General features: G+C 42.2%; 1 protein-coding gene across 3 annotated transcripts; it reads left to right on the top strand.

Moving 5' to 3' along the window:
* Positions 1 to 53,817: 53,817 nt before the first annotated feature.
* LOC115180230 (chemokine-like protein TAFA-5) lies at positions 53,818 to 219,480 on the top strand. 3 transcript variants are annotated; one of them, XM_029742152.1, is made up of 5 exons: positions 53,818 to 54,574; positions 138,945 to 139,094; positions 195,275 to 195,402; positions 210,299 to 210,496; positions 217,665 to 219,480. In XM_029742152.1, the coding sequence occupies exons 1-4, from the start codon at positions 54,463 to 54,465 to the stop codon at positions 210,305 to 210,307; spliced, it is 399 nt and encodes a 132-aa protein (XP_029598012.1). In that variant the 5' UTR covers positions 53,818 to 54,462; the 3' UTR covers positions 210,308 to 210,496; positions 217,665 to 219,480. The 3 variants fall into 3 exon arrangements, with proteins under 3 accessions (XP_029598012.1, XP_029598015.1, XP_029598014.1); XM_029742154.1 differs by lacking the exon at positions 53,818 to 54,574 and adding an exon at positions 96,864 to 97,839; XM_029742155.1 differs by lacking the exons at positions 195,275 to 195,402; positions 210,299 to 210,496; positions 217,665 to 219,480 and adding exons at positions 175,747 to 176,018; positions 176,155 to 176,939.
* Positions 219,481 to 288,358: the final 68,878 nt, after the last annotated feature.

A 288,358-nucleotide genomic window follows, 5' to 3' on the forward strand; every position in this document is an offset into this window, starting at 1 on the left:
ATGATGCTGCCACCACCATGCTTCACCGTAGGGATGGTGCCAAGTTTCCTCCAGATGTGATTCTTGGCATTCAATCTTGGTTTCATCAGACCAGAGCATCTTGTTTCTCATGGTCTGAGAGTCCTTTAGGGGCCTTTAGCAAGCTCCAAGAGAGCTGTCATGTGCCTTTTACTGATGAATGGCTTTCGTCTGGCCACTCTATGATAAAGGCCTGATTGGTGGAGTGCTGCAGAGATAGTTGTCCTTCTGGAAGGTTCTCCCATCCCCACAGAGGAACTCTGGAGCTCTGTCAGATTGAATATTGGGTTCTTGGTCACCTCCCTGACCAAGGCTCTTCTCCCCCGATTGCTCAGTTTAGCTGGGTGGCTAGCTCTGGTAAGAGTCTTGGTGGTTCCAAACTTCTTCCATTTAAGAATGATGGAGGCCACTGTGTTCTTGGGGACCTTCAATGCTGCAGACATGTTTTTGCCTGGCATGCACTGTCTACTGTGGGACCTTATATAGACAGGTGTGCTTTTCCAAATGATGTCCAATCAATTGAATTTACCACAGGTGGACTCCAATCAAGTGGTAGATTCATCTCAAAGATGACCAATGGAAACAGGATGCACCTTAGCTCAATTTCGAGTCTCATAGAAAAGGGTCTGAATACTTATGTAAATAAGGTATTTCTGTAAGATATTTTCTAAAAACCTGTTTTTGCTTTGTCATTATGGGGTATTGTGTGTAGATTGATACACTTTAGTATAAGGCCGTAACGTAACAAAATGTGGAAAAAGGAAAGGGGTTTGAATACTTTTCAAATACACTGCATGTGTTATGGCTTTTCAACCTCTGCCATATCGTGGATTCCTTAATGGAAGTTTCTCTTTCGTCAAACATGTAACGTGTGGTGTACTGCAGGGCAGCTCTCTATGCCCTTCACTCTTTTCTATTTTTACCAATGACCTGCCACTGGCATTAAACAAAGCATGTGTGTCCATGCATGCTGATGATTCAACCACATATGCATCAGCAACCACAGCTATGGAAGTCACTGAAACCCTTAACAAAGAGTTGCAGTCTGTTTTGGAATGGGTGGCCAGAAATAAACTCATCCTGAACATCTCTAAAACTAACAGCATTGTATTTGGTACAAATTATTCCCTGGAACATGGGTTACGTGAGAGATATATGAGGGCCAAGGCAGCAGCAGCAGCAAAGATTCCATGGGAGCCATTGCGCGAACCAAATTGCTCACAGCTCCCGGGGAGGAGAAACTGCCAGGTGAGCAGATGCACTCGGAACAGAACCCACAACACCTGTTTCAGTGAAAATGTGGTGACTGTTAGGACAAAGCTAACAGCTAAATGAGATCCAACTGTTACGTGAAGATGCACACCATAATGTAAGCAGGAGCAAGGCCACAAATAATGTGTCCAAAAACTGACAATAACATACTATTTTTCACCGCTATTCATTATAATGCCATTTTTGCTTTTGTGCTTATTTTACTATTCACAATCAGGTTGGCGCTTATACTGCAGGTTTATGCTACTGATATTTTCTGATATTTTCTGTATTGACCGTGCGCCTTGGTGGTCTGGGTATTTTTAGGCCTATTTGTATTGCCTTTTACTATGTTCCAACGCATATGCTTTTTGTTTCATATTTGTAATAAAGGCACACGACGAATAAAATAGACATTTGAAATTCTTTTACATTTGAAATTCTGTGTTTTTAGATTTTCTGTTTAGTTTTTACATCTGTGGCCGAACAACCAATTCGGTCTTATGTAGCAACATCAGAAATTGTGTTCTTTACATTGGATAAAAGTAGAGACTCCGAGCTAGAAAACTGTATATCATACACTACAATGTAGTACAGCTACTGGAAAGCTCTTCTTAGTTTACACCCATTTAGCATAATTCGCACCCTCTTAAGCCTTAGCCCCGCCCATCTCTTTAAGGATTCACAAGTGAGGCCATGTGCTATACAATGAGTAGGGTAGTGTACAACCAAAGATTTCAAGACTAAAGGCTAGTTTATACTGCATCAATCAACATGTCTCTATACAGTTTTCGCAGTGACATCATGAATATTCTGTTGTCGTCCGACTTGGTATTGGTATTTTATTAGGATCCCCATTAGCTGTTGCAAAAGCAGCAGCTACTCTTCCTGACATAACACAGAACATCAATAGACAAGAAAAGCTCAAGGACAGAACTATATACATTTTTTTAAAAAGGCACACGTAGCCTACATATCAATGCATACACACAAACTATCTAGGTCAAATAGGGGAGAGTTGTTGTGCCGTGAGGTGTGCTTTATCTGTTTTTTGAAACCAGGTTTGCTGTTTAATTTGAGCAATATGAGATGGAAGAAAGTTCCACGCAATAAGGGCTCTATACAATACTGAATGCTTTCTTGAATTTGTTCTGGATTTGGGGACTGTGAAAAGACCCCTGGTGGCATGTCTGGTGGGGCAAGTGTGTGTGTCAGCACATTAAAGTTTCTTATAAAAAGAAGAAGTGATGCAGTCAATCAATCTCTCCTCAAATCTTAGCCAAGAGAGACTGGCATGCATAGTGTTTATATCAGCCCTCTGATTACAATGAAGAGCAGAATACGCCACTCTGTTCTGGGCCATCTGCAGCTTAACTAGGTCTTTCCTTGCAGCACTGGACTACACGACTGGACAATAATCAAGATTAGACAATACTAGAGCCTGCATCACTTGCTTTTTGCAGTGTGGTGTCAAAAAAACAGATCTTCTCTTTATTATGGCCAGACCTTTCCCCATCTTTACAACCATTGAATCTATATGTTTTGACCATGACACTTTACAATATAAGGTAATGCCAAGTAATTAGTTTCCTCAATTTGTTCAACAGCCACACCATTCATTACCGGATTCAGCTGAGGTCTAGAACTTAATGAATGATTTGTACCTAATACAATGCTCTTAGTTTTAGAGATGTTCAGGACCAGTTTATTACTGGCTACCCATTCCAAAACAGACTGCATCTCTTTGTTAAGGGTTTCAGTGACTTCATTAGCTGTGGTTGCCGATGCGTACATGGTTGAATCATCAGCATACATGGACACACATTCTTTGTTTACTGCCAGTGGCAGGTCATTGGTAAAAATAGAAAAGAGTAGAGGGCCTAGAGAGCTACCCTATGGTACACCACACTTTACATGTTTGACATCAGAGAAGCTGTAATTAAAGAAAACCCTTTGAGTTCTATTAGATAGATAGCTCTGAGTCCACGATATGGCAGAGGTTGAAGAGCCATAACACATACGTTTTTTCTACTACAGGTAATGGTCAATAATATCAAAGGCTGCACTGAAATCTTTCAGTACAGCACCCACAATCTTCTTATTATCAATTTCTTTCAACCAATCATCAGTAATTTGTGTCAGTGCAGGACATGTTGAGTGCCCTTCCGTATAAGCATGCTGAACGTCTGTTGTTAATTTATTTTACAGAGAAATAGCATTGTATTCGGTCAAACACAATTTTTTCCAACAGTTTGCTAAGAGCTGGCAGTAAGCTTATACTGTAGGTCTGCTGTTAGAACCAGTAAAGGCTGCTTTACCACTCTTGGGTAGCGGTATTACTTTGGCTTCCCTCCAGGCCTGAGGACAAAGACTTTCCTCGAGGCTCAGATAAAAAATATGACAGATAGGAGTGGCTACAGAGTCAGTTACCATCCGCAGTAGCTTTCCATCTAAGTTGTCAGTGCCAGGGGGTTTGTCATTATTGATTGATAATGATCATTTTTCTACCGCTCCCACACTAACTAATTCTAACTTGCAATGCTTTTCTTTCATTATTTGTTTTTTATGCATGAATACAATTGCTCACTGTTCGTTGTTGGCATTTCCTGCCTAAGTTTGCCCACTTTGCCAATGAAATAATCATTCAAATAATTTTCAACATCAAATGGTTTTGTGATGAATAAGCTATCTGATTCGATGAAAGATAGAGTTGAATTTGTCTTTCTGCCCATAATTTCATTAAAAGTACTCAAGTTTTTTTTCCATCATTCTTTATATCATCGATCTTGGCTTCATAGTACAGTTTCTTCTTCCTTTTGTTGATTTTAGTCACATACTTTCTCAATATAAAGTCAGCCAGTCAGATGTGCAGCCAGACTTATTAGCCACTCCTTCTGCCCAATTTCTTTCAACCATACAGTTTTCCAATTCCTCATCAATCCATGAAGCCTTAACATTTCTAACAGTCAGTTTCTAACAGGTGCATGCTTATCAATAATTGGAAGAAGCAATTTCATAAATTAATCAAGTGCAGTCTCTGGATGCTCCTCATTAATCACATCAGACCAACAAACATTTTTAACATCATCCACATAAGGGCACTTCCTGTATGGAATCTTCTCAGGTTTTGGCCTGCCATATGAGTTATGTTATACTCACAGACACCATTCAAACAGTTTTAGAAACTTTAGAGTGTTTTCTATCAAAACCCACAAATTATATGCATATTCTAGTTTCTGGGCAGGAGTAGTAACCAGATTAAATCGGGCATGTTTTTTATCCGGCTGTGAAAATACTGTCCCTTATCCCAAAGAAGTTAATCAATTGGTGTGTGTGTGTGTGTCTGCGGGGTTGAAGCTACAAAACCATAGGCTTTGCTCTCTCATCCCTTCCAGGCTTCTGGGAGGGAGGGTGGACAATGTGCCTTTCATAGTGGATGTAAGCAATGTCCCCATGCGCTCAGGCAGCTTTCATGGCTGGGATCAGTTCTTTCCTCTTCTGGCGCACAGCTTTAGGATAGTCCTCGTTGAGGAAGATATACACACCTCTCAAGTTCTTGGCTTTTTTCAGAGTAGCTACCTTGTCCTTGAACCTCAGGAACTTGACCACTATCGGCCTGGGCCTAACACCTGGGCCAGTGGTGGGTTTTCCTGTCCTGTGCTCCACCTCAATCTTCCTGTGGTTCTTCTTCAATTTCTCAGAGATAATTTCCCTCACTTTGTCCTCAGACTCCGTCCATGTCTCATGTGGAGATTCTGCATTTCTGCCCACAACCATGTTGTTCCACCTTGATTGTTCCTCGAGATAGTCTGATTTATCTGTCATTGTTATCATGGATTCACACACAGAACTGATGTCTCTCAATGACAGATTGCTGTCATCTTGCCGTTCTCCTGTATCAACTCATGGAGCTGACCCTGAGAGAACTGCAAATTGTTATTCAGGTCCTCTGTTCAGGTAGTCCATTCTTTTGCTAGCAGAATCCACGAGTACTTGGACAAAACACTTGAAGCTATTTTCTTGATATTGTAATAACTGTTTGTAGGTCTCTTTTTGTTAATTTAACTTCTTACGGGGAGGTGGGACGGTAACATGAAATTGCAGAGCGCGAAATTCAAAAATGCTAAATTCAAATATTTAACATTCTTGAAAATATATGTGTTATACATCAAAATAAAGCTTAACTTCTTGTTAGCCTCTTATGGCTAGGGGGCAGTATTTTCACGGCTGGATAAAAAACGTACCCGATTTAATCTGATTATTAGTCCTGCCCAGAAACTAGAATATGCATATAATTATTAGCTTTGGAGAGAAAACACTCCACAGTTTCTGAAACTGTTTGAATGGTGTCTGTGAGTATAACAGAACTCCTATGGCAGGCAAAAACCTGAGATGCTTCTGTTCAGGAAGTACCCTGTTTGAACATTTCTTGCCCTTGTTGATTCTCTCTATCTATTACAAGGGATCTCTGCTGTTACGTGACACTTCCCACGTCTCCAATGAAGTCTCAGAGCCCGGGAAAAACAGGAATGACGTAATTCAAAGCCCTGGCTGAAGCACACGAGAGCAAAAGCGAAGTGGTCACTCAGTGGACTAAGCCTTACGCTCGCGACCCGCCCCGCCCCCGGCATTCGGTTTTTCCCTCAGTATACAGACAGGCAGATTCCCGGTCGGAATATTATCGCTTTTCTACGAGATAAATTGCATAAAAATTGGTTTTAAACAGCGGTTGACATGCTTCGAAGTACGGTAATGGAATATTTAGAATTTTTTTGTCAAATTCTGTGTCATGCTCGTGGCCGAGATTTAGCGTTGGGATAGTGTCTAGAACGCACGAACAAAACGTCTTGATGGAACATAACGATGGATTATTTGGGACCAAACCTACATTTGTTATTGAAGTAGAAGTCCTGGCAGGGTATTCTGACGAAGAACAAGCAAGGTAAAAACATTTTTCTTATAGGAAATGTGATTTTGGTGAAGGCTAAACTGTTTGGGTGTCTAAATAGCTAGCCCTGTGATGCCGGGCTATGTACTTAGATTATTGCAAAATGTGCTTCATCCGAAAAGCTATTTTAAAATCGGACATATCGAGTGCATAGAGGAGTTCTGTATCTATAATTCTTAAAATAATTGTTATGCTTTTTGTGAACGTTTAATTTAGTAAAATCACCGGAAGTGTTCGGTGGGAATGCTAGTTCTGAACGTCACATGCTAATGTAAAAAGCTGGTTTTTGATATAAATATGAACTTGATTGAACAGACATGCATGTATTGTATAACATAATGTCCTAGGTGTGTCATCTGATGAAGATCATAAAAGGTTAGTGCTGCATTTAGCTATGGTTTGGGTTTTTGTGACATGATATGCTAGCTTGAAAAATGGGTGTCTGATTATTTCTGGCTGGGTACTCTGCTGACATAATCTAATGTTTTGCTTTCGCTGTAAAGCCTTTTTGAAATCGGACAGTGTGGTTAGATAAAGGAGAGTCTTGTCTTTAAATAGCTGTAAAATAGTCATATGTTTGAAAAATGGAAGTTTTCGGATTTTAGAGGAGTTTGTATTTCGCGCCCCGCCCATCATTGGATATTGGAGCAGACGTTCCGCTAGCGGAACGTGTAGATGTAAGTCCAGCCGCTGTGTCATTTTTCAACCAGGCAGGTGTGCCACAAAAGTCAGAAATAGCGACATAATTAATGCCTTACCTTTGAAGATCTTCTTCTGTTAGCATTCCAAAATGTCCCAGAAACATCACAAAAGGTCCTTTTGTTCGATAATGTCTTTCTTTATGTCCAAAAAATGTTCATTTATTTGGCGTGTTTGATTCAGAAATACACCGGTTTCAGCTCACCCAACATGCCTACAAAGTATCTGATAAGTTACCTGTAAACTTGGTTCAAACATTTCAAACAACGTTTCTAATCCAACCTCAGGCACCCTAAAACATAAATAATCGATACAATTTAAGACGGAATAAACTGTTTCTAATACCGGATAAAAACAATGTGGAGCGCGCTATGTTCACGCGCACCAAAACAGTAGAGTCCACTTGGAGTGACACTTACAATGAATAGGACTACTTCTTCATTTCTCAAAAGAAATACATCGAACAATTTCTAAAGACTGTTGTCATCTAGTGGAAGCCTTAGGAACTGCAACCAGGTTCCTAATAATAAGAGTATCCCATAGAAACTCATTGGAAAATCCTGTGACCTCAATTTGTTTTCCCCTGGATGGTTTATCCTCGGAGTTTCGCCTGCCAAATCAGTTCTGTTATACTCACACATTATTTTAACAGTTTTAGAAACTTTAGCGTGTTTTCTATCCAAATCTACAAATTATATGCATATACTAGCTTCTGGGCCTGAGTAACAGGCAGTTTATCTTGGGCATGCTTTTCATCCGGATGTCAAAATACTGCCCCCTAACCCAGAAAGGTTAAAAGATCCTTCACGTGTGATCGAGAGACACCACTGTCCTTAATGGTACTCCTGCCGGCTTTGGTCTTTGTCATGGTAGCTAGCAATGTAGGTTACACTGTTACTCCTCGTAGATCCAGACAGGGCAGGTCACAGCGAAGACTGAAAACAACAAACAACAGGGATCTAGACAGTCACAAACCCTGGACAATCCGCGGTCCCAGCCACAATGACTAACCGCGTCATGGGCTGCGTTCAAGAAAACCCTGCTAGCTTGATATTCAGCTAGCTAGCAGCTAGGCTAGCTGCGATGCCAAATAGCTCCTCAGACTCATCCTTGGTCAGCGGGATCACTGGAAAGAAATAAGCAGTCCCAGCAACTGACGCCGGGATCCAAACTAAGAAGCTAGATAGCTACCAAGAGCTTTCCAATATACTTTCAAACCACATACTTTTCAAAAAAACTAAACTGAGCTCTTCCTCGTTCCACGTTCAACAGGAAGTGAAGTCAAAGGCCCCCTCTCTTGAGACAGGTTTCATTTTCTCCTCTACAAAGCCCTGTGTGTAAACTGCTGAAACAGAAACTGACACGGAAATGCCATGTTAGTTCACTTGGCTGCCAACAACTTCTTAATTATGAAAAAGAGTGCTGTTTAGTTCACCACGACTTCAAACTTGTTGTTGTCGTTATGAAAAAGTATGATGACAAAAACGACAGGCTGCATGACATCAGCAGCCTGGTGGTCCAAAATAGCATAAATGGTGTATTTTAACACCAATAAACCCATCTGTTTAAAAAATGAATTTAGCTACTATTTGACAATCTAGCAAACCAGACTTCTAAAAGCAACTCTCTAAACAATTTTTTAGGGTTAGCCAGTTCAAATAATGAATGTATCGTATAGCAAACAGTGTCTTCACTTTAGCTAATTTGTATTAATAACTACAGGAAAATAAACTCACAACAAGATAATTATTTACAAGTTAATGGTGAGCTAATTACAGAAAATAGCCAACAGTTGTGAGTGTGACAAGCAGGGCATTCTAACAGAGCATTTTAGAACTTGGACACTGTTTTGCTGCCCTAACGTTATATCCTAATTTGACTTTGGTGCAGGTCAGGTTGTTCTTCACATTACCATCTCTGGTAAACGCATACTATATCAAATAAAATAAATGTTTATTTGTCACATGCACAGGATACAGAAGCTGTAAACGGTACAGTGAAATGGTAACTTCCACAGTCTTTTGTTTAGGCATGTAGCTGAACAACAAACCATAATCCTACCCTGCATGAATCTACAGGTAGCTAAAGCTAACCAACTAGATAGCTAACATTAGGCTATACCTAGCAATGCAAATGGCTCTGAGATATGGCTCTGAGATATGAATAATTTTACTACACAGATCATACAGAGCCTTAGCAACAATTATGCAGTTCTTTGTGATATCTTAAAAAAAACACAAACTAAGCAGCTCAGGTTATAGACAGAAGCGTGCAACAACCCATCTACTATCTCAGCCAATCATGGCTAGCGGAAAGGCTCCTGCCTTTTTCCTTGGCTAATCAAATTAGGCTCGTAATTTAACAATTGTATTCGTATTTACAGATGGCATTACGTTAAAATGCCTCTCGTGTGAAGTAGTGATGCATGACATCAAATAAAATAATATTTGTCACATGCACCGAATACAACCTTACTGTGAAATGCTTACTACAAGCCCTTAACCAGCCTAGATTCCTGAAACGAGTCACATGCAGTAACATAAAAAAATGAACATTTTATTATGTTCTTTCAAATATTTACATTTCGTATTCCAATGTTACCTTCATAAACACAACCAAATGACATTGGCACGAATAGGGGTCTAACAGGCCAGGCTTTTCTAGTTAAATGGATTTATTAGACTGGCATCTATTGGGCCTATTCTACTGTTAAATATTCATACATCATGAGGATGAACTGGTCAGAACGATATTATCTTTTATGATATTTATCTCACAGTTTTGCTAGAGTGTCAAACACACATATTTAGGAAAAGTCACGGACAGGTGGGTTATAGGTTTTTGTTGAAATTAAGTTACTGACATTACTAAATTGATAACGATCAGATTGACATCTTGGCGGTTCTACGATTAAATTACTAAATAATTTAACAGTGCACCAGGGGTATTTGCAACTATGATACATGTAATACAAAGCCTGTGAAAGTGTCCGTTACCAACAGTATACTGTTGTTGACCAGGTATACTAATGTTGCATTGTTTGACAGCAAGCTGGTTAGTTACAGTGGCTTGCGAAAGTATTCACCCCCTTGGCATTTTTACTATTTTGTTGCCTTACAACCTGCAATTAAAATGTATTTTTGTATAATTTGATTTACACAACATGCCTACCACTTTGAAGATGCAGAATACTTTTTATTGTGTAACAAACAAGAAATAAGACAAAAAACCAGAAAACTTGAGCGTGCATAACTGTTCACACCCCCCCTCCAAAGTCAGTACTTTGTAGATCCACCTTTTGCAGCAATTACAGCTGCAAGTCTCTTGGGGTATGTTTCTATAAGCTTGGCACATCTAGCCACTACTCCAGCTCCTTTAAGTTGGATGGGTTCCACTAGTGTACAGCAATCTTTAAGTCATACCACAGATTCTCAATTGGATTGAGGTCTGGGCTTTGACTAGGCCATTCCAAGACATTTAAATGTTTCCCCTTAAACCCCTCGAGTGTTGCTTTAGCAGTATGCTTAGGGTCATTGTCCTGCTGGAAGGTGAACCTCCATCCCAGTCTCAAATCTCTGGAAGACGGAAACAGGTTTCCCTCAATAATTTCCCTGTATTTAGCACCATCCACCATTCCTTCAATTCTGAACAGTTTTCCAGTCCCTGCCAATGAAACACATACCCACAGCATGATGCTGCCACCACCATGCTTCACTGTGGGGATAGAATTCTCGGGGTGATGGGAGGTGTTGGGTTTGCGCCAGACATAGCCGTTTCCTTAATGGCCAAAAAGCCCCATTTCTGTCTCATCTGACCAGAATACCTTCTTGCGTATGTTTGGGGAGAGCCTGACGAGCCGGCGAAGGCAGGGGAGAAAAAAAACACTCCCTGATGCTTCCCTTAGGTGAGGCGTTATTGTGTAACGATGTGCGCTGAGAGTCGGGAAGCAAGTTCAGGGAGTGAGATGGAGTCCAGGTGAGTCTGATGATGCGGAGGTGCACGTAACAATGGTGACAGGTGTGCGCCATTAAGAGCAGCCTGGTGACCTAGAGGCCGGAGAGGGAGCACGCGTGACATTCATAGCAAAGGGGTGAATACATATGCACGCACCACTTTTCAGGATTTTATTTTATATAATTTTTTGAAACAAGTAATTTTTTTCATTTCACTTCACTAATTTGGACTATTTTGTGTATGTCCATTACAAGAAATCCAAATAAAAAGATACATTTATTTACAGGTTGTAATGCAACAAAATAGGAAAAACGCCAAGGGGAATGAATACTTAAGGCACTATAGTTCTCATTGAAAACATTTCAAATGCCAGTTAGCTAGGTAGCCATAGTTAAAATAATGTGTTTTCTCCAATGTATCATAGCTATGTTGGCTATATTAGGAACATAACTGTAATGCTTTCGTTAGAAGAAGTATCGGAGTCAGGCGCAGGACACAGGAATGAGTGCAAACAAAAACGTGTTTACTCAAAATCATAATAAAACTTCTTCCACAGCAAAAATACAGGGTTGGGAGAAACACCTCCAACAACCACAAAACAGGAAACAATCACGGACAAGACAAACAGGGAAGCCAGAGGGTTAAATAATTAACATAATCAGGGAATCATAAACAGGTGTGTATAATAAAGACAAAAGCAAACAAACAGGGAATCATAGATCGGTGGTAACTAGTAAGCTGGTGACGTCAACCGCCGAACGCCGCCCAAACAAGGAGAGGGGCCGACTTCGGCGGAAGTCATGACAATAACGACCATCTGCTGTCGACATCAGCAAACGATTTGAGAGTACTTCAAGCATCAAAAGTAGTTAGCAGCTTTGACAGTACATTCAGAGCCATCCAGTGGTAGTCACACTACAAACTTAATTTGACCATGTCTCCATAAATGAATTTGACAATTTAATTTTTTTATTTAACCTTTATTTAACTAGGCAAATCAGTTAAGATCAAATTATTATTTACAATGACAGCCTACACCGGCCAAACCCGCCAGACGCTGGGCCAATTGCGTTCCACCCTATGGGACTCCCAATCACGGCTGGTTGTGATACAGTCTGGAATCAGACCAGGGTGTCTGTAGTGACACCTACTAGCACTGAGATGCAGTGCCTTAGACCACTGTGCCACTCGGGAGCCCATTGTAATGACAGTTCACCACAACATACCCGAGAGCATCCTGATCAGCAAGGGTTTAAAAATAGAGTTTGAGATCATTGTCCGGGGTTTTCTCCAGTGGTTTGAAAGGGAATTTAGGATTTCCAGAAAAATGTTGACAGGTTGCAACAGTATGATTTTGTCTTGTAAGGTGAAGGGTTGATCTCATTGAGTGAAAAGCCTTACTACTCAACATCTAGGACACAATTTAGCAAAATGGTCTACCTCAGCAGCCCATAAAGAAGAATAGAGTTCAGTATAAAAAAATAAAGGGGGAAGACACCCCTCCCCCTTTCCAATCGACTGAGACAGCCGGTAGGCCCAGTCTCTTCCTATCTTCTTTATTACAGGTTGAAGGGAAATGAGGAATGACGCCAGGAGGATATCGAACAACTATTGAATTAAAATAGTATTGAGCGAGCGAGAGAGGCTCAGGTACAGCTCTCAAGGATGGTGGAATTATCTGTTAACGCTGTCTAGAAAATAAGAGTTAGCTTAATGCTTTCATTATGGAGCTTTGCCTTCGGGCTCAGATCATTTAAGGCTGTCTGCTCTCTCTCTCTCTCTGGATTCTAGGGGAAGGCTATACTTATCTTTAGCAGAAAGAAAGGTGAACCCCTGTGCTATCTGTACAGTTTCTGCACAGTAAAGCAGAGGATGCCACGCCCCCCCACGCCCCCCCACACACGCACACACACACACGCACGCACGCACGCACGCACACACACACACACACACACACACACACACACACACACACACACACACACACGTACACACACACACACACACACACACACACACACACACACACACACACACACAGACACACACACACACCTCTATAGCTGGTACAGACCCAGGTTGGATTTAGCACACATAGCCAGACCCCAATAAAAGGGCAAAGCAGAGCAGACACACAGTGACATTTTCCCAGCGCCATGCAGTCTCTCATTCATGTGTACCTGTCTCTCTCCTCCCAGTAAACCAATAGTCAGACTATCAGACTGCCTTAATCACAAACATACCACTGTGCTCTGGTGTAGACTAATGTGGTTAGTACTGAATCCTGGGGTTAGGATGGAGATTGATCTGCATGGCATGGATTGTGTGTGTGTTTGTCTGTTCTGTGTAGCAGGGATGCATACTAACGTTTAGGGCCCTGAGGTTTACGTGACATGTGAAAGTAAAACCGCTAGGGGACAGAATCTTTCCTTGACAGCTTGCATGAGTCGGGCAAAACAAATGGGCCTTAATTACACTGTAGTCTATGCATTTTGGGGTAGATGCTGTAGATGAAATAATTAGATTGCTGCGTTATGGCAGACTGTAGCTCTTATATTTGTTGTGACCTGTCCTGTGTGCTACCTATTTTCCGTAGACTTTAATTGTAGTTGGAAGGCCAAAGGGATTGGTCATTTGGTCGTGAGTGTGTACTGGACCAGAGACTCTGTGTACTGGACCAGAGACTCTGTGTCCAGTACACAGAGTCTCTGTCAAGTTGAGTCTCTGGACCAGAGACTGAGTGACTGATTCTTTATTTCCTCATCTGCCTGTATTAAACCCGCTGTAATTTAATATATTCAGCCTCAGGCTCCTCAGGTTTTGGCCATGTCTCTCTAACCCACTCAGAGGGCTCTGGAAGGTGAAGGTTCATTGTGTGTGTGTGTGTCCGTGTGTGTGGATGGGAAAAGACCTGATTTTTCCATTACATAGATGCCAGGCACACCGGTTTGAGTGTGTGAAGAACCGTAATGCTGCTGGGTTGTTCACACTCAACAGTTTCCCATGTGTATCAAGAACAGTCACCCCAAAGGACATCCAACCAACTTGACACAACTGTCGGAAGCATTGGAGTCAACATGGGCCAGCATCCCGGTGGAACACTTTCGACACCTTGTAGGGTTCCTAATGTTTGGTATACTATTTTTGTTGTTTATGTATCTTAGTTGAATGGACTGACTGTAAGTCTCTCTGGATAAGACTGTCTGCAAAATGACCAAAATGTAAATGTAAATAAGAAAATAAACATGCCTAAATAAACTGCAAAGCAGACTGGGTATTATTATTGGCCTTGTTTCAGGGTGGAGCTCATTATAATAATACTCAGCATGCTTTGCAATTGTTCATTATTACATATACAGTACCAGTCAAAAGTTTGGACACACCTACTCGTTCCGGTGTTTTTATTTTTTTGTACTATTTTCTACACTGTAGAATAATAGTGAAGACATCAAAACAATGAAATAACACATATGGAATCATGTAGTAACCAAACATTATTTAAAACAAATCTAAATATATGTTGAGTCAATTCATCAATCAGTCTGATGTATTTATAAAGCCCTTTTTACATCAGCCGATGTCACAAAGTGCTATACAGAAACCCAGCCTAAAACCTCAAACAGCAAGCAACGCAGATGTAGAAGCACGGTGGCTAGGAAATACTCCTTATAAAGGCAGGAACCTAGGAAGGAACCTAGAGAGGAACCAGGCTCTGAGGGGTGGCCAGTCCTCTTCTGACTGTGCCGGGTAGAGATTATTACAGTACATGGCCAAGATGTTCAAACATTCATAGATAACCAGCAGGCTCAAATGATAATAATAACAGTGGTTGTAGAGGGTGCAACAGGTCAGCACCTCAGGAGTAAATGTCAGTTGGCTTTTCATAACCGAGCATTTAGAGTTAGAGACAGCATGTGCGGTAGAGAGAGAGAGAGTTGAAAACAGCAGGTCCGGGACAAGGTAGCACGTCCGGTGAGCAGGTCAGGGTTCCATAGCCGCAGGCAGAACAGTTGAAACTGGAGCAGCAGCATGGCCAGGTGAACTGGGGACATCAAGGAGTCATCAGGCCAGGTAGTCCTGAGGCATGGTCCCAGGGCTCAATCAGTTGTGTTGTGACAAGGTAGGGGTGGTATACAGAAGATAGTCCTATTTGGTAAAAGACCAATTCCACACTATGGACAGCTCAAATAAGCAAAGAGAAAGGATAGTCCTTCATTACTCTAAGACATGAAGGTCAGTCAATACTGAAAAACCATCAAGCGCTATTATGAAACTGCCTCTCATGAGGACCGCCACAGGAAAGGAAGACCCAGAGTTTCCTCTGCTGCAGATGATAAGTTCATTAGAGTTACCAGACTCAGAAATTGTAGCCCAAATAAATGCTTCACAGAGTTCAAGTTACAAACACATTTCAACATCAACTGTTCAAATCAAATCAAACAAGGGTAGAGCTTACCATTAAATGCTTACTTACAAGCTCTTAACCAGCAGTGAAGTTCAACAAGAGTTAAGAAAATATTTACCAAATAAACGAGTGTAAAAAATTATAAAAAGTAACAATAAATAACATTAACGAGGCTATATACAGAGGGTACCGGTACCAAGTCAGTGTGCGGGGCTACAGGTTAGTTGAGGTAATTTGTACATGCACGTAGAGGTGAAGTGACTATGCATAGATAATAAACAGCGAGTAGCAGTACTGTACAAAACAAATGGAGGGGAAGGGGGTGTCAATGTAAATAGTCCAGTGGCCATTTGATTAATTGTTCAGCAGTCTTATGTTTTGGGGGTAGAAGCTGTTAACTTCACTAGGATAGGGGGCAGCATTCGGAATTTGGATGAAAAGCATGCCCAAACTAAACTGTCTGCTACTCAGGCCCAGAAGCTAGGATATGCATATAATTGGTAGATTTGGATAGAAAACAAAAGTTTCCAAAACTGTTAAAATAATGTCTGTGAGTATAACAGAATTCATATGGCAGGCAGAAATCTGAGACAAATCCAACCAGGAAGTGGGAAATCTGAGGTTTGTAGTTTTTTTAAGTGATTGCCTATCCAATATCTTGTGTCAGTGGGGTCAGATTGCACTTCCTAAGGCTTCCAGTAGATGTCATCAATCTTTAGAAGTTGTTTCAGGCTTGTATTGTGAAAGGGGATCGAATAAGAGCTGTTTCAACAAGTGGTCAAGCTGAAAGACATTAGTTAAGTCTCGTGCGTGGCCGTGAGCGCGACGCTCATTCTCTTTCCTTTCTAATGACAACGGAATTGTCCGGTTGGAATATTACTGAAGATTTATGATAAAAACATCCTAAAGATTGATTATATACATCATTTGACATGTTTCTACTAACTTTAATGGAACCTTTTTGACTTTTGTCTGGAATTCGTGCCCGCGCTTTGTGCATTTGGATTACTGGACTAAACGCGGACAAAAAGGCGGTATTTGGACATAAAGATTAACTTTATCGAACAAAACAAACATTTATTGTCTGACATGGAAACCTGGGAGTGCCATCAGATGAAGATCATCAAAGGTAAGTGATTCATTTTAACGCTATTTCTGACTTTTGTGACACCTCTCCTTGGTTGGAAAATGGCTGTATGGTTTTCTGTGGCTAGGCACTGACCTAACATAATCGCATGGTGTGCTTTCGCCGTAAAGCCTTTTTGAAATCGGACACTGTGGCTGGATAAACAAGAAGTTTATCTTTAAAATGGTGTATAATACTTGTATGTTTGAGAAATTTTAATTATGAGATTTCTGTTGTTTGAGTTTGGCGCCCTGCAATTTGACTGGCTGTTGGCGAGGTGGGACGCTCACGTCCCGAACGATCCCAGAGAGGTTTTAAGGAGCCTTTTGGTCCTAAACTTGGCGCTCCGGTACCGTATGCCGTGCGGTAGCAGAGAAAATTCTATGACTTGGGTGATTGGAGTCACTGACACGTTTTTGGACTTCTTCCTCTGACACCTTTTATATAAACTCAGCAAAAAAAGAAATGTCCTCTCACTGTCAACTGCATTTATTTTCTGCAAACTTAACGTGTAAATATTTGTATGAACAAAACAAGATTCAACAACTTAGACATAAACTGAACAAGTTCCACAAGCATGTGACTAACAGAAATGGAAAAATGTGTCCCTGAACAAAGGGGGGTGGGGGTCAAAATCAAATGTAACAGTCAGTATCTGGTGTGCCAGCAGCTGCATTAAGTACTGCAGTGCATCTCGTCCTCATGGACTGCACCAGATTTGCCAGTTCTTGCTGTGAGATGTTACCCCACACTTCCATCAAGGCACCTGCAAGTTCCCAGACATTTCTGGGGGGAATGGCCCTAGCCCTCACCCTCCGATCCAACAGGTCCCAGACGTGCTCAATGGGATTGAGATTCGGGCTCTTCGCTGGCCTTTGCAGAACACTGACATTCCTGTCTTGCAGGAAATCACGCACCGAACGAGCAGTATGGCTGGTGGCATTGTCATGCTGGAAGGATGAGCCAGCAGGAAGGGTACCACATGAGGGAGGAGGATGTCTTCCCTGTAACGCACAGTGTTGAGCTTGCCTGCAATGACAAGAAGCTCAGTCCGATGATGCTGTGACACACCGCCCCAGACCATGACGGACCCTCCACCTCCGATCCCGCTTCAGAGTACAGGCATCGGTGTAACGCCCATTCCCTCAACAATAAATGTGAATCGACCGTCACCCCTGGTGAGACAAAACCGCAACTCGTCAATGAAGAGCACTTTTTGCCAGTCCTATCTGGTCCAGCGACGGTGGGTTTGTGACCATAAGCGACGTTGCTGCCGGTGATGTCTGGTGAGGACCTGCCTTACAACAGGCCTACAAGCCCTCAGTCCAGCCTCTCTCAGCCTGATTGAGGGATTGTGCGTTCCTGGTGTAACTCGGGCAGTTGTTGTTGCCATCCTGTACTTGTCCTGCAGGTGTGATGTTCGGATGTACTGATCCTGTGCAGGTGTTGTTGCACGTGGTCTGCCACTGCGAGGACGATCAACTGTTTGTCCTGTCTCCCTGTAGTGCTGTCTTAGGCGTCTCACAGTACTGACATTGCAATTTATTGCCCTGGCCATATCTGCCGTCCTCATGCCTCCTTGCAGCATGCCTAAGGCACATTCATGCAGATGAGCAGGGACCCTGGGCATCTTTCTTTTGGTGTTTTTCAGAGTCAGTAGAAATGCCTCTCTAGTGTCCTAAGTTTTCATAACTGTGACCTAAATTGCCTACCATCTGTAAGCTGTTAGTGTCTTAACAATCGTTCCACAGGTGCATGTTCATTAACCTGTTGGGGCTAGGGGGCAGTATTTGCACGGCCGGATAAAAAACATACCCGATTTAAACTGGTTACTACTCTTGCCCATAAACGAGAATATGCATATAATTTGTAGATTTGGATAGAAAACACTCTAAAGTTTCTAAAACTGTTTGAATGGTGTCTGTGAGTATAACAGAACTCATATGGCAGGCCAAAACCTGAGAAGATTCCATACAGGAAGTGCCCTGTCTGACAATTTGTTGTCCTTCTGTTGCATCTCTATCGAAAACACAGCATCTCTGCTGTAACGTGACATTTTCTAAGGCTTCCATTGGCTCTCAGAAGGCGCCAGAAAGTGGAATGACGTGTGTCACCTCGCCCAGACAGGTTAAATGGTTATGGTTCATTGAACAAGCACGGTAAACAGTGTAAACCCTTTACAATGAAGATTTGTGAAGTTATTAGCATTTTTACGAATTACCTTTGAATGACAGGGTCCTGAAAAAGGGACATTTCTTTTTTTGCTGAGGTTAGGTCCGGGATGGCAGGAAGCTTGGCCACAGTGATGCACTGGGCCGTATGCACTTCCCTCTGTAGCGCCTTATGGTCAGATGCCGAGCAGTTCCCATACCAGGCACTGATGCAACCGGTCAGGATGCTCTCGATGGTGCAGCTGTAGAACTTTTTGAGGATCTGGGGACCCATGCCAAATCTTTTCAGTCTCCTGAGGGGGAATGGGTTTTGTCGTGCCCTCTTCATGACTGTCTTCGTGTGTTTGGACCATGATAGTTCGTTGGTAATGTGGACACCAAGAAACTTGAAACTCTCAACCCGCTCCACTACAATGTTAATGGGGGCCCGTTCGGCCCTCCTCTTCCTGTCGTCCATAATCAGCTCCTTTGTCTTGCTCGCGTTGAGGGAGAGGTTGTTGTCCTGGCACAACACTGCCAGTTCTGTGACCTCCTCCCTATAGTCTCATCGTTGTCGGTGATCAGGCCTACCACTGTTGTTTCGTCAGCAAACGTAATAATGGTGTTGAAGTCGTCATTGACCATGCCGTCGTGGGTGAACAGGGAGTACAGGAGGGGACTAAGAACACACCCCTGAGGGGCCCCAGTGTTGAGGATCAGCGTGGCAGACATATTCTTGCCTACCCTTATTACTTGTGGGCAGCCCGTCAGTAAGTCCAGGATCCAGTTGCAGATGGGGGTGTTTAGTCCCAGGGTCCTTAGCTTAGTGATGAGCTTCGTGGGCACCATGGTGTTGAATGCTGAGTGGTGGTCAATGAACATCATTCTCACATTGCTGTTCCTTTTGTCCAGGTGGGAAAGGGCAGTGTCATGTGCGATTGAGATTGCATCATATGTGTAACTGTTGGGGCGGTATGCGAATTGGAGTGGGTCTAGTGTGTCCAGAGGATGCTGTTGATGTGAGCCATGACCAGCCTTTCAAAGCACTTCGATTCGAGCATAAAAGGCATTTAGCTCGTCTGGTAGGCTCGCGTCACTTGGCTTCTCGTGTCTGGGTTTCCCTTTGTAGTCTGTAATAGTTTTCAAGCCCTACCAGATCCGACGAGCGTCAGAGCCGGTGTAGTAGGATTCAATCTTAAAACCTGTTTGGGATAGGGGGCAGTATTTTCACGGCCGGATAAAAAACGTACCCGATTTAATCAGGTTACTACTCCTGCCCAGAAACTAGAATATGCATATAATTAGTAGATTTGGATAGAAAACACTCTAAAGTTTCTAAAACTGTTTGAATGTTGTCTGTCAGTATAACAGAACTCAAACAGGTTAACGAGAGTCTTGTCTTTAAAATGGTGTAAAATAGTCATATGTTTGAGAAATTGAAGTTATAGCATTTTTAAGGTATTTGTATTTCGCGCCACGCTCTACCATTGGATATTGGTGAGGCGTTCCGCTACTTTGCTTGTTTGATGATTCGTCTGAGGGCATAGCGGGATTTTTTATAAACTTCTGGATTAGTGTCCTGCTTCTTGAAAGCGGCATGCACTGGAGCAACGAACCGCCCATGCTGTCTCTGCCTGGCCAGTTCCCATCTCTCCACTGGGATTCTCTGCCTCTAACCCTGGCTTACTGGTGCTCTTCCATGCCGTCCCTAAGAGGGGTGCGTCACTTGAGTGGGTTGAGTCACTGACGTGATTTTCCTGTCTGAGTTGGCTACCCCCTTGGGTTGTGCCGTGGCGGAGATCTTTGTGGGCTATACTCGGGCTTGTCTCAGGATGGTAAGTTGGTGGTTGAAGATATCCCTCTAGTGGTGTGAGGGCTGTGTTTTGGCAAAGTGGGTGGGGTTATATCCTGCCTGTTTGGCCCTGTCCGGGGGTATCGTCGGGTGGGGCCACAGTGTCTCCCGACCCCTCCTGTCTTAGCCTCCAGTATTTATGCTGCAGTAGTTTATGTGTCGGGGGGCTAGGGTCAGTCTGTTATATCTGGAGTATTTCTCCTGTCTTATCCGGTGTCCTGTGTAAATTGAAGTATTCTCTCTCTAATTCTCTTTCTTTCGTTCTTTCTTTCTTTCTCTCAGAGGACCTGAGCCCTAGGACCATGCCTCAGGACTACCTAGCCTCCTTGCCGTGCCCAGTCCACCTGGCCGTGCTGCTGCTCTAGTTTCAATTGTTCTGCCTGCGGCTATGGAACTCTGACCTGTTCACCGGACGTGCTACCTGTCCCAGACCTGCTGTTTTCTACTCTCTAGAGACAGCAGGAGTGGTAGAGATACGCTGAATGATCGGCTATGAAAAGCCAACTGACATTTACTCCTGAGGTGCTGACCTGTTGCACCCTCGACAACCACTGTGATTATTATTACTTGACCCTGCTAGTCATCTATGAACATTTGAACATCTTGGCCATGTTTTGTTATAATCTCCACCCGGCACAGCCAGAAGAGGATTGGCCACCCCTCATAGCCTGGTTCCTCTCTAGGTTTCTTCCTAGGTTCTGGCCCTACTAGGGAGTTTTTCTACACCTGCTTCTACACCTGCATTGCTTGCTGTTTGGGGTTTTAGGCTGGGTTTCTGTACAGCACTTTGAGATATCAGCTGATGTAAGAAGGGCTTTATAAATACATTTGATTTGATATGATATTTGACCAGGAAGAAGAGCAATGGAGTTCTGCATCAGATGACCTGGCCTCCACAATCACCCGACCTCAACCCAATTGAGATGGTTTGGGATAAGTTGGACCGCAGAGTGAAGGAAAGTAGCCAAAACTACTCAGCATATATGGGAACTCCTTCAAGACTGTTGGAAAAGCATTGCAGGTCAAGCTGGTTGAGAGAATGCCAAGAGTGTGCAAAGCTGTCATCAAGGCAAAAGGTGAAGAATCTCAAATCTAAAATATATTTTGATTTGTTTAACACTTTTTTGGTTACTACATGATTCCATATGTGTTATTTCATAGTTTTGATGTCTTCTCTGTTATTCTACAATGTAGAAAACAGTAAAAAATAAATAAAAACCATTGAATGTGTAGGTGTGTCCAAACTTTTGACTGGTACTGTACATTTATATTTAGTTCATTTGGCAGACGCTCTTATCACACGATAGTGGCATCTGACTGCTGATTCCAATGCAGGATGGAAAGGGAGCCACAAAATTTGAACTGTTATAAAAATGGTATATAATTATTTTGGGGGTATTTTGAATATACAAATTACAGCTCTCGAAAGTATCGTGTTACAAAGCACTTTGGAGGGTAGTTAAGCCTAATGTAATTCAAGTAACAAAATACTCAGAAGTATTTGAAGTACATATTACAGAAATACTGCCTGTGTGTGTGTGTGTGTGTGTGTGTGTGTGTGTGTGTGTGTGTGTGCGTGCGTGCGTGCGTGTGTGTGTGTGAATGAATGAATGACAGAGGTAGGGATTCTACTTGAGTTGTGAATGGTGAATGAAGCCTGGAGCTTCTAGCTCTGCCTGAATGTCTATGGATGATCCCCAGCGAGGTTAGGACTATGCCTATGACTCATGCTATACAGAACATGTATGACTGGTTCATTGTATAAATGATAAGAGGCCGTCTTTGCTCTTTTAAGGTCCTTACTACTGAATAGTTTCTGTTCCAGGTGCGTAGGAGTCATTCATTGTATAGACACATTATTCGTGTGTAATTGGGGTAATATTATGTCTGTGTAGTGACATGCATAGGTAGAGTAAAGTGGATGTTTACAGGAAATTCAAATTGAACAATGCATGTTTCTAGACAGGCATGATGTGAGTGATGATTATTTGCATGAACATCTTGGTCAAATGGGACAAGGACATCTTGTCCACAAAACTGAAAATACTTCTTGTCCCCCACTCATGCAGGCAGTTAGATGACAGTTAGATGACAACCCAACACAGCACATAGCCTCCAGTAACCACACTGCAGGCTGATTGGCCACTTCCACTTAAGGCATGGTATTACAGCTGAGCACTGTATTCCCCCTACCACCACCAGCAGCAGGTCCTCACCTGCCTGTCACAGTCCATGACTATCAGCTCTCTCTCCAGCATGGTGATGGTCCCCATCCCCCCAGCCACCTCAGCTTGTCCAGTCTCCCACACACAGCAGATAGAGACACGAATACAGATGTGGGCAAGCAAGCATGCATGCACACACACACACACACACACACACCACGGCAGCAGTGCCACTCAGAAGTGCAAGTAGGTGAGCGCGGAGCAGCATCCTTCTGTCACCTGTCCACCTACAGGTTAGGATAGAAAAACACCTGGAGACTTCTACTGGTGACGGCAAACAGCCCACCTGTCACTACCTCCACACTAACCTGTCCTGGGTGGACACTGGTTGTTTTTTTATATAGCAGTAAATAACTGTAAATGAAACCCAATTGGATCACCATACAGGCTTACGTGAATATACTGTAACATACAGTATCATATATGTTGATACATGATATTGTAAATATCAACATATATGATACTGTATGTTACAGTATATTCACGTAAGCCTGTATGGTGATTTCTAACTAATAAATTGTGTACAGTATTACCCCAATTAGGTTTCATTTACTTGAATCATTGAACATGAATGAAAAGCCAATAAAAGGGATTTGAAAGTGGATAAAACGTATATTTATATAAACAGTTGCCATCCTGACTGCTTGATAAATAATCTACTATCTAATTGACCATAATATACTAGACAAGCCGGGAGAGTTATCAGTAAAATGTTCATCTGGTAATTACATTTGGCATGCTGTACCATGTGTGTGATGGGACGACAAACAGTTTATCTTTGCTCCGCTGTATTGACAGTGTGCTCTCTTTGATTACCATCAGTCACACACATCCGTTTAATAGGAGTTAATACACATACATTATAGAGATGCAGACGGGATACATCATTAATGAATGAAGACTGTCCTCTTTATTTGATATTTACTCATTATCTCCAGTGCATCTGCTCTCTAAACTAATAAAGGTCGACACCGACTAGTCACCAACTTCTACGCTGACTGACAACTTGACAGCATGACAGCTTGAGTTACAGAGTGAGTAGAGCTCTTCAGTTGCACATACATAATGGATTTTTACTTTGTAGTGGAGACAAACCAACACACAGCCCCTGTTCCAGAGTAGCTGACAGACAGGCAGCACAGGAGAACGCCTCAGCTGAGGTGTTTTGGCAGGTAGCTCGGTTGTTGTTTGACATTCTAACACTGGGAAATATAATAGCTGATGTTTATAGCGTGTGTCTGATGCGGGTAAGTTAGTCTAATCATAACTGTCAGAATTTGAAGACTTGTAAATGTGATATTGTTTGAAGCTATTCCACATGTGTTGTTGATGCTATGTAAGGGGAATAACTAGAAGGTATCTGCTTTAGTTGATACCTTGCGCATGACACAGGTAGGGTTGAATTTCTAATCAAAACTGTCAGATTGTATGAAGACTTACTTGTAAATGTGATATTGTTTGAAGCTATTCCACATGAGTAGATGATTGTTTCATCATGTCAGTGGATATGATTAATGATAGGAGAAAACGTAATCCATGCAATGGATACCTGAAACCCTGAGGGAGCAATGGAAACGCGTTCTCTGGCTTGACGAATCACGCTTCATCATCTGACAGTCTGACGGACAAATCTGGGTTTGGCGGATGCCAGGAGAACACTACCTGCCCTAATGCATAGTACCAACTGTAAAGTTTGGGTGAGGAGGAATAACCATCTGGGTCTGATTTTCATGGTTCGGGCTAGGCCCCTCAGTTCCAGTGAAGGGAAATCTTAATGCTACAGCATACAATGACATTCTAGATGATTTTATGCTTCCAACTTTCTGCCAGTATAGGGAAGGCCCTTTCCTGTTTCAGCATGATAATGCCCCTGTGAACAAAGCGAGGTCCATACAGGAATGGTTTATCGAGATCGGTGTGAAGAACTTGACTGGCCCGCACAGAGCCCTGACCTCAACCCCATCGAACACCTTTGAATTGGAACACTGATTTCGAGCCAACCCTAATCTCCCAACATCAGTACCCAACCTCACTAATGCTCTTGTGGCTGAATGGAAGAAAGTCCCCTCAGCAATGTTCCAACATCTAGTGGAAAGCCTTCCCAGAAGAGTGGAGGCTGTTATAGCAGCAAAGGGGGACCAACTCCATATCAATGCTTATGATTTTGGAATGAGATGGTCGACGAGCAGGTGTCTACATACTTTTGGTCATGTAGTGTTTATAGGTCCAAGGTCCTCTAACCACACATCTTAAAATAAGAGAGCAAGGCTTGTAATCAGTCTTAGAGTATTAGTGCTGATAGGATCAGCGTTGCCTTGTAAATTATAATAATACAACTATTGAGAAGGGGGCGGGTCCTGCTCTTTGATCTGCCCACTTACTCTGAGAAACTTTTTGAATACAGATCCTGAGGCTCATCAAAACTAAGGACCAGACTAGAAAAACTCTTAACTTCAGTAATGTTTCTAGCTTAATCCATTTAAAGGTTAATACAATCCAACAGAGTACAGTCTACTTTCCCTCTCTCCCTCATTATCTCTCTCTCTCTCTCTCCCTCTCTCTCTCTCTCTCCCTCTTCCTCTCTCTCTCTCCATATTGACAAAGCCTTGTTGTGTTCGGCTGTGTAGCAGGCAATGACAGGACAATTTTGAAGAAACAGTGACAGATTAAGCCATGCATCATTAGCTAAGAGTTGAGGAGAGACTGACTGCATCACTTCTTCTTTTTATAAGAAACATTAATGTGTTAAAAATCCCAAATTGTTTGCATAGTCAACATACACACAGCTCTGACACACACACTTACCCCACCAGACATGTCACCAGGGGTCTTTTCACAGTCCCCAAATCCAGAACATATTCAATAAAGCATACAGTATTATATAGAGCCATTATTGCATTGAACTCTGTTCCATCTCATATTGCTGAAATGAACAAAAAACAGATAAAGCAACACCTCACGGCACAACGCCTCTTCCCTATTTGAGCTAGATAGTTTGTGTGTATGTACTGATATGTAGGCTACGTGTGCCTTTTTTAAATTGATGTAGTTCTGTCCTTGAGCTGTTCTTGTCTATTGATGTTCTGTATTATGTCATGTTTCATGTTTTGTGTGGACCCCAGGAAGAGTAGCTGCTGCTTTTGCAACAGCTAATGGGGATCCTAATAAAATACAAAATACCAGAGTTATTTCCCTTCAGTGGGGAACAAAAACTCTGTTGTTGCTGTCGGTGATGATGGCATCAATAGCTGCTGCTGCTGCTTCAACAGCTTGAGTACAACACGCACACACATACTGTACGTACACGCACCATTTTTCATCGGAATGGGAGCATCGTTGCCTCCAAGCACCTCGGGTCATTCAGTTTGAGGCGTGAGCAGCGAAAATCTACCTGTTGGAATCAGCAGCCGGCATGCAAGTAGGCAGGGGCTGAGATATGTTACCCCAAACAGCATAGAGAGAGATTAAGAATTGATATCTCGCTCTCTCTCTCGGCTATCACAGATAATACACACAGGTGTAAAATGACACAGCATTTCCCATGGAAGATGCCGGGTTATTTTCCTATCCTGATGCATCGTATATCTGAGCCCTGGAGTTTATTTTCTCTTTTCTAGGAAACTTATACCACAGACAGACCATGAATGCATCCCAAATAACACCCTATTCCCTTTAAAGCACATTTCTTTGGACCAGAGCTCATAGGGCTCTGGTCCAAAGTAGTGCACTATATAGGCAATAGGGTGCTATTTGGAACACGTTTATTCCTGAATCTCTTTAAGGGATTCTTGTATTTATCCTGCTTCCAGAGGTTGGTCTCGCATGACTGAGCATGGCTCAGCACAGAGGGTAGAAGAGCAGCAGACAGAATCCATAAAGCCAACCCTGAGGACCAGGCCTGTCAATTTGTGTTTTTCTTAGAATACAAATGTCTGTCCTGATCCAGTCTTCTACAGTCAAAGGGCTGAGTGCTGGGCTGTGGGTCTCAGCTCTCTATGACAGATACAGGGCTGGGCTTTGGGTAGATCAGACAGGATCAGGCCTCAACTCTAAGATATGAGGAAGAAGGCTGGGCTGGGGGTCCAGGAGGTCTAGAGGGGCAGTGGGGATCTGATCAGGGCCCTGCTAGGACATGAGGACAGAAAGAGGGTTGGTTTGTCTGGTGGGACCTTTTCAGCTTTGGTTTGTGTGGTGGGGGATCTACTGGAGCTCAAGCCTGGGACTTGAACATTCATCCACAACAATGCTTGGTATCCAAAAATCTGCATGGTAGCCAATGGTCTACCAAAACTGTTGGTGGCTCTGGTACACTTTGGTAGACCAGTGGCACGCTACTTCAGGTTCTCAGGATCAATGACGTGGTAGCTTCCCTGATGTGCTACACTGACGTCCTACATTCTTGGATTAGCTGCTACACTGGGATTGTGAAACATCTGATCCCAATAGAGCTCCACTTTCAGGGTTTTTCAGTTAACAACAGCAGAACACTAACTAGCTAATGTTGGCTCACAAACAATCACTCTGATTAACAGTTAGCACCGATGAAGTCCTTGATATTTCCTAAATAAGTCTATTTAACACACAGATGTTGTTAGAATTTCGATATCACAAACATAATCTTTAAAAGGACACCATTCACATGCAGGTAAGAAGTTTTGATTTCTATATAGTATCTGAAGGTTTCTAACAAAACGTACCTTTGCCAAATCGTTATCTTGTAACTATTAGGTTCTATCTGCGCTAAGCATAGCTCTGAGATATTGAGCATCAACATTTGTACATCCCAAATCTGTTTTACAGTGACTTCTTGTTTCATAACCTATTAAGGTCCTCACCTTTTAGATACCTAAAGTGCAAAAGTATCAAAATCCTGAGACATTTGTCAATATGTTTTTTTTAGGGGGCTGCAATCACAGATATAACCTTATGGTTCTGAAATGTTAATCTGGGTTGATCCATACAGTTCTATCTGACACTTCTGAATTAGACATAAATGATAAAATAACACTATTTCACCAACACATCCTCAAATACATTAACAAATGTATTATGATCATCAGACAAATTACTTTCATCAATGAACAATGATGTGACAACATCATTTCCTTTGAGATTTCTGACTGTATTGATTTTTTGCTTGTGTGCCATTATTTCTGGCTAGACTAGCCTAGACCATACTTAGAGGGAGATGGCAAAGACTTGTTCTGATTGGACCGTCTGTATTTGTTCAGGCTTGTGATTGGATTGTAGACAGAACCTTAAAGTGCCAAGTTTAAATGGATTTACTGTAGTTTTTCATTTGTTTCCACTTAAAGTTTACTTTTTAAAACTCCACAGACATAATAACCATCTAAATATCAATTATAATAATCTAATAATAATTCTAATAATCATCTACAGATCAATCCCAAGGTCTTAAAATTGAAGACAATGAGCTCTATTTCAAAATAACATTTTTTTCAAGAATAACGGCTGTTCATTTGCGCTTCACATGCGAGCACAGTGCAGCAGTGCCTACAGTAACATAAACTAACGAAAATGCTATTGTTTTCTTTGAAATACATTTGTTTTCATATTCTAACGTTACTGAAGACCGTCATAAACACAACCAAATTAGAATTTTCCAATAGGATATATTAAATGTATTTATTAGACTGTAAGAATGTTGCAGTCAAAGTGCCTGCTCATTGGCATAGTAGGGGGGGGGGGGGCAGTTTAAGTGTTAAACTCTAATTTAAAACACTACCTCCCATTCCACCACCTCCACTAGCTTTCACATTCATACTTCCCTTCCAACCGGTGCTAAAAACCCATATGGGAATCGTTTCAAGATCCCAGAGAAATATATTCATTACCATGCAAATTGGTTTGGGAATCGTTGACTAAAAGCATTCGCCATACTTAATTTCAAAGTCTGTAAATGCAATTAATGGGACCTCATTCACAAGAAAGCGGAATTCGCCGACAGATAATTGACATTGTCGCCATCCCATTAAAAAAGTTCCGCCTCCCGATCAAGCGGCAGTGGCAGTGCTCAGCGATTCTTAGGAAAGCCTTTCCCTCATGTTTCCTTGACATGGGCCTCATAATCGGATAATAAAAGATATTTCTTCTGCTGTGTATAGGGTGAGACTCACAACAAAACGCCCGGAAAAGTTTTCCACCGTCATTTCTGAGAGTCCCCTCGTTCAATTACCATTCCGAGAACAATCTGTGCGAATAACCTGAAACGCAGTCACAGCCTGCTGCTGATGACAACCGCTACCTCCGATTAAGATCCTACTTAGCAGGGATACTGTGTGGAAAATAGTACCGGGAGTAAAGAGAGAGAGGGAGGGATGGGGAGGTAGGGAGTGAGGGGTTGGGACGGAAATAAATTAACAACTAAAGGACTTTGGGAGAGAAACAAGTAGAGGAGAAAGAGAGAGGGAGAAAGAGAAATTGTCAACTAAAGGACTCTTGAGACTCAGCCAAGCCCCATTAACAAACAAATACCGAGACACAAGTTTTTGAGTAAGGCAAGGGCGCCTATTGTTTTCAAATAAGCAGAGTCCAAATTGGGCGCTGTGAATTATGCCGTTACAGTGCTCGGAATAACAAGAAGCACCAGGCTATTTCTCTCTCTCTCTCTCAAAGTAAAATGTCAGGGAAAGCATTGCTATGGTGATAAAGGGGACTGTCATCCTGTGTTATTTAAGCAAAGCCAGCCAACTCTGACACTCCATGGGGTCATGAGCAGGTTATCTTCACCGTCACGGAGGCGTATTCAATAGGCCTTTGATGACTGCAGAAAGTACGTTGGAGCAATGAGATATGTAGCCTACACAATGTCAGTCAGTGAAGGTGTATGTAGCTACTGTAGTCAACTAGGCCTATTCCTCAAAAAGAAAGGAGGGCCAGGGCAGCGAGTCCCCGCAATATTTCAACTTTGTTTCCATTGAACATGACATACAAAAAAACACATTTTAATTAGTTATATGAAGAGTGACTTGGTCCTCCTTTCTTTTTGATGACCAATTTACCCCTTTTACCAAAGAGGGGGGAATGTCTACCAAAATCTACTATTGTGTACCTTAGCAGCGCTTCCCTTCCTCATTATTTAATCCAAGTTAGGTCTATTCCTCTTTTGTAGTGGAGTGAATATTTTGTTTTGATCAAATGAATAAAACAATATAATTTATTTGAAGCATTACCATGGGTGGCACTCACATTGCCTGAAATGAACTGTTTGTGTCAATTCAAAGATAACAGTTAGATGTTGTATTCATTCACCTACATTGTGTGACTCACCCTTAGTGGCTGTGTAGATGTCTCAATACAACTCCCTCACACTCATTTAAAATGAACATTGCCTGATGGTGTACATCAAGCCAATCCCTCAGAGAATATTTCATCTTTGAGCCAGCTGTGTATTCTATTCTCACATGACACAGGAGAGGATTGTGGATCAGGAACAAGGTAATTAAACAACAAATTGGCCAGTGTTAGCTAGTGTTGATTTTTCAATGTAACATTTCTAATATTGATTTAGGAGTTAAATTAACTCTGTAAGGGTTAAATGAACACTCAGTTGTGTAAAATAACCGCAATGTTGTTATAAATAACCAGTGTTGAACCAGACTTGTCAATAATCAACTGACTGGCTTTCTTGATGTCTATAGTATTCTCTCTGCTATGCAATCTGGTTTCCGCTCAGGTGATTGACCTGTCACTTCAACCTTTAAGGTCCTAAATGATATCACCACTGCCCTTGATTCCAAGCAATGTGATGCTATTGTTTTTGATAGGTAGACCATTCCATTCTTGTGGGTCAGCTAAGGAGTATTGGTGTCTCTGAGGAGTCTTTGGCCTGGTTTGCTAACTACCTCTCTCAAAGAGTGAAATGAGTAAAGTCAAAACATCTGCTGTCTCAGACATTGCTTGTCACCAAGGAAGTACCCCAAGGCTCGACCCTAGGCCCCACACTCTTCTCAATTTACATCAACAACACAGCTCAGGCAGTAGGAAGCACTCTCATCCATTTTTAATGCAGATGATACAGTGTTATACTCAGCTGGCCTCTCCCCGGATTTTGTGTAAAATGCTCTACAACAAGGCTTTCTTAGTGTCCAACCACCGGTGTAATTACTACCTCTGAGGGTTTAGTGCTTGAGGTAGTCACCTAATACAAGCACATCGGAGTACGGCTAGACGATACACTGTCCTTCTCTCAGCACATATCCAAGCTGCAGGCTAAGGTTAAATCTAGGCTCAGTTTCCTCTATCGTAATCACTCCTCTTTCACCCCAGCTCCCAAACTAACCCTGATTCAGATGATCATCCTACCTATGATTGATTACGGAGACATAATTATTATCGGTCGGCAGGTAAGGGTGCTCTTGAGCAGCTAGATGTTCTTTACCATTCGGCCATCAGATTTGCCACCAATGCTCCTTATAGGACACATCACTGCACTCTATACTCCTCTGTAAACTGGTCATCTCTGTATACCCGTCACAAGACCCACTTCTTGATGCTTATTTATAAAACCCTCCTAGGCCTCATTCCCCCCTATCTGAGATACCTACTGCAGCCCTCATCCTCCACATACAACATTTTCCAAGCAAGGACATGCATCACAAAAAACAAAGATTCTGCCAAAATATTCACTAACCTTTGATGATCTTCATCAGATGGCACTCATAGGACTTCATGTTACACAATACGTGTATGTTTTGCTCGATAAAGTTCATATTTATATCCAAAAACCACATTTCACATTGGCGCGTGATGTTCAGAAAATGTATTCCCACCAAAACCTCCGGTGAATGTGCACATCAATTTACAAAAATACTCATCATAAACGTTGAGAAAATTTACAACAGTTATTGAAAGAATTATAGATATACTTCTCCTTAACGCAACCGCTGTGTCAGATTTTAAAATAGCTTTACGGAGAAAGCACATTTTTCAATATTCTGAGTACATAGCTTGCCATCAAAGCAAGCTATACAGATACCCGCCAAGTTCTGGGGTCAACTAAACTCAGAATTAGTATTATAAATATTCTCTTACCTTTGCTGATCTTCGTCAGAATGCACTCCCAGGACTGCTACTTCCACAAGAAATGTTATTTTTGTTCAAAATACTCCATATTTATGTCCAAATACCTCCACTATCCAAAGGCATAACGCGCGAGCGTAAATCCAGACACGAAAAGTCAAATAGTTCCATTACCGTTCGTAGAAACATGTCAAACGTTGTTTACAATCAATCCTTAGGGTCTTTTTTTAAGATAAACGTCAATAATATTCCAACCGGACAATAGCGTATTCATTCAAGAAGAAAAAGAAGGAACGGTACGCTGGCGGGCTCGCACATCACTAAGTCCTTTGTCCTCAGGCAGTCCACTCATTGACTGAGCTCCTATTTTCTGCCCAGTAACAGGAGAAGGATGAAAAATGTTTCTAAAGGCTGTTGACAGTCAATGGAAGCCTTAGGAAGTGCTACGTGACCCCACAGACACTGTAGTTTCGATAGGGATTCAAAAGAAGAACTACAATTCTCAGATTTCCCACTTCCTGGTTGGATTTTTCTCAGGTTTTTGCCTGCCATATGAGTTCTGTTATACTCACAGACATCATTCAAACAGTTTTAGAAACTTCAGAGTGTTCTCTATCCAAATCTACTAATAATATGCAAATATTTGACTCTGGGCCCGAGTATTAGGCAGTTTACTCTGGGCACACTTTTCATCTGAAAATGAAAATACTGCCCCCTATACCTTAAAAAGTTAACATACATTTTTCTAAACCAATCCAAAGTATTATTTGGATTTATTGCACCCGTTGCTGAAATAGTTGTTCCAGTTTAGTCTCATATTTTAGTCTTCCCAGCCCTGGCAGTCATTCTGAATGCAGGTTGCTGTCATGCCCTGATCTGTTTTACCTGTCCTTGTGCTTGTTTCCACCCTCCTCCAGGTGTCACTCATCTTCCCCATTATCCCCTGGGTACTTAAACCTGTGTTCTCTGTTTGTTTGTTGCCAGTTCGTCTTGTTTGTCAAGTCAACCAGCGTTTTGTCTCAGCTCCTGCTTTTCCCTAGTCTCTCTTTTTCTCACTCTCCTGGTTATGACCTTTGCCTGTCCTGACTCTGAGCCCACCTGCCTGACCACTCTGCCTACCCCTGACCCTGAGCCTGCCTGCCGTCATGTGCCTTTGTCCCTACTCTGGATTACCGACCTCTGCCTGACCTGCCCCTGAGCCTGCCTGCCTTCCTGTGCCTTTGCCACTACTCTGGATTATCGACCCCTTGACCTGTCGTTTGCCTGCCCCTGTTGCTGTAATAAACATTGTTACTTCAATATAGACTGCATTTGGGTATTAACGGAAACGTGATAGTACGAACTGGCCATGACTGACCCAGCTTTGCAACGCCATATCCTCTCAAGGAGAAATCATTAGTAGACATGAGGAGTTGCTTCGCAGTATGATGGAAGGGTTCCAGGATGTCACCGAAAGTCATGACCTAGTATTGGACGCATTGCGGGAGCTATTCCGTGGGTTGCCTACTAGGCAGCCTACCACGACGGTAACCTCCCAGCCTCTCAGTAGCCCGGCTGGTAGCAGCGCCGTCACCCCAGTTTCCTGGGAACCCCACTTACCTCCTCCGGAGTGCTACGATGGAGATTCCAGAACCTGCCAGGCCCTTCTCTCCCAGTGCTCCCTCGTTTTCGAGCTGCATCCTTCTTCGTTCCCCTCGGACCGCTTGAGGATAGCGTACATTATTACGCTGATGTCCGGGAGGGCACTCGCCTGGGCCACGGCGGTGAGGGAGCAACAATCCACCGTCTACCTCAGTCTGTTTGTGGAGAAGGTGAAAAAAGTTTTTGAGGCTCCAGTGTCCTGGAGAGAGGCTGCCCAGAAGTTACTCCAGTTTCGGCAGGACTCCCTCAGTGTAGCAGACTTTGCGTTGGATTTCCACACGCTAGCAGCAGAGGGTGCCTGGAACCTGGAAGCGCTGTTCGACACATTCTTGCACGGATTATCAGAGGAAGTAAAGGACGAGCTTGCAGCCTGGGAACTACCGACGGATCTCGACTCACTCATCGCTTTAACCATCCAGAACGATGGTCGGCTACGGGAATGTAGGAAAGAGAAGAGGTCTGATTGCGGTCCCAATGGGTCACTCAAGGATCCCACCTTAGATCTGATGAACTCCAGAAGTCCCCAAAAGGATCCGGGCTTACCCGAGTTCCTCCATGAGCCTCCGAAGACTGCCGATTTGCCGCTTCCCGAGCCAATTCAGCTCAGCAGGGCTAGCCTGTCTCCAGCCGAACGTGTACGCAGACTTAACACCCAGAGTTGTCTGTATTGCAGTACTGCCAGTCATTGTGTCTACCTGCATTATGTGTCGACCTGTCCCTTCAAGAGACCCAGCTCATTGGTAGGAATAAGTACTCTGGTGGGTCTTAAGGATCATTTTGCATCTCCCCCTACTCGCCCCCCTCTCATGCCACCCTGCGGTGGGGCGACCAGTCCAAGTCTCTCCAGATACTCATCGACTCTGGGGCCGAAATTTGTCTTATGGATGTTACTCTGGCGTCCGAGCTGGGTATCCCTACTCAACCCCTCCATTCCCATGAATGGACGCTCTGATCTGACCCCCTGGGGGATTGGGGGGTGGGGAACTGTCACGCACTGATCTATTTCACCTGTCCTTGTGCTTGTCTCCACCCTCCTCCAGGTGTCACCCATCTTCTCCATTATCTCCTGGGTACTTATACCTATGTTCTCTGTTTGTTTGTTGCCAGTTCGTCTTGTTTGTCAAGTCAACCAGCATTTTGTCTCAGCTCCTGATTATCTCCAGTCTCCCTTTTTCTCACTCTCCTGGTTTTGACCTTGCCTGTCCTAACTCTGACCACACCTGCCTGACCACTCTGCCTGCCCCTGACCCTGAGCCTGCCTGCCGTCATGTGCCTTTGCCCCTGCTCTGGATTACCGACCTCTGCCTGACCTGACCCTGAGCCTGCCTGCCTTCCTGTGCCTTTGCCACTACTCTGGATTATCGACCCCTGCCTGCCTTGACCTGTTGCTGCAATAAACATTGTTACTTTAACACAGTCTGCATTTGGGTCTTACCTGAAATGTGATAGTTGCAGGTGAATAAAAAAAAAATGTTGGATATCCCCACTGGCTCGATTCCAGTAGGAATTACACGTCACTTTGCAAGCCAGCATAATGTGACTTTCAGGCCTGATGTGGCCTGTAAACCATGAGTTGATAATATATTACGCTAGGATCTCACTTGGTGAAGGCCCCAGGACTGAAAATGAATTAATGCAACAACCATGTCTCTGTCACTAACAAATACAGTCATAGATGGTGACTCTACAATTCACTCTAAAGGCAAGGCAACCTGGGAAATATGGAAATAAGGAGCACTGTGTTAATTTAAAACTGAAAAGTGTGGACCCGTATAGACACTGGAACACTATTAAATTCACACTCTCACAATGGATTTAACACTGGATAATTTGTGTCACTGAGTTCTTTCCATTTGAACTCTGTAAGGACACAGTAACTGTATTGACCTCTTTAATATGGACATTTCATGTCCCTAATTTCGCTCTACGGGTGCAAATTATCACCAGGCGCAAAATCGCACCATCAAAATGCCATTATAATTTATAATCACTGTTATTATATTCCCTCGAGGATCCATTGTATGTATTGATAGATTTGGTGCTCTATTTCTGTTCATCATCATCCCTCTTGAAGAGGATCAGGATGTAAAGAAGTACTTTGGTCATCAGGAGGACACATTTAGCCCATCTGTCTAGGCCTGTCATGGCTGTCTGAAGGATCGGACCAAAATGCAGCGTGTTTGTAGTGCCACATGATATTTATTCGTGAAACGTAAAGCAATACACCAAATACTAGAAATACAAAAAACAACAAACCGTGACGCAGAGAGGAAAACACACTACTCAAAATTAATCACCCACAAAAACAGGTGGGACAACATCAACTTAAATATGACCTCCAATTAGAGGTAACGAGGATCAGCTGCCTCCAATTGGAGATCATACCAAACAAAACCAACATATAAATACAAAACTAGAAACTGTACATAGAAATACAAAAACAGACAAGCACCCCTGTCACGCCCTGACCTACTCTACCATAGAAAATAACAACTTACTATGGTCATGACGTGACAAGGCCAGGTATTCCCAAACTGGGGTATCCCCAGGGGTACGCACAATGCCGTCAGGGGTACGCCAAAGAAAAATGTAATTCACATTTAAAAAATATATATACAGTTTAAAGCTTTTACGACATCCAGATGTGCGCTGGTTATCAAGGGGCAAAGTATTGACAATTTATTTTAATTGAGGGACGAGCTTAAAGTTTTCTTTACTGACCATCATTTTCACTTGTATGACCGCATGCATGATGACGAGTTTCTCACATGACTGGCCTGTCTGGGTGATGTTTTTTCTTGCCTGAATGATCTGGATCTAGGATTAAAGGGACTCTCCGCAACTATATTCAATGTGCGGGGCAAAATTGAGGCTTTGATGAACCTGTTGGGGATAGGGGGCAGTATTTGCACGGCCAGATAAAAAACTACACGAATTAATCTGGTTACTACTCCTGCCCAGCAACTAGAATATGCATATAATTGTTTGATTTGGATATAAAACACCCTAAAGTTTCTAAAACTGTTTGAATGGTGTCTGTGAGTATAACAGAACTCATATGGCAGGCCAAAACCTGAGAAGATTCCAAACAGGAAGCGCCCTCTCTGACCATTTCTTGGCCTTCTTTGTCATCTCTTTGCAAAACAGAGGATCTCTGCTGTAACGTGACATTTTCTAAGGCTCCCATAGGCTCTCAGAAGGCGCCAGAACGTTGAATGATGACTTTGCAGTGCATGGCTGAAAAACAGTAGCGCATTTGGTAAGTGGTCGATCTGAGAACAATGAGACGGGTGCGCACGTGCACGTGAAGAGTCCATTTTACTTTCTCAGTCTTTGAACGAAAACAACGACTCCCGGTTCGGAATATTATCGCTATTTTACGAGAAAAATTGCATAAAAATTGCTTTTAAACTGCGTTTGACATGCTTCGAAGTACGGTAATGGAATATTTTGAAATTTGTCATGATACGCGCCTGGCGCGTCACCCTTCATTACCCTTCAGATAGTGTCTTGAACGCACGAACAAAACGCCGCTATTTGGATATAACTATGGATTATTTGGAACCAAACCAACATTTGTTGTTGAAGTAGAAGTCCTGGGAGTGCATTCTGACGAAGAACAGCAAAGGTAATCCAATTTTTCTTATAGTAAATCTGAGTTTGGTGAGTACCAAACTTGGTGGGTATCAAATTAGCTAGCCCTGTGATGGCCAGGCTATCTACTCAGAATTTTGCAAAATGTGCTTTCACCGAAAAGCTATTTTAAAATCGGACACCGCGATTGCATAATGCAGTTCTGTATCTATAATTCTTAAAATAATTGTTATGTTTTTTGTGAACGTTTATCGTGAGTAATTTAGTAAATTCACCGGAAGTGTTCGGTGGGTATGCTAGTCACATGCTAGTCACATGCTAGCTAAATATGAACTTGATTGAACAAAACATGCATGTATTGTATAACATAATGTCCTAGGAGTGTCATCTGATGAATATCATCAAAGGTTAGTGCTGCATTTAGCTGTGGTTTTGGTTTTTGTGACATTATATGCTAGCTTGAAAAATGGGTGTCTGATTATTTCTGGCTGGGTACTCTGCTGACATAATCTAATGTTTTGCTTTCGTTGTAAAGCCTTTTTGAAATAGGACAGTGTGGTTAGATAAAGGAGAGTCTTATCTTTCAAATGGTGTAAAATAGTCATGTGTTTGAGAAATTGAAGTAATAGCATTTCTAAGGTATTTGAATATCGCGCCACGGGATTCCACTGGCTGTTGACTAGGGTGGGACGCAAACGTCCCACCTAGCCCAGAGAGGTTAAGAAGTTGAAGCTCTTCTCTGCCTGCATTAACAAGGACAGCACATAGGTCTTTCCATCATTGTATGATTTTTTTGTGTGCAAATGAACTCAAGCTTACGGACAATGTCAAATGTGTTATGACGAAGCACCTGAGTGAGTTGGTTGCGCAATTACGCAGGTACTTTCCAAAAATGGATTACACAAACAACTGGATTCATTATCCCTTTAATGCCCTCCTTCCAGTCCACTTATCAATATCTGAACAAGCATTTTCTGTGAAAATGTAATTTAATCAGAAGCCACTGCCAGATTTCTGGATTGGGCTGCTCTCGGAGTATCCTGTCTTGGAAATTCACGCTGTTAAGACACTGATGCCCTTTGAAACCACGAATCTACATGAGAGCGGATTCTCAGCCCTCACTAGCATGAAAACTAAATACAGGCACAGACTGTCACGGATCCCTCCGGAACTTTCATTACACACACCTGGCCTCTATTGTCACCACTTCCGCCGAAGTCGGTCCCTCTCCTTGTTCAGGCGGTGTTCGGCGGTCGACGTCACCGACCTTCTAGCCATCACTGATCCATTTTTCATTTTCCATTGGTTTTGACTTGTCTTCCTTCACACCTGGTTCCAATCCCATCAATTACATGTTGTGTATTTAACCCTCTGTTTCCCCTCATGTCCTTGTCAGAGATTGTTTGATTGTATGTTTGTGTATTATGTGTTGGTGCGTGACGGGATTTGTACCCACTTTTTATTATTTTGTCATTTTGGTTTTGGAGTTTTGTGAAGCACTGATTAACCTCTATGGGCTAGGTGGCACCAAATCGTCCCACCTACGTAACAGCCAGTTGAATCCTGTGGCACGATTTTCAAAACGTTTGAAATGCTATTACTTCAATTTCTCAAACATATGACTATTTTACAGCTATTTAAAGACAAGACTCTCGTTAATCTAACCACACTGTCCGATTTCAAAAAGGCTTTACAACGAAAGCAAAACATTAGATTATGTCAGCAGAGTACCCAGCCAGAAATAATCAGACACCCATTTTTCAAGCTAGCATATAATGTCACAAAAACCCAAACCACAGCTAAATGCAGCACTAACCTTTGATGATCTTCATCAGATGACACACCTAGGACATTATGTTATACAATACATGCATGTCTGTTCAATCAAGTTCATATTTATATCAAAAACAGCTTTTTACATTAGCATGTGACGTTCAGAAAAAGCATACCCCCCGCAAACTTCCGGGGAATTTACTAACAATTTACTAAATTACTCACGATAAACGTTCACAAAAAGCATAACAATTATTTTAAGAATTATAGATACAGAACTCCTCTATGCACTCGATATGTCCGATTTTAAAATAGCTTTTCGGATGAAGCACATTTTGCAATATTCTAAGTACATAGCCCAGCCATCACGGGCTAGCTATTTAGACACCCGGCAAGTTTAGCCTTCATCAAAATCATATTTCCTATAAGAAAAATGGTCTTACCTTTCCTGTTATTTCGTCAGAATGCACTCCCAGGACTTCTACTTCAATAACAAATGTAGGTTTGGTCCCAAATAATCCATCGTTATGTTCCATCACCGACGTTTTGTTCGTGCGTTCTAGACACTATCAGAATGGTAAATCACGGTCGTGCGCATGGCGCATTTCGTGACAAAAAAATTCTAAATATTCCATTACCGTACTTCGAAGCATGTCAACCGCTGTTTAAAATCAAATTTTATGCAATTTATCTCGTAGAAAAGCGATAATATTCCGACCGGGAATCTGCGTGTCTGTAAACTGAGGGAAAAACAGAAAGACAGGGGCGGGGCAGGTCACGCGCCTAAGCCTTTGTCCTCTGATAGACCACTTAGCAAAAGCTCTCGTGTGTTTCAGCCAGGGCTTTGAATTACGTCATTCCTGTTTTTCCCGGGCTCTGAGAGCCCATTGGATACGTGGGAAGTGTCAGGTAACAGCAGAGATCCTGAGTTTTTGGAAGAGATGTCAAAGAAAGCAAATAAATGGTCAAACAGGCCACTTCCTGTAAAGGAATATCTCAGGTTTTTGGTGCCAAATGAGTTCTGTTATACTCACAGACACCATTCAAACAGTTTTAGAAACTTTAGGGTGTTTTCTATCCATATATAATAAGTATATGCATATTCTAGTTACTGGGTAGGATTAGTAACCAGATTAAATCGGGTACGTTTTTTATCCGGCCGTGTAAATACTGCCCCCTAGCCCCAACAGGTTAAACAACTCCGTTTATACCAAGTTCGATTCTCCTGCGCCTGACTTCCCTGCCACCAACACGCACCCATTACAGAATCTCCAACCACCATATGGAGTCAGCAGGAGAAGGTACCCCGGCCATGGAGGTGGAGGAGCGCGTCCAGGAGCATGCGGTTATGCTTCACCATCTGGGCGCCGCCATGGATCGCGTTGTCCAGACAATGGACCGCTAGGAGAGACAGGGAGTTCTTCCAGCACCTCCACCAGCACAACCGGGGTCTCCCCTGAGTGCCCCTTTCCCGCCTGAGCCCAGTGGGATCCGTCTCTCCTTGCCACAGGAGTACAACGGGAGTGCTGCCAACTGACAGGGGTTCCTCCTTCAACTAAAGAAGGAGGAATACTGTACCAAGTTATCTAGCTGAATAAACTAAGTTTGAGCCTATTCCAGGAAACATTGAACCACTGTAGTTTACATCAATTATAATTTCTAAAGTGGAAGTTGGAAAAGTTATATTTGAGTGATTCAGTGAATGGTTAGTGAGGGAGGCAATGCTCTCTCGCTTCCCCAGTTATTTAGTTAATTTTCATTCCAATCTCCATTGCATTAGCATAGCCTCTCCTATAGCCTGTCAACTATGTGTCTGTCTATTCCTGTTCTCTCCTCTCTGCACAGGCCACACAAACGCTTCACACCGCTTGACCGCTGCCACTCTAACCTGGTGGTCCCAGCACGCACGACCCACGTGGAGTTCCAGGTCTCCGGCAGCCTCTGGAACTGCCGGTCTGCGGCCAACAAGGCAGAGTTCATCTCAGCCTATGCTACCCTCCAGTCCCTTGACTTCTTGGCGCTGACGGAAACATGGATTACCACAGAAAACACTGCTACTCCTTCTGCTCTCTCCTCGTCTGACCACGTGTTCTCGCATACCCCGAGAGCATCTGGTCAGCGGGGTGGTGGCACTGGAATCCTCATCTCTCCCAAGTGGACATTCTCTCTTTCTCCCCTGATCCATCTGTCTATCTCCTCCTTTGAATTCCATGCTGTCACAGTCACTAGCCCATTCAAGCTTAACCTCTCTAGGACCGGCGGGACGAATTCGTCCCACCTACGTAACAGCCAGTTGAATCCTGTGGCGCGATTTTCAAATACCTTTGAAATGCTATTACTTCAATTTCTCAAACACATGACTATTTTACAGCTATTTAAAGACAAGACTCTCGTTAATCTAACCACACTGTCCGATTTCAAAAAGGCTTTACAACGAAAGCAAAACATTAGATTATGTCAGCAGAGTACCCAGCCAGAAATAATCAGACACCCATTTTTCAAGCTAGCATATAATGTCACAAAAACCCAAACCACAGCTAAATGCAGCACTAACCTTTGATGATCTTCATCAGATGACACACCTAGGACATTATGTTATAAAATACATGCATGTTTTGTTCAATCAAGTTCATATTTATATCAAAAAACAGCTTTTTACATTAGCATGTCCCGTTCAGAACTAGCATACCCCCCGCAAACTTCCGGCGAATTTACTAACAATTTACTAAATTACTCACGATAAACGTTCACAAAAAGCATAACAATTATTTTAAGAATTATAGATACATTACTCCTCTATGCACTCAATATGTCCGATTTTAAAATAGCTTTTCGGTGAAAGCACATTTTGCAATATTCTAAGTAGATAGCCCGGCATCACAGGGCTAGCTATTTAGACACCCACCAAGTTTAGCCTTCACCAAAGTCAGATTTACTATTAGAAAAGTTTGATTACCTTTCCTGTTCTTCGTCAGAATGCACTCCCAGGACTTCTACTTCAATAACAAATGTAGGTTTGGTCCAAAATAATCCATAGTTATGTTCCAACAGCGACGTTTTGTTCGTGTGTTCTAGACACTATCCCAATGGTAAATAACGGTCAAGCGCACGGCGCATTTCATGACAAAAGATTTCTAAATATTTCATTACCGTACTTCGAAGCATGTCAACCGCTGTTTAAAATCAATTTTTATGCCATTTTTCTCGTAAAAAAGCGATAATATTCCGACCGGGAATCTGCAATTAGGTAAACAGCCGAAAGAAAATACAGCACGGGGTCGAATCGGGCATGCACCTAATTCCATTGTCCTCTGATCGGCCACTTGGCAAAGGCGATAATGTGTTTCAGCCTGAGGCTGCCTCGACATCATTCAGGTTTTTCCCGGGCTCTGAGAGCCTATTGGAGCCGTAGGAAGTGTCACGTTACAGCTAAGATCCTGACTCATCAATAAACAGAAGCAAGAACAACAACACCTTGTCAGACAGGCCACTTCCTGCATGAAATCTTCTCAGGTTTTTGCCTGCCATATGAGTTCTGTTATACTCACAGACACCATTCAAACAGTTTTAGAAACTTTAGGGTGTTTTCTATCCAAAGCCAATAATTATATGCATATTCTAGTTACTGGGCAGGAGTAGTAACCAGATTAAATCGGGTACGTTTTTTATCCGGCCGTGCAAATACTGCCCCCTATCCCCAACAAGTTAACATCCTTATCATTTATTGCCCTCCAGGTTCCCTTGGAGAGTTCATCAATGAGCTTGATGCCTTGATAAGTTCCTTTCCTGAGGATGGCTCACCCCTCACAGTTCTGGGTGGCTTTAAACCTGTTAGGGACAGACGTTCCGCTAGCGGAACGCCTCACCAATATCCAATAGTATAATGTGACGCGAAATACAAACACATACAAAATGCTATAACTTCAATTTCTCAAACATATGACTATTTTACACTATTTTAAAGATAAGACTCTCCTTAATCTAACCACACTGTCCGATTTCAAAAAGGCTTCACAACGAAGCAAAACATTAGATTATGTCAGGAGAGTACCCTCCCAAAAATAATCACACAGCCATTTTCAAAGCAAGCATATATGTCACAAAAACCAAAACCACAGCTAAATGCAGCACTAACCTTTGATGATCTTCATCAGATGACATTCCTAGGACATTATGTTTTGTTCAATCAAGTTCATATTTATATCAAAAACCTGCTTTTTACATTAGATGTGACGTTCAGAACTAGCATACCCACCAAAAACTTCCGGTGAATTTACTAAATTACTCACGATAAACGTTCACAAAAAACATAACAATTATTTTAAGAATTATAGATACAGAACTCCATTATGCAATCGCGGTGTCCGATTTTAAAATAGGTTTTCGGTGAAAGCACATTTTGCAATATTCTGAGTAGATAGCCCGGCCATCATGGCTAGCTATTTTGACACCCACCAAGTTTGGCACTCACCAAACTCAGATTTACTATAAGAAAAATTGGATTACCTGTGCTGTTCTTCGTCAGAATGCACTCCCAGGACTTCTACTTCAACACCCAATGTTGTTTTGGTTCCAAATAATCCATAGTTATATCCAAATAGCTGCGTTTTGTTCTTGCGTTCAAGACACTATCTGAAGGGTGACGCGCCGGTGCGTATCGTGACAAAGAATTTAAAAATATTCCATTACCGTACTTCGAAGCATGTCAAACGCTGTTTAAAATCAATTTTTATGCAATTTTTCTCGTAAAATAGCGATAATATTCAGACCGGGAGACCTTGTTTTCGTTCAAACACTGAAAATAGAAAATGGAGTCTTCACATGCACGCGCGCACCCGTGTCATTGTTCTCAGAACGACCACTTTCCAAAACCTCTCCTGTTTTTCGCCCAGGGAATGCAGAGATCTCATTCCACGTTCTGGCGCCTTCTGAGAGCCTATGGGAGCCTTAGAAAATGTCACGTTACAGCAGAGATCCTCTATTTTCGATAAAGAGGCTATAGAAGGCCAAGAAATGGTCAGAGAGGGCACTTCCTGTATGGAATCTTCTCAGGTTTTGGCCTGCCCTATGAGGTCTGTTATACTCACAGACACCATTCAAACAGTTTTAGAAACTTTGGGGTGTTTTCTATCCAAATCAAATAATTATATGCATATTATAGTTTCTGGGCAGGAGTAGTAACCAGATTAAATCGGGTACATTTTTTATCCGGCCGTGAAAATACTGCTCCCTATCCCAAACAGGTTAAATCTGCTGTCCTGAGTTGCAGGGATGAAGCTGGGCCAATGAAGTATGCGGGCCAACTCAGCAGTTTGACCTCTCTGTCTAAATGATTTTGCTTAACTACCCTAAACCATGTCTTAAGAGAGAAATTAATCCACTGATTTTGTCTATTGTATATTTCTGTTACCATGTCCTTATTTCCCAAAACTGACTGTATGTGTATCTCTATCAAAGTAGTCTCGATGTCTTTCCATTTGGATTTAGATTCTGAATTGCACCAACACACCAGAGGTCTCAATTGGGCTGACACATAATAATCTTTTAGGTTTGGTAAGGCCATACCCCCACAGTTTTTTGTTAATTGTAATGTTGTATATCTAATTCTTGGTCTCTTACTGTTCCAGATAAACCTTAATATCCATTTATCCCATTCCCTAAACTGTTTAGGTGGGATTTCTATGGGCAGTGATTGGAACAAATACAGTAACCTCGGCAGGATGTTCATTTTGATTGTTTCAATTCTACTACTAAGATCCAAGGGAAGTGAATTCCACCTGTCCAGGTCATCATATATTTTCTTGTTGATGTGATCGTAATTCATGTCATAATGTTTGGGTGTATCTTTTGGTAAATTTACTCCAAGATATTTATTGGATGAAGAGGTCCACTGGAAGTTATAATTACTATTCAGCTTTTCCTGTGGGGTATAATTATATACTAGGGCTTGGGTCTTGTGTACGTTAAGCACATACCCTGAATATGTTCCAAATGTTTGTAAAACATCCATCAATCTAGGTACACTTGAGCCTGGGTCTTTAAGGAATAACAGAACATCATCAGCATACATGCATATCTTATGTTCACTGCCTCTTATTGTTATTCCCTCTAAGGTTGGGTCCTGTCTTATTGCCTGTGCTTATGGTTCGAGGTACAAGGAGAAGAGTGTGGGTGAAAGATTACAGCCTTGTCTTGCCCCTCACTCTAATTTTAGCGTTCGTGACAAATGTCCATTTAGCTTTATTCTAGCAGTCGGACATGAATACAGTGTTTTGATGCACTGTATCACTTCTTTGTTGAAACCAAATCTTTCCATAACTTGGAATAGATACTCCCGTCCCACTGAATCAAATGCTTTTTCAGCATCTAGACTGATGATATATAGCACTTGTCTTATTCTGAGTAATGTGGTCCATGACATGTAGTGTTCTCCTTATAATGTCCTGTGTCTGCCTATTTTGTATGAAAGCAGTTTGATCCCCGTCAATCAATTCTGGGATTATGTCTTCCATTCTTTTGGCTATTATTGATGCATATAGTTTATAATCTGTATTAAGAATTGCAATAGGTCTATAAGAATTGCATTCCTTCTGATCTTTACCCTCTTTTGGGATTACAGATATGATGGCTTCTCTCCACGATGGTGGTAGACCCCCCTCTCGCAGAGTCCAGTTAAAACAGACCTGAAGTAGAGGTGTTAGTTGTTCTCTGAAGGCTCTGAACCATTCAAAAGGGAAGCCATCAGTGCCTGGAGACTTGTTTACTTTTAGATTAAATATTGCATTATTCATTCGTTCAGTGGTTATTTCTGAAGTAAGTCTATCATTTTGCTCTGTCCCAATTGAGGGGAGATCAAGTGAGTTCAAAAAAATGCTCTCTTGTCTCTGCATCTGCCTTCTCTGGTTGCTTGTACAGATTTGTGCAATATGATATAAATGCATTCTATATTTAATCCAATTTGCATGTAATCTTCTTTGTTTTGGGGCCTTTTATTTTGAAAATGGTATTCTATGCTTCTTGTTTCCTGAGTCTCCATGCTAGTTATTGTGTTGCCTTTGAGCCTGCTTCATAATATTGTTGTTCCAGAAACATGAGCTTTTTCAACACTTCTTCACAATAGATCTGGTCAATTTCCTGTTTTACCTTTTGAATCTCTCGTAATAGAAGAGGGTATTTGTAATGACTATGAAATCATTCCAAGTTTCTTAAAGTTTCCTGTAATTTCAGCAGTTTTTGTGCTTCAATCTTTTTCTAGAGAGATGATGTGGCTTTGATCTTTCCTCTAATATCCCACAATGTAGCAGGAGATACTTCCCCATTATCATTATTCTCCAGATAGACATTCAATTCTGTCTTTATTGATTCCTTGAATGCTGGATCATTCAGCATGCTTGTAAGCCTCCATAGAGTATTTCTTGGTTTGCTATCAAGGTGTAGAGTAAGGTAAACCCCATTATGAGTCGCTCTGCCCGATCCTACAATCCTTAAGCCTATGTCAATCTGCATTGTACATGAAAAAGTAGTCTAACCTGGAGTATTCAGTGTGGCGGGCTGTCATGTGGATGTCACACCATACATCAAGCAGTCCTAAATCCTGCAATATCCAATTGATGTTTTTAGAAACTAGGCTAAGTTTCCTATTTTGATTTGTGCTGTCCAATTTTGAGTTTAAAATCATGTTAAAATCTCCTCCACAGATAAGAGTGCCAGAGGTTTCTGTGGCAATTAAATCAAACACCTTCCTTTAGAAGACCATGTCACTCCCTGGGGGTGCGTATACATTAAATAATGTAACTTCCTTGTTATCCAGTTAACATTTAACAAGTATAAATCTACCCTCCTTGTCTTTATTTCTGATATAAACTCAAAATAAACTGAATTTGGGATCAAGATTGCAATGCCCCTTCTACCCATTTTGTAAGAAGAAGAAGAAAATGGTATTCCTATATCCCATTTTCTTGAGTTTCTCATGTTCAGGAGTGGAGAAGTGAGTTTCCTGCCAGAATAGTATGTCAACTCTCTCCTGTTTCATCTTTGTTATTACCTTACTTCTCTTGATGGCACTCCCCAGTCCGTTTACATTGAGACTTATGACCTTATGACCTTAAATTCCTGATGATGCATCGATATAAATACAAAAACCTGTGCACCATAACTGCCTGCTTAACATGAGCCTAAAAAGTAAACCAAAGTGGGAAAATACTTTGCTCTTTGGACTCCCATGTCAGAGGACTGTCTCTTGCCTCTGGAGTTTGAGGGGAGGAGCCTGTCCGCTGGAGGAGCCCCTTGTTCAGATATGAAAATGTGTAACGCAGTTGCAAACAAGACCTGGTGGAACCGAAAATTTAAAAGGTACCTATTTCATTGCTTTTACACATCGGTTAATTACAAGTTGTCATGTCCTGACCAGTAAAAGGGGTTATTTGTCATTGTAGTTTGGTCAGGGCGTGGCAGGGGGTGTTTGTTTTGTGTGTTTCGGTGTTTTTGGTTTAGGTTCTATGTTTTCTATTTCTATGTTTATATCTAGTTTTCTATTTCTATGTTAAGTTTTTGGCAATGACCTTCAATTAGAGGCAGCTGGTTGTCATTGTCTCTAATTGGAGGCCATATTTAGTTGTGTTTGTTTCACTTGTGTTTGGTGGGTGGTTATTTTCTGTATAGCCTGGGAGCCTTATGGAACTGTTTTCATTGTTTGTTTATTTTGTTTAAGTGTTTATTTCAAATAAATAAAGAAGATGAGCACTTTACCCGCTGCGCCTTGGTCCAATCCTTACGACGCCTATGACACAAGTGAAAACTATATAGGTCATGTGTAAATATCATGAATCCTCTCCTTGATATGCCCTTCTGTTACCCTGTTGTCAATGTGTCATTAATCATTCGCTTATAGATATGTTATTAACGTGACCATACACAATGTGTCCATAAAGAACACATACTTTTCGTTCATCACCTTTGCTCAGCATTGGGGGAAAATAGGGGAGACATTTTACCTATTGCAATGTCAATCGTAACAACCCAATAAGTCTTACCAGCTCGCGGTAACTCTTAAGTCTGTTAAATCCGATTCAGTGTCTTCTATCTTCTTGTTGGAAATGCCTGAGTCTCTCTCGCATGTGAATGTCCTCTCGCCAAGGTGATTTCCCTCTTTTTCCATGACTCTGCTCGCTGATAACGATCCATAGGAGGGCCTGCTCAAGTCTTTCCACCGGTGAAGACGCCTTTCTCCTGGCGGTGTACTCCATTGGGATGCACCTCGACTTCAGGTCCTCAGCTGCCTCGTCTGCATGCTCGTAACTGGGCCATTATCCAGAAATACCCAAATTTTTGCCAGGAATGGCGTTCAGAATGCGAATACCTTTCTCTTTAAGTGATTTCTTGATGGGGGTGTATTCCTTCCTTCTTTTCAGTATATCTCCCGCGTAGTCCTCATCAAAGAACACTCGTTGGCATGGAAGTTAACAGGCTATTTCCAGGCTGCAAGTAAGACTTTCTCTTTGACTGAGAATTGTATGAACCGTACTACTATGGATCTTGGTGGGGCGCTGGTGGGGGGTTTTGAGGCCAGAGCTCATTTAGTTATTTTCGTACATCTTCTCGAAGTTCCTCTCGTAAGCTTGTGAGCACCTCGCTCAATTCCTCCTTTATCACCTCACGAAATGAGGGTTATTTTGCAGCTGCTAGCTTATTTGCGCTAGCATTAGCCATCTTTGTTTTGTCGACAATTATACAGTTGCAAGAAAAAGTATGTGAACCCTTTGGAATTATCTGGATATCTGCATAATTGGTCATAAAATTACATCTGATCTTCATCTAAATCACAACAACAGACAAACACAGTGTGCTTAAACTAATAACACACACATTATTGTATTTTTCTTGTCTATATTGTATGCATCATTTAAACATTCACAGTGTAGGTTGGAAAAAGTATGTGAACCCCTAGGCTAATGACTTCTCCAAAAGCTAATTGGAGTCAGGAGTCAGTTAACCTGGAGTCCAATCAAAGAGACGAGATTGAAGATGTTGGTTAGAGCTGCCCTGCCCTATACAAAACACTCACAAAATTTGAGTTTGCTATTCACAAGAAGCATTGCCTGATGTGAACCATGCCTCGAACAAAAGAGATCTCAGAAGATTAAGATGAAGAATTGTTGACTTGCATAAAGTTGGAAAGGGTCGCAAAAGTATCTCTAAAAGCCTTGATGTTCATCAGTCCACGGTAAGACAAATTGTCTATAAATGGAGAAAGTTCAGCACTGTTGCTACTCTCCCTTGGAGTGGCCATCCTGCAAAGATGACTGCAAGAGCACAGCACAGAATGCTCAATGAGGTTAAGAAGAATCCTAGAGTGTCAGCTAAAGACTCACAGAAATCTATGAACATGCTAACATCTCTGTTGATGAGTCTACGGTACGTAAAACACTCAACAAGAGTGGTGTTCATGGGAGGACACAACGGAAGAAGCCACTGCTGTCAAAAAAAACATTGCTGCATGTCTGAAGTTCGCAAAAGAGCATCTGGATGTTCCACAGTGCTACTGGCAAAATATTCTGTGGACAGATGAAACACAGATGAAACTAAAGTTGAGTTGTTTGGAAGGAACACAAAACACTATGTGTGGAGAAATCAGGCACAACACACTAACATCAAAACCTCATGCCAACTGTAAAGTATGGTGAAGGGAGCATCATGGTTTGGAGCTGCTTTACTGCATCAGGGCCTGAACAGCTTGCTATCATTGACGTAAAAATGAATTTCCAAGTTTATCAAGACATTTTGCAGGAGAATGTTAGGCTATCTGCCAATTAAAGCTCAACAGAAGTTGGGTGATGCAACAGGACAACGACCCAAAACCCAGAAGTAAATCAACTACAGAATGGCTTCAACAGAATGAAATATGCCTTCTGGAGTGGCCCAGTCAGAGTCCTGATCTCAACCCGACTGAGAAGCTGCGGCATGACCTCAAGAAAGCGGTTCACACCAGACATCCCAAGAATATTGCTGAACTGAAACAGTTTTGTAAAGAGGAATGGTCCAAAATTCCTCCTGGCCGTTGTGCAGGTCTGATCCGCAACTACAGAAAACGTTTGGTTGAGGTTATTGCTTCCAAAAGAGTGTCAAGCAGTTATTAAATCCAAGGGTTCACATACTTTTTCCACCATGCTCTGTGAATGCTTACATGGTGCGTTCAATAAAGACATGAAAACATATAATTGTTTGTGTGTTATTAGTTTAAGCAGACTGTATTTGTCTATTGTTGTGACTTAGATGAAGATCAGATCAAATTTTATGACCAATTTATGCAGAAGTCCAGGTAATTCCAAAGGGTTCACATACTTTTTCTTGCCACTGTATCTTCCGCTGTCTTGTTACGGGCTATTGTTGCAGCTCCACAACCTTTTCCTATGTTCCCCTTTTCCACTTTGTGTAAATTATTATAAGGCTCAGAGTAAATGCTTGAATTTAGGGGGGAAATACCAAACCGATGTGCTGTACGAAAAACTAGGCAGCCATTTCCTAAGTTGCGTCACCGAAAGTCTCACACTCATTCTTATGTTTAATACATGTATTGTATAGAGTGTGTGATGGCTCGCAATGATGGTAAAAACAACATTTGAGAGTGCGCTGGAGGTTGAATGTTTGAAGGGTATGGGACTATACAAAGATTGGGAACCACTGGTCTAGATTATCAGGCAATTGTTATGTGGACTGTGCAGTGCCATAAGGACTACATTTTCACTTTAGCATGACGTTTTCGAAGATGAACCAGGCTTTAGTAATTACCATCTCTCTCTCTCTCTCTCTCTCTCTCTCAGCTCTCTCTCTCTCAGCTCTCTCACTCACCAATGTAACATATCACTGAGCACCCACAATATGAGCAGAGAGACATCAGGGGCCACACACACACACACACACAAATACACACACAGTAAAACACACGCACACATCACAGCCCAGTGCCCCGGTCACCCTGGCTGGCACTCAGGTATTCATAGAAAATTCCAGTTTTGGAAGCATTGGAACATGACACTGTTTAATTATGTTGTTACAGTATGTTCCGGCTGCTAGTATTGTACATTGTACAGGATGTTTATGTTTGTGTCTCAAATGGCTATTCCCTATGTAGGGCTTTGGTCAAAGGTAGTGCGCTATAGGGTATACAGTGCCATTTGGGATGCAGAGTAGGCCTTATCCTGAATAAAGTGATGAATTAAATAAAAAAACAAAAGACATTCAAGTCTACCCATATATAATTACTGTGTTTTGAACTAGGACATTCAGCTAGAAACAACCCACTTGACTTTCTCAAACATGATAATGAATGTGTTTGGAGGCTTAATTTGGGAGGTCCTCTGTAGCAGACTGTAACTACAGACACCAGAGACAAGCGGGTCTATCCTGCTGGATACAAAGTCATACAAATGTATTTCTTCTGAAATCTCCAAGTGCAGCAGAGAACAAATTCTATCTGATTAAGCTGATATGCATGGATGGATTGCATTTCTCATGGACCTCAGGATCCTTAAGAATCAAAGTGAATTAGTGAGATCCTGTTTGAACAATATAGTGTGCTCCAGGGGGACGTTTAGGTACAGAGCTAGTATTATCTTCTCCAGCCTTAACCATTAGTGGGGAAAATGCTGAACAGACCCAAGGTCAGTGACTAGGGACAACTTCACCAAACACCAATATTACTGTAGCTGTAATACTATTCCTCTCTAATGGCCTGGCTCTGTTTTAACCATGGCTCACCACTTAGTAGGTTTGTATAGTAAATTTCTCCCACCAGGGAGTGTCCTCAGTAGGCCTGCGTAGTTTAGTGGGCGACACGCTGAGTTCAGAGGCACTTCACCATCCAGCCATACCCAATAAAGAGGAAGTCATCACGTCTAGCCAGATCAAAGGGATAGCAGAGAGTAGCAGAGAGAGAAGGTCAGGTTGGTCTAAGCCTGCGTAGCCAATGGCACCCTTTTGCCTATATAGTGCACTACTTTTGACCAGGCTCTGGTCAAAAGTAGTGCACTCTGTAGGAAATAGGGTGCCATTTGGGATGCACTATATCACAGACGGATGCACGAGGTAGCACCAGGAGAGGCTCCCTACTAAGTGGTGTATTAACAGAACAGAAGCGCCACAGGGAGTGCTAGGACTGCATCCCAAATGACATCCCATTCCCTTCATAGTGCATCTAATATGGGCCCTGGTCAAAGGAGTGCACTGTATTTGGAATAGCCATCCATTTGGGACACAGCCTGGGTCTGGGTTTTATACAGAACAGATAAGCCCAGGACAGAACCCTGTCTTTGCACCATAGGACACAACCCAAAAACTAATACCAAAACTTCAGGAAGGAGTCTGTAAAATCTGAAGATTGTGACCTGAGAATGTTTGAGAGCAAAGTTAGTGTACTGGAATAGGGAGACATAGAGTTTTTAAACTCTAACACAAACTTTTAGGAAGAGAATACAAGAAGAGCTGTGGTCACACTTTCAGAATAACAAAATGCTAATTGGATGATTAATACCTGATTTTTGAATGAACTATATTGGCCTATTTCTGTATGGACGATGCTTATGTGATCAAGCTTCTCCCCGTCAATACTCAGAATAAATGTGCTGTGATTATGCTATAACTGGGGAATGCCATCGGTCATGGGTTGTAGCTTAAGTAACTCATTCACAACAAGGTTTATCTTTTCTACCACACCCCTGTTTATTCATCCCTAGTCATTTCTACCCTTATCAACAGACTGTACATTTGGTGCTTGGAAAAAACAATCAGAAAAAAAGTGAGGGAGTGAAAAACATATGTAGGCCACACCTCCTGCCCTGTCTCCTGGCTGGAATTAATGCAGCGAGCGCTGGGTGAGTGTGCCTCGTGCCAAGGCGCGGCCAGGCCCGCTGTACCTGATCCACTGCCAGCATAGTGCGGGCACCGTGCCAAACGCTCTCTCTCCCTTCCCCTCTCTCTCTCTCTCTCTCTCTGTCTCTCTCTGGCTCTCATTCCAACTATCTATTCATGCACTGCTTTCCATTTAAAACAGGCTTAGAATTTTAAATGCTTAAGTCCTGATGTGGGAAGAGAGAGGGGGGAAGGGGGAATTGATGTAGTGGAAAATATTATTCAGACTCAGTGCTTGTCTGTTAGAATAACTAAGCATAACTCTGAGTTCTGGGTCTTTCAGATCACTGAAGTATGTAAGAGAGTAAGGCTCATAGAAATATAATAATTTTTCTAATAGGGATTCTATATTTATAGTAAGGCAGTATGTGGGCCCCGTTCATAGTGTCTTTGAATGGTTTGTAGGCCAATGCTAACCAAGAGATAGGCCTACAAACCACTCAAAGATGCTATGGCCCACACACTGCCTTATCGTAGAAATACAATCCCTACTATAAAAAAATATAATATTTCGAATATAGGGCATTAATTAATTAGATATAATGAATCAGGTCGTTAATACATGGTCATTAATGCATAGTGGCTCATACCCTAAAAACAAAAATGTACAGCACTTCTCTTCTGCTATGCGACTATCACTGGCGCTGTCCAGTAGACACGTGGTGCTGATATGCAGTCGGGGCGCTGTCCAGTAGAAGTGGGGCTGAACTTCGAGTTAGGGCCGGCTTGGACACAGTTGCTATGGGATTTCTTCCCAATAAATGATATGTTTAGGCACTATCAATCAAGTAACGTCCTCTGACATTCTTGATATGTTTCTACACTATAGGACATAAACTATGTTCAGTACAGATGAAACAATGTTGTGTTTGATATGTATGTGTGTGATTTTGATTATTTCCAGGAAATGCACTAACAGATACAGCCTGTACTCTAGCCTAAAAATCAACACATACACACGCCACCTGTGAGCATCCCAGTATGTGAGTTGAGGGAGGGCTGCTTGCTGTATGTCCTGTACATACACCAATAACCACATTATTAGATGTTTATTGGGGATAGATTTCAGATGTAGTTTTATTTTTCGGAACATTATTTTATTCCAGCTATATAATGCACATTCTAGTCTCAAAATCATTTGGAGGGAATTTACAACGCATTCTGCGCTCACTCTCTACTTCTCTCACACTCTCTCTCTCGTTATTTCTCTCTCCATCCTCCGTTTTATTCTACCAGTATGGAATAACGGTGCGCATGATGGTGGTCATCTACAAGTTTGGGTTTGAGGACAGTCGATAGTGACTTGTGATCTCCAAGGACTTTCTTTCCAGGGTAGATCCCATATGCTATTATTTATCAGATTTAAAAGGACATTGTTGACGAACTACATATTTCCAGTGTTTTTCTTTACATGGGAGCCTAAACGATTCACACATCCTCTACCACAGTTGAATTAGAGGAGCTTTACGACGTTGCGGTACACGTGATTGCATCTTTCAGTCCTTTATAGCAATCATTTTTGGAGATCACACTGCGATTTCAGGATGTCAAACCTATTCTCCTGATTCTCCTGAACTAACCTATTACTTCTGCAAATATCACTAAGAAGTGGGTTATTTTTGGAATACGAAACATTTAATTGCGTCACATGCGAGTTCCCAAGCGTTCCAAGACACCTTTTTTCGTCAACTGTGAACCCCAAGAAGATGCTACCATTTTTACGCACCGGCTGCATATCCATATGAGAGGTTTTGCAATGAGAGGTTCGTTCTCAACATGTTTTTTCCAAGGATTACACGTGGAGAGAGGCGCTTCGTGAGAGGAAGACCTGGCTGGTGAAATTACTTTTTATTTTTGTGAGAGGGTATCGCTCTGTTCAATGGCTCCAGCTTTAAGGTTGACTAAACGTAAGGATGCCAGCCCCTGGCCAAGGATGTCTTCAACTTTCTGGGTTATGATACTGTTGACCAGCATCTTAATCATCTACTGCGGTAAGTCTAGCTCTGGCTCGTTTTCCCTGGTCATATTGGTTCATATTGATAAAGTGCTGCTGCGGTAGACTGTAGGGTGACCGTGGTGTCACTGTCTACTGCTTTGACATTAAAATTATGCGACAGCAATATCGGAAATCACTTCAAGGGTTATTGGTTTTGTCATTGCAGTCGAACTAATATCGTTTCAAACGCACGTATGCACAATTGCGCGCGCGCGCGCACACACACACACACACACACACACACACACACACACACACACAGGCAACAAATAATGTCCTTATACGGACACAGTTAATAATAAGAGGAGCACACTCACTCTGTTGGATGTTACTTCATTACCATCATCCTGTGGAAAGGACAATCGTGCATCAGCCACTGTTTGTGCTATTAGATCATTGCCGTATTTCACCTGGTTGCAGTTGGATTGCACTGGACTGTGATAGACTCACTAGGTGGAAGCTTCATCATCATCATCATTAAATGTAGAAAATACCATGAATGAAAAATAATTTATTTTATCTCATCTTTATTTAGCCCACCCAGGTTAGTCTCATTGAGATAAAATGTAATCTAAGAGAGAGAGACATTCTTGGCCGGCCCTAACTCATCTGTGTATTCTGACCATGAAAGGATAGCATGCCATGCCAGTATTATTCAGTTGAGAGTGATCTCCAGCTGGCACTGTGTGAAAATGTATGGGAAAGGAGGCATTCGTTGTGCATTAACCACGATAAGCGTATTACAAGCTAAGCTATTTTATTAGCACTTAAGCTAATGACTAACATAATAATTCCGTTGTCTAGGGGCACATTTACTATAAAAACAGATCCCTCCTTTTCGCTAGAATTTCATTGAACATTCTTGTAATTTAGCAGAGCTTCTTATCCAGAGCGATTTACAGTAGTGAATGCATACATTTCCCTCCTGGGCCCCCATTGCACTTCACCAACAACCCTGGCATTCCGAGAGCCATGCTCTACCAACTGAGCTACATGGGACTAATTTCCTCTCCTCTTCCAGGGTCTTAGGTTCATTATAGGCTGCAGCAAAAGTCGAGGAGGGAATTGAATCTGTTTTTCATTTTCTTCTCTTTTGTGTTGAGAATAAACGGCCTGTGTGTTTCGATCATATAGAGACTGTGGCTGTTTAATCAGTGGCCAGTGTTTCTCTGGATGTTTCAGATCAGTGTGTGTCTGTGTGTTTAAGTGTGTGCGTAGCAACCCTTCCTTGGTGGAAACCTAACGTAGCAGTTGTAAAAGAAAAGCCTGAAACTAGATTCCCCACATATTCTGGTATTGATGAGATGAAAAAAAAATGTAGAGGGAGGTTCTCTTCTGCAATGTTGTCGTCTGTTTGCTCTGGTCAGCAGTCTACAGAGCCGTACTGATCCACCCTACTGTTAAACAGCTGTTTGTCTCTAACTTGATTTTACACTTGTTTCCTGTGTCCCTTTCCTTGATGATTTCTTCTTTGCCTCACTTTCTCCTCTCTGTCTCTTCCCTTTTGTCCTGACCTACCTGTTTTTGTACATTTCTTCCCTCCTGGCTTGTCTTTTCTACCATGGTCTGACTCCTTCCGCTGTCCCTTTCCTTGTCCCTCTTGTCTGTCCTTACCCGTTTCCTGTCCAGTCCTGTCTCTCTCGTCCTAGGCTGCCTCTACTGTACTCTCCTGTCTACCTTGACCTGTCTCTCCTGCACTCTTCCCCCTATCCAAAATGGCTTCTGAAGCAGTGCCCTGACCTACTTGTGGTCTCTGACATGAATCTCAGAACCTGACTGGACTGGCTGACCAACAGATGGCATGCTTCTCTTCTGTGAGTCACAGAACAGAAACATAGCCAGAGCTGATCCATAATTGTTATGCTGGGTATGAGATGAAAGTACAGCCTGTGTGTGATTACATCAGCTGGATGAGAGGGTTTGGACTAGGGCTGGGCGGTGTACTGTATTTTACCAGTAGTGATGCACGGACCGTTCTGAGTTTTTACTTTACCTTCTATAACGATATTTCAGTGATTGGTTTGTTAAATGTGATACGCCATATTGCTACTCGAGTCGTCTCTCTCTCTCTTTCCTCCTGCAAGTCGCTTCCCCATACGCTTCCCACACCAAGCTCTGCCCCGTCACTCAAGTTGTTGCTCAACCAAACAACCAGGGAGTCACGAGCACTTGCCATGCCGTCACACTGTATGCATAGTCAGATGCAACAAGATGTTAACAACAAAGTTGATTTCCACTTTGGTTCTTAATATAAATCCACAAGTGTTCTATATTTACACTATTACACTATTGTGTATCTTAGTGTCTGCAAACAGCTAGTTTGTCTTTTCTTAGCAAGTTGTGGGTAAAATAAATGTTAGCCGCTAATGTAAGTAAGCTAGCTAGCTAGCTTGCTAAATGTACAAATAGTCAAAGCAAACATAGCTAGCTCATACAGCCTGATACCAGTTCTGGTGTAGGCAAAGATCAGCATGTTGTTTGTGCAATGGTATCTTCTAAATCAGAGAGGAATAGACAAAGCATAAATATGTTAGCTTGCGCTAGCTACATGAAATAAGAGAAAACATGTAATCTAACATCTAATTAGGGTCCTCTGGGAAACACTGACCAACACTTTGGTTCCTACTCTTTCACAATAGTTCCTCCCTGGCTTTTTCATTCATTGTCATGTCAAATAACAATATATTCAAAGTGCTGCCCACTACACTGAGTGTACAAACCATTAGGGACACCTGCTATTTCCATGACATATACTGACCAGGTGAATCCAGGTGAAAGCTATGATCCCTTATTGATGTAACCTATTACATCTACTTCAATCAATGTAGATGAAGGTGAGGATACACGTTAAAGAAGGATTTTTAAGCCTGGAGACAATTGAGACATGGATTGTGTATGTGTACCATTCAGAGGGTGAATGGGCAAGACAAAATATGTACGTGCCTGGTAGTAGGTGCCTGGTGCACCGGCTTGAGTTTGTCAAGAACTGCAATGCTGCTGGGTTTTTCACGCTCAACAGTTTCCTGTGTGTATCAAGAATGGTGCCCCACCCAAAGGACATCTAGTCAGCTTGACACAACTGTGGGAAGCATTGTAGTCAACAAGTGCCAGCATCTCTGTGGAATGCTTTTGACACCTTGCAGAGTCCATGCCCTGACGAATTCAGGCTGTTCGGAGGGCAAAGGGGGTGCAACTCAATATTAGGAAGGTGTCCAAATTTTTGGGACACTTAGTGTATATTCCAGCTATAGTGCTAGAATAAGCATTCTATTTCCATGATTACAACAGTTCACCCTTTAATTAGGCCTAGATATTTTGCCCATATCATGCACGGTGTGTCACGGGCGTCGTAAGGAGTGGACCAAAATGCAGCGGGTATATTGATCATCTTCTTCTTTATTGAAGGAAAAACACTTAAACAAAACAAATGACGAAAACAGTCCCGTAAGGTGCACAGACTATACAGGAAACAACCACACACCAAAACACAAGTGAAACAAACCCCAACTAAATATGGCCTCCGATTAGAGGCAACGACAACCAGCTGCCTCTAATTGGAGGGCCTACCAAAACCCCAACATAGAAATAGAAAACTAGATAAACACATAGAAATAGAAAATGTAGAACATATACCAAAAAACCCGAACCACACAAAACAAATCAAATCAAATCAAAATCAAATCAAATTTATTTATATAGCCCTTCGTACATCAGCTGAAATCTCAAAGTGCTGTACAGAAACCCAGCCTAAAACCCCAAACAGCAAGCAATGCATGTGAAAGAAGCACGGTGGCTGGGAAAAACTCCCTAGGAAAAACTCCTGAGAAAGGCCAAAAACCTAGGAAGAAACCTAGAGAGGAACCAGGCTATGAGGGGTGGCCAGTCCTCTTCTGGCTGTGCCGGGTGGATATTATAACAGAACATGGTCAAGATGTTAAAATGTTCGTAAATGACCAGCATGGTCAAATAATAATAATCATAGTAATTGTCGAGGGTGCAACAAGCACGTCCGGTGAACAGGTCAGGGTTCCGTAGCCGCAGGCAGAACAGTTGAAACTGGAGCAGCAGCATGGCCAGGTGGACTGGGGACAGCAAGGAGTCATCATGCCAGGTAGTCCTGAGGCATGGTCCTAGGGCTCAGGTCCTCCGAGAGAAAGAAAGAAAGAGAGAAAGAGAGAATTAGAGAGAGCATATTTACATTCACACAGGACACCGGATAAGACAAGAGAATACTCCAGATGTAACAGACTGACCCTAGCCCCCCGACACATAAACTAAAAACATAAAACAAACACCCCCTGCCACACCCTGACCAAACTACAATAACAAATAACCCCTTTTACTGGTCAGGACGTGACACGGTGGCACAGTGTGGAAATGCTAACAAATGAGTGCAGGAAATGATGGAATTCATGAAAATGTTGTTGTTGGAGTTGGACTGAACAAAATAAAACAATCAGAATGGAGAAAACCTCATTGAAATCACTTTTAATTTGTGTGGCCACCCTAGGGTCATGAACTAGTCATGAAGCATATTTAGAACTTTTACTATTCAAAAACATAAAATACCGTCAAATACCGTCACACTGTAAAGAATGTTACATATAATGATATGATATTTTGGCCATATCGCCCAGTCTTCAGATAATGTTTGTCAGGAAATGGCAGCATTAAAATAAGGACAATCTAGCCATATATAGCTTGGAAAATAACTGTCAAAAATGTTTTAAGGCGGTACTTGTTTCTGAAAATCCTGTTACTGAAGGCATATCTATAAACCGTAACTCCGTGTATAATCCCGATTGTATAATGTGTGGCTATCTGTATAGAAACCATCTGAGCCTCCCCCCAAAAATCCAAAGTCGGACCTATAACACAGCAGAGTTATAGGTGCCGGTTTGGAGAAAGTTTGTCTCAGTCGGTTCCTACACAGATATGCACACATTATACATTCCGGATGGACGGACAAGGAGTTACAGATTATAGATATGCTTTCAGTAACAGGAGTTTTGGAAACAATTACCCCCTAAAACAATTAGACAATTATTTTCCAGGCTCATCATTGTAGCCATCTAGGACATCCATGCGAGGTGTCCTACAGTATATTGGGCTAAAGAGAATCTAGTCTATGTTGTAATTAGCATATATTACAGAGCAATGTCATCTGACTTTGTATATTATTGACCATAAACACACACACACACACCAGTGCATGCTCCGAGTGACACCTATTTGCTCACGAGTGTGACCGTAAGTGGCTGAGAGGAAATAAATGGAAGGGCTGTGATTATGACTGTGACTCATATGGTAACTGTCTCTCAAAATTAGCATCTCACTGTGAGATCTGCACAGACACAGCTGAGAGTGAGAGAGAAAGAGAGAGAGAGAGAGAGAGAGAGCAAGAAAGAGAGAGCAGGAGAGAGAGAACAGGAAAAAGATAGAGAGAGCAGGAGAGAGCGAGAAAGAGAGAGAAGGTTAGAGAGGGAGGAGAGAGTGAGGGAGTGTGTGCATGTGTCTGTGTGTGTGTGTGTGTGTGTGAGAGAGAGAGACACACACACAAGGCTGCATACTAGAGATGACACTTCAGCTTAATTCACCAACAGCATGTCAAAGACTGGAGTTAGTTCATTCCCATGGATGTCCTGATTAAGTTTAAAATATGTCCTTATCCACTGATAATATTTATTTGTTTTTAAGTCAATTACACACAAATATATTTAGTTATAGAGACAGTTTTTTCAGTGCACTGTAGCTCCCTCCTCTGGATGTGACTCGAGATGCGTTTGTTTGTTTGTTCCAGTGATATTAGTATTACTCATTCATTGGCTCTGCTTGTTGGCGTTGAAGTGCTAACGATGAGGCCATAGAGATACAAGTCTAAATGCCAATAACGTTAGCCCAGTGCTAGTTAGAACCATAGGAACATGTGTGACTGGTGTCCTCTGTGGGGTTAACAACATGAATATCAGTCAGATGGTGTGAACGTGCAAAGTAGAACAAACGCTGGGCCATTAACAAGCTGTACTGGGAGGTTAGGTTGGGATTTTTGATGCTGCTGGATCATTATCACTACATGTATCTGAATGGGAAAAGTGTGTTAGTGTGTTTGTGTGTGTGTGTGCTGTTTCAGTGTGTTGTGTGGGAGACTGTCTATAAGTAGGATCTCAGGAGCATATTGTTTCTCAGGGTGCTTACGCTGATCGTGAGAAAGAGCAGAGAGGGAAAAGGTGGGTAAAGGGAAGCCTGTACAGTTTGTCCCTTCTCCCCTGCTGCACCTCCCACCCTCAGGGTCAAATCCAGCAGTAGCAGATGAATCATGCCTGGTCCTGATGTAACACCTGCTGTCAGAGATAGGCCGAACGCACCACCAGCCCCTATAACACACCACTATGAGTCACTACCGCCCCACACATCTTCAGTAGTCATTACAGCCCACCACACATCCCCATTCACTTTAGACACCCACTGACTCACACCCACATTCTCAGCATACACGTCACTCAGCACACTGCATACCCGGCTCACTCCAACACCAGCACACACACCCACAGATATCCCACTGTCTTAGACTAAGCATCTTCTAATGCTCTCTGTTCTGTTTGTTTATCTACATGTCTCAATCTGCTCTACCTGAATCAATAATATTGTACTGGCCTTCCAACGCTGCATGGAGAACACATCCTTCTGTAGCCTGCTGTAGCCTCAGTACTGTAGACTCAGCCCTCAGGGCGTTCATGGAGAAAACCCAGTACGATATCATCTGAGAACCCAAGTCCCTGATACCTAGCCTGAGAAACTTGCCTGAGACATCAATGTGTTTGAAATCTCTGCAGCAAGATGAAAAGGACCTGCCCTCAAAATCCAAGCAGTACTAGTAGGTAAACAAGCCTGCATTTGAACATCTTATTCTATTTCTGGCATTGCATGAAGGGCATTTTTCTGGGTATAGACATTGAGCCACTATATACATCTATAACTATCAAACGTGTTGAAGTTTTCACCAACAGAAAGGAGAAATAAAGAACATATCGGATCTCCGTGTGGAAAATGGAGCTACTTTACCAAATGGTGTGACCATGGGTGTCATATAGGATGTGGAGAAAGTTCCTCAGCTCTGTGGCGTTAATGTATGTATCACAGATGGGCCAGAGAAATGTTGGCAGAAGATGAAGATTTTGTGACTCATAAAATATTGTTAAGTGATGAATTCCTAGTTGGTATAATGCGTGAGCATCCATCAGAGCAGTGTGGTAACAGAGTAATGCTTCTCACTGATGACATAGTAATCTACTGCTGATACTGATCACGTCCATTATCTGATGATCACTTTTATGATTTGCCTTTGATATTTATTGGCCTCGTGATATTGGTGGATGTGGTTCAAATACTGTGTCTTTTTCGTTGCCCTGTATTACCAGAGTACCACCGATGGAATCCAAGTCTGATCAAATTCCTTCACGATTATCTTTAACAAACTATCCCTTTGATGATCCTAAAATAAGTTAATGAACATGATCAGATATGTCTTTGATATTGCTGTATGTAGCTCAATTATATTGGAACATTGATTGTTTCTAATTGCTTATAAATCCAGTCTTCTAGAGGAGGAATGATCCTGTTACTTTGGTCCAGGATAAAAGTAAAACCAAAATGAATTCAGAGAGACAACACAAAATTCTATGTAGTTCTCTGTGTAATGGGAAAATCAATGATTATTGCCTTTTCAATCTGCTATTCCAATACCTCATACCTGGTAACACCTAGGACAAATAAAGACACGCTATTCAATTACAAGCCCAGTGTCCATCTTCTACATATATGCATGTTATTCCTTGGCTCCATCTGTTCCAACAATTCATTTTGGAAACACCCAGGAGAATAGCTTAATGAAATAAACCAGCGTGACAATCCATCTCTGTCACCACGGTTGTTTATGTTTACAGATGACCACAACAAACAAAGAATAACAAACATAACAAATGGGAGGGGTTGAGGGTAGCTGAAGGATAAAAATAAATAAATAAGACAACTAGTGTAAAATGTACCATGTCTGCAAAATGTATATAGTATGTATAAGCTGGAAGTAGAAGCCTAAGTATTGTTGTCCATTAGTTTACTCCAAATACATGAGGGTGGTAGGGTTAGGGGAAAAAAATAAGAATTAAAAGATATTTAAGAAAATAAGAAAAATATATATAGATGGGGGATTGGAAATTATGCAGACATATACATTGTGTTTTTTGAGAAAATCAAATCTGTTAAACTGTAAACTACCAGCTTGTCTGTTAAATGACTTAAAGAGATGGATATTGTGGATATTTGTAGCTCTGTTTTCACAACTCGATCAGCAGTGACACTGCAGCTTCTGAAATCTGCACATCCCCTACTGCCTGCGTAGGGTCACCACAAGAGAGGTTTGTTGACTAGATGACATGTTAACAGATCCTTGGGGCCTATAAAGGGCCTATAAAGGTGTGATAGTTGTGGAAGCAGTTCACAAACCTCTTGACGTTCCCCTAGGATAGGGGGCGCCACAGCGCATTTTGGAAAAAAATCGTTCCCATTTTCAACGGCCTACTAATCAAAGTCAGAAGCTAAGACATGCATATACTTATTTTATATGGATAGAAAACACCCTAAATTTTCTAAAACTGTTTGAATGGTGTCTGTGAGTATAACAGAACTCGTATGGCAGTCAAAACCCCGAGACCGATTGAACCAGGAAGTGGAAATCTGAATTGTGGACTCGACTTCACAGCCTTACCTATAAATCACAACGTAAAAAAATGATAATTGAGCACTTTCCAGTGCTTCCACTAGATGTCCCCAGTCTTTACAAAGTGTTTTGAGGGTTCTACGGTAGAAACTCAGTGAAAGAGACGATGTGGCAATTGGTCACAGTCGGAGGGCCATGAGCATTGTGACGTTGGCGGCCGTGTCTGCCCCCACCTTTGGAAGTTTTTTGAAACACAATGAAATCGTCCCACTTGAATCTGATTGGCTTTCTTGTTGAAATAGGCCCTGACGATTACTTGATACAACGTTTGACATGTTTGAACGACCCTAACTTACCGTAAACAGTCATTTTGCGTTAGACAGCTGCCGCCCACGGATCGACATTTGATTACAGCCTTAGGACGCGCTAACAAGAGGAAGCTAATGGAACATAAAGCATGGACTTTTTCGACCGAAAATACATTTGTCATGGACCTGGGACATCGGGAAGTGATTTCTGATGAAGACAACTAAAGGTGAGGGATTATTGGCGATATTATACAATATCAGATGTTACGTGCTCAAATGTTCAAAGATGGCGCCGAGCTAGGTTTTCGAGCTCAATTTCTGGGTATCGCATCCCATTTGATCTCAAAGTGTGATTACCCTGTAAAGTTAATTTAAAATCTGTTTTGACTGGTGTTTTCAAGAGATATTCATCTATAAATCTTAGATTGACAATATATATTAAAAAAATCGTTTTCGAATAGTAATTTATAAAATTGTAGCACTGTTTCCCGGGACGCATTATATGGGAAAATAGTTAGTCAACCTCAGGTGCCGATGTAAAATGCTGTTTTTATATAGAAATATGACCTTTATTGAACAAAAGATTGCATGCTGTGTGTAACATGATGTCCTAGGTGTGTCATCTGATGAAGTTTGTAAAAGGTTAGTGCTGCATTTAGCTGTTTTTTTGGTTATATGTGATGCGTGTGCTTGGTTGGAAAATTCATATGATGCGATTTTTACAAAGTACTCCTCTAACATAATCTAATATTGTGCTTTTCCTGTAAAACCTTTTTGAAATCGGACAACGAGGGTCGATTCAAGAGAGGTGTATCTATAAAACGATATGAGATAGCCCTATATTTGAAAAAAAATAAATATTGAATTTCGTTATGCTAATGTCGCTAGGAGTTTTCGCTGGAAAATGATCCCGCTAACGGGATGAGACATTCAAGAGGCACATTAAGTTGGTTTCACAGGGTAGAGTGCTGGTATCTTGTGCTGTGTTCTAGCCTAACTAATATATATCAGCTTGGATTATGAATGACTATAATGGTTCAATGTCACTATTTTTGACATATTCAATTGAGACCATGTTGTCTCTCGAAAGCCTCTGTCTCTCAATGTGGAAGCGGATGTAACTGACACCTATACAGAAAAACAGACTGTAACATCAAACACATGTAAGCTAGTTTGTTTACTTTCTCAGAAATGTAATTGATAACGAATCGAAGCACATTTTATTAGTCACATGCGTCGTAAGTAACCATTTCACTGTCGGTCTACACATGTTGGTAATGAAGCATGATATGAGTGAACAAACTAGCCTACATGTGTTTGTATTTAGCTCTGGCATCAGTGAGTCTGTCATCAATTATAGAGATGATTTCTGGTTAAATGCTGCATGTCACTCACATCATGAGTTGATATAAATGTAATATGTTTTTGATAGGCATTAAAACAGCATGCATAATGCATGGGTATTGACATTTCACACTGATGGGTTTAGTGCCTTTACTGTACCTTACAAGTTGATCATTGATAGACATATAGAGTGATAATTTAGTTACACAATGACTTATAACAACATAAACACACAGGATCAAATACACCTGGGGTCCTGTCTGGACACTTGGAGAGAGAACAAGAGAAAGTAAGTTTGATTTGCTGAGGGAGAGTAAATCCATTCACAGAGAACGGTTAGAGCTACTTCTCTTTATTATTGAAAAAAGCAATCGCTTGAAAAAAAAATGCCACAATGGCATTTTGAATTCCTGGAGGGCCCTAGCCCCGTCACAGACAGACAGCTCACAGACCCACGACAGCAAACGTCTGGAGCAGAGAGGAGATGCCAGCAAAGTGGATAGAGAGCGAGAGGGAGAGAGAGAGAGAGAGAGCTTACAGCAAATAAAAATAAAAAAAACACATTAGACAATGAGACAAAAGCAGATGGATGAAAATGCTCAGTCCACCGACCCACAGATCCACAGTCTGTCTTGGGAATAAAGTGTGAGGTAATACAATGAAAAAGTCAGATGGTGACAGAGACTAGCGGAGTGGAGACTTCAAGAAGTAGAAACAAATATTACATTAGACGAGACAGGACCATTAATCTCTGTGCCTGAGAGGTAATTAATCTGCAGAATACGGAATCGTGCCTGGTTGATGCATGTTGCTGGGGCACCTAATGGTGTTGAAGTCAACTCCATTCAATCAATTGTTGCTGTCCTGCCATGGAGCCCCACACACGCTTAACACGACAACAGACCTATACTATGAAGTTTTAATAAGTGCATTATCGTTAAGTTATGACTGTCAGGGCTAATGTTAGGGTCGTTGATCTGAAGATATTATAACAGGTTGTGGACCTGCGACATGTTTTAGGAGTTGAAACACAAGAGCTATAAATCCAGTGCACTGTATGGTAAATTACATCTACATACCATCTTCTATGTTCCATCTACATCTAGCTATATGGTAGACGGACAGCAGCACTTTACCCATAGTCAGATATGAGCATGTGTTGAAATGTATGGCTCATTCTCAGGTCTGTGTAAAATGGGACAGTCTGTCTTCTCTTGGCAGTATGCCATAAATTGCATTACCTGGATACTTGTCTCAACGGATTGTATTACAGCGGCGATTACTGATGGACCCACAGGTGTTTTTTAGGCTTGCATCAATCATAGGCCATTTCTGGACTGGAATCATTGGACTATATGGTTATTTCTTTATATTTAGCAATTGATGTGATTGATATGCAAATCTCAGCATGCTGTCATTTGTGGTAGGTCTTACTGTTTGTTCTGACAATGTCATTTCAGAATGCAGAGTTGAGTATTGTAAGAAATGGCATTCCACACGCATTCTGGATAACTTTATATAGTGTTATGTGATATTATTACGAGGAATAAAGGAAAGGAAAAGAAAAAGAAAGACAGAGAGAGAGAAGAGAGAGAAGAGAAATGATAGAGGAGAGAGAGAAACAGATAGAGAAACAGAGAGGGAAGGGATAAGACACCCCTATAAGACATTTTCTGTAAGAGAGAACCAGGAAATGAAGCCTGAAGGTATCCATTCAGCTGTAGCAGTGTAATTCCAGCTGATACTTTTCTACATGTGAAACATGGCTTGGTTAAGCCTGGCAGCTTCTAGATGGAGGGAATCTCTCTCTCTCACTCACTCTCTCTCTCACTCCCTCTCTCACTCTCTCTCTCTCTCTCACTCACTCTCACTCTCACTCTCACTCTCTCTCGCATTCTCTGCCTCTCTCTCTCACTCCCTCTTTCTCTCTTCCCCCCTCTCTCCCTCCTCTCTCATAACTCTCTCCCTCTGTCCCCCCTCCCTCTCTCTCTCTCTAACCCTGTCCCTAACCCTTAAGCATGTGATAAAGTGTTTAATTGTAACAGTGACACTGGCATGGCATGTGAGTTATCTACAGTAAGTGGAGCACCTCGGGGTTAGAATATGGAATACCCATTACAGTGGAACAACAGAGATCCTGTAATCATGGCTGTGTCACAAATGAAACCCTATTCTCTATACAGCACACTGCTTTTGACCAGAGCATTATGGGCCCTGGTCAGAAGTAAATATGAAATAGGGTGCCATTTTCTTGATGTTAATGAGAAGCCTATACTATAGAGTGTCAGCGTTGCCTGTGTGTGTGTGTGTGTGTGTGTGTGTGTGTGTGTGTGTGTGTGTGTGTGTGTGTGTGTGTGTGTGTGTGTGTGTGTGTGTGTGTGTGTGTGTGTGTGTGTTTCTGAATGTGTGTGCTGTAGAAGATAGTGTTTGGTTGGAAAAGCAGTTACTCCTACCATACAGAAAATTACATAACATTGATCATATTTAGCATCGAAAAACAGGTAATCCCTTTAATCAACCAAAATAGGGTATAATGTATTATGGTGAAATTCATTAATATGATAGTCTGCCAGATTTATCAGCCCCTCAAGTGAACCTCAGTAATGAGTGTTAGCTAAGACCATTCCACTATCCAATGACAACCAATCCCACAGATTCACACAAATGTAATTACTTCATTTGTCAACGTCTAGAGACAGACAGCAACTAGAGACAGACAGCAATTGGTCCTTGCACAGATCTTCCAGTGTGGAAAAACGCTTTATTTCACAATTACTTTCTTATCCCTCCGGGTCTCCAATATTATTTAATCACATGCATAATCATTCCATAACATTCTTTCATCATTTCATATTTTTTCCTTTTAGCCCGTGGAGGACATTCCGAGGGACGTCACTGCATCTAGATCAAAGACAACAGAACAACCCCAGTTTCTAGAACTCCCTAAGAAACATATGTATTATTCATACGAATGACATAATTTAAAAGCAGGACATGAAAACAATTAATTTTGGATGCTTCCCAAATGGCACACCATTCCCTAAGTATTGCACTACTTTTGACCACAACCCTATGGGCCCCAAGTCAAAGGTAGTGCACTATGTAGGGCATAGTGTGCCTTTTGGGACCAAGTATTTGTGACCTTGTAATCATTAATATTAATGCTGACGGTTGTGACATTTGTTGTGGTCTGTCGTGTTGTTTCGGGAAGAGATCACAATTCACCTGTTATTCCCTGCTAACCCTCCCTAACACACAGGACAAATGTAGGCACGGTAGTTAACAAGTCCTTCTGCACTGTTACGGAATATCTTAAGAATGTGTGTTTGTGTGTGTATGTGAGAACGAGAGAGAGATGGCGAAAGGGGGTCAGGGGGCAATTAGGGAGAGAGAGAGGGAGAGGGAAAGCAATAAATAATGAGTCCTAGCTGCTCCCTGTACTGTATTGGAGAGATAAAGAAAACAGGAAAATATACAGTACCAGTCAAAAGTTTGGACACACCAACAAATCTAGGGTTTTTCTTTATTTTTACTTTCTACATTGTAGAATAATACTGAAGACATAAACACTATGAAATAACACATATGGAATCATGTAGTAACCAAAAAAGTGCTAAATAAATGAAAATATATTTCATATTTTAGATTCTTCAAAGTAGCCACCCTTTGCCATGATGACAGCTTTGCACACTCTTGGCATTCTCTCAACCAGCTTCACCTGGAATTATTTTACAACAGTCTTGAAGGAGTTCCCACATATGCTGAGCACTTGTTGCCTTCTTTTCCTTCACTCTGCGGTCCAACTCATCCCAAACCATCTCAATTGGGTTGAGGTCGGGTGATTGTGGAGGCCAGGTCATCTGATGCAGCACCCCATTACTCTCCTTCTTGGTCAAATAGCCCTTACACAGCCTGGAGGTGTGTTGTGTCATTGTCCTCTTGAAAAACAAATGATAGTCCCACTAAGCGCAAACCAGATCGGATGGCGTATCGCTGCAGAATCCAGTGGTAGCCATGCTGGTTAAGTGTGCCTTAAATTATAAATAAATCACTGACGGTGTCACCAGCAAAGGACCAAACAGAACCAAAAATCTCAAATTTTGACTCATCAGACCAAAGGACAGATTTCCACCGGTCTAATGTTCATTGGCCTAAAAAAGTCGACCATGAAAGCCTGATTCACACAGTCTCCTCTGAACAGCTGTTGAGATGTGTCTGTTACTTGAACTCTGTGAAGCATTTATTTGGGCTGCAATTTCTGAGGCTGGTAACTCTAATGAACTTCTCCTCTGCACTCTGGGTCTTCCTTTCCTGTGGCAGTCCTTACGAGAGCCAGTTTCATCATAGCGCTTGATGCTTTTTGCAAGTTCTTGAAATTTTCCAGCTTGACTGACCTTCATGTCTTAAAGTAATGATTGACTGTCGTTTCTCTTTCCTTATTTGAGCTGTTCTTGACATAATATGGGCTTGGTGTTTTACCAATAGGGCTATCATCTGTATAACACCCCTACCTTGTCACAACACAACTGATTGGCTCAAGTGCATTAAGAAGGAAAGAAATTCCACAAATTAACTTTTAACAAGGCACACCTGTTAATTGAAATGCATTCCAGGTGACTACCTCATGACGCTGGTTGAGGGAATGCCAAGAGTGTGCAAAGTTGTCATCAAGGCAAAGGGTGGCTACTTTGAAGAATCTCAAATATAACATATATTTTGATTTGTTTAAAATCTTTTTGGTTACTACATGATTCCATATGTGTTATTCATTCATTTCATTTATTTACGTACATTTCATTTATTTATTTCATACAATTTCATACATTTTTTCATACAATTTTTTTTTTTTTTTCTGTGCTGGCCCCCCGTGGGAATCAAACCCACAACCCTGGTGTTGCAAACACCATGCTCTACCAACTGAGCTACAGGGAAGGCTAGTTCCTTCATAGTTTTGATGTCTTCACTATTATTCTACAATGTAGAAAATAGTACAAATAACGAAAAACCCCTTGAATGAGCAGGTGTGTCCAAACGTTTGACTGGTACTGTATATAATCTCTGGATTTCATAACTCACTGTATCATGTCTTTGGTTGCTTTCTATGCGTTCCAAATGGGACCCATTTCAGTGTATACCATATAGTGCACTATTTTTGACCTGAGCCCTATGGTTCAAAAGTAGTGTACTATGCAGGGTATACGGTGCCATTTGGGACACAGTCTTTGTCATTTCCATAATGAGGTCACATAGGATCTCTCCACCGTGCTCCACGGAAGAGACAGAAATAATTGAGTCCACTGCAAATGTCACAAATGAAAAAGGTTTGACGTTGCATTGCAACCTTGATACTCTGATATTGGATATTGAGGTGATTCCATAGTCTCCATTTCAAAAGCCACACCTTCACCTCTGATATGGGGCTTCGGGAGAGAAAATAGACAGGGCCACACATGGTGAAGCCAATAGTGAAGTGTGGGATGTTATGGCTAGAAAGAATGAATGTGATATGGTTTTATTTCTGTTGGGATATACACATAGATGAATACTATGGATAGAGTGAGTCACCAGACAGAGAGGAGACTCATAGATGCACACAAGCAGTCACAGATGGACGGACAGAAACATGCACATGCACGCACGTACACTGTCATCATCATCATCATAGCTATCTGGGGCACTAAGGTGTTAAGATGTGGTCCTGAGGGAGGGAGTCCCCATCCCTATTTTCTCAGCTTGGAGGTTTGGTGGGTCCAGCCACTACTAAACTAATGCACACATTACTCAGCCAACCAGCATCTATTTAAAGGAGATCTCTGTTAGATTTATTGGCCAGGTTTAACTGTATGGTAAAATAGCGCATTAAGCAGATGATATCACAGTGGATGGAATGATTATGCACGCTTGCAGAAACTGGAGGAGGCCGGCTTAATTAAATGCAAGGTCCTGGCTAGAATACAAACACTCATGCACACATGTGCATGCACGCGCACACACACAGACACACACGCAAACGGACGCACACAGACACACACACACACACAGGCCACTTAACCAAACCGGGAGTTATTTTTTTTTAAAAGGGACAAAACGCTGAGCTGCAGGGTTTTTGAATTTCCTCTTCATGAGTATTTGTCGTAAAAATGTTTTTGCTTTGTGCTGGGTTTTCAAAGGGTCCTATTTCAGTCCTAAGTGGTTCATTTTGGGAGCGTGCGCCTTGCGCCGTACTGCCAAGGGACAGCACACTTCATTTTACTCTGATTGGTTGACTAATCTTCTTGTTTAGCAGACTGTGCTACAGAATGGCTGAATGAAAAAGAGTACTGACTCTCGTTACTTCGCTAATTGCTCACCCAAATGGCTAAACCTAGCCCTGGACACTTTATTGCAGAGTACAATTGTAGTGTTTTCTGGCTAACTGGAGAGTCATAAGGACTTTATAGGGAGATGTAACAAAGCTGTGACCCCTGTTTGTAAGGACATTCTCCAATACTGTACACCTAGGTGCTTGTGGCATATTATTGCAGAGAAAAACTGCAGTGTTTACCGGCTAAATGGGGAGTCAAAAGGAGGGAGTGACTATAGAGAGAGAGAAAGGCTATGACCACAGTTTGTAAGGACACTCCAACAACATGGCCATGCTAGTGCCAACCCTTTCTACTGTTTGACTGTTTCTACTATTGAACACATGCCTTGGGGTCCCTTTAAACTGAAAACACAGCACACACATGCTCAACAATGCACCTCTCCCCACCTCTCTTCAAGATGGCGTCGACAGAGAGGGCTGCCTTGCTTCTAGTTCTTAGGAAATGTTGTAGTATTTCGCTTTTATTTATTATTTCTTACATTGTTAGTCCAGAAAATTGTATGTGTTACTACATACAGCCGGAAAGAACTATTGGATATCAGAGCGGCGGTAACTCACCAGCATTACGACCAGGAATACGACTATCACGAAGCGGATACTTTGTTCGCACCACCCAGGGCATTTGAACGGATTCCAGAGGCCGACCCAAAACAACGCCAATGGAAGAGGGGTACTTGGAGCGGTCTTCTAGTCCGACTTAGGAGGTGTGTACACCACCCACCGCTTCTGAGTATGTTACTCGCTAATGTTCAGTCCCTAGATAACAAAGTTGACGAGATCAGGGCAAGGGTTTCTTTCCAGAAAGACATCAAGGATTGTAACATACTCTGGTTCACGGAAACATGGCTCTCTCGGGATATACTGCCATCTGGATTCTCAGTTCATCGCGCCGACAAGAATAAACATCTCTCCGGGAAGAAGAGGGGAGAGGTGTATGTTTCATGATTAACGACTCATGGTGGAATCTTGTTCACCCGACCTAGAATACCTCATAATCAAATGCCGACTGTATTATCTCCCAAAATAATTTACTTTGATTACGCCCATGTACATCACGGCCATGTACATCCCCCCCCTCAATCCGATAACACGACGGCTCTCAAGAAACTTCACTGGACTTTATGCAAACTGGAAACCTTATATCCTGAGGCTGCCTTTACTGTAGCTGGGGATTTTAACAAAGCAAATTTGAGGAAAATGCTGCCTAAATTCTATCAGCATATCGGTTGTAGTACTCGTGCTGCTAAAACACTAGACCATTGTTACTCCAACTTCCTGGATGCATACAAGTCCCTCCCCGCCTTCCTTTTCAGCAAATCTGACTATGACTCCATTTTGCTCCTCCCTTCCTATAGGCAGAAACTCAAACAAGAAGTACCCGTGCTAAGGACTATTCAACGCTGGTCTGACCAATTGGAATCCACCCTTCAACATTGTTTTGATCACGTGGACTGGGATATGTTCCACGTAGCTTCCGAGAATAATATTGACGAATTCACTGAAACTGAGTAACTGAGTTTATCAGGAAGTGTATAGGAGATGTTGTACCCACTGTGATTATTAAAACCTACCCTAACCAGGAACAGGGGATAGATGACAGCATTCACACAAAACTGAAAGCGCGAAACACCACATTTAAACATGGCAAGGTGACTGCCACATCCTCAGAGCATGCACAGACCAGCTGGCTGATGTGTTTACTGACATATTCAATCTCTCCCTGTCCCAGTCTGCTGTCCCCACATGCTTTAAGATGGCCACCATTGTTCCTGTACCCAAGAATCCAAAGGTAACTGAACTAAATGACTATCGCCCTGTAGCACTCACCTCTGTCATCATGAAGTGCTTTGAGAGCAGTGGTGTAAAGTACTTAAAGTAAAAATACTTTAAAATACTACTTAATTAGTTTTAGGGGTATCTGTACTTTACTAATTCTATTTTTGACAACTTTTACTTCACTACATGCTATTTTTAGTCCATACAGCAGGTAGCCTAGTGGTTAGAGTGTTGGAATAGTAACCAAAAGGTTGCAAGATTGAATCACTGAGCTGACAAGGTAAAAATCTGTCGTTCTGCCCCTGAACAAAACAATTCCTAGGCTGTCATTGAAAATAAGAATTTGTTCTTAACTGACTTACTGTCACAGAATAAGTCGTACTCATCGTTGAAAATGTCATATATGAGAGAGAAGGACCAAGGCGCAGCGGAAGTGTGGACACTCATGTTTCTTTAATTAACAAAACAAGTAAAGTATCCACTGGAAACCGCAAAAACAGTACTCACGACAGCAAACAGTTTTGCAGGCTCACAAAGCAAGTGCAAAAACAATTCCCCACAACCCCAAAGACAAACACACACACCTATATAGGACTTCCAATCAAAGGCAACTATACACACCTGCCTTCAATTGGAAGTCCCAATCATCAACCCAACATTATTAACAAACACAAACCCCCTGCCACATCCTGACCTAGACTAAGCAATACGCCCTCTGCTGGTCAGGACGTGACAGTACCCCCCCTCAAGGTGCAGACTCCAGGATGCACCTAAAAAAGAAAAACACAAGAAAATCCCCAATACCCCAACAAAAACCAACAAACAATAACCCCTAAACACAAGTAAAACTAAATGCATGCTCTTCAACCGATCGCTGCCTGCACCTGCCTGCCCATCCAGCATAACTTCTCTGGACGGTTCTAACTTAGAATTTGTGGACAACTACAAATACCTAGGTGTCTGGTTAGACTGTAAACTCTCCTTCCAGACTCACATCAATCATCTCCAATCCAAAGTGAAATCTAGAATTGGCTTCCTATTTCGTAACAAAGCATCCTTCACTCATGCTGCCAAACATACCCTCGTAAAACTGACCATCCTACCAATCCTGGACTTCGGCGATGTCATTTACAAAATAGCCTCCAATACCCTACTCAACAAGCTGGATGCAGTCTATCACAGTGCCATCCGTTTTGTCACCAAAGCCCCATATACAACTCACCACTGCGATCTGTATGCTCTCGTTGGCTGGCCTTCACTTCATAATCGTCGCCAAACACATTGGCTCCAGGTCATCTACAAGACCCTGCTAGGTAAAGTCCCCCCTTATCTCCGCTCACTGGTCACCATAGCAGCACCCACCTGTAGCACGCGCTCCAGCAGGTATATCTCTCTGGTCACCCCTAAAGCCAACTCCTCCTTTGGTCGTCTCTCCTTCCAGTTCTCTGCTGCCAACGACTGGAACGAACTACAAAAATCTCTGAAATTGGAAACACTTATCTCCCTCACTAGCTTTAAGCACCAGCTGTCAGAGCAGCTCACAGATCACTGCACCTGTACATAGCCCATCTATAATTTAGCCCAAACTACTACCTCTTCCCCTACTGTATTTATTTTATTTATTTTGCTCATTTGCACCATATTATTTATATTTGAACTTTGAACTTTCTTCAAACTACAAATCTACCATTCCAGTGTTTTTCTTGCTATACTTTATTTACTTTGCCACCATGGCATTTTTTTGCTTTTACCTCCCTTATCTCACATCATTTGCTCACATTGTATATAGTCTTATTTTTTTTCTACTGTATTATTGACTGTATGTTGTTTACTCCATGTGTAACTCTGTGTTGTTGTATGTTGTCGAACTGCTTTGCTTTATCTTGGCCAGGTCGCAATTGTAAATGAGAACTTGTTCTCAACTTGCCTACCTGGTTAAATAAAGGTGAAATAAAATAAAAATAAATAAAATAAACCACAAGGGAGGGAAGGGAGGGTGGCTGTTGACTGGCGGGCAGCTCTGACGACTGTTGACTGGCGGGCAGCTCTGACGACTGTTGACTGGCGGGGAGCTCTGGTGACTGTTGACTGGTGGGCAGCTCTGGTGACTGTTGACTGGCGGGCAGCTCTGGTGACTGACTGGCGGGCAGCTCTTGCCCCGTCAAACAGCCCTTGTGCCCCCCCCTAAAAAAATCTTGTGGGTGCCTCTCGGTCTCCCTTACCCGTCGTGTCTCCCAGTCCTCGCCAGCCTTCTTCCGCTGCTTGGTCCTGGTTTGGAGGTGGGGAATTCTGTCACAGAATAAGTCGTACTCATCGTTGAAAATGTCGTATATGAGAGAGAAGGACCAAGGCGCAGCGGAAGTGTGGACACTCATGTTTCTTTAATTAACAAAACAAGTAAAGTATCCACTGGAAACAGCAAAAACAGTACTCACGACAGCAAACAGTTTTGCAGGCTCACAAAGCAAGTGCAAAAACAATTCCCCACAACCCCAAAGACAAACACACACACCTATATAGGACTTCCAATCAAAGGCAACTATACACACCTGCCTTCAATTGGAAGTCCCAATCATCAACCCAACATTAACAAACACAAACCCCCTGCCACATCCTGACCTAGACTAAGCAATACGCCCTCTGCTGGTCAGGACGTGACACTTACCTAGTTAAATAAAGGTTAAAAAATATATATTTTACCTGACAACCAAAAGTACTTGTTACATTTTGAATGCTTAGCAGGACAGGAAAATTGTCCAACTCACACACTTATCAAGAGAGGACTCACTAAATGACACATGCTTTGTTTGTAAATTGTGTTGGAGTGTGCCTCGGGCTATCTGTAAATGATGTCCGAGTGTTGGACTGTGCCCCCTGTGTAAATTGCGTCTCAGTGTTGGAGTGTACCCCTGGTTAAAAAAAACAAGAAAATGGTGCTGTCTGGTTTACTTTACGTAAGGAATTTGAAATAATTTATACTTTTACTTTTGATATCAAGTATATTTAAAACCAAATAATTTTACTCAAGTAGTATTTTATTGGGTGACTTTCACTTTTACTTGAGTCATTTTCTGTTAAGGTACATTTACTTTTACTCAAGTATGACAATTGGGTACTTTTTCCACCACTGTGTCACCCTAGACCCACTTCAGTTTGTTTACCGCCCCAATAGGTCCACAGAAGATGCAATCGCCATCACACTGCACACTGCCCTATCCCATCTGGACAAGACGAATACCTATGTAAGAATGCTGTTCATTGACTATAGCTCAGCATTCAACACCATAGTACCCTCCAAGCTCATCATTAAGCTCGAGGCCCTGGGTCTGAACCTATGCAATTGGGTCCTGGACTTCCTGACGGACCGCCCCCAGGTGGTGAAGGTAGGAAACAACACCTCTACTTCGCTGATACTCAACACTGGAGCCCCACAAGGGTGCGTACTCAGCCCCTTCCTGTACTCCCTGTTCAGCCATGACTGCATGGCCAAGCACACCTCCAACTCAATCATCCAGTTTGCAGACGACACAACACTAGTAGGCTTGATTATCAACAACGGCAAGACAACCTACAGGGAGGAGGTGAGGGTTCTGGGAGTGTGATGCCAGGAAAATAACCTCTCACTCAATGTCAACAAAACAAAGGAGATGATCGTGGAATTCAGGAAACAGTAGAGGAAGCACCCCCCTATCCACATCAACGGGACAGCAGTGGAGAAGGTTCCTCGGCGTACACATCACTGACAGACTAAAATAGTCTACCCACACAGACAGTGTTGTGAAGAAGGTGCAACACCTAAAACCCTCACAAACTTTTACAGATGCACAATTGAGAGCATCCTGTCAGGCAGTATCACCGCCTGGTACGGCAACTGCACCGCCCACAACCGCAGGGCTCTCCAGAGGGTGGTGCGATCCGTACAAGTGGTGATGCCGCTCTGACATTAGTCTATGCCGCTCTGACATTGCTCGTCCATATATTTATATATTTTTAATTCCATTGCTTACTTAGATTTGTGTGTATTGGGTATATGTTGTGAAATTGTTGGATATTACTTATTAGAAATTGCTGCACTGTCGGAAGTAGAAGCATAAGCACTACACTCGCAATGACATCTGCTAAACACATGTATGTGACCAATAAAATTTGATTTGATTTTTAAAAGCTACATCAATCTCTCTAGAATCATGCAACATTTAGCTCTCGTTTGTGAGAATCAGCTTTTGAGCGTTTCAGCGTTTAAATAACCCGTACATTTTTCACAGTAAGCAACTCACCCCAGGATAATTCAGCCCGAATCAAATGCTCACACTCTTTTTACCATTCTGCTCCTGTGGGCCTCCCTCCCTAGCTTTTCATTGAACAGCCTTGTTTCTCATAAAATGGGAACTAGGGGCAAGTTCAACTGTTGATGTCTGCTTCTGCTGTAACTAAAAATACACCGACTCAAGCAAGACGAAACAAGTTAAAGTTGCCTATTTCTTTCTGTAATAAATAAATACAGCAAGCCTTCTGTGGTACAAGAAGCCGGTAAACATAGATATAGAGGAATGAGTAAAGTGCTATTTGGTTTCCAATCTGCTAGGGATTTGTTGTTGTTGTTGGTGTATGTGTGTTAGCTACTGATTCTATTTCTCCCTGTAGAAATATTGTTGCAGCCTTGTGGCTGCTGTTTACTTTCCTATTGAGTTGTATTGTATTACATTGTATTGTAATGTGCCATCCTCCAAGCTCTCTCATCATAGTCCAACATGCTATAATCAATTTAAAGCAGCAGAAACTTAGAGGCGTGCCAACTGCCAAGCAGGAGTCTTGTATATAGTGGGGTGAACTAATTCACAGAATGCTTTCTAAACTGTTACATAATCAAGATGGCCACCGACTGAGTAGAGCTTGGCAGTTATGGTAAAAATAATACATATTGCGATAAAATGTCTGAATTGATGCGACAAATAGAACGATAAGTTTATAACATAAATATGCACCACATTTTTTAAACTATCCTTTAACTAACTTCTAGTTTGATTGTTGAACTTCTAGTTTGATTGTTGTGTGTGTGTCACGGATCCCTCTGGAACCTTCATTATGTACACCTGGCCCCTATTCCCAGTGATTAGTAATTGTATAAGTGTGTCCTTGGTTTACCATTTTCCTGTCAATTATTGTTACAATGTCCGTTGGTGCGTGTGAGTACCTGTGCTGCATGTTTTGGCTTTCGTGCCATTGTAGATTGCGCAGATGATTACAGGTCTCGTCCCGTGTGTTAATCATTGTGTGCTTGTGTTATTTATTCGAGGTACTCCTTGTTCTTTTGCTTGGGTTTCAACCCTGTGTTTTGTATCGTGTTTGTTTGGTCTTCGTCCCTGTGCCTTTACACGGCACACCGTAATTTGGGAATAATAAAAAACCCTATTACACATTCCTGCGCCTATCTCCCGAATCATTCATACCGACGTGCCAGATTAATCGACCGTTAAGGGAGACATCGGGAATGGCCCGTCCGACAACGCTGCGACTGGTCCATCCGGCACCGCTGCAACTCGGCCATCCGACGTCGCCACAATGGGTCCGTCCAACGACGCAACTTCAGCAGCTGCAACTGGCCCGTCCAACGCCGCCACAACCGGTCCGTCTGTCCGTCTGACGCTACTGCTACTGGTCCGTCCTACACCGCCGCAACTTCGGCAGCGGCAACTGTCCCGTCCGATGCCGACGCAACTTCGGCAGCTGCATCTGGTCCTGATCGAACCGCACTGCGTTCCTGTGATCGTCCTCGAGGCCGGTGTCGTTGCGCTGCTGGTGCAGTCACGGACTGGGGGGATACTGTCACGGATCCCTCCGGAACTTTCATTTCGCACACCTGGCCCCTATTTCCAGTGATTAGTAATTGTATAAGTGTGTCCTTGGTTTACCATTGTCCTGTCGATTATTGTTACTATGTTTGTTGGTGCGTGTGAGTACCTGTGCTGGGTCTCTTGGCTTTCGTGTCATTTTGGACTGCGCAGATGATTACGGGTCTTATCCCGTGTGTTAATCATTGTGCGCTTGTGTTATTTATTTGAGGTACTCCTCGCTCTTTTATTTGGGTTTCAACCCTGTGTTTTGTATAGTGTGTGTTTGGTCTTCGGCCCTGTGCCTTTACACGGCACGCCGTAATTTGGGCTTCATAAAAAAAACTATTACGCATTCCTGCGCCTATCTCCCAAATCATTTATACCAGTGTGGGCATTGGTGGGTGGGTGTGTTGTGTGTTTTAGCTTTCTTTGCATCCATTCTGACTGTTCTGTTCCTCACAAGGCAAAATACATCAAATATCCCCAGAAACGTAGCTTGTCCATACTCCCACTACTGTACTTTACAGTAGCCTAGCAGACCCTACGCTCTATGAAAAAAAGGTGCTATCTGGAACCTAAAAGAGTTCTTCAGCTGTCCCCATAGAGCCCTTTGAAGAGCCCCTTCTGCTTCCAGGTAAAACCCTTTTGGTTCCACTTAGAACTGTTTTGGGTTCCATGAGGAACCCTTTCCACAGAGGGTTCTACATGGAACTGGAAATGGTTCTGCCTGGAATCAGAAAGGGTTCTACCTGGAACCAAAAAGGGTTCTCCTATGGGGACAGCCAAATAACCCTCTTTGGAACCCTTTTTCTAAGAGTGTACCTGCACTGGAGAAGGTGAAATAACACAGATCCCACAATGATATGTTTTTCACATTACTCTATAGTAACAAGAAAAACACAAGTGGCTTCTGGTAGCCTACAGTAGATGTGGAGGAGAATTTGAGGCCCTGAAGGCAGTTCAGCCTATTCATATGCACATTCAAACAATGTTTTTTAATAGAAATTCCTGTATTTACAAAGCCAATAAGTCTCATGGAGAGTGCACAGTGAAAACAGAACAGTTTGTTGCATTGGACAAGGGCCAGCTTGACTAGACACACAGACCCAGTCCAAGGTATTACGCCCAGTATACAGGATTCCATTAGTAAAGCTGTTATGACCACTGGGAAGTAGCGGTATGTTTCCTTTATTTTGGCTGTGCATGCCATCTTGTAATCCTATACCCCCTCCCTTCTCTCTCTCTCTCTCTCTCTCTCTCTTAATGCATTACATGGCACCATACAAACCACAGATATTTAAAAGCAGTATATTCTGAGACTTCTGGCACCAAAGAATTCCAATACTAATGTGTCTAGTCATACAATTTAAATACCCACGGCTTTAATTGCTGTCACAGAAATCACCTGCTGTCAAAAGACAGATCCTGAATGTGATTTGAATAGATACAAAATATATGTATGACTCCAATTATTATCTTCCTATTCATTAATGCGCTCACCTCCCAAATACTGTCTGTGAGATCATCAAGCTGGTGTCTCAGCCACAGGGTTCTCTCTCTCTCTCTCTCTCTCTCTCTCTCTCTCTCTCTCTCTCTCTCTCTCTCTCTCTCTCTCTGTATTTTATATTTTATGGTATTGACTGGAAAGAACGTCCTTGTGTGCTTTGCATATCAATGATAAGAGACAGGTATGAATTCAGGGCTAGATTTAGTAAAAAAAAGATTCCCATTTGACACATGGCAGTAAAATTTGTTTTAAGCCCCATCTTCCAAAAGGGATATTATCTGTCACGTCCTGACCAGTAAAAGGGGTTGTTTGTTATTGTAGTTTGGTCAGGGCATGGCAGGGGGTGTTTGTTTTGTGTGGTTCGGTGTTTTTGGTTTATGTTCTATATTTTCTATTTCTTTGTGTTTATCTAGCTTTTCTATTTCTATGTTAGTTTTGGCAATGACCTCCAATTAGAGGCAGCTGGTTGTTGTTGTCTCTAATTGGAGGCCATATTTAGTTGTGTTTGTTTTCACTTGTGTTTGTGGGTGGTTGTTTCTAGTATAGTCTGTGCACCTTACTGGACTGTTTTTGTCGATTGTTTATTTTGATTAAGTGTTTTCTTTAATAAAATAAGAAGATGAGCACTTTACCCGCTGCGCCTTGGTCCAATCCTTACGACGCCTATGACATTATCTTTATTTTTATTTTCTCTTTCTCTTTCTCTCTCACTCTCTATTCTCTAAATGTTCTTCAGAGAGTTGAGAATGTATTTTATAAAATGATTATTGCTCTGTCTGTGGGACAATTTTATGACCACTAGAAATATACTATTTCAGAGTATATCATTGACTTATATTAGTTTGATATCAGATCTTAGTAGTACTTTGTTAAATCGCTGTTACGTATCACTGAGTGTTCAATTAACTCTATTCCATTAGGGTGTCATGACAATGAGCAGAATACAGTTGAACATCTAGTATGTTGTTAACGTCGTCATTAAAAATCTCTTAATGGTATTAAAATCCTTTCACTTATACGTTATCAAATCACTCTTATAGTGCTCTCATTTTGAATGTTTGAATCTATTTAAAAAATATATACTAAATCACCCATGCACATTGATCTGAAATAATTTGCTGAATGTTACAAACTTGAAGAACAATGTTGTTTGAGAAGCGTGACTATGAAATTCAAGAAATCACAATGCATTTTGATTATCAAGGACAAACACTCAACTAAGTTTTGCCAAAATGTCACAAATGTCAAACTGTCTGCACTTTAATTTGAATTGATCAGAAATTTGACAAAATGCCTCTTGCATTGTGAAGTAAGACAGCCGTAGACAGCTTTATCTCTACAAGTCCTTGTCAAACTTAGACTTCTTTCAAAAAGCAACCAAAAAATACAGAGCCAAGATTAGCACTACTCAAACACACATCAATGATGTTGGATAAGTCAAGCATCACAGGCTACAATCATCCCATTTCAACAAAGATTCACCTCTTCCCTCTCAAACTCTTTGGCTGCTCTACTCCAACACAATGCTTGCAGTGCAGCTAAATCCCCCACTATCCTTCCACAGCGTTCTCCAAATCATCTCTCTCTTAGGGGCAAACAGTGGGAAGGCTTTGAGGAGGAGACAGCCCAGTGGCCCTCTGAAATCCCACGGATAGACCTTAACACCCTAGTCATTAGCTTTTCTCACAGTGACACAACTTCCTATGTGTGTGTGAGCACGTGTGTGTGAGCGTCTGTGTGAGTGAGAATGTGTGTGTGAGTGTATGTGTATGTGAGCGCGCTCACGTGTGTATGTGGATAGTGGTGTGGCCCCGCAGGCTTTTTGATGTGGCAGGCCCGTCGGTCCCCTGCGGCAGGCCCCTCCTCCACCTCCATTCCCTCTGCTCCGACACCTCTGATCTACACAACCAGGACGTTGCTGTCCCAGCACTGATAAAGGCCAGACAGGAACCAACCCACCACGCACCTGGCTGTGTGTTGATAAAAAAGCAGGCCAGATCCCATCCCAGCAGGCCATGGGATGAGGGCCAGAGAGGAGAGAGGATGAGGGGCAGAGTGACTCAGAGACACCACATGATATGGCCAATGTATATGGCCAGTGTAGTGTTGCATCGATGTGTTGGTATACAACCTCCACCGCAGTTACATACCAACTACGAGGGTGGGCTCAGTGATACCTATATTACACACACATAAACAAGTAAAACATTTGTTCACTGTGATTGATGACTCCAGTGAGAAGAGAGAGAGAGGGTGAGAGAGAGAGAGATGCACAGACACAAAGAGGCAGATAGACTAAAGGGCCATATAACTACCAGACAGAAGAGGAGTACCTATCAAGTATCTTCTCCCTTCTCTGTCCACAGCTGTCATGGGAACTTCATCAAAGTCACTCCCCTGCTCCTTGATTCTGATCTGTCTCATCAATTCTCTGGGCTCGGCAGCCGCAGCAGGACTGATATTGCAGCGCTGCACTATCATCGATTACCTTCCCCCAGGACCACAGCCACAGGCTGCCTGTCTCTTCATTGCCTCACCCACTGTCGACAGACAGACATGGGTTCGAGTATTTGTTTTCTTTGAAATATGTTGAGCTTTTGATAGAGCCTGACTGGTGTGAACCCAGATCTGGTCATCGATGCTGCAAAGACCACTGTGTGTGTCCATGTCCGTGTCGTGCCTGTGTCCGTCTCTGTGTCCTTCTTTGTGTATGTCTCTGTGGCCTCATGGGGGTTGAAAGGTCAGTCATCTTTCCTCCACCCCTCTGTCTTGAATGACTTGCTCAGAGGTTTATTTGTTAAGTGTCTGTCAGCTCATTTAAACGCTGTAATTATATTTGTGTTGGCATCACCTGAGGGTCCTTGAGGACTGCATACAGAGATAGTATACCCTCTCGCTCTCTCTCCCTGCCTTCTGATTGCTGGAGGATATGGTCAATTTTCAACGACTCTGAAGAATAGAACACTTCCATTCTATTTCAACCGAAGCGTTGGCCAGTTACATAAGCACTAATGCTAACAATGCTAATTTAGCGTGATAGGTGTGTAAACACATTTTACCCTCCACTACATCCCTAGTGGTGCCTCTGCCATCGAGATTAAATTAATATGGAATATTTACATGGGTGGTGGTGCCACAGAAATAAATATGTGTTCACCATGGGGGTTGTGCCATCAACATGGTCTGGTGCCATAGAACTGAATATATGTCATCTCTATGGGGGTTGTGCATTGTCTAGCCATTATACCAAACAGCCAAACAGGGAGAGAGGGGAGACTGGACTGGCTGTCTGGTCACACTCCCCTTCTGCTCCTCCAGTCCCAGTCACATGAAAGCAGAGGGGGAAATGATGGCTGAGCTGAGAGAGGGGGTGGCTGATCTTCTCTGCAGAGGGAGCCTGCCAGGCCCCTCTGTTCCCTGCACAGATGGAGCGGTGTCCGCCTCCCCTCCCACTTGCCTCCCCTCACTGCAGAGAGCTCTGCCAGCCAAGGAACCCATCGACCCAAGAGGAGATGTGTTCTGTATGTGTGTGTGTTCTGTGTGTGTGTGTTCTCTGTGTGTGTGTGTGTGCGCGCGACTGTGTGCGCTCTTGCAAGCATGTATGTTTATAATAGGGGCCCAAACCTGCATACAAATGTCCTTTTTCAAAAAGGAAATTCCCCATCAGCATGTCTTACTTTATGCCTTTTTTTTAAACGGTTATAGCACATAAATAAAATAAAACAATAAATATACATACAGCAGACTTGAATAGATGGTAGATTGTGCATTGGTGAGCAGAAAACCGGCTGAGCTGAATATGCAAATAAGATGGTGGATGGTGCCTCTGTAAAACATAAGCATTACCCTGCAACCATGCAACCATTTTGGGGTCCTGCTTTAGATGCAAACACATGACTGATCATAGAGAACTGATGGTTGTTTCATGATGGCAGCACCCCAGGGCTTTGTTGTTATTTGTTGCATGTAATCCAGGCTCTCTCTCTCTCTCTTTCCTTCTCTCTATCGGTCTCCATCTCTCTTTCTCTCTTTCTCCATTGGCCTGGTTCCGAACCACATCACAGCATTAAGCAGAGTGGGTCCAAAAATCACATTAAGGGATATAATGGCATCCTAGTTTGGCCAAAAGTAGGGCACTATCAGGAATAAGACACCATTTGGAATGCATTCTATTTTGGACACAGCAATTAGGGAATAGGATGCCATCCTTTGATTTTTCTGAGTATTGCCCCCCAGACAAACGACAGCCAGTAACAGAGTTCAGTTTACAGTTTGAAGATCCAGCGAGACATCCCTATTGCTTTTATGCCATGTGCTGCCGACTACGCCCTCACCATGCTCTGCCGACTACGCCCTCACCATGCGCTGCCGAACACGCCCTCACCATGCTCTGCCGACTTCACCCTCACAACATCAGAACAACTTCTTTGAGCATTGCTTTAGGGCAATTCCATGGTAACGGGATTACACTTTACTCTGGGGGTTTTTCATTTCAAAAGTATGCCAAACAAAACCCATACATGTAAAAAAGATTCAACTATACCAACAACTAAATGAACAAATGATACAACAACATGCAAAAAGACTACAGAAAAATTTACAAATAATAATTTAGTTGAAGAACTGTGCAGATGCAAACGTTGGTAACGGAAAAATTGGTTTTTATGCAACCACGTTTTCCTAACACTGTTAAATAGTGGTCCCGTGTGGCTCATTTGGTAGAGCATGGTGTTTGCAACGCCAGGGTTGTGGGTTCGATTCCCACGGGGGACCAGTACGAAAAAAAAATACAAAAAATAATTAAATGTATGCATTCACTACTGTAAGTCGCTCTGGATAAGAGCGTCTGCTAAATGACTAAAATGTAAACGTAAGTATCTGCTATGAATTAAGATTCAAAGATTTCTGAAACGAGAATGGGGTGTCAGATATGACATGCCACATTGAGTTAGAAAATTATCTATTTTGTTTATTGAACTACAGTAAGTGAAGTGGATTTACACCCGTTAACGGAATTACAGTAACGGAATCACATCATGGGTCCCTGATCTGTACTACACAGAAATGCATAATCAGGGATGTGAATGTCATTCTCCTGATGTTGCACAAGTTTGGACATCACAGCACAGCACAGCAAAGCACAGTAGAGTACAGTGCAATACAACACAGCACAGCAGAGCAGAGTAAAGTAGAGTAGGTAGAGTTCAGTTCAGTGCAATAGAGTATAGTACAGTACTCTACTGTGCTCCACTCATTGTACTGTACTGTATTATACAATATTGAGCTCTACTCACTGTACAAAATTGTGCTGTAAGGTACCAAGTACTGCATTGTAGTTCACTCTGCTGTGCTCTACTCACTGTACTGTACTATACTGTACTGTACTGTGCTATCCAAACATGTGAAACATAGTCTATGATAGGTCCAGATTTGTTTCAGTCCAGTCGATCTGTGGACGCTAACATCAAGGCTAGGGTGGACTGACCTAATTTCAACTACTTTTCAACTTCCATGGACATCCAGTGTCAGTCGGTGATCAGTGGTTTAGGATGCCTGTTTCAAGGGGCTCATGGGTAGGTGTCAGAAAGAACTGGGAGAGGTGACATTAACTGGAGAGTGAGAGACAAAGGCAGAGAGAGGGAGAGAGAGAGGTGAGGGGTTGTCCAGACTGCTTTAACACTCTTGCTCATAGGAGACACTATGAGCTGAACATAACAGTATGTCAGTGGAAGAGAGGACAGTAGCAGGAGACACTATGAGCTGAACATAACAGTATGTCAGTGGAAGAGAGGACAGTAACAGGAGACACTATGAGCTGAACATAACAGTATGTCAGTGGAAGAGAGGACAGTAGCAGGAGACACTATGAGCTGAACATAACAGTATGTCAGTGGAAGAGAGGACAGTAGCAGGAGACACTATGAACTGAACATAACAGTATGTCAGTGGAAGGGAGGACAGTAGCAGGAGACACTATGAACTGAACATAACAGTATGTCAGTGGAAGGGAGGACAGTAGCAGGAGACACTATGAGCTGAACATAACAGTATGTCAGCGGAAGGGAGGACAGTAGCAGGAGACACTATGAGCTGAAGATAACAGTATGGCAGTGAAAGGGAGGACAGTAACAGGAGACACTATGAGCTGAAGATAACAGTATGGCAGTGGAAGAGAGGACAGTAGCAGGAGTCACTATGAGCTGAACATAACAGTATGTCAGTGGAAGGGAGGACAGTAACAGGAGACACTATGAGCTGAACATAACAGTATGTCAGTGGAAGAGAGGACAGTAGCAGGAGACACTATGAGCTGAACATAACAATATGTCAGCGGAAGGGAGGACAGTAGCAGGAGACACTATGAACTGAACATAACAGTATGGCAGTGGAAGAGAGGACAGTAGCAGGAGACACTATGAGCTGAACATAACAGTATGTCAGTGGAAGAGAGGACAGTAGCAGGAGACACTATGAGCTAAACATAACAGTATGTCAGTGGGAGGACAGTAGCAGGAGACCCAACTGTGGTTTGTGACTTCTATGATTCCCATTGTAGCCAATTCAGTTGCAATAATTCTGTTACTGCATTTTTGGTAATTCCCTTATCAATTTGCTAACATAATTTCAAGTTTTAATCACTTAGTAATTCATAAACAAAATTTATATGAGTAAAATCACTATAAGTTATTGGTAGGTCAACCATTGTTACTGCTGTGAACTTTCATTATCCTCCCTCATGAGGGAGAGAAATTAGAAAATGTCAGAAAATATGTGGGTTTTTGGTAACAGAATTACAAGGCACAGGGCCTATATTTTCCATTTACAGAAGGCAATCCATGTCTGCAAAATGAAATAATAAGTGTTGATGTTAGTTGGCTGGGGTCTTTACGTCAACATTATGTGTTCCATCTGTTAATCCAGAAATCAAAGCCTTTACTTACGCCTCGTTTTTTAGATGGAAAATGGTTTGAAAAATGTATCTGTTCCTTCATTTCCCACAAGTATAGACTCTTAGCTTTCATTTGACACCCAACTTGATTCGCTCCTATGAACTTCACATGATGGTGCTCATGGGTCCTTTTTGATGGAATTGCCCTTTAGATTCTGATATAGGGCATCCTTATCAACACACAATTGAATCACTTGCGGTCTCTAGATCTCTATCCAGGGATAACGGAATTCCAGAGCTCATATTTTCACGGTGTGAGGAGTCTAAAGCCATGGTTGAATCAGGATGAGCCCCTCCTATAACTCTGCTGTCAGTAGCAGTGTGTGGTCCCAATAAGGCAAGGCACAATCTGTCTGACAACTCACATACACACACACACACACACACACACACACACACACACACACACACACACACACACACACACACACACACACACACACACACACACACACTCACTCACTCACTCACTCACTCACTCACTCACTCACTCACTCACTCACTCATACAGACGATGACAACTCGAACTGAAGGCCATGTCTTTAGAGAGTAATTGAAAGTGAGCAAGAGTGGATATGAATCCAATAGCAGCTGTCAATCAAGAGGCAGTCACTGTGGTGATAGTAACTGACAGCAACATTGCCTGCCCCTCCAATGCCACATCACTGTGAAATTACAAATCAACAGCATGTTATTCAAACTATACAACCAGCTTGGCCTTTTTCCCTCAGCTTGTATGCAGACACACACACACACACACACACACACACACACACACACACACACACACACACACACACACACACACACACACACACACACACACACACACACACGCACACGGACACTAGCAAATACATAGAGAGCCCACATTCCAACCTCTCGCTCTCACTCAAAGTGAAACTATTTACCTCTATCCTTTCACTCTCTCCGTCTGATAATCACATTTTTCTTTCTTTCACAATTGTATTTCCCCCCCACCACCTCGAGGCATCTAAAGGTGAAGTCAAGGTTACAGCAATCTTAGGATGGCTGGTATCGTTTCATAGAGCTTGTTAGCCTGCTGATCTCTTCTCTTTTTATGATGTGTCTCTCTGTTGATAGTGGAGGCCACACATTCAGTCTGTGAGTGTTTAACTGGATTGTCTCATTCATAGCATCTCCTCTTCTCCTCTACATCCATTTCTACAGACAGTGACACACGCACACACAAAAACACACAATCGCATAATTCAACGTTTTCCATGCATTATGTATTGGTACTGTATATAAACAAGGGATTTTGTGGTTCTCAAAGGCTGATTTATTATGAGGTATCTTTACACTGCGTTTTGCACTGTTGCCGGGCATACACTCGTCTTTACGCTAGTCTTTCCCAAGGTGGTCCATCTGAACTCACGTAGTGCTAATACATCTGTATCAGGGGAAAGACTGCGGGTAGACGAGGAGCGGTGTTATCACCAACATCAGTACCTCCACTCACTCCTTCTCTCGTTCTTCCCTCGACGTTCTCTGATTTGCATACTGATATTCTCTCTCTCTCTCCACTCCTCCTCTCCTCTTCTCTCCCGTAACACACCCGCTGTGCTCACCTGTTTCCTCTCAACCCTTTCTCTCCTCCTCTCATCCCCTCAGTTGTCCTGCAACCTGCTTTCTGAGAACAGAGACAAGAGGGTTTGTTTGTTACAGAGGATTGTATAGATTTTCCCTATTTTCTCATCCTGTGCTTCAGTGGTTTTGAAATGAATAGTCTATATTCTACTAACCATTCCTGGTCCTTCAGTATTGGGGGACAGGATCCATACCTGTCCAAGGTTAGACTTTAGCATTGTGGACGTGCCATAGTTATTCAGATACTCTTGGAGAACAAAAAACAGAGGTGTTAAAAACCAACACATTTTGGAATTATAACAGCCTTTGTTTTCAGGTCAGAGAAGGGTGTGACCAAACTACACTTTGATCTTTCATTGGCTGACGTATCTACATTATAAATAGCCTGTGCTGTAGGGTTCAGGTTTATTAACTTTTATTGATACAAAAAAAAATGGGCGTATGTGTCACGCCCTGACCTGAGAGACACGGTTTATTTCTCTATTTTGTTAGGTCAGGGTGTGGGGTGGGCATTCTATGGTTTATATTTCTATGTTTTGGCCAGGTATGGTTTCCAATCAGAGGCAGCTGCCTATCGTTGTCTCTGATTGGGAAACATACTTAGGCAGCCCTTTTCCCTCCTTGAGTTGTGGGATCTTATTTTTGCACTGCTTTGTAAAGCCTGCAAGACGTGACGGTCGTTTTCCATTGTTTTTTATTTTGTTTAAGTGTTCAGAGTTAAAATAAAAATCAAGATGAACACATACCATGCTGCACCTTGGTCTACTCCTTTTGACGATCGTTACAGTATGACTGGTTTATAAGCAGCTCTTATGCTGTATGTATGTATTAACACCATAGATTAATTACAGACATTTGCAACGATGTGATGTAAATTGTCAGGAGCATGTAAGTTTAGGAACCAACATGTGAGCAAACACAGACTCACTGAACCAACATATAAACGCATGTAAAGTGTTGGTCCCATGTTACATGAGCTGAGATAAAAGATCCCAGAAATTGTCCACATGCTTACATCCCTGTTAGTAAGCATTTCTCCTTTGCTAAAATAATCCATCCACCTGACAGGTGTGGCATATCAAGAAAATTATTAAACAGCATAATCATTACCCAGGTGAACCTTGTGCTAGGAACAATACTCTAAAATGTGCAGTTTTGTCACACAACACAATGCCACAGATGTCTCAAGTTTTAAGGGAGCGTGCAATTGGGATCCTGAGATTTGCATGTTCATTTCTCTACCATAAGCTGCCTTTGACGTCGTTTTAGAGAATTTGGCAGTACGTCTAACAGGCCTCAAAACCGCAGACCACATGTAACCATGCCAGCCCAGGACCTCCACATCCGGCTTCTTCACCTGCGGGTTCGTCTGAGACCAACCACCGGGGCAATCCTCCTGATTCCTGCTTACAAGCAAAAACTGGAGCAAGAAGCACCAGTGACTGTCAATAACAAAATGGTCAGATGACAAGCTACTGGACTGTTTTGCTAGCACAGACTGAAATATGTTCCTGGATTCTTATGATGACATTGAGGAGTACACCACATCAGTCACTGGCTTCATCAATAAGTGCATTGATGACATCATCCCCACAGTGACTGTACATACATACCCCAACCAGAAGCCATGGATTACAGGTAACATTACATTTACATTTTAGTCATTTAGCAGACATTCTTATCCAGAGCAACTTACAGTAGTGAATGCATACATTTTCATACATTGCAAACACCATGCTCTACCAACTGAGCCACACGGGACCACCTCATTCACACTTAGCTAAAGGGTAGAGCTGCTGCCTTCAAGGAGCGGGACTCTAACCCAGACGCTTATAAGAAATCCTGCTACGCCAACAGACGAACCATCAAACAGGCAAAGCGCCAATACAGGACTAAGATTGAATCGTACCACATTGGCTCTGACACTCGTCGGATGTGGCAGGGCTTGCAAACTATTACAGACTACAAAGGGAACCACAGCTGCGAGCTGACAAGTGACACGAGCCTACCAGACAAGCTAAATTACTTCCATGCTCGCTTCGAGGCAAGCAACACTGAGGCACGCATGAGAGCATCAGCTGTTCTGGGTGACTGTGATCACGCTCTCTGTAGCCGACGTGAGTATGACCTTTAAACTGGTCAACATTCACAAGGTTGCTGGGCCAGACAGATTACCAGGACGGGTACTCCGGGCATGTGCTGACCAACTGGTAGGTGTCTTCACTGACATTTTCAACATGTCCCTGATTGAGTCTGTAATACCAACATGTTTCAAGCAGACCACCATAATCCCTGTGCCCAAGAACACTAAGGTAACCTGCCTTAATGACTACCGACCCGTAGAACTCACGTCTGTACCATGGAGTGTTTTGAAAGGCTGGTCATGGCTCACAGCCTATGGGGAGGAGGTCAGAGACCTTGCCAGGTGGTGCCAGAGCACCGAGCACGCCCTCATTCTCATCAACAGGCTGAAGTGGAGCAGGTTGAGAGCTTCAAGTTCCTTGGTGTCAACATCACCAACAAACTAGAATGGTCCAAACACACCAAGACAGTCATGATGAGGGCACGACAAAGCCTATTCCCCCTCAGGAAACTAAAAAAATTTGACATGAGTCTTCAGATCCTCAAAAGGTTCTACAGCTGCAACATTGAGAGCATCCTGACTGGTTGAATCACTGCCTGGTACGGCAACTGCTCAGCTTCCGACCGAAGGCACTTCAGAGGGTAGTGCGAATGGCCCAGTACATCATTGGGGCTAAGCAGCCTGCCATCCAGGACCTCTATACCAGGTGGTGTCAGAGGAAGGCCATAAAAATTGTCAAAGACTCCATCCACCCCAGTCACAGACTGTTCTCTCTGCTACCGCATGGCAAGCAGTACCGGAGCGCCAAGTCTTGGACCAAAAGGCTTCTCAACAGCTTTTACCCCCAAGCCATAAGACTCCTGAACAGCTACTCAAATGGCTACCCGGAAATGGCTACCCGGAATATTCACCTTCTATGGCCACTGGCACGCTGGGGGAGTGTGCGCTTCACGGATGAATCCCGGTTTCAACTCTACTGGGCAGTTCTTCCATTGCCATCATACTCACCATTGAGCAGGTTTAGGATGTTCTGGATCGACATGTATGACAGTGTGTTCCAGTTCCCGCCAATATCCAGCAACTTATACAGCCATTGAAGAGGAGTGGGACAACATTCCACAGTCCAGAATCAACAGCCAGATCAACTCTATGCGAAGGAGATGTGTCGCGCTGCACGAGGCGAATGGTGGTCACACCAGATACTGACTGTTTTTCTGATCCACACCTCTACCTTTTTTTAAGGTATCTGTGACCAACAGATGCATATCTGTATTCCCAGTCATGTGAAATCGGTAGATTAGGGCCTAATTTATTTATTTCAATTTACTGATTTCTTACATGAACTGTAACTCAGAAAACACTTTGTAATTGTTGCATTTATATTTTTGTCCAGTGTAAATATACATGTACTAGATGTATCGTACCAATTAGGGAAAACATTGGAATATTTATGCAACATATTGAATAATGAATCAAGTTTTCCCCAAACTTGGAAGATTATTAAAGAATATCACAGAGAATCTATAAAAAGATAAAAGGAATTATTTTCAATGTAAACATACGGTACATGTCCTACACTAGCCTATAGGCTGACTGCCCAAGGTTTGCCTACAACCACTGTTTTAGATATGAAAGGGATCGGTATGGAACAATGTTACCCTTTCTTCGGAATATAGGCTATTTGCAAAGATCAAAATATTTAAAAAAAATGTTCTTTCCCATTCTAGTATAAAAAAAGAATGATATTTGTAAAACTGCCTGTAATAATACTTGGAAGGGAGATCAAACCCTGTTTGTATCTACAGTGCTATTGTTGTTCCTCAGGTCCAGGTTTCAGACTGTTGTGGCCATATGTGGTGGTCACTGTGAACATATTGCTCTCACTTTTCTTCTTAGTATTCTATTATTGTATTTCCCTTGTGGCTATGACAACACTAGGTAAACAAGCTTCCGTTTACCTTTGATGTTCGGGCAACATTGAATTCCAGCTATTTTATAAAGGGCTTTTAGTTGATGCTCCTTTTGTGTTGCTTGGCACAAGATATATACAATACAAAACATTAAGAACACCTTCCTAATATTGAGTTTTTTAATACTGAGTTGTTGTTTTTCTTGGCCTCAGAACAGCGTAAATTCGTTGGGGCATGGACTCTACCAGGTGTCGAAAGCGTTCCACAGGTATTATTCAGTGCATGTGACAAATACAAATTGATTTGATTTGAATGCTGGCCCATGTTGACTCCAATGTTTCCCACAGTTGTGCCAAATTGTCTGGATGTTCTTTGGGTGGTGGACCATTCTTGATACATGCTGGAAACTTTTGAGTGTGAAAACCCCAGCAGCGTTGCAGTTCTTGACACAAACTAGTGCCCCTGGCATCTACTGCCATACCCCGTTCAAAGGTACTTAAATCTTTTGTCTTGTCCATTCACTCTCTGAATGGCACACATACACAATCCATGTCTCAATTGTCTCAAGGCTTAAAAATCCTTCTTTAACCTGTCACCTCCCCTTCATCTACACTGATTGAAGTGGATTTAACAAGTGACATCAATAAGGTATCATAGCGTTCACCTGGATTCATCTGGTCAGTCTATGCCATAGAAAAGCATGTTTTGTATACTCGGTGTATGTGTGCCAATGTGGAGAAATAACAGCCCATTGTGAACAACTCATTGTAAAAACATGGCAAATTTATGGACAATCATTTTAAGAATAATATTTATATTTGTTACACTTGATGTTATCAGTTTCTATAGAAAGTTAATTATTGTAACAATACTGTTCAGGATGGAAATCTTTAAAATACCATTGAAGCAGCACATATTTAATTCACAGCATATTGTTGTAAATATGTCGTTTTTTTCAACCCTGTGCAATCAGGTTTGTGTAGTTAATGAGGTGTCTTCCTGGCTGTAAAACTTTGAGAAACTGATGAATATTCAAGAGAAAACAAACATAATCAGCCTCATAACACACCAACGTACGCCACTTAAGCTGCTGACGAATAGGATCAGAGCAGGTGAGAACTGAGAGGCTTAAACTGAGAGAGAGAGAGAGAGAGAGAGAGAGAGAGAGAAGGGTTGGTGGTTGCAGGTAAAATGAACTCCTCAGTGTATCTATTGGTTTTTCTCAGGTCTAATTAGGGAGCTGTCTTGCTTGAGCTCTGCTGCTGATATGATTATATTAAGAATCTTGGACTGCAGGCTATGCTGTATGTATTCTGAGACTTGACCAAGTATATACTGTAGGCTACTGTTGGGTGTCTATGCGGTTGGGGACGTGGGGGCAGGGGGGGGGTGTTCTAAGCTGACATGTGGAATTGTTTTAAGATGGTCACACTATGGATAATTTTGCTATTTTATTTTGAAATGTAGGACCCTTTTAGTTATATAAAATATATATACATATATACATACAAGTATATATACAAGTATATATATATACAATATATACAATATATATACAAGTAATATTTCCAACAATTGTTTACAGACAGATTATTTCACTTATAATTCACTGTATCACAATTCCAGTGGGTCAGAAGTTTACATACACTAAGTTGACTGTGCCTTTAAACAGCTTGGAAAATTCCAGAAAGTTATGTCATGGATTTAGAAGCTTCTGATACCTGTGGATGTATTTCAAGGCCTACCTTCAAACTCAGTGCCTCTTTGCTTGATTTCATGGGAAACTCAAAAAAAATCCGCCAAGACCTCAGAAAACTAATTGTAGACCTCCACAAGTCTGGTTCATCCTTGGGAGCAATTTCCAAATGACTGAAGGTACCACGTTCATCTGTACAAACAATAGTGCACAAGTATAAACACCATGGGACCACGCAGCCGCCATACCACTGAGGAAGAAGACGTGTTCTGTCTGCTAGAGATGAACGTACTTTGGTGCGAAAAGTGCAATCAATCCCAGAACAACGGCAAAGGATCTTGTGAAGATGCTGGAGGAAACAGGTACAAAAGTATCTATATCCACATTAAAATGAGTCCTATATATAGTCCTATATAGAAATACTGTACTTCAAAAGAGAAAGCCTATATTATGTGTGCTTGCGGCCACTGTTCAGCTCATGGATGTTTGACTTGTTGCCCCCAAGCACTTATGCAGGGTCAGTTAATTATCATTCCCTTAATAGGATTAGGTTTGGGGGTTATAGGGTAATCTGAACCTATAGTCTGTGGTTAAGGGCTATTTCTCAGCCAGGTCATTTATGATTGATGTCAAAATTGGACGTCTGTCCTGAGGACGTCAGAAAATGACTTCAAAACCAGCCACTAGGTGTAACAGTGAGCGCTATTACCATCAAGTAGGCTTGGGTTTTGCTATGGTGTTGTAATCCCATGACTCTGGATCAGAACTGTTTTTTTATTTTTGGTTTTAATCCTATCCCAAACCTTAACCCTTACCTTAACCATTCGGAATGTGTGCCTAAGCTTAACCCTTAACTTCGAAGTTTGATGTTTGGAGAAATGGAATGATAGAGAGCAGCGGTAGCAACAAAAACACATCGAAATTTGACCTTTGGAGCAACTTCGAAATTTGACGTTTGGAGAACGTGGATGAACATCAAATTCTGCTGTGAGACTGTGCAAGCTTGTTGCCATTTCAACCCTTGTCCTATAAATAACAAAGCTGAAGTGTTTTAGTGACCGGTAATGACAGGGTTCACCATATTTAATGTAAGCCATGTTGCCCCCAGCCCTCCACACACACACCCCACCCCCTTGGCAGACAAGTTGTGGACAGGTCTCCGTTAATTGCTGTCCCACTGATTGATAGATTACAGCCTGAGAATGGAAGAGGCTGGGAGGAGGGAGCTCTCTCCCCCCCTCTCCCCTCTCTCCCCTCTCTCTCTCTTTACAAAGGCAGCATCAAACATGGATGCCCTTGTTGTTAATACCTCCTTTACCCCCCACCCACACCATTAATTAGCAGTGAAATAGCTGCAGGAGCCAAGTTATTGACACTGCAACTGAAGTTTGTTTGGATGAAGTTCAACCCCAACAGTACGTACAGTATATCAGTGGTTTCACTTGTTTATACTGTCTATAGATTTTGGGGCGGCAAGTAGCCTAGTGGATAGAGCGTTGGGCCAGTATGCTGGATCAAATCCCGAGCTGACAAGATAAAAATCTGTCGTTCTGCACCTGAACAAGGCAGTTAACTCACTGTTCCCCAGTAGGCCGTAATTGTAAAAAATAATTTGTTCTTAACTGACTTGCCTAGCTAAATAATAACAGAACATGAGAATTGGCACAGACCCGTCAAGGGCTTTGGAAATGGGATGGACACTGTTTCGCAGGAGATATTGCATGTGATTGGCCTATATGCCCATATTCTTGTATTTAAAAATACTTTGGTTTGAAAGAATTTGTGCAAATATGTCTTTGAAATATGTCTATAGTCTACTAAAGGCACAAGCTGGGTGCTTGGCATCTTGCCTGTAGGCTACATTTGAAATAGAAAAATATAGAAAAAATGCATTGAAATTCAATTGGATATGCCCTAAGGTAATACAACTAAAGTTCTCCAAATGCAGAATAGGGACACTGTAATTAGGTAGTTAACGAGCAATGCAGTTTTTCATCTGCCAACCAGCCCCGTTCCTCCTCAATCCCCTCCACGCCTCTCCTCCTCTCACACTGGCTCTGTGAATTCGCCCGAGGAAACATATTGTGGGGGGAGTTGTTGTGACGTCACTCACCGGGAGAGCACAGAGCAGGGAGAGAGAAAGTCGCGTCTGTAGACTTTATATGCGGTTGCCTGACGAAGAGAACCGGAAAGCCCGAAGAACTAGCACTGAGATCAGGGATGGTGAGGCCGAAATATACTTTGTCATCATCATCACTAACTGACAAATGTATCGAAATCCCAAAGTAGATCAAGAAACTTAACGGAAGACGGTCTATTGCGCGTTTGTTTTAGTTTTGTTTTATCTGATAAAGGTCGGGAGGTATCGTCTCCAAATCTAAAGAGATGCGAGCATCTTTCATGATCTACATGTAGATCAACTAAGAGGAGAGGTATCCACAGATTGTGAGCTATCCCTGTGCGTAAAATGGCAAGCGTGCTATCTGGCTGAAACTAAACGGAAATATAGCCCTACTGCATAGCGACATGGTGGTGCTGACAGCTTCTGAGTCTATTCCTGCGCGGGAGTTGTGTGGAACATTTACTGGAGGAGAGTGGTGATCAGCGCACCGAATTACCGTATCCGCGCGCAGCAGTCAGAGAGAGGGAGCGAAGAGAAAGCTGCTTGCGAGCCTGCCGTGACCGAGTCACGGACGAGGGGGTGAAGTGGTAGTGGGAATGCCAGCACTTCAAACGATGGGGGTTTAACAGCCCCGCTTCATACTGAGGCACCCCACACTTAAATGTTGACCCAGCACTGAGTCCTTTTCCACGGGCGGGATCATCTATGTTTCCCCTTCACCTGACGGATTGACAAGTATTTGTATCCGTCCCAGCTATTTCCGAAGCGAACTAAAGGGGGATTTATTTTGTGTTTTCCACAAAACAGCCTATTTTCTCTTATTTTTTGGGGAAGTGGTGAGAAGCATTGCGCTGGAAGGGAGCAGAATAGAAGGCTGTGTGTGTCTCTGAAGACTTCTGACTTATCTCCTCGGGTGTTTGAATTAAGTCGTCGCCACTCACCAGCCAGGATGCAGCTTCTCAGAGTTGCCTGGGCTTTAGCGGGAGCGGCAATCTGTTGTTTTGTTATTCTTCTCATCCACTCACGCTTGCTCAAAGAAGGTAATTGTTTATGTAACTGATTTCAGACCATTATATAATGGTGTTGTCATATTACATAGCTCTGTTTTCATGTCGCCTGCCTGTACTGTAGCCCACTCACTGTCTTTCATAATATATTATATCGAGTCTCATAGCCCTACAAAAGAGCTTCGTGCAGAAGGCGTCTTTGGCTCTCATGCTTAATCAACTTTGCCATGGCGTAAACCTGCTGGATTTGACCCCAGGCCCCCAAAAAATACAATTGATTCGATAATATGAATATCTATCTATTTGATGAATGTGAACAATTCTATGGTCTGATTGTCACCAGCAATGCTTTCATATTGGTTAATGTCAACAAGTTATAGACCTATCCAATTGATCCAATTATATTTATTATATATATTTTTTGTAATTTACCCACAAAAAATAACAGAAGATAAATACATTGATACTGTATATAACGTTACTATATGGGTGGTAGTATCCCGTTTCAATAGATAGTGTGATTTATAGTTGAGTTCTTCAATAGATGGCACTATAGTCTAGCTTTAAGGTAAGGCTGAGGACAAACCCTTATGTCCTCGTATTATCCGCTGTTATTCTTGTTGTCATGCATCGTGCCATGGCCACTGGATACAATCCAACCTTGCTAAACGTTCATTCACCTTATGGTGAAGCTCTTGCTACAAATCTTAGTGTTGCCCTCTGCTGTATTGCTATTTAGTTTTTATTTTGGCCTGCGTTATTAATGTAATTTCTAAATGTAAAATTGAAACTTTTTTTTACTGCTTTCAAGACAATTAATTGGTTTTCAATTGGACACATTTTCCAATTGTTTTATTGATTTGAGTTTTAATGACCTCTGGCAGAATTTTTTATTTTTTTACAGCCACCACCATTCAAGCTGTCACAATTTGTTGCAGCTTGAAATACTGTAGATAGCCTATATGATTGTATTTAGTCATAACTCATTAAATGCATCCTCAAAGTAGGAAACCAATGTGATTGCAGTGTATTCAGACATACTTAAGGTGGTATAAAAGGCCTCTGGTAATGTGGCTTACCAATGTGAAATCCAGTGGTTTTTGGGTTAAAGCTTTGAATAGACATTCTATGCACAAACTGCCATGCCTTTTCTCTCATGTCTGGCGTGAGGCTAGGGGCACTGTTTGTGTGTGGGTGTGTGGCAGGCAGCAGGGTCATTAGGTCACGACTCGGCCAGGCTCCTCTCCTCACTGTCAGTAGAAAGGCAGGTCAACTGGTGGCAAATGGTCTCTGTGCCACATGGTGGAAAGAGAAATTCATGCGTTCCAAGTGCGAAAGACCTTTCCTGTTAGTCTTGTGCCTACAGGGCTAAAAGGGCTGTCAGGGCTTTGAGATCTGACTACAGCCCAATAATCAACATCCACCCGACTGAACTCCATGTGGCATGTGATAGGCCAGGGCCATGGTATTCTTCCGGAATGGGAATGTGTTAGGCAGCCTATCATAGGCCGTGGTATTCTTCCGGAATGGCAATGAATGCACAAATGCAAAGTATCTTATCCTTCCTGGTCAATGAGTTTGTGATCGTGACCAAGGCTATATTTGTCCACGTTCAATAGCATTTTGTTGATATCATTATATTCCTTTCCACAGCACAAAATGAACAAATTGGTTAGCAAACATGTATTTTATGTCTTGTAGTCTTTGGTTATTTTGATCATGTTGTTTTCTTTATTATATCAGAGGTTTGGAATTGTAAGTCTATTTGTGGGAGGTATTTATTTTATTGAAATCTATGCAAGGAAGCAGGAAGAGGCATACAAAGGAAGCTGGGACCATGTTCCCTTTGTGCTGTTAGAATAGCCAAGGTCAAAATGCACGGTAGGCTACAGAATAAAATACACGCTGCTGATATAATGAATTCATAAGAACTGCATTAATGACAGTCTATTGGGGCCAGAATAATAAAAAGGCAGCTATAGTAAGTAGTGCAATATGATTTTGCTAGTAGCACAATCCTTTGTAATGTTCTCTGTCTAAATGAAATATTTCCACATCTGTTTGCATTGAATGTTACCCAACCCTAAAATGTATTTTTTTTGCAAATTAAATAAATGGGTGCTATTATTTAGCTTCCCCAGCATGATAGATGCCTAACATATACAGGCAGGCAGGACTCTATATACACTGCATTTGGAAAGTATTCAGACCCCTTCCCATTTTCCCCATTTTGTTACATTACAGCCTTATTCTAAAAGTGATTTACCATCTCTGCAGTACTCCACCAATCAGGCCTTTACGCTAGAGTGGCCAGACGGAAGCCACTCCTCAGTAAAAGGCACATGACAGCCCACTTGGAGTTTGCCAAAAGGCACCTAAAGGACTCTCAGACCACAAGAAACAAGATTCTCTGGTCTGATGAAAGCAAGATAGAACTCTTTGTCCTGAATGCCAAATGTCACATCTCTAAGAAACCTGACGCCATCCCTAAGGTGAAGCATGGTGGTGGCAGCATCATGCTGTTGGGATGGTTTTCAGTGGTAGTGACTGGGAGACTAGCCAGGATCAAGGGAAAGATGAATGGAACAAAGTACACAGATATCCTTGATGAAAACCTGCTCCAGAGTGCTCAGGACCTCAGACTGTGGCGAAGGTTCACCTTCCAACAGGACAACGGCCCTAAGCACACAGCCAAGACAACGCAGGAGTGGCTTAAGGACAAGTCTCTGAATGTCCTTGAGTGGCCCAGCCAGAGCTCTGACTTGAACCAGATTTCAACCCGATCGAACATGTCACGTCCTGACCAGTAAAAGGGGTTATTTGTCATTATTGTTGGTCAGGGCGTAGCAGGCGGGTGTTTGTTTTATGTGTTTGGGTATTGGGTTTAGGTTCTAGTTTTCCTATTTCTATGTGAGTTTTGGCAATGACCTCCAATTAGAAGCAGCTGGTTGTTGTTGTCTCTAATTGGAGGCCATATTTAGTTGTGTTTGTTTTCACTTGTGTTTGTGGGTGGTTGTTTCTAGTATAGTCTGTGCACCTTACTGGACAGTTTTTGTTGTTTGTTTATTTTGATTAAGTGTTTTCTTTAATAAAATAAGAAGATGAGCACTTTACCCGCTGCGCCTTGGTCCAATCCTTACGACGCCTATGACAGAACCACCCACCAAAAAAGGACCAAGCAGCAGAAGAAGGAGCAGCAGGAGAGCTATTTGGAGTCATGGACATGGGAGGAGATCCTCGATGGTAATGGTCCATGGAGTCAGGCTGGGGAGTCCCTAGCGCCCGAAGGAGGAGATGGAGGAAGCAAAGAGGGAACGACGGAGGTATGAGGCATTATACCCTCCATTTCAGGAGGTGAGGAGGCAGCCCCACAACATTTTTTGGGGGGCATACGGGGAGTTGGGCTAAGTCAGGGGGGAGCCCTGACCTAACTTCCCGGGCGTACAGGAGAGAGCCGTGGAGCAAAAAGGAGCCAGTCAAGGAATCAAGCGAGGAGCTTGACGCGAGATTCCGGAGAGAGGTACTGGCGGAAAGGGCACAAAGGAACACCTGTGCTTACTATGGGGAGCGACGGATCAAGCAAGCACCATGTTATGTGGAGATACGCACGGTATCGCCAGTGCGCAGCTACAGCCCGGTGCGCTTGGTGAAAGCTCCTCACAGGTGTCATGCTAGAGGCAGCATCGAGCCAGGACCGGTGATGCAAGTTGCAAGCATCAGACCGCCGGTGAGGGTTCATGGCCCAGTGTATCCTGTTCCTGTTCCTCGTACTCTTCCTCCAGTGCATCAGCCCAGTACAGTACATCCTGTTTCTGCTCTCCGCACTAGCCTTGAGGTGCGTGTTACTAGTCTGGCGCCTCCAAAGCCAGCCCCACGCATCAGGTCTCCAGTGCGTCTGCCCAGTCCGGTACATCCTGTTCCTGCTCCTCGCACTAGCCCTGTGGTGTGTGTTACTGTACTGGCGCCTCCAAAGCCAGCCCCACGCATCAGGCCTCCAGTGCGCCTGCCCAGCCCAGTACGTCCTGTTCCTGCTCCTCGCACTAGTCCTGTGGTGCCGGTTACTAGTCTGGCGCCTCCTAAGCCAGCCCCACGCATCAGGCCTCCAGTGCGCAGTCCCCGTCCAGAGCTTCCGGCGACAGTTCCCCGTCCAGAGCTTCCGGCGACAGTTCCCCATCCAGAGCTTCCGGCGACAGTTCCCCATCCAGAGCTTCCGGCGACAGTTCCCCATCCAGTGCTTCCGGCGACGTCCTACAGTCCGGAACCGACAGAGACGTCCTACAGTCCGGAACCGACAGAGACGTCCTACAGTCCGGAACTGGCAGAGACATCCTACAGTCCGGAACCGACAGAGACGGCCTACAGTCCGGAACCGACAGAGACGGCCTACAGTCCGGAACCGACAGAGACGGCCTACAGTCCGGAACCGTCAGAGACGGCCTACAGTCCGGAGCCTGCAGTGACGCTCCTCAGCTCTGAGCCTGCAGCGACGCTCCTCAGCCCTGAGCCTGCAGCGACGCTCCTCAGCCTTAAGCCTCCAGCGACGCCTCTCAGCCCGGAGCCTCCAGCGACGCCTCTCAGCCCGGAGCCTCCAGCGACGCCTCTCAGCCCGGAGCCTCCAGCGACGCCTCTCAGCCCGGAGCCTCCAGTGACGCCTCTCAGCCCGGAGTCTCCAGCGACGCCCCTCAGCGATGCCTCTCAGCCCAGAGCCTCCAGCGACGCCTCTCAGCCCGGAGTCTCCAGCGACGCCTCTCAGCCCAGAGCCTCCAGCGACGCCTCTCAGCCCGGAGTCTCCAGCGACGCCTCTCAGCCCAGAGCCTCCAGCGACGCCTCTCAGCCCGGAGTCTCCAGCGACGCCTCTCAGCCCGGAGTCTCCAGCGACGCCTCTCAGCCCGGAGTCTCCAGCGACGCCCCTCAGCCAGGAGCCTTCAGCGACGCTCTTCAGCCCGGAGTCTCCAGCGATGCCGCGCAGCCCAGAGTTTTCTGAACGGGAGCTGCGCCCAGAGCCAGAGCCACCTCCGTAGTGGGAGGATTGGGAAGGGGGGGGTGTAGCACAGGGACCGTCATTGACGGTGGCCACCCTCCCTTCCCTCCCTTTAAGTTTGGGGTTGTTTTGTGGGGTTTTTGATTAAGGTGCATTCCGGGTCTGCACTTTTGGGGGGGGGGTACTGTCACGTCCTGACCAGTAAAAGGGATTATTTGTCATTATAGTTGGTCAGGGCGTGGCGGGGGGGTGTTTGTTTTGTGTGTTTGGGTATTTTGGGTTTAGGTTCTACTTTTCCTATTTCTATGTTTAAATCTAGCTTTTCTATTTCTATGTGAGTTTTGGCACTGACCTCCAATTAGAGGCAGCTGGTTGTTGTTGTCTCTAATTGGAGGCCATATTTAGTTGTGTTTGTTTTCACTTGTGTTTGTGGGTGGTTGTTTCTAGTATAGTCTGTGCACCTTACTGGACTGTTTTTGTCGACTGTTTATTTTGATTAAGTGTTTTCTTTAATAAAATAAGAAGATGAGCACTTTACCCGCTGCGCCTTGGTCCAATCCTTACGACACCTATGACAGAACATCTCTGGAGAGACCTGAAAATAGCTGTGCAGCGACGCCATACTTTGTCATTATGGAGTATTTGTGTAGATTTCTGAGGGAAAAAACTATTAAATCAATTTTATAATAAGGCTGTAACGTAACAAAATGTGGAAAAAGTAAAGGGGTCTGAATACTTTATGACTTCATTGTAGTCAGAGGACATGAGGAATCATATATCTCATTATATATTTTGGCAGTACCCTGACATTTCAATGTAAATGCAAGGAAACAATTGTCACCCCTTCTGCAAGTTTTCAGATAGCAGCAGGGTGTCAGGAAAGGGTATCCTAGGTAGGCATGCATCATTGCGTTGCTGAAATTTTGAACAGGCAGGAGAGAGGTTGCATCTTGCATAATATGACACAGCATCTACTTTTTTATTTACCCCTTATTTTACCAGGTAAATTGATAGAGAACACATTTTCATTTTCAGCAACAACCAGGGGAATAGTTAGAGGGGAGAGCAGGGGGGATGAATGAGAGCCAGTTGGAAGCTGGGGATGATTAGGTGGATATGATGGTATGATTGCCAGATTGGGAATTTAGCCAGGACACCAGGGTTAACACCCCTGCTCTTATGACCACAGAGAGTCAGAACACCAGTTTAATGTCCCATCTGAAAGACAGCACCCTACACAGGGCAATGTCCCCAATCACTGCCCTGGGGCATTGGGATATTGTTTTAGACCAGAGGAAAGAGTGCCTCCTACTGGCCCTCCAACACCACTTCCAGCAGCATCTGGTCCTATCAGGACTTCCACCACCCAGGGACCGACCAGGATCAACCCTGCTTAGCTTCAGAGGCATGCTAGCAGTGGGATGCAGGGTGGTATGCTGCTGGCCTCATGAGTTGAGGGATGAGGATGTGGAGATGGAGATGGAGGATTTAGAATGCCACATTATTATAATCCTATGCAGTGGCTCACCTATGACAATGACTAGATAATCCTTAATTTAACCCATAAAGTCCCTGACTCTGTACACTGTTTATATGGAGCATTTTGGACTGATTTTACATGTCTGTCATTTAGCTCATTTGACCGACAAGTTAACTTAAGTGGTGCTTCAGCTAGTAAATCAATACATACATTTTACCAAGACATTTGTTACAGACCACCAATACAACTCAGAAATGAAGAGGAAGCCTAGAGTTACATTGGGAGTTCAATAATAAGACACCTTACCCTCCCCTATATTGCCTTCCTCCCAACTGTCACATCTCTCAGTGCCAGACCAGTTGATTTAATTGATCTCTCACAGTTTGACATGTGGTGGTATGGAATGGTGTCAGAGAGAACAATGACATAGGGATTGACAGGATAGAGACTGTGGGGATAGGGATGAGGTGAGAAGGGGGGCAAGAACAGTTTGACATAATAGTTGACAAACATTTTGACATGCAGCATTATAGTGTCTATGTGAAAGAAGTGTGATCCTCTGGTGTGTTTGTTTGTCTTTGTGATACCCAGATTGCATAATTATGGTGAAAGTGCTGGTAAACATTATAGTGTAATTACCGTGGCATAGTTGTGTGATTTACATGTACAGCATGTACAGATGGCAAGCGCATTCATCAATGTTGCTCTTCCTCACAAAGATGCTTAAACTTGCAGAAAGAAAAGGATGGATTTGGTTGTTTTGCTCTTGAGCACTGCATCCCTTCAGGCTGAAGTGACAAAGATAATACAGTGGGGTGCGAAAGAATTCACTTTGTTTTTACTTACAACCTGCAATTAAATTAGATTTTTGGGGGGTTTGTATCATCTGATTTACACAACATGCCTACCACTTTGAAGTTTCAAAATATTTTTTATTGTGAAACAAACAAGAAATAAGACAAAAAAAACAGAACTTGAACGTGCATAACTATTCACCCCCGCAAAGTCAATACTTTGTAGAGCCACCTTTTGCAGCAATTACAGCTGCAAGTCTCTTGGGGTATGTCTCTATAAGCTTGGCACATCCAGTCCCTGGGATTGTTGCCCATTCTTCAAGGCAAAACTGCTCCAGCTCCTTCAAGTTGGATAGGTTCTGCTGGTGTACAGCAATCTTTAAGTAATACCACAGATTCTCAATTAGATTGAGGTATGGGCTTTGACTAGGTCATTCCAAGACATTTAAATGTTTCCCCTTAAACCACTTGAGTGTTGCTTTAGCAGTATGCTTAGGGTCATTGCCCTGCTGGAAGGTGAACCTTCGTCCCAGTCTCAAATCTCTGGAAGACAGAAACAGGTTTCCTTCAAGAATTTCCCTGTATTTAGCACCATCCATCATTCCTTCAATCCTGACCAGTTTCCCAGTACCTGCCAATGAAAAACATCCCCACAGCATGATGCTGCCACCACCATGCTTCACTGTGGGGATGGTATTCTTGGGGTGATGAGAGGTGTTGGGTTTGCGCCAGAAAGCTCAATCTTACCAGAGTACCTTCTTCCGTATGTTTGGGGAGTCTCCCAAATGCCTTTTGGCAAACACCAAATGTGTTTGCTTATTTTTTTCTGTAAGCAATGGCTTTTTTCTGGCCACTCTTCCGTAAAGCCCAGCTCTGTGGAGTGTATGTCTTAAAGTGGTCCTATGGACAGATACTCCAATCTCCGCTGTGGAGCTTTGCAGCTCCTTCAGGGTTATCTTTGGTCTCTTTATTGCCTCTCTGATTAATGCCCTCCTTGCCTGGTCTGTAAGTTTTGGTGCACCATTAATGGATTTAATGGTGCTTCGTGGGATGTTCAAAGTTTCGGATATTGTTTGTATAACCCAACCTTGATCTGTACTTCTCCACAACTTTGTCCCTGACCTGTTTGGAGCGCTCCTTGGTCTTCATGGTGCCGCTTGCTTGGTGGTGCCTCTTGCTTGGTGGTGTTTCAGAGTCTGGGGCCTTTCAGAACGGGTGTATATAAACGGAGATCATGTGACAGATCCTATGACACTTAGATTGCATACAGGTGGACTTTATTTAACTATAATGTGACTTCTGAAGATAATTGGTTGCACCATATCTTATTTAGGGGCTTCATAGCAAAGGGGGTGAATACATATGCACGTACCACTTTTCAGGTTTTTATTTATTAGAATTTTTTGAAACAAGTACATTTTTTTTCATTTAACTTCACCAATTTGGACTATTTGTGTATGTCCATGACATGAAATCCAAATGAAAATCTATTTAAATTACAGGTTGTAATGCAACAAAATAGGAAAAACTCCAAGGGGGATGAATACTTTTGCAAGGCACTGTACATTTGTTTAGCATGCCAGAAATACTCCCATACAGCACACACATAGGCAGACACACACACACACGCTACACACTACACACTACACAGATGCAAATAAGGGCTCATGGTTATTGTACTGTATGCGGAAATCCCTCTTTTGTCACCTCCCCAACTCTTTTTGTTACCTCACCAACTATGCTGTATAGGTGAGGGGTTCCTTACATCAAGGATTAGCAGTTGAATAGAATTATCTGAAAGGGGTTGGAATATACTGTAATTCACAAAGTTAAGAATACAACAATAACCGATTGAATTAGTGAAAAATCAGGTCGTATGAATCAAAGATATTTGAAAATACTGATTTGTTGTGGTATTTTTATCTAGGCACAAGTTAGATAAAACAGCCCTGGTTATGGCACGGGTTGGACGAAATACAGATTTTTATATCGTCGTACCTTCCTTCTCTCATGGGATACAGCATTACCGTCTTAGTACACAAGGGGGTGCTAAGACGCAAGAAAAGCCCAATGAGCGTCTATAAGCAGAATGCTAACAAAATTATCACAAGTACTGGTGAATTTTCATAGAGGTTGCTAACTAAATATACTAAGGACCACAAACAAAAATAACCTAATTACCAAGACAGGCAATCCAGCTCATAATGTTATGCAAGTATAGATAGTAGCTACCGAATGTCATTTTTGGTGAGCTAGGACATTTACAAGCTAATGTGAATGAGAGACATTGTGCAAACAAACAAAGTTTTGAAGCATGCTTGTCTGAATGAAGAACAGCACTGGCTCTGGAGCAGCATGTGAACAAGCTGTGTCTGTGTGGAGTCTGGTGTCGCTAGGGCAACATGCCTGCCTGCTCTGCTCGGAGAAGATGGGGGAGGAGCAGACTGAGTGTCCGAGGACAGAAAGGAGAAAAAAACCACAAGGACATCAAGATAGCAGTGGCAGCTGTACAGATAACTCATCCAAAGCACTTTGACTTCTCAAACATGGCAGAAAGCTAACACTTAAAGAAGCCCCGCCTTCATATTTATTTAGCCCCTTACAGTACTTGGCTGACTAGCTGTGCTATTTACAAACAAACACCTGACTGGCTCAACTGTTCTGGGGAACTGCAGTTAACTTCATAATGTAATGTGACAGGGGAAATGAAGAACGCAGTCTGCTTTATCTCCTAACGTATTGCACAAGTTGATTGCAGATATTAACTTAAAAAGTATCTACAAATATTGAAATGTATTAAAAAAAACTTCAAATAAATAGTTTTGACTGTATTGATGGTATTGAAAAACTAATCTGTGGCAATTTCCAAATACACCAGTATACAGGGATACAGTATTTGGAACCTGCCCATCTATTGCACCATATTTACTTAGGGTTTTATTGATTGCAGTTTGTCGGTGCCCTGAGAACAGTACATTTCCAGTGTTAGAAAATAGCTAATGAAAGCTCCCTGTGGAGTTATAGGGTTAGGCATAGGGTTAGGGTTTTATCAGAAAAGTGTTTTTGGTTTTGCGCTCCTTCCCTAGTTTGTCCCCAGTGAATAGCATTCATCTGATTTTAAAGGCTCCAGACCTAAGTGACCACTCTCTCCACCAGTGTTATGTCTGTCTATCCGCTTCAATTACAAGTAGCCTTTAGGTACAGATCTACTGTAGTGGCAGCATATCCTTCAGAAAATCTTCACCTTAACCTGAACCAATAAGGGTAAAACGCACCTGAACACCTAGACCATAGATCAGTGTTTAGTGGCAACAAGGGTCTCAGTAAAGCCCACAACAATGGAGAGAGAGAGAGAGAGAGAGAGAGAGAGAGAGAGAGAGAGAGAGAGAGAGAGACATGCATGCACTCCACACACGCACAGTGGTAAAGACGGAGGGAGCCGCCCAGAGGTTAGAGACTTGGAGGGTCGTTTGTCTAATCGACTGTCAGGGAGTGGGAGGGGGGGTGCTCCTTCTCTTCGGTTGTATTGTATTATACAGTATAGATTACGTGTAACGAAGGCTACTCAAAGTACCACTGTTGATTGCACTATAATGGACATGTTAGTTTATATGGGATTAGTTTGTTTGTAGAACATTACCTTCTGTCTAACAGGGTAAAAACATAATCCACGCTTCACTGGAATGAATTGCATGTTTCTTTTCGTCGGGATAATGGAGACATCGATTTTAACAAGGCCAGCCACAGTCTTTGTCTTGCCTGTCAGATTGTGTCTAAAGCAATTTCATAAAGATCCTTATTTTCTGCGGCTGACTTGAAGCCAAACAGGCTCCTTCTCCTTCATGTCTCTCCTCCTCCTCCCGCTTCCGTCAATGATCGCCGGCTCTTTATTTTCAATTGAAAACCGAATTAAAAGAAATGACACAATGAATATCCTAAAACATTGGACGCCACATTCCCTTAGCTTGGCACAACTTGAATAGATTGAATGCTGAGAACAATTTCATCCAGACCCAAAGACAATGGAGGAAAATAGTTTTTTTGTAAAGGCGTATGGGAAAAGTAATCATGACTGTCTACTTGAAGTACATACTCATCTACCTGGTAATGTTATTATGTGTGTCTGGATGATGGTCAGGTGGGGTGATATAGATGTTAGTCATGCAACTAAACCGCCAAAATCATAACACAGTGTTCAACTTGATTGACCCCGTTCTCCGCTATTAGAATGATATGTGCTTCAACTGACATGATATTCAACTGCTATCTTAGCTACAGTGTCATTGGGATAATAGTAATGTCCTATGTAATTTGTTCATTTGAAACTCATTTTTGGTTTGTAGTGGCAAAAGTGGATTGCTTGTATCTAGGGTTAGGCTAGACCATGTAAATGGTTTGGAGTTCATAAATGGGAATGGACATTCAGTGCTGGCGTACTGTACATAGACATGGAGGTGTATGACTGTGTGAGTGCAATGTACCCCGGAGTTGTAAGACTGACACTATACCCACCCACCCACCCACCCTCCCACTCAACTCTCTCTCTCTTTCTCTCCCTCTCACTCTCTCATTTGTTGGATGTCAGTTTACAGCTACCTTTATGGTTACAGGCATGGCTACATATAGTTTTACGCTAGTCTTTACAACCCTGTCAATACCCACAGAAAAAAACAAGACTGCTTTAGCTTAATCATAATCATTACAGTTAATTCCATATGGATGGAATAACTTAATTATTAGACAGACTGGGCTTGTTAAAACAGACTCATAAATACAGAATGCTTTTCTTAGCTTCTGGGTCGAAGACAAACTACTGCTACTGCTAGCACCTGCAGGAGTTGATTTCTAGCTATTGATTAGGCTACGCGCACACATGTATGCATGTGACACACACACACGCACGCATGCATGCATTGCACACAGAAACACGTAGGCATACAGACACAAACATAAAACACACACACCTAATTTCTGTATAGAAACTTGGTCATTTCTTCAAACAATAATCTTTATTTAATATTGATTAATTATTGCAATAATGAGACCGTCGACCCAACAGTCTTGACTGTCAGGCTGAGAGCCAAACTGATAATGATAAAACAGAGACCTTAGTTAGCACTTAAAAATGATAAGTCAGACTGGTTCCAACTCCCATAAGACACCTTGGTTATCTACACAGGATGATGTTTTTCCCCCAACCTGGCTTAGTTTCCCAGATGCCAGGAAGATGAGACAGTGAGCCATTGTTCTAAACTCTTCCAGGCTATCTCTATCTTGGGTCACACACACCACAGCTTGTCTATAGAATCTCAGCTTTAGGTAATTATTACTAAGTCATTGTCAGCCCAAGCTATCTAGTAAAACCCATTTCATTAACCCTACGCTCAGACTAACTGCAGGAAGCTAGAGTGGAAACCATCTCTTTACAGAAACACAGATTTAAACAGAACAGGAATGTCCTATTTGTTAAGTATTAATCGCTAACTATTAATATTAAACAAATCAGGTAAATATGTAATTTTTCTATCACAGCATACAGACACAAACATAAAACACACACACACACCTAATGTCTGTATAGAAACATGCATTAGGGCTGGGCTGGCCATTCGGGTCAAAGCTTTCTACCATCAATATTTCATCCCCTGAGTGTTAATGTAACATCCATTTGGTATGCATTGGTGTGCATATTGGCAGGCTGGTGGATACTGCTCCACCAATCTCTTTTTCTTCACTTTGATATAACATTGACTTAAAACTCCCTTTGCACCTCGAGTCCACACGTATATATCCCATGACATTTCATATTGCAAGAATAATCACAGTGGGAAAAAAATTATACAATCCCGGAGAGGATAGGACTCAGACAATGAGGTATCTGTGCCACAGAGAACACACAAAAAAAGATGAAGAAACATAATATTTTAATAATGATATTTACACAGCAAATAAAATATGCTGGGCTTGCACATTTGCCTTGCTTAACAAAACAATAAATGATACCTTGTGTTGCTACAGAAGTCCAAGGATAATATCACACCCAATGAGATGAAATAAATAGGTCTGCATGGATGCAGGAGTGAGAATGCTCTTGCTTAAATCAAATGGAGAAAAGGGAAACATGTAGGTCCTGTCATAGTGGTTTACCTCAAGCATACATTATAGCTACAGCTCCGCACAGCTCGCTGCAATGGGGTCAGTCTGTAAACATACAACTTTACCTAGCCGGTGTGTCTGTGTTTGTTTCTGTAGCACAGAGGAATCTTTATTCAGACCACACACACACATACACACACACTGAATATATCAGCTCATATTTTCTCTAGCACTCAAGCTCAACATACAAAACGCTGTAAATACAGTACAGAAGAATCTGTCCCCACAGATTTTTATTGATTTTATTATTCTGTATCCACTGTCGATTCGTGAAGCAATACAAACCACATGGCGACTGGTTATCCCATGTGACTCTGACTGGTAGAGACCGACATTTCTGAAGCATTGTCATCAAAGATTCAGGAAGCATGAAAATGTGGACGGGACAACAAACATCTGCTTCTAGTTCTGCTTGTCAGCAGCACACACACACACACAAGGGATGTGCATCTTTCCCTTTCTAGACGATTCGATACGTATCTAGATACATGGGCTATACAGGTATGATACGTTTTAGTTTGAAATGATTTGGTGCGATTCCGTTTGATTAGAGGAACGAATCGAAGAGACTCTGTTCGATGCAATACGATTTGATGCACTAACATCTGTTACATAAACATTCATTTTCCATTCTAAATTCAAATCTGCTGCTAATGGAGCTCATGAGCTGACTTGTGTGTGCGTGTGTAAATTATGTATATGGCTATGGTGTATGTATTTAGGCACCTGAGCTGAGCCATAATTAAAATCTAATGTAAACCCTGGTCAGCATGTAAGTCTATAGCTAGTTAAGAGTTGTGTCTCCGGCGATAGCTTAGGTTGATTTCGTAAAACCCAATTTTCAACAGCACATTTTATAAAAACAACTAAGCTAATAAAGCGTAGTACTGCACAAGCCATTTTACAAGCATTTGACTGCTGAAGGTGATGCGCAGATCTGCCAGATAAGGAATCAGCCTAACTGTCGTTGGTCAGCGTGCGAAGCTGCGCACAGCGCAGTTTACTAAGCTACTGATGTTGCCTGGTGTTGTTCCGTATGCAAAATTACTTGTAGATCAATGACTATCAACACAATTACATGCTTAGTTCGACACTGAAGGAGTTGTCCCCCCCAAAACAATTGTGAACTGCCAATTCATGACATTTGAATTGATTGTCTGACAGATGCATGCTACATTTGGATCAGTTGATGCACTCATATCTTAAACATTTGAACCAAAGTCCGATGCGTATCAGTGAATCGTTACATCCCTAACGTACGCACGCACACACAAACTTGACACGCACACACAAACACACTGACACGCAGCAGCAGTCTGACGGAGAGACGGAGAGAAGGCACAAACTGACAGACTGACTGACAGACAAACACGCAGGCAGACATAACAAACACTTACACATGCACACAAACCCCAACCCCCCCCCCCACACACTCACCATCATCCCACACACACTGACATAACCGGTGAAGCCTAGTGAGACAGCAAAACTAGCAGAACCCACCCTCATCCTACCTCACCCTAATAGCTTGTGATCAGCAAGCAGAGGTACACAAAGTGTTCAGCCCAGGTGTAACCACTTGAGCAAATTGCCTTTTTAATTGATGGACTTGAACCCATTGCGGTGCTCTCCAGCGTGCAGAGCAGGGAGGCGAGAGGAGAGCAGAGTGGAGACTGTCCAGCCTGCCAACCTGCTTGCTACCAGTGGAGGGAAGGGAGTCTGTCAGACTCTAATGAAATAATTGGCACAAATGGTTACACATGGGCTCACTGCTTTGTCAGGCCCTTTCTCCCATCAGTACAGATAACCGCTCAACTGGAGATGCCTGATGGACCAAGCCACTGCTTGTAAAAGCAAATTAAATGATGAGTGGAGGAGCAATAGTAGCTTATGACTGGACTGACTGACCACAGACTGATGAGTAGCACTGTGACAGTTAATGAGGTAGAAAGGAAAGGGACAGACAGACTGAGTTCTGTCAAGAAGAGAGAGAGGGGGGAAGAGATCGAGATATTGAGAGAGAGAGAGGAAGAGAGAGAGGAAGAGAGAGAGGAAGAGAGAGAGGAAGAGAGAGAGGAAGAGAGAGAGAAAGAGGAAAGAGAAAGAGATATTTAAGAGAGAGGGAGACAGAGAGTGCCACAGGTTGTAGCTGGTTTGCTACTCTGCATTATTTTTGGGGGTGTTGCTATGGTGACTCGTCCTTAAAAAAGGTATTGGTAGGAAGTGACTGGCTATGGCCAAGCCATGTGTACGAGCTAGGTGAGAGACATTGTTTGATGTTTACTCACAGACCATAGCCTCGCCACTATTCAATACCATAAAGCATTTGCGAGATGAAGTTGGTGTATTTGTGTGTGCATGTGCGTGTAGTAAGCATGTTTCTCTCTGTTTACCTGTATGTGTGTATACAGTGCATTCGGAAAGTACACAATATTATTGCAAATTTATTAAAAATAAAAATAGAAATACTTTATAAGTATTCAGACCCTTTGCTCTGAGACTCGAAATTGAGCTCAGGTGCATCATTTTCCATTGATCATTCTTGAGATGTTTCTACAACTTGATTGGAGTCCACCTGTGGTAAATTCAATTGATTGGACATGATTTGGAAAGGCACACACCTGTCTATATAAGGTCCCACAGTTGACAGTGCATGTCAGAGTAAAAACCAAGCCATGGTCAAAGGTCAAAGGGATTGTCCGTATAGCTCAGAGACAGGATTGTGTCGAGGCACAGATCTGGAGAAGGGTACCAACACATTTCTGCAGCATTGAAGGTCCCCAAGAACACAGTGGCCTCCAACATTCTTAAATTGAAGAAGTTTGGAACCACCTAGACTCTACCTGGAACTGGCCGCACGGACAAACTGAGCAATCGGGGGAGAAGGGCATTGGTCAGAGAGTTGACCAACAACCCGATGGTCACTCTGACAGAGCTCCAGAGTTCCTCTGTGGAGATGGGAGAACCTTCCAGAAGGACATCCAGCGGCAGGGACTGGGAGACCAGTCAGGATCAAGGCAAAGATGAACGGAGCAAAGAACAGAGAGATCCTTGATGAAAACCTGATCCAGAGTGCTCAGGATCTCAGACTGGGGGCGAAGGTTCGCCTTCCAACAGGACAATGACCCTACGCACACAGCCAAGACAATGCAGGAGTGGCTTCAGGGACAAATCTCTAAATGTCCTTGAGTGGGCCAGCCAGAGCCCGGACTTGAACCTGATCGAACATCTCTGGAGAAATCTGAAAATAGCTGTGCAGCGAAGCTCCCGATCCAACCTGACTGAGCTTGAGAGAATCTGCAGAGAAGAATGGGAGAAACTCCCCAAATATAGGTGTGCCAAGCTTGTAGCGTCACACCCAAGAAGACTCGAGTAAATGCTGCCAAAGGTGCTTCAACATAGTACTGAATAAGGGTCTGAATACTTACGTAAATGTGATATATATATATTTTTTTATTTACTAAAAAATAAAAACAAATGTTTTGCTTTGTCATTATGGGGTATTGTGTGTAGATTGATGAGGGGGGAAAAAACTATTTCATCCATTTTAGAATAAGACTGTAATGTAACAAAATGTGGAAAACGTCAAGGGGTCTGAATCATTTCTGAATGCACTGTATGTGTGTGTGGGTGGTGGGGGCAGATGATGAGGGAGGATGGGATGGTGGTGTGGGAGAGCTGGGGGTGGTGAATGCTGAAAGGCTAAAAGTGTGGACAGCGGCACCGAGCAAAGCAAAGCAACACTTGATAATGAGCTCTGACAGCAGAGAACTGCACAGGGAAGAAAATAAGAACAGCTAGCTAGACTAGCGTTGCAGAGCAAGAGCAGAGATCCCCCCCCCCTGGTTACTGTGGAAATACAGATAAGCGTGTTTCCTCTCTTATTCTCATAAGAAGCTCTGCATTGGGTCTGATGTGCAGAGAATACCAATTACTCTGAACCAATACCTCACTACTGGCAAGCAACCTCCGCTCTGCTCCGAGCCGGAGTGAAGTGAAGGAAAGAGAGAGAAAGAATTGACTCTATAATTTCAACTCTTTCTACAGCCTCAACCCTGTCTGTTTAAAATATATTCATGAGTTCCTTGATCATTTCCTAATACCATTTACCAAACATGACCAGAGAGCTAGATTTAGTCTCATATGGCACCCCAAAGCCCATAATGGGCCCTGGTCAAAAGCAGTGAACTTTATAAGGAATAGGGTGCCATTAGGGACACAGCCCTAGCCCCACAGTACAGTACAAAACAAAAAATCCCCTATAACAGCGTCAGCAGGCGTTTAATATGAAGATTGAACTTTACAGTACATTGGAGCTTTGCTTTGCCCAGATAGAATGATGGGCGACCATCATCCAGTAATAGCTATTGTGGCTAAGTCCCAAATGGCACTCTATTCCCTAGTGTCAAATGTGTGGTGCCCGATAATAGTCGGGTGTTGAGGGGAATTAATAATGTATATCTTAATGCTGGGCCACAGTAGAGAACGTCCTCTCCATTAGACTGGATTGTCTGTCTGGGCCTAATAGCAGCTACTAGCTTTATTGCTATAGTCATACATACAGAGACAGGCACACAGGAATTCACACACACACATACACACACTAATGTAGACACGGTACATTACCTTACATTTCTCCCATTTAAGTACTGTACTGTATGGAATGTCTACATTACAAAGCAATGGGCATAATACACACACACCACAGTGATGGAAGCGGAGAGAGGAGTCAAGCCGTGCATTGTGTCAGCTTGATAATAACACTCAAACGGTCCATTTTCACCAGATGAATGACAGGGCCTTGAGTCATAATAGGGAGAAAAATGAGGATGCGAGCCGCATTGAAATCTTACGCTCTACCATGTGTCACCTTCCCCACTGACAGCCACAGTAGATTCGTTTTTTCCTTCAATTTATTTCCATTACTCTTTCCCCTTTCTTTTTTCCGAAGCCTTGCTCATCAGAGAGACAAATGTGTTTATTTCAGGAGTCGACTGTCAAGAGCCCACCTTTGTGATTGGCTCAAAGCCTGGTGATGCTTTGTATTGTCTTTGAAAAGCATCCCGTCTTACAATCTTCTACTCTTCTGTATATTGTATGTAATATTGTCTACATTGTGCTTGTTAATGCATTTTTCCTTTCCGTTACTTCAGAAACTGCTTAAAAACTATTACCAATAATATAGACTACTAATAAAATAATTAGTAGACATCAGTAGGCTACAAGGATTTATGTACAGTAACTGGTCTGAAAAACTTTTGGGGAAAAACTCCCTCACCCTCTCTGGTTGGACCGCTCATGAGGTGGGCCATAATCCGATGCACCCTGGTTCAGTCTAATTCAACTCTCCCATTGGTGTCCTAATGGGGAGGCCACGCATAAGTATTTGAACTCAGCAGCTCGCTCATGCACAATTTTCACAGGTACAGAACATTCGACAGAGACAAGGAGCTCCAAGGACTAACTGCAAACAAACACATTTGATGGAAATAAAATGAACGTCTACCACGTGAGTTTAAGGAATGTCCGTGTGCACCTCAAAACATCGCCATTCAGGATAGGAATTGGTCAATTAAATGCAACAATAAACGGTAATAAAATGAAATGGTGAAACACTCGCGATTATTGTAAGATTATATGTAATAAAGATTTAACAGAAATTACATTTAAAGTCGTGGGGAAATATTAACAAACATTTATAATTGGGAAACAAAGCACAATGAAATGGCAGGAGTTTGGAGAGCGCAACAGTGGTGAGACGTGTCTAAAATTAATAAATTGATTTATCAAATGTTTTCTGCAAATAAACAGCTTCTAGTACTGAGAAGACAGTAGTGAGTTGGGCTGCCTTTCCATACCTGTCAGCTCTTTCCTTGCTCTCAGAGGCAAATATTTCCCTGCACCTTGGTTGCACCTGAAGCGTGTGGTGGCCCTATCTCTGTGTGAACGGCCAGGCGATAGAGGTTTGTTATCGCGGTACACTAACACACGCACAACACACACACCAGAGGGGAGATGGCGAGATGGGCATACTTTAGCTCCCGGGGAATTCACCTCACACACACGCAGGGCCCTGAAATTACAACAAGGTTATTGCATAGTCATTTGATGCTATTTCTGTGCTCTGCTTCTTTTTCCCTTCAACCACTTTAGAAGTCAATGGGATATTGAAGGACTTTATAATGTATGGCACAGCTAAGTAGGCCTATGTGAGACTTGTGTTTACATTTAAGTCCATGGCATCTATGATTTCAAGTTATTTTATCTACAAACCCCGCCTTTCCATTTGAGTCAATGCGATGCAAATACATAATCGGTGAAAAGTAGGCCTATAATGGAAGCTACACACACAATCCAACTAAGGTACATGGAGAGAAGTTGCTTGGATAGACCGAATGGTTAATAAGGCCCTAAAACTACCGCCTGGTCTTCATTTTTTTGTAACGTCTGTTCTTCATGCCTGTGGGCGGGTGACATCCCTCCAGGACCGCGTCCCAAATGGCATCCTATTCCCCTATTCCCCATGTAGTGCACTACTTATGTAGGGTATAGGGTGCCATTTGGGACACAGTCCTGCTCCTGCTCTATAATCACCTCCCATACTCATAAATCTTATAGCTGGTACTGCTACTAAACCGAGCTAATGCATACGTAGAACTAAATATTCATGAGCAAATGTCTGGCCAAACTGCTTTTCAGCCATAACATTGAAATATAAGAGGTGGTTTGATTTTTATGTTGTTGTGTTTGTTGATGATGGTGCTTTTGCAGTTGGATGCTTCTGCAGTGTGGTGTCTGGTTCTGCATGTCAAACACAGGGATGTTTTTTGAGGGTAGAATAAAATAGAACAGAATATCAAAGGCCCAGAAACAGATGTGTAGATTCAGCCCCCCTTGTGGGTCTCTCTGGGATAGTGGGGTGGGGCTGCTAGTCAGATGCCCATCAGCGTGACATGTCAGTGGGGTGACTGAGTGACTGACAGCCCCTAGTGGCAAACCACCACCACCATCTCACACACACCGTCTCCAGGGGCGAACCAGATGGGGGCATCCCTAATTACTTGAGGCTGTTCCGGCTCAACCAAGAAACATACCCCATTTCTGTCCCATAGAAACAGTAACCTAGCTGGGTTACAGATGTAGGATCTTAATTTGATCACTCTTTTGTTGCTGAGAATTTTCCTGCACAGCAGGAAATGCAAACCTCTAGTCTATTTTAGGTTTAAAAAAGGCTTCTAAAGTAATTTCCACTTTAAAATGTCATACTTGATTTGCCCTAACAAAAAATGCATCAACCCCTACAAAAATGTAAATTAATTCTAATCCACATAATCATTAACATTTCCTATTGCTGCAAGATTATTTTCCTGGTGTAGCAAACTGTCTCAAATTGCTACATCTGTAGTAAAGGACTGTACTATGTGCAGGTGCTTGTTACAGCTCAGCTTTATGTAGTACACCTGATTCCATCAATACACTAATCATATATTCGAATTGTCATGGTCGATCTAGTTCATGGTCTTCAGTTTAGACCATTGTTAATTGAATCAGGTGTATGTGTGTTGTCATTGGGTTTCAACAGAGGTTCTCTCACACTGTTTCATTATTTCCTCAATGACTGTATGTACTTGCCACCTGGTGACAACACAATATCTGTGCTTATTTCTGTGTCTGAATAACATGACTGTTTCTATGTTACCTCACCGCACATTCCCCCAGCTAGCCATACATGTCTCAGAATAATTACTACTCATCTATAAAAGCCCAGTCAATAGGAAATAAAACTACTCCTCTCTTCTTGTATTTCAAATGGCTCTATTTCCGAGCCTAGATAGGATATTGCAGACAGTGCAGAGACAAGTCTCATTTGGTGACACACAGAGGGAGTTCGGTGCTGTTGAATTGAAGTCATCGAAACAATCCTCTCAGACGTTGACATGAGCTGTGTTCCATGCTCTGTGTGTGTTTTTCATTGTCATACAGTCAGTTGTCAGACCCGTCATTGGGATGATTAGGAGAAAGGCTTTGTGGAGAGTGAAGCTCATCGTTATTCTGGGAGAAGAGAATGGCAGGCAGGGAGTGGGAGGATTAGCTGGCTGAGTGGTGAACTGACTGCCTGGAGGTTAGAATAGAGCTGTCGTTAACTGGGGTAACCGACAGCACCATAACACACTTATATTCTCCCCAACTTTGAAGTATTATAGGCATGGGGTGGGACCGTTTTATTGGTGTTGATGCAAGTCGATAATTGGGCAAATATTTTATGAGGGTTTGTGTTTGTGTACTTGTTTGAAAAGATATCTAATATTTCCCCTGATATGAGAGAAAGGGAGAGAGATACCTTCCAACCAACTGTCTGACCGAGAGAGAAAATTAGAGAAATGGAATAAGAGAAATGGAAAGGGATAGAGATGGAGGGAGAATGTGAGCATTCTTTATCACACAGCTGAGCCACAGTGAGGGGCCAGCTGAATGAGAGAGAGAGATTAAAGGAAGGCTGGTTTGGAGTCCCTGAGTCCTCCTGATGAATGCTGATCAACCCTCCATGAAAGAAGTCATGGACTCGCACTACTCCCAGACAGCCACACACACGTGCACGATCAGGCGCACTTGGATACAAACACACACATACACACACACTCCAACTACAGACACATCCCAACTAGGCCTGATTATAGGCTTTTGCTGCCACAGTTAAATTGCGTACGTAAGGGTGGCCTCTCTATCCTTCCCCCTGGCCCTGGGGGCTGAGACATGGTGTTTAGTTTCAGATGGAGGTTTAACCTGTGAAATCACAGTGGCGTTTAAGGGACTTGCATGCCTGGCCCCATTTGTGGATCCTCAGGGATTGGAAAATGTGCTTTATTGCAGTGGTGCTTTGTGTGTATAAGTGTGTGTGTGGGCGGGGGAGGGGGGGGGTTGTTTGTGTGTGTGTAGCGTTAGGGTGATCAGGGTCATTTGTTTTCCCGTCTTCCACCGTTTTAATTGATCAACATTCATTTAAATGTTCCAAGCCAGAATCATGCTATTACAAGAATTCATTATTCTTAAAGACTAACACGGAGGAAAAGGTTGCCCCTCGTGGGAAACAGGCATACTCCATACTCCATAGGCTACCATCCTTATGAAAAGATACTTGCCTGGTAGATACTAATTCATTTAGATGTATTTTCAGACAGAGCTCATATATTAAATGATGTGTATACACCCTGTGTATGTTGTGTATAACAGGAGCAGAGATTAGCATTGTGATGAACAGCAATGTGTTTTAATTTGCCTGAACTATCCCTTGAAGCACATAGCTTATACTGCAGAAGGTTGTCTGACTCAATACCTCTAGATGGCCCAATTCTGATATTTATTCCACTTATTGGTCTTTTCATCAATCACATCAGATCTTTTCACATCAGATCTTTTTTAGAGCTGATCTGATTAGTCAAAAGACCAATTAGTAAAAAAAAAGATTTGGGCTACCAGTGTAAATGTAGCCAATGTTACTTAGACTGCAGGTTTACCAGTGCTTCTGTGTGTGTGTGTGGTCCTCTGTGGCTCAGTTGGTTGAGCATGGTGCTTGCAATGCATGGATCATGGGTTTGATGTCCACTGGGCCACCTATATGGAAAATGTATGTACGCATGACTGTAAGTCGCATATTAGCGTCAGCTAAATGGCATATATTATATATTGTGTGTGTTTGTGTGCGCACACATTCCAGTATTTTCGGGAGCGAGAAAATAAAATCACCTGGCCAGAGACAGGGCAATAGGAAGTGAAGTGCTCCGCCACTTTCCGCTCCAAACAACCACACTTCCCCAAACTAGATTGGACAGACAGCACTTTCCCTTTTTGCTTTTCTGATTGTGATTTCTGGACAGAGCTAATATTTCTCCTCTTTGCCCAGCGCTTTAGTGGCCCAAGCTGCCCCTTTCTGTTCTCTGTTTTCCAACAGCATGCAGTCTATGGCTGTATATTGTCAGCCCCATACTGTATGAAGCTGATGTACTGTTTCATGCTGGGTGGGCAGTAAGAGTAGTGTGTGTCTGTGTGTGTGTATGTGTTTGTGTGCCTGCATGCGTTCATGCACGTCTATATGCGTCTGTGTGTGTACATAACATTCCCATTTGTGTGTGTCAGGATGAGACCCGTGGGCGGTGTGCCGCTCACCCACCTAGAGGTTTGCTGTGTAGGGAAGCTGTGCTGACTGTGTGCTGGCTCTTACAGCCCTTTATTATGCTTGTTAAAAGGCTTCATTTAAATCTGCCACGCCAGGCCCGAGGGCAGGGAGCATCATCAAGGTTTCACTCATTTACAGTTTGTGTCCAAATTAGATTTCAGACAACTCAGCTTGTTGTTGGCTCTGTATCTTTGTCTCTCTGTGAACAGCTGTACGCTACTGTAGTTTATTAATACAGTCCTCTGTAAAATCACGTGTGTGTGTGTGTGTGTGTGTGTGTGTGTGTGTGTGTGTGTGTGTGTGTGTGTGTGTGTGTGTGTTTGTGTGTGTGTGTGTGTGTGTGTGTGTGTGTGTGTGTGTGTGTGTGTGAGAGAGAGCTGGACATGGCTGCATGTTACTTTGGGACTGGTGGGCAGAGATAGAATGGACTCTGCCCACTGTGTTTTCTTGGTGTTTTCCAGAGGGATTTTGGCAGGAATGTGTATGAGTGTGTGAGCATAGATATTTCCCTCCCTCCGCTCTCTTTGGCAGAGTGTGATGGTGAGGTGATGGAGTCGAACATTATTCACATCATCAGGGGCTCAGGCTCACTGATCTCATCATAAACTCTTAGAAAAAAAGAAACGTTTTTGGATAAGGAGAGTTCTTTGCAAGTCAAAGGGTTTTACCTAGAATCTTTAAAATCCTAAGAACCGTTTTTGGAAGATGATTCTTTGGAAGTCAAGAAGGGTTCTACAGAGAACTCTTTTAAATCTGAATAAGCTTATTTATTGTATTTTTATTCTTTCAAATAGTGCCTGAGCATTAGAGTTTACCTCAGTGTTTAAACTTCAACATCAGGAGTTTGAGTAATCTGATACATTTTTTTAAATAGGTGTGAGAATGTTTTAAACTGTACCTACAGTATAGGGGAATATTTGTGCATGTATCTGCTATTTTCTTAATCATCTTACATATACAGTACTGACATAGTTGATATCTTTGCCATGATTTGTGTCTTTCAAATTAGTATTTTCTGTGATTTTATTGTGCAGAGAGCGGGAGAATAGAAGGGAGTATGAGTGAACCAGCAGTGTATTGTATGGTACACAGCAAATTGGCCAGTTTTTTACGTTGTGTTGATTTTTCAGTGTAATATTTTTTGTGTTGATTCAGGAGTTAGATTAACTTTACACTCAGTGGTGTAAAAGAGTTTTGTGATTGTTTTTATCTACACAGAGTCAAAATGACACAATCAAAGCAACGCGCATCAAATGTTATTTGCCACATGCGAATACAACCGGAGTAGACTTTACTGTGAAATGTTTACTAACAAGCCCTTTCCCAACAACGCAGACAATCACAATCAATCATATTTCCCAGCATGCTCTATTGCATGTTGATTTTCACAATTGTTTGTCTCAATATGTATTTTTCATGTACAGTGATGTACATAGATTGATTAATAAATAGCATTCCATTTTCTAAACTAATCCAAACACACACGCACACGCACACCCACTCACATACAATCATCATATACACTGCTGCTACTCTTTATGATATCCTGATGCCTAGACACCTTATCATGTACATACTGTATCTACCTCTATCACTCCAGTATCCCTGCACATTGTAAATATGGTACTAGAACTGACTGACTATATATATATAGTATGCTTACATAGTTTCTCTACCTTATGTTATTTTTATTATTACATTGTTATTGAGTACTGCATTGTTGGGTTTAGCGCTTTCAAGAAAGCCATTTCCTTGTACTTGTGCATGTGACGTCAAAACTTTAAACTTCTGCCTAAAACCCTTCATACTTCATAGGGGTTCTATGAAGTACCCTACATAGAGGGTTCAAAGGGTTCCACCTAGAACCAAAAATGGTTCCCCTATGGGGACAAACTGAATAACTTTATATACTTCTACTTGTTTATTTCCTTTATTGCTTCAAGAGGCCTACTGTCCACCTGGTATTTGTGTGGTTCCAAGGGATAAAGCGTCACCTTCAGATGGATGTGTGATTTCAGAGAGAAGCCAGCTGCGAGCCTGCGTCCAGGCACGATGAATAAAGAGTCACCTTCAGATGGATGTGTGGTTTCAGAGAGAAGCCAGCTGTTAGCCTGGGACCAGGCACGATGGATAGAGTCACCTTCAGATGGATGTGTGATTTCAGAGAGAAGCCAGCTGCGAGCCTGCGTCCAGGCACGATAGATGAAGAGTCACCTTCAGATGGATGTGTGGTTTCAGAGAGAAGCCAGCTGTGAGCCTGGGACCAGGCACGATGGATAAAGAGTCACCTTCAGATGGATGTGTGGTTTCAGAGAGAAGCCAGTTGTTAGCCTGCGTCCAGGCACGGTGGATAAAGAGTCACCTTCAGATGGATGTGTGGTTTCAGAGAGAAGCCAGCTGCGAGCCTGCAACCAGGCACGGTGGATAAAGAGTCACCTTCAGATGGATGTGTGGTTTCAGAGAGAAGCCAGTTGTTAGCCTGCAACCAGGCACGGTGGATAAAGAGTCACCTTCAGATGGATGTGTGGTTTCAGAGAGAAGCCAGCTGCGAGCCTGGGACCAGGCACGATGGATAGAGTCACCTTCAGATGGATGTGTGATTTCAGAGAGAAGCCAGCTGCGAGCCTGCGTCCAGGCACGATGGATGAAGAGTCACCTTCAGATGGATGTGTGGTTTCAGAGAGAAGCCAGCTGTGAGCCTGGGACCAGGCACGATGGATAAAGAGTCACCTTCAGATGGATGTGTGGTTTCAGAGAGAAGCCAGTTGTTAGCCTGCGTCCAGGCACGGTGGATAAAGAGTCACCTTCAGATGGATGTGTGGTTTCAGAGAGAAGCCAGCTGCGAGCCTGCAACCAGGCACGGTGGATAAAGAGTCACCTTCAGATGGATGTGTGGTTTCAGAGAGAAGCCAGTTGTTAGCCTGCAACCAGGCACGGTGGATAAAGAGTCACCTTCAGATGGATGTGTGGTTTCAGAGAGAAGCCAGCTGCGAGCCTGCGTCCAGGCACGATGGATAAAGAGTCACCTTCAGATGGATGTGTGGTTTCAGAGAGAAGCCAGCTGCGAGCCTGCGTCCAGGCACGATGGATAAAGAGTCACCTTCAGATGGATGTGTGGTTTCAGAGAGAAGCCAGCTGTGAGCCTGGGACCAGGCACGATGGATAAAGAGTCACCTTCAGATGGATGTGTGGTTTCAGAGAGAAGCCAGCTGCGAGCCTGCGTCCAGGCACGGTGGATAAAGAGTCACCTTCAGATGGATGTGTGGTTTCAGAGAGAAGCCAGTTGTTAGCCTGGGACCAGGCACGGTGGATAAAGAGTCACCTTAAGATGGATGTGTGGTTTCAGAGAGAAGCCAGTTGTTAGCCTGCGTCCAGGCACGATGGATAAAGAGTCACCTTCAGATGGATGTGTGGTTTCAGAGAGAAGCCAGTTGTTAGCCTGCGTCCAGGCACGATGGATAAAGAGTCACCTTCAGATGGATGTGTGGTTTCAGAGAGAAGCCAGCTGCGAGCCTGCGTTCAGGCACGGTGGATGACATCCTTTTCCTGCACAGCAATTTGAAGAAATCTTTTTAACCAAATGTTGAATAGACATGCAGACAAATTAATTAATGCAGAGAGGAAAAGAGGAATAACAGCCTACTGTCTGTAGTCATAAAAACAATTAGGCTAAATAAATTGATATTATTTTGTTGGGTAATGGATCGGCTCTTGGAACTCATTAAGAGGCGGCTTCTATCTTCAATTTAATCATTCATTCAGAAGGTTAAACTCATAGGTCTTAGGCCTGCAGTAAATTAAATGAGATTACCAGGTTCATTTTTCATTAGGTTATAATAATCCATGCCTTCTGGGAATGTTATAACATCCAAAAGTTACGGGTGGAGTTAGAAATTTGGCTGTCAGAAGTATTAAAATCAACCAATGTCACAAATAATTGAACACGCACAACATGAGCAGATTAACTTGGTCAAAACATTTCTTTATTAAAGACGATCAGAAAGAATGTTGGTACTTATTTATTTTGATCCAAAGCAACGAGTGAGTCACTCAGCTTTATGCTGACAAATATAGCTTTATGCTGCGAAATAGCCTACTAAATAGGCCAAGCCTAAACTGGTATATTCAATTGCCTAAATAAACTAGTACATTTCATAAATAAATGAAGTAGCTCAGGTCTTGAAAATATTGGCAACTTTTTCCCCTCCCTATCCTCACTGGACTTTCTTTCATTCACTTTCTTCTTCACATCAGCAAAGAAGGAGAGGGGCTATCACACTGTGGTAAATAAAGCCAGATTGTTATTTAGAATGATTTATTTCTGTTTTTAGAGGGAGAGAAACCAAAAGCCCACTATGCCTATTTTTCGATAATCGTCAGTCCACATGTCAAGTGTAATTGTGCCATTGTATTTACCCAAGTTCTCTCTCAACTCTAACTTTGTTTTGCCTGATGCAGTGACAGAGAAGAGAGACCCTCGGACTGAAACATTCACACCTCCATTAATTTACGAGAAGATAGTCAACTTGTGCCACAGTTTAGACTACCGATAGATTGGCGTTCTATCGCCCCCTTGTGATAATGTGGTGCAATGACAGAATGACGCAATTTACCACAATCTGCCATCATCTACCACAAATGGTCACGGCATAAGCTCAAAACCTTTAATTGAGGAACCACTGTACCTTTTTTGCTAAGAGTGTACTGTATTCACACCATCACCATTCTTATGTTTGGAGATACATCAATCAAATTATATTTATTGCCTGCATTTACCACAAAGTGCAACCTGTGCCTAAACTCCCAAAATAATTAAAGTCGTGTCCAAGGCAACAGCTGTAAGAGTAACAACTAGCTCCATGGGTAGAATGAAACCTACAAAGGAATCTGACTTGCAGTGCATACTGTCTAACTAGCAAGGCTAAGACTAGATGGTGATGCACTTAAACTTTAATTACAGTTCTTGCCACCCTTCCCTGAAGGACATTATGTATTTTGGCATAATGTAGTTGAGTACGTGACTGATGGATTGCTCATCACAAATATTGCCAAGACGTTGTAGAAATTACTTATCTTAGGCTGTACTGCATGAATGTGTTATGAATGTGTACTGTTCTGCCCTGTCTAGTTGGCCGTTGACTGGGTCAGGGTGAGGATGATGCAGAGTAGTGCTGCTAGCCCTCTGTGATCTCTCCTCTCTGGTTGTATAGAGCCTGTACTTGCAGATACTGAGTGCTCTTCCCATACAGTAAAGATTGATAGTGAATGAAAGTCACTGGAGTTGCCTTATCTGCTCTGGAACACATTGTTATTTTGTTGCTGAGTGGCTCAGAGTAGTTTATTTTTTTTAGGCATTGTAATGTTGGGGGGAATATGCTGTACTCCAGTGGATCGTTATCTAGTTTGAACTGTACTAAAATATTGCCACGAGGGCTACATGCAGCACCAGATGCCAAGAATTTAAGTGGTAATTAACAAAATAATGTTTCTTTGCTTCTATTTTTTCCCCAAGTCGCATCTGAATGGAATCGGAATTTACATTTGAGTTGAATAGAATGGAAACTGGAAATATACTGAAATGGGAATGTAAAACGACAGAATACATACAGACTGAGTGAGTACTATACATGACTTCCAGCAGTTTTTGAAACCATGTAATTTTCTGTTTTTTATTACCTTTTTTACATTTTTCTGGCAGAAAAATAAAAACACGAACCACTCGACTTATAAATAGCAAGTATTTGATTCATTAGATTCACACTTAAAGATGCACACAGTGAATGTAAAAATCTGTCGTTCTGCCCCTGAATAAAGCAGTTAACCTACTGTTCTCTGGTAGGCTGTCATTGTAAATAAGAATTTGTTCTTAACTGACTTGCCTAGTTAAATAAAGTTTAAATAAAAAAATAAAAGGGGCCCAAAGGCGTTGACATGAATGTAAAATCAATCAAGCATTCTGGCCTTGTATACTCGCTGCTGCAATGGACGTTTGTCAAATGACCTGGTACAAAAGGGCAATCCTAATGTGTTTCTGGGATCGCACAAAGAAATAATAGAGGAAAGGAGCATGTCAATATTCTTGCTGTGTATTAAGTTGTATGCCTGGCCAAGTTAATCCATCTTCTATGTTGTTGATGGTTTCATTTCGCTGAAGGGCCGGACACATACATTTTAATCAGCTATCTCGCCTGCCCAGATGACAACAGGACAGAAAAATCATACATCAATCAGGCTAACATGTTAGTTTTGTTCCACCATTTTAACAATGTGTCTCAGTATATGTGACTGTATGTGACATCCATTCGTGTGTGGATTATTCAGTCTCATAGAGATGTTTGTGGAATGGACACCATTCTTTTAATACAAATCCATGAGATGGATGCAACACAAGATATATTCTTCACACCCATCACCAGTATACAAAGGAATCCATTTGGACTGTAGATTACCAATCATTAACAGTAAAACAGTGGAGCAAGACTGTCAAGCTAAAAGCAGCTGGAGACATTCATAAAAGTCACTCTTGCTCTTTTTGCCTCTATGACACAATGTGTTCCAGCTCCAAAGTGATCCACATATTATATATAATGAGACAATGGTGGGCACGGAAATGTTCTCAGCTTCAGTGAAGAAATACATTATTATTTCACAGGGGGCTCTGACAGAGGGAGAGGTAGTGAGTGGTTCCTTTGTACAAGAGTGTAAAAATAAAACTAACTCTGCCGCTGTGCCTGATGCAACGCACACATGACAAGTCATTATCCTGCATCATCTGGAGAGGCAGGGAGGAGGAAGAGGAAGGGGATGAGGGGTAGGAGGAGGAGGAAGGGTGTTAAGTGTAACGTGATGAAGAGCAGAGGAAGAGAAGGGGGAGAAAAGGAAAGGAGGAGATGAATAAATGGAAAGTCTGAGAGGAGGTGAGGGAGTGAAGTGAAACGTGTGATGAAGAGCAGAGGAAGACAAGGGAGAGAGGGAGATGAAATAGGAGGAGAAGAGAGTTAAGAGAAACCTGGGATGAAGAGCAGAGCAGAGGAAAAGAAGGGGAAGGTGGAGAAGATGGGAGAAGAAAGAGGAGGAAGTTAAGTGAAACGTCTGATGAAGAACAGAGGAAGACAAAGGAGAGAGGGAGAATAAAGAGACAGGGATGAAGAGGAAGTTAAGTAAAACGTGATTTAACAGCAGAGGAAGACAAGTGAGAGAGGCAGAAGAAAGAAGAGGATGAGAAGGGGGAGGATGAATTGAAATCTTGAGCTCTCACATTGTTCTTTAGTCATAGGCTCCTGCTGGGAAGGACACAGTCAGAGATTAAAAACCCCTCATCATACATTATGACATGGTGCAAAGGCAGCCGACATCACAACCCCATCAAAAACCATCACAATGTAACACAAGACATCACAGCCCTGTGTTCTGTCTCTGCAGATCTGCATCAATTTATCATTAAAGATACAGGTATGTGCTGGTGAGATGTTTTCCTCCTGTCTTTACAAAGAAAGATCTACATTTGTAGCTTTTGGCTCTTATAAGGTGGGAACTGTTAGATGTTTTTGTAATTTTCAACAGTATGATATTGTATAAACTGAATACAGTAGATTACTGTAGAATGCACAATAAAATACCGTACATTTGTTTTACAGCACACTAAGACCGTTCTGTAATTTTTACAGTAAAACACTGTTGAATGCACAGTAAAATACCATAAATGTGTGTTACAGTATTAATTATGGTGCATTGTGGGTAAATGTTATGGGCGGGACAGAGTCACTGGCTCATTAACATAATTTAAGGCATACCTTGTAATTGGCTGTATTGTTTGCACCCGTGAGTGAGAATGTGTTTTAGGAATTCTACAAACCTTGTCCTGAGTCACTACAATACCTGAATGGTCAATTGAAAATTACAGTACCATACTGCATTTTTGGAGTGCCCAAAAACTTTTGATCGCTAGTAAGTACATGGTGTTGTTGTTTCTCACTCATTAACACATTTTGGCTATTTTTGTCCCACCCGTTAGTGAGAGTGCTGTACCAATTTAAATGATATGTGGTTGTAGTTCTCCAGCAATCACAATTATATAGGGAACAGATTTGTGGCATGTTTTGTCCTGTCGTCGCTGTCAGTTTAGAAGCCTTTGTTAAGGCCTGAAGTGCAAGTGGTATAAACGCCAAATATCAGTTTGTATGGTGTAAGATATATATATATATATATGTATATATATATATATATATATATATATGTATATATATATATATATATATATATATCCCAAATGAAATATTCACTATTAGCAATTGCTTATTTTCAATACCGTTCAACAATGAAGTACTATATTGCTGTTTTGTTATATACACTGCTCAAAAAATTAAAGGGAACACTTAAACAACACAATGTAACTCCAAGTCAATCACACTTTTGTGAAATCAAACTGCCCACTTAGGAAGCAACACTGATTGACAATACATTTCACATGCTGTTGTGCAAATGGAATAGACAACAGGTGGAAATTCTAGGCAATTAGCAAGACACCCCCAATAAAGGAGTGGTTCTGCAGGTAGTGCAGCTCATCCAGGATGGCACATCAATGCGAGCTGTGGCAAGAAGGTTTGCTGTGTCTGTCAGCGTAGTGTCCAGAGCATGGAGGCGCTACCAGGAGACAGGCCAGTACATCAGGAGATGTGGAGGAGGCCGTAGGAGGGCAACAACCCAGCAGCAGGACCGCTACCTCCGCCTTTGTGCAAGGAGGAGCAGGAGAAGCACTGCAAGAGCCCTGCAAAATGACCTCCAGCAGGCCACAAATGTGCATGTGTCTGCTCAAACGGTCAGAAACAGACTCCATGAGGGTGTTATGAGGGCCCGACGTCCACGGTGGGGGTTGTGCTTACAGCCCAACACCGTGCAGGACATTTGGCATTTGCCAGAGAACACCAAGATTGGCAAATTCACCACTGTGCTCTTCACAAATGAAAGCAGGTTCACACTGAGCACGTGACAGACGTGACAGAGTCTGGAGACGCCGTGGAGAACGTTCTGCTGCCTGCAACATCCTCCAGCATGACCGGTTTGGCGGTGGGTCAGTCATGGTGTGGGGTGGCATTTCTTTGGGGGGCCGCACAGCCCAGCCCCCCTCTGGCGAGCACAGCCCTCCATGTGCTCGCCAGAGGTAGCCTGACTGCCATTAGGTACCGAGATGAGATCCTCAGACCCCTTGTGAGACCATATGGTGCGGTTGGCCCTGGGTTCCTCCTAATGCAAGACAATGCTAGACCTCATGTGGCTGGAGTGTGTCAGCAGTTCCTGCAAGAGGAAGGCATTGATGCTATGGACTGGCCCGCCCGTTCCCCAGACCTGAATCCAATTGAGCACATCTGGGACATCATGTCTCGCTCCAGCCACGTTGCACCACAGACTGTCCTGGAGTTGGCGGATGCTTTAGTCCAGGTCTGGGAGGAGATCCCTCAGGAGACCATCCGCCACCTCATCAGGAGCATGCCCAGGCGTTGTAGGGAGTTCATACAGGCACGTGGAGGCCACACACACTACTGAGCCTCATTTTGACTTGTTTTAAGGACATTACATCAAAGTTGGATCAGCCTGTAGTGTGGTTTTCCACTTTAATTTTGAGTGTGACTCCAAATCCAGACCTCCATGGGTTGATAAATTGGATTTCCATTGATTATTTTTGTGTGATTTTGTTGTCAGCACATTCAACTATGTAAAGAAAAAAGTATTTAATAAGATTATTTCTTTCATTCAGATCTAGGATGTGTTGTTTAAGTGTTCCCTCTTTTTTGAGCAGTATATTTACTGCAGCATACTGTAAATTATGGCGCATCGTGGAGAAATATTGTGGGAGGAGAAAGAATCGCTGTCTCATTAACATATTTTAAGGCGTGCCTTGTAAGTGCTATATTTGTTGCACCTGTAAGTGAGAGTCCTGTACCAAGTGATACACTACATGGCAAGAAGTATGTGGACATTTGCTTGTTGAACATCTCATTCCAAAATCACAGGTATTAATGTGGCTTTGTTCTCCACTTTGTTGCAATAACAGTCTCCGCTCTTTTGGGAAGGCTTACTGCTAGATGTAGGGCGATTAGGCCTGGCTTGCAGTTGAAGTTCCAATTCATCCCAGCGGGGTTGAGGTCAGGGTGCTGTGCAGGCCTGTCAAGTTCTATGACACTGATCTCGACAAACCATTTCTGTATGGACTTCGCTTTATGCACAGGGGAATTGTCATGCTGAAACAGGAAAGGGCCTTCTCTAAACTGTTGCCACAAAGTTGGAAGTGCAGAATTGTCTAGAATGCTGTAGTGTTAACTTAAACTGCAGTTTAGGGGCCTAGCCCAAACCATGAAAAACAGTCCCAGACAATTATTCCTCCTCCACCAAACTTTACAGTTGGCACAATGCATTTGGGCAGGTAGCGTTCTCCTGGCATCGGCCAAACCCAGATTCGTCCGTCGGACTGCCAGATGGTGAAGCGTAATTCATCACTCCAGAGACCGTGTTTCCACTGCTCCAGAGTACAATGGCAGTGAGCTTTAGACCAATGCTTGGCTTTGCACATGGTAATCTTAGGCTTGTGTGCGGCCCCTTGGCAATGGAAACCCATTTCATGAAGCTCCCGATGAACAGTTTTTGTGCTGGCGTTGCTTCCAGAGGCAGTTTGGATCTCAGTAGTGAGTGTTACAACCAAGGACAGACAATTTTTCCGAACTACAGCACTCGGCGTTCCCGTTCTGTGAGCTTGTGTGGCCTACCACTTCGCAGCTGAGCTGTTGTTGTTTCTTGATGTTTCCACTTCGCAATAACAGCTCTAGCAGGGCAGAAACTAGCAGGGCAGGGACGAACTGACTTGTTGCAAAGGTGGCATCCTGTGACGGTGTCACGTTGAAAGTCAATGAGGTCTTCAGTAAGGCCATTCTACTGCCAATGTTTGTCTATGGAGATTGCATAGCTGTGTGCTCGATTTCATACACCTGTCAGCAACGGGTGTGGCTGAACGCACTATGGCGTGATAAAAGTGTCTGCTAAATGAACTAAATATAAATGCATATGTTAAAAAAAAAGTATTATTCCAATGAGCTCCACCCTAAAAACAAGGCCAATAATAATAACCAGTCTGCTTTGCAGTTCATTTTGGCATGTTCATTTTCACATATACATACATTTACATTTTGGTCATTGAGCAGTCTATCTTGTATTAAACTAAGATAGATAAACAACAACATATCACAGTCATAAAAAGTTAAACTTTTCAGTAACCGTTACCGAGAATGTTGTTGCTGTTCGGGACGGCTATTTGCCAATGTATTTCTTCATATAAAAATACAAGATTTTATGTATTTTACTGAAATATATTTCAAATTAGAATTATTTGGTGGTTTATTTTGATATGCGGGTTAAGTATACTACTTAGTGTCCTCTTTGTAACATGCTGTACCACAGTATGGGTTTGTTTACCTCTACCTTGACAGATGCACAGGCTAAAGCATACACAAGTGAGCCACAAGTACAAAGTGTTCATGCTGTTTTTATATATATATATATATATAAATAATTGTTATTTTTAAATTTTTTATTGTTCATCCTGAAAGATTTGCCCATTTCTGCTCATCACATTGAAGCACACATCCCAGGCTCCCTAGAAAACACACACACACACACACACACACACACACACACACACACACACACACACACACACACACACACACACACACACACACACACACACACACACACACACACACACACACACACACACACACACAATCTGCGTTTAAAGTAATAGGCAACCCCTGTCCGCACACCATTCCACTGCAAATTCGTCTCCACAGCATTCTAGCATCGCGTTCTTGATGGATCACCATTACCCTGAGAATGACCCGGTAGTTAATTATGTTTCTGTGGTGACTAAGGGCCAGATTAAATCACACCTCTGACCCTGTTGCCAATCACATTTACCAATTCCTGGCCCTGATAACCCTCGCCGGATGAGACCTGGGGCCCCCAACACAGTCCGGGGTGAGCAGCAAGGGGAGGGAGTCAGAGGATTGTGTGTGTGTGTGTGTGTGTGTGTGTGTGTGTGTGTGTGTGTGTATATATATATATATATATATATATATATATATATATATATATATATATATATACATATATACACACACACACAGTTGAAGTCGGAAGTTTACATACACTTTAGCCAAATACATTTAAACTCAGTTTTTCACAATTCCTGACATTTAATCCTAGTAAAAATTCCCTGTCTTAGTTAGGATCACCACTTTATTTTAAGAATGTGAAATGTCAGAATAATAGTAGAGAGAATGATTTATTTCAGTTTTTATTTCTTTCATCACATTCCCAGTGGGTCAGCAGTTTACATACGCTCAATTAGTATTTGGTAGCATTGCCTTTAAAATTGTTTAACTTGGGTCAAATGTTTCAGGTAACCTGTTTCCTCCAGCATCTTCACAAGGTCCTTTGCTGTTGTTCTGGGATTGATTTGTACTTTTAGCACCAAAGTACATTTATCTCTAGGAGACAGAACGCGCCTCCTTCCTGAGCGGTATGACGGCTGCGTGGTCCCATGGTGTTTGTACTTGCGTACTATTGTTTGTACAGATGAACATGGTACCTTCAGGCGTTTGGAAATTGCTCCTAAGGATGAACCAGACTTGTGGAGGTCTACAATTTTTTTTTCTGATGTCTTGGCGGATTTCTTTTGAGTTTCCCATGAAATCAAGCAAAGAGGCACTGAGTTTGAAGGTAGGCCTTGAAATACATCCACAGGTACACCTCCAATTGACTCAAATGATGTCAATTAGCCTATCAGAAGCTTCTAAAACCATGACATAATTTTATGGAATTTAGTGTATGTAAACTTCTGACCCACTGGAATTGTGATACAGTGAATTATAAGTGAAATAATCTGTCTGTAAACAATTGTTGGAAATATTACTTGTGTCATGTAGATGTCCTAACCGACTTGACAAAACTATAGTTTGTTAACAAGAAATTTGTGGAGTGGTTGAAAAATGAGTTTTAATGACTCCAACCTAAGTGTATGTAAACTTCTGACTTCAACTGTATGTATGTATGTATGTATGTATGTATGTATGTATGTATGTATGTATGTATGTATGTATGTATGTATGTATGTATGTATGTATGTATGTATGTATGTATGTATGTATGTATGTATGTATGTATGTATGTATGTATGTATGTATGTGTGTGTATGTATGTATGTATGTATGTGCGCATGCGGTTGATGGGTGAACAGCAAGATGTTGATTAAAGGTCAGAGGTCACCTGATTGAATGAATGAGGTGGAGGCTGAACTGTGATTAGAGGGTTCATCAGTGTTCATATTTAATTCATGGATAAGGATTGCAACACGTCCATGGAGATAGGGCGATATAAAATGTACAATTAATGAAAAATGTATAAGAAATACCATGGGGTAAAGTCTAGTGGTTTCCAATGGGGGTCTAATAAGTATTAGAATAAAAAAACATTCCTCCAACATGCCCTCTTAAGTGATTGTCTAGACTGCTATATTAGCTTTTTCTCAATATTGGGTGCATCGCAATACTCAAAATGTGTCCTCTCCTTGTCTTCTTTCTTACATCTGCATTGAGCATGTTCATGCTTTTCCTCATAGAACAATACTGCACACACTTCTGCGATGTTTATGTGCTTACACTCTTAGAAAAAAAGGCTTCCAAAATGATTATTTGCGGAGGGAAAGGGTTCAAGGCACAGCAAACATGTCTACATTGGTAGGTTAAATGCAGGTTAAAATATTGTCCCCACGTAGGCTGCCCACATTAGGCAGATGTGCCTTTGCTTATCGGCTCCACATTGGCCCAGTGTGGGAATCCCATTTCTGGTTAGGGCAGCCCTCAGTTTGCCTAAATAAGCCCATATAAACCCATATTTTCCCAGCAAACATACCCACATTGGGACTATGTGGACCCAATGCGGGTTAAAACATTGGACCAATGTAGGCTGCCAACATTGGGCCAATATGCCTTTGCTCATCGGCCCAACATTGGCCCCAAGGGCAGCCCTCACTTCGCCTGAAGTAAGCTAACCCTTTTGGATCGGCTGCCCCTTACATTGTATTAGATAGTCAACAAAGTTTTTACTATCACGCAACCAAATATTTGTGGGGTCTAGCCCCCAAACACCTTGCTCACCAAATACCCACATGGGGCCAATGTGGTCATGTTAGTTGGGAGTTTCTTTGTAAGGCAAAGGGTTCTAGAACCTTAAACATCCTATGAACTGTTTTTGGAAGAAAAGGTTCTTTGATGATTATTTGGAAGCCAAGAAGGATTCTTTGGAAGGCAAGACGAGTTCTATATAGAACCCTTCTGAATTTGAATAAGCTTTTAAATTGTGCACCAGAGTTGACCTCAGTTTTAAACTTTAACATCAGGAGTTTGAGTAATCTGATAAGTTAAAAAAGTTAGGCGTGAGAATGTTTGAAACTGTACCTAAACTCAGCAAAAAAAGAAACGTCGCTTTTTCAGGACCATGTCTTTCAAAGATAATTTGTAAAAATGCAAATAACTTCACAGATCTTCATTGTAAAGGGTTTAAACACTGTTTCCCATGCTTGTTCAATGAACCATAAACAATTAATGAACATGCACCCGTGGAACGGTCGTTAAGACACTAACAGCTTTCAGACGGTAGGCAATTAAGGTCACAGTTATGAAAACTTAGGACACTAAAGAGGCCTTTCTACTGACTGAAAAACACCAAAAGAAATATGCCCAGGGTGCAAGCTCATCTCATTCCTTCATCAGTGCTCAGACTGTCTGCAATAGGCTGAGAGAGGCTGGACTGAGGGCTTGTCGGCCTGTTGTAAGGCAGGTCCTCACCAGACATCACCGGCAACAACGTCGCCTATGGGCACAAACCCACCGTCGACAGGACTGGCAAAAAGTGCTCTTCGCTGATGAGTCACGTTTTTGTCTCACCAGGGGTGATGGTCGGGTTCGAATCTATCGTTGAAGGAATGAGCGTTACACTGAGGTCTGTACTCTGAAGGAGGATCGATTTGGAGGTGGAGGGTCTGTCATGGTCTGGGGCGGTGTGTCACAGCATCATCGGACTGAGCTTGTGGTAATTGCAGGCAATCTCAACACTGTGCGTTACAGGGAAGACATCCTCCGCCCTCATGTGGTACTCTTCCTGCAGGCTCATCCTGACATGACCCTCCAGCATGACAATGCCACCAGCCATACTGCTCGTTCTGTGCGTGATTTCCTGCAAGACAGGAATGTCAATGTCAATGTTCCGCCCGCGTCTTAATCCCATTGAGCACATTGCGTCTTAATCCCATTGAGCACATCTAGGACCTGTTGGATTGGAGGGTGAGGGCTAGGGCCATTCCCCCCCAGAAATGTCCAGGAACTTGCAGGTGCCTTGGTGGAAGAGTGAGGTAACATCTCACAGCAAGAACTGGCAAATCTGGTGCAGTCCATGAGGAGGTGATGCACTGCAGTACTTAATGCAGCTGGTTGCCACACCGACTGTTACTTTTGATTTTGATCCCCCCCTTTGTTCAGGGACACATTATTCCATTTCTGTTAGTCACATGTCTATGGAACTTGTTCAGTTTGTGTCTCAGTTGTTGAATCTTGTTATGATCATACAAATATTTGCACGTTAAGTTTGCTGAAAATAAATGCAGTTGACAGTGAGAGGGCGTTTCTTTTTTTGCTGAGTTTATATGGGAATATTTGTGCATGTATCTAGTATTCCCTTAATCATTTTACATATACAGTACTGATGTAGTTGATATCTTGCCATGATTTCTGTCTTTCAAATTAGTATTTTCTGTGATTTTATTGTGCAGAGAGTAGGAGAATCAAAGGGAGTATGTATGAGTGAACCAGCATTGTATTTTATGGTACACATCAAATTGGCCAGTTTTACATTGTGTTGATTTTTCAGTGAAATATTTTTAGTGTTGAGTTAAATGAACAACACTCAGTGGTGTAAAATAACCCCACTGTTGTTTTTAATAACCAGAGTTGAGTGTGATTGTGCTAGTTGTACTCTGTGTAGCGTAAAACACTGAAAACCACTCCCATCTTTATAATATTTCCCAGCATGTTCTATTGCATATTGATTTTCAGAATTGTTTCTTTCAATATTTGTTTTGTATGTACATATATTGGTTGATTAATCTTATTCTATACAATGATCAATAACATACATTTTTCTCAACTAATCCAAACTGTTAGTAGTAAGATTTATTGCACCCGTTACTGAGATGGTTGTTCCAGTTTAGATTATTTAGGTAGTCTCAAAAACAGTTAGTCTCAAACCCTGACAGTACTTCTGAATGCAGATTGTGAGTGATTAAAGGTTCCAGTTGTTGAATAATCTCACTCTGGAGGTATACCTCACTTTGCAAGCTAGCATAATGTCATTTGCAGGACTGGGGTTGCTGAGGTATATTCATTGTGCCAATTCTGTTGCAAAATGTTTATTAAACGGAAGCAAATGGAATGAAACAGGGAGGAACCTTCAATTTATTTTTTAAACGGTTTCCATAATGAATATGCTCCTGATGTTGCCTGTAAACCAGGGCCTTTTCTCATTTGGGCAAAAGTCTGTCCTTCACCCTCTCTCCTCCGTCCTCCATGACCTGGAAACCGATAAGTGGTTGAGAGCTGCCAAATTATTATAGATGACGTCCCACACGCCGGAGAGCATGCATAGCGTAGCCTTTTTGTCTTCTACCAAATCAATCAGGTGGTTGTTCGATGAATTGAAGCTTCGGACGTCATTGTTCACGTGTTTCTGATAAAGTGATACAGGCATCGGCACACCGCTAGTTATCTCACACAAGAGATAACTAGTTCCTTTTTTCACTTGAGAAATACTGCACCAAACATCAAGTTAGATGTAAAATTGCGTGGCTAAGACCTCCTTGGCAAAAACATAAAAATTAATGACAGATTTCTTGATTTATCTTAGATTAATTCTGACTATTTTGAGGAAGTGTATACTGGCTAGGTTGTTGCTACGGCATCTCAAGAGGAACGAACAGTAATATCGCTGCTTTTGTCTCGTGTTTCAAGCAAGGGTATTTTAAGTATGTATGCAAGGCACAGACATTTACTTCGCCTAGCCGAGTTCTGCGGGTGCCTTTAGGGTATAACTAGGCCCTCAAAGAAAGCCTTACATACATGTAATGTATGTAATGTATTGTCATAAAGAGTTACTTACATTTTGTTAATAATGTTGGTAGAACTATTCATAGAGGGTTCTAGGAAGAACCTTTAGAGGAGAAAAGTGTTCTTGGTAGAACCCTTTGTAGATGGTCCTAGGCAGAACACTTCATAGAAGTTTCTTGGTAGAACCATTTACAGGGGGTTCTATGAAGAACGGTTTCTACTTAGCACAAAAAAGGGTTCCCCTATGGGCACAAACTGAAGAACCCTGTATGGTTCTACTTTTTCCCTAATAGAGTATGTTCTGCCACTTTGACATAATGTCCTGTCTATGTGATGTCACTTTCAGGTCAACTGGCGGCGGGGACATGTGAGATTGTGATGCTGGACAGGGACAGCAGTCAGCCCAGACGGACCATCGCCAGACAGACTGCACGGTGCGCCTGTAAGAAGGGACAGATCGCTGGGACGACAAGAGCCATGCCAGCCTGTGTGGACGGTAAGAGCTTTTTACATAGTTGAGAACAAGTCTGGATTGATCTTTTACAGTGTGTGGTCAAGTATGTGGGTAAACAGGTGGTGTGTAGACCAGAGTTGGACATATTAGCCACTGATATAGGCCTATACTATCACCGATACTGAAGGTACATTGCAGATTGAAACATTCAAACTAACCAGTACATTTTCCAAGCATATAGTAAGGGTTGTGATTGCGTTGTTTTTATCAGAAAGACTGCTGGAAGAGCTCAGTGATGTCTTGTCAGTGAATAATTTCTTATACCTTATGCTTTACATTATCTGATGCTTTGGCATGGATATGTCAGTGAAATCTCTCTTATGTTCTTGTGGTTTCCAAGTTACCTTTGACGATCCTTTTTGTCAGCAGTGACAGTATGCTGTGAATGTAGCATATTTTTCCTATTCCCCCAAGCCAATTCTATTGCTATTTCTCTGATACCCTTGACGTGTGTTTGTGTGTGCATGTGTGTCTAATAATGAGAAGAAGGACCTGACATCATGACATGTAATCCCCCACCACATACACCTCACACCGAGCTCCTTGCTTCGACTCAGGGGTTTGATATTTGTGTCTTGGCCTGTGTGTCTGGTTCCCCTCTGTTCCCTAAAGTCAGTGTTATTTGTTATATTTCTTCCTGGATCACACACAAGGAGTAGCCAGTACACTGGAAGAGAATAAAAGAAACATAAACAAATTCGATTTCAGTCATTTCAGTTCTCAAGGTCTGGGCCAGTATTGAAATCCTACATTTAAATTGATACAATCTGAGTCTTTCCGACCAACACAATCGCTGTCCTTATTCGTCAATCCTCAATCTCTACTCCTGATGGTCACCTCTTGAGAAGGATAATCCAAATGAGACCCATCACAACCAAGAAAATCCTAATTCTGGAATTGAATCCTGATAGAAACTCTGCAAGATGATCTATCCAATGAGTCATCTGCAACATACTGAATCCTGAGAACAATATATCATCTATTTACTCTCTGTATTGCCATTACAAAATAGTTATTCTGCTGGTTGAGTGCTACACATATCTTGGATACAGTTTGTTCAAGTGGATACATTTAATCTTCCCAACTGCCCCATTTTATAAGTCATATCGTTCCACCCGGTCTGCAAGGAGACAACAAACACCGACAATAAAATCCTCTTTAGACAAAATCTAAATTCTATGCCAAAATATTCCTCTCAGCCCAATTGATCCCGTTCCACTGCGGGCCGATGTGATGTTTTTCTTGTGTTGCATAAATACAGACTCCCCTTGTTTGCCATTTCACTCTCCTGATCCCTTTATTTTCGTGTAATAATGTCAGAGTCTATCTATTGATTCCCATCAATGCAGGTGAAAAAGAGAGCAAGGCTGCTTTTGCCAAGTAGTGTGGTGTTGGAGTGGAGGAGCCACTACACTGATTAAGAGGAGAGCTCGTTGAGGGGCTGAAGACAGAGAAATTGTACCTTCTCCTCAGGTGGTCTGAGAGAGGAGAGGCCAAGGAGGGTGTTTGCATGTGTGTAATCATTGGTATCACTGGTGCTCCAAACTTTAAAAAGTTAGAAGCACAAAACAAAATGTAGAAGCACCAGAAAACAAGATTTACAAAAATCTATTGAGATTTAGCCTATATGTTGTGCTCTAGAAACAATATGGAACCTTGTAAATACATTTGTTTATTATAAATACCTAAAATGTTGTTACAAATAACTGTCATAGAAATTAAAAAGTCATTTGTAGACTGAGGTTTTTAACATGATTTTCCTGTTGAGATGCATTATATTGACAATTGTACACTGGCTCGTTAAGTGTCAAGTTTGTGATAAGGATGTGCAAGACATTCATTCATTGCTATGATCATTGATCTCCTGAAGAAGCTATCCCTTGACCTTTCTTTCTCAGCGAACTCGTTACAGACACTAACGAATCTGCGCTCGAGGAAACAACAGTGTGATGCCTTATCTTTACTACAATTATTTAAAAAATATTGGAGTTTCTTTGGGTCGCACTGGTGCTCCCAAATTAAAACTTGAGGTTGCACTGCGAAATATCTGGTTGCACTTTAAAGCCATGTGTCAACAGTTGGCTGTTGACACTAACACACTCAACATGACAAACTGAGTTGGAGACTGTCTCCAATTGGCCTCTGGGAACTATACCCATTGAAGTGTGAAAGTACCAGGTTTGCCAAATTGGCTGGTCTCTTGTGTTTATTAAATGGATCACAACATTTTATTTGCAACTTTGGGTGTAAAACCAATAGATTTTGTTCATGATGAAAATAAATTGTATGTCAAGCCAGTCCTCCATGAAGCAATTCAGTTTGTCCTTCTCTTAGCAACCTACTGCTTCAACCCAACTCTCCTTGAATAGTTAACAAATGGCAGCTTTCTGAGAGGTGCAATTCTCATTCAAGACTTTTCTTACAAGCCCAAACATTGATGGATAAATGGGCTAGTGACTAAAATGTTATGACAACCCTAGTGCTGAGAAAATGTTGTAACAACTAATTGATCAGTCGGTTCAATTATTATTTATAATACAATCGAAACTGAACCGACCTCAAAGCACTCATTACTAATTGTTCAGCACAAGACAACCTTAATAAAGTTATAAACCTTAGCACGGCAGTCGTATTTATTTCAATACAATTATTAGAAACATTTCTAAATGTAGTGTGATTAGTGACATTTACCATTAAGCCCAACCCTATCCAGTATCATTTCAAAAGAATATACAGTGTGTGTTTTTTACTCTTACCATTGAAGACCATTAGAGACCATACCATTGAATCCATTATAACTTCTGTAGCCTAATAATGTGCTTGTTTACCAGGAATGGTCTAACTAATCCACACCTTTTTTGAAGGGAATAAACACACACAGAGGGGCCGTTTCCTGGACACAGATTAGGCCAAAGAGAAGGACAAACTGAATTGCTTTCATGGAGGACTGTCTTGAATTGTGAGGATGACCACAGAATCTATTTTCATAATTAGCAAAAGTTATTGGTTTTCTACCCAAAGTTGCAAAGAAATTGTTGGGATCCATTTAATCAACACAGGAGAGCAGCAAAATGGATAAAAGGACGTGGCAGTGGTAGGAACAGCAGCATCTAGTGAGAAAAGCCTTTTATTTTCACACTCATTTATGGTAAATAATGCAAGTGACTTCAATGGCTAATTCCTCTGAACAAGGGAAAAGAACTGATTCCAGATTCAAAGGGAATACATTACGTAAAATAAAAAAAGCAATACCCCTGCATCGCAGTGCTAGAGGCGTCACTACAGACCCGGGTTCAATCCCGGGCTGTATCACAATTAGCCCAGCGTCATCGGGGTTAGTGGAGGGTTTGGCCGGGAGTGCTTTACTTGGCTCATCGTGCTCTATCGACTACTTGTGGTGGGCCGGGGGCCTGTAGGCTGACCTCGGTCATCAGTTGAACGATGTTTCCTCCGACACGTTGGTGCTGCTGGCTTCCGGGTTAAGCGGGCGTGTGTTAAGAAACTCGGTTTGGCAGGTCATGTTTTGGAGGATGCATGACTCAACCTTCGCCTCCTGAGCCCAGTGGGGAGTTGCAGTAATGAGACAAGATTGAAATTGGCGAGAAAAAGGGGAGGGAAAAAGCAATGATCCAAGCCGCAGCATACTACTTGTCAGACAAAGAACTGATACTGTATACTGGTGATACTGTATACTGGTTGTTGGGATGGGCTTGGCATTGTGTGTCGGGTGGCCGTGGGTGGCTTTTGATCGTGTCTTACTTATTGCTAGTAAGAAATAGGGTCCAAATCAGATATTAGGTACTATATTTATTGACAATTATATGAAACCAATAAATTAAAATTGCAAATTTTGGTGCAATCAATTACTGTAGCTTAATTTCCCAGAGATCAAATTATATTTCAACAAAATGTTTCAGGAATGCTAACCTTATCTCTTTCTAACTACAGAAACCATTTCAGCATGCCCTGAAATAGTGGGTGTTGAATTCTCTTTCTTGTGCTTTTTGAGGTGGAACAACCCATAAGGGTTAAGTCACAGGTTAGATATACTGTACATTTGTATACACTGGTTCTCTGTATTGTATACCCTTTGTTTTGCACACCACTATTATTCCATGAGACTGGAAGAGAGAAATATATACAGATGTAGGATATTAGTCTCATCACTCTTTTGTTCCTGAGAAATGCAAACGTGTAGTGTATTCAAGATTTAAAAAGGCTTCTAAAGTTTGTAAGTTTCACTTTAGAGTGGCAGATTTGATATGCCCTAACAAAAAATGCATTAACCCCTACAACAAAATGTCCATCAATTATAATCCACATAAAAATGAAAATTTCCTGTTACTTTCACAAGTTTGGACAGCACAGTACAGTACTGTACAGTAAAGAAAAGTAGAGTAGAGAATAGGTCAGTATAATACAGTGCTGTACTGTACAGTAGTGTTTAGTACAGTACAGTAGAGCACACTCAAGTAAAGACATTCATAATCATGCATTTCTGTATAGCACAGATTAGGGAGACATGATGTCATTCTGTCACAATCATTATGTTAGCTGGTGTTAATCCACTTCACTTACTGTAGTTCAATAACCAAAATAGATTTTTCAAACTCAAGGTGTCATATCATAGCTGACACCCCATTATTTCCGAAGACATCTTTGAATCTTAATTTGGAGTAGATCTTTAGGAGTTTTGGTCACATAAACTGAGGGAGATTTTACTGTCATTCTGTTACAAAACTTTACATCTGCACTGTTCTTTGAGTAAATGTGTTTTTGTAAAATTCTCAGTGGAAATTGTTAAAAGTAGTCCTTGTTCTTAGAGTTGTATAGTTTGTTTAACTTCATAATCAATGGTTTTTGTTTGGTATACTTTAAAGTGAAAAATCATTGTTACTGTGGAATTCCCCAAAATGTACAGTGCAACATACACAGTAAGTGGTGAATTCCATTGAGAAAACATACCATGTCAGCTCAGTACATTCCATTTAGTATGAACTGCAGTAGTTGTAACAAGGAGGAAAGGGTGTTGGTGTGTGTTGTGTGTTGGGAAGGGAGGTTTAGTGATCTAGTGAATCATAATGGTGTCATGACTCTCTCTCTTTGGTGAGGATCAAAGGTGCCATATCAGCTTGGCAATGGCTGACAGATAGCCAGACGACCCCTCTCTCCCACAGTAAAGGAGAGGGGGGAGTTGGGGAGGTTAAGACTTAACAGCCAGTCATAAATAGTTTGCAGAAACTCTCCCTCTGGCTCTCTAATATGGGAAGATTGAAACCTTTTTGTTCCAGAGGCTCTTAGCTGCCAAAACGTTCATGTCAATAAAGGAAAACATTGGACATTATATCCTGACATTCAAATGTTAGAATGGTTTGTGGGGATCTAAAGAATATCATGTCACATTGTTTATTATTTTGTGATGTCATTAAGGATGGTATAACAAAGTAACTAACTCTAAAAGTGTACGCATTCTATTTATCAACTTTACATCTAAATGATGTATAAAATATATGATTAAATAGGAGAACACTTTTGTGATGATGGCAACGTGATTTTAGCCTTCTAAATGATAATTGTTTTTCATATAAAGTTGTACCCGGTCAGTAACCACGCCCAAGTAAGCACAGACATTGTGTCGGCGTGATGGAATGCCCCCTTTTTAACTTCTATGGGCTACGTGGGATGCTAGTCCCACCTGCGGGACACAGCCAGTGAAATATCAGGGTGGCAAATTCGAAAACAACAAAATGTCATAATTCAACTTTCTCAAACATACAACTATTTTACACCATTTTAAAGATACACTTCTCCTTGATGTAACCACATTGTCCGATTTCAAAAAGGCTTTACAGCGAAAGCAAAACATTAGATTATGTTAGGAGAGTACATAGACAAAAATAATCACACAGCCATTTTCCAAGCAAGCATATATGTCACAAAAACCCAAAACACTGCTAAATGAAGCACTAACCTTTGATCTTCATCAGATGACACTCCTAGGACATTATGTTATACAATACATGCATGTTTTGTTCAATCAAGTTCATATTTATATACAAAAACAGCTTTTTACATTGGCATGTGATGTTCAGAACATGCATTCCCACCCAAAACTTCCGGTGAATTTACTAAATTACTCATAATAAACGGTGACAAAATACATAAGAATTATTTTAAGAATTATAGATACCGAACTCCTTTATGCAATCGCTATGTCAGATTTTAAAATAGCTTTTCGGCGAAAGCACATTTTGCAATATTCCGAGTACATAGCTCAGCCATCACGGCTAGCTATTTTGACACCCGCCAAGTTCGGAGCACACTAAACTCAGAATTACTATTAGAAAAATTGTATTACCTTTGCTGTTCTTCGTCAGAATGCAATCCCAGGACTGCTACTTCCACAAGAAATGTTGTTTTTGTTCCAAAAAATCCATAGTTATGTCCAATTACCTCCGTTTTGTCCGTGCGTTCAGGTCACTATACAAAGGGTAACGCGTGCATTTCGAGACAACATTTTTTTCAAAATGTTCCATTACCGTACTTAGAAGCATGTCAAACGCTGTTCGTAATAAATTTTTATGGTATTTTTCTCGTAAAATAGTGATAATATTCCAACCGGACAATAGTGTATTCATTCAAAGAGGGAAAGAAAAAACAGCGTGCTCATGTGAACGCGCATATCCAATCTCTTTGTCACCAGGCAGACCACTGACAAGCTGAGCTACTATACTCTGCCCAGAGACAGAAGTGCCTTAGAAAGTGCTACGTAACCCCACAGATACTGTAGTTTCGATAGAGAATCAAAAGAAGAACTACAAATTCTCAGACAGGCCACTTCCTGCTTGGAATTTTCTCAGGTTTTTGCCAGCCATGTGAGTTCTGTTATACTCACAGACACCATTCAAACAGTTTCAGAAACTTCAGAGTGTTTTCTATCAAAATATGCTAATAATATGCATATTCTCGTTTCTGGGCAAGAGTAGTAACCAGTTTAAATCGGGTACGTTTTTTCATCCGGCCCTGAAAATACTGCCCCCTATCCCCAAATAGGTTAAAGCCTTGGTAACAAAATTTACATTAGACCAAAACATGCCTGGTTGCTGCTTGCGTGTAAAGTGGTCGATGGCCTGAACCTGAATAATCAACTACTACAAGACCAAAATACCAAAAGATGTTGAAATGGTTAGAAACTCAGAAACTCTGAAGCTCCCAACCTCAACACTACAAGAGAAGATAACCTCACCTAAGAGACCAGTAACATTCAGTCTGCAGCTGTGCATGTAAGTGATCCTAGAACTTTGACTAAAGACCTGAGGTGTGGTAGGAATAATCCCATTTTAGACACCAAAATATACTTCCAACTTTGAAGTATATTTTCTAACAACACTCATTTTTTCAACCACTCCACAAATGTCTTGTTAACAAACTATAGTTTTGGCATGTCCGTTAGGACATCTACTTTGTGCAAGTAATTTTTCCAACAATTGTTTACAGGCAGATTATTTCACTTATAATTCACTGTATCACAATTCCAGTGGGTCAGAAGTTTACATACACTAAGTTGACTGTGCCTTTAAACAGCTTGGAAAATTCCCGGAAATGACGTCATGGCTTTAGAAGCTTCTGGATGTATTTCAAGGCCTACCTTCAAACTCAGTGCCTCTTTGCTTGACATCATTGGAAAATCAAAAGAAATCAGCCAAGACCTCATAAAGAAAATTGTAGACCTCCACAAGTCTAGTTCATCCTTAGGAGCAATTTCCAAATGCCTGAAGGTATCACATTCATCTGTACAAACAGTAGTACGCAAGTATAAACACCATGGGACCATGCAGCCATCATAACGCTCAGGAAGGAGACGCGTTCTGTCTCCTAGTGACGAACATACTTTAGTGCGAAAAGTGCAAATCAATCCCAGAACAACAGCAAAGGACCTTGTGAAGAAAAAAAAGTATCTATATCCACAGTAAAATGAGTCCTATATTGAAATAACCTGAAAGGCAGCTCAGCAAGGAAGAAGCCACTGCTCCAAAACCGGCATAAAAAGCCAGACTACGGTTTGCAACTGCACATGGGGACAAATATTGCACTTTTTGAAGAAATGTCCTCTGGTCTGAAACTGTTTGGCCATAATGACCATTGTTATGTTTGGAGGAAAAAGGGGGAGGCTTGCAAGCCGACGAATACCATCCCAACCGTGAAGCACGGGGGTGGCAGCATCATGTGGTGGGGGTGCTTTGCTGCAGGAGGGACTGGTGCACTTCACAAAATAGATGGCATCATGAGGAAGAAATATTATGTGGATATATGAAAGCAACATCTCACGACATCAGGAAGTTAAAGCTTAGTTGCAAATGGATCTTCAAAATGGTCAATGACCCCAAGTATACTTCCAAAGTTGTGGCAAAATGGCTTAAGGACAACAAAGTCAAGGTATTGAAGTGGCTATCACTAAGCCCTGACCTCAATCCTATAGAAAATTTGTGGGCAGAACTGAAAAAACGTGTGCGAGGAAGGAGGCCTACAAACGTAACTCAGTAACACCAGCTCTGTCAGGAGGAATGGGCCAAAATGTATTATTGTGGAAGCCTGTGGAAGGCTACCCAAAACGCTTGACCCAAGTTTAACCTCTCTGGGCAAGCGTCCCACCTACTCAACAGCCAGTGGAATCCCGTGGCGCGTTATTCAAATACCTTAGAATGCTATTACTTAAATTTCTCAAACATATGACTATTTTACACCATTTTAAAGACAAGACTCTCGTTAATCTAACCACACTGTCCGATTTCAAAAAGGCCTTTACAACGAAAGCAAAACATTAGATTATTTCAGCAGAGTACCCAGCCATAAATAATCAGACACCCATTTTTCAAGCTAGCATATAATGTCACATAAACCCAAACCACAGCTAAATGCAGCACTAACCTTTGATGATCTTCATCAGATGACAATCTTAGACATTATGTTATACAATACATGCATGTCTGTTCAATCAAGTTCATATTTATGTCAAAAACCAGCTTTTTACATTAGCATGTGACTAGCATGTGACTAGCAATCCCACCAAACACTTCCGGTGAACTTACTAAATTACTCACGATAAACGTTCACAAAAACATAACAATTATTTTAAGAATTATAGATACAGAACTCCTATATGCACTCGCTATGTCCAATTTTAAAATAGTTTTTCGGTGTGAAGCACATTTTGCAATAATTTCTAAGTAGATAGCCCGGCATCACAGGGCTAGCTATTTAGACACCCAGCAAGTTTAGCACTCACCAAAGTCAGATTTACTATAAGAAAAATGTTATTACCTTTGCTGTTCTTCGTCAGAATGCACTCCCAGGACTTCTACTTCAATAACAAATGTTGGTTTATGGTCCCAAATAATCCATTGTATATCCAAATAGCGGGCGTTTTGTTTGTGCGTTCAAGACACTATCCGAAAGGGTAAATAAGGGTTACGCGCCCGAGCGTTCGTGACAAAACATTTCTAAATATTCCTTACCGTACTTCGAAGCATGTCAACCGCTGTTTAAAATCAATTTTTATGCAATTTTTCTCGGAAAAAAGCGATAATATTCCGACCGGGAAAGCGTGTTTACGTTCAAAGAGAGAGAAAGTAAAAGCATGGGATCCCCTCGTGCACGAGCCTCAGTCTGATGGCCCTCTGATCGACCACCATCCAAACGCGCTAAAGTTTTTCAGCCAGCGGCTGGAATTACATCATTCAGCTTTTTCCCGGGTTCTGAGAGCCTATGGGAGCCGTAGGAAGTGTCACGTTACAGCAAAGATCCTAAATGTTCAATAAACAGAGCCAAGAAGCCCAAGGAATGGTCAGAGAGGGTACTTCCTGTTTGGAATCTTCTCAGGTTTTTGCCTGCCATATGAGCTCTGTTATACTCACAGACACCATTCAAACCGTTTTAGAAACTTTAGGGTGTTTTCTATCCACAAGTATTAATTATATGCATATCCTAGCTTCTGAGTTTGAGTAGGAGGCCGTTTAAAATGGACACACATTTTTTTCAAAAATCGCTGTAGCGCCCCCTATCCTAGGGGAACGCCAAGAGGTTAAATGTCAGGAATTGTGAAAAACTGAGATTAAAAGTATTTGGCTAAAGTGTATGTAAACTTCCGACTTCAACTCTATATTGCATTTCTTATCTGAACGAGCGGTGGTTCATGTGCAAAGTATTACTATTCCTTTGAGAGTAGGTTCCAAAGGTACGATAAGTTTGACTCCCTTTGTCCCTCTCTCTTCCTGACCCCTCCCTTTTTTATAACCAGGCAAGTCCACTAGGGACCTGTTTCATTGTATTACGTTTCTAATCAATAATCTATACCGTGTGTGTGTTTATGTATTCTGTGTAATTTACATTTAAGTCATTTAGCAGATTCTCTTTTCCAGAGTGACTTAAATGCATATATTTCATAAAACTTTTTTTTTCCCGGACTGGTCCCCCGTGGGAATCGAACCCCCAACCCTGGCATTGCAAACACGATGCTCTACCAACTGAGCCACACTGGACCTTTAGTTAGTTAGTAAGTAAATAAATCATGAAGCCATTTTGTGTATTGCTGACTTATCAATAAGGTTAGGGTTCTTGCAGATATCAAGGAATATGCAACATTCAGAATGAGACTGATATGAGGTAATAATAATTAATAAGTGACTGTTAACGATATATAATATATCTATATGTATTCCAAGAGTTTAATTCGGGAGATGGTAACTCGTGGTAAATGTTCATGTGGTGCCCCAAATTCCCAATGAGTTAGTTGTTACATGATTAGTTTAATCGAGTAACAATTAAATATAGTTAATTGATTTGATGAATAACAGTCATCACATTAATGATGGTCACGTCACGACAATGGGTTCCTGTAGTAGACATCCAGATGGAGAGTGGGATGCTGGTGTGCCTAGCAGTCTTTCTGGGCATGTTAAACCGGCCTTCTGGCCTCTGGGTCGAGAGGGGAATTTGGAGGTGGAGTATCTGCCACCTCTGTATGAACACTGCATAGAATGTTGTGTTGGAGTTGGAGTAGGAAAGATCAGGTGAAGCTATGCATGATGTATAACTGCCCACGGAGGTTACATGATGGAGGGAAAGGAGGAATTTGATTGTCAGTTAAATGGTTGAAAATGTGATTATTTTGGCAGCTTGAGAGCACGTCAAGGTTTATTTTAGGTAACAGTGTTACAAAACAACAATATGAGCATTTTCCTTAAGAACCTAAAGTTCCTTATTAACAGCATTTGGAAAAATCCATTTTGAACACAAAATGATCTCGAGAGGGACTCCTCGAAGAACAGAAGCTACACACCAGCAATTCTCCTATTCTCCATTGATATTCTCAACACTTCCACTAGCTCTATCAACACTTCTACTCCCCGGAACGTTGTCAGTGAAAATACAGGAGAACTGTCGAGTGTCGAGCCATCACTGCTTTTTCTCCTACCAAAGACAGAAGAGAAAAATACAACTCCAAGGAGTACTCTTCGATTCTCTCAATTTGTTTCCTGAACCTAATGCAATGTTATTTCTCTAGGGTAGTTATATCAATGTCGTTTTTTGGTGAGTTTACAATAAAACATATTGTGTAGGTTGTTTTCTGTATGACAGGCAGAAATATAATACACAAAGAATCCTGCATGCGTTTCCCTTCAGGGATGTCTACTGACATATGACACAGATATTAGCATAGAAGTAAAAAGTGTGGTATGTTATACCGCTCATTCCCACTCACTTCTCTTCCCATCTGTTAACATTACACCCCTCTTTCTTTTCATTTGCTTATGCTAAATCACTCAGATTCATAAAGTTAAAAATAAAGTAATCCTAATGGAACTAGCTATACACTCAGAACATGAACATGATACATCATCAAATCCCCCTCATATCAGGGGGAGTTAACATGAAATTCCACGAGAGTTAGCAATATCCTCCAGATTCAAGAATTACCTATGCATCAGGTGATACAGCACTGATGCAGTTTGAATACACCAGACAAAATAGCTTCCTCCTTATCCTCCTCTTTAACAAACAGCATTAACCGCACTTCCTGTTTCTACCCATAACCCCTTTTCTGGATCGGACCGAGATGGATACACTTTCACCGCCTGCTAACGTTAGGTTAGATACACACAGACCACATATGCCTCCACATGAGCGAGGAATGTACACAACACAATGACGAAAGAGACAGTTTGTGAAAATATTCTTTATCTACAGACAGCTCTGTAGCATACTTAGGCAAATAGGATGACTAAAGACAGTACAGTTTGGGGGTTTCTATGAGGTGGGGGTAAAATGTCAGACAGGAAAAAAAGGAGAAAAGTGGAGCATATTATAATTATATATGGAATAGTGGAATGCACAAGCCTTCTGGAAGATCTGATGAAGGAGAAGATGGCGGACAGGAAAAATGGAGAAAGTGAAACATGTTTTGAGTTCACACAGAACTTTTGGAAGAGCTATAGAAGGAAATTGAACTTGACGAGAGTGTGGATAAATTAACTGCGGTGGCAGGTGCGGTGAAGAACGCTGAGTTTGAACCTCGTCCTGATAATGACAAAAATGATTCTGGCCCAGTGGGAGTGACATTTTTTGAGAGAATGGATCTTTGCCTTCTGGCAGATCCATATGTGGTGTCAGGTTGGGTGTGAGAAGAGTTTGGGGGAATGTTGGGTCGGTGAAAGTGACTCGGAGTGGAATCGTGTTGATTTTTTTAATCGTTTCTGCCATCCAGAGGGAGTGTGCACTCCAGACCACATGGCTGGGGACAACAACTGTGACTTGCTTTCCTATCCGGAGCAGGGTGTTGAAAGTAGTGATAACTGGAGTGGTGTAAAGTGTTGAGGACAATCAACTGAAGTTGAAGCTTTCCGGTGTCTGTGACACCCGCCGTTTGGTGCGACGCAGACCTGGTGGAGAGCGTGGTGAAACAGAGAAGTCACTATCTGTACTACTGAGTTTTAATGCAGTCTTTACCAGATGAAGTCAAGTTAGGATGTGTCAGTTATCCCGTGAGAGCTTTTGTCAAGTTTATGGTCATGTGGCAGCAGTGTGTAGGAGGGAGATTCCTAGATGTGAGAAGTGTGGAGGATGACATGAGACAAAGCATTTGTGTAGTAATGGTGGAAAAAGTTGTGTGTGTAAACTGTAGGGATACCCATGGTGCTGGAGATCAGAGGATGTTCGGTGAGAGAAAGGCATGTTGACGTTGCCAGGATCAGAGTAGTGCAGAAGGTGTTGTATGCTGAGGCAGTGAAGAGTAGTAGAGGAAGATGGGTCCAGGGTGAGAGATGCTAAGAGGATCCCTGTGAGTAGGCCGAGGCCAACAGAGAGTGATAGGAATAACATGTGCTTCAGTAAGGTTGGTTTTTTGGCATTCATGGCCAAGGTTGTCAATTGCACCTGCAAGTGGCCCTAGCCCTCACCCTCCGATTCAACAGGTCCCAGACGTTCTCAATGGGATTGAGATCCGGGGCTCTTCGCTGGCCATGGCAGAACACAGACATTCCTGTCTTGCAGGAAATCACGCGCAGAACGAGCAGTATGGCTGGTGGCATTGTCATGCTGGAGGGTCATGTCAGGATGAGCCTGCAGGAAGGGTACCACATGAGGGAGGAGGATGTCTTCCCTGTAACGCACAGCGTTGAGATTACCTGTAATGACAACAAGCTCAGTCCAATGATGCTGTGACACACCGCCCCAGACCATGACGGACCCTCCACCTCCAAATTGATTCCGCTCCAGAGTACAGGCCTCAGTGTAACGCTCATTCCTTTGACGATAAACGCGAATCCAACCATCACCCCTGGTGAAACAAAACCGTGACTTGTCAGTGAAGAACACTTTTTGCCAGTCCTGTCTGGTCTTGCCTACCTTCTGTAAGCTGTTAGTGTCTTAACGACCATTCCACAGGTGCGTGTTCATTAATTGTTGATGGTTCATTGAACAAGCATGGGAAACAGTGTTTAAACCCTTTACAATGAAGATCTGTGAAGTTTTGGGGCTTTTTACAAATTACTTTGAAAGACAGGATCCTGAAACATGTATTTTTTTGCAGACTGCCATATTACCAAAGAAGAAGAAATACATTATGGGGAGATCAGAGTACATTAGATGGCTGTCTGGCTGGCTGGCTGGCTGCTACGGCCCTGAGCAGAGACGCGATGCTGACTTTAAGGAATGAAATAAAACTATTAATATACTAAAATATTGTATTATTTCATTGTAATTTCCGATTTTTCTATGTGGACCTGACAGAGACAATTTAATATTTTCACTTGAATAAATAGGTTCACTATTTTTGTATTTGGAATTTCCATTAAAAGCACAAATAATTGGTCTCATTATTTAATTATGCAATTAAATAATTGAAACCGCAATCGAAAAATCACAATTTTTTACAAGCAGTAACCGACCCTAAACAAGCACTAATCGCTTAGCACTACCTATTCATACCAATTCTCATTCCATTCAAATCAAATCAAATATTATTTGTCACATGCGCCGAATACAACATGAAATGCTTACTTACAAGCCCTTAACCAACAATGCAGTTCAAGAAATAGAGTTAAGAAAATATTTACTAAATACATTTTTTTTTTAAGTAACACAATAAAATAACAATAACGAGGCTATATACAGTATGCTTGGAATCTATAAGGGTTAATTGTGTCCCACCTACTATTCCCTATAAAGTGCACTATTGGCCCTGTTCAAAAGTAATGCAATATATAAGGAATAGGGTACCATTCGGGATGCAGGTCCTGAATGCTACAAGTAGCTTGGGAGTAGTTCCACCATGATACACCATACTTATTTGGGCCCTCCGCCACTTAGCTATTTTCCTTATTACTGATACAGGTAAGTGCCAAAATAATGGAAACCCCTTGAGTAAATCAGAGTTCTGGCAGCTATGTTATGGTATGGTGTGCATTTTCCTGGTCCACTCAACCCCTTAGAGTGCACAGTAAACTCCAGTAAATACTAACCTTCTACCCCAAGCCATAAGACTGTTAAATAGTTAGTCCGGGTAGCTATTGGTTAACTATTTAACTATCTACAATTGACCCTTTTTGCACTAACTCATTTGACTCATCACATACACTGCTGTTACTGTTTATTATCTACCCTGTTGCCTAGTCTACCTCAATTACCTCGTACCACTTCACATCGACTCGTTACTGGTACCCCGTGTATATAGCCATGTTATCGTTACTCATTGTGTATTTATTCCTTGTGTTATTGTCTTTCTCTCTGCATTGTTGGGAAGGGCCCGTAAGTAAGCATTTCACTGTTAGTCTACACCTGTTGTTCACAAAGCATGTGACAAATATTATTTTATTTTATTTGACCTAACAAAGCAGGTGTAAAAGAAACACCTGAAACTAGATTCTTGACGAGAAGAAAAAAAAAACACTGTCGGGGGAGGTATCTTCAACACTAGTTCAACCAATCCAGTAAATATGGAGGAGGAGTTAAGATGGAGTGTCGCCTTGTTAGCGTCCAAAAGCGGAAGTCCAGGCTCTCTTTCCATTTCCCTGAAAACCGGACTATCCGGTTGTTGGAAACTCGGCAGAGGCTAGTAAATACAGAGCTATTCTGCGTGATCACCTTCAACCTATGGTGAATCATTTCTATCCTGATGGGCATGGATGACAATGCCCCCATCCACAGGGCACGAGTGGTCACTGAATTTTTTGATGAGCATGAAAATGTTGTAAACCATAGGCCATGGCCGTCTCAGTAACCAGATCATAACCCAATTGAACACTTATGGGAGATTCTGGAGAGGTGCCTGAGACAGCGTTTTCTACCGCTATGCACAAAACACACAAAAATTGAATTTATTGTGGAAGAGTGGCGTCGCATCTCTCGAATAGAGTTCCAGACACTTGTAGAATCTATGCAGAGGCGCATTGAAGCTGTTCTGGTGGCTCGTGGTGGCCCAGCGCCCTATCAAGACACTTTATGTTGGTGTGTCCATTATTTTGGCAGTTACCTGTATATTGTGTATGCAGTGCCTCTGTGCCTCTAAGTTAATGTCTTTTACTCCTTTCACTGTAATAATTACTCAATGTAGGGAAATCTAAATGGATCCCATCCTATAAATATTCCTGTGATTAGAGAATGCTGTCTTTTATGCACCTCTCACAATGCAAGCTTGTATGAATAGTTATTCTCCCCTGATGTATAGTTTGACAAGTCATCCTGTTAATGATCATCATTGCTTAAGTAACTCTCCATCAAGCTAGCTGCATATTCACTTGCCAAATTGACACTCCTTTATTCCCTCTACTTCAGATTTCAACACCTAAGACACATCCTTCCCAGTGTTAACTCTCCGTTAAGCTAGCTACTGTAGCTACCTCTGGCTTGCAAATTGACACAGCGGTCTAAGGCACTGAATCTCAGTGCAAGAGTTATCACTACAGGTCCTGGTTCGAATCCAGGCTGTATCACATCCGGCATTGATTAGGAGTCCCATAGGGCGGCGCACAATTGGCCCAGCGTTGTCTGGGTTTGGCCAGGGTAGGCCGTCATTGTAAATAAGAATGTGTTCTTAATTGACTTGCCTAGTTAAATAAAGGTTAAATAAAAAATGATATCTGTGTTTTTGCATGTACATTGTTTGTTGATTCAATTTATGCTACACAAAGATAAATAACATAGAGTTTTCTAAACTAATCCAATCTGTTAGTAATTGGATTTATTGCACCCGTTACTGAGATGGTTGTCCCAGTTTAGATGATTGAGGTAGTCTCGCTATTCAATTTTCCGTAACCTGGCAGTTATTCTGAATGCAGGTTGTGGATGATTAATAATTCCACTTGTTGGATATTGTAACTCTGGCTGGATTCCAATAGGAATTACACATCTCTTTCCAAGCCAGCATAATGTGACTTGCAGGCCTGATGTGGCCTGTAAACCAGGAGATTCCTAACACCACTGTGTTAGGGTATACCTAGGCCCTCAAAGAAAGGCCTTGTGATATACACTGAGTGTACAACACATTAGGAACGCCTTCCTAATATTGAGTTCTACCCCCTTTTGCCCTCAAAACAGCCTCAATTCATTTGGGCATGGACTACAAGAAGTCGAATGCATTCCACAGTGTTGCTGTCCCATGTTGACTCCGATGCATCTCACAGTTGTGTCAAGTTGGCTGGATGTCTTTGGGTGGTGGACCATTCTTGATAGACACGGGAAACTGTTAAGTGTGAAAAACACAGCAGCATTGCTGTGTTTTTCACACTCAAACCGGTGTGCCTGGCACCTACTACCATACCCCGTTCAAAGGCACTTAAATATTTTGTCTTGTCCATTCACCCTCTGAATGTGGCACACATGCACAATCCATGTCTCAATTGTCTCAAGGCTTAAAAATCCTTCTTTAACCTGTCACCTCCCCTTCATCTACACCGATCGAAGTGGATTTAACAGGTGACATCAATAAGGGATCATAGCTTTCACCTGGATTCACCTGGTCAGTCTCTCATGGAAAGAGCAGGTGTTCCTAATGTTTTGTACAGTCTGTTTTTGTAATGTATTGTCATAAATAATTACATTTTAAAAGCTAATTAGGCTGGTGGGTTCTACCCGTTCATAGAGCGTTCTAATAAGAACCCTCCAAAGATAAATGTTCTCAGTAGAACCCTTCATAGAGGGTATTAGGTAGAACCATATACAGGGGGTTCTTTGAAGAACCCTACACAGAGGGTTCTAGACAGAACTCTCTGCAAAGGGTTCTACCCACCATCAAAAAGGGTTTCCCTATGGGGACAAACCAAAGAACCCTGTATGGTTCTACTTAGCACCTTTTTGCTAAGAGTGTATCTCCCTCTTTCCCAACTCCATGTAGCCATGCGGCCCACACTTTATCACCATGTGTAAACACCTAGCCCTTATCACTCTTTAAGTGTGAACCATTTCAAAGCATCATTGTCAGCACTTATGCTCCAGAGATTCTTTCCCTCTCTCTCCATTTCTCTCTCTCTCTCTGGAGGGAATATTAACAGACCCGGCTGTGGCTGTGCCCTTCCCTCCCAGCTCTCTCTCCTCTCCCACTCCCTTTCTCTCTGTCCACTGCTTTCTCTCTCTCTCTCTGCCCTCTCTCACTCTCATCTTCTCCCTCCTTACCCCTTTCTCCCTCCATCCCTCTCTCTCCCTCTCTGACACTTCTTCTGCTGGTAATGAACCCCCAGAGTGGGGCTGCTTTCCTCCACATCCTCCACGGTGTGTGTCTCTCTCTCTCCTTCCCTCTCTCTGTGGCGTGCTGCAGTGCGCCTAAACGCCAGGCCCACTGCTCCTCCATGTGTCTGTTTTGAAGGCCACATGGCATGAACAATTAATAATTACTCCCTATGGCTCTTCTTTCTTTTACCCCTAAAAGCTTCAGCTCCATTTGACATTTTACAGACAATATTTTTTCGGGGATTCTTTCACTCTCTTCCTTTCTCTCCCTCTCTTCTATCTTCATTTTTGTCTTCTCACCCCCCCATCTGTCATCAGGAGAAAATGGCTTTTCTTTTCCAGCTCCATATATACAGTAGTTTGGATGTCATCTAATGTGTGTTTATAGCTTACTGTGCTATACAACTGTGTCTACTTCTGTATGTACAGCTTAACTCATTCGTTTCTCGGTCATTTTCTATTGCACTGTGATTGCAGGTCCTGTTTCCTGGAACATGTGGTTGATAACAGGACATTGGAAGCGAAAAGCAGTGGGATGCTGGTTGTGTTTCTACAGCAGGGCTAGTCAGCCATGATGGACTGGCAACATGGCATTAAGCACAGCTGAGTGTCAGGGATGTCTGCTGCTGAGGTTTGACTGCGGAGGACATGCAGAGAAAGTGAATAGTGTGTGTGTGTGGTGTGTGTGTGTGTGTGTGTGTGTGTGTGTGTGTGTGTGTGTGTGTGTGTGTGTGTGTGTGTGTGTGTGTGTGTGTGTTCTAGGGAGCCTGGGATGTGTGCAGATGATGAGCGGAAATGGGCAGATATTTCTGTTCTTCATGCATAAGAGTTCTGTCTCTGCAGTGGTAGTGATCAGATGTGCTAAAGAAGTGTGTATGTTTGCAGTGCGTGTGTCTGTGTGTGTCTATGATATTTAAATTCCAACCTCCAGCTAATGTGAAGGTAGTTCTTGTGTTATGCCTGGTATTGTAATGTTGGCTGTGTGGATATAAAAATAAGACCAATGTGATTCTTTGTTATTTCCGCTCATTAAAGTGGTAAAAGAAAATACTGCATTTACAGGAGGCAAGGATAGCAGTGAGCTGAGGCACTCTATTGTGACTGAGATGATATAACACATAATTAGGCAGTCAATGTGGTGTTATTTCTCTTTTTTATATTTGGTGTGTTAGGGAAATAATCCTCTAATGCTATGCAGTCATCTTTTCTTTCTGTCAATGTGTTTTGTATTGTGTAATATACCTTTATTGGCTCAGTTAGCAATCTCATGAACATGTCTTGTTTAATAATGAAGGTGGTGTGTAGCATTGGGCTATTATTTCCCCGCCACCTGTAATTGCAGGAGATGTTTGAGTGCAGCTGTGTTCAGTGGGCTGGATATACCAGCGAAATGAGCTAGGTGAGGGAGAGAGATAGAAAAGTGTGTGTGTGTGTGTGTGTGTGTGTGTGTGTGTGTGTGTGTGTGTGTGTTTGAAGGAGGGAGATGGGAAGGGAGGAAGGCAAAGTTTGTTTCCCTGTCTCCCCAATGAAACACATTGGAAAGGATATGTTGGGTGGATCTGAAGAGGGCCTCTGATGCGTTTGTGTGTGTGTGCGTGCACATCTGTGTCGGTGCCAGTGTGTGTGTGTGTGTGTGTGTGTGTGTGGTTGTGTGTGTCTGTGTGTTTGTACGTGCTTGTGTCTGTACCAGGGTGTGAGTGCGAGTCATGCAGTATGCACAGGAACAACCCAACCCACTGTTGTATTCTCTTCTCATCTAATTGTTCTGTGAAGCCCTGCAGAGAATTGGAAGTGATGTCCTTGGGATGGTACAGCTAGCTGCTACCATCAGAAATACAAATGCTTGCTGAACCCTATTCGGTCCCTCAGTGCACCCGGATGGCATACATCATTATCCGTCCCTTCACACATCTTCTCTGTATCACAAATGGCACCCTATTTCCTATGCAGTGCACTTCTTTTGACCAGAGCCCCAGGTCCTGGTTCAAAGTAGTGCACTACTTATTGGGAATAGGGTGCCCTATGGGATGCAACCCTGGTCCTTGGTACCCTTTTCACCCTTAACATTTTTTTTGTAGGTGCTTGTTACAGGGCATTGCATGAAGAAGGAAAAATGTATGTATATTTATATTAGCACAGGAGTGACAAGTCGCGTGTAGAAAAATATAAATGTAGGATAAAAATTACGCAAATGAATACAAACAATGTATCCTTCAACAAGAGCGGAGGATAAATCACTAAGGCTTAATATAGTTCTGAGACAAGGGCTCCTTCTCTCTCATTAAATTACAGTGAGTGTACCGAGTACTGAGCATGGGCTTGTTTTAATAACTAACTGACTCAGTGCACAGCATGACTAGGCCAAGGTGGCAGTGTGTTCATTTACATATGTGGCATCTTAATGTGACCCCTATTATTACAGGAGGAAAATATTTCTGTAGCACCAGGATCTGAATCGGCCATCACGTTCCTGCAGGAAACAAATTGCCTCCATTTGAATGCAAGTTCTTTCACTTGAATATGAGTGAATGCTCTCGACTGCCCCCGCATGAAGAGAAAGGGTTTCTGCGGCTTTCTGTTGCATTTATGTAAATCATAAAGCCTTTTTGTGTCCATTTAAGATGCCAGATCTGTAGGTGTCACAGGAAGTGACTTCACAGCATGGGGTGTGTAGAGGAAGTTGCTCCTTATGGTATTTCTTTATTTAGGTTACTTCGCAGCACCGAGTGTGAATCCCCTTGCCATCTGGAATAGCATGAAGTTGCTTGGTCATGCTCATCTGTGGTCAGGGTTGTTTTGAGTCCCTCAGTGGTTTAGGTTAGCATTTTGGTGGAGAGAAAGCTGATCTTAGATTAGGTCAGTGCCTTCTGGAAAGTGTAGGCATAAGAACCACACTGTACCATTGATTCCTCATACAGAGTGTAGATTGAGAGATGGATGCAAGAGTTATAGGGTGTTAGATGTAGGGTTAGGTTGACAGAGAGGTTGGGATTTGGTGTTTGGTATTTATTAGGATCCCCATTAGTGGTGATTTACTATAAACCTGTAGGGCAATGAACTCAGGGTTCTGCAGCTGTCTGAAGCTGAGGCCATAGGTTTAACACTCAGAGACTTGCTCCCTGTATAGAGCACTTAACCTGGATATATCCTGGATATAGCCCACTTAAAACCCAGCTGTGAAAATGGGTCACAAACCCAAATTGGAGCCGCCTACATCATTGTTAGTCACCCTAGATACAGCTACAGCCATGTGTGTTCGACAAATAGTCACGGAGTTAGTGACATTGATGGCAATAATGATGGAGAAGAGGCCACTTTCTCTTTCCCTCTCTCCCTCTCCCTCCCTCCATTCTCTACTTTTCCCACATCAGAGAACAGTGGACCTTAATGTTCTCTCAAAACAGAAAGTGTCTCACTCTGCCGTCAAACGGATACCACTGTCAGTGAATCTTGTGACTCATGATGCTTTAGCGCTGTAGCTACAGCAATGACACATCCGATCACACCACACATCACATATTCACTGAACACCAACATCATTGCTACAATTAGCACCGCTTCAACTACTTTATCATCTCCTCTCATCCCCAAAATGTCCCCTACCTAAAAAGAACTGCTAGCTTATACAAAAATGCCACAGCACCGGACTGGGCTGACATCAACACAGGGAATATACACACGGTCAAAACATTGTCATTGTGCATGTGTGTGTGTGTGTGTGTGTGTGTGTGTGCGCATGCTTGTGTACTTTCATGCATGAGTGTGTGTTTGTTTCTGTGTGTGTGTGCGTGCGTGCGTGCATTTGTATGTGTGTGAATATGTGTGTGTGTGGAGCCCAGCTGTGAGGCACACATGAAGGAATTACACCTATCATTAATATTAATGATCTCATTTGCATGATGACTTGAATACTATTGATGAGCAACATGTTCTCCGCCATACGTAGCCCCATTACAGAGATAATGACAGAGGAAGGTTATCCTACACACACACGCATGTACGTGGGCACAGGCACACACACAAACACACAGATAGTGCCATGGAGTATTGAATAGTCACAATCACTATCACGTATATTATACATATAGTATATTGGAAAGATATGTGTAATGACTACATTTGCAATTCAAAAATTATACAAGTGAATAATTTTCTTCAAACCATTTTCTTTAAACCAACATCATCCCTGTGGTGTATACAGTGAATCTGATTTCCACCCTAGTCATCCGAGGCTTTGATTTAAGATCAGACCCCTTCTCATATGCTATGATATTCTTCCATATATTATATGCTTGGTGGGATGAGTGTTTCACTATAAAGGAAATCAATTATGGATTCTAAGAGTGAGACTTTGTCTCAAATGGCACCCATTTCCCTATACAGTGGGGGGAAAAAGTATTTGATCCCCTGCTGATTTTGTACGTTTGCCCACTTACAAAGAAATGATCAGTCTATAATTTTAATGGTAGGTTTATTTGAACAGTGAGAGACAGAATAACAACAAAAAATCCAGAAAAACGCATGTCAAAAAAGTTATAAAATGATTTGCATTTTAATGAGGGAAATAAATATTTGACCCCTCTGCAAAACATGACTTAGTACTTGGTGGCAAAACCCTTGTTGGCAATAACAGAGGTCAGATGTTTCTTGTAGTTGGCCACCAGGTTTGCACACATCTCAGGAGGGATTTTGTTCCACTCCTCTTTGCAGATCTTCTCCAAGTCATTAAGGTTTCGAGGCTGACGTTTGGCAACTCGAACCTTCAGCCCCCTCCAAAGATTTTCTATGGGATTAAGGTCTGGAGACTGGCTAGGCCACTCCAGGACCTTAATGTGCTTCTTCTTGAGCCACACCTTTGTTGCCTTGGCCGTGTGTTTTGGGTCATTGTCATGCTGGAATACCCATCCACGACCCATTTTCAATACCCTGGCTGAGGGAAGGAGGTTCTCACCCAAGATTTGACAGTACATGGCCCCGTCCATCGTCCCTTTGATGCGGTGAAGTTGTCCTGTCCCCTTAGCAGAAAAACACCCCCAAAACATAATGTTTCCACCTCCATGTTTGACGGTGGAGATGGGGTTCTTGGGGTCATAGGAAGCATTCCTCCACCTCCAAACACGGCGAGTTGAGTTGATGCCAAAGAGCTCCATTTTGGTCTCATCTGACCACAACACTTTCACCAGTTGTCCTCTGAATCATTCAGATGTTCATTGGCAAACTTCAGACGGGCATGTATATGTGCTTTCTTGAGCAGGGGGACCTTGCGGGCGCTGCAGGATTTCAGTCCTTCACGGCGTAGTGTGTTACCAATTGTTTTCCTGGTGACTATAGTACCAGCTGCCTTCAGATCATTGAAAAGATCCTCCCGTGTAGTTCTGGGCTGATTCCTCACCGTTCTCATGATCATTGCAACCCCACGAGGTGAGCTCTTGCATGGAGCCCCAGACCGAGGGATATTGACAGTTCTTTTGTGTTTCTTCCATTTGCGAATAATCACACCAAATGTTGTCACCTTCTCACCAAGCTGCTTGGCGATGGTCTTGTAGCCCATTCCAGCCTTGTGTAGGTCTACAATCTTGTCCCTGACATCCTTGGAGAACTCTTTGGTCTTGGCCATGGTGGAGAGTTTGGAATCTGATTGATTGATTGCTTCTGTGGACAGGTGTCTTTTTTACAGGTAACAAGCTGCGGTTAGGAGCACTCCCTTTAAGAGTGTGCTCCTAATTTCAGGTCGTTACCTTTATAAACGACACCTGGGAGCCAGAAATCTTTCTGATTGAGAGGGGGTCAAAAACTTATTTCCCTCATTAAAATGCAAATCAATTTATAAAATGTTTGACATGCGTTTTTCTGGATATCTTTGTTGTTATTCTGTCTCTCACTGTTCAAATAAACCTACCATTAAAATTATAGACTGATCCTTTCTTTATCAGTGGGCAAACGTACAAAATCAGCAGGGGATCAGATACTTTTTTCCCCCACTGTATAGTGGGGAATACGGTGCCGTTTGGGATGAAGTCTCAGTCTTAGAATCCATAATTGATTTCCTTTATAGTGAAACACTCATCCCACCAAGCATGTAATAGATATGAGAAGGGGTCTGATCTTAAATCAAAGCCTCGGATGACTAGGGTGGAAATCAGATTCACTGTATACAACACAGGGATGATGTTGGTTTAAAGAAATATAGTGCACTACTTTTGACCAGGGCTCTGGTCAAAGGTAGGGCACTATTGTAGGGAATACAGTGCCGTTTGGGACACAGCCTGAGACTGTGTTAGTTCTGAGGAGAACAGAGCAGAGAGACTGTTTTAGCAGGAGAATACTACAGTACCTGTAGAAGCCTGTTATGTCGTTGTGAGACAGAGCAAACTGAACATGAACAGGAACATGGCGCTTAAGGGAGCCATCCATCCACCAGAAACCTACATCTACTGTACACTACGTACTTGCTGTCTTTCACACAAATCTAGTTATTTCTTTAATCAGTCACAATGAATGAAGTGGCTGAAATTATGGTTCTGCATTGAAATTCCTGATGACAGTAGAACCTTGCAGTCTAATCAAGCTGCTAGAATTAAAGAACAATCTGGTTGTGCAGGAGGCATTTGGCGAGTGTTGGAGGACAGTGAATATGGTCCTGTGTGGCTCAGTTGGTAGAGCATAGAGCTTGCATCACCAACGGTCGTGTGTTTGATTCCTGCTGGGGCCACCTATATGTGAAAATGTATGCATGCATTACTGTAACTTGCTTTGGATAAAAGTGTCTGCTAAATGTCATTTATTATGAAAACCAACAGGTTTCGGCATATTTGCCATAATGTGGCTGAAGTTCCTTTTTCTCAGCGAGGGCTGAGTTTCTGTCAGTGACAAGCATAGACGATTGTGAATGTGTTACCAGGGCAACTGGGAAGGGAAACGAGAATCTCCGGAATTAGCATTTTAGAATGGATCTGAAGTCTGTTATGTTGGTGTTGGTTGATTTACTATGAACGCCTTGGGTCTGATGAGCCGCACCAAGTGTGTGTGTGTGTTTGTTTACCAAGCATTTCAGCTACTATCAGTCCTTGATGACGTATAGGCAATTTGACACTGAACGCCACGTGGACTTGCTTACCACGAAAGGGTGAAAGCCTTGATTCGCCTGTATTGACTAAACAAGCAAATAGCAGCAATTTCACTCACTTAACATCTGCGCTGGATGCAGAAATACTCACGACGCATGGGCACTTATGGTTGAGTAGGACTTTATTCACCAGCACCGAATACCGCAGACTCTGGGTTATTTTTGCTTATTCCCGTAGTATTAAAAGCACTGTAACGGGAGTACATTTTCACAATTCATATCCCCAAACTCTCCAGTTTTGAGCAGATGACTACAATGCTGTTATATATCCCAGAGAAGCAGTATTTGCTTGTGTTTATGAGAGACAGAGAAACACAAACGCAGAGGCACTGCTGAGACAGGTAGTTGGCTCGGTCTGGGAGTAGCAGGGAGGGAGTAGAGAGTGGCTCCTGCCGAGTGGTTGGGTAACATTGCCTTTGAATTTGTCCAGGGACAAGGGAGCGAGGGAGAATAATACACCTGCCAGTCCTGCTCAGCCTCAGGGCCCTGACAGGAACATTCTGCCCTCCACTTAAACACAAAGTGCCATCAGAGCAGAACACTGCCTGGCTATGTGGCGATGCTCCCTACTTTCTCTACCTCTACCTACTCTGTCGGTTTCTAAACCACAGAGATGGGGAAAGGAAAGGGGGAATGAGATGAGGGAAAAAAGAGAGAAGGAAAGTTAACTTTGATACAGAGAAGAGAGGGGAATGGAGGGAAAGAGTAAGAGAGAGATAGAGGAAGAAAGAGAAGGAGAGACGGAGAGTGAGACCTGAACGAGAGAAAAAGGAAAAGGGAAACAAGAGGGAGCCATCGAGAATCACTTCCACTCTCTGTAGTTCTCGCTGAGGAGGTCTCAACGGAGTCATGATTGATTGGGTTCATTTTGGTTTGGAAAAGTGGATTCCCAAAGAAGTTTCCCATAGAAGCCAAACGCCAAATGATATATCGATTAGGTAATTTACAATCTCGTCGGAACAATACCTCTCGCAGTGCATGATGGACCTCATCATGGTGGTTTCTGAGGTTCTCCACTGCGTCGTGGCCAGATAACAGGCGCCTCTCAAGGCCTAAACACCTACTGTGAAACGGCTGTTATTGGCTGTTATGTGTCAAGTACTCAGAGGCTCCATAGGGGTCCAGACATAGCTGTAGAAGGAGGGAAGGAAGCCATATGGCGTGACTGTTTGGGTTCACGCAGTAGGAACCAGACATATGGACTATAATTGAGGAAATCTGAGGAAAACGCTACCAAAGTTGTATCAACACATCTCCTGTGCTACTTGACCATTGCTACAAGACCCTCCCCGCCCTCCCTTTGACAAATCAGATCACAACTTCATTTTGCTCCTCCCCTCCTATAGACAGAAACTTGAACCAGAAGTACCCCTGGTAAGGACTGTTCAACACTGGTCTGACCAATTGGAATATATGCTTCAAGATTGTTTTGATCACACAGACTGGGATATGTTTATTGTCGTACGCACTGACTCGGTGACAGAGTCCTTCAGGAAGTGCATAGAGGACGTTGTTCCCACTGTGACGATTACAACCTATCCAAATCGAAAACTGTGGATTGATGGCAGCATTCCTGCTAAACTGAAAGCGCGAACCATTACATTTCAACCTCTCCCTGTCCGAGTCTGTAATACCGACATGTTTTAAGCAGATCACCATAGTCCCTGTTCCCAAGAACACTAAGGTAACCTGCCTAAATGACTAAGGACCCGTAGCACTCACATCTGTAGCCATGAAGTGCTTTGAAAGGCTGGTCATGGCTCATATCAACACCATCATCCCAGAAACCCTAGACCCACTCCAATTTGCATGCCGCCACAACAGATCCACAGATGATGCAATCTCTATTGCACTCCACACTGTCACACCGCCACCATTCTCATCGACGGGGCTGAAGTGGAGCAAGTTGAGAGCTTCAAGTTAATTGGTGTCCACATCACCAACAAACTAACATGGTCTAAGCACACCAAGACAGTTGTAAAGAGGGCACGACAAAACCTATTCCCCCTCAGGAGACTGAAAAGATTTGGCATGGGTCCTCAGATCCTCATAAGGTTCTACAGCTGGACCCCCGAGAGCATCCTGACTGGTTGTATCACTGCCTGGTATGGCAACTGCTCGGTCTCCGACCGCAATCCACTACAGAGGGTAGTGCGAACGGCCCAGTACATCGCCAGGGTCAAGCTTCCTGTCATCCAGGACCTCTATACCAGGCCGTGTGTCAGAGGAAGGCCCTAAAAATTGTCAAAGACTCCAGCCACCCTAGTCATAGACTGTTCTCTCTGCTGCTCTGGATAAGAGCGTCTGCTAAATGACTTAAATGTAAATGTAAATGTACTCATGGCAAGCAGTACCGGAGCACCAAGTCTAGTTCCAAGAGGCTTCTAAACAGCTTCTACCCCCAAGCCATAAGACTCCTGCACATCTAGTCAAATGGCTACCCCCTCTTTACACCACTGCTACTCTGTTGTCATCTATGCATAGTTACTTTAATAACTCTACCTACATGTACATACCACCTCAACTAACCGGTGCCCCTGCACATTGACTCTGTATCAGTACCCACCTGTATATAGTCTTGCTATTGTTATTTTACTGCTGCTCTTTAATTACTTGTTTCTTTAATCTCTTATTCTTATCCATATTTTTTTGAAACTGCATTTTTGGTTAGGGGCTCATAAGTAAGCATTTCACTGTAAGGTCAACACCTGTTGCATTTGGTGCATGTGACTAATACAATTTGATTTGATTTAACTACGACAAGGCACTAAAGTAATACTGCTAAAAATGTGGCAAAGCAATTCACTTTTTGTCATGAATACAAGGTGTTGTTGGGGCAAATCCAACACAACACATTATTGAGTACCGCTCCATATTTTCAAGCATGGTGGTGGCTGCATCATGTCATAGTAATGCTAAGAGAAAATAAATGGAATGGCGCTAAGCACAGGCAAAATCCTAGAGGATAACCTGCTTCAGTCTGCTTTCCACCAGACACCGGGAGATGAATTTACCTTTCAGAAGGACATTAACCTAAAACACATAGCTAAATCTACAATGGAGTTGCTTACCAAGAAGACAGTGAATGTTCCTGAGTGGCTGAATTACAGTTTTCACTTAAATCTACTTGAAAATCTATGGCAAGACCTGAAAAGGGTTGTCTAGCTATGATCAACAACCAATTTGACAGAGCATGAAGAATTTCGAAAAGAATAATGGGGAAATGTTGCTCAATCCAGGTGTGGAAAGCTCTTCCAGACTTACCTAGAAAGTGTTTCTACAACGTATTTATTCAGGGGTGTGAATTCTTACGTAAATTTGATGTTTCTGTATTTAATTTTCAATAAATCTAAAAACATGTTTTCACTTTGTCATTATGGGGTATTGTGTGTAGATGGATGAGAAAAAATATATATTTAATCAATTTTGAATTCAGGCTGGAACACAACAAAATGTGGAATAAATCATGGGGTATGAATACATTCTGAAGGCACTGTACACTGAGTGTACAAAACATTAGAAACACCTGCTCTTTTCATGACATACTGTAGACTGACCAGGTGAATCCAGGTGAAAGCTATGATCCCTTATTGACATAATCTGTTAAATCCTCTTCAATCAGTGTAGATGAAGGGGAGGAGACAGGTTAAATAAGGATTTTAGGCCTTGAGACAATAGAGACATGTATTTTGTATGTGCGCCATTCAGAGGTGAAAATATTTAAGTGCCTTTGAACGGGGTATAGTAGTAGGAGCCAGGCGCACCGATTTGCGTGTGTCAAGAACAGCAACGCTGCTGGGTTTTCCACGCTCCACAGTTTCCCATGTGTATCAAGAATGGTCCCCCACCCAAGGACATCCAGCCAACTTGATACAACTGTGGGAAGCATAGGAGTCAACATGGCCAGCATCCCTGTGGAATGCTTTCAACACCTTGTAGAGTTCATGCCTCGACGAATTGAAGTTGTTCTGAGGGCGAAGGGGGTGCAACTCAATATTAGGAAGGTGTTCCTAATGTTTTTTACACTCAGTGTATGTGACAGACAATCACAGATTATAAAGGCAAAGCCAGCCATGTCGTGGACACCGAAGCCTTGCTCCCGGACAAGCTAAACACCTTTGGCCGCTTAAAGGAAAACACAGTGCCACCAACGTGGGCAACCTCCACTCACGAGGACTGTGAGCTCTCATTCTCCGTTTGCCGATGTGAGTAAGAAATTTAACCCTCTCAAGGCTGGTGGCCCGGATGGCATCCTAAGCCATGTCCTCAGAGCATGTGCAGACCAGCTGGCAGGAGTGTTTACGGACATATTCAATATCTCGCTATCCTAGTCTGTTGTCCCCACTTGCTTCAAGATGTATAACCATTGTTCCTGTGCCCAAGAAAGTGAAGGTAACTGAACTAAATGACTATCGCCTTGAAGCATTCACTCCTGTACTCATGAAATGCTTTGAGAGGCTAGTTAAGGATTATATCACCTTAACCTCTTGGCGTTCGCCTAGGATAGGGGGCGCTACAGCGATTTTTGAAAAAAATGCCTAAACGGCCTCCTACTCAAACTCAGAAGCTAGGATATGCATATAATTAATACTTGTGGATAGAAAACACCCTAAAGTTTCTAAAACGGTTTGAATGGTGTCTGTGAGTATAACAGAACTCATATGGCAGTCAAAACCCCGAGACCGATCGTAACAGGATGTGGAATTCTGAATTGTGGACTCAACTTCACATCTTTGCCTGTAATTCACACATTGAGCAATGGTTCATTGAGCACTTCCTATTGCTTCCACTAGATGTCCCCAGTCTTTACAAAGTGATTTGAGTCTCCTACTGTTAAAACTGAATGAATGAGACGCTGTTGAAATTGGTCACATGAGGAGGGCCATCACCATTATGACGCCGGCGGCCCTGGCTTCCCTCCCCTTTTGAAACGTTTTGAAACACAATGCAATCGTCCCCCTCGAATCTTATTGGCTCTCTTGTTGAAAATGGCCCTGAATATTTATGTTATACAACGTTTGACATGTTTGAACGAACCTAAATGGAAAAAAATGCATTTTCTCGAAATAGCTGTCCCGCGGCCGACGGAGCATTTGGATCAGCCTTCAGACGCGCTAACAAGAACAAGTTCTTGGAACATAAAGGAGTAATTTTTTCGAACGAAAATACATTTGTTGTGGACCTGGGATTCCTGGAAGTGCTTTCTGATGAAGACAACCAAAGGTAAGGGATTATTGACAATAGTATACAAGACTAGATGTGATATGCGATTGTTCCAAGATGGCGCAGACCTATATTTACTAGGTAATTTTCTGAGTATCGCATCCCCTTTTATCGCAAAGTGTGATTACCCAGTAAAGTTATTTTTAAATCTGGCATTACAGGTGCTTTCAAGAGATATTCATCTATAAATCTTAGAATGACAATATTACATTTTAAAAATGTTTTCGAATAGTAATTTAGTAAATTGTAGCACTGTTTCACCGGATGCATTTGAGGGAAAATAGTTAGTCAACGTTACGTGCCGATGTAAAATGCTGTTTTTATATATAAATATGAACTTTATCGAACAAAATAATGCATGCATTGTGTAACATGATGTCCTAGGTGTGTCATCTGATGAAGTTTGTAAAAGGTTAGTGCTGCATTTAGCTGTTTTTTGGTTATTTGTGATGCATGTGGTTGGTCGGAAAATGGCTATGTGGCTACTTTTACGATATACTCCTCTAACATAATCTAATGTTTTGCTTTTGCTGTAAATCGGACAACGTGGTTCGATTCAGGAGAGGTGTATCTATAAAACGATATAATTTGAAAAAAAAATTGAAAAAAAAAAATTATAACATTTTGTTATGCTAATGGCGATAGGATTTTTCGCTGGACGCACAGGGGTTAACGACACCCTAGACCCACTACAATTTGTATACTGCCCCAACAGATCCACAGACTACGCAATCACCATCGCACTGCACACTGCCCTATCCCATCTGGCCAAGAGGAATACCTTTGTAAGAATGCTGTTAACCGACTACAGCTCAGCCTTCCACACGATATTGCCCTCCAAGCTCATCACTAAGCTCGGCACCCTGATCTGAACCCTACCTGTGTAACTAAGTCCTGCACTTCCTGACGAGCCAACCCCAGGTAGTGAAGGTAGGCAGCAACACCTCCACCATGCTGATCCAAACACGGAAGCCCCACAAGGGTACGTGTCAGCCCCTTCCTGTACTCCCTGTTCATCCATGGCAGCGAGACCACACACATATCGAACTCCATCATTACGTTTGCTGATGAAACAACAATAGTAGGCCTGATTACCAGCAATGATGAGACAGCCTACAGGGAGGGGGTGAAGTCCCTGGTGGAGTGGTGCCAGGAAAATAACCTTTCCCTCAATGTCTACTAAATGATGGAGCTGATCGTGGACTTCAGGAGACAGCAGAGAGAGCACACCACCATCCACACTGACCGGGCCTGCAGTGGAGAGGATGAAAAGCTTCAAGTTGCTCAGCGTGTACATCACTGACAACCTGAAATGGGCCATCCATACAGACAGTTTGGTGAAGAAGGCACAACAGCGCTTCTCTTTAACCTCAGGATGCTGAAGAAATTTGTCTTGGCCCCTAAGACCCTCACAAACTTCTACACATGTACCATTGAGAGCATCCTGTTTGGCTGTAATTGCACCATCCACAACTGCAGGGCTCTCCAGAGGATTTTGCAGTCAGCCCAAAGCATCACCAGGGGCATACTGCCTGCCCTCTAAGACATTGAGAAAGTCCAAGAAGCTCATCAAGGACCTCAGCCAACCAAACCACAGGCTGTTCACCCCACTACCATCTAGAAAACAGGGATAGTTGTCCAACTGAATGTATTGAACTGAAATGTCTTTCACATTTAACCCAACCCTTCTGAATCAGAGAGGTGCAGGGTCCTGCCTTAATTGACATCCATGTCTTCAGCACCCAGGAACAGTGGGTTAACTGCCTTGCACAGGGACAGAACGACTGATTTTTACCTTGTCAGCTCAGGGATTCCATCCTGCAACCTCCCGGTTACTGGCCAAACGCTCTAACCACTATGCTACCTGCCACCCATAGATGGCAGAAACTAGTTAAATAGTCACCACTAGCCTGCCTCTTCCCAGTACCCTGCTATGAACTTAGTCACTGTTACTAACCGGCTACCACCCGGTACACTACCCAGCACCTTAGAGACTGCTGCCTTATGTACATAGTCATTTAACACTGGACATTTTAATAATGTTGACATACTGTTTAACCCACTTCATATGTACAGTGGCAAGAAAAAGTACGTGAACCTTTTGGAATTACCTGAATTTCAGCATAAATTGGTTATAAAATTAGATCTGATCTTCATCTAAGTCACAACAACAGACAAACACAGTGTGCTTAAACTAATAACGCACACATTATTGTATTTTTCTTGTCTATATTGAATACATCATTTAAACATTCACAGTGTAGGTTGGAAAAAGTATGTGAATCGCTAGGCTAATGACTTCTCCAAAAGATCATTGGAGTCAGGATCAACATCATGGTTGGGGACTGCTTTGCTGTCTCAGGGCCTGGACAGCTTGCTATCATCGACGGAAATATGAATTTCCAAGTTTATCAAGACATTTTGCAGGAGAATGTAAGGCTATCTGTCCACGAATTGAGGCTCAACAGTTGGGTGATGCAACAGGACAACCCAAAACACAGAAGTAAATCAACAACAAAATGGCTCCAACAGAAGAAAATACGTCTTCTGGAGTGGCCCAGTCAGAGTCCTGACCTCAACCCGATGAGATACTGTGGCATGACCTCAAGAGATCGGTTCACACCAGACATCCCAAGAATATTGCTGAAGTGAAACAGTTTTGTAAAGAGGAATGGTCCAAAATTTCTCCTGGCCGTTGTGCAGGTCTGATCCGCAACTACAGAAAATGTTTGGTTGAGGTTATTGCTGTCAAAGGATGGTCAACCAGTTATTAAATCCAAGGGTTCACATACTTTTTGCACCCTACACTGTGAATGTTTACACGGTGTGTTCAATAAAGACATGAAAACGTATAATTGTGTATGTGTTATTATATTAAGCAGACTGTGTTTGTCTATTGTTGTGACTTAGATGAAGATAAGATCACATTTTATGACCAATTTATGCAGAAATCCAGGTAATTCCAAAGGGTTCCGATACTTTTTCTTGCCACTGTATATACTGTATTCTAGTCAAGGCTCATCCTATATAAATACTGCTGTACACACCTTTTCTATTCAAATACTGTCCACACTGAGTATACACACCACGCTATACATATGCTCATTCTGATATTTCTTTCTTCATTTTTATTTTTGTATTTGTGTGTATTGTGTTCTATTGTTCGGTATCACTGCACTGTTGGCACTGGAAACACAAAAATGTTGCCGCACCTGCGACAATGTCAGAAAAATATGTGTACGTGACCAATAAAATTTGATTTGATTTATTCCCCACAGTTAATATTTGCTGTCTTTTTATTCCTCTAATATTGTAAGCCTGGGCTTATCTCCTGCATCACAATCACCATTTCCATCAAAACACCCTCAATCCCTCCCAGACCTGAGCAGTGTTGTTTTCAATCTATGTGGATAGAAATCGGTCAGAGATCGCAGATCGGGAAAGTCATAACCAGACTGTTTCCCCTCCTCTTTTTACCATCAACACACCTGTGGGCCGTTGTTTCCCTAACCTTTCCTAGTGATCCAGACTGATCCTTCTAAATGTCAAGTTAAAACTCTGGTTGGCTTACAGGCATTATCTGGTCTGTTACACACACACACACACACACACACACACACACACACACACACACACACGCACCCTCACAAACGCACAGACCCACACACACACACAGAGACCCTCACAAACACACACACACACACACACACACACACACACACACACACACACACACACACACACACACACACACACACACACACACACACACACACACACACACACACACACACACAAGCAGACTCATGCATGCATGCATTGCATGCAGAAACACACAGGCACATACGCAGACACACACACTCACACACATTCCCTCTCAGTGCTTCTAGGCGTCTTTTTGGGATAATTACGAGATGTCATCTTTATGTGGTGGGCATATCCAATTATCCTAATTAGCCGTTGATGGTGTGTCTGTGGGTCTCTGCCACGTTAGCCAAGTTTTAATCAGTCTGTTCTTGTTTTTCTGTGTCCATCTACTGCTTCTGTTCATTAACCTCAATGGGCCTTTCAGAGATTCAGACAGAGACATTGACAGAGGGCTTCAGAGGTAAGGAGTTTTGAAGTAGTTGGACTTGAGTGGAAAGTTTTGAGATGTGTCTTGAACTTTAACAGTCAAGATAAAAATAGGATAATAAGGAAGAATGTTATAGCTTTTTCTTTGTGCTTTGTGACGCACTACAGCTGTGTGTATGTGTGTGTGTGTTTGTATGTGTTTGTGTGTGTCCACGAATCAGATCAGATTTATATCTTTAACTGAAAACTTTCCAAGCAGGGGGGAATGATGCATTCTGATCCATTCTTACTTACCCAACAAAAGCGTCAGGGTGAAGTTAAAAGATTAGAAATCGACGTCGACATCAGTGCTGGCTGGGGATGCACAACACAACAGCTTACCCAATCATGAGACATACAGACCCTAATGCTCACCCTCCCTGTGGTGCTGCACACCTAACACACACACACAAACACACACACTGCTCCCTCCTCATTCATTGTCTCAATAGAGGCTGTGCTGGTCTCTGCGTTGTTCATCAGTCACAGAACCCGTCTTAACTGGGTCAAGACCGCTGGGGGCCCAGGAAACCGGTACCTCCTCTTTGTTTCTCTCATCCTCTCTGACTCTGACTGGACTGTCAGCGGCTCTGGGATACAGCTGGAGCCGGGGCATCACTCACACTTAATAGAGACCCTAGAAATTCAGAGCAGAGGAGGAACATGGAACGTTTAACAGTTTAACCATTGTTACTTTTGAAATACGCAGTGCGGCCTGGATTTACAGCCTGTACAGGAGCTATTACCACAGTCAATCATTCTGTTTATTACTACTCTGTATCATTATGGAGATCTTGGAATCATTTTTAACATAAAAGGAGTTTTTTTTCAATTGTGAACATGCATTGGTCAAAACTGAAGTCACATTGTCAAAACTCTCCACACAGTCAACGAAACAGAAGTGTATGTGGACCAAATTGTGAATAATTTTTCATTGCTTTCACACAAAATGCATTCAATGACCACATTCTCCGAAATCCATTAACTTATTTGTCATTCATACTCCACCACCTGCAAAACTATATATTTGCAGCACATGTTTTCAAATGCTAACACACTGTTTCCAAAACTGTTAAAAACACATTCAAAACAGAACGATGGAAATGTCGTGCATTTCTGCAGTAACCAGATTGAAACATATAGAAAATCTCAGCAGAATATTTACCGTTTTACCCAATTGTTGACACATTAAGAAACGCAATCACCGAAACCTGAAACTCAAGTACCAAATCCCTAAACAAAGTCTGCAAAATTGCAAGCACAATTCCTGCTTTACACTCAGTTTTCAATTCTAAATCACACTTTTTGCAAAACACTACACACAGTTCTCTCCATTAGGCACAACATTCAAAATTAAAATGTCTTTAGTCCCTTTGGAAAGCAACGCCAATCACAATGCCAAGCTCTGTACACCAATTGGCAACACCCACTCCTCACAGGTGTAAACACTAGTTACAGAATTGTTCACTTAGAAATCAGAACTTTAGCACTATAAAAGGTCACAGATGAGCTCTCCTGTTTTGGAGGAAAATGGAAATCAATGGTGAAGCAAGAGCTAGAGGTGAAGGAGTGAGAGTAAGAGGAGGAAGAGGAGGACGAGGACGAGGAAGGACAATTGTCTCAGATGAGATCAGGGCCACATTGGTTGTCCATGTGCTCAACCATGAATTGAGTATGAGGCAGGTTGGGCAGAGAGTTCAGCCCAACCTGAGCCGCTACACGGTTGCGTCTATCATCCGTACATTCACAAATGACAACCGGTAAGTTACCTACCATCTACACTATGCTCTTTATGTATGGATACTGTAGTATACTGCAGTCCGACATATCAGTAGGCCTATGTTACTCAGTGATTGTTGGCCAATGTTACAGTAATGTCATTTTATATTGAAAGAAAAATGATTATTTTTGCTTACTGTAATCAATCATATCATACTTGTGGATCTTCTGCAGAACTGAGAGACCTCCAGGCCATGGTGAAAGACACCGGCTGTTCACACCAGAACAGGAGACCGCTCTTGTGAACATGGTGGTGGCAAACAATACCATTAGACTACGAGAAATCCAGAACCACATAATTGCAGACAACACAATATTCAATAACATTCACCAGGTGGGCTTGTCTACATTGGACCGTGTATTACAGCGCAACCGAAAACAGGTCTACAGGGTGCCATTTGAGCGAAACTCAGAGTGTTAAAGAACAGCTCTATGAATATGTGCAAGTAAGTACTATACTATGAATGTACTATCATATCAGCACTGTGTAGACTTATTACAGTGCTGTAATCCAGTGTATTGTGTCTCACCATATTGACTGCTCTAGGTCTATGTTACATATTGTCTTGTTGTCTGTTTCAGAGAGTCTTGGAGCTGGATGCTGCTGCAATTCAGCACGTTTATATTTACATTGATGAGGCTGGCTTCAGCCTAGCCAAAAGAAGGGGACAGGGATGGAACATTATTGGCCACGGTGCCATTGTGAATGTCCCTGGACAACCGTTAGCCCACAAGGCGTCCTCCATCACCATGCCAACCTTGGTCCCTACAACACTGCCCTTCTCATCACATTCCTGGACACATGACATGGCATCCTCATTCCAGACGACCAGGGGGCTGGACCAGAGCAGCCCAGGTATGTTGTCATCTGGGACAACATGAGTTTCCACCGGGCTGCTCTGGTCCACAACTTGTTCATCGACCATCCACAATTTATTGTTCTATACCTCCCACCATATTCCCCATTCCTAAACCCAATTGAATAGTTTTTTCGGCATGGCGATGGAAGGTCTATGACTGCCATCCGCTCGCACGCATGCCTCTTCTCCAGGCAATGGAGGATGCATGTGGTGAAGTTGATGTGTGGGTTTTCGGCGGCTGGATCCGTCACTCCAGAAGATTCTTTCCCCGCTGTTTAGCCAGGGAGAACATCGCTTGTAATGTAGATGAGGTACTGTGGCCAGACCAAAATAGGAGGCAGGATGTATTTTTTCTTACATTTTGCATGTGGTTTTGTCTTTTTGTGTTTAGAGTTTTGAAAAAATGAGCTACTTTCATATTTTTTTGGTACAGAAAACCCTTTATATTACTGAATGTTTTTCCTGGTTTTCTCCTATTGGAAATAAATGACAATGTTTTTGTTACTGTATTGCATTTGTGTGTGTATATTTGAGTAGGTATACATTACTGTAACAATCTTTTACAACCAGCTACAGTGTAACACTGAAAGTGCAAAAGGCATACATCTACTGATGGGATATTCATAGTAGTGTTTTTATGTTGAGCACATCAGTGTGTTGTTGGTTGGTAGACAGATCTATTCATATGGCGCGTGTGTGTTATTTTGATGCAGAAAATCATTTTGGAAAGAGATCAAACAGTTTTGAATGCAATGTTTGCTTTGCTAGAGATTTGTAGAGTTTTGCATTTTGTGTTTGTGGTTTTGTGTTTAGAGTTTTGGGTACTATATATACGTGTGTAAACAATTATGGAAAACTGTGAAGTGACTATGCATAGGTAATAACAGAGAGTAGCAGCAGTGTTCCGGGGGGGGGGGGGGGGTGTCGGGGGGGATGTAAATAGTCTGTGTAGCCATTTGATTAGCTGTTCAGGAGTCTTAAGGTCCTGGATGTCAGGAAGCTTGGCCCCAGTGATTTACTGGGCCGTTCGCACTACCCTATGTAGTGCCTTGCGGTTGGAGGCCGAGCAGTTGCCATACCAGGCAGTGATGCAAACAGTCAGGATGCTCTCCTGATGGTGCAGCTGTAGAACCTTTTGAGGATCTGAGGATCCATGCCAAATCTTTTCAGTCTCCTGAGGGGGAATAGGTTTTGTCGTGCCCTCTTCCCGACTTTCTTGTGTGCTTGGACCATATTAGTTTGTTGGTGATGTGGACGCCAAGGAACTTGAAGCTCTCAACCTGCTCTACTACAGCCCTGTCGATGAGAATGGGGGCATCCTCTGTCCTCCTTTTCCTGTAGTCCACAATCATCTCCTTTGTCTTGATCACGTTGAGGGAGAGGTTATTGTCCTTGCACCAAAAAAGGGTTATTGATAATGGCTATAAAGAGAACCTTTCTCAATCTGAAAGGTTCTTTGGAGATCCTTTTGAAGAAAGGAAGAAATTCTGTTCTGCCATATTATATTGTTACATTTCCATAGGTGTTAATAATGTGTTAATTGACAAATTGAATTAAGTAAGCTACCGCTGGAACAGCTGGGGGTCTCTGAGGGCATCACTGTCCATCATCATATATAACATGTATTGGTATAACACAACACGTTAGATAAACCGGAATGAAACTCTCACTCACGATTTCACAAACAGAGGTGTGGCAAACAATAATGCAGGAATTAGGGATGGGAGTGTTAGCATGCGGATCTGAGCAGATTAGATGTAGTCATTGTTTGTGTGTGTCTGTAAGTTGTTGTTCATGTGTATAGGTTTTTGTTTGGAGGGGAGAAAGAAAATTAAATGAAAATTAAAATGATCACTTAAAGACCAAAGAACCCTTTTGTGAATTGAAAAGAACCATTGAAGTGCTCAGAGTTTTTTGAGTCGTTATGGTTCCACATAGAACCTTCACCCTTCCAAAAGAACCCTTGAAGAACCCCATATCGCAAGGATCTGTACACAGTTCCTGGAAGCTGAAAATGTCCCAGTTCTTCTATGGCCTGCATACTGACCAGACATGTCACCCATTGAGCATATTTGGGATGCTATGGATCTACGCATACGACAGCGTGTTCCAGTTCCTGCAAATGTCCAGCAACATCGCACAGCTATTGAAGAGGAGTGGGACAACATTCCACAGGCCACAGTCAACAACCTGATCAACTCTATGAGAATGAGATGTGTCGCGCTGCACGGGACAAATGGTTGTCACACCAGATACTGACTGGTTTTCTGTGACCAACAGATGCATATCTGTATTCCCAGTCATGTGAAATCCATAGATTAGGGCTGAATGAATTTATTTCAATTGACTGATTTCCTTATATGAACTGTAAGTCAGTAAAATCTATGAAATTGTTGCATGTTACATTTATATTTTTGTTCAGTGTGAAAGAGAGGATGTGAAGGTTAGAAAACTCATCTTTGAAAAAATACATCTGTTTTGTGAACATAGTCTTTAATTATTTCTGCTATTTGTATAATTGAATGCTCTTACCCAAAAGGTTTTGAGAAGATCTGTGATTCCTTCTTGCTTTTTGTCCATAGTCTAGTAGAAATAGTTGTTGCCGTTCAGTTTCAGAGCTACTTGTTTCATAATTGAATCCTGTTTAGTGTTCAGCAGTCTTTGTGTATTATGTGGTGAGAATAGGGAATAAACACAGGTTATGTGGGAAATCTGCCAAGCAAAAGGTTATGCATCCTTTATAGTGGATATGGAGTGGTCAATAGAGGCTATATTGCCTGATTCACACAAGAGAGAGGAGAGCGAGACTGCGAGAGACAGAGAGAGGGAGGAGGGAGGGAGAGGGAGAGGGGGTAAAAAGGGAAGGAAGGAGGGAGTGACAGAGAGAAAGACAGAGAGACACACAGTGAAAGAGAAGAGAAAGAGAGCGAGGGAGAGAAATGGGGGATTTAGTGTAATGTGTTGGGTCCTGAGGGTGCATTGGTTTAGCCCAGCTGTATAGGTTCTTCATTAACAAGTTAACCATTGAGCTGACACATCTGGGAGCCTGAGTGTGAACAGGAATATCATGTAGCACTAAGTGTTCTGTGTGCTTTTCATTATTGCTACGTGTACTGGTATACTGTCTTGTTGTTTCTGCCTGTGTGTTCTCCATAGGAATTATAATTCTAGGATGGCTAAAGACAAGGTCCAGTTGTTTTTCCGGACCTTGTGACCTAAACAGGGCCATATTATACAGCAATCTCTTAACAGTATATGGCTACATTTGAACCTGAACAGGAGAAACTCAGGGGACAACCAACAACTTACTTTCTATATATATATATATAGTACCAGTCAAAAGTTTGGACACACCTACTCATTCCAGGGTTTTTATTTTGTACATTGTAGAATAATAGTGAAGACGTCAAAACTATGAAATAACACATATGGAATCATGTAGTAACCAAAAAAGTGCTAAACACACATATGTTTATGTATATTTTATATTTGAGATGCTTCAAAGTTGCCACCCTTTGCCTTGATGACAGCTTTGCACACTCTTGGCATTCTCTCAACCAGCTTCATGAGGTAGTCACCTGAAATGCATTTCAATTAACAGGTGTGCCTTCTTAAAAGTTCATTTGTGGAATTTCTTTCCTTCTTAATGCGTTTGAGTCAATCAGTTGTGTTGTGACAAGGCAGGGTTGGTATACAGAAGATATCCCTATTGGTAAAATACCAAGTCCATATTATGGCAAGAACAGCTCAAATAGGCAAAAAGAAACGACAGTCCATCATGACTTTAAGACATGATGGTCAGTCAATCCGGAACATTTCAAGAACTTTGAAAGTTTCTTCAAGTGCAGTCGCAAAAACCGTCAAGCGCAATGATGAAACTGGCTCTCAAGAGGACTGCCACAGGAATGGAAGACCCAGAGTTACCTCTGCTACAGAGGATAAGTTCATTAGAGATACCAGCCACAGAAATTGGCAATTAACTGCACCTCAGATTGCAGTCCAAATAAATGCTTCACAGAGTTTAAGTAACAGACATCTCAACATCAACTATTCAGAGGAGACTGCATGAATTAGGCCTTAATGGTCAAATTGCTGCAAATAAACAACTACTAAGGGACACCAATAAGAAGAAGAGACTTGCTTGGGCCAAGAAACACGAGCAATGGACATTATACTGGATTGAAATCTGTCCTTTGGTCTGATGAGTCCAAATTGGAGATTTTTGGTTCCAACCGCCCTTTCTTTGTGAGACGCAGAGTAGGTGAACGAATGATCTCCGCATGTGTTGTTCCCACCGAGAAGCATGGAGGAGGTGTGATGGTACTTTGCCGGTGACACTGTCAGTGATTTATTTAGAATTCAAGGTGCACTTAACCAACATGGCCTCCGCAGCATTCTACAGCGATATGCCATCCCATTTGTTTGCGCTTAGTGGGACTATAATGTGTTTTTCAACAGGACAATGACCCAGAACATACCTCCAGGCTGTGTTAGGTATCAGGTACCAAGGTTAGACCCAAGTGCACACTGTGTGAAGTAACAATGTTTATTGTAACAACAAGGGCAGGCAAACGACAGGTCAAGGCAGGCAGGGGTTGATAATCCAGAGTAGAGGCCAAGGTACAGGATGGCAGGCAGGGTCAGGTCAGGCAGAGGTTGGTAATCTAGAGGTGGAGCAAAGGTACAGGACAGCAGGCAGGCTCAGGGTCATGCAGAGTGGTCAGGCGGGTGGGTACAGGGTCAAGACAGGCAAGGGTCAAAAACCAGTAGGACGAGAAAAAGAGAAACTGGATAAAGCAGAAGCTGAGACACAAAACGCTGGTAGGCTTGAACAAACAAGACGAACTGGCAACAGACAGCAAGAAAACACAAGTATAAATACACAGAGGATAATGGGGAAGATGGGCGACACCTGGAGGGAGGTGGAGACAATCATAAAGACAGGTGAAACAGATCAGGGCGTGACAGTTAGGGCTATTTGACCAAGGAGAGTGATGGAGTGCTGCATCAGATGACCTGGCCTCCACAATCACCCTACCTCAACCCAATTGCGATGGTTTGGGATGAGTTGGACCGCAGAGTGAAGGAAAATCAGCCATCAAGTACTCAGCATATGTGGGAACTCTTTCAAGACTGTTAAAAAAACATTCTAGGTGAAGCTAGTTGAGAGAATGCCATGAGTTTGCAAAGTTGTCATCAAGGCAAAGGGTGGATACTTTGAAGAATCTCAAATATAAAATATATTTTGATTTGTTTAACACTTTTTTGGTTACTACATGATTCAATATGTGTTATTTCATAGTTTTGATGTCTTCTTCACTATTATTCTACAATGTAGAAAATAGTAAAAATAAAGAAAAACCCTTGAATGAGTAGGTGTTCTAAAACATTTGACCGGTACTGTATATATTATTATATTTCCTTCTGAGCATCAAAGTATGTATAACGCATTACACATAATGGCTTGATATAGAAAATAAAAAAAACAGAATGGCAAAATCTTTTAATGTTTTGGAAGTAGCAGCCGACGGGGCTTGCTGTCTGCCAGGTGCATATGTAGTGACGGAGGTCCCAGCAGACCGGAGTTATTATTAAATGATCTCCATCGGCGAAGACTCCTGTTCAGGTTGCCATTTCCTCCTCTGGCTTACTGCATCTTCAGGCTATGTGTGTGCGTGTGTGTTTGGAGGGGGGGGGGATGTCAGAGCACATCTGCAAGTGTACGATATCACTGAAGACCTCACATCCCTGCTTACTGACACACACACACACACACACACACACACACACACACACACACACACACACACACACACACACACACACACACACACACACACACGCCGTGGGCACTGGCAGACACCATGAGCTCTAGCATGTCAAAGAACTGCCAATTATGGACCAAAATGGCACCTACAAAAACTCTGTGCTATGCTACATTGTAGAAATGTTCCAAAGGCTTGAAATGAGACCTTTGGATATTGAACCACTAACATCTATAGTACATTTACATCATACTGTATGCAATAACCAACCTATACATACAGTATGTCATAACTCAAGGTCAATAGAAATTGCCTAGTAAAAATATATCCAGTTAAAATATGACCAGTAACAATCTTATAATATAGCCTGCATTTTACAGTCTTCCTTTATTGCACACACAGTGTCGCCATACAGTATTTCATATCCCTAATATCATTGATAATACAATATGAAATACATTTGTCACAAACACCTCTCCTGGGATGCGTGGGCCACCATTAAACGCATAGGAAAACAAGGATTATTGCTATATGTGTCGGCATGCTATCTCGTTATCACAGCCTCTCGAAGCTTCATGAGTGACGGAGCTATTTAGGACACAAATTCAATGCAGTACAACCTCAGGCTTTAAAAGTCTTTGCAGGTTTTAACACGAGACATTCATTAAGCCAGCAAATGGGTGGAATAATCATATGCAAATCAGAGAGACAGCAAAGAGAGAGAGAGAGAGAGAGAGAGAGAGAGAGAGAGAGAGAGAGAGGCGCTTGTGGCTAATTTCAAAGCTAGGATTTATGTTTATTCCTGATGCACAGTCAGTCTGAGCACACAGACGAAAGAAAGCCCACACACGAGCACACGTAGACCATTGAACATGCACACGCGAAGATGTACGCACACACATGCATGCACATAACACACACACATACTGTAGGCATACACACACATACAAACTGAATACACACACACATATTGGATGAGTGTGTCATGTGTCTAGCATAGGAGCATGGTAGATAATGAGTGAGATACTGGGTTTGTCCCAACTGGCACTCTATTGATGGTGAGGAGTGGTTGGAGGCTTGGGCATGGATTCAGAAAAAGGGACAACTAAGAGATGTTTGTGTGTATTTATTAAGTCAGTGTGTGTGTGATGTACAAAGACACAGATAACAGAAAGACGGAGAGAGCCATGACATCTTGAAACATTATTTTTGGTAGTACACCATCAGCAGCAGTCCAAATGTAGGCTTTAACTGCTGATGCTGTCCCTATCAGCTATAATAGATGGTTCCTAGCTATAATTATGTGAGCAGATCTAGCATCAGTACAGAGACTCTTGCTGTATCCATCCCCATCCTATCGCAGGCTTTGGTAGATCAGCGTTTCCAGGCCCTACCTCTCTCATCACCTCTTCTCTCTATGTTAGCCAGGATTTATCATCTCAGCCCTCTCTCAGGCTGGTTGACATAAGTGTGATATACCATTTCACAGTGTCCCACCGTGGGTGTAATGATGTTATTCCACCTTTTATTACCGCCGCATGAACTCATCCACAGATACCTTCCCTCAACCAAATGACATCTACTGGACTGGCCTGGAAAGAGGGGAGTGTTTGGGGGAGTGTTTTTATTTCATAACACCGCTTGCCCTTGACAACTGTGCCATACAGATTGCAAAATAGTTGGAAAGAGATTTTTGATGTACTGATTCCATGGTACAGGGTGTATGAGTTGATATATAAAACAATGCAAGATTCAAGACTTCGTGCTTTTCAGCTAAAATTATTATTTAGAATTCTTGCCACCAACAAAAGGTTGAATATTTGGGGCAAAAAATCATCGAAGCTCTGCAGACTTTGTTGTGAGGATACAGAATCAATAGACCATTTATTTTGGTGTTGCCCTCAGGTAGCCTGTTTCTGGTCTCAGGTTCAGGAATGGCTGAAAATGCATAGCATTGATCTAAAATTGACCCTAGAAATAGTACTGTTAGGAGATCTGGAGAGACCGGGTCAGTCAATTACTAATATACTAATACTCTTAGAAAAAGTATTAATCTTCAACACGCACTCTGTAGATTCTATTTGATTAGATATATTGAAATGGTACTTTAAACACCATAGCATAGTTGAAAGATATGTGTTGCGTAGAAACACGAAGTGGGTGGCCAGCAGAGATAGATGGGATGGGCTGAGGGAAGCAGAGGGTTGGTATGTGGAATTGGAGACAAGTGGGAGTGGAGTTGCTGTGTGTGAGAGAGAATGATGGTCAAAAGATAAAGGGAAGAAAGTCAAAATAAAACATAATAAAAGTTCATTTGAATGACACTAAGTGGCAGTGTTTTTACAACTAATGCCAGTTTGCCTGAGGCTGATGCCGTGCAGGTGTTTGTACACATGCATATACACACACTCTCATTCAAATAAACACATACAAGAACACACACATACATGTAATAGTGCCATACATGCACACAAACATATAAAGTAGGCATTGCTGTTATGATTTGTTGTCCTTGATGTCCTTTGTTTTAAATGTATTATTTGTTTTCTTTTTTTTTGCATTGTTGTTTGCTGTTTTCTTCTCTTTAGTTCATTTTCTTGGTTGCTGGTGCATTGGGGGGTTCTTGGGGGTGGGGAATGGAATTTAAAAAAAAATTATTACAGGGGGAGGGGGAACTGTCGGAAGGGTCTCATATGGCTGAGGGACAGCTATTGGGGAACTGTGGGGGGGATCTTGGAGGGTTCGGGTTTCACAAGATTGTGATCATGAAAAAGGAAACTATGACATATATTTTATATCACTATCATGCACACGCACCCTCAGACATAAGGATGGCTCTGTTGCGGAAAGACTGATACATGTTTGATAGTGTTCTAATACTTAATGTTCTAATATTTTAATGTTAACCCTTCCTTGTGTTTTTTTGTAATAGATAATTATAAAAAAATTTAAAAACACCGCTTGCCCTGGTTACATGGTATACGGTATAGGCCAATACTGCTGGTAGCCCACTATAGACAGAAAGAAGGAAAGATAGTGTAACAGGTGTCATGACGTTGGCCTGTTGGGGGAGGTTTAAGACCCCCATAAATACCTTTCCCTTTTTCCTCTCTCTACTCTACCGATGTGACTATTGAAAATCCCTTTGTTAACATAGAGACTCTGGTAACATCAAAAGGTGGGAAACGGAACCATATTTAGGTAATCCAACCAGTTGAAAATATGCGTTGGTACTTAATTAATATGATGTCAGATCAGTTGGTGTCTGAGACATTATTACTTATGATAGGACAACATTAACTGTATCTTGGAAAGTCTACACATTCTAGTTATCAGATTCACCTGGAATTGTTGTGCAATTTAAATGTTTTAATATGAAACTATTTGTGAAAAGATGAAATGTAATTTTAGCTTCTTAATGAGAGAACAGTTTGTCATAAGAGTAAACTCTGCTCACTCAGAGGCCCCACCCAAGTGAACAGACATTGGTTGTAAACTATGAAACACGCCCTTCTCTTCACCACGATATAAGCCCATTGACGAAAATCCAACTTTGTGTTCCAAGGACGTGAGGACTTGCGGTCCCTGCGTTAAAAGGACAAGATCATCTACAGAACTAAGCCTACCTCAGCGTGAGCTCTGGTTGAACGACAAGAACCTAACGAAATTAGCATTGAATTTCAACGTGAAGATGACGATCAACACGCCGAAAGGATGAATTTCGACTATACAAGCCAGAATATAGCATGAGCTTAAAGTATGGCAACTTGCTATGAACTTTGAACTCTTATTCACTAAAGAAGTGATACCTCCTAGCCGATTGAGTTAGCTGCAGCAACTGTAAACGTGGGCTAGGAGAGGACGGACAGAGTTTCCATTCTACCATGCTCCAGTTCACCACTAGACATTCTTGAGAGGACAAGAGATCCATGCTGGACAACCCGGCCTCCTATCTACGACCAATCTACCGATGCACAGCTCAGAGTAAATATGTATTGCATTTTCCTTTTCCAAATGGGTGGTTATTTAGAATGCATAAGATACTGTATTTACGATAGCATAGCTGTCTACGGCCCGATAGAGACACAAAACCTTTTTGTTCCTCATTCTTCTCGCTCTTTCATTCAAGCCCAACCCCCTCTCTTTGTGTAACCAGCCGTCATAAAGGTTCCGTCCACCAGGGACGTTTTTCATGTATGACCCATCCTGGGTATGTGTAATTCTGTGTGATTGTTTAGGTATTTAGTAAATAAATAATTAAACCAAATTTTGTATTGCTGATTCAACTTGTTAGCCTGGGTTCGTGAAGATAACCAAGAATTTACAACTTTCAGATGAGACTGAATAAGGTGACGATTAATAATTGACTGCTACTGATGTAAAAGACTACAGGGTCTTTAAGAGTTTATTCGGAAGATAACAGCTCTATAAACATTATTTCGTGGTGCCCCGACTTTCTAGTTAATTACATTTACATCATTAGTTTAATCAGGTAATATTAATTACAGAGAAATGATTTTATAGAATAGCATGTCATATCACTTAATCTGGCATTGCCAAAGACACGACACAGGAATGCCAGGAGATAGTGTGTAGAATGAATGGCATCATGACATGTGGAGGGTGTTACAGATGCAGGCTGAATCTGATTCAAATGTTGTCAGATGGCTCAATAAGCTGCTAGTGGTGTGTGTTGTGCCTGTGTGCGTGCGTTCGTGGGTGCATGAGGGTGGGGAAATGGCGGATGGGGAAGCGAAACCTACTGCGTGATAGTGAAAAGGGGAGATATGTTGTGTTGGAAACGTCTTTTTCCACCCGATCTGTCCAACTTATCACCTCTAAAATTTAAATAAAACACTATACAGAGTTTATATAATGTGTCATTTCATACCTATTTGAAGGTTTGTGTCGAATTTGAATCAGGTTTTTAGGGTGGCGCTAAAGTTATCTTCAGAAGTAAACAGCGTCTGTCACAGCTTTTGAGAGTCATAATGGCTTGCAGTGATGACGCAAAAACTTAATGCATTCAGTTGTACAATCGACTAGGTATCCCCCCTTACCATATCCCTTTCTTGATTTAGTCTGTGAGAGAAGAGAGGCTGCATGACAGAATGAGTTGCATTATGCGTGCGGTACGTTACGTCATGACACGTAACAATTTAACGTACAGCCTCATTTGAATGCCACGGTTGTGCAAATTTGTACTGAATGGGGTTAGTCAACAGTACCAATGGCGGTGTCACAAATGGAACCCTTTTCCATAGGGCTCTGATCAAAAGTAGTGCAATGTATAGGGAATAGGTTGCCATTTAAGACACACCAGACTCCACAACATGTCTTTATCAATTGAGGGTCGTCTGTCTTGGCAAGTCCTTGAGAAAGACTCCCAACAGGTTTCCCATTTCACCTGCAGTGAATGGACATTTTTCATTTTTTCTCTCTTTCTCTTTTTTTTTCTTTCCTCCAAGGGCTGAGCTCGATTACTTTTTCTCCTGAAACGTATCCATCATGAACTGCGCCTCAGCGTTTTGTATGGGATTGATTTATCTGTCTATGACTGCTAGTGGCTGGCGGGGGCCCTAAATGTTGGGCTCCTGAGTTGCGCAGCGGTCTAAGGCACTGCAACTCAGTGCTGGAGGCGTCACTACAGACACTCTGGTTCGAATCCAGACTGTATCACAACAGGCCGTGGTTGGGCGGCACACAATTGGCCCAGCGTCGTCCGGGTTTGGCCGATGTTGGCCGTCATTGTAAATAATAATTTGTGCTTAACTGACTTGTCTATTTAAATAAAGGTAAAATAAAAAAAGTAGAGTTTCAGTGAGTATGCGTGAGCGAGCGTGCATGGATGTGAATGTAAAGCAAGGGAAGCCTGTCAAGGGGCATAATTGAGTGCTCTTGTGTGGTCATTGTGTGAACAACCACAGCACGGAGAGAAAGAGACGCGACAAAATGTAAATACAGGCCTGAAGCGGATCCCATTGAGCATTGATTACTAGTGCTCAACATTTCTCTATTAGATCCACAATTAGGACTGATTAGGCCTTTTGTCTGAAGGCATGTTATGTTACGACACTCCTGATTTGGTTGCCGAGTTGGGTTCATGTGTTGTTTGTGTTGATACAAATAGCTACAGTGTGGTTCTTATTGCAATGGAACAATTCAGAAGTAAAACATGAATTACATTGATTACAGAATGTGGCAATGAGAATCATGAGTGTTTTGCATTGTTGTTTAATCTTAGAATGATATTCATCATTGTAAAGCTTCACAGAACATGTTTTTTTAGAGTACATTTGTTTTATCTAGTCTCATGAATAGGAGGGAACTGCTTCTATGATCTATGCTAGATTCTAATAGAAATTCAAGGTGACCTCTGTAAGTTATAGTCACACAGCAAACTCTCCAGTGTTAAAGCAACACTGACAGTGTTAAAGGTCCTAAACAGTCATTCTGAAAATTACTTTTTCTCTTATGACTAACTACCAGGATGTTTGAAATTACAGACTGAGTGGGCAGGGAGCTTATATTTGACAGACAGCTTTTTGAAAAGCCTATGTCAAGCATTTTGGATGCAGTGAGCAGTGTTGCAGTAAAATCAACTCAAGCTAATTTGGTGATACACAAAGCAACATTGAAATTGCATCAATTCTCTCTCTCTCTCTCAATTTCTATTACATTTCAATTTAAGGGCTTTATTGGCATGGGACACATATGTTAACATTGCTGAAGCAAGTGAAGAGGATAATAAACAAAAGTGAAATAAACAAAAAACATGACAGTAAACATTACACAGAATAAAGACATTTCAAATGTCATATTATGTGCAAATAGTTAAAGTACAAAAGGGAAGACACATTTTCAATGGTGCTTGTTCTTCACTGGTTGCCCTTTTCTTGTGGCATACAGATCACAAATATTGCTGCTGTGATGGCACACTGTGGTATTTAAAAATTGTATTTGTTTTCAAATTCTTTGTGGATCTGCGTAATCTGAGGGAAATATGTGTCTCTAATATGGTCATACATTTGGCAGGAGTTTAGGAAGTGCAGCTCACTTTCCACCTCATTTTGTGGGCAGTGTGCACAAAGCCTGTCTTCTCTTGAGCGCAAGGTGTGCCTACTGCAGCCTTTCTCAATAGCAAGGCTATGCTCACTGAGTCTGGACATAGTGAAAGTTTTCCTTAAATGTGGATCAGTTTGGGTCTGCCATTGTGTACTCTCTGTTTAGGGCCAAATAGCATTCTAGTTTGCTATGTTTTTTTGTTAATTCTTTCCAATGTGTCAAGTAATTATCTTTTTGTTTTCTCATGATTTGGTTGGGTCTAATTGTGTTGCTGTTCTGGGGCTCTGCGGGGTCTGTTTGTGTTTGTGAACAGAGCTCCAGGACCAGCTTGCTTAGGGGACTCTTCTCCAGGCTCATCTCTCTGTAGGTGATGGCTTAGTTATGGAAGGTTTGAAAATTGCTTCCTTTTAGGTTATAGATTTTAACGGCTCTTTTCTGGATTTTGGTATTGGCTCTGCATGCATTATTTGGTGTTTTACATTGTACACAGAGGATATTTTTGCAGAATTCTGCATGCAGAGTCTCAATTTGGTGTTTGTCCCATTTTGTGAAGTCTTGGTTTGTGAGCGGACCCCAGACCTAACAACCATAAAGGGCAATGGGTTCTATAACTGATTCAAGTATTTTTTGCCAGATCCTAATTGGTATGTCGAATTTTATGTTAGAAGGCCCTTCTTTCCTTGTCTTTCAGCTCGTTCACAGCTTTGTGGAATTTACCTGTGGCGCTGATGTTTAGGCCAAGTTATGTATAGTTTTTTTGTGAGCTCTAGGGCTAAACGGTGTCTAGATGGAATTTGTATATGTGGTCCTGGCAACTGGACCTTTTTTAGAACACCATTATTTTTGTCAGGGCAAAGGTCTGACAGAATCTGTGTAAAAGATTTAGGTGCTGCTGTAGGCCCTCCTTGGTTGGGGACAGAAGCACCAGATAATCCGCAAACAGTAGACATTTGACTTCAGATTCTACTAGGGTGAGGCCGGGTGCTGCAGACTGTTCTAGTGCCCTCGCCAATTCGTTGATATATATGTTGAAGAGGGTGGGGCTTAAGCTGCATCCCTGTCTCACCCCACCGCTCTGTGGAAAGAAATGTGTATGTTTTTTGCCAATTTTAACCACAAACTTGTTGTTTGTGTACATGGATTTGATAATGTCGTATGTTTTTCCCCAAACACCACTTTCCATCAATTTGTATAGCAGATCCTCATGCCAATATGAGTCAAAAGCTTTTTTGAAATCATCAAAGCATGAGAAGACTTTGCCTTTGTTTTGGTTTGTTTGTTTGCCAAATCAAATCAAATGTTATTGGTCACATACACATGGTTAGCAGATGTTAATGTGAGTGTAGCGAAATGCTTGTGCTTTTCGTTCCGCAGTAATATCTAACAAGTAATCTAACAAATTCGCAACGACTACCTTATACACACAATGTAAGGGGATGGAATATGTATATGGATGCACGATGGCCGTGCGGCATAGGCAATATGCAATAGATGGCATAAAATACAGTATATACATATGAGATGAGTAATGTAGGGTATGTAAACATTATTAAAGTGACATTATTTAAAGTGACTAGTGATACCTTTATTAAATTCATTTATTAACCTCTTGTCGTTCGCCTAGGATAGGGGGCGCTACAGCGATTTTTGAAAAAAATTCGTGCCCATTTTAAACGGCCTCCTACTCAAACTCAGAAGCTAGGATATGCATATAATTAATACTTGTGGATAGAAAACACCCTAAAGTTTCTAAAACTGTTTGAATGGTGTCTGTGAGTATAACAGAACTCATATGGCAGTCAAAACCCCGAGACCGATCGTAACAGGATGTGGAATTCTGAATTGCGGACTCAACTTCATCAGTTTGCCTGTAAATCACACAGTGAGCAATGGTTCATTGAGCACTTCCTATTGCTTCCACTAGATGTCCCCAGTCTTTACAAAGTGATTTGAGCCTTCTACTGTGAAAACTGAATGAATGAGACGCAGTGGAAGTGGTCACACGGAGAGGGCCATCACCATTATGACGCCGGCGCCCCTGGCTACCCTCCCCTTTAGAAACGTTTTGAAACACAATGCAATCGTCCCCCTTGAATCTTATTGGAGCTCTGGCTGAAAAAGGCCCTAAAGATTTATGTTATACAACGTTTGACATGTTTGAACGAACCTAAATAAAAAAAAATGCATTTTTTCGAAAGTGGAGTCCCGCGCACGACGGCACTTTTGGTGCAGCCTTCAGAACGCGCTAACAAAAACAAGCTATTGGAACATAAAGGATTAACTTTTTCGAACGAAAATACATTTGTTGTGGACCTGGGATTCCTAGAAGTGCTTTCTGATGAAGATAATCAAAGGTAAGGGATTATTGACAATAGTATACAAGACTAGATTTCATATGCGATTGTTCCAAGATGGCGCTGACCTGTAACGGTAGCCTATTTTCTGAGTATCGCATCCCCTTTTATCGCAAAGTGTTATTACCCAGTAAAGTTATTTTTAAATCTGGCATTACAGGTGCTTTCAAGAGATATTCATCTATAAATCTTAGAATGACAATATTACATTTTAAAAATGTTTTCGAATAGTAATTTAGTAAATTGTAGCGCTGTTTCACCGGATGCATTTGAGGGAAAATAGTTAGTCAACGTTACGCGCCGATGTAAAATGCTGTTTTTATATATAAATATCAACTTTATCGAACAAAAGAATGCATGTATTGTGTAACATGATGTCCTAGGGGTGTCATCTGATGAAGATTGTCAAAGGTTAGTGCTGCATTTAGCTGTTTTTTGGTTATTTGTGATGCATGTGGTTGGTCGGAAAATGGCTATGTGGCTACTTTTACGATATACTCCTCTAACATAATCTAATGTTTTGCTTTTGCTGTAAAGCCTTTTTGAAATCGGACAACGTGGTTCGATTCAGGAGAGGTGTATCTATAAAACGATATAACATAGTCCTATATTTGAAAAAATATATATATTAAATTTCGTTATGCTAATGGCGATAGGATTTTTTGCTGGATGTCCCGACCAGGGGTTAAATGGCCAGTGATTTGAGTCTGTATGTTGGCAGTAGCCTCTCTGTGTTAGTGATGACTGTTTAACAGTCTGATGGCCTTGAGGTAGAAGCTGTTCTTCAGTCTCTCGGTCCCAGCTTTGATGCACCTGTACTGACCTCGCCTACTGGATGATAACGTGTTGAACAGGCTGTGGCCTTCCTGTGACATCGGGTGCTGTAGGCGTCCTGGAGGGCAGGTAGTTTGCCCCCGGTGATGCATTGTGCAGACCGCACTACCCTCTGGAGAGCCTTGCGTTTGAGGACAGTGCAGTTGCCTTACCAGGCGGTGATACAGCCCGACAGGATGCTCTCGATTGTGCATCTGTAAAAGTTTGTGAGGGTTTTAGGTGACAAGCTAAGTTTCTTCATCCTCCTGAGGTTGAAGAGGTGCTGTTGCTCCTTCTTCACCCCACTATCTGTGTGGGTGGACCATTTTCAGTTTGTCTGTGATGTGTACGCTGAGGAACTTAAAACTGTCCACCTTCTCCACTACTGTCCCGTCGATGAGGATAGGGGGGTGCTCCCTCTGCTCTTTCCTGAAGTCCACGATCATCAATTAGAGTGTGCAGGGGGAATACATGGTCTGTCATACGATAATTTGGTAAAGAGCAACTTTGACATTTGCTCAGTACATTGTTTTCACTGAGGAAATGTACGAGTCTGCTGTTAATGATAATGCAGAGGATTTTCCCAAGGTTGCTGTTGACGCATATCCCACGGTAGTTATTGGGGTCGAATTTGTCTCCACTTTTGTGGATTGGGGTGATCAGTCCTTGGCTCCAAATATTGGGGAAGATGCCAGAGCTAAGGATAAAGAGTTTAAGTACAGCCAATTGGAATTTGTGGTAGAGGATTTTGAGAATACAGATAACTCTTTGTGTTGTTGTTTGTTTAATGTTCTCCAATTTCCCCAGAAGTGGTTAGATTCTATGGATTCTTCAATTACATTGAGCTGATTTCTGACGTGCTGTTCCTTCTTTTTCTGTAGTGTACTTCTGTACTGTTTTAGTCATTCACCATAGTGAAGGTGTAGGCTCAGATTTTATGGGTCTCTATGTTTTTGGTTAGATAGGTTTCTCAACATCTATCTTAGGTTTTTGCATTATTCCTCAAACCATTTGTCATTCTTGTTAATTTTCTTCGGTTTTCTGTTTGAATTTTTTAGATTTGATAGGGAAGCTGAGAGGCCAAATATACTGTTTAGGTTTTTACTGCAAAGTTTACTGTACACCTTCACTATTACAGTGGAACGTTTTGTCCAAGAAGTTGTCTAAAAGGGATGGAATTTGTTGTTGCCTAATAGGTTTTTGATAGGTTTCCTTCCATCTATAGCATTTCTAAAATTATTCAGTTCCTTTGGCTTTGATGCCTCATGATTGAGTATTGCTCTGTTCAAGTAGACTGTGATTTTGCTTTGATCTGATGGAGGTGTCAGTGGTCTGACTGTGAATGCTCTGAGAGAGTCTGGGCGGAGGTCAGTGATAAAGTAGTCAACAGTGCTACTGACAAGAGATGAGCTATAGGTGTACCTACCATAGGAGTCCCCTCGAAGCCTACCATTGACTATGTACATACCCAGCGTGCGACAGAGCTGCAGGAGTTGTGACCCGTTTTTGTTGGTTATGTTGTCGTAGTTATGCCTAGGGGGGCATATGGGGGAGGGAATGCTGAAACAATCACACTCTCACACTCTACACTGGTTATTAACAGGTTATTAACACCAACACTGGGGTTAATTTATACCACTGAGTGTTAATTTAATACTTGAATCAACACTTTAAATGTTAAACTGAAAAATCAACACTAGTAACACTGACCAATTTGCTGTGAATGGATCAAAACATATGTATCTTTCTTGTATATGGTTTATTACTAGATCTGAATATCATAGGTGTCATGACAGAATATGGCAATATATTTGGTTGCAACAATTCACCCTCTGTGTTTCGTTCGTCTCCCATTGTTTCACAATCTCATTTCCAGATGGAAAATAAATCTCTCTTTCTATAAATGTCTATCTCTTTATTTCCCTCTCTAACGCTCTCTCTCTGAAGGCTAGTTGAGGGTGCCATTTGTCTGAAGGCGTGCAGGTGTGGGAATACTGTGTCCTACTTTTTAAAATTAGACTTTTGCTTATGATGAGTCCTTACGCCAAAGAGCCTACCTCAAATACAAAGCTCTGGGATTTAACAGCCAGTTTGGTTGGTTTCAGAAGAAGTGTTTATTATTAGTCCGTACTCTATCTGTTGATTCATCCACAGTCAAACTGGATAAGGATAAGTACACTTTTCTTCCCATGTACACGTTTCAGAAGTGCATCATCACAAACTCATCACAAACTCAGACAACCCCAGACAAGGCTGATGTAGAAAAAACATCAATTTCTGTGCCTAATCAAATGTAGGATCTTAATTTGAGCCAGTTTGCTAAAGCAGGAAAATTATCCTGCAGCAACAGGAAATGTTAATTATTTATGTGGATTATAATTTCTGGTGATTTTTGTAGGAGTTGATAAATTTTTCTGTCTGAAATTTTAAAGTGGAAATTACAAACTTCAGAAGCCTTTTTTAACCTCAAATACACTGCAGGAAAGTTCTCCTGCAACATGGTGATCAAATTAAGATCTACATCTGTAGGGTGAGCGAGTCAGGCGGATTTCAGTAAACCAGAATATTTGATAGTACTCTGGCTCTGTGTGCAACTATTTGGTAGATCATTTACTCTTGCAATATATCCAGAAGGCAACTATTTTTAGTGCCTCAATCAATTGAGTTTAAAGAACCAAAATAGCATCTCAAAATAATGTAAATACCTGCTTATTGTTTTAAACACTGAGAGTTGTGTGTTTTGACCCCTCCGAAATGAGGTTAACCATGTCTCTCTATTTCTCCCTTTCTATTCTCCTCTCTCGCCATCTCTCGACATCTCCCGTCTCCCTCCCTCACTCCACAGCTAGTATCGTCCGGACCAAACAGTGGTGTGAGATGGTCCCATGTCTGGACGATGAGGGCTGTGACCTGTTAATCAATACATCTGGATGGACTTGTACACAACCAGGAGGCAGAGTCAAAACCACTACGGTGAGTTTTATTTACAGAATGTATATTAATTATCACTATGTTTGAAAGCACATAATGGGTAACTCCTTGGAATAAGAATTACCAGAATGTTAACTTGAATAGGAATGTCAATTGTAGTCATTCTAATTCCATCAACCACTAATGTGTAGCCTTAACCCAGTGTGAACACTCCCTCCCTCCCTCCCTCCCTCCCTCCCTCCCTCCCTCACTCCCTCACTCCCTCCCTCACTCCCTCACTCACTCACTCACTCACTCACTCCACCACAAGCCATGACTTGGTTCCCATGTCAGAGTTAGCTTCCGACAGTTCCACAGTTCCATCCCAGAGTTAGCTACACTAGCTGGCAGCAGACAGCAGAATGCTCATATTAATGAATCCAACCCTAGCCAGGTACACCTAAGCAAGCGTACCTAAAACGCTTCTCCCCTCCCTCCTACTTTTCCCCAACAACACAGTGGTTTGATTACCTGTTCATTGCTTGAAATTAGTTTGAATTAAGGTTCCCTCTTAAAGCTAATGACTGGAGCGGATGGAGTCTTCACGGCAGGTATTTTGGGGAGAGAAAGCAACCTCTTTCCCTTGCTTCACTCACGCACACACTGTACGACTACAGTAAAACACTGTTGAACGCACAATAAAATAACTTAAATATGTTTTACAGAATTATTGCTCTAGATTGCACTGCATTATGGGTAAAATGATGGTTGTTAACTGTAACTGGAAGCCTCCTTTAAAAATGACTCTAACATACTGTTCTTTACAGTAATAGCTTTGCGTACTGTAGATTTAAATGTTCAGTTTCACACACCAACCTCAATGCTGTCAGGTGAGACGAATGAATATCAATTTTAGTTTAAAAAAATATATTTATACAGTATCAGTCAAAAGTTTGTAGCTTATAGCTACAATTTGTACTCACCCGCAACCTCTATTCATAATGACTGCCAGGGTTAAGAGGAAGCTACCTAAGCCATTTAAACTGGAACAACCATTTCAGGAAAGGGTCTAAAAGTTCAATGATTGGATTAGTTTAGATAACAATTATTTATCTTTGTGGAGCATAACATTTAATCAATCAATCACTCAATGTACAGTTGAAGTCGGAAGTTTACATACACTTAGGTTGGAGTCATTAAAACTCGTTCTTCAACCACTCCACAAATTTCTTGTTAATTAACAAACTATAGCTTTGGCAAGTCGGTTAGGACATCCACTTTGTGCATGACACAAGTAATATTTCCAACAATTGTTTACAGACAGATTATTTCACTTATAACTCACTTTATCACAATTACAGTGGGTCAGAAGGTTATCTCCACTAAGTTGACTGTGCCTTTAAACAGCTTGGAAAATTCCAGAAAATGATGTCATGGCTTTAGAAGCTTCTGATAAGCTAATTGCCATCATTTGATTCAAATGGAGGTGTCCCTGTGGATGTTTTTCAAGGCCTACCTTCAATTTCAGTGCCTCTTTGCTTGATATCATGGGAAAATCAAAAGAAATCAGCCAAGACACTCTAGTCCCAGACTGTTATAAACCTAAATCCATCCTGCCCTGTCTTTCTAAAGTCTTCGAAAGCCAAGTTAATTAACAGATCACTGACCATTTCGAATCCCACCGTACCTTCTCCGCTGTGCAATCTGGATTTCGAGCTGGTCACAGGTGCACCTCAGCCACGCTCATGGTACTAAACGATATCATAACCTCCATCGATAAAAGACAGTAGAGTGCAGCCGTCTTCATCGACCTGGCCAAGGCTTTCGACTCTGTCTTGGTTTCTCAAATGACTGCCTCGCCTGGTTCACCAACTACTTCTCAGTCAGGGTTCAGTGTGTCAAATCGGAGGGCCTGTTGTCTGGACCTCTGGCAGTTTCTATAGGGGTACCACAGGGTTCAATTCTCAGGCCGACACTTTTCTCTGTATATACAGTGGGGAGAACAAGTATTTGATACACTGCCGATTTTGCAGGTTTTCCTACTTACAAAGCATGTAGAGGTCTGTAATTTTTATCATAGGTGCACTTCAACTGTGAGAGACGGAATCTAAAACAAAAATTCAGAAAATCACATTCTATGATTTTTCAGTAATTCATTTGCATAAGTATTTGATACATCAGAAAAGCAGAACTTAATATTTGGTACAGAAACCTTTGTTTGCAATTACAGAGATCATACGTTTCCTGTAGTTCTTGACCAGGTTTGCACACACTGCAGCAGGGATTTTGGCCCACTCCTCCATACAGACCTTCTCCAGATCCTTCAGGTTTCGGGGCTGTCGCTGGGCAATACGGACTTTCAGCTCCCTCCAAAGATTTTCTATTGGCTTCAGGTCTGGAGACTGGCTAGGCCACTCCAGGACCTTGAGATGCTTCTTACGGAGCCACTCCTTAGTTGCCCTGGCTGTGTGTTTCGGGTCGTTGTCATGCTGGAAGACCCAGCCATGACCCATCTTCAATGCTCTTACTGAGGGAAGGAGGTTGTTGGCCAAGATCTCGCGATACTTGGCCCCATCCATCCTCCCCTCAATACGGTGCAGTCCCCTTTGCAGAACAGCATCCCCAAAGAATGATGTTTCCACCTCCATGCTTCACGGTTGGGATGGTGTTCTTGGGGTTGTACTCATCCTTCTTCTTCCTCCAAACACGGCGAGTGGAGTTTAGACCAAAAAGCTCTATTTTTGTCTCATCAGACCACATGACCTTCTCCCATTCCTCCTCTGGATCATCCAGATGGTCATTGGCAAACTTCAGATGGGCCTGGACATGCGCTGGCTTGAGCAGGGGGACCTTGCGTGCGCTGCAGGATTTTAATCCATGACGGCGTAGTGTGTTACTAATGGTTTTCTTTGAGACTGTGGTCCCAGCTCTCTTCAGGTCATTGACCAGGTCATTGACCAGGTACTGCCGTGTAGTTCTGGGCTGATCCCTCACCTTCCTCATGATCATTGATGCTCCACGAGGTGAGATCTTGCATGGAGCCCCAGACCGAGGGTGAATGACCGTCATCTTGAACTTCTTCCATTTTCTAATAATTACGCCAACAGTTGTTGCCTTCTCACCAAGCTGCTTGCCTATTGTCCTGTAGCCCATCCCAGCCTTGTGCAGGTCTACAATTTTATCCCTGATGTCCTTACACAGCTCTCTGGTCTTGGTCATTGTGGAGAGGTTGGAGTCTGTTTGATTGAGTGTGTGAACAGGTGTCTTTTATACAGGTAACAAGTTCAAACAGGTGCAATTCATACAGGAAATGAGTGGAGAACAGGAGGGCCTCTTAAAGACAAACTAACAGGTCTGTGAGAGACAGAATTCTTACTGGTTGGTAGGTGATCAAATACTTATGTCATGCAATAAAATGCAAATTAATTACTTAAAAATCATACAATGTGATTTTCTGGATTTTTGTTTTAGTTTCCGTCTCTCACAGTTGAAGTGTACCTATGCTAAAAATTACAGACGTCTACATGCTTTGTAAGTAGGAAAACCTGCAAAATCGGCAGTGTATCAAATACTTGTTCTCCCCACTGTATCAACAATGTCGCTCTTGCTGCAGGTGATTCCCTGATCCACCTCTACGCAGGCGACACCATTCTGTGTACATCTGGACCTTCTTTGAACACTGTGTTAACCTCTCTAGGGGGTGTGGGACGGTAGCGTCCCACCTGGCCAACATCCAGTGAAATTGCTGAGCACAAAATTCAGAAATACTCAATTAAAATATTTAACATTCTTGAAAATATATGTTATATACATCAAAATAAAGCTTAACTTCTTGTTAATCCAGCCGCCGTGTCAGATTTCAGAAAGGCTTTACGGCAAAAGCAAACCATGCGATTATCTGAGGAAAATACTCAGCACACAAAACATTATGTACAGTTACCAGCCAAGTAGATTAGTCACAAAAGTCAGAAATAGCAATACAATTATTCACTTACCTTTGATTATCTTCATATGATTGCACTCACAAGACTCCATGTTACACAATAACATGGAGTCTTGTTCGATAAAGTCCCTCTTTATATCAAAATAACTCCATTTTTTTGGCGCGTTTTGTTCAGTAATCCAATGGCTCAAATGTGGTCACGAGGCAGACGAAAATTCCAAATAGTATCCGTAAAGTTCGTAGAAACATGTCAAACGATGTTTATAATCAATCCTTTATAATCGATAATATACTGCTCAAAAAATAAAGGGAACACTTAAACAACACAATGTAACTCCAAGTCAATCACACTTCTGTGAAATCAAACTGTCCACTTAGGAAGCAACACTGATTGACAATAAATTTCACATGCTGTTGTGCAAATGGAATAGACAACAGGTGGAAATTATAGGCAATTAGCAAGACACCCCCAATAAAGGAGTGGTTCTGCAGGTGGTGACCACAGACCACTTCTCAGTTCCTATGCTTCCTGGCTGATGTTTTGGTCACTTTTGAATGCTGGTGGTGCTTTCACTCTACTGGTAGCATGAGACGGAGTCTACAACCCACACAAGTGGCTCAGGTAGTGCAGCTCATCCAGGATGGCACATCAATGCGAGCTGTGGCAAGAAGGTTTGCTGTGTCTGTCAGCGTAGTGTCCAGAGCATGGAGGCGCTACCAGGAGACAGGCCAGTACATCAGGAGACGTGGAGGAGGCCGTAGGAGGGCAACAACCCAGCAGCAGGACCGCTACCTCCGCCTTTGTGCAAGGAGGAGCAGGAGGAGCACTGCCAGAGCCCTGCAAAATTACTTCCAGCAGGCCACAAATGTGCATGTGTCTGCTCAAACGGTCAGAAACAGACTCCATGAGGGTGGTATGAGGGCCCGACGTCCACAGGTGGGGGTCATGCTTACAGCCCAACACCGTGCAAGACGTTTGGCATTTGCCAGAGAAAACCAAGATTGGCAAATTCGCCACTGGCACCCTGTGCTCTTCACAGATGAAAGCAGGTTCACACTGAGCACATGTGACAGACGTGACAGAGTCTGGAGACGCTGTGGAGAACGTTCTGCTGCCTGCAACATCCTCCAGCATGACCGGTTTGGCGGTGGGTCAGTCAAGGTGTGGGGTGGCATTTCTTTGGGGGGCCGCACAGCCCTCCATGTGCTCGCCAGAGGTAGCCTGACTGCCATTAGGTCCCGAGATGAGATCCTCAGACCCCTTGTGAGACCATATGCTGGTGCGGTTGGCCCTGGGTTCCTCCTAATGCAAGACAATACTAGACCTCATGTGGCTGGAGTGTGTCAGCAGTTCGTGCAAGAGGATGGCATTGATGCTATGGACTGGCCCGCCCGTTCCCCAGACCTGAATCCAATTGAGCACATCTGGGACATCATGTCTCGCTCTATCCACCAATGCCACGTTGCACCACAGACTGTCCAGGAGTTGGTGGATGCTTTAGTCCAGGTCTGGGAGGAGATTCCTCAGGAGACCATCCGCCACCTCATCAGGAGCATGCCCAGGCGTTGTAGGGAGGTCATACAGGCACGTGGAGGCCACACACACTACTGAGCCTCATTTTGACTTGTTTTAAGGACATTACATCAAAGTTGGATCAGCCTGTAGTGTGGTTTTCCACTTTAATTTTGAGTGTGACTCCAAATCCAGACCTCCATGGGTTGATAAATTGGATTTCCATTGATTATTTTTCTGTGATTTTGTTCTCAGCACATTCAACTATGTAAAGAAAAAAGTATTTAATAAGATTATTTCATTCATTCAGATCTAGGATGTGTTATTTTAGTGTTCCCTTTATTTTTTTGAGCAGTATATATATATATATATATATGTACACACACACACACACACACACACACACACACACACACACACACACACACACACACACACACACACACACACACACACACACAATCCTCTGATTCCTTCCCCTTGCTGCTCACCCCGGACTGTGTTGGGGGCCCCAGGTCTCATCCGGCGAGGGTTATCAGGGCCAGGAATTGGCCCTGATAAAAAAATTAAAGTATTTAATAAGATTATTTCATTCATTCAGATCTAGGATGTGTTATTTTAGTGTTCCCTTTATTTTTTTGAGCTGTGTATTTCAACCGGACAAAAGCTTCGTCAAAATAAAAGGAAAACAAGAAGGGCGTGCTCTCGGTCTCGTGCAGTAACCAGCTCTGAGGACATCCCAGGGTCCACTCACTCAATGTTGTCATTCTCCCTCATTTTTCAGACTAAAAGCCTGAAATAATGTCTAAAGACTGTTCACAACTAGTGGAAGCCATAGGGAACAGAATATGGGTCCTATCCCTTTAAATGGTGGATATCCTTTCATTGGAAAAACAGCCATTTCAAAGTAATGGCACTTCTTGGATGGATTTTCCTCAGGTTTCTGACTGCCATTTCAGTTCTGTTATACTCACAGACATACTTTTAACAGATTTAGAAACTTTAGAGTGTTTTCTTTTCAAATCTACCAATTACATAGCTTCTGGACCTGAGTAGCAGGCAGTTTATTTTGGGCACGCTTTTCATCCGGAGGTGAAAATTATGCCACCTACCCTAATGAAGTTAACTAACCTCCAAACGAGCTTCAATGCCATACAACACTCCTTCCGTGGCCTCCAACTGCTCTTAAATGCTAGTAAAAACAAATGCATGCTTTTCAACCGTTCGCTGCCCACACCAGCCCACCCGACTAGCATCAGTACTCTGGACGGTTCTAACCTCGAATATGTGGACAACTACAAATACCTAGGTGTCTGGCTAGACTGTAAACTCACCTTCCAGACTCATATTAAACATCTCCAATCCTAAATTAAATCTAGAATTGGCTTCCTATTCGCAACAAAGCCTCCTTCACTCACGCCGCCAAACATACCTTGTAAAACTGACTATCCTCGACTTCGGCGATGTCATTTACCAAATAGCTTCCAATACTCTACTCAGCAAACTGGATGCAGTCTATCACAGTGCCATCCGTTTGTCACCAAAGCCACTTATACCATCCACCACTGCGACCTGTATGCTCTAGTGGGCTGGCCCTCGCTACATATTCGTCGCCAGACCCCGCTGGCTCCAGGTCATCTATAAGTCTATGCTAGGTAAAGCTCCAAAGCTCCACTGGTCACGATAACAACACCCACCTGTAGCACGGTGGGTGTTGTTACACCAACACCCACTCCTGCAGGTTTATCTCACTGGTCATCCCCAAAGCCAACACCTCTCGCCTTTCCTTCCAGTTCTCTGCTGCCAATGACTGGAACGAATTGCAAAAATTGCTGAAGCTGGAGACTTATATTTCCCTCACTAACTTTAAACATCAGCTATCTGAGCAGCTAACCAATCGCTGCAGCTGTACATAGCCAATCTGTAAATAGCCCACCCAATCTACCTACCTCATCCCCATATTGTTTTTATTTACTTTTCTGCTCTTTTGCACACCAGTATTTCTACTTGCACATCACCATCTGATCATCTATCAATCCAGTGTTAATTTGCTAAATCGTAATTACTTCACTACTATGGCCTATTTATTGCCTTACCTCCTCACGCCATTTGCACACACTGTATAAATACTTTATTATTTTTCCTATTATATTATTGACTGTATGCTTGTTATTCCATGTGTAACTCTGTGTTGTTGTTTGTGTCGCACTGCTTTGCTTTATCTTGGCCAGGTCGCAGTTGTAAATGAGAACTTGTTCTCAACTAGCTTACCTGGTTAAATAAAGGTGAAATACATTTTTTTTAAATACCTCAGAAAAACAATTGTAGACCTCCACAAGTCTGGTTCATCCTTGGGAGCAATTTCCAAATGCCTGAAGGTACCACGTTCATCTGTACAAACAATAGTACACAAGAATAAACACCATGGGACGACGCAACCATCATACCGCTCAGGAAGGAGACGCGTTCTGGCTCCTAGAGATGAACCTACTTTGGTGCAACAAGTGCAAATCAATTCCAGAACAACAGCAAAGGACCTTGTGAAGATGCTGGAAGAAACAGGTACAAAAGTAACTATATCCACAGTAAAACAAGTCCTATATTGACATAACCTTAAAGGGCCGCTCAGCAAGGAAGAAGCCACTGCTCCAAAACCGCCATAAAAAAGCCAGACTACGGGTTGCAACTGCACATGTGGACAAAGATCTGATGAAACAAAAATAGAATTGTTCGGCCATAATGACCATCGTTATGTTTGGAGGAAAAAGGAGGACACTTGCAAGCTGATGAACACCATGCCAACCGTGAAGCACGGGGGTGGCAGCATCATGTTGTGGGGGTGCTTTGCTGCAGGAGGGACTGGTGCACTTCACAAAATAGCTGGCATCATGAAGATGGAAAATTATGTGGATATATTGAAGCAACATCTCAAGACATCAGTCAGGAAGTTCTAGCTTGGTCGCAAATGGGTCTTCTAAATGGACAATGACACCAAGCATACTTCCAAAGTTGTGGCAAAATGGCTTAAGGACACTACAGTCAAGGTAATGGAGTGGCCATCACAAAGCCCTGACCTCTATGCTATAGAAAATTTGTGGGCAGAACTGAAAAAGCGTGTGCGAGAAAGGAGGCCTACAACCCTGACTCAGTTACACCATCTCTTTCAGGAGGAATGGGCCAAAATTCACCCAACTTATTGTGGGAAGCTTGTGTAAGGCTACCCAAAACGTTTGACCCAAGTTAAACAATTTAAAGGCAATGCTACCAAATACTAATTGAGTGTATGTAAACTTCTGACCCACTGGAAATGTGATGAAAGAAGTAAAAGCTGAAATAAACAAGACATGTCAGTAGTTGTGAAAAACTGAGTTTAAAAGTTTTTGGTATGTAAACTTCTGACTTCAACTGTACATGCGAAAACACATTTATTAAAAACAATTCCAAAAAAATCCACCTGCAGTAGAGCAAGTTAATTTGTCATTATATCTTTAAAAAATGTAGTTGGTGTGAATTCTCATTTAGTTTTGAGTCAGTACCACAAAAACCTTTTAGTAGTAATTTCATTGACTTTGTTTACAACTTACTATAAATATTTGACTTAAAAATGCCTTGGGGTTTACAGTGTACCGTATTTCTGGATCACAAAATACCTTTTGACCTATAGTGGTTGCATGGTATTGTTTTTTGGGGTCATTAACATATTTTGAGGCATGCCTTCTAAGAGGCTACCTTTGTTACACCCATGAGTGAGAGTGCTGTACCAATTTAACTAATATGTGTTAGTAGCTTTCAAACAACAATATGTGTGTAGGGGACAGATTGGAGTGTCAATAAGCCTCAAACCTTGGTTGAGTATTTGCTATGTTTTGCTCTGTAGTCACTGCAAATTTGGAAGCCTTTGTTAAGGCCTCTAGAAATGTAAGTTATTCATACATATTTGATGTACAGTGTATATACACTACCGTTCAAAAGTTTGGGACCACTTAGAAATGTCCTTGTTTTTTAAAGAAAAGCATTCTGTAATCGCCTCTGAGACTGGTGTTTTGCGGGTACTATTTAATGAAGCTGCCAGTTGAGGACTTGTCTGTTTCTTAAACTAGACGCTCCAATGTACTTGTCCTTTTGCTCAGTTGTGCACCGGGTCCTCCCACTCCTCTTTCTATTCTGGTTAGAGCCAGTTTGCGCTGTTCTGTGAAGAGAGTAGTACATAGCGTATGAGATCTTCAGTTTCTTGGCAATTTCTTGCATGAGATAGTCTTCATTTCTCAGAACAAGAATAGACTGACGAGTTTCAGAAGAAAGGTCTTTGTTTCTCGCCATTTTGAGCATGTAATCTAACCCACAAATGCTGATGCTCCAGATACTCAACTAGTCTTTTTTAAATAAACACAACAGTTTTCAACTGTGCTAACATCATTGCAAAAGGGTTTTCTAATGATCAATTAGCCTTTTAAAATGATAAACTTGGATTAGCTAATACAATGTGCCATTGGAACACAGAAGTGATGGTTGCTGATAATGGGCCTCTGTATGCCTACGAATGTGGATATTCCATAAAAAGATCTGCCGTTTCCAGCTACAATAGTCATTTACAACATTAACAATGTCTACACTGTATTTCTGATCATTTTGATGTCATTTTAATGGACAAAAAATGTGCATTTTTTTCAAAAGCAAGGACATTTCTAAGTGACCCCAAACTTTTGAACGGTAGTGTATATATACTGTATTTATTTGATATGCTGTAATATGAAAAAACATTACCTAGCAGCCAACCTGCTTGCACCAATCTCATGCAATTACAGTAAAATACTGTAAAATACAAACCCTGACTCCCCACAATGAATTCAAATAATGTATTCATTCATTTAGCTGGCATGTCTGCTGCCAGTATAATGCTGTAAATTTACAGGGAAAAGTTTTACAACGCACACACCCACCGTCGCTTCCCTCTCTAATCGTGTCGCAAACACTATCCTGCCTCCACTCATTAGTAATTTAATACTGTTCATTTGGGCACATTTGTTACGCAGCTGTCTCTCTCTCCCCAATTTGCCTCCCCACCCGATCTTTGTGAACTCTGACCAGCGTAGGTCCCATCATTAATTAATCTGTCATATTTAAGTCATCAGCTGAGTCTAACTTGTTTACTCCTTCTCCTGAAGAGATGCGCTGAGTCACGCCAATGCCGTGTCTCAAATCCGTGTAGCATTTTCAAAGAGTTAAATCCAATTGATTTTGTTCATTATCGAGTCTCGCTCTTACCCTATATCGCAATTTGAGCCCAACAAACCTCTTATAGCGTTGCATACTGTAGACCTTAACACACAGAGAATTCCCGAGCTATACGTCTGTTGTGTATGCAAGATGTGAGGTATAGAGAGAAGGTTGGGTGGGTCTATTTCGACCCAAGTTAGAAGGCTGTTTGCCATCCTGTGTTGATGTTGGTTCTGAGAGGCTGAGAGATGACAGGTATTCATGGCTGCTCCATATTGTACGTCAAATGGACGGTCAGAGGCCATTTTTGGCTAAGGACGAGCTGTCTATGTGAAGTGATGCACTGGATGGGTATGTGTGTGTGTAGTGTGTGCGCGTGGGTTCGTGATTGCCTGCCTAACTACGTGCCTGTCTATCCACCTTTATAGTGCCTACCTACCTGCCTGTCTCTCTCTCTCTTGCCTGCCTGCCTGCCTGCCTCTGTGACATCTACAGTCAATCTCCAAGGTGCTGGTTGTGAACATGGACAGACAAGGCACTGGGGCTTTTGACCAAGCTTACAGTACATAGTGATTCAATTCCATTGAGGCCTACCAATTTAAGGCTTTAAAACATTTAAATAATAATGTGGTAAAAACTATGACTTTTCTTCAAATCCAACCATCTCATTGATGCATCATTTTTGTTTGGTTTGATACTGGTGGCCTATTCTGATCCTTTCTGAGGCCTAGAGGCTTTTTGTGGTTCACAGCGTGTGTGGATGTTGATGGTTAATCAGAAATGGCAGTTCAGTTTGTCATCTGCAGAGCATAGAAATATTGAAAAAAAGGTAATGCCAATCACTCTCTCCCAGACTCTGCCCATCTTCATGGAAATGTAGGGTAAAGTAACTTGTCCTTCAGTGGGCTAAATCAGGGTTACACAGAGTGATTATTGGTAGTCTTAAAAAAATCTACTTTGAAACAAAAGTATACACCTCACACACATGATTATGGGCTTAAAAAAAGAAGAAATCTGTATCATGGCATATATAGAGTCACAGATGTCTGAAATATAACAAAACTGTTTAACATAGACACCTGATTTTCAACAATATTTTTAACCATAAGACCTAGGTATTCATGATGCAATGAAAGTCCAATTTAGCAATCACTAAGTACTGTACCTACCCCAATACCCCCACAGAGGATTTAAATGTGTATTTCTCACACACGGCAGCAGAGATAAACGCTAATGTCTAACATGGTTAACTGCATTTCAGAGACATCTCTCTGATGGTGATATAATATTAGTTTCAGCAGTCATCCTTGATACCTTCTTTCAGCTAAATTGCTTATTTCTCTCTCTCTCTCTCTCTCTCTCTCTCTCTCTCTCTCTCTCTCTCTCTCTCTCTCTCTCTCTCTCTCTCTCTCTCTCTCTCTCTGTGGATGCTTCACATTATTGTCTCCTCCATTGTGCTGGCAGATAAAACAAAGAGAAAAAGTCTCTCTTTCACTCTTTCTCATCACAGGGAACAAATGCATGCTGGGAAAAATAAGTTAAAGGGAGAGAAGAATCACCTTAGGTTATATCTGACAATATTTCTTGACAATTTAATAGGATAAACAATTCAAAGGAGTTTGGGAGAAGGCAAAGGAAGAGAGAGAGAGAGACAAGAAGGGGGAAGAAAAAGCTTGAATCCATCAGTCTGACAGATACAATTTTTTCAAATTGGAGCACATCAGGTAGTGGCCATTGTCTTTCATGGTTCTGGACCCTTTTACCTTTCTGAGAAGGCTGAGGTTTTCAAGAGAACATTTCATCTTGGCAGGAAGTGATGAATGCATGAACTTGCTTTCTCCTGGCGGAAAACTTCTTTGGGAACACCGTGCAGTGGTTCTTGTGGTGAATACAACAGCGCAGTATACAGTATATCCAAGCCATGCGCATTAATGTTTACACTTCCTCTGCTAAAAGCTATCCCTCAAAGCTTTACCAAAACATTCACTTGTTATCCAACTAATTTCTCAAAGATTTGTTCAGACTTTAAGTTCAATTTAGAACAAACATTGAGTGAAAAAAATTGAGAAGGAGGCTCGTCTCATTTGAACCTTCTGACTCAGTGAAAACGATTTAACACCACGAACACACACACACTTTCTTTTGTCGGCCTAAAAGGCACTTGCTACTTCTCGTCTTCACACACTGATTCTACCATACATGGAGGGGTAGCCACGTGTACACACGTACACATGTGTACACACACACACACGTGTACACACACACAAACGCACTATACTTATGTCTATAACTGTCACAGTGCGTTGTGTTTGGACCCCAGGAAGAGTAGCTACTGCATGTGCATTAGCTAATGCGGGTCCTAATAAACTAAAACACACACACACACACACACACACACACACACACACACACACACACACACACACACACACACAGATTATACCATACATAGAGGGGTAGCCTCTTAAGTGGCAGTTGATGAATTTAATCAGTGAATCCATTAGCTCGCTCCTGATTGGGGTATTTAACTACATAATAGAGAGTGGTGTCGGTGGCATCCACTGAGAGAAAGCCTGTGATTATGCACCACACTGTAATCAGGGCTGTTTCACAGCAGCAGACGTGGTGTGGAGAGGTTGCTAATCAAGGAAGTGAAGGACTCAGTGTGTTAGGACTGAGAAAATTGTGATGAAAGGATGATCCCACAGTCTTTTTTTTACCCCAATTTCATGATATCTAATTGGTAGTTACAGTCTTGTCCCATTGCTGCAACTCCCGTCCGGACTCCGAAGAGGCAAAGGTCGAGAGCCATGCGTCCTCCGAAAGACAACCCTGCCAAGCCGCACTGCTTTTTGACACACTGCTCGCTTAACCCGGAAGCCAGCCACACCAATGTGTCGGAGGAAACACCATACAACTGGCGACCGTGTCAGCGTGCATGCGCCCGGCCCGCCACAGGAGTCGATAGAGCGCGATGGGACAAGGACATCCCGGCCGGCTAAACCCTCCCCTAACCTGGACGATGCTGGGCCAATTGTGCGGTGCCTCATGGGTCTCCCAGTTGCGGCCAGCCAAAGATCGAACCCGGGTCTGTTGTGACGCCTCAAGCACTGCGATGCAGTGTCTTAGACCGCTGCACCACTCGGGAGGCCTGATCCCACAGTCTGGGGGTGTTACCTCTTAGTGTTCTTCGTGTGTGTGTGTGTGTGTGTGTGTGTGTGTGTGTGTGTGTGTGTGTGTGTGTGTGTGTGTGTGTGTGTGTGTGTGTGTGTGTGTGTGTGTGTGTGTGTAGTCCACACAGGGAAAGTAAACAAGGAAAACCTTGGTGACATTTCGCCAGACCTCACAAGGAAAAATATTTTTTTAGGCTTAGGGGTTACAATGAGTGTTAGAGTTAGAATCAGCGTTAAAGGTTAGATTTAGGAGTTAGGTTTAGTTTTAGGGTTAGCATTTTGGGGTTAAGGTGAGGTTAAGGGTTATGATTAGGTTCAGGTTTAAAGGTTAGGGAAAATATAATTTTGAATGGGAATAGATTTTTGGTATTTTTTCTACGAGTGTATTTATACTGTATGACTGTGTTGAAGAGAGTGTGTAACGCATCCCTTGGATTTGGATCATCCATAGTCCCAGTCCTAGCTAACTCATTAGAGAGGCTGTATAGTACTGTAGGCTGTGTTTACTGGAAGGATTCCCGGCGGTGTGGTGCTGGTAGTGCAGGGTTTGATACGATACGGCCTGCCTTGCCTTGCTGTGTAATTGATCCCTTTGGGCCCGGCTGGTACGACAGAACACACACACACATGGCTGGCATGCCGTGCAGGACACATCCAGTTGAGGCTTTAACAGAATCACTGCAGAGAGGACAGATGCTCCGGCTGCCATGCAAACAGACTCAGCCGCTGCAAACCATTAGCCACCACTGTCAAGCCTCCCTCCCTAGTCTGAGACTGCAAGGAGGAGCCATGCACGTTTCAAACCATTAGCTAGAAAGAGGAAAATACCCTCACACTCACACACACACCCACACACTTACTCTCTCACACACACATCACCTTCATTTTGAAAAGTATTTTATGGTTTGGAAAACTTGTAGAGGGATCTCACATAGATTTTTTGTTACTGTATTATTCTTTACGGTAGCTGCACAGTAGGCTTTTGACCTGTGGGACATATTGCTCTAATTCTATTGGTCAATTATGGTAACACTTTGGTTTGAAAACTACAAAATTACTTCTTCCCTCCTCCCTTTCTCCTTCCCCTTCCTCCTCTCTGTGATTTCCCTCCAGGCTCTATGACGTGACTGGAGTCCCTGTGGATCCTCCATTCTGCTGACAGTACCATGGCGGAGGAGAGCATTGATGACCATGACAGACAGCCTCAGCCCATACCACCAACCACCACCACCACCACTGGTCCATTACTACAGACATGAACAACCTACACAACCAACTCTAAACCATGCTGGGCATCATCCACAAAGCAAGGTACAGAATGAATCCATCAACACGGGAATCGGCATCAAAACATAATGGGAAAACAAACGTCTAACCTAACCAATGTTATTTTTATGATTCTGGCAGAATAATAGTATTGCAGCATGATATTGACAAGTGTGCGCTAAGATACACTGGTAATAATATAATATTATATATTAGTGTTGCAATTCTATTTCTACGCCTTGAGCACAAAGGCCCCCAGAGTCCGTTTTGCAACAACAAAAAATCCATGTGTATAGAATTAGGAAGAGCCATTGAGTTCTGTACCATTATATTGACATGTCTTAGATGTTGTTTTTAAATTATTACACCCATTACAGAGCCTTCTATCCACACAGAGGAATGAACGAGACACCACACACACACACACACACACACACACACACACAGTATATGACCAGAACCATATAGACTGGTCTAGACACTGCCAGTATGTCTTGATGAAACAGAAAAGTCTCTGAGTAAATTTTACTTATCTTGTCATGAAAATGAATGAAGCCAGTTGTAAAGCAAGACAGTGCTTTTTCACAATATTATTTGTAAAGAACAAACTGTACAGTCGATAGTCTCAGTCTCGGTTTATGTTTTGTTTATGTTTACTGTCTGTTGATTCATCCATCCTATATGTATCTCAGACAGTACTGTATGTCTAGGTTCAGACTAATTGTAGTTACGTGGGCTGAAAACCCTTAAAGACATAAGCATTAGGTGGTGAGTGAGATGAAACTGTTTAGAATAGCAGAAATAGCCAACTTACAATGCTACCTACACTCAAAAATAAAAGGTTTACATTTGTTCCTAAAGTAGTACAACCATTTGTGATTGGAGTGGTACCCTCCTTTGTACTTTTAGATTAATTGTAGAGTTACCATCCATGACTGTATTTGTTAGTGACAGAGACATGGTTGTAGAATTAGTTTGTTTTCAGTCCTGTGGCTTTCAGCAAGTGAGTTCCTTGGTGTATATTATCATTAAAATTAAAGTCTTTATGATAATACATTACATATCTCATAAGGCCTTATTTTCAGGCCTACCTTTACCCTAACACAGTGGCCTGAAACTCATTTATTACTGTCCATATCAGATCTTGCAAGTAAGTTTGTGAAGTTCCAAAATTCAGAGATGTTCATAAAATCATAGTTGAGGGATTTCCTTTTTTTCCCAGTAATTTTCCAACCAGGATTTCTGGAAAGCTTAGGAAATGTACAAGAATTTTGCAATCCTACCTTCAAGTCACACTATGCTGGCTTGCAAAGTGATTTGTAATTTCTATTGGAATCCAGCCAACATTAGGATATCCAACAGTTAACATTTTTGTTTATCTGCAACCTGCATTCATAATGACAGTCAGGATAGAAACAGTGTGAGGAGACTACCTACAGTGCCTTCAGAAATTATTCATCCCCCTTGACTTATTTCACATTTTGTTGTTTTACAGCCTGAATTCAAAATGTATTAAATATATTTTTTTCCACTCACCCATCTACACACAATACCCCATAATGACAAAGAAAAAATATGTTTTTATATTATTTTGCAAATGTATTGATAATGAAATACAGAAATATCTAATTTACATAAGTATTCACACCCCTGAGTCAAAACTTTGTAGAAGCACCTTTGGCAGAGATTACAGCTGTGAGTCTTTCTGGGTAAATCTCTAAGAGCTTTCCACACCTGGATTGTGCAACATTTTCTCATTGTTCCTTTCAAAACTCTTGGTTGTTGATCATTGCTAAACAACCATTTTCAGGTTTTGCCATACATTTTCAAGCAGTTTTAGGTCAAAACTGTAACTTGGCCACTCAGGAACATTCCCTGTCTTCTTGTTAAGCAACTACAGTGTAGAGTTGGTCTTGTGTTTTAGGTTATTGTCCTGCTGAAAGGTGAATTCATCTCCCAATGTCTGGTATAATGTAGACTGAACCAGATTTTCCTCTAGGATTTTGCCTGTGCTTAGCACCATTACGTACATTTTTTTTCTACAGAAAACTCCCCAGTCCTTAACAATTACAAGCATACCCATAACATGATGCAGCCACCACTATGCTTGAAAATTTGGGAGGTGGTACTTAGTAATGTGTTCTATTGGATTTGTTCCAAACGTAACTTTTTGCTCTGTATATAAAGTGTTAATTGCTTTGCCATGTTTTTTGCAGTATTACCTTAGTCCCTTTTTGCAAACAGGATGCATGTTTAGGAATATTTTTATTCTGTACAGGCTTTCATCTTTTCACTCTGTCAGTTATGTAATTAGTGTTGAACCATCCTCAGTTTTCTCCTAACACAACCATTAAACTCTATAACCTTTTTAGTCACCATTGTCCTCATGCTGAAATTCCTGAGCGGTTTCCTTCCTCTCTGGCGACTGAGTTATGAAGGACGCCTGTACAGTATCTTTGTTGTGACTGGGTGTAAAGATACACCATCCAAAGTGTAATTAATAACTTCACCGTTCTCAAAGGGATATTCAATGTCTGCTTTTTTTCATTTTTTACCCATTTACCGATAGGAACCCTTCTTTGCGAGGCATTGGGAAACCTCCCTAGTCTTTGTGGTTGAATCTGTGTTTTAAATTCACTGCTTAACTGAGTGACCTTAAAGATTATTGTATGTGTTGGGTACAGAGATTTGGTAGTCATTCAAAAATAATGTTAAACACTATTATTGCACACAGAGTTATTCCATGCAAATTATTATGACTTGTTAAGCACATTTTTACTCCTGAACTTATTTAGGATTGCCAAAACAAAGGGGTTGAATACTTATTGACTCAAGACATTTCAGATTTTCATTCATATATTTGTAAGAATTTCCAAAAACGTAATAATTCTTTGACATTATGGGGCATTGTGTGTAAGCCAGTGACAATTTAATCATTTTAAACTCAGGTTGTGAAACAACAAAATGCAGAAAAATCAAGTGCTATGAATGCTTTCTCAATGCACTGTAAGCCATTTTAAACTTGAACAACCATTTCAGTAACGGGTGCAAAAAAATCGAACAAACGTATTGGTTTAGTTTAGAAGAATGTCTGTTATTCATCTTTGTGTAGCATAAGATTAATCAATCAATGAATGTAAATGCAAAAACACAGATATTAAAAACCTTTTTTTTATCCACCTGCAGTAGAGCATGCAGGAAACAGAAATGTTCTTTTACATTGTACCCCTTTTTTTTTGAGAGTGAAAGTGTGATGATTGTACCTTTTATATACTGCTCAAAAAAATAAAGGGAACACTTAAACAACACAATGTAACTCCAAGTCAATCACACTTCTGTGAAATCAAACTGTCCAACTAGGAAGCAACACTGATTGACAATAAATTTCACATGCTGTTGTGCAAATGGAATAGACAACAGGTGGAAATTATAGGCAATTAGCAAGACACCCCCAATAAAGGAGTGGTTCTGCAGGTGGTAACCACAGACCACTTCTCAGTTCCTATGCTTCCTGGCTGATGTTTTGGTCACTTTTGAATGCTGGCGGTGCTTTCACTCTAGTGGTAGCATGAGACGGAGTTTACAACCCACACAAGTGGCTCAGGTAGTGCAGCTCATCCAGGATGGCACATCAATGCGAGCTGTGGCAAGAAGGTTTGCTGTGTCTGTCAGCGTAGTGTCCAGAGCATGGAGGCGCTACCAGGAGACAGGCCAGTACATCAGGAGACGTGGAGGAGGCCGTAGGAGGGCAACAACCCAGCAGCAGGACCGCTACCTCCGCCTTTGTGCAAGGAGGAGCAGGAGGAGCACTGCCAGAGTGACCTCCAGCAGGCCACAAATGTGCATGTGTCTGCTCAAACGGTCAGAAACAGACTCCATGAGAGTGGTATGAGGGCCCGACGTCCACAGGTGGGGGTTGTGCTTACAGCCCAACACCATGCAGGACGTTTGGCATTTGCAAGAGAACACCAAGATTGGCAAATTCGCCACTGGCACCGTGTGCTCTTCACAGATGAAAGCAGGTTCACACTGAGCACATGTGACAGACGTGACAGTCTGGAGACGCCGTGGAGAACGTTCTGCTGCCTGCAACATCCTCCAGCATGACCGGTTTGGCGGTGGGTCAGTCATGGTGTGGGGTGGCATTTCTTTGGGGGCTACACAGCCCTCCATGTGCTCGCCAGAGGTAGCCTGACTGCCATTAGGTACCGAGATGAGATCCTCAGACCCCTTGTGAGACCATATGCTGGTGCGGTTGGCCCTGGGTTCCTCCTAATGCAAGACAATGCTAGACCTCATGTGGCTGGAGTGTGTCAGCAGTTCCTGCAAGAGGAAGGCATTGATGCTATGGACTGGCCCGCCCGTTCCCCAGACCTGAATCCAATTGAGCACATCTGGGACATCATGTCTCGCTCCATCCACCAACGCCACGTTGCACCACAGACTGTCCAGGAGTTGGCGGATGCTTTAGTCCAGGTCTGGGAGGAGATCCCTCAGGAGACCATCCGCCACCTCATCAGGAGCATGCCCAGGCGTTGTAGGAAGGTCATACAGGCACGTGGAGGCCACACACACTACTCAGCCTCATTTTGACTTGTTTTAAGGACATTACATCAAAGTTGGATCAGCCTGTAGTGTGGTTTTCCACTTTAATTTTGAGTTTGACTCCAAATCCAGACCTCCATGGGTTGATAAATTGGATTTCCATTGATTATTTTTGTGTGATTTTGTTGTCAGCAAATTCAACTATGTATAGAAAAAAGTATTTAATAAGATTATTTCATTCATTCAGATCTAGGATGTGTTATTTTAGTGTTCCCTTTATTTTTTTGAGCAGTGTATTTAAAATATGTACCCTAAAACAGGGTTTCAAAAGTTGGTCATGGTGGAATAAAACTGAACATACTGTACACAAACACACACTTTGATCTCTGGAGACCTAATGTGCTGTACACTGTGTGATGTGTATTTACACTGGGCTTAAAACAGCGTTAGTTTATTTGATGTGTAGAGGAAATGTAATATGAAAGAGCTGATTAAGATAACAGCACCGATAGCTTTGAACTAACTTCTCCTGAGAGAACATGGGGAGTATCTGGGGAATATCAAACACACACGTCTAACATAAAGATTCTCAATCGGCCCTGGTAGCATTTGATCACATCTTCCTCATGCACTGATTCTACTAGTCCTACTTTCTCTGTTATCAATCTAAATCATACTAACGTGTCTAGCCTACAGTACCTCACCTCATTTGATCACGTCTTCCTCAGGCATTTTAATATAGGCCTAGTTACACGCTCTGTCACTTATCAATCTAAATCATATTATCCCTTTATTACACACACACACAGAGAGAGAGAGAGAGAGAGAGAGAGAGAGAGAGAGAGAGAGAGAGAGAGAGAGAGAGAGAGAGAGAGAGACAGAGAGAGAGAGAGAGAGAGAGAGAGAGAGAGAGAGAGAGAGAGAGAGAGAGAGAGAGAGAGAGAGAGAGAGAGAGAGACATCTCATTGATGCACTTGTTTTGGGTCACCCTGAAGTTGGGCCGCTAAAGCAGAATATATATTTTTGGCCAGCAGGATTGCTTTTGGTATTCTCCTAAGCATCAGAAATCTGTTACTGGAGATACAGTACTCTGATTCAAGGGGGTTGGGTTAAATGTGGAAGACACATTTCAGTTGAAGGCATTCAGTTGTACAACTGACTAGGTATCACCCCTTTCCCTTTCCCCAGTATAAGATTAAGAAATAATTTTCTATGTAAACCTATTCAATAATCATGCTATACATTAATAGCCAGTCTCCATTTTTATAGAGAACAGATTTGTGTGCAAGATTTACAGTATTATATTTTACCACGGCCAGTGTGAGAGAGATATTGTAGTGGAAGAGAAAGGGAGGCCAACGCAGACAGAGTCTCACTGCCTGTGGTCTATTTAAATTAATTTGCATTTAAATTCTCCAGAGATATCACAGAGACACCCTGCCACTACTGTACTAGGCTACCATGTTTTCTCCATTAGCCTATGTTGAATGAATGGATGGATGGATTAATTAATTAATTAACGAAAGAATGAACAAACGAACAAATAAATCAACTAATGAATGAACCAACAAACAAACAAATGAATGCTTAATTTACATGTCATACCACCACTTTTGTTGTCTATTCCATCCACTGTGTTACTGTAATGCAGTCTCCGTGTAAACTTTATTTTACCACTAGAGGGCAGCGTCACTGCAATAATGACGCGGCAACAGTACATAATCTCTAATGGCGCTAATTGCCAGGTTGGCCGGTGCTGCACTGGGCGTATTAGTGGGAGACATGCCCCTCTTCTTAGCCCGGATACTCTTGGGTCATTCCCTCCATACCTTCTCCTCTGCAGCCACTGAGTACTCTACACTGTGACATTATCTTATTAAATGACACAGGTTCATTTAGTTGCTGATTGCGCCATTCCTGTTGTTTTTATCCCCAGATTCCCCCAGTTTTAATCTAACACCTGCCCCCATTCATGGCAATTTGCACTCTGTGTAATTGTCAAGAGTTCATTATTATAAATTAAGCAGCCCCGGCAATCTTGGAAAGCATCAATGCCTTTATCAAGTTGGCTGGAGACCACACATAGGCCAGATGGCGTGCCGACCAACTACACTTTTTTTTTCTCTCTCCAGATTTCTTCTGTGAGGCCGATTAATTGTTTTACAGTTCTGCACTGTAAGACTTGTTTTGTTACTATGGTTTAATGCCCCAGCAGAATTCACAATATTTGAATGGCAGAACATACTGTTGTTGACAATGATTAGTGTGGGACTGTCTAATTTCTTCATAACTTCGTTTCAGAGCTGTAGACATTTGAATAATTTCCACATACAGTATCTATTATGGGAATAATGGGAGTGAAAGTAATGGGAGTAAAATATACAACGTTCATTTAGGGACAGTCATTGCGGAGTAGGGAAATGTAGACCCTAACAACTAGTCCAAGGTATTCTTCACCCCCTTCAATGTCAACATTAAGATTTGGAATTTGGTAATCTAATCCTAGATCTCTCTGTGGTTATGGCCTGGGCAACTTCTACCACAAGCATTGATTTATTTAGCATATTTTGACGTTTTAGCAACTTAGCATTGTTTAAGGATTGTCTGTGATTAGCTAGCATTGATTATCCTGTACTCTGACAGAACTTGTGTTCTCATTGATCTGCAGGTCTCTTAAACACAGTCAACGACAGCCAATAATGGAGGGTTTGAGGGCACTTGAAGTCGAGAGCGAGGTCTCATCTTTGACTCTGGAGAAGCTATTTCATGTTTCCTGTGCCCTGACTCCTGGCTCCACCCCTCTGCGGCTCCGACCAACCAATGACCATCTGCTGTAGATAACCCACTGTCTGTCACTGGATCAACATGTCCCATCTGCCCCCTTCTATTAGCGTCCGTCTGCTTTGTAAATGAGCAGAACCCTCTAGTGCCGTGGAGGTCTGGTTTCCGTCAGCGCCTTTCCCAGAGAGGGAGAGAGTGGTATCTATGGAGCCATTTAGATTGACTACTGTACTGTTCAGCTACTGTCTGCTAATCTTCAGTGGACAGAGGACTCCCACTTACTTCAACCATACCTGCTTCTGTTAGACTGCAATGGGACAGAGAGACGTATCCCAAAGAACAGGATTATTGTGAGCCTGGCCCGAGGCTTTCTGATGTGTCTGACCTAGCGCCAGACTATGGACTGGACCAAACGTTGGACTAGATTTATCCAGACTATGGACCAGACTGGACCAGATGACATGCTCACTGCTCGCCCTGTGCTCTGCTGTGAATAGGCCTTCTGCTGGAGCAGTACACCTTTGGCACTCTCCATATTTTTATAGACCAAAGAGGAAAAAAAGAACAGTTTATTGTAAAACGAGATGGACCAGATTAGGAAAGAGAAATGGATACTTGTTTTTCTCTCTACACAACAATGACTGCCCTCATAGCTGTAGATGTTGGGCTTTATGTCATTCTGAACATAGACAATAGAGTCTAGTGGGACACGTATACAATCAAAGGAGTTACCTTTAAAAACTTTGCTGACATTTTTTTCTCTGACTAAACCCACCACTGTATTTTGAAACTGGAGATATAGGTAAACATATATCTATGTATTAAAAAAAATCTGATTTGCATTTTTCAAAAGCTACAAATTGGGACACATTGCAATAAGCATGGTTGGAAAAACGGTAAAAGAGCAAAACTACTGATCATCATTGAGGCGAAAAGAGAATATTGAAACTGTCATTTCTAATTGAGGCTGGCGGGTGGTGGAAAGACAAATTTCATTAAATGTATTTTGAAAGGCCTAAAACGTATGTATTTAACAGTTTTATATGTTGTACCTTTGTAGAGAACCTTATTCGACATGAATAACGTGGTCACAAAATGGCAGCCATAGAACATGAAAAACAAGCTCTCTAACGCTGGTTTGTCCTGCTCTCTTTCTGTTCTCATGACAAGTAGTTTCTCCCCTCTCATATCTCTAATCTCCCAATCTATCAATCACAGATAAAGGAAAAAATGCTCTTGAGTTATGTTTAAATATTTAATGGTAATATTTTACAGATGCCTGTGAGAGTGTCTTGCAGTGTACGGTTTTAATGTGGTTAACAACTCTGACACAGCATAAACAATCTGACTGAACCCTCAATGCAACTGATTGAATTCCGGCCTGAGAGTCACTATCTATCAAAAATTGAGCTCATCACAGACAGAGATTTTGTCACTTTAGTCAATGAGCAGCCTTTGGAACCTGCTGATTGCTGCAGTATTGCATTGTAAAAGGCGTGGAATACTTACTCATTTCTCTATAATATCTCATTTATTTTTGTGCTTGTGTTTGTCGCACAATGCTGACCTCCAGTCCTGAGAGACGAAGATGATGATGACACGCAAAGAAGGGAGGCATTGTGGGAAAGGTTTTAGAATCATTTACATGAGATACTTTTTATCATGAAATATTTTAAGAATAAATGAAATACATGAAAGCACCATCATTTGCTAATATAGACGCTTTGGTATTCAAAGTCATCCAATTTATTCAAGGAAGTAAGATTTATCATACCTTATTTTGTATTACGTTTATTTAATTATTCTGTCCTATATGCCAAAAACTGACAGCCAGAAATAGTTGTTTATTTTCTTCTAGACCATCTACTTTAAAGTGTCTAATTGTCCACATGTAAGTTCCTCATACATATCTAATAGGTAAACACCTGATATACATAAGTAAACCAAATCAAATGATTTATAGACAGTCTCAATGGGATTTGATTATAATAACATATGCATATGAATGTATTGATGCAGAGTTGATTAAGGCATTTGCTCAGACAGAAATAGGACAGAAATAATAGTTTGACTGACTCCATATGTGTATGCTGCTGGCTGTATATATTATGGTGGAAGGGATTCCATAATTATACAACAATATACTGTACATATGCAGAGCAGTACACCTGGTCAATATTTAATGAACTGCAAGATTATGATGTTGATGAACTTGCAAAGGGTTACCCTGCAAAGGGCTACCCTGCAATGGGCTACGGATCTAATGCAAGTGAAAACACATAAAAAGAGAAAAAGATATCAGTCCTTTGTACAGCACCATATAACCAGACTCCTGCCTACATTAGGTGGTACTGTCCAAGGTCCTGGTTTCCAGCCAGGGGCTCGGATTCCATGAAAGACACAAATCCAAGCCTTCACAGAGGCTTCAAAGGTCATGTGTTAGGCTCCGAGTGAAGGCATATACCTTCCAGATGAACCTCCAACTTGTTAAGATCCAGATGCTGAACTTCTCTTATCCACACTTGGCTCGCTGCTGTTCAGTCCGACTGACTGACTTTCATTGACTTACTGACTGGGACCAGTCTGACTAGCTGGCTGGCTGGATGACTGACGTTCCTTCCTAATCCTGACTGACTGTATCAGCCTGTTCCACCAACACCAGCTGGAGATTAATACAGCTGTTGTTGACAGAGAAGTTTTCATAGGATGCAAATGAGAAGTGAGTTTCCTGAAAGGATCCGTGGGTTTTTCATTTGTGTTTGTGTGTGTTTGTGTGCGTGTTAGTGTATGTGTGTGATGTGCGTGTGTAGCCGGCGATTGTCAAGACGGTTGTAAATATTTAATTACATCTGATTGAATTTCAATAATCTCTCCCGTATCCTGGAGGTTCGGTGTGATGTTCGGAGGAGTCGTGTCTCATACACATTTTAATTTGATTAGAGCAAAGTACAATGAGGAGTTTCTCCTAGAGGTACAAAAGACAGCTTGCGATAATGTCTTTGCCGTAGAGAAAGAGGCAAAGTGGGTCACATACAACTGGGAGAATATTACTGTGTGTGTATATCTGTCTGGGTAAATGCTTTCTTTCTTTCCTATAGCTCTATAGTGATATGTGTATCATATCCGCATTTCCCATGTTCTGTTGATGTGTTCGTATTTGTACAGTGCCTTCTGAAAGTATTTAGACCCCTTGACTTTTTCCACGTTTTCTTATGCAACAGCCTTATTCTAAAATGGATTAAATAAATAAGCTATCCTCAGCAATCTACATAATGACAAAGCGAAAACCGGTTTTATTTTTTGTGGGCAAAAATACGTAATTTACATAAGTATTCAGCCCTTTTGAGACTCGAAATTGAGCTCAAGTGTGTCCTGTTTCCATTGATCATTCTTGACATGTCTCTACAACTTCATTGGAGTCCACCTGTGGTAAATTCAATTGATTATGACATGTTTGGAAAACCAAGCCATGAGGTCGAGGGAATTGTCCGTAGAGCTCAGAGACAGGATTGTGTCGAGGCACAGATCTGGGGAGGGGTACCAAAAAATGTCTGCAGCGTTGAAGGTCCCCAAGAACACAGTTGCCACCATCATTCTTACATGGAAGATGTTTTGAACCACCAAGACTCTTCCTAGAGCTGGCCGCCCGGCCAAATTAAGCAATCAGGGGAGAAGGGCATTGGTCAGGGAGGTGACCAAGAACCTGCTGGTCACTCTGATAGAGCTCTAGAGTTCCTCTGTGGAGATGGAAGAACCTTCCAGAAGGACAACCATCTCTGCAGCACTCCACCAATCAGGCATTTATGGTAGAGTGGCCAGACGGGAGCCACTCCTCAGTAAAAGGCACATGACAGCCCACTTGGTGTTTGCAAAAGGCACCTAAAGACTCTCAGACCATGAAAAACAAGATTCTCTGGTCTGATGAAACCAAGATTGAACTCTTTGGCCTGAATGTCAAGTGTCACGTCTGTAGGAAACCTGTCACCATCCCTACGGTGAAGCACGGGGGTGGCAGCATCATGCTGTGGGGATGTTTTTCAGCGGCAGGGACTGGGAGACTAGTCAGGAATGAGGCAAAGATGAACGGAGCAAAGTACAGAGAGATCCTTGATGAAAACCTGCTCCAGAATGGTCAGGGCCTTGGACTGGGGCGAAGGTTAACCTTCCAACAGAACATCAACCCTAAGCACACAGCCAAGACAATGCAGGAGTGGCTTTGGGACAAGTCTCTGAATGTCCTTGAGTGGCCCAGCCAAAGCCCGGACTTGAACCCCAATCTATCGTCTCTGGAGAGACCTGAAAATACCTGCAGTGAAGAATGGGAGAAACTCCCCAAATACAGGTGTGCAAGCTTGTAGTGTCATACCCAAGAACGCTCGAGGCAGTAACCACTGCCAAAGGTGCTTCAACAAAGTACTGAGTAAAGGGTCTAAATACTTATGTAAATGAGATATTTTTTATTTTAGCAAACCTTTCTAAAAAAACTGTTTTTGCTTTGTCATTATGGGGTATTGTGTGTAGATTGATGAGAGAAAAAAACAATTTAATCAATTTTAGAATAAGGCTGTAACGTAACAAAATGTGGGGAAAAAGCCAAGGGGTCTGAATACTTTCCGAGGCACTGTACATGTGTGTATATGTTTCCTTGCGTGTGTTCTGTGTGTGAGTGTTGAGGTTGATGTTATGCCTTTGACTGTTTCCAGTTACCGTCCCTAAGGCACAGTGTTGTGTTTTCTGTCATTCAGCTGCATCTACAGAGGAGAGAGACAGAGCAGACAGCCTGCCTCTGCTTTAATAACCAACACTAAACACTAAGACTTCCTTCTCTCTTCACATAAATCTCTGCAGTCTGCTGCAATACCAATACTGCAACAATGGCACAAAATATGAACTGCTGTGATGGAAAACATTTAAGTGCTAATTCACATTTGATATTGTAAGTCTTTGTTTACAATATAAATCTAAAGAAGTGCAACCAGCGCTTTTCGATTGGGGGATCAATAAGCAATATGGCTCGTGCAGCTGCTTTCCTCTGAAGATGTCTTCCGTCACCAATATTTTCTAGCCATAAAACTGTTTGGTGTTTTCTGAGCACTGGGTCCAATGATCTGTCAAGGTTAGGAAAGTGAGAGACTAAACATTACCTCAGCTCCTGACTAATACACCAGGGATGTACTGTAGGAGGAGAGGTGTGCTAAACAGTTGTGGCATCCTTTGTGTTGTATGATGTGATTCTATTAACTACCTTTATATTTCGATCTTTACAAAGATAGCTGAGAGTCAGACTGTGAATTGGAAAGGCTGTTGTTTTCCTTAACCAGATTGGAATTTGTAACAGATCTAAACATTTTACAATAGAGCTGTTCAACTAAACTGTTAATTTCGGATTAAAACCCAGTCTCTGTCTAAACAAACACCTCTCCTTATCATCGTACCCTTTGGCTGGTTTTGTACAGTATCCCTCCATATCTGTGCTTGGTGTTCCAGGCCAGTGCTATCCTCTTGATTGTTGATCGAGGCTCTCTGGCTCTCCTCTCCAACCCAAAGAAGAAGAAGACATGCTGGTGTCAGCTGGGATTTCAGGCTCCGTTAAAACACCACTAACTAACTAACTAACTAACTAACTAACTAACTAACAGCCAGTGGTAGAAAAAGTATCCAATTGTCATACTTGAGTAAGAGTAAAGATACCTTAGTAGAAATGTCTCTAGTCACCAGTAAAATATTACTTGAGTAAAAGTCTAAAAGTATTTGGTTTTAAATATTCCTAAGTATAAAACGAAATGTAATTGCTAAACATATCATTTCAAATGACTTGTAAAGCAAACCAGATGGCATAAGTATTATTTTTTATTCTACGGATAGCCAGGGGCATGCTCCATCACTCAGAAATCATTTACAAAGTGTGTTGTTTAGTGAGTCTGCCAGATCAGAGGCAGTAGGGATGACCAGGGATGTTCTCTTGATAAATGTGTGAATTAGGCAATTTTATGGTCCTGCTAAGCATTCAAAATTCAGCAAGTACTTTTGTGTACCAGGGGAAATTTTATGGTGTAAAAATAACATAATTTTCTTTAGGAATGTAGTGAAGTAAATTAAAAGTAGTCAAAAATATAAATAGTAAAATAAAGTAGAGATACCCCCAAAAAACTCCTTAAGTAGTACTTTCAAGTATTTTTACTTAAGTACTTTACACCACTGCTAACAGCCTCCATTAATGACTAATCTCTCTCTTTCTCTCATTATACATGCACCTCACAGGAACCCAGGAAACATCTGGTACACGTGGACATGGACCTGGCTTTGAATGTTAGTTACCGTACTTCGGTATTGTACATGTGTTTGTTCTCAGAAATGCTCATTACTCAAAGGAGGAAAAGGTCATCTTGCTTGAAGGTAAATAACATTGGCTTGGAGACTTTATTGGAAGGTCAAATGTAGTTGTGAACCAGAACAAATGGAGTATATGGAGCCATCAACAGTATGAAATAATTTCACATGTTTAGGATAACTAAGGCCACCTCTTCAACCCAGCCAAAGACAGGGACAGAGTGGACAACAATAAATCACAAGCTTACAGTTACCAAAGCCAATTATAAAGGAACACACAAAAAACACCTGGTATCACCTAGTAGAATTACTATCAACCCCCAAATCCCATTGTACATCCTTTTGTTATGTATTATCTTTATCCTTAAAAACCCTGTGTCCTTATGAAGCCCTTAATCAGGTATTTAGTATAAGCACATGCAATATGGACAAGGCCGGTCCATTATAAGGCTGGTTGGCTGTTCCTATAGGCTCTGTGTTTTGAGGAGGGAGAGAGCTTCTGACACACAGCCAGCCGAGCTGGAGCCTGGAGAGAGACAGGCAAGAGAGAGAAGAAAAAGAGAGGGAGAGAGAGCCAGGTTGGAGAGACAGGCAGGGGCGCCTGGAGGAAGCAGAGCACATCGCTACGGTAGCTCACGCTGCTGCTGCTGCTTTTATTTGTTGCTGAACAGACCTGCAACACAAATACTTTTAAGCCTTGACAAAATCCTACATACATAGGTTTCCTGTTCTCTCTCACTTGCTCTCGCTTTCTCTTTCTCTCACTCTGCTTCACCCTCTGCTTCCCCAGTTAGGGAGGGAAGCAGAGACGAAGAGAGGGAGGGTGAGAAAGAGAGAAAGGTAGAGTGAGAAAAAAGAGAGATTACAGCGAGGGAAGAAAAATGGAAGAGGAGCAGCCTCGTCAAGATGGTAATCAAGGCCTGATGTGTTGAATTGAGCCTCTTGTCCTCTTAACCCACAGGAAGGAAGACAGACAGCTGGGGGCTCGGCCAGCTCATCTTACCACTAAATGAGAAAAATGACCATCCGCCAGCCAACTCTTTTAAAAACTAATTTACATCCTGTCAGCTTCCATTAGGCCGGGAAGCTGGGGCGGACGGGGTGGATGATTTTGTGAGGTGGGAAGGAGGGAGGATAGAATTGGGCATGAGCGGTGAGTGTTAACGTACCCCCTGCACCGGCCAAGCGAGGATGATAATTCTGACCAGGCTGACCAGGCGAGCTGACAGCTGAATCGTGCATGTTTTTTGTTCACTCCATCCCTCCAGTACTGCCTCCATCCATCCCTCCCTTCTCAGGTATTAACTAACAGAGGGTGATTATCTGAGTGGCTGAAATCCCACTTTTACAGTTTCAAACAATTATGGCTCACCTAAGAGCATCAGCCCAGGATTAAGACTTCTAAATGCTGGGCCTTGAATAAATTATTCACAGGGTTTTTGCATAACCGAGAGGAGAGAAAGATGGCCTGGGATGGAGAGAGCTAAAGAGGTAGGAGAGAGACCAGAGTAGGGAGAGAGAGAGAGGTATAGGAGGGAGGAGTATGGGATGGAGAGAGCTAAAGAGGTAGGGAGGGAGAGAGAGGACAGAGTAGAGTGAGGAGAGGTATAGTTAGAGGTAGGTAGTAGAGGAGTAGAGGGAAAAGAGTGGGATGGAGAGAGAGCTGAGAGAGGGAGAGAGGGAGGGCTGAGAGTAAGGAGTACAGAGAGAGAGATAGAGAGAGCTGGGTGAGCTGAGAGGTAGAGCGAGAGAGAGACAAAGAAGAGAAGGAGAGCCAAGAGAGAGCGAGAGAGGTGTTATGGTAGATAATGTTAAAAGGAAGCAATGAATCAGCAAATGTTTTCTTTTAATCTGCCTGAGTGATTATGTGTATTTTTTATGTATTTTTGAATAGCATTAAATAACGATGCCTTATAAATAATATCTGATTAATTGTTTCTTGGAATCCAATTTCATTTATACTCACAGTGCAGTAATAGCTATCGTAATAGTGTTAAAGTAGACATTTAATTAAACAGTGATTGCTGTGTATGATTTCTATGGAGGTGACATGATTGCTGTCATATGTTTATCATCATAGCAGACCCCTGACAAAGCTTTGGGGTGATCTGCAATTCAAATGGCCTACAACTAATTATACGACTCTCAAATGCATTAGAATTAATAGGCCATATTTTCATGTCAATAAATATCAAATTAAACTGGCTTCAATCTCTTTGCTATTGTAGCGGTCTTTATAAGAACCACAGAAGAACCAAGAAATGAAGAGCGACTTCTTTCTTGAGATCTACAGTATTTCTCTATTGATCTATCCTCTGGGCCTCTATGTTTCACTGGGGGTTCTGTCACTTAGGCCTACACTTCAACTAAAGTTGACAAGACTTGAATCAGGGCAGCTAGATGCTCTCTTTTATCAGACTCAGCGATCACTTGACTCATTGACTCTAAAAGTCTTCTGAAGGACTCTCAAAGTCTAGATGGCATTAGCTACAAGGTCGAGATGGTGTTGTGGAAATGTTGAATCAAATATTTCTTAGATACCGGAACTTGTTCATTCAAAAAGACTTAATTACAAAAGTAACAGAAGCCGAGCAATTCCATGGAATGACTGACTCTTCTTGTTCAAAACATCAGTATTTATACATTTCCACCAGACATGTTTCCTCCTTTCTATGTAGATGATTAACTCCCCTTGGCCGTGCGCCATCATTATCTTTATGACTTAATTCTGTCTTGTGTACGCCCACATCTGGCTCAGTTTAGATTATATTGGTGGCGCAACCACAGGTCCACTATAAAAAAGAATGCATTTATTAGATATATATGTTCCCAGTATAAGTACATTTCCAATAGATTTTAATGAACACAACCATGTCTTCCCAATACATATCCATAGTTTGTGGCCCCTGTATTGGTTAGTAAAAATATATAGTTACTGTCCCACACCAGTTCAGGTCTGTGTCACCTGGAAATGATTAACCCATGTACCCTGCAGTTGCCCTGACTAGATTCTATGTGGCTCAAAACAGTCTGTTCTTTTGTTGGCTCAGTTTAGCTTATTCACATACATTTACATTTTAGTCATTTAGCAGACGCTCTTATCCAGAGCGACTTACAGTAGTGAATACATACATTTAATTTTCATTTCATGGCTTTTTTTTTTGTTTTGTACTGGCCCCCCATGGGAATCAAACCCACAACCTTGGCATTGCAAACACCATTCTCTACCAACTGAGCCACAGGGAAGGCATAGATACCACTTAGTTCTGTTTCTGTATGTCTAATGCTTAACTCTATGTTGGACCACTCCTGCACATCCATATGGTTTTGACCTTCATTCTGTTTACATATGTCTAATGTTTAACCTTGTACTGCTTCTTCTTCCTACTTCCAAAGGAAATAGTATGTGCATTGGAAAATTACTAGGCGATGGGAGACTCTCCAACATGGGTACTGTAAAATTACCAAAGAGCTGTATTTTTCACCCACATAACCCCCCTTTGGGACTAACCAAGTCCCACACCAAACAAGTTAACAGGATAAGAGGTAAAGGGAGCATCAGCCGTCAAGCACTGGAGTTCAACTTTTGTAGATACTCCCTCGTTGCCCTTTCCCCACTCACTGAACATTCTTCCCTTACTTGGGAGACATTCTGAACAGCAGACTGGACCTTGGTGGAGCCCTGAACTTGGTTGGTGTAGAGCTCTAGGTATTCTAGGGCTGGGAATGGGCATGGGTGCACGTCAGCCAGCTTGGTCTTACGGTGGAGAACAATAGGGCGGTCTAACATGTTGTTCACTTTCATGGGGACCCACTTGTCACCCCTCCTACTAGGACATTTCTTGGTGCAGATCATGCTGTAGTGGCCTCCACGGCTACAGTACTACCAACTGATAGAGGCACCTTTTCTTTCAGTTTTCCCCAGACTAAATGTTCATGCTGAGGCATGAGAGTCACAGTGCTTGAGCACTACAGTTCCCACTTTGTCTGGTATATTGTCACGGTGCCAGTGGTTCCCATTGGCTAGCATGCTGAGTAAAAGTCCATGTGAATCTTCTTTGGCAGTTTTGGAGAGGCTGTCCCAATACCGCTTTGTTTTCTTAACCTGTTGCATCGTGTTTTATGGCGTTTGATCAGGTACAGCTAAAACAGACACTGCCATCTTGCAATCTTAAAGATCAATGTTCAAGACATATTCATACTTAGGCTGTTCCTGTTTGCCCCCACAGCCTACAATATTTACTTAAGTTGGCTTTCTAGACCATGGTTTTATCACGTTACATCTCAGAAGTGTGTCTTCAGCTGACTCAGTTAAGGTGCAGGTCATAGACCCACTGTCTATCAGAGCTTGAAATTCTACAGTTTCTTGCAATGGAACATTACACTGTCATTACTCTCTATTTTCTGATAGATTGTCTCAGTTTTCATGATGTTTTTAGTCTTTGTATCCATGGTCTTCTGTGGGGGTGTAAAATGTTCACCCACACAGCCCCCCTCTTGGTGTGAGTATGTTAGTTTAAAGCAGGCCCAGGGGAGCTTCGGCAGTTGCCTCTCCAACTTGTTTTCTAGCTGTACATTCAAAGCCTCTGTGGCCTGCCATGTGATACTTGAAGCATAGGCCCTCCTTAAAGCAGTGTGACTGACTTGAATGGTCTGAGGCCTTACAAATCCTACAGGGGTCAGCGGATGTATTGGTTTGTGGAGCTCTGGCCAAAGTTCTCCTGTGATTCTGTTCCAGGGTTGAGAGAAACTATTCTATGGGAAAAATCACTTTGTTCAATGAAGCCTGATCACTGTTAGTGGGTGTGGCTGAATTATCATGACCGGCAGCTTGTTGATTTATATCATCGCGTCTTCTTCCTTGGCAGTACTCTGCACCCTGGGTCTGGCTGACTGTTTTCTCTGTGATGGTTGTCAATCATTGCCTGTAAATCTCCAACTGTCCAATTTTCAATAGGCCTGCACCTAAGGGCGGCGTATATTGCTGGGTCAGGCCAGTGCTTAACAAACATCATTGTCACCTCGTGACCTGGATCATCCACTCTTTTTCCCTGTCTTTGCAAGCACTCATTGGCAAGGTCAATTGCTTTGTTCAGTCTGACCCAAGAATCCAAGCAGCACTCTGACTGTCTTGGTAAGGATTCATAGAAGTATGCTAATGAATTTGTGGATGAGATTGCCTCTCCAATATGCTGCCTCAGGATATTGTATATGGCTTCAGGGTCTCTGGTTATGTTAACGAGAGGGTTTCCACGGAGCCCTATCCTGACTATGTCTTTAGCCCACCCCATCAGTCTGTCCTGTATCTCTTGCCCCTGTTCTGATTTAAAGAAAGAAAGACACACTAATGATGTAATGGAATGATGCAACATGTAAGGAAACTAATACTTAACTCAGTGACAGTTCTAAATGTATGTGGGTATAACTAATGGTGGCTACCAATAGTGGCTGATATTTAACACCATAGAAATTGTAAAAAAATACAGTGAAAAGAACAGTGAAAAGGGCATATGGTAAGTTTGGCGCTATACTGTAATTTGCACATGGCTAAAGAAGCCTGTAGCTTGTGTTTCCAAATTTCATCCTAAGTTATAAGACCAGCATTTCATAAACTTGGAAAAGGTGATGTGTTTATATGCTTTAGTTTTCTGTCATACGACTGGTTTCACATCTGTCTCCAGCGATCATAAGGTAAAATATATCTAAAACAATTGTCATTTATATTTACAATCCCCTTATCCAAAGGGCTCACTCATTTACTTAGCTCTTATGAATAGCTCTTATCAAGTTGTCATTTACAGTGCATGGAGATTGATGTTATTTCTATCTGAAATAGAAATACGAAGAAATAACTTAAATTAGATCAAACCTTAACCTGCAATAGCAATCTGAACTGCATTGGAGCCTTCTAATCAGTGAGCAGCTACTTTTGTGATCATTGTCATAAAGCCACACCTGCCCCATTCACATTAGAAAGTGAGTGGAAAGTGAAAAATTGGACGAAATAATGAGTTTATATCATCCTATATCTCACATTCCAGTGTTTGAACTTGTATACAAGGTTGCATCGGATTTCTGTTAATGCGACTCCATGCAGCCAATGGCAATGTTCGCTTTCGGTACAATGCTGGGAACCACTTGTGGATTTGACACCTCTAATGCAGTTCCACCTTCAACAGCCCCAAAACAACCACTATGCAGATGTTGGCTAAAGCAGATCTGATTTAAATCAAATACAATTTTATTTGTCACATGCAACAGGTGTAGACCTTACCGTGAAATACTTACTTACAAGCCCTTAACCAACAATGCAGTTTTAATATTTTTTTAACTAAATAAACAAAATAAAACATTTATAAAATAAATAACAATAAGGAGGCTATATACAGGGTGTTCCAGTACAGAGTCAATGTGCGGGGCTACAGGTTAGTCGAGATAATTGAGGTAATATGTACATGTAGGTAGGGGTAAAGTGATAATAAACAGAGAGTAGCAGCAGCGTAAAACAGTCCAGGTAACCATTTGATTAGCTGTTCAGCAGTTTTATGGTCTTAAGGGTAGAAGCTGTTAACCTCTTATGGCTAGGGGGCAGTATTTTCACGGCCGGATAAAAAATTTACCCGATTTAATCTGATTATTACTCCTACCCAGAAACTAGAATATGCATATATTTATTGGCTTTGGATAGAAAACACCCTAAAGTTTCTAAAACTGTTTGAATGGTGTCTGTGAGTATAACAGAACTCATATGGCAGGCAAAAACCTGAGAAGACTCCAAACAGGAAGTACCCTCTCTGACCATTCCTTGAGCTTCTTGGCTCTGTTTAAAGAAAATGTAGGATCTTTGCTGTAACGTGACACTTCCTACGGCTCCCATAGGCTCTCAGAACCCGGGAAAAAGCTGAATGATGTAATTCCAGCCGCTGGCTGAAAAACTTTAGCGCGTTTGGAGGGTGGTCGATCAGAGGGCCATCAGACTGAGGCTCGTGCACGAGGGGATCCCATGTTTTTACTTTCTCTCTCTCTGAACGTAAACACACTTTGCCGGTCGGAATATTATCGCTTTTTTTACGAGAAAAATGGCATAAAAATTGATTTTAAACAGCGGTTGACATGCTTCGAAGTACGGTAATGGAATATTTAGAATTTTTTTGTCACGAAACGTGTCGGGCGCGTAACCCTTATTTACCCTTCAGATAGTGTCTTGAACGCACGAACAAAACGCCGCTATTTGGATATAACAATGGATTATTTGGGACCAAACCAACATTTGTTATTGAAGTAGAAGTCCTGGGAGTGCATTCTGACGAAGAACAGCAAAGGTAATAACATTTTTCTTATAGTAAATCTGACTTTGGTGAGTGCTAAACTTGGTGGGTGTCTAAATAGCTAGCCGTGATGGCTGGGCTATCTACTCAGAATATTGCAAAATGTGCTTTCACCGAAAAGCTATTTTAAAATCGGACATGGCGAGTGCATAGAGGAGTTCTGTATCTATAATTCTTAAAATAATTGTTGTTTTTTGTGAACGTTTATCGTGAGTAATTTAGTAAATTCACCGAAAGTTTGCGGGGGGTATGCTAGTTCTGAACGTCACATGCTAATGTAAAAAGCTGGTGTTTGATATAAATATGAACTTGATTGAACAAAACATGCATGTATTGTATAACATAATGTCCTAGGTGTGTCATCTGATGAAGATCATCAAAGGTTAGTGCTGCATTTAGCTGTCTTCTGGGTTTTTGTGACATTATATGCTAGCTTGAAAAATGGGTGTCTGATTATTTCTGGCTGGGTACTCTGCTGACATAATCTAATGTTTTGCTTTCGTTGTAAAGCCTTTTTGAAATCGGACAGTGTGGTTAGATTAACGAGAGTCTTGTCTTTAAATAGCTGTAAAATAGTCATATGTTTGAGAAATTGAAGTAATAGCATTTCAAAGGTTTTGAAAATCTCGCCACAGGATTCAACTGGCTGTTACGTAGGTGGGACGAATTCGTCCCGCCGGTCCTAGAGAGGTTAATCTAACCACACTGTCCGATTTCAAAAAGGCTTTACAATGAAAGCAAAACATTAGATTATGTCAGCAGAGTACCCAGCCAGAAATATTCAGACACCCATTTTTCAAGCTAGCATATAATGTCACAAAAACCCAAACCACAGCTAAATGCAGCACTAACCTTTGATGATCTTCATCAGATGACACACCTAGGACATTATGTTATACAATGCATGCATGTTTTTTTCAATCAAGTTCATATTTATATCAAAAACCAGCTTTTTACATTAGCATGTGACGTTCAGAACTAGCATACCCCCCGCAAACTTCCGGTGAATTTACAAAAAATTTACTAAATTACTCACGATAAACGTTCACAAAAAGCATAACAATTATTTTAAGAATTAAAGATACAGAACTCCTCTATGCACTCGATATGTCCGATTTTAAAAAAGCTTTTCGGTGAAAGCACATTTTGCAATATTCTGAGTAGATAGCCCGGCATCACAGGGCTAGCTATTTAGACACCCAGCAAGTTTAGCACTCACCAAAGTCAGATTTACTATAAGAAAAATGTTATTACCTTTGGTGTTCTTCGTCAGAATGCACTCTCAGGACTTCTACTTCAGTAACAAATGTTGGTTTGGTCCCAAATAATCCATAGTTATATCCAAATATCCTCTGTTTTGTTCGTGTGTTCAAGACACTATCCGAATGGTAAAGAAGGGTGACGAGCACGACGCATTTCGTGACAAAAACTTTTAAATATTCCATTACCGTACTTCGAAGCATGTCAACCGCTGTTTAAAATCTATTTTTATGCCATTTTTCTCGTAAAAAAGCGATAATATTCCGACCGGGAATCTGTGTTTAGGTTAAAAGACGAAAGAAAATAAAAGCATGGGGTCGACTCGTGCACGAGCCTCAGCCCATTGTCCTCTGATAGAGCACTTGCCAAAAGCGCTAATGTGTTTCAGCCTGGGGCTGGAATTACATCATTCAGCTTTTTCCCGCCTTCTGAGAGCCTATGGGAGCCGTAGGAAGTGTCACGTTACAGCAAAGTTGCTCAGTCTTCAATAATCAGAGTCAAGAAGCTCAAGGAATGGTCAGACAGGCCACTTCCTGTAAGGAATCATCTCAGGTTTTTGCCTGCCATATGAGTTCTGTTATACTCACAGACACCATTCAAACAGTTTTAGAAACTTTAGGGTGTTTTCTATCCAAAGCCAATAATTATATGCATATTCTAGTTACTGGGCAGGAGTAGTAACCAGATTAAATCAGGGATGTTTATTATCCGGCCGTGCAAATACTGCCCCCTATCCCCAACAGGTTAACGATGAGAAGCGTAGAGAGGAACAGAGAATGGTGGCGATATCAGCTATCTTAATCTACACAGACAAGCTAAATACCTTTTTACAACTCTGTTCCCAGGGCCTGTTTCTGCACATCTGTGCACTTTATATAAAAAGAGAGAGACAGCTCTGTTCATTGACCTTTCAACTCTGAAGTATTCTTAGGGATGGTTGCATTTCACTGTAAGGTCTACACCTGTTGTATTCGACGCATGTGACAATACACTTTGATTTGATTATATAATATTTGCAAAAATAAAGCAAAGTAGTTTTTTAAGAATATGCAGTCTCTCTTTCTATAGAATTTCTACACAATTTGGTGACAGTGGTGGGATGGCCTAAATCCACTTGCTGATTGTTACCGGGGAGACTGAGGTTAACAGCACTCAAGGGCTGTCTCAGGGAGCCCACACTCCGACTAAGTGTAACGGGAGGACCCGCTCGGACCCGGCAGGGAGCGTCAGTGAATGGATACGCAATTCCGAACAGACAAATAAATTAAGGTGTGAGACTGATTTTCTCTTAAATACATAGAAAATCCCAGTCCGGACAGGTTGTGCACATTATGTCTTCGTTGTAGCAAAGACCACCCCTAGTTAGAAACGTTGTTGTAGCACAGTTATTTCTGAATAGGGGAAAGTGCTAGAATCTTTAATCAGGAGCTCTGTTTTAAAACAGAGATATCTTTATTAAAGGAGAAATTCTAGGGCAAACACCCTGTTGAAGCAGGGTGACCCTGCTAGTGCAGGGACATCTCCGATTGGGATCTTTTAGTTGAAGCAGAAGTATCCTGGTCAGAGACGGGGGTTGTGTTTCTCTGTTGAAGCAGAGAGGCACCCATGGGATGACATAACATGGTTAGGAGTTGTGCGATCCCAGGGCACAATCCTGAGGTACAGTAGAAGTAAGAAAATATTCCAGCAGGTTGAAAGAAAATGTCGAAAATAATAATAATAATCCGTGGACTGGTAAAACAGTTGGTTATGATTGGGAAACCAGCTATACATTTAAACCCTACACGGAAATGTGCACCAGAACTACCATGTGGGTACAAAATGTACAATTACATAGAGTAATTAAAAAATGTTTTGATGGAGAAGAAATGACTATTTTAATATTATAAGAAAGGAAGACACTCCTAACCAAATACTGTTTGTTTTGTATGTTTGTTTTTGATTCCTGAGTGTGTGTCTAGTTGATGAGAGAAATATATTATGAATGGACGATGGACCCTAATTTTGGGAATATGTGTTGTCAACAATAGTGATAGTTGAAGCGTGAGACTGGTATAAAACATTATGTCACGACTCCTACTGAAGGTAGCTCCCCCTCCTGCTCGCTAGCTGCCACTGATTCCCTTTTTTCCCCCTTTCCATTTATTGTTTGCACCTGTTTTTGTGTTGGGCTGATTAGCTGGGCTATTTTAGCCAGTAGGCCCACCTGCTCTGTGTGCGGGATTGTTGATCTGTGTGTTGCTTGTGTACATGCTCATTGAGTTTAAGGTGCTAGTGCATGTTTTGCGCCGACTATTTTCTGTCCCCTGTGTTTGGGGCACTTCGGTTTTGTGTGCACTCTGGATCGCTGTGGGGTGGCTTGTGTTCGCCGTTGTGTTCATTAAAAACACTACACTGTATTCTCTGCTTCCTGCGCCTGACTCCTCACCCACTACACCCAAGCCTTACACATTAGGACTCCCATATTTTCCAGTAGTAAATTGGCCTGACGTGCCAGTATTGGTTTGAATAGAAGGTATCAAAACCGTTACCAATTAAAAGGCACAAATACCATAACTACTCTCCGGGGAAGTGGGTATCACCACATTCATTTTTTTTAATTGGCATGTATTAGAGCTGTGAGTGAGCAAATCTCTCAACACCGTTCAGAGAGGAGCAGAAATATAGCCATTGAAATGGCATTCATTGTTTCTGACACCCGTAAAATAAAAAGCGAAGCTCAATACAGCAGCGTTTTGAAAAAAGCATTCTATCAAGACAAAATTAGTTAATAATGTACTGAGCATAACCTCACTAATCGTACTGTTTATGACGTAAATTGAGTATGTAGTATGCTTATTGGTCTAGATACAAATTGATTGCTTAACTAATTATGACAAATGGTAAATTATGTACACTACCTTTCAAAAGTTTAGTCATTTAGAAATGTCCTTGTTTTTGAAAGAAAAGCAAAAAATGTCTGTCCATTAAAATAACATCAAATTGATCAGAAATACAGTGTAGACATTGTTAATATTGTAAATGACTATTGTAGCTGGAAACAGCTGATTTGTTATGGAATATCTACATAGGCGTACAGAGGCTCATTATCAGCAACCATCACTCTTGTGTTCCAATGGCACGTTGTGCTAGCTAATCCAAGTTGAACATTTTAAAAGACGAATTGATCATTAGAAAACCATTTTGCAATTATGTTAGCACAGCTGAAAACTGAAACCTGGCCTTTTGTAGACTAGTTGAGTATCTGGAGCATCAGCATTTGTGGTTTCAATTACAGGCTCAAAATGGCCAGAAACAAATAACTTTCTTCTGAAACTCGTCAGTCTATTCTTGTTCTGAGAAATGAAGGCTTGCAACACATGCGAGAAATTGCAAAGAAACTGAAGATCTCGTACAACGCTGTGTACTACTCCCTTCACAGAACAGAGCAAACTGGCTCTAACCAGAATAGGAAGAGGATTGGGAGGCCCCGATGCACAACTGAGTACTGTGTGCCTCCCATAGTCTGTTCTGGACTTCGGGACTTTGAAGAGACCTCTTGTGGCATGTCTTGTGAGGAATGCATGGGTGTCCGAGCTGTGTGCCGGTAGTTTAGACAGACAGCTCGGTGCATTCAACATGTCAATACCTCTCATAAATAAAAGGAGTGATGAAGTCAATCTCTTCCCACTTTCAGCCAGGAGAGATTGACATCCATATAATTAATATTAGCTCTCTGTGTACATTGTGATTCCTCCAATGGCATTGAGGAGTACACCACGTCTGTCAATGGCTTCATCAAAAAGTGCATCGATCACATCGTCCCCAAAGTGACCGTACATACATACCCCAACCAGAAGCCATGGATTACAGGCAGCATCCGCACTGACCTAAAGGCTAGAGCTGCCACTTTCAAGAAGCGGGACTAACCCAGAAGCTTAAAAGAAATGCTGCTATGCCCTCCGACGAACCATCAAACAGGCAAAGCATCAATACAGGACTAAGATCGAGTCGTACAACACCGGCTCTGATGCTCGTCGGATGTGGCAGAGCCTGCAAACCATTACAGACTACAAAGGGAAGCACAGCCGAGAGCTGCCCCGTGACACGAGCCTACTGGACGAGCTAAACTACTTCCATGCTTGCTTCGAGGCAAATAACAATGAAATATGCATGAGAGCATCAGCTGTACCGGAAGACTGTGTGATCACGCTCTCCGTAGCCGATGTGAGCAAGACCTTTAGACAGGGCAACATTCACAAGGCCGCAGGGCCAGACGGATTACCAGGACGTGTACTGCGAGAATGCGCTGACCAACTAGCAAGTGTCTTCACTGACATGTTCAACCTCTCCCTGTCCAAGTCTGTAATACCAACATCTTCTAAGCAGACCACCATAGTGCCTGTGCCAAAGAACACTAAGGTAACCTGCCTAAATGACTACCGACGCATAGCACTCACGTCTGTAGCCATGAAGTGTTTGGAAGGCTGGTCATGGCACACATCAAAATCATTATCCCAAAAACCCTAGACCCATTCCAACGTGTATACCGCCCCAACAGATCCACAGATGATGCTGCCTATATTGCACTCCACTCTGCCCTTTCCAACCTGGACAAAAGGAACACCTATGCGAGAATGCTATTCATTGACTACAGCTCAGTGTTCAACACCATATTGCCCTCAAAGCTCATCAATAAGCTAAGGACCCTGGGACTAAACACCTCCAGCTGCACTGGATCCTGGACTTCCTGACGGCCGCCCCAGGTGGTAAGGGTAGATAACAACATCTCCGCCACCCTGATCCTCAACACAGGGGCCCCTCAGCGGTGCGTGCTCAGCCCCCTCCTGTACTACCTGTTCGCTCATGACTGCACGGCCAGGCACGTCTCCAACACCATCATTAAATGTGCCGATGACACAACAGTGGAAGGCCTGATCATCGACAACAACGATCAGACAGCCTATAGGGAGGAGGTCAGAGACCTGGCCGTGTGGTGCCAGGACAACAACCTCTCCCTCAACATGATCAAGACAAAGGAGATGATTGTGGACAACAGGAAAAAGAGGACCGAGCACACTCCCATTCTCATCAACAGGGCTTGCAGTGGAGCAGGTGAGAGCTTTCAAGTTCCTTGGTGTTCACATCACCAACAAACTGGTCCAAGCATACCATGACAGTCGTGAAGGGGCACAACAAAACCTAGTCCCCCCCTCAGGTGACTGAAAAGATTTGGCATGGGGCCTCAATCCTCAAAAGGTTTCACAGCTGCACCATTGCGAGCATCCTGACTGGTTACATCACTGCCTGGTATGGCAACTGCTTGGCCTCCGACCGCAAGGCCTACAGAGGGTTGTGCGAAACAGCCCAGTACATCACTGGGGTCAAGCTTCCTGTCATCCAGGACCTCTATACCAGGCGGTGTCAGAGGAAAGCCCTAAAAATTGTCAAAGACTCCAGCCACCCTAGTCATAGACTGTTCTCCCTGCTACCACATGGCAAGTGGTACCGGAGCGCCAAATCTAGGTCCAAGAGGCTTCTAAACAGCTTCTACCCCCAAGCCATAAGACTCCTGCACATCTAGTCAAATGGCTACCCAGAGTATTCGCATTGCCCCCCCCCTTCACACCACTGCCACTCTCTGTTGTCATCTATGCATAGTCACTTTAATTAACTCTACCTACATGTACGTACCACCTCCACAAACCGGTGCCCCCGCATATTGACTCTGTACCGGCGCCCCCTTGTATATATTGTTATTTTTAACTGCTGCTCTTTAATTAGTTGTTACATTTTATCTCTATTCTTGTCCGATTTTCTGACAACTGCGCTGTCGGTTAGGGGCTCGTAAGTAAGCATTTCACTGTAAGGTCTACACCTGTTGTATTCGTCGCATGTGACTAATAGAATTTGATTTGATTTGATTTTGACATCCAAGGGCCAGCCGTGATGCCCTGTTTTGAGCCAATTGCAATTTTCCTAAGTCCTTTTTTGTGGCACCTGACACACGACCTGAACAGTAGTCAAGGTGCGACAAAACAAGGGCCTGTAGGACCTGCCTTGTTGATAGTATTGCTAAGAAGCAGACATCACTTTATTATGGACAGACTTCTCCCAATCTTTGCTACTACTGCATCAATAAGTTTTTACCATGACAGTTAACAATCTAGGGTTACTCCAGGCTGTTTAGTCATCTCAACTTGCTAAATGTTTTATTTATTTATTTTATTTCACCTTTATTTAACCAGGTAAGCTAGTTGAGAACAAGTTCTCATTTACAACTGCGACCTGGCCAAGATAAAGCAAAGCAGTGCGACACAAACAACAACACAGAGTTACACATGGAATAAACAAGTGTACAGTGTGGTGGCTAATTTCTGCATTACCAAATGAGGAGAGTTACAAACAAACCAGTCCGAGTTAAACTACATCTTTAATACTTAAGATACTTTTGCAAAAGCCTCTTTGATCTTCAATAATGCACTCTCTCGAATTAGATATTTTATAGCAAAGATACACCCCCTCAACGTACATTGACGAACCACAGATCTTAGTAACAGTTCACAAAGGTTAAGTTTTGTATGACAGATATCCATAAAACACAGCAGACAGTAACTGCTATGTCAACAGGGTTCATTGTATAGCCCAGTATCTGGTCCCCCTAGAACCATCCCTCCCTGGTACGGTATTGAACAAAAACACAATTTCATCCAATGGCATATATCAATTGTCAACTCTAGATACTCCCATCTCAAGCAAACCCCCTCTTGACCCCACTCCTGGACAGCTCACTGGGGGTAGTGAGCCTCTAGGCCATATACTATCACAGGATAAGTGCAAGATCTAAGAGACAATGGTCCCAGACACTGCCATAAACCTCCCCACAATAAAAAAAAGGAGGGAGTGACTTGCTCACAGACATTGTGTTTTCCATTAAAGAACACCCTCTGTGTTCTGTTAGACAAGTAACTCTTTATCCACATTATAGCAGGGGGTGTAAAGCCATAACACATACATTTTTCCAGCAGCAGACTATGATTGATGTCAAAAGCTGCACTGAAGTCTAACAAGACAGCTCCCACAATAATCTTATCATCAATTTCTCTCAACCAATCATCAGTATTTGTGTAAGTGCTGTGCTTGTTGAGTGTCTTTCCCTATAAGCATGCTGAAAGTCTGTTGTCAATTTGTTGCCAGCCATAGCGTTCCACCAGCAGCGTACCATCCTCCAATCCAACCAGCTGTGGGATGTTGACCCATCACAGTGCTGTCCTTCACAACACCAGCAATCTCAGAGAAAGTGTTCACTCTGGTCTTTCTGAAGCGCTGCTTGATGAGGCAGAAGCACCAGTCACGAGCAAACTTAGTGTGGCCTCTGATCAGGAAGTGAAGGTTCAGATTGTGGTGGAGCTTGTGCGTACCAGAGCACAAACTTGTTCTTGTTTTGGCCACTGCAGCTTTCACAATTCAGGTCCACACGTGTTTTCCCAAATCCGTAGTTGAAGAAATGGTGCATGTAGTTGATGACTGCGCTGCTGCCTTTGCTTGCTTGGGCCAGCTCTCTTTTTTATGACTGTATGACTGTTGGATCAGAGTCAGGGGTGTTCTACTGATTGATGCTGAAAGACAAATTCCAGATACAGATATTTTTGCATTGTTGTACAATAGTTGGGAAATGGCATTCTGAGATATCACTACACACAGTTCTTACAGGGAATGTTAGCTACTGTAGCTAGCCAGCCATCTAACATCAGCTGGCTAGCTAACAGCAAGCTTTAACTAGCAATACAAACTGATTGTCAAAGCTAGCTAAAGTTAACCAATAGGTTCAATGTTAGCTAGTTAGCTAGCTAATATTAGGCAATATCTAGCAATGCGAAATGGCATTCTGAGAAAACTACACTAATATTACACACTTTATAAACATATGTTAATGTTAGCTTGCAAGCCAGCTGCCTAACCTCAGCTGACGTTAGCTAGCTACTGTAACAGCAAGATTTAACTTGGGGTCTTTTGTTCAGACATGTCACATTAACGTTAGCTAGATAGCTAAAATATGAACTATAATCCAATCCGTAGAGTAATGTTACTAGCAATACAAACCAATTGTCATAGCAAGCTAAAGTTAACCAAATAACATTAGGTTCATTGTTTGTTAGCAAGCCAGCCATCGAACACCAGCACAACTTTCAGACAAAATTAGAAACGTATAATTTCTGAATCTGTAGCTAGAGTCTTACCTGTATAGATGGATGAAAGCTTCACGGCAGAGTGCAAGCCCTTTTATAAAACATCCTGTGTTGTTTTCGTTTAGTTTGCACAGCTTGTTTGGCCGGTTGTGTTCCACTGATTTCAAAACGTGTTATTTTCAGAGTGAGAGAGAGTCAGCATTGCATGGCATGATTGTTGTCCAGAAAGTCCATCATCACAACTTTTTCCCACTGACTTTTGTCGATAGCTCCTGATCAATTCAGGGAAGCAATGTTATTGAGAGCAGCACAAACATATTAGCAGTTCTCCATGGCTAAAGTTATATATTTAAAAGGAAAGGACTATCTAGGCATTATGAGCAGGTCATTTATAGACACAAAATGCAACACTGCAGACCAATCCAAACTCATCTCTCGGGATGGCCGAATCTATATTCGGAGAGCCTGTTTCTGTCCTGCCCTTGACTTTGGTGCAGGGCATGTGATGTCCATAGCCTCTTTGTCGCAAAACTCCCTGATCTTCTCAAAAACATAAGTTTGTCAAGCTGTGTCCAGTCCAGGTGATGCTTGTACAGGCAGACCATCTATGGGAGGAAGATTGTCAACGTTGCGCAGCAGCTGAAACCTTGTACCGACAGAGTCTGAACGCTCCTTGGCGGTAACAACACCAGGCTCCAGAGCATCAAAGCTGTGAAACAGGAAATAACCAAAAAAAATTAGAAGACATTACAACCTTGCACAAGATCAATTCACCTCCCAAGTTTAGATATGAAGAATAACCTCATACAATGCAACGGAATTGATATTCACCTGAAGTGCTGGTACTGTTTGAACTGTGGCAGCGGCCTGAAGTACAGAGTCAGGTGTTGTTGCCAGCCATAGCTTTCCATCAGCACCGTACCATCCTCCAGTCCAACCAGCTGTGGGATGTTGACCCCTGTCACAGTGCTGTCCTTCACAACACCAGCAATCTCAGACAAAGTGTTCACTTTGGGCTTTCTGACCAGCTCAAATAGACAGAAGCCTGCTATATGGCAGACCAATCCTAACTCATCTCTCGGCATGTCAAGCCCACTCAATATCTCAGCCAATCCTGGCTAGCGGGAAGGTTGCTGTTTTTTCATGGCTTAACCAACTAGGCTCATAATTTAACAATTTGATTTGTATTTACAGATGGCATACAAGTTTGTTACTAAGGCACATGAAAGTTCACATGTTCGAGAATGCATTTTCTTCCAAAAAAAACAATTTAGGTGAAAAAAGATGTTTACGTTCAAAAGACTCCTGTGAAGTAGTGACACGTAACATACGCTTAGTTTCTTGAAATGAGTCACATTTCATTGGTTGATTTATGACTTAGTTACCTTTTTGCAATAATGCTTATTGTAACCTGTGTTAAGAAATTGTGCAGCAAAGCCATTGAGACTATTCTTGCCATGCCATTACCGACAGCTGAAGGAGACGCCTCAGAACCCTAATTACCTGATAAGACCAAGGTAAAAACATTGAATTAAGAACGGTGACCCTGTGGCAAGATAAACATTCTCAACAAAGCGATTACCTTGTGTGTAATGATAAAGTATGTACTGATGTTTAAATTAATATGTTCCTTTCCCCCTTCTGAGAACGAATTGCACTATGTGAAGGTTTGAAACTCAATGACAAGGGAGGTCATTTACCATTGTAATGTACTAAGTGTAAGAAAGTTTGTTTACTTAAAGTATTGTCCATTGTTATATGTTAGTATTATTCTGATACAAATTTGTCTTGTGTGAATTAGTCATTAATCTGAGTTTACAGATTTATGAGCCGCTAGGGTGCGACCGCAGTATGTGACCTCCTGTGTTAACAATCGACAGGAATTTAGCAATGTTGGAAGTGCAGGGAGGAACAGAGAATGGTGGCTATATCAGCTATCTTGATCTACACTTTTTAGAACTCTGTTCCCAGGGCACGTTTCTGCAAATCTGCAGAAAACTGTCACAAAGATAAAAGGATGTACTTTCTATAAAAGGAGAGACAGCTATGTTTGTTGCGCTTTCAACTCTGAACTATTCTTAATGATGGTTGATTGCTTCATTTTTGCAAATCTTATAATAAAGTTGTTGTTTGATAGAATCTGCAGCCTCTCTTCCTATAGAATTTCTACCACATCGCTCCGCCGATTGCTCACTCTCTCTTGCCAACAGCTCTCTCCGCCACCACCAAAAAGCTGCATTAGACAAGATTACTCTACACATACTGACCAGCTCAAATAGACAGAAGCGTGCTATATGGCTGACCAATCCAAACTCATTTCTCGACATGTCCAGTCCACTGATTGTCTCAGCCAATCATGGCTAGCGGGAAGGTTGCTGACGTTTTCCGTGGCTTAACCAACTTAAATAACCAGCACCACCGCTCTGCTGCGTCAGCTGTCTGTTGCGTCGGCTGTCTGTTGCTGTCTGTTGGCCGAGAGCCGGCTCGCAAGCATAGCATGCATTCGATAGTATCAGACAAAGCTGCAATATGTAACTTACAAATGTACATAGAAATGGCAGTTTTAGATCTCTTATTCTCATTGAAAGGACGTCTAAGAAGCATTAGATCTGTTCCATGTGCACTATTTGTGGCGGCAGGTAGCCTAGTGGTTAGAGCGTTGGACTAGTAACCAGAAGATGTAGATGTCTACTGGACAACTTATTTGTATTGCTTTTAAATCTTTTTAATGAATTTTTATCTTATTAACACTTTGTTCTAGCTAGCTATTTGTGTAGGTAGCTATCAAGTAAACACAATGATAAACACATTCCCCCCTAGTACATATATACCCCCATTCCCCCTAGTACATATATCCCCTATTCCCCCTAGTACATATCCCCCCCATCCCCCCTAGTACATATATCCCCCCATTCCCCCCTAGCACATATTCCCCCCCAGTACATATATCCCCCTCATGTGATTTTTCTACCTTTTGCGAAGGGAAGAGAAGGAATACAATGTGGCTGTTATGATTTTGAACTCTGTTTACGTGTGATCAGGGGTGTATTCATTCCGCCGATTTTGTTGAAAAACATTTCTTAAACGGAAGCAAACAGAACTAAACGTGGATTAACATACCTGAATTTCTCCAATAGAAACTTTTGTTTGCAACTGTTAGGCTAATGATTACACCCTGTATCAGTTAGATGCAGGCAAGAGTGTTCAAGGCGGTATTGAAAGGCACTGTCTGTCACCTCAAATATGCCTCTCAACCTGTGCACCTATGTTGCAAACTTTCCTTCATAGGCTAGGTTGTAGCATCCTCATGATGGGTAAAATGTGAGTACCATGTAGTAGCCTAAACCTGTCACTGTTACATTGAACTGGGTGAATATGAATGAAAGTCATCAAATATGCTGTAATAGAAATAACGCCTTCCTCATGAAAAAAAATCGTCCTACCTCATCTTAAATGGCACTGACCTCCACTGATACCAACTACTGAGTAGTGCGTAGAAAAGGCATACACTTCCTATGTCTGAATCAGGCATAATTGAGAGCATCCTGTTGTGCTGTATCACCACCTGCTATGGGAACTGCACCGCCTGCAACCGCAGGGCTCTCCAGAGGGTGGTGCGGTCTGCCCAACGCAACACCGGGGGCACACTACCTGCCCTCCAGAACACCTACAGCCCCCGATGTCACAGGAAGGCCAAAAAGATCATCAAGGACATCAACCACCCGAGCCACGGCCTGCTCACCCCGCTACCATCCAGAAGACAAGGTCAGTACAAGTGCATCAAAGCTGGGACTGAGAGACAATTTCTATCTCAAGGCCATCAGACTGTTCAATAGCCATCACTAGCCGGCTACCACCCGGTTACTCAACCCTGCAACTTAGAGGCTGCTGCCCTATAAACATAGACATGGAAATACTGGTCACTTTAACAATTGAACACTTATGAAAAACAATTCATAAAAATCAACCTGCAGTAGAGCATGCTGGTACAAATGTGCCTTTTTAGGGTACCACTGAAGTGACAAAGCCGTTAGTTTGTTTTAGGTGGCAAAAATGAATAATTTTTGTACCTTGTGGTGGGTACAAATATGTAGCTTTCTTCAATGCATTACTTTGCTGCTAAACAAAGGTACAGCTCATTACCATCAAGTGTTGAGGATACACAAAATAAGTTCACACATGTATCCTAAAAGGTACCAAACAGTACCATGTGAGATCATATGTGTACCTTTGAAGGTATATTATTTGTATTTTGATCTTTTTATACCCCAAGGAACAATTCCACACCCTTATTTCTAAGAGCGTAGACAGTTAGTTGAAATGTAAATTTTTTTTTATTTAACTAGGCAAATTCTTATTTACAATGATGGCCTACACCGGCCAAACATGGACGACGCTGGACCAATTGCGCATCGCCCTATGGGACTCCCAATCACAGCCGGTTGTGATACAGTCTGGATTCAAATCAGGGTGTCTGTAGTGACACCTCTAGCACTGAGATGCAGTGCCTTAGACCACTGCACCACTCGGGAGCCCATACTGATTGTCTGTAGAGCATGTTGAGTTGGACTATCCAAATAAAGTGTTACAGTTTGTTTGAGCCAGCCTCAAATGTGTCTTCTTCAAATTATTATTTCCTAGAAGCTCCAATTGACTGTAGATTACTTAAGTGGTGATGCACACAGAAGACATGGTACTGTATATGAACATTGTCACGGCTAAAAGCCCTTAGATGTGCCAATATTCATGGTATACCTCTTTAGTGCATTATAATCTTCATGAAACTGATCAAATGTTTCACTGTAATAATACAATACATCCTTACATAACTTTCTTCCTTTGCTCACATTCACTTCATGTGGAGCATAAGGTGGTGTCTGATATTGTTTGGGTATTTGAGCAAAATGGACTGGAACTAGCCATTTCTATTACATTTTATATCCCCTTAACCCCATTTTGTAGCAATGCCACAGAGAGTCGCCCTACTAGGCTACTACACACACTGATCTCTACATTCCCCCCAGGCCAAGGAAAACTGTTCCCCCACTACACAGCCAGCTATCAGGGGTGACATCTGCGAGGAGCTGAAACACAAACACTGTCAAATGATTTTTTAATGACTGGTGTCAATGCGAGCGTGGAGAGAGGAGGGGAGCGAGGGAATAGGGAAACGAGGTGCTCTGGTGAATGCATTACTATGGTTGCTTCCCAAATGGCACCCTATTCCCTATATAGTACACTCCTTTTGAACAGGGCTGACTAGATCTGGTCAAAAGTAGTGCACTAGGTAGGGAATAGGGTGCCATTTGAGACTCAGAGAGTGATTTGTCAACTCACCTTTGTGAGCGGGGGATAGCACTGGGGCGTCCAATCCATTCAGCCTAGCGACTGGCGGGTGTTAAGTGCACTCAGTGGGAGACCCTCTTTGTGCCACATCGGGGACCAAATGTTTGAAATGTTTTAATCAAATCCCGTCCCTTCATTAGTCTAACAATGTGGAGTCGTGGAGCGCCGCTCTCAGCGGTCGGCCCGGGCGTCTGATGATGGCCCCTGAGGGAACTCTTCGGATGAATACGCTATAAAACCTCATGTGGAGATTGCTGGAGACGTGACGGGGGAGCTGCGCTCTATACATTTAAATGGACTGATATCAGAGGTTGTAAGTCAGAGCGGTTTCAAACAGTGTTGGTTTGCGTATTCTGACATGACGATGAAAGGCTATGAAAGGCATTTGCGTTTATCTATGGTTGTAGTGTGTCACGGGTCTTGACGTGCCAAATGTCTGGCATTGACATGACCATGAACATGGAAATGAGTAACTACTACATACTTCAGATCATCTATGTGATTTTGTGACACATCTATGCCTTAGAATATGGCTGCAGACGGCAGCCATGTCTTAAACCCTCACTGTATGTCACCTCACGGCTTCAAGTCAGTAACATGACAGAGAAAAATAACTGAACCAAAACAAAAAACACATTGTTTTAGAAATACCATGTCCTCATTACTTTATTATTCAATCAAACTGCTAAGTTATGAAAATATATGTACATGCTGTACAAATACAATGAAGGTGAGTCATTGCTAAAGATGAAGACATTCAATAAGAAACAACATTTGTTTCTTCTCTCGGCTGAAGATTCTTGCCTGTCTCTCTGAGCCTTTCGTAGATTGCCCCATCCTAAGGATTGTAAATATACTTTCAAGTGTTATTTCTACCTGTCCAAATGTATTGATCAATGGATTAAGACAAAGGTTATTTTTTAAATCTTCATGACTGAGAGCTTCATATCTATCTGTCTAGCAAAATGCAATTCCAATCTCCAATAGAAAAACAAAGACCTGTTGGCCTAGAATTTACTACGAACCATAGATTGATGACACTGGCCCGTCCGGCCGGGCAATGATGTAGGCCTATGAGTCGTGTCATCCTTCAACATAAATCAAAATAACAGCCCCTGGTTTTTGAATTAATTATAAGTGTCATTTAAATACCTTCACCACAAATGTCCCTGTGACTCGCTAGTAAATAAAGTGTCTGGGTCAGCTGAGCTTTCTAAAAAATGTGGACAGAGAATATATTAGACATAAAAACCCGAAGCTGCGTGGCACACTAGACCCCAACGATTAGCTAGAAGGGGAGTCCATGGCGGAAACGACATGCATCTTCATGTTCCTACTCTGTTGCCGTAGATTCAGAATGCTGGAAATTCAGGCCTCAACAAAAGCATGATGCGAAGGCCAGAAAGGAAAATCACATTTCATATTGCCTACAGTATGCATATAGGATTATATGTACATGAGACACATTCCAAGTCATATTGCCAGAGCCTGACATCACTATTCCAACATCATCAACAAACAATAATTACTTCAAAAGACATCATTTTTACATCTCCTTGAAAATCTGTGGCATTTGTTTGACAGCATAGCGACAGATTGGGAATCATATGTGGCGTGTGTGTGTGTGTGTGTGTGTGTGTGTGCAGTGGCGTGTATTCATGATTACCAAAGGAATGCAGGCTTCCTCAAAAATGAGACCATGAAAAAAAAACATTTTTAAAAAACATACAAAATAATGTATATTTAATTTCTGTGTTTCATAATTTTCCTTAAATTGGTTGAATCTATCTCACCCACAGAAATAGATGGAGATATAATCTTTATATATCTCCCATTATTTTGTCTGTGAGCTCACTGTCAGCGCCATTGAGGCAATCTCCATTTTAAAGAAGTCAATTTTCTTCGACTTCTATGAGTTGACAAACAAACTGAAAATGTGCATACTGCCACCAACTGTTTGCTCAAGAGTATAATTCATTGGCCTTTTCCTAAATTAGCCGTGGATGTAGATGGGGATTTGGGCTTGAGGTTTTACATGATTTTAACGCTGATTCTAATACAATTATAAATTCATACAGTGCCTTCAGAAAGTATTCATACCCCTTGAATTATTGCACATTTTGTTGTGTTACAGCCTGAATTCAAAATTGATTAAATAGAATGTATTTTTCACCCATACCCAATAATGACAAAATGAAAACATGTTTTAGACATTTTTGCAAATGCATTGAAAATTAAATACAGAAATATCTAATTTACATACAGTACCAGTCAAAAGTTTGGACACACCTACTCATTCAATGGTTTTTCTTTATTTTTTCTATTTTCTACATTGTTGAATAATAGTGAAGACATCACAACTATGAAATTACACATATGGAATCATGTAGTTAACCAGAAGAGTGTTAAACAATTTTTTTAATTTATTTATTTTTTATTTCACCTTTATTTAACCAGGTAGGCAAGTTGAGAACAAGTTCTCATTTACAATTGCGACCTGGCCAAGATAAAGCAAAGCAGTTCGACAACATACAACAACACAGAGTTACACATGGAGTAAACAACATACAGTCAATAATACAGTAGAAAAAAAATAAGACTATATACAATGTGAGCAAATGATGTGAGATAAGGGAGGTAAAAGCAAAAAAATGCCATGGTGGCAAAGTAAATAAAGTATAGCAAGAAAAACACTGGAATGGAAGATTTGTAGTTTGAAGAAAGTTCAAAGTTCAAATATAAATAATATGGTGCAAAGGAGCAAAATAAATAAAATAAATAAATACAGTAGGGGAAGAGGTAGTAGTTTGGGCTAAATTATAGATGGGCTACGTACAGGTGCAGTGATCTGTGAGCTGCTCTGACAGCTGGTGCTTAAAGCTAGTGAGGGAGATAAGTTTTTCCAATTTCAGAGATTTTTGTAGTTCGTTCCAGTCGTTGGCAGCAGAGAACTGGAAGGAGAGACGACCAAAGGAGGAGTTGGCTTTAGGGGTGACCAGAGAGATATACCTGCTGGAGCGCGTGCTACAGGTGGGTGCTGCTATGGTGACCAGTGAGCGGAGATAAGGGGGGACTTTACCTAGCAGGGTCTTGTAGATGACCTGGAGCCAATGTGTTTGGCGACGATTATGAAGTGAAGGCCAGCCAACGAGAGCATACAGATCGCAGTGGTGGGTTGTATATGGGGCTTTGGTGACAAAACGGATGGCACTGTGATAGACTGCATCCAGCTTGTTGAGTAGGGTATTGGAGGCTATTTTGTAAATGACATCGCCGAAGTCGAGGATTGGTAGGATGGTCAGTTTTACGAGGGTATGTTTGGCAGCATGAGTGAAGGATGCTTTGTTGCGAAATAGGAAGCCAATTCTAGATTTCACTTTGGATTGGAGATGATTGATGTGAGTCTGGAAGGAGAGTTTACAGTCTAACCAGACACCTAGGTATTTGTAGTTGTCCACAAATTCTAAGTTAGAACCGTCCAGAGAAGTTATGCTGGATGGGCGGGCAGGTGCAGGCAGTGATCGGTTGAAGAGCATGCATTTAGTTTTACTTGTGTTTAGGAGCAGTTGGAGGCCACGGAAGGAGAGTTGAATGGCATTGAAGCTCGTCTGGAGGTTAGAAGTCAGAAGTTTGGACAGACCTACTCATTGAAGGATTTTTCTTTATTTTTACTATTTTCTACATTGTAGAATAAAAGCGAAGACATCACAATTACTAAATAACACATATTGAATCATGTAGTAACCAAAAAAGTGTTAAAGAAATCAAAATATAGCCACCCTTTGCCTTGATGACAGCATTGCACACATTTGGTATTCTTTCAACCAGCTTCATGAGGTAGTCACCTGGAATGCATTTCAATTAACAGGTGTGCCTTCTTGAAAGTTAATTTGTGGAATTTATTTCCTTCTTAATGAGTTTGAGCCCATCAGTTGTGTTATGACAAGGTAGGCGTGGTATACAGTAGAACAAAATCCCTTGAATGAGTAGGTTTATCCAAATCACTGACGGCTACTGTAGGTATTCACACACCTGAGTCAATACTTTGTAGAAGCACCTTTGGCAGCGATTACATCTGAGTTTTTCTGGGGAAGTCTCTAAGAGCTTTCCAAACCTATATTGTGCAACATTTCCCCATTATTATTTTCCTAATCCTTCAAGCTCTGTCAAACTGGTTGTTGATCATTGCTAAACAACCATTTTAAGGTCTGGCCATAGAGTTTCAAGCAGATTTAAATCAAAACTGCTGCTCGGCCACTCAGGAACATTCGCTGTCTTCTTTGTAAGCAACTACAATGTATATTTGGCCTTGTGTTTTTTGTTAATGTCCTGCTGAAAGGTGAATTCATCTCCCAGTGTCTGGTGGAAAGCAGACTGAACCAGGTTGTCCTCTAGGATTTTGCCTGTGCTTAGCGCCATTCCTTTTTTCTTTTATCCTGAAAAACTTCACAGTCCTTAATGATTACAAGCATCCCCATAACACCACTATGCTTGAAAATATGGAGAGTGGTACTCAGCAATGTGTTGTATTGGATTTTCCCCAAACATTACACTTTGTATTCAGGGCAAAAAATGAATTGCTTTTCCACACTTTTTGCAGTATTACTTTAGTGGCTTGTTGCCATCAGGATGCTTGTTTTGGAAAAAAACATTTCTGTACAAGGTTCCTTCTTTATTATTTTTGTATTTATTTTAAATTAATTTTAAACTACATTTTTTCCTGGGCCTTCTTATATCTCCTAGATATACTGTAGGACAGACACTACAAAATCTTATTCCTTATGATTTATTTTTTCACTTTATTTAATTCAATGCGTTTCTACAGGCTATCGTAGTAAAGGCCAACTTCAAAATTGTATCAAATAATTTTGGTAAATTCTTTTTCAGGCTTTAAAACAACAACATTTGGAAAATGTCAAGGGGTGTGAATACTTTCTGAAGGCACTGTACATTGTGCCCCTGGACTGAGAGGATGGGACAAGATCAAAGCATGAACAACTTGCACAGTTGATAGTTGTGTCAAAAACACAGAACAACATTTTAAAACAGACCTACCTCTCCCAATCTTCACAACAACTTTGTCAATATGACTTGACCATGATAACTGACCATCCAATGTTACTCCTAAGAGTTCAGCTTCTTCAAATGATTCAATGGTCACACCCTTTATGCACAACTCCTGTTGAGGTTTAGGTCTAAGAGAATGATTTTAAACAAATACAATGCATTTGGTTTTAGATGTATTTAAGACCAGTTTATTGTTAATTAACCATTATGACACTGACTGTAACTTCTTGCTAAGAGTGTCAGTGAGCTCACTGGCTGTAGGTGCTAGTGTGTAGAGTGTGCAATCGTCAGCATACATAGTCATTTTAGCTTAATTTTAGACAAGTGGCAAATCATTTGTAAAAATAGAGAAGAGTAATGGCCCAAGGAAAATGCCTCTGAGGGATACCGCACTGTTCGTGATCAAGACAAAGGAGATGATTGTGGACTACAGGAAAAGGAGGACAGAGCATGCCCCTATTCTTATCGACGGGGCTGTAGTGGAGCAGGTTGAGAGCTTCAAGTCCCTTGGTGTCCACATCACCAACAATTTAACATGGTCCAAGCACACCAAGACAGTCATGAAGAGGGAACGACAAAACCAATTACCCCTCAGGAGACTGAAAAAATTTGGCATGGGTCCTCAGATCCTCAAAATGTTCTACAGCTGCACCATCGAGAGCATCCTGACTGGTTGCATCACTGCCTGGTATGGCAACTGCTCGGCCTCCGACCGCAAGGCACTACAAAGGGTAGTGTGTACAGCCCAGTACATCACTGAGGCCAAGCTTCCTGCCATCCAGGACCTCTATACCAGGCGGTGTCAGAGGAAGGCCCTAAAAATTGTCAAAGACTCCAGCCACGGCAAGCGGTACCGGAGCGCCAAGTCTAGGTCCAAAAAGTTTCTTAAAACCTCTTAAGGATTGGCCCAATTTTTGCCTAAAACGACATACCCAAATCTATCTGCCTGTAGTTCAGGCCCTGAAGCAAGTATATGCATATTCTTGGTACCATTTAAAAGGAAACACTTTGAAGTTTGTGGAAATGTGAAAGGAATGTACGAGAAAATAACACAATAGTTCTGGTAAAAGATAATATAAAGAAAAAACCAACCGTTCTTTTGAATTTTTTTGGTACCATCATCTTTGAAATGCAAGAGAAAGGCCATTATGTATTATTTCAGCCCAGGTGCAATTTACATTTTGGCCATTAGATGACAGCAGTGTATGTGCAAAGTGTTAGACTGATTCAATGAACCATTGCATTTCTGTTCAAAATTTTGTTTCAAGACTGCCCAAATGTGCCTAATTTGTTTATTAATAACTTTTCATGTTCAAAACTGTGCACTCTCCTCAAACAATAGCATGGTATTCTTTCAATGTAATAGCTACTGTAAATTAACAAGAATGTAAGCTTTCTTCCAATATCAGATATGTCTATGTCCTGGGAAATGTTCTTGCTACTTACAACCTCATGCTAATCGCATTAGCCTACGTTAGCTCAACCGTCCCGCAGGGGACCCACCAATCCTGAAGAAGTTTTAACAGCTTTCTCATGCCATAAGACTCCTGAAGAGCTAATCAAAGGGCTACCCAGACCCCTCTTTTACACTGCTGCAACTCTCTGTTTATTATCTATGCATAGTCACATTAACTCTGCCTACATGTACAGTCGTGGCCAAAAGTTTTGAGAATGACACAAATATCATATTTCACAAAGTTTGCTGCTTCAGTGCTGTCAATTAACTTCTGGGCTACATCCTGACTGATGGCAGCCCATTCTTGCATAATCGATTCTTGGAGTTTGTCAGAATTTGTGTGTTTTTGTTTGTCCACCCGCCTCTTGAGGATTGACCACAAGTTCTCAATGGGATTAAGGTTTAGGGAGTTTCCTGGCCATGGACCCAAAATATTGATGTTTTGTTCCCCGAGCCACTTAGTTTTCATTATTCATTATTCATTATTCATCACCAAACTGTTCCTGGATGGTTGGGAGAAGTTGCTCTCGGAGGATGTGTTGGTACCATTCTTTATTCATGGCTGTGTTCTTAGGCAAAATTATGAGCGTGCTTTTTTCCGGATGCCCCAAACAATCGGAAAGGGGATTCATCAGAGAAAATTACTTTACCCCAGTCCTCAGCAGTGCAATCCCTGTTCCTTTTGCAGAATATCAGTCTGTCCCTGATGTTTTTCCTGGAGAGAAGTGGCTTCTTTGCTGCCCTTCTTGACACCAGGCCATCCTCCAAAAGTCTTCACCTCACTGTGTGTGCAGATGCACTCACACCTGCCTGCTGCCATTCCTGAGCAAGCTCTGTACTGGTGGAGCCCCAATCCCGCAGCTGAATCAACTTTAGGAGACAGTCCTGGCGCATGCTGGACTTTCTTGGTTGCCCTGAAGCCTTCTTCGCAACAATTGAACCGCTCTCCTTGAAGTTCTTGATGATCCGATAAATGGTTGATTTAGGTGCAATCTTAATTGCAGCAATATCCTTGCCTGTGAAGCCCTTTTTGTGCAAAGCAATGATGATGGCATGTGTATCCTTGCAGGTAACCATGGTTGACAGAGGAAGAACAATGATTCCAAGCACCACCCTCCTTTTGAAGCTTCCAATCTGTTATTCGAACTCAATCAGCATGACAGAGTGATCTCCAGCCTTGTCCTCGTCGACACTCACACCTGTGTTAACGAAAGAATCACTGACATGATGTCAGTTGGTTCTTTTGTGGCAGGGCTGAAATGCAGTGGACATTTTTTGCAAAGAGGGACTTTGCAATTATTTGCAATTAATCTGATCACTCTTCATAACATTCTGGAGTATATGCAAATTGCCATCATACAAACTGAGGCAGCAGACTGTGAAAAATTAATATTTGAGTCATTCTCAAACTTTTGGCCACGACTGTACATATTACCTCAATTACCTTGACTAACCAGTGCCCCCGCACATTGACTCTGTATGGGTACACCCTGTACATAGCCTCGCTATTGTTATTTTAACTGCTGCCGTTTAATTATTTGTTACTTTTATTATCTGTTTTTTACTTAACACTTATTTTTCTTAAAACTTCTTAAAAACCTCTCTAGGGTATGTGGGACGCTACCGTCCCACCGGGTCAACATCCGGTGAAATTGCAGACCGCCAAATTCAAAAACAGAAATGCTCATAATAAAAATTCATAAAACATACAAGTGTTATACATCGGCTTAAAGATTAACTTCTTGTTAACCTGTTGGGGATAGGGGGCAGTATTTACACGGCCGGATAAAAAACGTACCCGATTTAATCTGGTTACTACTCCTGCCCAGTAACTAGAATATGCATATAAACTACCTGTTACTCAGGCCCAGAAGCTAGGATATGCATATTTGGATAGAAAACACTTTAAAGTTTCCAAAACTGTTAAAATAATGTCTGTGAGTATAACAGAACTGATGTGGCAGGCAAAAACCTGAGAAAACCCATCCAGGAAGTGGGATTTGTTTATGTTTGTAGTTTTCCATTGACTGCCTATACGGTATCCAATGACTTAGGACTCAGATTTCACTTCTTATGGCTTCCACTAGATGTCAACAGTCTTTAGAAATTGTTTCAGACTTGTATTCTGAAAAATTAGGGAGTAAGACCACTCTGAGTGAGTAGACCCTGGGAAATCCCAGAGCTGTTTGCTGCGCACGACCAAGAGTGCGTCTTTCTTGTTTTTCTTTTATATTGACGAAGCTATTGCCAGGTTGAAATATTATTGATTATTATGACTAAAAACAACCTGAGGATTGATTATAAACATCGTTTGACATGTTTCTACGAACTTTACTGATACTTCTGGATTTTTCGTCTGCCTGTTGTGACTGCCTTTGAGTCAATGGATTTACGCACCAACAAAACGGAGGTTTTTGGATATAAAGAGGGACTTTATCGAACAAAAGGAACAATTATTGTGTAACTGGAAGTCTTGTGAGTGCAACCATATGAAGATTATCAAAGGTAAGTGATGAATTTTATCGCTATTTCTGGCTTTTGTTACTCCTCTACTTGGCTGGTAACTGTTTGTAATGTTTTGTGTACTGGGCGCTGTCCTCAGATAATTGCATGGTATGCTTTCGCCGTAAAGCCTTTTTGAAATCTGACACAACGGTTGGATGAACCTCTCTGGGCTACCTACTCAACAGCCAGTTGAATCCCGTGGCGCGTTATTCAAATACCTTAGAAATGCTATTACTTCAATTTCTCAAACATATGACTATTTTACAGCATTTTAAAGACACGACTCTCGTTAATCTAACCACACTGTCCGATTTCAAAAAGGCTTTACAACGAAAGCAAAACATTAGATTATGTCAGCAGAGTACGCAGCCAGAAATAATCAGACACCCACAAAGATCCTCAATCTTCAATAAAAAGAGCCAAGATGGACAACAACTTGTCAGACAGGCCACTTCCTGGTCAGAATCTTCTCAGGTTTTTGCCTGCCATATGAGTTCTGTTATACTCACAGACACCATTCAAACAGTTTTAGAAACTTTAGAGTGTTTTCTATCCAAATCTACTAATTATATGCATATTCTAGTTTCTGGGCAGCAGTAATAACCAGATTAAATCTTGTTGGTTAAGGGCTTGTAAATAAGCATTTCACTGTAAGGTCTACACCTGTTGTATTCGGCACATGTGACAAATGACATCTGATTTGATGTAAGAGAAGCTTCTATTGAAGAATACTCTCTGAGTAACTCTCCAACAATGTGATAGCAGGTGATCAAGCCATAACAAGTGAGTTTTTCAATAACAAAGTTTGATCAATATGTCAATAGGATGGGTGTAGCTGGTGCATGGAAGTCAGGCTCAGCAGAGTGGACAAAGCACTTTACTGACGCAATCATTTGAACAGAACGCAATCGCGTCACAAAAACAAATTCCCAAAAAACAAGTGAGGCAGCACAAAGAAAGTACAAAGTACCACAAAGCACGGGTATAAAACAAAACCCGGCGCAAACCAGCCGGAGGCGTGCCAACCTGACAATCAACAATTCCACTCACAGACATGGGGGGAACAGAGGGTTAAATACACGACACCGGCCTCAGGGACGACCCAGAGGGCGAGGTGCAGGGCGATCCGGACGGAGACGGTGGAACTCCCGCAGCATTGAAGGGTCCAACACGTCCTCCACCGCAACCCAGCATCTCTCCTCCGGACGTACCCCTCCCACTCCACGATGTACTGATGGCCCCTCGCCCAATGCCTCGAATCCAGTATGGAGCAAACGTAATACGCCGGGGCCCCCTCGATGTCCAGAGGGGGCGGAGGAGCCTCCCACACCTCAGACTCCTGGAGCGGGCCAGCCACCACCGGTCTGAGGAGAGACACATGGAACGAGGGGTTAATACGGTAATCGGGTGGGAAGCTGTAACCTGTAACTAACCTCGTTCAGTCTCCCCGGGACTTTAAATGGCCCCACAAACTGCGGCCCAGCTTCCGGCAGGGCAGGCGGAGGGGCAGGTTTCGGGTTGAGAGCCAGACCCGGTCCCCCGGTGTGAACACCCGGGCCTCACTGCGGTGACAGTCTGCACTGGCTTTCTGGCACTGCACGGCCCGCTGAAGGTGAACATGAGCGGCGTTCCATGTCTCCTCCGTGCGCCTGAACCAGTTGTCCACCGCAGGAGCCTCGATCTGACTCTGATGCCAAGGCGCCAGAACCGGCTGGTACCCCAGTACGCACTGGAAGGGGGAGAGGTTAGTGGAGGAGTGGCGGAGCGAGTTCTGGGCCATCTCTGCCCAGGGCATGAACGCAGCCCACTCCTCCGGCCGGTCCTGGCAATAATACCTCAGAAACCTACCCACATCCTGGTTAACTCTCTCCACCTGCCCGTTACTCTCAGGGTGAAAACACGAGGTAAGGCTGACCGAGAGCCCAGATGTTCCATGAACGCCCTCCAGACCCTCGATGTGAACTGGGGACCCCGATCAGACACTATATCCTCAGGCACCCCGTAGTGCCGGAAGACGTGTGTAAACAAGGCCTCCGCAGTCTGTAGGGCCGTAGGGAGACCGGGCAGAGGGAAGAGACGGCAGGACTTAGAAAACCGGTCCACAACAACCAGGATCGTGGTGTTACCATGTGAGGGAGGAAGATCGATGTGAACTGGGGACCCCGATCAGACACTATATCCTCAGGCACCCCGTAGTGCCGGAAGACGTGTGTAAACAAAAAAACCACCCCATCGACGGGGGGATTGTGTGATAAATCTCCTGGTAGACGTCACACTTCCCGGAGTGGTGGTGCTGGAACCAACAGACCCCGCTCTGGATGTCCGCGGGTAGCCAGCAGGTTAATCAGCCAAATGGACAGGTCCACCAGCTGGTCGAAGGTGAGGGTGGTGTCCCAGCAGGCCAACTTTCGACAGACGTCCTCGCGCAAACTGCAGCGATAGTGGTGGATCTGGGCCCTGTTGTTCCATCCCGCGCCAGCGGCCAGGGTCCGAAAGTCCATCGCGAACTCCTGGGCACTCCTCGTCCCCTGCTTCAGATGGAAGAGGCGTTCACCCGCCTCTCTACCCTCAGGTGGGTGGTCGAAGACTGCTCGGAAGCAGCTGTTGAAATCCTCGAAATGGTCCAGTGCCGCATCTCCTTCTCCCCACACGGCATTGGCCCACTCCAGGGCTTTCCCTGAGAGGCACGAGACGAGGGCAGACACCTTCTCACGACCCAAAGGAGCCGGGTGGACGGTTGCCAGGTAGAGATCCAGCTGCAACAGGAAACCCTGGCAGCGGGCAGCTGTCCCGTTGTACTCCCGGGGAAGGGCAAGATGAATCTCACTGGGACCGGGTGAAGGGGGGGCGAGTCACGGAGACCCTGGTTGTGCTGGTGGAGGCGCTGGAGGAACACCCTGTCTCTCCCAGCGGTCCATGGTTTGGACAACGCGGTCCAAACCCGGACGCGCTCCTCAACCCCTATACCAGGGGCACCTGCTCCTGCTGACTCCATATTGTCGGTGTGGAATTCTGTCATTGGGGTGGGTGTAGCTGGTGCATGGAAGTCATACGCAGGAGAGCAGAGATGAGTGGACAAAGCACATTACTGCGGCGCAAACCAGCCGGAAGCGTGCCAACCTGACAATAAACAATTCCACACACAGACATGGGGGGAACAGAGGGTTAAATACACGACAAGTAATGAGGGAAATGTAAACCAGGTGTGTGGGAAAACAAGACAAAACAAATGGAAAATGAAAGGTGGATCGGCGATGGCTAGAAGACCGGTGACGTCGACCACCGAACGCCGCCCGAACAAGGAGACGAAACAACTTCGGCGGAAGTCGTGACACAATAACATCAAAGGCTGCACTGAAATCTAACAATACAGCTCAAACATTTATTTTAGCCAATCAGTCATCTGAGTCAGTGCAGTATAAGTTGAGTGCCCTTCTCTACATGCATGCTAATAGTCAGTATTTAACTTGTTCTTTAAAAAAATAGCATTGTATTTGTTCGAATACAATTCTCTCCATTAGTTTACTAAGAACAGGCAGCAAAGTGATTGGATGGCTGTTAGAGCCAGCAAACGGGGATTTATTATTTTTAAGTAGTTCAATTACTTAAGCTTCCTTCTATGCCTGTGGACACACACACTCCTTTAGGCTTTTCTTAAAGACATGGAAAATAGGGGTGGCAATACAGTCTGCTACCATTCTCAATAGGTCATCATCTAGGTTGTCTATTTGTATTTGTATTTATTATGGAACCCCATTAGCTACTGCCAAAGCAGCTACTCTTCCTGGGGTCCAGCAAAATGAAGGTAGTTTATACAATTTTAAAAGATTACATTCACAGATTTCACAACACACTGTGTGCCTTCAGGCCCCCATTCTACTACTACCACATATCTACAGTACTAAATCCATATGTATGTATAGTGCGTATGTTATCGTGTGTGTGTGTGTGTGTATGCATGTGTCTGTGCCAATGTTTGTGTTGCTTCACAGTCCCAGCTGTTCCATAAGTTATTTTAATCTGTTTTTTTAAATCAAATTTTACTGCTTGCGTCAGTACCTTGATGTGGAATGTTGGCCAGCTCTCCTGCTATCTCTCTCAAAATGACCTTCTTGATCCTAATCAGTCAGGTTTCAAGACTGGGCATTCAACTGAGACTGCTCTTCTCTGTGTCACGGAGGCTCTCTGCACTGCTAAAGCTAACTCTCTCTCCTCTGCTCTCATCCTTCTAGACCTATCTGCTGCCTTTGATACTGTGAACCATCAGATCCTCATCTCCACCCTCTCCGAGTTGGGCATCTCCGGCGCGGCCCACGCTTGGATTGCGTCCTACTTGACAGGTCGCTCCTACCAGGTGGCGTGGCGAGAATCTGTCTCCGCACCACGCGCTCTCACCACTGGTGTCCCCCAGGGCTCTGTTCTAGGCCCTCTCCTATTCTCGCTATACACCAAGTCACTTGGCTCTGTCATATCCTCACATGGTCTCTCCTATCATTGCTATGCAGACGACACACAATTAATCTTCTCCTTTCCCCCTTCTGATAACCAGGCGGCGAATCGCATCTCTGCATGTCTGGCAGACATATCAGTGTGGATGACGGATCACCACCTCAAGCTGAACCTCGGCAAGATGGAGCTGCTCTTCCTCCCGGGGAAGGACTGCCCGTTCCATGATCTCGCCATCACGGTTGACAACTCCCTTGTGTCCTCATCCCAGAGTGCTAAGAACCTTGGCGTGATCCTGGACAACACCCTGTCGTTCTCCACTAACATCAAGGCGGTGACCAGATCCTGTAGGTTCATGCTCTACAACATTCGCAGAGTACGACCCTGCCTCACACAGGAAGCGACGCAGGTCCTAATCCAGGCACTTGTCATCTCCCGTCTGGATTACTGCAACTCGCTGTTGGCTGGGCTCCCTGCCTGTGCCATTAAACCCCTACAACTCATCCAGAACGCCGCAGCCCGTCTGGTGTTCAACCTTCCCAAGTTCTCTCACGTCACCCCGCTCCTCCGCTCTCTCCATTGGCTTCCAGTTGAAGCTCGCATCCGCTACAAGACCATGGTGCTTGCCTACGGAGCTGTGAGGGGAATGGCACCTCCATACCTTCAGGCTCTGATCAGGCCCTACACCCAAACAAGGGCACTGCGTTCATCCACCTCTGGCCTGCTGGCCCCCCTACCTCTGAGGAAGCACGGTTCCCGCTCAGCCCAGTCCAAACTGTTCGCTGCTCTGGCACCCCAATGGTGGAACAAGCTCCCTCACGACGCCAGGACAGCGGAGTCAATCAACACCTTCCGGAGACACCTGAAACCCCACCTCTTTAAGGAATACCTGGGATAGGATAAAGTAATCCTTCTACCCCCCCCCTTAAAATATTTAGATGCACTATTGTAAAGTGGTTGTTCCACTGGATATCATAAGGTGAATGCACCAATTTGTAAGTCGCTCTGGATAAGAGCGTCTGCTAAATGACTTAAATGTAAATGTAAATGTAAATGAATAGAGTTCCAAGTAGTCATGGCTCTATGTAGTACTGTGTGCCTCCCATAGTCTGTTCTGGACTTGGGGACTGTGAAGAGACCTCTGGTGGCATGTCTTGTTGGGTATGCATTGGTGTCTGAGCTGTGTGCCAGTAGTTTAGACAGACAGCTCGGTGCATTCAACATGTCAACACCTCTCATAAATAAAAGTAGTAATGAAGTCAATCTCTCCTAAACTTTCAGCCAGGAGAGATTGACAGCATATTACTAATATTAGCTCTCTGTGTACGTCCAAGGGCTGTTCTGGGCCAATTGCAATTTTCCTAAGTCCTTTTTTGTGGCATCTGACCACACGACTGAACATTAGTCAAGGTGCAACAAAACTAGGGCCTGTAGGACCTGCCTTGTTGATAGTTTTGTTAAGAAGGCAGTGCATTGCTTTATTATGGACAGACTTCTCCCCATTGTAGCTACTACTGCATCAATATGTTTTGGCCATGACAGTCAAAAGCTGAACTGAAGTCTAACAAGACAGCCCCCACAATCATTGTATCATCAATTTCTCTCAGCTAATCATCAGTCATGTGTGTAAGTGCTGTGCTTGTTGAGTGTCCTTCCCTATAAGCATGCTGAAATTCTTTTGTCAATTTGTTTACTGTAAAATAGCATTTTCTGGTCAAACACAATTTTTACCAGAAGTTTACTAAGGGTTGGTAACAGGTTGATTGGTCAGCTATTTGAGCCAGTAAAAGGCCAGTCTATACCTGATGGCTTATCATTATTAATGGTTAAAAAAACATCTCTTTCATTATTAGATATTTATTACACAAATATCATCGTTCACTGTTCAGTGTTGTCATTTCACTTCTCATTTTGTTCACTTTACCGGTGAAATAGTAATTCAATGATTGGCTATATCAAAAGCTTTTGTTATATATTACCCATCAACATCAATAAAAGATGGAGATTAATTGTTTTTTTTGTCCATAATATGATTTAAGGTGCTCAAGTCTTTTCCCATAGTTTTTTATGTAATTTGTCTTGGTTTGGTAATATGATGTATTCTTTTTTTTGTTTGTTTAAGTCACAACATTTCTCAATAGACAGTATGTCAACCAATCAGCTGGGCAGTCTGACTTGTTTTCCACTTTTTTTGCATCATATCTTTGAAGCATAAACATTTTAAATTCATCATCAAACAGTTCTCAGCTAGTTTCTTAACGTGCATGTTTGTCAATAATTGGCAAGAATAACTTTACAAATACTCAATTTGTAAGTCGCTCTGGATAAGAGCGTCTGCTAAATGACTTAAATGTAAATGTAAATGTACTCCAAGTTCTGTATCTCGATTATCCTCCTTGTACACCAGTGGAGGCTGCTGAGTGGAGGACGGCTCATAATAATTGCTTGAACGAAGCAAATGGAATGGCATCAAACACGTGTTTGAAGTATTTGATACCATTACACTAACTCCACTCCAGCCATTACCATGAGCCTGTCCTCCCCAATTAAGGTGCCACCAACCTCCTGTATTATACACATCAGACCAACATACATGTTTTACATCTTCAACAAAAGAGTCCTGAGAAAACATTTTGTATGATCTCTTAGAAATAACTTTAGGCCCTGCCTTTGGTACTTTGGCTTTCCTTGTTATTGCCACAGTGTTACAGTCGCTACGGCCAATGGGAACTGATATTGCTTTGGAGCAAGCTCTGTGATGTGCAGGGGTGTGAGGTAATTGAGGTAGGTACTGTATGTACATATGCTATATGCTATATGGATAGGGAAGTTAGGCTAGCAAGCATTTTAGACAAGTAGCCTAGTCTAAGACAACACAACTAAAAGTGTGTACTGTATGACAGAGTCAAACAGTTTTTCCAACATGAAAGAGGTGGATGGCATTGGCGTTCGCGATCATCTACAAGTAGGGTGGGTCGACATGTGTTTTTCTACTTGCGCACACACACACAAATACGCACGCACGGGCGCACACACACACACACACACACACACACATTAGTACTATGGACAGCAATGAGATATTTTGCTTACGATGGTTGGACTGAATTGTTTTTGGTATCTTTACATTTTCACTATATTAGAATAAGCATAGGCTATAGTTGAATTGATGTTCAAATGTTGAAGTTGAAATGGTCCTGGAATAGTGGAGGCAGCTCCTGTTTTCTTTGCGACTTGCGATAACTCTCCGTGGTTCTAAATCAATAGTTGTTTAGTAGTCCGAAAATGTCGGAAACATTAACTAGCTAACATTAACTAACATTAACTAGCTAGTAACTGTTTGTTACATGCAATATTTGCTTTCTTTGTGGACTTCACCAGACAGATGTTGCTTTCTAGTTTTGTGATGAAATAAACGTGTTCTTGAATTTATTCCGCCACTGTTTCGACCTTCTTATATATCACAGTGGCATATGAACTAATGGGATATAGAGCAAATAACGAAATTATCACAACACATACAGTTGGTTGTAATATGGCTTTTTTCCTGGCTTGGCTTCCCCAGTGATTTTACCCAAATATGACTTTTTTCTTGTCTTGGCTCCAAAGTGATTTTACCCAAAAGTGGTATTTTTCCTGGCTTGGCTTCCCCAGTGATTTTACCCATGCACTGCTACTGTGTGTGTGTGTGTGTGTGTGTGTGTGTGTGTGTGTGTGTGTGTGTGTGTGTGTGTGTGTGTGTGTGTGTGTGTGTGTGTGTGTGTGTGTGTGTGTGTGTGTGTAAGCTCGATGAGAATGGGGGCGTGCTCGGTCCTCGTTTTCCTGTAGTCCACAATCATCTCCTTTGTCTTGATCACGTTGAGGGAGAGGTCGTTGTCCTTGGACCATGCAGCATTGAGTGAACAGGGAGTACAGGAGGGGACTGAGCAAGCAACCCTGAGGGACCTCCGTGTTGAGGATCAGCATTGAGGATTTGTTGTTACCTACCCTTACCACCTGGGGGCGGCCCATCAGGAAGTCCAGGATCCAGTTGCAGAGGGAGGTGTTTAGGCCCAGGGTCCTTAGCTTAGTGGACCTATGAGGGCACTATGGTGTTGAATGCTGAGCTGTAGTCAATGAATAGCATTCTCACATAGGTTTTCCTTCTGTCATGGTGGGAAAGGGCAGTGTGGAGTGCAATAGAGACTGCGTCATCTGTGGATCTGTTGGGGCGGTATGCAAATTGGAGTGGGTCTATGGCTTCTGGGATGATGGTGTTGGTGTGAGCCATGACCAGCCTTTCAAAGAATTTCATGGCTACAGACGTGAGTGCTACACGTCGGTAGTCATTTAGGCAGGTTACCTTAGTGTTCTTGGGCACAGGGACTATGGTGGTTTGCTTAAAACATGTTGATATTACAAACTCAGACAGGGAGAGGTTGAAAATGTCAGTGAAGACACTTGCCAGTTGGTTAGCACATGCTCGGAGTACACGTCCTGGTAATCCGTCTGGCCCTGCGGCCTTGTGAATGTTGACCTGTTTTAAGGTCAACTCACATCGGCTGCGGAGAGCGTGATCATGCAATCATCCAGACTAGCTGATGCTCTCATGCATGTTTCAGTGTTACTTGCTTCGAAGCAAGCATAGAAGTAGTTTAGCTTGTCTGGTAGGCTCGTGTCACTGGGAAGCTCTCGGTTGTGCCTGCCTTTGTAGTCTGTAATAGTTTGCAAGCCCTGCCACATCCGACAACCTTCGGAGCCGGTGTAGTACGATTCGATCTTAGTCCTGTATTGATGCTTTGCCAGTTTCATGGTTCGTTGCAGGGTATAGCAGGATTTATTTTAAGCTTCCGGGTTAGAGTCCCACTCCTTTAAAGCGCCAGCTCTACCCTTTAGCTGCGAATGTTGCCTGTAATCCATGGCTTCTGATTTGGGTATGTACGTACAGTCACTGTGGGGACAATGTCCTCGATGCACTTATTGATAAAGCCAGTAACTGATGTGGTGTACTCCTCAATGCTATCCGATGAATCCCAAAACATATTCCATGTTGTGCTAGCAAAACAGTCCTGTAGTTTAGCATCTGCTTCATCTCACCACTTTTGTATAGACCGAGTCACTGGTGCTTTCTGCTTGAATTTTTGCTTGTAAGCAGGAATCAGGAGGATAGAGTTATGGTCAGATTTGCCAAATGGAGGGCGAGGGTGAGGGAGAGCTTTGCACGCGTCTCTGTGTGTGGAGTAAAGGTGTTCTATAATTGTTTTCCCTCTGGTTGCACATTTGACATGCTGATAGAAATTCGGTAAAACGGATTTAAGTTTCCCTGCATTAAAGTCAATGGCCACCAGGAGCGGTGAGCATTTTCCTGTTTGCTTATGGCGGAATACAGCTAATTGAGTGCGGTTTTAGTGCCAACTTCGCTCTGTGGTAGTGTGTAGACACCTATGAAAAATACAGATGAAAACTTTCTAGGTAGATAATGTAGTTTACAGCTAATCATGAGATACTCTACCTCAACCGAGCAAAACTTTGAGACTTTCTTAGATATCATGCACCAGTTGTTGTTTACAGAAATGCATAGGCCCCCGCCCCATGTCTTACCAGAAGCTGCTGTTCTGTCTTGCCAATAGAGTGTATAACCCGCCAGTTGTATGTTCTTAATGTTGTCGTTCAGCCATGACTCAGTGAAACATATGATACTACAGTTTTTAATGTCTCGTTGGAAGGATATATGAGCTTTCAGTTCGTCCCATTTATTTTCCAGTGATTTAATGTTAGCTAGCAGAATGGAAGGTAAGGGCAGATTAGCCACTCGTCACCTGATCCTCACAAGGCACCCGAATCTTTTGCCTCGAAATCTCAGTTTCCTTCTCCGGCTAATCACAGGGACCGGGGCCTGGTCGGGTGTCTACAGTATATCCCTCGTGTCCGACTCATTGAAGAAGAACTCCTTGTCCAATTTGAGGTGAGGAATCCCAGTTCTGATGTCCAGAAGCTCTTTTCGGTCATAAGAGACGGTAGCAGCAACATTATGTACAAAACAAGTTACGAACAATGGAAAAAAACTAACAAAATAGCAATGATTGGTTGAGAACCAATAAGACGACAGTCCTACCCTCCGGCGTAATCTTTAATCATTTTCATGCATCCCGTCTTTTTTTTAAAGGAAACATTCTTCTAAACATGTGTTGAAAACCCCAAATTGTTTACAAAAACTTCTGACACCACCAGACATGTCACCAGGGGTCTTTTCACAGTCCCCAAATCCACAACAGATTCAAGAAAGTGTACAGTATTATATAGAGCTATTATTGCATGGAACTCCATTCCATCTCATGTGGCTCAATTGAACAGCAAACCTGGTTTAAAAAACAGATAAAGCCAACACCTCATGGCACAACACCTCTTCCCTATTTGACCTAGATAGTTGTGTGTATGTATTGGCATTGATATGTACAGTGGTTCCTCCTTTTAACGTTGCATCATACTGCTGCACACATTGCAGGCTGCTGCAGAATTCTATGGCACGTTATTTAATTGTCAGCCATTTTTACTCATGCAAGTTAGTGCTAGTTTAACCACCAGAGGGCATCTTTGAGAAGAATTTGATAGACTTCAATATTGGCATTGCTAGAGAATAAAAATATATTTTTTGTAAGAACATAGTTTAATGGGATTGATTTTAACCTGTTAGGGTATAGGGGGCAGTATTTTCACGGCTGGATAAACAAATGTACCCGATTTAATCTGGTTACTAATCCTACCCAGTAACTACAATATGCATATACTTATTATATATGGGTAGAAAACACCCTAAAGTTTCAAAAACTGTTTGAATGGCGTCTGTGAGTATAACAGAACTCATTTGGCAGGCAAAACCCTGAGACAGATTCTGACAGGAAGTGGATACCTGATGTGTTGAATTGACTTTAAGCCTATACCATTGAAAAACAAAGGGTCTGAGGAATATTTTGGCACTTCCTATTGCTTCCACAAGATGTCCCCAGCCTTTACAAAGTGTTTTGAGTCTTCTACAGTGAGATCTGACTGAAGAAGAGCCATGGAACGTGATGGCCCATTAGACGCCTGGCGCGCGATTTGATGGTGGGTACTCTCATTCCGAAACGTTTTAAAAGAGAACCCAATGGTCCGCCTTGAATTTTATTCATGTTCTGGTTAAAAAAGGCCCTAATGATTTATGCGATACAACGTTTGACATGTTTGAACGAACGTAAATATATTTTTTCCATTCTTGAAGTGAAGTGAAGTCCGGCTGGCTTAGATCATGTGCTACAACACGGAGGTTTTTGGACATAAATGATGAGCTTTTTTGAACAAAACTACATTCGTTATGGACCTGGGATTCTTTGGAAGTGACATCTGATGAAGAGAATCAAAGGTAATGGATTATTTACATAGTATTTTCGATTTTAGATCTCTCCAACATGGCGGTTAGTCTGTATCGCAATGCGTATTTTTCTGGCGCAGTGCTCAGATTATTGCAAAGTGTGATTTCCCAGTAAGGTTAATTTTAAATCTGGCAAGTCCATTGCGTTCAAGAGATGTAAATCTATAATTCTTTGAATGACAATATAATATTTTACCAATGTTTTCTAATATTAATTAATTATTTTGTTGTCATGACTTGACTGCCGGTATTGGAGGGAAACGATTTCCTGAACATCAACGCCATAGTAAAACGCTGTTTTTAGATATAAATATGAACTTGATAGAACTAAAAATGCATGCATTGTCTAACATAATGTCCTAGGAGTGTCATCTGATGGAGATTGTAAAAGGTTAGTGCATAATTTTAGCTGATTTTATGGTTTTGGTGACGCCTGTCTTTGAATCGACAATACAGTACACACAGCTATTGTCAATGTACTCTCCTAACATAACCTAACTTTATGCTTTCCCCGTAAAACCTTTTTGAAATCGGAAAACGTGGTTAGATTAAGGAGATGTTTATCTTTCAAAGGCTGTAAGTTAGTTGTATGTTTGAGAAATTTGAATTTTGACATTTATTTGGTTTCAAATTTGCCGCTCTTGAAATGCACCTGCTGTTGATAGGGTGCGCCACGGGTGGCACGCTAACGTCCCACATAGCCCCAAGAAGTTAAGAAATGTTGCTTAATTAATTTGATTAATATTAATGGTGTTTCTATTCCAAGAAAAACTAAAAATGAAACCCTCAGGGCAAGGATGGAACGGAAAATATGGCGCTGTACAACGTGACGGCCAGGAGTTGGCTACAGTACTAAGAGCATAAAAGGATTGGAGGACTCTAAATTAATATCTAAGGGGCACAACATATCCACACTCTAATTGAGTGTAACCAATTCCCAAACGGAGATTCAGTGAAAATAAAAATCTCATTGATTTATCAAGACCTGTCCCCATGCTTGTCTCAGAGCAGCGCGAAACGATGCTGAAATAGTTATTTCTTCAAATCCTATTGCTTCTAACTTCAATATGCTTTTTAAATAAATTAGACCTACACCACTTTTAACAGCACATTACTCAATTCTAGTGAGACTCATTTCGCATTTGGTAGGCCTACAGTATATAAAAAGAAAATTCAATGACGTGACTCTCCGCCAATAATTACATTTTGAGGATTGGAGGATTCTAAATGAATATCTAATGGGCATTTTTCGTTAGGGAAAATCGGATCTGTGAGAATATCAAAGGGGCTTTTATATAATTCTACATTAATTAATAATAATAATAATCACTTTGTTTAAAAATTATCGATATTTTGGAGATTATTTATTTTTCATTTAGCGAGAAAAAGGACATTCTTGAACATGGGTTGAGACATACTCACTAATTTGTAAATGAAGCCAGTTTGTTATTTAGAATTCTTTATTTCTGGAGAAACCAAAAGCCACCTCATGGGTCTCCCGGTGGCGGCAAAAGAGGGGGCGAAGGTCGGGCTGCCTTCTGAGAATTCGTCGGCGATCTAATAAACCCCCACTTCCCTCCATTCTGCTAGCAAAAGTGCAATCTTTGGACAAAAAAATTGACGAGTTACGCTGAAGATTAAACTACCAACGGGACATTAAAAACTGGAACATGTTATGCCTCACGGAGTCGTGGCTGAACGACGACAACATCAACATACAGCTGGCTGGTTATACGATGTACCGGCAGGATAGAACAGCAGCATCTGGTAAGACAAGGGGCAGCGGCCTGTGTATTTTTGTAAACAACAGCTGATGCACGATAACTAAGGAAGTCTCGAGCTTATGTTCGCCTGAGGTAGAATATCTCATGATAAACTGTAGACCACACTACCTACCGAGAGAGTTTTCATCTGTATTCTTTGTAGCTGTACATACCACCACAGTCAGAGGCTGCCACTAAGACAGCATTGAATGAGCTGCATTTCACCATAATCAAACAAGAAAACGGTCACCCAGAGGCGGCGCTCCTAGTAGCCGGGATCTTTAATGCATGAAAACTTCAATCCGTTTTACCAAATTTCTATCAGCATGTTAAATGTGCGACCAGAGAAAAAATAACTCTGGACCACCAATACTCCACACACAGAGACACATACAACATTCTCAAGCTCTCCATTTGGCAAATCTGACAATAATTCCATCCTCATTCCCATTTACAAACCAAAATTTAAGCAGGAAGCACCAGTGACTAGATCAATAAAAAAGTGGTCAGAGGAAGCAGATTCTAAGCTTCAGGACTGTTTTGCAAGCACAGACTGGAATATGTACCGGGATTCCTCTGATGGCATTGAGGAGTACACCACGTCTGTCATTGGCTTCATCAATAAGTGCATTGATGATGTCGTCCCCACAGTGACTGCATGTACATACCCCAACCAGAAGCCATGGATTACAGGCAGCATACGCACTGAGCTAATGGGTGGAGCTACCGCTTTCAAGGAGCGGGACTCTAACCCGGAAGCTTATTAGAAGTCCCGCTATGCCCTCCGACGAACCATCAAACAGGCAAAGCTTCAATACAGGACTAAGATTGCATTGCACTACACCAGCTCTGACACTCGTCGGATGTGGCAGGGCATGCAAACCATTACAGACTACAAAGGGAAACACAGCCGAGAGCTGCCCAGTGACACAAGCCTACCAGACGAGCTAAACTACTTCTATGCTCACTTCGAGGCAAATAAAAATGAAATATGCATGAGAGCACCAGCTGTTCCGGAAGACTGTGTGGAGACACTCTCTGCAGCCGATGTGAATAAGACCTTTAACATAAGGCCGCAGGGCCAGACATATTACCAGGACATGTACTGCAAGCATGCTCTGACCAATTAGCAAGTGTCTTCATTGACATTTTCAACCTCTCACCGTCAGTCTGTAATACCAACATGTTTTAAGCAGACCACCATAGTCCCTATGCCCAAAAACACTGAGGTAACCTGCCTAAATGACAGATCCACAGACGATGCCATCTCCATTGCACTACACACTGCCCTTTCCCACCTGAACAAATGGAACACCTATGTGAGAATGCTATTCATTGACTACAGCCACCCTAGTCATAGACTGTTCTCTCTGCTACAACACGCCAAGCGGTACCGGAGCGCCAAGTCTAGGTCCAACAGGCTTCTAAACAGCTTATACCCCCAAGCCATAAGACTCCTGAACATCTAGTTAAATGGCTACCCAGACTATTTGCAGTGCCCCCCTTTCACCCCCTCTTTACATCACTGCTACTCTCTGTTGTCATCTATGCTTAGTCACTTTATTATCTCTACCTACATGTATATACTACCTCAAATAACCGGTGCCCCCACACATTGACTCTGTATCGGTACCCCCCTGTATATAGTCTATTGTTATTTCACTGCTGCTCTTTAAATAGGCGTCCTGCTAGCGTGACACCTGCCGACAACATCCGGTGAAATTGGAGGGCGAGCAATTCAAATAACTAATTGCAATATTACACATTCATGAACATACAAGTATCTTATATCATTTAAAAGCTTAAATTCTTGTTAATCTAACTCCATTGTCCGATTTCAAATAGGCTTCACGGCGATAGCATACCATGCGATTGTCTGAGGACAGCGCCCCACATAAACATATTTTTCAGTCGAAAAAGCTACCGCTAAACTTTGTCCAAACAAGTCAAACAACATTTCTATTTAATCCTCAGGTACTCTAAAATGTAATTAAACTATAATATTTCAAATGGAAAGAAGTATGTTCAATAGGAAAACAATATTAGCAGTGGTACTAAAACTGGTAGTACTAAAACTCATAATTCTTCCTTGTTTTGGAAGAAACAAGCCTGAAACCTTAAACAAAGACTACTGACATCCAGTGGAAGCCATAGGAATTGCATACTGGGAGCTAGGTTAAATATTTTCCCTACACATTCTAATGGAAGAGCATGAGCTCTCAACAAAAAAAATCTCCGGTTGGTTTTTCTTTGGATTTTCTCCTAACATATGTTATGTTATAGTCCCCTACATTATTTTAACATTTCTGAGTGTTTTCTTTCCAATGGTACCAATTATATGCATATGCTGGCTTCAGGGCCTGAGCAACAGGCGGTTTACTTTCGGCATGTCAGTCAGGCGGAATTGGAGAAAAATACCCAGTGGGGCATGTTGAGGGTCCACCCCCCCTTCCTCCTCCCTTCCACATGGACTAGGTCTGTCTTCTGTGCGCTGCTCTGTGGTCCGTCCCGTGCCTCCTGCCCTCATTTCTTGAACCTCGTGCACCTACCGCTATCTCAGTGGATACAGCTGGAGAACTGCAAGGCAATCCCGTTTTGCGCCACTCGGGATCCATGACCAATATGACCAATATATATTGTCCTGCTAGAAACGTTGTTTGCAGAATTCACAGCCTGCTAAGCTTGTGAAAAACAGGGTTAATAATATATCTGCAAGAATATCTAAGGGGCTTTTATAGAATTCTAAATGAATTCATAATAATAATAATAATAGCTTTGTTTTAAAAATAACTATATTTTGGAGATTATTTCATTTTCAAATAACGTAAAGATAGCGAGAAAAAGGCCACTCTTGAACATGGGGTGAGAAATTGTTGCTAATTTGTAAATAAAGCCAGTTTGTTATTTCAAATTAATTATTTCTGTTTTTAGAGGTAGAGAAATCAAAAGCCTACCATCACCACATGGGTCTAGCCATCGCATTCAGCACAGGTATTGAACCAGCATCTGTAGAAACACAGTTTGCACTGTGATGCAGTGTCTAAGACTGCTGCGCCACTCAGGCACTGGACAACATGACTGGTCAGTTGTAGGCTACAGTAGTACAGTAAGAGTAAAATAATCCTAACATTTCCTTACCCTAATTGTAGTCTAAGTTTCTCTTAGAATAAAAACCTTAGTGTAACAACAGTTTTAGTAAGTAATACCGACGAGTAGTAACACAATAATATGTGTATTTTTAGAGACATAGTGGCGCCTTTGGACCCAAAAGCATAATCAGTGCTCTAACTCCCCCTTGCGCTGGTCTGGAGCAATGAAGTAGTGATGCAGGGTACCGTACTAAACCACAAATTACCTCTAAATTGAGCAACCACTGTAGACTGCGTGTGCCTTTTTCCATATTTTTTAAATGTTTCCTTATTTTTTAAATTGATGTAGTCCTGTCCTTGAACTGTTCTTGTCTATTAATGTTCTGTATTGTGTCATGTTTTGTGTGGACCCCAGGAAGAGTAGCTGCTGCATTTGCAACAGCTAATGGTGATTCCACTAAAATACCAAAATACCAAATACAGTGCCTTGCAAAAGTATTCATCCCCCTTGGCGTTTTCCTATTTTGTTGCACTACAACTTGTAATTTAAATTAATTTTTATTTGGATTTAATTTAATGGACATACACAAAATAGTCCAAATTGGTGAAGTGAAATGAAAAAAATAACTTGTTTCAAAAAAATCTTTAAAAAAAAATGGAAAAGTTGTGTGTGCATATTTATTCACCCCCTTTGCTATGAAACCCCTAAATAAGATATGGTGCAACCAATTACCTTCAGAAGTCACATCATTCGTTAAAATACACCTGTGTGCAATCTAAAAGGCCCCAGAGTCTGCAACTGTCACGACTTCCGCCGAAGTCGGTCTCTCTCCTTGTTCGGGCGGTGTTCGGCGGTCGACGTGACCAACCTTCTAGCCATCGCTGATCCATATTTCATTGGTTTTGTCTTGTCTTACATCACACCTGGTTCCAATCTCATCAATTACATGTTGTGCATTTAACCCTCTGTTTCCCCTCATGTCCTTGTTGGTGATTGTTTGTTTGTATGTGATGTGCAAGTTATGTTCTGGTGCACGACGGGTTTTGTACCCACTTTTATTATTTTGTATATTTTGGATTTCGGAGTTTTGTAAGCACTTATTAAATGACTCCGTTTATACTAAGTTCGTTCTCCTGCACCTGACTTCCTTGCCACCAGCACGCACCCATTACAGCAACACCACAAAGCAAGGGGTACCACCAAGCAAAGGGCACCATGAAGACCAAGGAGCTCTCCAAACAGATCAGGGACAAAGTTGTGGAGAAGTACAGATCAGGGATGGGTTATAAAAAATATCAGAAATTTTGAACAGCACCATTAAATCCATTATTCAAAAATGGAAAGAATATGGCACCCCAACAAATCTGCCAAGAAATGGCCGCCCACCAAAACTCACGGACCAGGCAAGAAGGGCATTAATCAGAGAGGCAACAAAGAGACCAAAGATAACCCTGAAGGAGCTGCAAAGCTTCAAAGCTGAGATTGGAGTATTTATTTTATTTATTTATTTAACCTTTATTTAACCAGCCAAGAGTATCTGTCCATAGGACAACTAAGCAGTACACACTTTATGGAAGAGTGGCCAGAAAAAAGCCAAATAAAGAAAGTAAATAAGCAATCACATTTGGTGTTCGCCAAAAGGCATGTGGGAGGCTCCCCAAACATATGGAAGAAGGTACTCTGGTCAGATGACACTAAAATTGAGCTTTTTGGCCATCAAGGAAACACTATTTCTGGTGCAACCCAACACCTCTCATCACCCCGAGAATGTCATCCCCACAGTGAAGCATGGTGGTGACAGCATGATGCTGTGGGGATGTATTTCATCGGCAGGGCCTTGGAAACTGGTCAGAAATGAAGGAATGAGGGATGGCGCTAAATACAGGGAAATTCTTGAGGGAAACCTTTTTCAGTCTTCCAGAGATTTGAGACTGGGACGGAGTTTCACCTTCCATCATAATAATGACCCTAAGCATACTACTAAAGCAACACTCAAGTGGTTTAAGGGGAAACATATAAATATCTTGGAATGACCTAGTCAAAGTCCAGACCTCAATCCAATTGAGAATCTGTGGTATGACTCAAAAGATTTCTGTACACCAGCAGAACCCATCCATCTGGAAGGAGCTGGAGCAGTTTTGCCTTGAAGAATGGGCAAGAATCCCAGTGGCTAGATGTGCCAAGCTTATAGAGACATACCCCAAGAGACTTGCAGCTGTAATTGCTGCAAAGGTGGCTCTGCAAAGTATTGGCTTTGGGGGCGTGAATAGTTATGCACATTCAAGTTTTCTGTTGTTTTTTGTCTTATTTCTTGTTTGTTTCACAATAAAAATATTTAGCATCTTCAAAGTGGTAGGCATGTTGTGTAAATCAAGTGGTACAAATCCCCCAAAAAATCAATTTTAATTCCAGGTTGTAAGGAAACAAAATAGGAAAAATGTGAAGGGGGGTGAATACTTTCGCAAGCACTGTAACTACTTCCCCAGAGTCAGATGAACCATTTTTCTGTCTCTGTGTTCAGTTTTAAGGACATTGCTATATGAATAGCATTAGCGCAATGACTGTAAGTCTATGGCAACAACTAGTGTGCTAGCTGTTCCCATAGACTTCATTGCAGTAACGCTAGTTGGTTAGCGAAATTACATCTTACTTCCTGCATACTGGACGCAAAAAAAAGTTATTCTCACTATAGGGAAGTAGATAAAGGGCTTCATTGCCAAAATCTTTGCCCTTAAATGGCAGTGGCATGTCATAGGCGTCCCCCTGTGTACTAACGACTGTGTCTTCTCATCAAATTGATTGACAGGATCATTCTCTTCTCTCCTCGCCTCAGTAGACATCTTTGCTATTCTAAAACACTCTCATCATCAGCGCCACGTTATTACATTTCACTATCAGAGTTGAAATTCAGTCAGTTATCTTTGGTTGCATCCCAAATGGCACCCTTTTTTAGTGCACCACTTTTGACCAGGGCCCATAGGAATCGGGTCAAAAATAGTGCACTATATAGTGAATAGCGTGCCATTGGGGACGCATCCATTGTGATGGTGAGGTTTGTGGATCTGAGCTCCTATAGTGTGCGGCTCTCCTTTATTTTTTTTGAGGTTTGTGGAATCACAGTGAGCGAGGGAGCAAGGCAAGACGAGGAGCAAGGAATCATTCCCTTGGGAATGGTTTGGTTAACTGCTCACTCAGAACGAGATATGTTTTTCTGCTCCATTCGATAAAGATACCCAGAAGGTTCAAAGTATTCATTTACAGAAATAACAGGGTGGGGGGAATTTAATATAGAATTACCATTATCATATTCTTTGGCTAGGAGCTGGCAGCCAGGCAGCAATGAAAACGTGTGTAAAACATCTACAACTTGCATACACCCCCCCCCCCCCCCCCCCCGCAGCAAGCTTTTCAATCACTTTGAATTTAAGTGGTTCTTCTATAATGGGAATATGGAAATGCTTCAATTTAAGGGAATTGAGGAACTAGGGATCAAGTGTGTCAACTGCTAGACCCTGCTACTTCAAACTTTAAAACATCAAGTGCAGTTTACTTCATCTCCTGACTAAAGAAGGGACTAAAGGAGACAGTGATCTAAAAACAGGTTGTTTTGCCCAGAACCTTTAGATCATAAGAGCTCATTAGGTTGAGTGCTGGCCTTTTATTCAGGCAGGCTACTGCTAGGTCACCACTGTAGGTGAACTGAATGACTCAAATGTCACTTTGCCATAAGCCTTCATATCTCTTTATATTAACAGTTTAAGGCCATTCAACTGTCCCTCTGCTTTTAAGATGTCCTTCTAATCTACTCTAACAAGGTTTCAACAGGGTTCTTTGGCTGTTCCCATAGGAGAACCCTTTTTCGTTCCACGTTGCACCCTCAATACCCCATAATGTCAAAGTGGAATTGTGTTTTAATTACTTAATAAAAAACTGAAAAGCTGAAATGTCTTGAGTCAATAAGTATTCAACCCTTTTGTTATGGCAAGCCTAAATATATTCAGGAGTAAAAATGTTGCATGGACTCTGTGTGCAATAACACATACAATTATCTGTAAGGTCCCTCAGTCGAGCAGTGCATTTCATGCACAGAGAGCATGCAGGTTTTCCATTGTATCGCAAAGAAGGGCACCTATTGGTAGTTACAGAGTCGAATGGCTGTGATAGGAGAAAACTGAGGATGGATCAACAACATTGTATTTACTCCACAATACTAACAAAAATGACAGAGTGAAAAGAAGGAAGTCTTTACAGAATAAAAATATTCCAAAACATGCATCCTGTTTGCAATAAGGCACTAAAATAATATTGCAAAAAATTCACTTTTTTGCCTGAATACAATGCGTTAGGTTTGGGGCAAATCCAACACAACACATCACTGAGTAACCACTCATATTTTCAAGCATGGTTGTAGCTGCATCATGTTATGGGTATGCTTGTCATCAGCAAGGACTACAAAAGTGTATTGCTCCTGTAAGTTGCTCTGGATAAGAATGTCTGCTAAATCACATCAAATCAAATTCGATTAGTCACATGCACCAAATATAACAGGTGTAGACATTACAGCGAAATGCTTACTTACGAGCCCCTAACCGACAGTACATTTAAAAAAAATATATGGATAAGAATAAGAGATAAAAGTAACAAGTAATTAAAGAGGAACAGTAAAAAATAACAATATATAGAGGGGGGTGCCAGTACAGAGTCAATGTGCGGGGGCACTGGTTAGTTGAGGGAGTACGTACATGTAGGTAGAGTTAATTAAAGTGACTATGTACAGATGACAACAGAGAGTGGCAGTGGTGTGGAGAGGGGAGGGGGTGAGCAATGTGAATAGTCTGGGTAGCCATTTCACTAGATGTTCAGGAGTCTTATGGCTTGGGGGTAGAAGCTGTTTAGAAGCCTCTTGGGCCTAGACTTACTTGCTGCTCCAGTATCGCTTGCCGTGTGGTAGCTGAGAGAACAGTCTATGACTAGGGTGACTGGAGTCCTTGACACTTTTTAGGGCCTTCTTCTGACATTACCTGGTATAGAGGTCCTGGATGGCAGGAAGCTTGGCCCCAGTGATGTACTGGGCTGTTCGCACTACCCTCTGTAGTGCATTGCGGTCGGAGGCCGAGCAGTTGCCATACCATGCAGTGATGCAACCAGTCAGGATGCCATCGATGGAGCAGCTGTATAACCTTTTTGAGGATCTGAGGACCCATGTTAAATCTTTTCAGTCTCCTGAGGGGGAATAAGTTTTGTCGTGCCCGCTTCACGACTGTCATGGTGTGCTTGGACCATGTTAGTTCGTTGGTGATGTGGACACCAAGGAACTTGAAGCTATCAACTTGCTGCACTGCAACCCGATGAGAATGGGGGCGTGCTCGGTCCTCTTTTTCCTGTAGTTCACAATCATCTCCTTTGTCTTGATCACGTTGAGGGAGAGGTTGTTGTCCTGGCACTACATGGCCTGGTCTCTGACCTCCTCCCTAAAGGCTGTCTCGTTGTTGTAGGTGATTAGGCCTACCACTGTTGTGTCATTAGCAAATTTAATTATGGTGTTGGAGTTGTGCCTGGCCACATGAGTGAACAGGGAGTACAGGAGGGAGCTGAGCACGCACCCCTGAGGGGCCCCTGTGTTGAGGATCAGTGTGGTGGATGTGTTGTTACCTACCCTTACCACCTGGGGACGGCCCGTCAGGATTTCCAGGATCCAGTTGCAGATGGAGGTGTTTAGTCCCAGGGTCCATATCTTATTTATGAGCTTTGAGGGCACTATGGCGTTGAACGCTGAGCTGTAGTTAATGAATAGCATTCTCACATAGGTGTTCCTTCTGTCCAGGTGGGAAAGGGCAGTGTGGAGTGCAATAGAGACTGCGTCATCTGTGGATCTGTTGGGGCGGTATCCAAATTGGAGTGGGTCTAGGGTTTCTGGGATGATAGTGTTGATGTGAGCCATGACCAGCCTTTCAAAGCACTTTATGGCTACAGACGTGACTGCTACGTGTCGTTAGTCATTTAGGCAGGTTACCTTAGTCTTTTTGGGCACAGGCACTATGGTGGTCTGCTTAAAACATGTTAGTATTACAGACTCGGACAGGGAGAGTTTGAAAATGTCAGTGAAGACACTTGCTAGTTGGTCAGCACATGCTCGGAATACATGTCCTGGTTATCCGTCTGGCCCAGCGGCCTTGTGAATGTTGACCTATCTAAAGGTCTTACTCACATCAGCTGCGGAGAGCGTGATCACACAGTCTTCTGGAACAGCTGGTGCTCTCATGCATGTTTCAGTGTTATTTTCCTCGAATTGAGCATAGAAGTAGTTTAGCTCGTCTGGTAGGCTCGTGTCACTGGGCAGCTCTCGGCTGTGCTTCCCTTTGTAGTCTGTATCGGTTTGCAGGCCCTGCCACATCCGACGAGTGTCAGAGCCGGTGTAGTAAGACTCGATCTTAGTCCTGTATTGACGCTTTGCCTGTTTGATGGTTCGTCGGAGGGCATACCGGGATTTCTAATAAGCTTCTGGGTTAGAGTCCCGCTCCTTGAAAGCGGCAGCTCTACCCATTAGCTCAGTGCGGATACTGCCTGCAAGCCATGGCTTCTGGTTGGGGTATGTATGTACGGTCACCGTGGGGACGACGTCATCGATGCACTTATTGATGAAGCCAATGACAGATGTGGTGTACTCCTCAATGCCATTGAAGGAATCCCGGAACATATTCCAGTCTGTCCTAGAAATACAGTCCTGTGTCATCCTGCTTTAATTTTTGCTTGTAAGCAGGAATGAGGAGGATGGAATTATTGTCAGATTTGCCAAATGGAGAGCTTGAGAATTTTGTATGTGTCTCTGTGTGTGGAGTATTGGTGGTCCAGAGTTATATTCCCTCTGGTTGCACATTTAACATGTTGATAGAAAATAGTTGAAACTGATTTAAGTTTCACTGCATGAACCTCTCTAGGGCCGGCGGGACGAAATCTTCCCACCTACGTAACAGCCAGTGGAATCCTGTGGCGCGTTATTCAAATACCTTAGAAATGCTATTACTTCAATTTCTCAAACATATGACTATTTTACAGCATTTTAAAGACAAGACTCTCGTTAATCTAACCACACTGTCCGATTTCAAAAAGGCTTTACAACGAAAGCAAAACATTAGATTATGTCAGCAGAGTACCCAGCCAGAAATAATCAGACACCCATTTTTCAAGCTAGCATATAATGTCACATAAACCCAGAAGACAGCTAAATGCAGCACTAACCTTTGATCTTCATCAGATGACAACCCTAGGACATTATGTTATGCAATACATGCATGTTTTGTTCAATCAAGTTCATATTTATATAAAAAACCAGCTTTTTACATTAGCATGTGACGTTCAGAACTAGCATACCCCCGCAAACTTCCGGCGAATTTACTAACAATTTACTAAATTACTCACGATAAACGTTCACAAAAGCATAACAATTATTTTAAGAATTATAGATACAGAACTCCTCTATGCACTCGATATGTCCAATTTTATAATAGCTTTTCGGTGAAAGCACGTTTTGCAATATTCTAAGTAGATAGCCCGGCATCACTGGACTAGCTATTTAGACACCCAGCAAGTTTAGCCTTCACCAAACTCCGATTTACTATTAGAAAAGTTTGATTACCTTTGGTGTTCTTCGTCAGAATGCACTCCCAGGAAATCTACTTCAATAACAAATTTTGGTTTGGTCCCAAATAATCCATAGTTTTGTTCAAACAGCGGCGTTTTGTTCGTGCGTTCAAGACACTATCCGAATGGTAAATAAGGGTCACGCGCACGGTGCATTTCGTGACAAAAAAATGCTAAATATTCCATTACCGTACTTGGAAGCATGTCAACCGCTGTTTAAAATCAATTTTTATGCCATTTTTCTCGTAAAAAAGCGATAATATTCCGACCGGGAATCTGCAATTAGGTAAACAGACGAAAGAAAATAAAGCACGGGGTCGACTCGGGCACGCGCCTAAGCCCATTGTCCTCTGATCGGCCACTTGTCAAAGGCGATAATGTGTTTCAGCCAGAGTCTGCCTCGATATCGTTCAGCTTTTTACCGGGCTCTGAGAGCCTATGGGAGCCGTAGGAAGTGTCACGTTACAGCAAAGATCCTCAGTCTTCAATAAACAGAGGCAAGAAGAACAACACCTTGTCAGACAGGCCAGAATCTTCTCAGGTTTTTGCCTGCCATATGAGTTCTGTTATACTCACAGACACCATTCAAACAGTTTTAGAAACTTTAGGGTGTTTTCTATCCAAAGCCAATAATTATATGCATATTCTAGTTACTGGGCAGGAGTAGTAACCAGATTAAATCGGGTACGTTTTTTATCCGGCCGTGTAAATACTGCCCCCTAGCCCTAACAGGTTAAAGTCACCGGTTACTAGGAGGGCCGCCTCTGGGTGAGCATTTTCTTGTTTGTTTATGGCGGAATACAGCTCATTCAATGCTATCTTGGCGACATCCTCTGACTGTGCTGGTATGTAAACAGCTGCAAAGAATATATTATGAGAAATCTCTCGGTTGGTAATGTAGTCTGCAGCTTATCGTGAGAAACTCTACTTCATGCGAGCGATGGCTTGAGACTTCCTTAGATATCGTGCACCAGCTGTTGTTTACAAAATACATAGAACGCCGCCCCTTGTCTTACCAGACACTACTGTTCAATCCTGCCGGTACATCGTATAACCAGCCTGCTGTATGTTGATATTGTCGTCGTTCAGCCACGACTCCGTGAAGCATAAGATGTTACAGTTTTTAATGTCCATTGGTAGTTTAATCTTCCCAATAACTCGTCCATTTTATTGTCCAAAGATTGCATGTTTGCGAATAGAATTGAGGGGAGTGGGGGTTTATTCGATTGCCGCCTACTCCTCAGAAGGCAGCCCTCCCTCCAGCCTCTCTTTCTACACCTCCTCTTCACGCAGATCACTGGGGTCAGGGCCTGTTCCCAAGGGAGCTGTATTTCCTCTGCCTCGGACTCGTCAGAGTCGTGAAAGAAGAAAAATGATTCTGATAGTCCGTGGTGAGTAATCGCAGTCCTGATGATTAGAAGTTATTTCAGTCATAAGAGACGGTAGCGGCAACATTATGTACAAAAATAGTAAAAAATAAGTTACAAACAACGCAGATAAATGAACAAAATAACCCAATCGGTTGGGGGCACGTAACACGTCTACCTTCTGCTCCGGCGCCATTTAAATTACTAAAGGACAATGTTTTAGGATAAAAAGAAATGGAATAGAGCTAAGCACAGGCAAATCTTAAAGGAAAACTTGGTTCAGTCTGCTTTCCAACAGACACTGGGAGACAAATTCACCTTTCAGCAGGACAACTACCTATAACACAAGGCCAAATATACACTGGTTGATTACCAAGATGACATTGAACGTTCCTAAGTGGCCGAGTTACAGTTTTGATTTAAATTGGCTTGGAAATCTATGCCAGCACTGGCTGGCCCTTAGATGTACACAGAGAGACAGCATTGATAATATGCATGTCAATCTCTCCTGGCTCAGGGTGGAGGAGAGATTGACTGCATCACTGCTTGTCTTTGTGAGAGGTATTGACATGTTGAAATCACAGAGCTGTCTGTTTAAGCGACTAGCGCACAGCTCAGACACCCATAAATACCCCAAAAGGCATGCCACCAGACGCTCTTCACAGTCCCAAAGTCAAACAAACTACAGGAAATGCAAAGTACTATATAGAGCCATGACTACATAGAACTCTATTCGACATCATGTAACTCAGTCAAGCAGGAAAATCACATTTAAAAAACAGATAAAACCACACGGGACTGTGCGTGGATTGTGAAGAGAAACACACACACACACACACAGCTACACAGACAGCATTTGCAAAAACATGCTAACACACACACACTCTACACACACATCCATTTTAATATTGTTATTTTGCTGTATTATTGATTTTGTACTGTATATATGTCATGGTGGAGTAGTGTGTAATAATATGTTATATTACGTATTGTTTTATAGCAGCAAAAGTTTTAAAGAATAAAGGACAAATGTTCTACAATCCAGGTGTGCAAAGCTCTTCAGAGATTTACCCAGAAAGATTCTGTAATCGCTGCTAAATGTGATTTGTTATTGACTCAGGTGGTTGAATACTCTGCTACAAGACCATGGTGCTTGCCTATGGAGCTGTGAGGGGAACGGCACCTCCGTACCTTCAGGCTCTGATCAGTCCCTACACCCAAAGAAGGGCACTGTGTTCATCCACCTCTGGCCTGCTCGCCTCCCTACCTCTGCGGTAGCACAGTTCCCACTCAGCCCAGTCAAAACTGTTCGCTGCTCTGGCACCCCAATGGTGGAACAAGCTCCCTCATGACGCCAGGACAGCGGAGTCAATCACCACCTTCCGGAGACACCTGAAACCCCACCTCTTTAAGGAATACCTGGGATAGGATAAAGTAATCCTTCTACCCCCCCACAAAAAAAAAATATAGATGTACTATTGTAAAATGGTTGTTCCACTGGATATCATAAGGTGAATGCACCAATTTGTAAGTCGCTCTGGATAAGAGCGTCTGCTAAATGACGTAAATATAAAATGTAAATGTAATACTTATCTAAATCAAGATATACATTTTCTTCGACTTTGATATTATAGAGTATTTTGTCTCAGTCATTGACAAAACAAATTACAATTAAATCAATTTTAATCTCACTTTGTAACACAACAAAATGTGGAAAAAGTCAAGGGGAGTGAAAACTTTCTGAAGGCACTGTAATTCATATAAAGTCTGAATTTTACACCACTAACCCCAGATTGAGAGGTAGTAAAAGGCAATTCCAATTTTGACATTTATCACTTACCTTGATTTTAGTTCCCACAAACAGTTTGACATTACTGAGATTATTGGTATTTTTGGATTATTGTGAAAACAGTAGTTGATTTCCATTCACCTGGTTGAAAGGGGCTCCACATGCCTTTGACTACATGCGCCTTGATGTATCACCTTCAAACACCTACCCAATGGTCATTATAATACTTCAGTGTTTCATTGCTATATTGTAATTACTTCGCCACCATGGCCTATTTATTGCCTTACCTCCCTTATCTTACCTTATTTGCACACAATGTATACAGACTTTTTTCTACTGTATTATTGACTGTATGTTTGTTTATTCCATGGTTAACTCTGTGTTGTTGTATGTGTCGAACTGCTTTGCTTTATCTTGGCCAGGTCGCAGTTGTAAATGAGAACTTATTCTGAACTAGTTTACCTGGTTAAATAAAGGTGAAATAAAAAAAAAGAATAATTATCAAACGAGATATGCAACAAGTTGTCAGTGCACTGAGCTACAGGCATGTGGACTACATTTAAGTCATTTAGCAGACGCTCTTATCCAGAGTGACTTACAGTAGTGAAGGCATACATTTCATAAATGTTTTTCTCCGTACTGGTCCCCCGTGGGAATCAAACCCATAACCCTGGCGTTGCAAACACCATGCTCTACCAACTGAGCCACACAGGACCTCCTAGACTACAATAGGAAAAACATTTTTGCCAAAATGTGTACCAAGCTCATGATTACTGTTATTTTCAGTAAAACAGTCAATGCAGTTCTGATACAGAGGCAATTAGTACAGTGATCAGTGATTAATGTAAGTACGGGGGCTATAGTAGCCACTCTAGATCAGGTGGGTGTAATTCAACATCTGTTTTCATTCTACTCTTCTAGACTCAAATATATAACTTGAAACATGTAATAGGGCCCTGTATGCACTTTGTATTCCATGGACCAGGAGTAATACAGGAGTAATTAACCTAGTGTTCCACAGAAACTACTTTTACAAAAAGTAGGAACCTGCAATGGATATAAGCAAAAGGTCAATTTGATGTTGTTTTGGTGGCCAGGCCACTGGTGCAGTGCCTTGCTATCATATGTAAAAAGAAAAGCATTAAGCATATTGCACCTTTGAGATTGTCACTCTTTTTCAGTGTTTGAATGAACAGAGAAAATGTAGTACAATATTAACCTCCAGTGAAGGTGATTGTGTTCTTTGACGTCGCACAGACACATTGTGCTTGGAGGTAAATGTCGGAGAAAATGCAAAAATGTTACATTTGTGTAATGCTACAACTCAATTTAACACCCTCTAGAAGAAACGTCTTTAGTAGCTAATTGCTTTTGCAAAATTGTATGTCTTACTAGCAGTGTTGGGGGTAACGCATACTTTTTTTGTGGTAACGAGTAACTTAACGCATTCGTTTTTAAATTTAAGTAGTCCGTTACCTAGTTACTTTTTCAATTAAGAAAGTCTACTTTTACAGTATTGTTTTTCTTTTTCTTTGTTGTCGCAAATAGAAAATTGAAATCCTTCCTGTTTCTGCACGAACATTGTGGTGGGTAGCTGGCAGGTAGCTAGATAGCTAGGGAGATCGCAGATAATACATTGTGGAACTATTTTGAATTAGTAGAAGAAAAGGACACATGTTAACCTTCAAATCTTGACTGACGCTTCTTGCAGGATTCACACAACTCATCGGGTTCAGGCGAGTGCCCCGTTTATTGTCTGGTAATAGCAAACAACGTAGATGATCAAGTTAAGCTCAGTTGATAAGAATTTAAATTTGTGGTGATATAGGCATAGTTTTACATAGAACATCTCTGCCCAGTTTGTAATTGTAAAACACATTTGTAGCCAGTTGTTCTTGGAAAGTATTTGATTGTGTCGAGTTGCTTCTATATACTGTATGTAATTACTTATGTGTAAATAATTTAACATTACTGTATAGCAGATATTGGAGATATTGCGTCTGTCATTTTTACATGAGTTGGTATAGCCCAGAGTGACACGGAGGTAGGCTGTAAGCCATTCAAAGGTAGCATGCATAAGAATGACCAACGCTTCTTCAGAGTGATTTCTGTTTTTGGTAACACAAAAGTAACGACTAACAAGTTACTTTCCATAGTAAGGAACATTGTAACGTACACGTTACCTTTAATTAATGGCAGTAACATTGTAAAGTAACAAATTACTTTTAAAAGTAACGTTCCCCAACACTGCTTACTAGGTGTGTATGTTTGACGCATTAGGGTTTGAATCAAACAAATTATAGAAGAGGCCTGTGTATTAAATGCATGAATAGCAAGTCAACAACAACATAAACTAAAAGTAGCTACTTAGTAGGGAGAAATGGTGGGCTAGCTAGTTTCTAGCTCTGAGCTAGCTAACATTGGCAATTAGCAATTAACATGCTTTTTAGATGCAAATGTCATAAAAAGAAAACTTCTAAAATACATATAATTTGTGCTGTGCATATGTACAAACATTTCAAACAGAAATAAAAATAATCTGAGATGCCATCTTGTTCAGGACCCCTTCCCGCTCTGATCCCGGTACCGGGATTTATTGACAAGATACCATGGCAGGAAATTCAAAACTGCAAGAATCTAATAATTTCAATTTCTCAAACAATCAACTATTTTTCACCATTTGAAAGATAAACATCTCCTAAATCCAACCACATTGTCCGATTTCAAAGAGGCTTTACGGCGAAAGCATAAAGTTAGGTTATGTTAGGAGAGTACATTGAAAATAGCTGTGTGTAATGTTTTGTCAATTCAAAGACAGGTGTCACCAAAAGCAGAAAACCAGCTAAAATTATGCACTAACCTTTGACAATCTTCATCAGATAACACTCCTAGGACATTATGTTATACAATACATGCATGTTTTGTTCCATCAAGTTCATATTTATATCCAAAAACAGCATTTCACAGTGGCGGTGAAATTCAGAATTTTTTTCTCCCTCAAATGCTATTACTATTCGAAAACATTGGTAAATTATAATATTGTCATTCAAAGAATTATAGATTAACATCTCGTAAATGCTACCGCATTGCAAGATTTCAAAATAACTTTACTGGGAAATCACACTTTGCAATAAACGGGGTTCTATGCTAAGAACAATAGGCTAGGATATACAGGTTAGTACCATCTTGGAACCATCTAATATCAATAATACTATTGTAAATAATCCCTTACCTTTGATTATCTTCATCAGAAGGCACTTCCAGAAATCCCAGGTCCACAACAAATGTGGTTTCTTTCGACAAAGTTCATAATTTATGTCCAAATAACTCCAAGTTGTTCCATGTTGTTAGCGCGTTCAGTAGGCTCCTCAAAATGTAGGGGGGGGAGTCACGACGAAAAGTAAAAAAATATATATATTTACGTTCGTTCAAACGTTGTTTAGCATCAATCTTTAGGGCCATTTTTAACGTGAAACATCAGTAATATTTCAACCCGACCTCTCCTGTGTCTTGAAAAACGTTTTGAAAAATGTCTCGCCTCACATGAACGCGCAGGTGCGCACAATAATGAAGTGACGACATCCCAGGGACGTCAACTTCTCTTCCTTCTCATGCGTTCTCTGTTCATCATAGACGCTTCAAACAACTTTATAAAGATCGTTGACATCTAGTGGAAGCCGTAGGAAGTGCGAAATGAATCCTTTGTCACTGTGATCTATTAGCAATGACTCGAAAATAGTACAGCCACAAAATTCTCATTTCCTGCTTGTATTTTTCTCAGGTTTTTGCCTGCCAAATGAGTTTTGTTATACTTACAGACACCATTCAAACAGTTTTAGAAAATTCAGATTGTTTTCTATCCAAATCTGTTAATAATATGCATATCCTAGCTTCTGAGTTGGTGTAGGAGGCAGTTAAAAATGGACACACATTTTTTTCAAAATTCTCAATACTGCCCACTAGCCCCAACAGGTTTCTTTCATACAAAGTTAGCTAGCTTAGCTTGGCTACACTCATATGAATGACAAAATCCTTACTTGTTTTTCACTCAGTCAAAACATTTAAATTATACATCAAAATGACCAGAAAACTAATCACAGTTTAGATAAACATGTTATCTCTAGATTTTGAAAACAAAACCATGTTAATAAATGTTACAAACCTGAAAATAAGGAGACAAAGAGACTTGGCTTATTTTCACTGGGCTTTTCTTCCAATACTTGAGATAGAGAGGCACACGCCTGTGGCAGTTGAGAATTTACAAAAGGACATTTCCAGAAATGTACCAATGCATAATTTGGAATTTACTACCCCAGAAATTCCTCTATGAAGCAAGTGTTCAGGGGTGTTCGGGAGTCTACAGCAGTCTGCACACTCGCATTGGGATCTTCCCACCCACGACTATGAATCTCAAATTTCAGGGAATATAGTAGATCTGATTTCATCCAGAAACTCTTCTTTTCACGCAGTGGGGGGCAAGCACTCAGGCCGTTACAAAGAGGCCTTTATGTGTGCGTTTAAATACCAACTACCTGATACAGATGTACCCTACACAACAGTTTAGCAACTCATCTAAGGAGATAATTTTTTTGACTCCTACACTACAACTCTATTGACAAAGATGTCAATCGTTTGGTTGTGAACAATGGTAATGTAAACCTTTATCTCCATTGACATCTCAAAAGGTAACTAGCAGATGAAGACCAGAAAATGGCCAATAGATGGGTGACAAAGCGCTATGGGGTGACACAAAGTGACAAGCTCCAGCCCTCTTCTTCAGGACAGAAGGCCTGTCTGGGTGTCTTCTCTGGCTAATTTAAAGCCCCTCTAAAGCAGAGTGAAGGATCTCACCTTCCCTGGCCTCCCTGGGCTCCACAGGCTCCCCTGGCTGCTAGCAACTTGATTGTGGAGGGAGGCTGAAGCAATTAACAAGCTAACAGCTTCTCACTTACAGGGAGGGAGGGAAAGGGGGAATTCTCAGAGGAGGAAGGTGGAGAGAGGAGTGTGGCCGTGTGCAGTGCCACCCCGCCTAACACCCCTGAAGGGCAGGGCACCCTCACAGAGTGACGCTGCTATAGAGAGAGAGAACTCTGGGATACTAGGCAGAAATAATTTTTGGTAGGCAGCATGGGCTTCCCATGAACAGTTTGCCACATGGGTCGCATTTTAGTAAATTATTCAGGTGAAACGTTTGTGTTTTAGTGTCACGAGACAGAGAGAGAGAAATAACTGTGTCAGTAGTGACGGAGAAGAGATCACAGTCGGTCTGATTAAAGTTGGTTGTGGCAGCTTTGATCCAACATGTTCCTCCATCCCAGGGACCATGCTGAGCACAGCAAAATTAAAGAGCTCTAAGTGTCCTAACCTCTTATTGGAGGTCCCCATACAGTCACCGGGTCAAAGCGCCAACTAGGCAGTGAAGTCTTTTCTGTTAGAACGAGCTGACATGTGTTATTGACAATGGAGATGGTGATGGCCTCAGGCTAAAGACAACTAAGCAGTCATCAAGTCAAAGGATTTCCTTAGAATTAAAAGGAGGGTAGGGGTGTGATGTTCTGAAGTTCAATAAATGGTTCAAATTTATGTCATCGTTATGGTTTATACATGTCATATATATGGCTTTCACGTAGGGTAATTG

The sequence above is a fragment of the Salmo trutta genome, chromosome 40, assembly GCF_901001165.1.
Source record: "Salmo trutta chromosome 40, fSalTru1.1, whole genome shotgun sequence".
Taxonomy (NCBI): Eukaryota; Metazoa; Chordata; class Actinopteri; order Salmoniformes; family Salmonidae; genus Salmo; species Salmo trutta.

Coding starts and splice junctions, on each gene's coding strand:
- LOC115180230 (XM_029742152.1), top strand. CDS start 54,463: ATGGCTCCAGCTTTAAGGTTGACTAAACGTAAGGATGCCAGCCCCTGG. Junction 54,575..138,944: donor CATCTTAATCATCTACTGCG/GTAAGTCTAGCT, acceptor TGTCACTTTCAG/GTCAACTGGCGGCGGGGACA. Junction 139,095..195,274: donor CATGCCAGCCTGTGTGGACG/GTAAGAGCTTTT, acceptor CTCACTCCACAG/CTAGTATCGTCCGGACCAAA.